The sequence below is a fragment of the Eublepharis macularius genome, chromosome 4 (assembly GCF_028583425.1).
Source record: "Eublepharis macularius isolate TG4126 chromosome 4, MPM_Emac_v1.0, whole genome shotgun sequence".
NCBI lineage: Eukaryota > Metazoa > Chordata > Lepidosauria > Squamata > Eublepharidae > Eublepharis > Eublepharis macularius.
This window is the reverse complement of record NC_072793.1, coordinates 163130070-163373862: the sequence shown is the minus strand read 5'-3', so window position 1 is coordinate 163373862 and position 243793 is coordinate 163130070. Positions and strand designations below refer to the sequence as shown.

General features: G+C 46.0%; 8 protein-coding genes, 1 long non-coding RNA gene and 1 other non-coding gene across 24 annotated transcripts; 6 read left to right on the top strand and 4 right to left on the bottom strand.

The window, feature by feature from the left end:
• The first annotated feature begins 1238 nt into the window (after window positions 1-1238).
• NEU1 (neuraminidase 1) lies at window positions 1239-26323 on the top strand. 2 transcript variants are annotated; one of them, XM_054978526.1, is made up of 6 exons: window positions 1239-1507; window positions 13706-13898; window positions 17623-17885; window positions 19814-19999; window positions 23010-23229; window positions 25537-26323. In XM_054978526.1, exons 1-6 carry the CDS (start codon window positions 1382-1384, stop codon window positions 25755-25757), a joined length of 1209 nt encoding a protein of 402 aa, XP_054834501.1. In that variant the 5' UTR covers window positions 1239-1381; the 3' UTR covers window positions 25758-26323. The 2 variants fall into 2 exon arrangements, with proteins under 2 accessions (XP_054834501.1, XP_054834500.1); XM_054978525.1 differs by having other exon boundaries at window positions 19814-20032.
• A 3792-nt stretch (window positions 26324-30115) lies between these two features.
• On the top strand, window positions 30116-32784 carry ATP6V1G2 (ATPase H+ transporting V1 subunit G2). Of its 3 annotated transcripts, none has more exons than XM_054978282.1 (3): window positions 30116-30197; window positions 30406-30428; window positions 32547-32784. In XM_054978282.1, the coding sequence occupies exons 1-3, from the start codon at window positions 30116-30118 to the stop codon at window positions 32679-32681; spliced, it is 240 nt and encodes a 79-aa protein (XP_054834257.1). In that variant the 3' UTR covers window positions 32682-32784. The 3 variants fall into 3 exon arrangements, with proteins under 3 accessions (XP_054834257.1, XP_054834255.1, XP_054834256.1); XM_054978280.1 differs by having other exon boundaries at window positions 30406-30506; window positions 32508-32784; XM_054978281.1 differs by having other exon boundaries at window positions 30116-30208; window positions 30399-30506; window positions 32508-32784.
• A 4114-nt stretch (window positions 32785-36898) lies between these two features.
• Window positions 36899-45769, top strand: DDX39B (DExD-box helicase 39B). Of its 2 annotated transcripts, none has more exons than XM_054976417.1 (11): window positions 36899-36977; window positions 39230-39463; window positions 39599-39726; window positions 39860-39952; window positions 40421-40604; window positions 41451-41569; window positions 43393-43524; window positions 43782-43891; window positions 44144-44288; window positions 44573-44720; window positions 44958-45769. In XM_054976417.1, exons 2-11 carry the CDS (start codon window positions 39253-39255, stop codon window positions 44972-44974), a joined length of 1287 nt encoding a protein of 428 aa, XP_054832392.1. In that variant the 5' UTR covers window positions 36899-36977; window positions 39230-39252; the 3' UTR covers window positions 44975-45769. The 2 variants fall into 2 exon arrangements, with proteins under 2 accessions (XP_054832392.1, XP_054832393.1); XM_054976418.1 differs by having other exon boundaries at window positions 36954-37042.
• On the top strand, window positions 44352-44418 carry LOC129329496 (small nucleolar RNA SNORD52). The gene has a single exon (XR_008596984.1). It is a non-coding gene; the product is annotated as a small nucleolar RNA SNORD52 (small nucleolar RNA).
• An 8099-nt stretch (window positions 45770-53868) lies between the features above and the next one.
• On the top strand, window positions 53869-66240 carry LOC129328553 (uncharacterized). The gene is made up of 2 exons (XR_008596883.1): window positions 53869-54206; window positions 60014-66240. It is a non-coding gene; the product is annotated as an uncharacterized LOC129328553 (long non-coding RNA).
• Window positions 66241-68053: 1813 nt separating this feature from the next.
• Window positions 68054-85412, bottom strand: APOM (apolipoprotein M). The gene is made up of 6 exons (XM_054977644.1): window positions 85261-85412; window positions 79919-80061; window positions 73537-73610; window positions 70592-70690; window positions 69670-69710; window positions 68054-68182 (listed from the first exon to the last, which is right to left on the bottom strand). Exons 1-5 carry the CDS (start codon window positions 85393-85395, stop codon window positions 69685-69687), a joined length of 477 nt encoding a protein of 158 aa, XP_054833619.1. The 5' UTR covers window positions 85396-85412; the 3' UTR covers window positions 68054-68182; window positions 69670-69684.
• A 5624-nt stretch (window positions 85413-91036) lies between these two features.
• On the top strand, window positions 91037-120023 carry BAG6 (BAG cochaperone 6). Of its 9 annotated transcripts, none has more exons than XM_054975433.1 (26): window positions 91037-91211; window positions 97585-97690; window positions 98952-99069; window positions 100070-100293; window positions 102238-102291; window positions 102911-102985; window positions 103096-103271; window positions 103512-103641; window positions 104578-104775; window positions 104938-105217; window positions 108370-108447; window positions 108579-108683; window positions 108845-108957; window positions 109134-109218; window positions 110308-110654; window positions 111892-112228; window positions 113532-113701; window positions 113815-113868; window positions 114218-114320; window positions 114429-114553; window positions 115939-116085; window positions 116651-116710; window positions 117203-117346; window positions 117454-117561; window positions 118429-118575; window positions 118689-120023. In XM_054975433.1, exons 2-26 carry the CDS (start codon window positions 97613-97615, stop codon window positions 118785-118787), a joined length of 3555 nt encoding a protein of 1184 aa, XP_054831408.1. In that variant the 5' UTR covers window positions 91037-91211; window positions 97585-97612; the 3' UTR covers window positions 118788-120023. The 9 variants fall into 9 exon arrangements, with proteins under 9 accessions (XP_054831408.1, XP_054831411.1, XP_054831409.1 ...); XM_054975436.1 differs by having other exon boundaries at window positions 91037-91215; XM_054975434.1 differs by having other exon boundaries at window positions 91037-91215; window positions 97582-97690.
• Window positions 120024-121116: 1093 nt separating this feature from the next.
• PRRC2A (proline rich coiled-coil 2A) lies at window positions 121117-155870 on the bottom strand. Of its 3 annotated transcripts, XM_054975659.1 has the most exons (32): window positions 155690-155870; window positions 144726-144894; window positions 144244-144421; window positions 144032-144131; window positions 142662-142734; window positions 142094-142237; window positions 141796-141932; window positions 141464-141543; window positions 140615-140754; window positions 140345-140435; window positions 139845-140067; window positions 138339-138738; window positions 136603-136820; window positions 135982-136333; window positions 135611-135821; window positions 133145-135232; window positions 131284-131531; window positions 130872-130999; window positions 130646-130775; window positions 130376-130461; window positions 130003-130245; window positions 126250-126435; window positions 126031-126108; window positions 124702-124870; window positions 124566-124618; window positions 124262-124350; window positions 123846-124104; window positions 122641-122739; window positions 122339-122557; window positions 122164-122252; window positions 121932-122025; window positions 121117-121824 (listed from the first exon to the last, which is right to left on the bottom strand). In XM_054975659.1, exons 2-32 carry the CDS (start codon window positions 144835-144837, stop codon window positions 121687-121689), a joined length of 6855 nt encoding a protein of 2284 aa, XP_054831634.1. In that variant the 5' UTR covers window positions 144838-144894; window positions 155690-155870; the 3' UTR covers window positions 121117-121686. The 3 variants fall into 3 exon arrangements, with proteins under 3 accessions (XP_054831634.1, XP_054831635.1, XP_054831636.1); XM_054975660.1 differs by lacking the exon at window positions 122641-122739; XM_054975661.1 differs by lacking the exon at window positions 126250-126435.
• Window positions 155871-158107: 2237 nt separating this feature from the next.
• On the bottom strand, window positions 158108-171745 carry AIF1 (allograft inflammatory factor 1). The gene is made up of 6 exons (XM_054977235.1): window positions 171641-171745; window positions 170127-170188; window positions 165549-165615; window positions 164615-164656; window positions 159420-159582; window positions 158108-159316 (listed from the first exon to the last, which is right to left on the bottom strand). The coding sequence occupies exons 1-6, from the start codon at window positions 171651-171653 to the stop codon at window positions 159229-159231; spliced, it is 435 nt and encodes a 144-aa protein (XP_054833210.1). The 5' UTR covers window positions 171654-171745; the 3' UTR covers window positions 158108-159228.
• A 2993-nt stretch (window positions 171746-174738) lies between these two features.
• LOC129329084 (von Willebrand factor A domain-containing protein 7-like) lies at window positions 174739-205695 on the bottom strand. The gene is made up of 18 exons (XM_054978506.1): window positions 205360-205695; window positions 205065-205187; window positions 203012-203191; window positions 197582-197657; window positions 195711-195802; window positions 194253-194417; window positions 193788-193997; window positions 193176-193314; window positions 192227-192363; window positions 190927-191214; window positions 190581-190796; window positions 189246-189418; window positions 187074-187188; window positions 185399-185603; window positions 182030-182111; window positions 179277-179500; window positions 175324-175428; window positions 174739-174880 (listed from the first exon to the last, which is right to left on the bottom strand). Exons 1-18 carry the CDS (start codon window positions 205610-205612, stop codon window positions 174877-174879), a joined length of 2787 nt encoding a protein of 928 aa, XP_054834481.1. The 5' UTR covers window positions 205613-205695; the 3' UTR covers window positions 174739-174876.
• Between the last annotated feature and the right edge of the window lie 38098 nt (window positions 205696-243793).

Below are 243793 nucleotides of genomic sequence, written 5' to 3'. Positions count from 1 at the left end.
ACGCTTCAGTTATGAAGAATAGCTTGCCTTGGGGCAGGGAACTAGATGTTCTATGTTCTGGTCTAGATGGTTTTAGCTACTGATACAGAAGTGCTTTCTTCCTGTAGTAAAGGGGTAAGGTCCACATGTTGAAATTGGCAGATGTCGAAAATGGAGGGCAGAAACCTAGGTTCCTGTTTCTTGAAAACAGACCATGTGGGAAGAAGATTGCCTGATGTATCCTCTTAAAAAGGAGAGGCACATGTGCCAAATAATTTGGGGTCTTGGATCTTACAGCTTGAGCGTATTCATGTTTGGAAGTAACATTAGATTCAACAGCTCTGACAGATGTGTGCAAGCATAGAACTGTAGTCTTAATAGTAATCTATATTAGTTCAGAGCAGGGCTGTATTAACCCATCGCCAGGCCCCTAGACTTTCAGGTATTTTGGGCCCCCTCCAGCACTTCAATCCTTCACTACAGCTGACAGCCTAGTCCTGATACGGTAGGTTCTAGACCGCAGTACATAGGTTCATTTTGAGGGTCTCCTGAAGAATTCTATTCACATTTTAAAAAATATTTTTACTGCGCAAGTAGAACTTTAGGAAAGCACATTTTGGGGGTATAATTGTTCAATACTGTAATATTTTGAAGTGAATAAAAATATTAAAATATATAATTTATGGATAATTGTTTTAATATAAGACAATTTGTTTCACTTCAATCAAGCAGTTAATTATCTTATTAATAGAGGTTATATTAGAGAATCAATTTATTGTAATTTATGTGGGAATGTACCTCAGCAAAAAAAATTGACGGGCCCTTAGTCCCTGCAGGGCCTCTAGACTTCTTCCTAGTCAGCCTTATGAATAATACAGCCCTGATTCAGAGCACAAAAACCTTGCTGAATATTGTCTAGCCCCTGTAGAAGCCAGCTCGGAAGTTTCAATCCTCCTCAGCTTGTGCCGTGATGCAGGCACCCGGTATTCAGAAGTACACTGCCCCTACGCCTGGAGGTTCCATTTAGCTGTTAATGCATCTGCCGTCCTTTAATTCGGCTCCCGTTTCTTTTTCTCCAAAGTGATCTCACAAGAACATGGCCTTTGGGGTCCCGTTTCTGCTTAGGATTTCCCATAAGCTTGCTGCTTGCCTTTCCCTGTCTTGCCCCTTTAAGCGGCAGCCCAGTGGGAGGAGCGAATAGAACGCTTCGGGTTTTATGTCCTCGCTTTTGTCATATGATCCTTCAAACCGGAGCTCGTCCCTCAGCCAATCGGGGGCTTTCTTTTGAGGCCGATTGACTCGGGAGTTCCCAAAGGGTCTTTATATTTTAAAGGAGCCTCATGCTTGGGGAAGGGAAGCGGCCCCGGTCGATGCGGGAATCGGGATCCTGACGGCTGAAGCGATGAAGTCTGGATGTTACTCCGGGAGCAGAGCCGAGTCCTGGGCATGGAGGCGGCTCTGCTGCTGGGCTCTGCTGCTCTTGGGCCTCTGCTGCTGGGAGGCGAGTGGGGTGGCCACACCCGATCAGGTAGGATGTTCACTTTCCGGGGCGCCTCTTGTCCCCCCCTTGCCCCTCAGCCGAATTGGACCGAGGTATGAGCCTCGCAATCAGCTCACCGGTCGACGTGTTTTTGAGGTCGGCAAGTCTCTTCCATAAGGATGAAAATAACACGCGTGTCAGACCGTTAGTTTCTCGGGGCCAGTATTATTTAAGCCCGGCAGCGGCTCTCCAGGGTCTCGGGCAGAGGTCTTTCACATCACCTACTACCTGATCCTTATAACTGGAGAAGCCGGGAGTTGAACCTGAGAGCTTCATGCACACAACGCAGATTCACTGTCACTCAGCAACAGCCCTCCCCCCCCCCAATTAATAACAAGTTGTGACACTTTAGTGCTATATTTCTTGTGTCACAAGTTCGGTGGACTGTAGTAGTATAATTTTTATCCTACCCTGCTTCTCCTCCCAGGAGCTTGGGACAGTGTACTGCTTGCCCCCCCCATCCTCACAACAACCTTATGAAGTAGGTCAGTTAGAGTGACAAGCCAGTTTAAGTAGACAAGAGTCCCCTTTGTCAGCTTTACAAAAGGGCCACCTAAGGGTGTAGATTGGATATCTTGAGTGCAGAAGGGAAATTGTTTCCATAGTGAAACAACAATAAGGTGCCTGTTGAAGATTGCTCGCCATGCGTCACATTGTTCAGTAGACTAATTGTGCAAGGGAGGCTTCCCTTTTTTAAACATTTCCTCCGCCCCCGCTAGCCTGTGTCCTTTACGTAGAAATACCTAATTACATTTGTATGGGGGGGCATTATTCTTGTGTAGCACAAGTGTCTGATCTTGCAAAAAAACTTTTAATAAACCAGGGCATACAATATAACGAGGTAACCTATATACAGGCTGCCCATGGATGAAAAGTGGCTGTAATGAAAAATAGGATTCTGTGCGTGTTGTTTGCTTAGATATATAAAAGATCCTGTTTTCTCTATGGAACTGAACATTTCAAGTGAGGCTGTCTTTGAAGTAAAGGCTCTAGATTTTGTTTGAGGGCAAGATTACACAGCTCTCATCTACACACACCGACATGTGCACACACACTCACATGTAAACCAGGCTTCTGGGCTGCCTGCTCTTTATTGAGACAGAAAAAATTCCATCCACTTACAAGGTTTTTCCATCGTGGCCCAGAGTGAGTCCTAGAAAGACAAGCTCCCTTGCCTTGTGACTGGTTCACTTCAGCCTATCATAAAGCAGAGTTAGTATGTCCAGTGGATGCTGTTGACCACAGTATCCTGCCGAGCCCTCCGCTCTGTGCATTGTGTTACAGTGATTCAGGGGCACAGTGATTCAGGCGCTATCTGAGAGGTCGGTCTTAGAAGGTGGTGCTAAGGGATTCCTGCTCTGTCCCTTGGCCATTGGCCTGTGGGGTTCTGCAAAGTTCAGTCTTCTCCCCCGTGTTACTTAATACCTATATGAAACCACTGGGAGAAGTCATCAGGAGGTTTTAGCTGCATGCCACCAATATACCAATGATACCCAGCTCTACCTTTCTTTTCCACCAAATTCCAAGAATGCTGTTGATGTTCTGAACAGGTGCTTGGAGTTAGTAATGGGCTGGATGAGGGCAAACAAGCTGAAACTGGATCCTGGCAAGATCGAGATTTTCTGGGTTAGTAGAAAGGCAGACCAGATCTCTCCTGCCTTGGTTGAAGTTATACTTCCTTTGAAAATCCAGGTTTGCAGCTTGGGCTACTGGACACAGCAGTCACCTTAGAAAACAAGGGAGAAAATACCATCTATAGTAAACTGGTATAACAGACTTTGGGATATCTTCATTATGGACAAAATAGCTGATCGCTTGCAATCCATTGACAATCCACAATGCCAATCAACATTCTTTGAACAGTGGTTACCTTTCGTACATCATATCAGCAATACCAGGGAATTACGCAACCCCGATCCACTCATTTAGACCTTTATTGGCGCAACTTGACCAAATATGTTGTAGTCAGTAAATGTTTTGTAAGACCTTAAGTTATATTTATCACGCTCTCTCCTAAGGCATACTTACGCTCTGTAAATAGTTTTTTGTTTGTTGTATATTGTTATGAAAAAAAATTGAAAAACTTATTAATTTTTTTTTTTAAAAAAAAGAAGTTGCGGTGGTTTGGAATACTTTTGCCCAGCTCGATTGGGGCATCAGCTGTGCCAGTTCCTGGTTCAGTCAGATCTAGCCACAGTGACCCATGCCTCAGTTACATCTAGATTGGACTACTGCAATGCAGTCTACTTGGGGCTACTCTTGAAGAGTGTTCGGAAACTGCAGCTAGCGCAGAAGGCTGTGGCTAGACTGCTGGTTGAGGCTAGCTATTGGGAGCATGTGATCCCAGTATTACAGCAACTACACTGGCTACCGATCTGCTCTCAAGTGCAATCCAAGGTGTTGGTTTTGGCCTTTAAAGCACTACATGGGACCAGGATATTCAAAGGACTGTCTCCTCCCATATCTTCCTGCCCACAAATTGGGATCACAGGCCAAGGCCCTCTTGTTTGTCCCATCAGCTAAAGAAGCTCACCTGGTAAGTACATGAGAGAGGGTCTTTTCTGGGACAGTCCCAAATTATGGAACCGCGTCCCCAGAGAAGTACGCCTGGTCCCCTCACTGCTGATCTTTGGTAGGCAACTGAAGACTCTTCTTGTTTTTTTAGGGCTGCTTTTAATCAACGTTGTGTTTATGTGCATTGGCAGTTCTAAACTGTGTTTTTAATTTTTTTAAAATGTATTTTATTTATATTGTAAGCCGTTTTGAGTTCCTGCAAGATAGAAAGACTGCTATTAAATGTTTAAAATAAACTAGTCAATAAATGGAGAATGCATAGCTCACTTGGGATTGTTTTCCCCTCATGCAGTGCAGCAAGTGTCAGAAGAGTATGCTTGGAAGTTACTTGGGCCACTCATAAGGTGACGCAATCAAATCAGTGCATATGAAACCAGGGCCATCTCCACACGGCTTACCTTGTTCCGGAAAACAGCGAAATCTCATGTGAAATCACGTGAGAAGACGCTGTTATCGCATCTTCTCGTGAGATTTCGCTGTTTTCCGGAACAAGGTAAGCCATGTGGAAATGGCCCATATGTGCCATTAAGGTGTAGAATATCTATTTCATGTCCATTTTGGGGGAGCCTTTTTTCTTTTGAATGGAACTGTGAGCAATGTTTTAACCACAGCTTGACTAGAATATGGTGTGTCGGGGCAGGGGAATCTAGACCACTGGCCGTATTTTACTATCTTTGTAAATTAAATGTATACAGTACTGCAGAGCATACTCAGCAGAATTCAACTACCACACATAGCATGGGCAACTCTCAAATATCTTTAATGCAGTCTTGAAAATGGCTGTTTACCTGGTTGCCTGTAGTGAGTAAAACTGTCTCCAGATAAGTGGAGCTGGGAAGTGTTACAAAAACTGGATCCTTTTGGGGGGGTTGAGACAAAATGTAAATTTGTGCCCATATTCCTTGAGGTATCTCATCCTGTGTCCAGGTGCCAGAACCGTCACAGAATTGTTCCACTAGATGACCTTCAGAGATAACACTTCAGTCCACCCCCTGTTCTTTCACCTTGCTACCAATTAATCCATGCAGAGAGCAAGGATGAACAAAATTTCCAGAGCAATTGCTTCAAGCAGAGGAACTCTGATAGAGGTTATAATTTTGTTTGCAGTCTGTTCTGTGCCTTTAAATTAGCGCTTTACAGGCTGAATTCTATGGTTGTCAACTCTGGATTGAGCAATTCCTGGAGGTTTTGATGGTAGACTCTGGAGAGGGTGGGGCTTGAGGAGGGGAGGGGCCTAATGGCATAGATCCCACCCTTCAAAGCAGCCATTTTCTCCAGGAAAACTGATGTCTGTTGTGTGACGATCAGTTGCAATTCCAGAACGTCTCCAGCCACCAACTGGAGGCTGGCAGCCCTACTCTGAACATATAGAAGCTGCCTTATAGCAACTCCTCTCTGTTCTGACAAGCTGAACTCTTCCCATGATCTCCTTGTAAGCAAGCACCTCAGATTTTCTCCTTTGCCTCCCTTACAGGGTCATTGTATAGATTGTAAGAAGATAACTTACATTTACAGTACAATCCTATGCAGAATCAAAAAGAGTCCAGTAGCACCTTTAAGACTAACCAATTTTATTGTAGCTTAAGCTTTCGAGAATCAAGTTCTCTTTGTCAGATGCATATTTGACCAGTTTCTGTACCATGCATCTGATGAAGAGAACTTGATTCTCGAAAGCTTATGCTACAATAAAATTGGTTAGTCTTAAAGGTGCTACTGGACTCTTTTTGATTTTGCTACCACAGACTAACACGGCTAACTCCTCTGCAATCCTATGCAGAGTTACTCCAGTCTAAGCCCATTGAAGTCAATGGCCTTAGACAGGAGTAACTCTCCATAGGATTGAACTGTTAAGTATTTGGAACACTTGAAAGTGCTCTGCAAAATGCAAAGTGTTGTTATGGGTATGAATGAGCAGGCAGGCTAGTAAATGTTTTTTATAGGCCATTCTGAGTACATATTTGCAACACCATTTTAATCATCCAGTTGTATGCCTAACAAGACTGTGAAGTTTGGTAAAATAGCAAGGGATTGTTCTATTCTTTCAGTGTTTATGAGTGGATTTGGTTATTTGTGTGTACAAAGCTAGTAATAGTCATTCTGGAATAATTAATATATTGTTCTTAGGAGTGCTGGAGCGTTCTTTATATGTTTGTGGTGTGAGTCAGCCAGACTTAGGATTTTTTCTGAGCTGGCAGTACAACACTTTCCTATCCTTGTCGTTCATATTTCTGTGGGAGGGAAGGTCAAGCAGCTTCCACTTGTTACAAGCAAGAAAACTGCCATATTACCTACATGCAATTTGAAGTAGCTTACCACTTGGTCTTGAATGTGCAAAAGACAGCTGAAGCAGCAAGACCAAAGCAGTAAACAAAGGCTGGTTAGAGCCAGTAGATAAGAAAGCAGGGGAAATTCCACTTAACAGTGAGAAGCAGGCAAACAGAAGAAGGTGGGCTTTGCCTCAGAAAAGCAAGGTATAAAAGATCCTTCCCGCCATTTTGGGGCAGGCTCAGACTTTTGCTGTACCTGTACCGCTTATTCCTGGAATAAAGTTTTTCCTCTTTAACGTTCTCCGGGCTGGTGTAGTTATTTTGGCAAACCACACCAAGTCAAACAAACTTGCTATTTTTGCAACACACTCCCTCATGCCTGTGGGTCTTTGGCAATATTATTCATACTGTGAGTTCTTTTGCTATTGACGTCTGCTGCTCACTGGCTGTGCTGTTTGCCCTGTGGCCAAAACCCACTTCCTCATTGTTAAGAACCTGAAAGATGAAGAAGCTGTGCTTGGAGGTCTGTTTCTCAGAATGCCCTTAACCTCAGGTTTGGAGTTATTGCCGATGTTATCTTTGCTGTCACCAGGTGGGTTAGTTTATTGGTTGAATTTAGGCCCTGCAATAAGGCAGATTGCAAGATTTTAATTTCGTTATTGAATTCCCTACAAATAGCTGAGAGTGGAAAACTAAGACCTTAGATCTTCATGTTCACTGCTTTCACAAGGCATGGTTATGTAACACACTGTCCTTGTTTCCCTCCCCCCGACACCCATGCACCCACTTTTAAAGGGCCCTGTCTACCAGACATATACTGGAAGTACTGTGTTTGGAAATCAATTTCCAGCTTTGCTAGGGCCTAATTGGCATTGAGATTGTGGGGAGAGGGCTTAAATCCCCCTTGCTCAATTTCTTCCATCCTGAAGCGGACTTGGAAGCCACTGCTTGCTGTGCTGGGGAAGCTTGCATGTAACCCATCAGTGTACATAAACTTTTCCTAGGGGGCAAACAGCAGCTCCCTGGAGCCATTTCAGGCCAGGAAAATGGCACAGGGTATAGGGCTACCAACCTCAAGGGAGGGCATGGAGTTAGGGTTCCCAGTTTCTCTCCAGGTGGTGGCTGGAGGTCTCCCAGAATTACAACAGATCTCCAGACTACAGATATCAGTTCCTCTAAAGAAAATGGCTGCTTTGGAAGGTGGAGTCTATGGCATTATACCTAGCTGAAGTCACTCCTCATGCAAACCCCACCCTCCATAGGCTTCACCCACAAATCTCCACAAATTTCCCACCCCAGAGATGGCATCCCTATGTACTGCTTCCACCAGGGCGGGCATCCGAGGTTGTCTGGGGGTGGGAGAAATTTTCCTGGCGAACTGTATTGGTTTGAGGCAAAATTGCCAGAGTAGTAACAAGTAACAAGACCCCTCCTACCGCTGCTATTCACCTTCACCAGCCAGAGGGCTTTGCTTCTGGCTTTACAGAAAACCTCTAGGCCCTACTTTTCCCCCACCCCTGCTCGATACTACTGGCCTCACACAATTTGGGACCATGTTCCAAGGCCTCCATCCCAGACCCTCCTATGTTCCAGAACATTTGATCTTGAGAGCTGGCAACTCTAACCATTGTGCCACCCTAGGCAACTGCCTAGGTTACCCAGGAGATTGGTTGGAGTTCTCCAGACTCCACCTGGAAGTTGGCAGCCCTATTAATACACCAGTCCAGTTTCTTGTGCTTGAAGATGGCTTCCCTGCTGAAATGGAGAGTGCACTTCAAAGTCTCTGCTCTGATGTAGATCCTGTGTGGACATCAGAGGTTTACTACTGCAGAGGTCATGAAGCAGTGGCCCGCGTTAAGCTGATAGCTGAGGATGCTACCTGGTTGCAGGTGGCCACCTCTGTACCCTGTTTCCTGATGTGTGTTGCCTATTTTCTTCTGCACTCTGTTATGCGTGGGAATAGCGATGTCATGCTGACCTGAACACTCTGTTTCCTTGTATGTGACTAGGCTTTACAACACCAAAGAATACATGACAGCAGTACCTCTGCACCTAAGAATTGCTGCAACTTTTCAACAATTAATAGTGCAACACAGAGACTACGGTGGATGGCATCTTTTAAAAGCCAGTTTAAACAAATACACTTAATTCATGCTGAGTTTGCAATCAGTCTCTCAGTCTCTCTTTAATGTTAACCTGTTTTAGCTTGCAAATCGAGAACATGATACATACCCCTCCTAATCACTCTACCGTTTCTCTGTTTTTCACTGTGCTGTTGCTGCTGTTATGTGTTTATTCATACCCCACTTTTCTCCCCAGTAGGAATCCAAAGCGGCTTACATCACTCACTGGTCTCTTGTCCTCCATTTTATCCTCCCAGCAACAACCTTGAGAGGTGGATTAGGCTGACTGGGGATTTGAACCCAAATTTCTCAGATCCTAGTCTGACATTCTAACCATGGGCTTTAGTACTATATTCTTGTCATATAACCCATATTATACGTTATATCTCTCTGGGTTCTTCTGCAGTGGCTCGGTGCAGATACAGGCTTAGATCCCTGCAGAAAGTCTCAGCTGCCGCTCCAGCAACAACATGATGGGGATTGTTGCAAACTGGACCGCCCCCCACCCCAGTCAGTGGCATCATAGGGCCCGCATGTACAAGAACCATGTTGAACGGGAGCTGTAGTATGGAAGGGAATCGGGTGTAAAAGCTGGCTGGATCCAACCGAATTTAATCAACTGCCCTTTTCCACACATTTATGCCTCTATTAAAAGAACAGGACATTTTTCTCCTGCACATTTGGCAACTCTAGTTGACACCTGTAAGAATGGACGGTTGCAGGTTTATCCAAGATACTCAATAGTCTTAGTGATTTAAAAGTCCCTAGTCTCTGTTAAAATCTGCATTTAGGTAGAAGGGTTCCAGGTTGAGCAAAGATATTTAACAGCTATAACTCCCAAGTCTTTGTTTAATCTTTAAGGCATTGCAAGACTTCATTTTTTACTGCAACAGACTAACATGGTTACCCCCTGTGGAGTTATTTCCCTATTAAAAGTATTGACTGTTGGGGCTCACCGTCAACAAGATTCTCTGCTGTGAATTCAATCCATTTTGCTCTAATTGCTTTAGTGGTTTTATGTAAGATAAGCTATTCAGCTAAGACTCAGTGTGTTTTTGAGTAACTTCATTATTGTAGCTAGAAAAAGCATAGCATTGAAAATGGCATTCATGTATGCCCTTGTTAGATAGCAAACAATATTTGTACATCATGTGGATGAAATAAAAATAAGAAACACATCAGGGAAGAGAATGGTATCCTTTGAAGAGAAACCAGTTCTTTCTCTTCTGAAGCAGTCACATACATGTATGGCCAAACTGTATGTTTGGGTTTTTAAAGAATTGGCTTAAAGTTTCCCTGACTGAACACAGGTTCCCTGCAGTTGCACAGCAGCTTTGGGGAATGGCTTTTTAAAAACAAAGGCGAGCCCAAATGGGCTTGGAATGCTGCCACAGCCTTTCCTCCCTGCCAAAACAGCAGAGGTGGTATGGGGGGCGGGGGAGGAATTTCCCCATCTTGCTACTTCATGTGGGGTATTCTATGCACAGTAAAAGGATAACAAAGTTAGAGGAGGGGGAGCTTTCCAGGTCTGCTTTGGCTTTCCTGTACACCTCTGCTCCACTCCCTTCTGCTCTGGGGAAAGGACTCATCAGAGCCAGGCCCAGAGGCAGCCACCAGGCAACTCGCTATCATGCAGTTTGCATGATTCACCAAGGCGGGGCAGTGGCAACCAGATTACATAACTCACCTGGGCCCATCATCAGCCTCCACACAACTTGTGCAACTGACAGTGGCCACCACAGAAATCACCTGAGTGACTTGCCACCAGACGACTTTTACAAACTCGGCTACACTTTTCTCAGCAAGTGGGTGCCAGGAGGAGGGAAGGGGGCAACTGAGAGCCAGTGTTGTGAAGTGGTGTGAGTGTCAGACTAGGATCAGACCAGGCCAGTTTAAAAAAAAGTTGATTGGCACTTTAATATCACTGTATACTCGCAGCCAAAAAGATAAGATCTAAGGTGGTACTGAATGAGGTTGTTTCATGATTCCTGGGATAGTTTGGCATACCTGTACTGTTTTAATTAATTTTAATTTACCTTTAGAAACTGTGATAATGGATTTAACTGTTTATTAGTCGATATTTGGTAAATTGTGATGGCCTATGGCTATAGACAATAAACTCTTTGGACTTTGTATACCATTGTAGTGATAGAGTTAGCCGGTTCTCTGAATTTCCAGCTGTCATTAAGAAGAAAAAGTAAGTCTCTAGCTCTGAGACCCAGTTTGTTGTAATGGTTAAGAGCAGCAGGAGGACTCTAACCTGGAAAAGCAGGCTTGATTCCCCACTCCTCCGCTTAAAGCCAGCTGAGCGACCTTGGGTTAGTCACAGCAGTCAGCCCCACCCACCTCACAGGGTGATTGTCGTGAGGATAATAATAGTGTACTTTGTAAACCGCTCTAAGTGTGCGTTAAGTTGTCTTGAAGAGCGGTATATAAATTGAATGTTATTATTAATGTTATCATATCTCCTTGAGGAAGAGGCTAAAGACTTACTTTTTGTTTTTAAATGAAATCTGGGAATTCAGCGAATCTGCTAAACCTATCATTACAATGGCATGTCGATACAGCAATATTAAAGCGCCAATCAACTTTTTGGGTGCATGTTTATAATGCTATATCACTATAAGGGTTGAATTTTTTAAAAGACTGAAAATGAAATCATTCATCTTGAGGGGGCGGGGTGAGAGGAGAGGGAGTGGTTTGATGCTGACCACAGTCTAATAATAGAAAAGTGGGTTGCAAGTGGGTGGAATAAAGAAAGATGAAGGAAACGTTACACACAAGAGGAAAAGGTGACTCAAAATCAGCTTCCCGATAAAAGGATGATGAAAGGAGAGGGGAAAAACTAAAGGAACAAAAATGTGTGTGAAAATCAGGGGATAAACGGAAGCAGTATAAATCTAGAACCAAAGGGGAGGGGAAACCTTGTGCGGAACTGAGATGAACCCCCTTCAGACCGCTGTTAGCATTCACATGCTTATGTGCTTCTCTATGTGCAAAGAGAAGCTAAAACTGTTCTCCCTGACGTTTCATTTCTTTGTGAAGCAAAATTATTGTTGTATGGAGGACATTCGCCAAACTACAAGTGACGCCTTACACAGGTTGGACACTTGTCAGCTTCCCTCAAGTTTTTATGGGAAATGTAGGCGCCCTGGTTTTACAGCTTGGCTCTCCATTACAGCTGCAAGACCAGGATGCCTACATTTCCCATCAAAACTTGAGGGAAGCTGACAAGTGTCCAACCTGTGTAAGGCATCATTTGTAGCTTGGCTCTCAGTCATGTGAGAACTCCTCTGCCATCTCTCCGTCTAAACTAGTCTAGGAATGACCATTGTCATTGGGCTGTAAGATCCATGGACCGTTTTACTTGCTTCTTAAGTTCATGGCAGAATGAAACATTGGCCCGTCTGATCACATGCCTTGCAAAAAGCCCCAGAAACCTCTGCAAAAGTCAGGGGGAACACAAGATGCAGAACAGTAGAAATTTTCACAGCCTCATTAGTTTTTGTCTCGGCTTTGGTTACATTTCTCTGAACATTCTGCCCTACACTTAAATGCACTTAATTTTGGCTGGATTAAGTATCATTTCTTCTCAGGATATATTGCAGATGGCTAGCTCACAAGTTTCTCAGTTCTGTTCATGCTGGTTTTGGAGGCTAACTCAAGAGCTCTTTGGAGGATGGGGTATGAATGTTAGCAGTCTTACATATAAAAAACAATTGCTTGGCTCTTTCTCTGTTGTACTGTAATATGATCAGAAAATAAAACCTAGGACGGGATTCTGCAAATAAGGGTTAGTTGGGGAGGGGGTGTTAAAGCAACCCCCTATTCTGGTTCCCACTGGTTAATCTATCGGCTTCCCTGGTTACCTCCTCCACTCCGTGGGGTGTGTGGGTTGTGGCCATGGAAGTGCTGCTGCCATTTTGGATGATGATTTACTGAACGGAATTGTTTGTACTTATGATTTTATTGTAGTTTTAACTTTTGTTGTATCCACCCTGAGCCCACTCAAAAGGAGAGTGGAATATAAATTAAGTCAGTCAGTCAATCAGTTCGTTCTCAGTGGCGTCGAAGAACTTCCACAGGACAAAGAAAACATAGACTGGGCCGCAGTGGCACGAGGAACAAAAATATGTCACATCAGCTCCTACCTCGGCCGTTTCCACACTACTCACCTTCATCTGGAACGGGGCGCAACGTCGCGAAAAAAACGCGGAAGATAGCATTGTCTCATGCGAGTTTTACACGATGTCGCGCAAAACTTGCGCGAGAAGACGCTATCTTCTGCGTTTTTTTCGTGACATTGCGCCCCATTCTGGATAAAGGTGAGTGGTGTGGAAACGGCCCTGATCTTTCTAACTGGCGTGCCGTGCCGTGGATCGAATCCAGGACTTCCTGCATACAAAGCAGATGATGTGTGTATCATGGAACCGTGGCCCCTTTGCAGGCAAAATCTCCATGCTCCCCCAAAGTCTTAAATTTCATTTAAATTAATATGAGTTATTTTTAGCTATGTCTTAAGATACATATGTTCTGGAAAAAATGTGTTTCAGTTTGTTATTGAGATGTTAGGTAATAATACTCTTTAAGCCTAAGATGTTCTTATTAGGGTATCTGAAAGGTTATGCGGAGTCCTCTGTTACAGAGTTAGCTTTACATTTACGCACAGCCAGGGCTTTTTTTCTGGGAAAAGAGGTGATGGAACTCAGTGGTGGAACTCACGACAGCACAATGACATCACTTTGGGTCAGCTGGAACAAGGGGGGCGTTTTTTAAATTTTAAATTGCCCTAGGTGAAAATGGTCACATGGCTGGTGGCCCCGCCCCCTGATCTCCAGACAGAGGGGCGTTTAGATTGCCCTCTGTGCCGCCATCAGGGGGTGGGACCACTGGCCATGTGACCATTTTTAAGAGGTGCCGGAACTCCGTTCCTCCGCATTCCCGCTGAAAAAAAGCCCTGCCCACAGCTGCTAAAATGGTTGTAGAAGCAAACAGGAAGAAACCAGAACTGTCTTCAGTAAACGAATGGTTTAATAAAATATGATAGATTTTTTTTATTGATGGAGTTAGCACATTATCAGAGAACCCGTTTGTTTTTTGTCTGTAAATTAATACATACATTAAAAAATTAATCCACCCTGCAAGGGTGTTGTTCCAGCTTCATGCAACCCTTTTTCCTCCCAGCAGTGGACCAACAAACCTTCCTGGGTTTATCTTGGTAGGTGAAACCCATAATCACCATGGAGCAGTTGCTATGGGTGAGCGGCAGTGTGATTGGGGAGGTGAACACGTTCAGGATCCCCCTCATCGCAGCGACACCTCGGGGTACCCTCTTGGCCTTTTCCGAAGCTCGAAAATACTCTGCTTCTGACCTGGGAGCTAAATTCATCGCCCTTCGCAGATCACAGGACAAAGGTATGAGAAAGTCTGGGAGGGAGAAATGGAGTGTATCTTACGTGTTTTAAAAAGAAGGGGATTTCAGTAAACTTAGAGGTGGAAGAATATTTATTTTATTTTATTGCACTTCTAGACTGCCCTCCCCATCAGACAGGCTCAGGGTGGTGTAATAACATACGATTTTTACATAAATATGGCAATGGATTTGAGTGGAAAGATATGCCGATCTTGGGGGAAAGGGGAGTATCCTACTAGTGCGACATAAGGTGTTTTTAGTTTGCTTGTTTATATAGTTGTAATGTATTTTACGTATGTTATTTTCATGTTGTCATTTTTATCTGGTTGTTTTTATATTGTTGTTACTCACCTTGGCTCTTGAGATGCTTGCATATATAGGTATATACATATTTTTTTATATAAACTAAGTAAAGCAAATTCATTTTGGCTTATCACCACCACCACCCAAACATACAACAAGTGCCCGGTACCTGCGTTTTGATATTGTTCCATCCCAACAGCCATAGATTTTGGAAGGAAAAAAATGGGCTGGGAAAGAATTTGTAGACTGGACAGGAAGTTGAAGCTGACACACCCTTTCTATGGTTGAAGGACACAGCAGAGTGACTGCAGGGAAGGGAGCAGTCTGTCCAGAAGTACTGCAGTCCAGTTGTATTCCTCAGCAGTGATCTGCTGAAGCTACCTGGGGCAGCACCTTGAGCCTTAAAGCTATATTAAAGGCATTGGCACAGGATTGGCTGTCTCGGGTCACCTGATTCCCAGAACCCAAATGATTCTGAACCCCGGCATAACCCAACTTGGATTGCTAGCGGTTTTCTCTATTGACCAGCAGCCTGCTGATGTAGAGGGTTAAGAACTCTATGGTGCTTCTAGTCTGAGCTGGGCAGCGTAACAATGCAAACCTACATACATGCGCTGCATTTACAACCTTGGTTTGTGAGTAGACATGTAAAATTGAGCTGCAAGTCAAAAACTCAGGAAAACCAGGGAGGTATAGTGGTTAGACTAGTGTCAGATTAGGCTTTGGGAGATTCCAGGTTCGAATCCCACTCAGCCATGGAGACTCATTGGTTGACCTTGGGTCAGTCACACACAGACTAACCTATTTCACAGGGTTATTGTGGGGATAAATGGAGAAAAGGAGAACACTGTAAGCTGCTTTGGGTACCTATTAGGGAAAAAGGCGGGGTAGAAAGGGAGTAAAATAAGTAAATAACAAGAAACCCGTGTAAACTTAACTTCTGCCACTAGGAGCCAATTTGAACAAGACAGTTGTGTCTCTACATCTGGAAGATGCTTTTGGGCTTGGTGTGACTCAGGGGAGTGGGGGAGAAAATGCCACAGCTGTCCGTCTTTTTGGAGGGTTCTGGAGAGGCCTTTTTCATGGCCTCTCCAGAAGTGACATTCAGGTCATGGGACCTGTGTTGTGGCCAGCCAGAGCTGCCAAAATCCCTGTTTTCTCCTGCTCTGGATATTTAAAAAAGCGAAAAGGAAAGGATGAGAGAGAATGCATGAAATAAGCACCACTGACCTCTGTGGAATTTATTTCTCCTTCATTGCTTCCTCTCGCCACGGTAAACTAGAGAAAGAGAGAGAAGGAACTCACCAGTTTTTGAGGAGCAAGAATCCAGATTTAGCCCTTTGCTCTCTTGCTTGCTTCTGCAGGAAAGCACTTGCTGTAATTTCAAGTCAAGCAAGCAATTACGGATTCCTAGAGAGGCTATTAGCGCTGGCTTTTGCATACGAATAAAGTGGTAGGTGGGCAGCCTGTCTTCTGGGGCTCCCAAAGCTACTCAGGCCCTGAGGATTTTGGTCCCTCCTGTTTTGGTGGCCCTCACTGTGTAACAGGGTATCTCCTCTATAGGCTTATAGGCTATTCTTTCAAGAGTAGCATGCTACTCACTGATAATTGGTGTGAGAGACCTAGGAATATTTTGCAGGAGGAGGAAGACGCTACTGAGTTGGAGAGCAGAACGGGCTCTTGCTAAAGCATTCCTCACTGCTCCTGTTCTGTCTCCCGCACCCCCCCAAGAAACAACCTCCCTTTATTGTTCAGTGAGTTGGGTGATAGGAAGAATGAACTTGCCTGTTCTTAGGCAACCAAAGCTCTCCCAGTGCTTCCAGCCAATGTAGCAGAGTGGCTAGGGAGACCAGGGTTTTAAATCTGCATTCTGACATGAAGCTCACTAACTGTGCTATCCTAACAACACTTTCTGGGGAGTAAACTCCATTGAGGAGATCTGAGACATGATAACAGCGTCTTCTCGCATGATTTCACTATTTTGCAGAATAAGGTAAGCCATATGGAAACGGCCCTGAGTAGGGTTCTGACTAGACCTGTTTAGGATGAGTCTCTCAGCTAAACCCACCTAACAGGTGTTCGATGTATTGTCGAAGGCTTTCACGGCCGGAGAACGATGGTAGTTGTGGGTTTTCCGGGCTGTATTGCCGTGGTCTTGGCATTGTAGTTCCTGACGTTTCGCCAGCAGCTGTGGCTGGCATCTTCAGAGGTGTGAAGATGCCAGCCACAGCTGCTGGCGAAACGTCAGGAACTACAATGCCAAGACCACGGCAATACAGCCCGGAAAACCCACAACTACCACCACCTAACAGGGATTGCGTGTGTGTGTAAGTAAAAGATAGGGATGACCCACACTATGTATGCCCGTGGAGGAAAGACAGGAAGAAAATACAATCAATAATAATTTAAAAAACTACCTGACAAGAAAAATGGCTGTCATCACTGACCTGGCCTATAGCAGCAGTTTGTTGTACAGAAATTAGCGGTTGAAGTTTTTCAAAGCACTAAAATAAGTATTATTACTTGTTACTACCTGCAGATCACACTCCCAAATATTTATTTAAATAGCCTGCGCCTGGACGATTTTAATGACTTTTTAAAGATGATTATTGATTTTATGATTTTGTGATTAATTCACTGTGTTTTATGAATGTTGTTACCCGCCCTGAGCCCATTTATGGGGAGGGCGGGGTATGAATCAAATCAAATCAAATCAAATCAAATCAAATCAAATCAAATCAAATCAAATCAAATCAAATCAAATCAAATCAAATCAAATCAAATCAAATCAAATCAAATCAAATCAAATCAAATCAAATCAATAAATAATAAATAAGCTGCTTCTGTGGGCACTGGAGAAGGATCAGTATAAAAAGTTGCAACTCCAGATGCAAAATTCATTGCAAGAGTGTTAGAGTCAATGTTTAGAATAATAATAATATTTGATTTATATACAGCCCTTCAGGACAATTTAACACCCACTCAGCAGTTTACAAAGTATGTTATTATCCCCACCACAATCACCCTGTGAGGTGAGTGGGGCTGAAAGAGCTCTGGAGAGCTGTGACTGACCCAAGGTCACCCAGCTGGCTTCAAGCGGAAAAGTGGAGAATCAGACTTGGTTTTCCAGATGAGAGTCCTACCGCTCTTAACCACTACACCAAACTGGATCTCAGAAACAGTCATCTTTAGACACCATGTTCCCCCCTATTCTGAAGAGAGTTATTCTTTCCCTCCCAAACAGAGACAGAACACCTAGTGATGTGGGAGTGTGTTTTCAGGATAGGCCTGCCTTACTTAGGACACCAATCTGGAAGGTCTTCCTGGTGCTCAGATCCTTTGGCAGTCTTGCAGTTCCAGAACTTGCTCCAGTTGCCTTGAGGTGTACACCAGTCCTGACCTTTGTTTGGGTATCTTTCCCAGGAGCCACATGGAGCCCAACTTCGTTCATAGTTGACGATCGTTCCCTGACAGATGGGCTCAACCTTGGTGCTGTGGTAGTTGACTCAGAAAAAGACATTGTGTTCCTGATCTACACTCTCTGTGCCCACTACAACCTATGTTCCGTTGCAAGCACTATGATCATTCGCAGCCGTGACGACGGGGTCACGTGGAGCATTCCCAGGAACCTTTCTGAAGAGGTTGGCACAACCGTGTTTGCTCCTGGACCCGGCTATGGCATCCAGGTGAGCTTGCATTGTGCCAGGTATACAGGCCTTTTAAAAACAAATTTATTTATTTGCTACTCTTCTTATACGTATGTGTATATACCATGATTCTACGGAAGCATGGGGAAAGCTACATAAACGTGGATTCATGTGAGAAAAGTACAAGTTTGTTTTTGTGGCTACAGATATGCTCAAAAGCCTGTGGGCAAAGTCTACCGATATCTGAACAGCATGAGGAGTGAAAGGGATTGGAGGAAGGGTCTTTGAGTTCTGTAGAGCTCCCTGCTCTTCCATAGGACTACGCAAAACAGTAAAAGCTGCTGATCATATCATATATCATATCATATCATATCTCACTTTTCTACCAGTGAGGCTTACGTCATTCTTTACTCCTTCATTTTATCTTCACAACAATCCTGTGAGGCAGGTTAGGATGAGAGTGTACTGGTCATCCAGTGACCTTCCATGGGCAGAGTGGGGATTTGAACCTGGGTCTCCTAGATCCTAGTCCAACACTCTAACCAGTACACCACGCTGGTTCTGCAAAGTGGAGAGGAAATATGCAAATGGGCTCAGTTTGCATGAATCACAAAATCCATCTTTGTATATGTGTGCAGATAGACTTTTAACTTATTTTAGTGTGGAGCGCACACAACCCCGTTTATTAAAAAACCCAAGTAGCGAACAATACAAAACAAAATATATTCAACCATTTACAAAGCAATAGCACTTTAAAGAAGTCTAAAAGTGTTATGGGAGGGAAAGTGACATGGTATAGCCCGATCTCATCAGATCTTGGAAGCTAAGCAGGATCAGTACTTGGGTAGGCGACCACCAAAGAAGACTCTGCAGAGGAAGGCACTGGCAAACCACCTTTGCTTCTCACTTGCCTTGAAAGCTCCTTGCTGGGGTCGCCATAAGTTGATAGTGACTTGATGGCATGCACACACGCACACAGGCACGCACGTGCATGCACACACAAAAAAGTGTTAAGAAATACCAAACTCCGTCCAGAGATGTTAAAAAGGTTTCCCCTCGAAAAGGGTGGTAATACTATTTATCACTTATAAAGTGCCGCAACAGTTAGATGCCGTGCAGTTGTAATATTAAAAACAAACCACCCTGCCTTCAGGCTTCAAATTCTAGAAACGGGAAGGGGGAGGGGCTTGTATGTATGAAGCTACTTTATACCAAGTCTGACCCTTGTTTTCTGAGTTTCCTCCACTTTACTGCAGTCTCACCAAAACCTAGTTTGAAATGATCTTTTGGGGAAGATTGCCGTCAAAGTGCCTTTGCATGCTGTGTGGATGGAAAGGTGCACTTTTTTTGAAAGTCTCACCTACACTGGCAGCATTTTCCTTGCCTCAGCTACCTGAAGATGCTGTTTCTGCCACACTACTTGAGGGTTTTTTGGGACCTTAAAAAACTAGCAATTGCTGGAGATCACATTAGCGTTTATAATGTTATAACAATGATGACTAGCTCCTCTGAATGATACTTCTCTGTAACAAAATGAGCTAGAGACTTTTTTAAAAATGAAAGTTGGCAATCTAATAATTTTCTCCCAGGCTGATAAAGACCTCTGGAGGTACAGGGAAAGATGGCCATCACTAAGGGGCTGATGCAAGGAAAGTGTGGGGGAAACTGCCATGTGGACACACCATTGCCACTGTGAATTATGGTGGCAGCCTGACCTACACAGAATAATCATCGCGGTGTGAATGCAGAATTAGGCATCTGCAGGAGTCACTAGGGAGGGAATTCCATAAAATTGGGGCAATTACTGAAAAGGTCCTGCTTCTAGCTTCCCCAGGGTGCGGCTTCTCTTAGTGACAGAAGCAGGGTCCCCCTTGTTGCTCTTAACTGAGAAGAAAGGATTGTATGGGAGGAGGGATTGTGAATATGGGATATCAACCTTATTTTGAGCCCGTTGCTCTGATTTGCAGAAACGTCACGAGCCCAAGAAAGGCCGCTTGATTGTCTGTGGTCATGGGATGAAGGACCGGGATGGGGTCTTGTGTCTTCTCAGCGATGACCACGGTTGGACGTGGCGGTATGGGCGGCAACCCTTGCACGGCATCCCTTATGGTGGAGCAAAACGTTACAGTGACTTCAATCCTGATGAATGCCAAGTGGGTGTGATCCTAAACGCAGGACAATTTGCTGTGAGGAAATCATGAGCAATTCTATCTCTGTATTATTGTGAACTGTTTATCATGATAAATTATTTAAGCACAAAAGTTACAAACAGCAGAGGCAGTGGAACAAGGTCCGTCACCAGAAAAAGGTGCGATAAAATGTTTAAAATAAATGTAGATTGGCACCGGCAGAAAAAGTGCAGCCTTTGGGCTGCTGTGAGTCTCCAAGGACCCTCTGGGTTCCCCCTGACACCGCCAAGACCCAACCCAAACATCAGGAAAACACACCCCATGATTTTCCCAGCTCCGTTGACCCCCAGGATGACTGAGGCCCTTGGAATTTTGTCCCCTTGATACTCCTCCTCAACCCCAACATCCTTAGCTGGACAAGACTTGCTTCCAAGGAAACGTAACTGGAGGATTTGCTGGTGGGGGTGGCCATTGCTATGTTTTATAGGGAATATTAAGTGCTGTGTGGAAAATTGCTTTACCGTCAGCTGCAAGCATATCTGGAAAGGTCCCCCTCGGCAAGATCCTCCAATTATGTTTCCTTAAGCAGCATGACAGGTCTATAATCTGAAAGCGCAAGGACTGAGTACTTAAAGAAAGAAAGAAAGAGAGAGAGAGAGAGAGAGAGAGAGAGAGAGAGAAAGAAAGAAAAAGAAAGAAAGAAAGAAAGAAAGAAAGAAAGAAAGAAAGAAAGAAAGAAAGAAAGAAAGAAAGAAAGAAAGAAAGAAAGAAAGAAAGAAAGAAAGAAAGAAAGAAAGAAAGAAAGAAAGATGATTATTCAGGAAAATAGATCCAGAGGAGTTAGCCGTGTTAGTCTGTAGTAGCAAAATCAAAAAGAGTCCAGTAGCACCTTTAAGACTAACCAACTTTATTGTAGCACAAGCTTTCGAGAATCACAGTTCTCTTCATCAGATGCATGGAGGGCAAGAAGAGACTGGTCAGATATATAGGTGGAGAGGGGAGGGAGGAGTAGATGCAAACAGTAGCTTCTGATATGGAGATCAGTTTGCTTCTGTTAAGGAAGTCAGCTACTTCTGATAATGAGATAACCATCCATAGACTCAGCCCGGAAAATCCACAACAACCATTCATAGTCTCTATTCAATCCCAGCCTGACTGAGTCAAATTTACATATGAATTCCAATTCAGCAGCTTCCCGTTGGATTTTGTTTTTGAAAGGTTTCTGTTGAACTACAGTAACCTTTAAGTCCTTGATGGAATGTCCTGGTAGATTGAAGACAGCCCCCCAACCTGAAACGACTTCTCACTTACAATCATGAATCGGCTAGCAGAGTCACTAACACAGGTACCAGGCCCTGCAAGAGACCCAGATGCCAGCTCTGCCCTTATATCTACCCAGGAAATACAATTACAGGACCCAATGGCGTCAACTACACTGTCTCTGGCTCTTACAACTGCTCATCCTCCAATGTGATATATGCCCTCATGTGCCAACAATGTCCATCTGCTCTGTACATTGGACAAACCAGCCAACCTCTGCGCAAAAGAATAAATGGACACAAATCTGACATTAAAAATGGCAACATCCAGAAACCAGTGGGAGAACACTTCAATCTTCCAGGACATTCCATCAAGGACTTAAAGGTCTCTGTAGTTCAACAGAAACCTTTCAAAAACAAAATCCAACGGGAAGCTGCTGAATTGGAATTCATATGTAAATTTGACTCAGTCAGGCTGGGATTGAACAGAGACTACGAATGGTTATCTCATTATCAGAAGTAACTGACTTCCTTAACAGAAGCAAACTGATCTCCATATCAGAAGCTACTGTTTGCATCTACTCCTCCCTCCCCTCTCCACCTATATATCTGACCAGTTTCTTCTTGCCCTCCAGATGCATCTGATGAAGAGAACTGTGATTCTCGAAAGCTTATGCTACAATAAAGATGGTTAGTCTTAAAGGTGCTACTGGACTCTTTTTGTATTCAGGAAAAGAGGCTGAAAGACTCAGACATTGTGAAGGGTAGCCCTCACTTTCTCCTGCCTTGTTTATATGTCACCCCTTGGAACCCAAGATTTCAGAACACCCCTTGCAACATTTTTGCTTATTTTGATAACTACCCTGTAATATTTTTTGTTATCTTTTATCTACCCTGTAATGGTTTGCTTGTTCTTAAACCTTTTAAACCTTGTACCAAAGGCTTTTGCCTTAAACCTCCTCTGCTTAACTGGTTTTACTATAAGTTTTTGTTATAAAGAGTAGCATGTCAGAACGTGAGGCTGGTTGTGAGGGGAAAAAAGGTCTTTTTTTTCTTAAACAAAAGTAGATTTTATTTGTAGGTACATAAGCTTGATGGTTGCAGAGTTTTGATAAGTGTATTGGTTTCAAAGTAGTTCTTAAGCTTGGCAGTTTCAAATAAGGTTATAAATTCACAAGCCCAGTCACATAGACTAGTTTTCCACACAAGTCTTCACAAACAAACTCCTTTTCACTAGAATCACACAAACAGTTCAGGCTTCACACAGATTGTCTGATTGAACTAGAATAAAGCCCCTTTCAGGCTTCCACACAGAGTGCCTGCTTTGCTCAGAATCAATGTTTTTTCTCAAACACCCAGACACACTCAGGCTGTGCACAACTTGCCTGTTTTGACCAAAATGAACACTTTTCTCTCAGCTCTCTGACTAAAACTGCAGTTCACTCCCCCCCCCCTCCGGAGTTCAGCTACTGTCCGATGAGATCACACACCATGCATCCATTCAGCCCCCCTTTTTCTTTCCTCAGAGGCCTGCATTTTAACTAACAGCAACAACTTTTTAAAAAACCACATTCATAAGCATAAATCAAATTTAAACTATTCACATGCAAAACATTACACCCCTTCTCTTCCTGAGAGTAACTTATGGTATCCTCCGTTTTTATATGCTAATGGGAGGGGAGGAAGTGGACAGTGTGAGAGGAGTAGAATGCAAATCAAGGGAGTATTTTTATTTCCTCCACTCAAATCTTATCTCCACCTGCATCTTCTTCCAGCCCTACGAACTGCCAGATGGCTCTGTGGTGATCAACGCCAGGAATCAGAACTTCTACCACTGCAGCTGCCGGATAGTGGTGCACAGCTACGATGCTTGTGACACCCTTCCGCTGGAGAACGTGACCTTTGACGAGACCTTGGTGGACCCAGCTGTGGCTGCTGGGGCCCTTGTCAAATCTGGCCTCGTCTTCTTCACCAACCCAGCCCACGAGAAAGAACGTGAGTAGGAAATTGGGTGCAGGAGAGCCAAGGGTGGGCTGAATTTGGTCCCATGCAAGACAGAGATAGCGGCTGGCAATCAAAGATCATACTAAGCTGGGTGGTAGTGGTATTTATTTATTCATTTATATACTGCATTCTTAATTAAAAACCAAATTATAATGGTTTTGCAGTTTGTCACAGCAAGCCTTTCCTAAATCAGAAAGCAGCTTCTGTAATACAGCTGCCAGCCTCCAGGTTGGAGTTCTCCTGGAATTAACAACTGATCTCTAGATCACAGAGATCAGTTCCCCTGGAGAAAATAGCAATTTCAGGGGGCGGGCTCTATGGCAGGAGTGTTGAATTAATTCATTACGAGGGCCAGATCTGACATAAATGTTATTTTGTCGGGCTGGGCTATGTGTTCCATAAAATTTAATGCCAGATAACAGAGATACAAACTTTATAAAGGACACAGGCAAACCCAATTAATACAGGTTTTTTGCTTCAAAACACAAACGTGCTTAAAACATTAACACTCTTACCCAGTATTTCTTTTATTTAACAGTCTTTGATAACTGACACCTCTTGCTCTGAACTGTTGCACAAAATTGAGTATGCTGTTCAGATGTGTCAGCCCTGAGACATCTGTGTTTTCTCCCCCTTCCCCCCTCTCATTTCGACTTGTTAAAGAGTTCTGGAGAACTCAAAAACTTGCAGTCTGTTTTGTGTAATTTTAGTTGCTCTTTATAAAAGGTATTATGTAGGCATGTGCTCTGTACTCATCACTTCTGGGATCCTCCAAATAAAGCCTGTATCCATCAATCTCCAGACCTTTTTCCAATGGATGAGGGTGATTGCTCTAAAGACCTGCTCTCTAGGGTTTCAGGCAGAGCTCTTCCACATCACCTACTGCCTGATACCTTTAGCTGGAGACTGAATCTGGGAACACCTGCATGCAAAGCAGGTGCATGGAACAATACTAATACCCTCTCCCCAAGTTAGCACAATCCCTGCCTGCCTGTCAGACTGAATTGTAAACTGTTTCTTTTCTAGATGGCTTTTGAGCTAGATACAGGAGGGACAGGGAAGGGACTGCTCCCATTGCCTGTTGTTCGTTGTTTTCACTGATGTGCCACTATAGATGTTTTGAGACGTTTGGGTGAATTTTACAGAAACCTGTTGAACCTGGCTGACTCAGTGAAAGCGCAGGGGTTATATTGGATCCAGGACTGCTGCTAGAGAAGCAAGTAAATGAAGCAGCAAAAAGTCCTTCTCCCAATTTAGACTAGCCTGGAAGATGGCCCCCTACCTTGATATGGCTGATCTAGCCACCTGGATTCATGCCATGGTAACATCGAGACTAAACTATTCTAATGCACTCTGCATAGGTCTCCCCTCAAAGTCGACCCGGAGACTCCAGCTGGTGCAGAATGCCGCCGCTCGTTTACTTGCAGGATCTAGACAAAGCATGCATATCACGTCCATTCTGCAGTCACTCCATTGGCTACCCATCACTTACAGGGCTCAATTCAAGGTCATGACTACTACATCCAAAGCCCTTCATGAACTAGGCCCCTCGTATCTGTAGAACCACCTCTCCCCCGTATGTTCCACCATGGCAGCTTCGCTCATCTGAATGGGACCATCTGCAGATTCCACCCTTCAGCTGGGCAAAATCAAAAGCTGCCCGCACTCATGCTTTCTCTGTAGTATCCCCCACCTTGGAAAAGGCCTGCCTGAGGAGGTCAGGAAAGCTCCTACTCTCCTGGCTTGCTGCAAGCTATACAAGACTGGATTATTCAGGAGGGCTTTCTACCCAGATTATAGGGCTGTCTTATAAGCAATAGGTCAAAGAGATACTTTGGTAAGGGACAGGGACCGTACACTAGGCTATTACTATCTGCTGATCTAGCTATACTCCTACTAGGTAGCATGATGTTGCTAAAGATGTCATGTCAATCACTTATGCTTTAATTCAGAAAGGTTTCATCTCTGCGTTTTGGCTTTATGCTACTTCTCAAATTTGTGGCTACCATACCCTATTGTATTCTGTTTTTCATTGAATGGACCAAGCTGCTGATCATATTGTATTTTTGCTGTGATGCCCTAGTCATTGATTATATTGTATTTACTTGTAGTGTGTAATCCGCCTTGGACCTCAGTGAGAAAGGCAGACTATCAATAAAGAAAAACAATAATAATTTCACTTGCTTTAAAATCCTATGCTGCTTCGAGCATCTCTGGGTGAAAAAGTGGTTGGTGAATAAATTCAGTCAATAACCAGAATAGCCCTGACTCTGAACTGTTTTCCTTCCCTCAACCCAGGAGTCAACATGACACTGCGCTGGAGTTTCACCAATGGCTCGTCGTGGTGGAAAGAGGCCTTGCAGATTTGGGGCGGTGCCAGCGGTTACTCCTCCATGACGGCATTAGATGGGACAGAGCCAGACGATGCCCACAGCCTCTTTGTCATTTATGAGAAGGGCCAGGTTGAGACCACCGAAAGCATCTCCGTGGCCAAGATCAGCATCAACGGGAAGCTCTGACCACACAGGGTGTCCTCTGCCAGATCCGGTTCCCTGTGTGCCTTTGTCAGTCCTGACCCTTGGCAGGGCTAGGATAGAAGGGAATTTGAACTGGGATCTAAGGGAGAGCCCCAGTTCAATGGGAACTCTCCAACTAGGACTGGTGGGGAGGATGAACAGTTGTGAGCCAAGGGCATTGGCAGAGCTTGGGGGACCACCAGCCGCTGTCAAAGAAGGGCCTAAGGGGGTTGAGTGTCTGTCCTTCAGTCATTTCCTCTCCTCTCTGTATGCCTGCCCACAGGGACGCCATGAGGGCAAAGCCTTTTCCTCCCCCTTTTACCATGATGCTGAGGCTGGCCGTCCTACCCTACCTCAGAAGCACTCCTGACTTTAGATGTTGCTATTGGATTTCTGGGTAGAGGGACAGAGGTGAGGGGTGGGCTGGGGTAAGCAGGAGATAAGAGGAAGGAAGTCAGAGAATGAGTACCAATAGACGTTCAGCCTGTACTTGATTATCATTGGTAGATTCAAAACAAAAAGAAGAAAACTGTCAAGATTTGTAGCAAATAAATTAATTATGCACTTTCTCTTATCTATTTTTTTTAAATGGAAGGAAACTATCAGAATTGCCTTGTTGATCAGACCAAACCTCCACTTAATCAGCTGGATGCCTCTGGGATTTCACAGGCGTGGCACGATGGGAGGTAGTTGTGTGGCCTGAGCTTCTGGTACCCAGGGCTATACTGCCTTTGAACATGGAGGTTCTGTTTGCCTATCATGGCTGATTGCTGCTGATAGACCTGCCCTTTATGAATTAGTTTAATTCTTTTTTTTTAAAGTCCAGTAGTCATCATCATGCCTTGCTGTAGTAAACTCCATAAATTAGTTACTCAGTCTCACTGGACAAGACAAGAGTCCTGTTTTGGGGAGAGGGATGAAAGATGTCCTTTTTCTATTCAACTTTTAAGATGATGATCTCAGCAACAAAAATCCATGCCACAATAAACTATGTAATAGTTTGGGGCTTTTTGTTAAGAGGAAAGACAAATAAGCGTGTGTGGCGTGTGGAGGTGGGGAACAACATGATAGAGGTTTATGAAGTTACAGCATGAGGCAGAGAAAATAGAAAGCAATCTTTTCTCAAACATGGGAAAAGCTGACATAAAAACCCTGTTTACATATTACAGAGAACGCGCATACACTCTGCATATACATGTGTGGATCGGCTTGTAAGAAAAAGCTAATGTGAGTTCCCTTTACAAATGAAACCAGGGAACAGTACTTGAATAAATGGGTTTAAATCACACGTCCAGCTATACATGCATTGAATATAAGATAAGAATTAACACATGTAAGAAAAAATCCAAGTGCACACCATATACAGAGCCAGTGTTGTGTAGTAGTTAGTGTTGGACCAGGATCTAGGAGACCCAGGGTTGGAATCCCCACTCTATCATGGAAACTTGCTGGCTTATAAATAAAGGGGGGTATAAATGAAGTAAATAAAATAATAAAAACAGATTGTGTGTTCACTGGAACTTGGAAGCAGAGTTGCTATTGCCTCTGATAACGTGGTCACATAATTCACATATGCGGCACAGTGTGTAACTGCACCTGGCAAAGCGACTCCCACCACTGCCTACTCACTACATTTTATTTTTGCAAGGAGCTTAGTGGGGTGACATGGGTCCCCGTTTTGTCCTCACAACAACCCTGTGAAGCAGACTGCACTGAGAGTGAGCAACTTGCAATTTGTGTGTGGGGATCTGAACCTGGCTCTCCCCTGGTTTAGTCTAATGCTGCTATACCATACTGGCTTTTGCTGGGGGTATGCATTAACAGAGGCTGTTGCAGCACTAAAAAGGTTGGTTAATGAATCTCCAAAGGGTTCCAATCGCAGGCAGTCCCCACTGACCCCAATCAAAGCTTTATACTAAGGGTATGTTACAAATGCACCTGGTACAGCTGAGTCATCATGGCTTAGCAACCCGATTCTCGACGGAATCCCTCCAAGGAGATAAACTGGTAACCTTGGCAACAGAACAGACAAGAGAAACAGGTAAGCGTGCAATATTGCCAAGATCCACTTTGCTCAGAAACAGACAAGTAACTCATAAACGAAATCAATACATGAAAACAGACATGTCACCCAGGTCTCATGTTTTTAGAATATAAGAACGCTACTGGACAAGGCCCAAAGTCTATGCATCTGTCTTCTTATTTTCCAATTAGGCATTCCCATTAGGCTTACAAGTAAGGCAAGGAATCCAAAGCTTCCCCTATTGCCTGCTCTCCCCCAACCCAGCAACTAGTATTCCAAGGTACAATGTCTCTAAGCATGGAGTTTCCAACTAATCATGGCCAGGCTGTATTAACCCATGGCCAGGCCCCTAGGTTTTCAGGTATTTCGGGGGCCCTCAGGCACTTCAGTTTTTCACCTCACTACAGCTGACAGCCTGACTGGTACAGTAGGTACTAGACCGCAGTACATAGCCCTATATCCATTTTGAGGGTCTCCTGAAGAATTCTATTCACAATTTTAAAAATATTTTTATTGCATGAGTAGAACTCTTCAAGAAAGCATATTTTGAGGGTATAACTGTTCAATACTGTAATATTTTGAAGTGAATAAATTTTTTATTGATTAAAACTAATTTATGGATAAGTGTTTTAATATAAGAGACAATTTGTTTCACTTCAATAATGAAGCAGTTAATTATCTTATTAATAGAGGCTATATAAGAGAATCAATTGTAATTTATGTGGGAGTATGCCTTAGCAAAAAAAAATTGACGGGCCCCTAGTCCCTGGGCCCCTTGGCTTCATTCTAGTCAGCCCTATGAATAATATGGCCCTGATCATGGCCTATAGGCATTTATGGGCTTATCCTCCAAGAGTCTGTCGAATCTCTTAGTGGCCATCGCTAATTCTTGTGGCAGTGAGGTCCATATGAATTCATAGTGTTTTTGACTTAAATCTTTTATTGCAGAGATATATCTTTCCCCTTATATCTCAGCGACAAAAGGAACTAAGGACTTAACTTTTAATTTTTTCTTTATATGAAAGTTGGAAATTCAGAAAACCTAACGGGCAGTGTGTTATAACACTATTAGCAACAGATGCCGTTTTTAAAAAAACGGGCCCTAGAAAACACAGGAGTGCTGGGCTCCCTCCAAAGGGGTGGGCTGGCTCGCCTGGCCGCCCCGCCGCCATGGCTCCCTCCAGAGGCCACATTGGTCACGAAACACTTTTTATCCTGGTGCTCCTGTGCAGGCGCACCAGGATAAAAAGTGCGTCACCGCCAATACGGCTTGCCTTTTTTTATAGAAAGTTAACTAGATCTCAAATGCCAATCCAGTAGCAAGGGAAATTGCCTGTTTGGGGCAGAGGGGCAGGAAAAGGGGCGCTGATGTGGGCAAGATAGATCCTGTCCCCATGGATGTCTGCCAGCTTCGCTGCGACCTTTCTCAAAACACTGCTGCCAAATAGGTTTTGGAAAAGAATATAGGAAAGATGAGAGGGGAATTTGGGAAGTGTACAGAAGCATTATGATACTGTGAAAAAGCAGTATCCAAGGCAGGACAAGCCAACCATGAGTAAGATCTGTGATATGCAGCTTTATTTAAATGTAACATTATTTAACACTATTTAACATTATTTAAATATAATTGAGTAACCAAAAGTCAAATCAGGCATAGTGTTCGGATTTTCAAAGGGGAATATATTTTTTAATTTAAAAAAATGTACTGCTTTGTCTGTCCAGGAATGTTGAGTGGTGATGTGGTATGATGGGATGTAGTTTGTGTAACTTCATGCCATCCTAGCATTTAATGCTCCAGTTTCCCAGATCTTGAAAAATTAGCCTCTACCACTGAAATAGATGAGGTTGAGAGGGAGTGATTGTCCCTCCCCAAAGGCCCCTCCACAAGCTTCCACGACAGAATGGGTATCTCAGATCCTAGTGTGGTGTAATGTTCAGAGTTTTTAGACTGGATCTGAAGTGTTACAAGGAAATGGGATTGGAGGTGAATGGGAATAAGCATCTGGGACATATCTGGATGAGCAAATGCAAGAAATCATATGTCTCTAGTTATCTCTAATAGCTGAAGAGGGAATTTTGGCAAGGCAGTTTTTCTTACCCTTGCAAATGCATGCCATGCTAAAGGGGTGCCTGCTGAAATTCTGTTTTCAACACAGCTATTACGGGAGAAGCCTCGTATCCAGCTGAATCTGGTTTGTCTACAAAGACAGAGCACCAGACTGACAGAACAGGAGACAAGAGGGGCACTAGGACCCAAGGCTGCCTCAAAAAGGATGTGGTACCCGGTTCAGTGGATGCAGGAGCATTAGTCCGTTTGGAGCATCATTGCTAAGAAACCATGGCCAGCCAGACCCAGGGAATCCAGCAGCTGCTGCAGGCTGAGAAGAGGGCTGCGGAGAAGGTGGCAGAGGCTCGGAAACGTGAGCCAAGGATCCTGTTTTTCTATTGGGTTGGGGGGGGGGAGTTTAAGGGCAGAGGACCAGACCTCCCCTGGAAGAGAATTGTGGAGTCATAGGCTACAACAGAGGGGAAGCTTGGCAGGGGATGCAGTAGGAGATAATTGATAGGGGATCTGTCTTTCTTTCCACCTCCCCTTCCATCTGTCCTCGACCCCACCCCACATCCCAGGCAAAGCACGGAGGCTGAAGCAGGCCAAGGAAGAGGCCCAGGCTGAAATTGAGCAGTACCGTTTGGAGCGGGAGAGAGAGTTCCAGCACAAGCAGCAAGCGGTGAGATTGGGGGGGGGGGGCTGTCCAAAGCGAATCTGGGTCTTAAAGGGAGGAACAGGAAGGGAATCAATAGCACTGGATTGCTTTATTCAGAGATGTTTAAAGAGGCATTATGAGAAATTGGGGGGGGGGATAAAAATAAATGAGAATTGGAGACCCACCAAGGAGAAGAGCTGAAAACACAGGGCCTCGCTTCATTGCTATCTCCCTAGTTAGTACTTGGGAATTGCTTACAAAAGGCCTGGGGGGAAAGGTCCTGTCCCTTGATCAGAGGCCTAATGGGCAGCTGACATGTTTCACAGTATGGAGGTCAGTAATATCCCCTGGCAAATAACATCCCTGTAAGCCTCTATTAAGAGGGCAGGGCATTTTTTCTCCAGGCCTGTTGGCAACACTAGAATCCAGCTGTGGCATTTGTGTAAAGGAAGAACCTGCCAAGCTAACCCCGGAGTCAATGTGTTATTGAGGACAGATCACAGAATGTGGAGAGCTGAACTCCAAACCTCTGTCCAATGCATGAGGTTGTGCTCACCACCGGTGATGCGCACAGGTTGGTACACTTTTGGCCAGAGAATTAGGGTTGCTGGCTCTTTGAGATACTTCTGGAGATTTGGCAGTGGCACCTAGGGAGAGTGGGGTTTGGGGAGGGAAGAAAGCTCAGTGGAGACGGGATGCCCTATAGCCCACCCCTGAAACTGCTGTTTTCTCCAAGGGAACTGATCTCTGTGGCCTGGAGATCAGTGGTAATTCTAGGAGAACTCCCCCCCTCCTCCGCCCCCAAGGTTGTCTGCAGGATAAGATAAAGATTCTTTGCAACCTACCCTAGGCACCTTGGATGGGATACTAAAGAAATAGTCAATATATCCTTCCTTAGACATCATGCAGGGTGGGGTGTAATATGAGGATGCAGCTGTGGGTTTATCTTTGGGACACTTGCTGGAGAGGGTATTGGGTGCTAAACCATAAAACTGTTATTGGAGCTCCTTCCTGGTTGTTATGCGTGTTTGTGTTTTTCTATGTTTTTATTGCATATATTTATGTTTTTATTTAATTGTTTATTTTATATATAATTTATTTTAAAAGCTGTTTTAATGTTTAAAAGTTTTAATGTTCACCGCCTTGGGGACCCAATTTGGGTGGAAAGGCGGCAGAGAAATGTTTTATATAAATAAAAGGAGTTTGTAATTTGTAAACTAATTCCATGCTATCTATAACATTCATTTTAACATTTCCTCACAAAAGCCTGTTAGAATAAGAAGATGGCTTTTTTACTGTCGTTAGTTGTAGGCTGAGGCAGGTCACCTTTGGAAAAGTGTTCCCCATGTTTTCTCAGTTTTGTTAAAAATAATTTGCCTTGCATCTCACTGAGAAAACCAGGCTATAAATGAAGTAAGCAAATACAAAAATCAGAGAAGGCCTTGCCCCAAGGGCCCAAAATTTGCAGCCCAGCCTCAATCAAAAATGAATTTTCTTTCAAGCATGTGTGCACACTTAGAATATTCGCTTTTGTTCATGGTTAAATCAAATTCTGATCAAGATCCTTGCTTGAAGATCTCAATAGATGTGTGAGTTCACGAAGACAAAGACATTCCTTCTCATAATTTTGGATTAAATCTCTCTATTGGAATTTGGTTTGTAATTTTTTTTATTGGCAGATATAGATGTAAAGTTGTCCCTGTATGTTTTGCCCCTGGTGCTGATATAACATTTTTGTATATGTGTGCTTCTGAATATATAGACTTTTCCTTTCTCCAGGCAGGAGAATTGGGGAAAAGGAATCTGCCCTTTTAGAAACTATAGCAGTTTCTAAAAGGGCAAATTTCAGGATAGGCTTTATAAAAGGCAAAGTGAAAAGAAAAACCACATTAAAGCAGATGATCCTTTTCTTCAATATGTGCTACTTTTTTTTGCTGGATCTATAACTCTAGTGTCTGCAATAAGTGCCATTGATAACGATCAGTGATCACAATTTTGGAATGACAGCACTTTTTTCCCCCTCAGGCTCTGGGCTCACAAGGAAACTTGTCTGCTGAGGTGGAGGCCCAGACACGCAAGAAATTGCAGGCAATGCAAGGAGGGCAAGCTCGGGGCAAAGATCGAGTGCTGCGTCAGCTTCTCACTCATGTTTGGGATGTGCAACCTCAGCTCCACCTCAATTACCGCTTGGCTGTCTAGAAGACTCACTCTTGTCCTGCACTTGCCACCTGGTTACTTAGGACACTTCACTGACCTACATCTTCCACCATCCCCTTGCAATGACAAGTCTCCTAATTGCTAGAGATTGAATTTGACATGCCTGCCTAGAATCTCAGCCCCCATCAACTGCCTGTACCTCCCCATGAAAACCATCTAACCTCTGAATCCCATCAAGGCTATTCATTCTACTTCATGGTATTAACGTTCCATATAAACACTCCCTAGGTGAACTCCCGTTTATTTATTTATTTACTTAATACCTTTCCTTTCTCCTAAATAGGCCATACCAATCTCCTCTTCTCCATTTATCCTCACAACAGCCCTGTGAGGTAGGTTTAGTTGAGAGTATATGACTGGCCTAGTCACACAGGAAGCTTCCGTGGCTGAGCCTAGTCTAACCCCTACATCACATTCCAATCCCTGGTGCCTTCAGTTAAAGAAATTAGGTAGCTGGTATTGAGAAAGACCTTTTTCTGCTTGAGATGCTGGAAAGCTACTGCCAGTCAGTGCAGACAATGCTGAGCTAGGTGGCCCAATGGCTTGACTTGATATAAGACAGTGTCATATATTTGTTCAGGATATACACTCCAACCTGAGACATGTCTTTAAAAAAAGTATACCTTCAGCACTTTCCTTTACCTCAGTTTTAAATCTGCACCTGGCTCCCCACCGCCAACTTTTGTAGTGCTTCCCAACCCTAACTGATTTTTAAGAGGGCTGAGGGAACCCCGTAGCTGATTCCTAGCAGAATGGGCCTATTCTTTTCCTTGTCACTTTTCCACGCTCTTGTCTCTACATTGCTCCACCCCATGGCATAAAGGAATATGACTAGGAAACAAGAGGTTCTAGGCATGCCCCTTCATTTCCTGCTGGTGTGTGTATACGTCCTGACAACGTGGCTTTCTATGTCCGCTCAGCTACAACTCTACTCCAATATTTTTGCTTAATCCTTTCCCCTGCTCCTGCTTTGTTGACCTACAAATGGACGTTCAAATAGGCATTATCTCATTAATAAAGTTATATGTGGTCATATATGTGAGAAAGTGATAATTATACAACTGTGGGGCAAGACTTCTGGATTCTCTGGGGTATTAGTATAGTCCAATGATTAAAGTGTGGAGCTGATAGCCAAGATATGTATTTGCATGGTTACCAATGGATTGTAATTAAGAAAGGATGGTACACATTATACTGGTTTTCATGGAAGGGACTTAAGAGGTGTGGAAACTGTTTTTGTGTTGCCTAGGGAGGGGTTGGGACTCAAGGGTTATAACTTAGCAGTGCTGATATCTTTTTCCTATGGGGAGAGTTTCATTGAGCAATAGTCTGGAGAGGCAGCATAAAAATATCCTAAAGAAAATAAGTTGCCTAAACAGGCACAAATTCAAGCATGGTGTCTGTTAAGAAGGCAGTAATAATTAAGAAGATGGTAACCTTATGGCTGAAAGAAATGGTTGGAAGCCAGATTCCCTTAGACCAGTGCTACTCATTCTGTGGATCATAGAGACCCACATTTGCAATTACCATCAACCAGAAAAGCCACATCTTTGGCACGAGGCCTGCATCTCAGGGAGGATGGCAGCGTTTACATTCTTTTGGCAGCAGTTGCTTCAAGATGGGAACCAAATGTCAATCTCAGTCTCCAATGGGAAAAGGTGTTACCTACTTTCCAGAAACACACAGTGGGTGCCACGTTTAGGGAATGGTGCTTAGAAGAGTCACATGTGGCTCCCAAATTACTGAGCTGAACATCACTCTCCTAGACTCAAAGTTAAAAGTCTGAAATGTTTGGGAGATAGGCTCACTGGATTTATGCACAAGCTAAGTAAACTACAAGTTTAGAGCCTCACACGAGGGGCTTCTAAAACTTTACATAACTTAGGGCCTCAGTATATCTTAAACTGGTTCTGGTTGATATGCAGGGTAATGCCTATCTCCAATTAACATTCACCAAGCTCTTGGGAAAGAAGATTTAGTAAGTTTCCCCAGATTCCTGTCCCCTTACTTAGGAGACAGGGTGCGCACCCCAGAGTGCGCAAGAAGTTGCCCTCACGGCCTAGAAAGGCCACAGGGCGGAACCCCTCTGGCAAAACCAAGAACATTATAACAAACCCATGGCCTGTAAGGAAACAGATCACAACAGGGGCTAATTCTCAGGACAATAGGTTGACATCTAAGGGCTGGTGGTCAGCCCACAGCAGTGTTGTTAGCCTCCAGGTGCTAGCTGGAGATCTCCCAGAATTACAACTCGTCTCCAGGCCATAGAGATCAATTGCCCTGGAGAAAATGGTTGCTTTGGAGGTTGGACTCTATGGCATTATACCCTGCTGAAGTCCCTCTCCTCCCCAAATCCCACCCTCTTCAGGCTCCACTCCCCAAATCTTCAGGAATTTCCCAACCTGGAGCTTGCAACCCTACCTAGCAGGCATTTCATATTTAGTGCACAGTTAACTTCCGTTGTGGTCAATCAAGAGCCACAAGAGGACTCTGTGAAAGCGTGTAGTCACAGTCCTACACACTTTCACAGTTGCCATGAAATACAACTCCAAAGTATGGCAGTAGAACTATTACTGATTTCAATGTGACATCATCATCAGGCCCTGCCCCATGAGTCTTAGGGTGTGGGAAGCTGGGGACTTGTCAACCTTGAGGACATGATATACAACTAAAGTTCCCATTGAGTTGATCACTTATATTAAAGTGCCATTGGATTGAATAAATAGAGCTTGAAAGTGCTTATCTTTTAAAATGCTGGCTTGTGCTTTGAACATTATTAAAGCTCATTCTAATGTTAAAAATGTTTCATGCACATTATCTCAGCCATCTTCAGAATAATTCCGTAACTACCTCCAGGTTATTATCGCCATAATATACAAGAGGGCGCGGAGAGTACCAGCGATGAGATCTAAACAGCAATGTATATTCCTTATGATGCTGCAGAAGCCATCACATGATGGGAAAGTGTTGCTGCTCCTGTTCCACTATCTTTAACAGCAGCAGGCCGAATAAATGTAGGTTAAAGGTTTCCAATATTTCCCTAACAGAAAAAAAAACCCTTTTCATATAAAGCTGCTATTAAAGGCAAAGGAACAGGGCTGGTACAAAGCTGGCTACCCAGAAACACAAAGGAGTCTTATGACACCTTAAAGACAAATAGGTTTATTGCAAATCACAGCAACTGTGGTTTTGTAACAAACAGTCTTCAAGAACGAAACTCGCTGAAGGGAGTTCTGTAGAAAATTCCCATTGGGTTGCCACATTTTCTCCTGGCAAGGCTCATGTGCATTTTAACAGCCGTCTCATATTCAGAAACCCAGCAGGTGCAAGTTGTCCAGTGCAGAGACTGCAACGGACGCAGAAAAACCACGCCTTGTGACTTTCCGTCAGCCACGCTGTTAAGAGCCCATCGCCTGGTGGAAAACAATCCCGCAGGCGTTACATACGACAGCCTCCAAATTACAGAGGCGGGGTCTGGGGGAGCTCAGTGGCACCTGGTGTGGGCTTTTGGGGACCACAGATCTCTTTGTCAGATGCATCTGGCAGGGAGAGCTGTGGTTGTCAAAGGCTCATACTGCATTGGAATTGGATGGTCTAGCTGTTTGGCTGCTACAAACTAACAGGAAACTCCTTTGAAGCCAACTGATCCACACACCAAAAGGAGATGTTTACATATACTAGCAAAGGAATGTTTTGGTTGCACCCTCCCCCCCAATTGACTCTTCTCTCTCCTCCTCTTCTCCTCCCTCCTCTTCTATATTTGACCAGTCTCTGTATCACGCATCTGACGAAGAGAACTTGATTCTCGAAAGCTTATGCTACAATAAAATTGGTTAGTCTTAAAGGTGCTACTGGACTCTTTTTGACTTTGCTCCCACAGACTAACACGGCTAACTCCTCTGCAAATTATTTGAAAGCGCCCAAGCCCCAGCAATGGGAGACTCCTAGTTTAAATTTCTGCAGCGGAACGCCTATTCCAAACGCCTTCCTCAAATATCTGATACGCGCAGCCTCGTATTCCGACATCTTCCAGGCCGAGCTGAATCCATAGACTGTTTTTTTTAAAAAATTAAATTCCATGGGATAAACTCTTCGCTAATTTAATCCCCCCCCCCAAAATCAGGCTTTGGATTAGACAGGCGGAGCCAAAACCTCGAGGGTCCTTGCGGCTCAGCCCTTTTCGAATCTCCGGCCCACCCCTTCCCTCCCCGGAAGCCACGCGCCTTCTGCTGTGATCGCCGCCCGGAGTAGTTGTGCGGCCCCTCCCCCTGACAGGAGGTAAGGCGCCCCTTCGCAATCCCCTCTGCATCCGCGGCCTCAGTGGCCATCCGTCCCGCACTCGGGTGGGTGTAGATCCTGGGAACGATTCTCTGTCCGATGGCGGGTGTATGGGGAGGCCATTTCCCCGTGCAGGGGCTCCAAATGGACTTGGAGGAGGGGTGGGTGTCTCGTCCCCCGCCATTGTAGCGCCAATAGGGAGCCAAGATGGCGCCGGGTTCATTGCGCGCTGCTGTGCTCCCCTTGCTGGGTCGTAATCCGAGAGCATCCACACTGCCTTGCTTTCTAGGTCTTAAACACGTGGCCATTTAGGGAGCGCTAACTCTTACTTTCCCCCATAACCAGAAATTGGTAGCGAAAATAAAAAGGTAGAGATTCGTTATGGTGTGTACGTGCCCCCCTCCCTTCTAACAGGGTGTCCTCTAATATATTAATGAAAATGAAGGCAGGAGCGATATCACATAATGATTGGGGGGGGGAATGGATATTTTGCAATTTGTAGTAGAGGTTTTTTTTTTTTAAAACGGGGTTAAGCTGCGAATGCTGCATCGTGATTAGGGAATTATGTGATGCAAGAATTTGCAGCAGCAGCAGCCGCCGGAGTGGTTTTTTTGCAGTTTGCGATTTCGAAGACTTTTATTTCGTTCTTGCCAGCTATTTAGAAAATTAATGGAAAACTTTGTCGGGTGTGGGCGCTTGGGAGCTGTTGAAAGTTGCAGTGCAATAAATGGTAGGTAGCCTGACGTAGGAGTTAACTGTCCATTTGAAATTTTCATATGGGGGGAGATTCAGGTGTTTAAGTATAACCGTGTTGGTCTGTAGTAGAATAGCCATATTAGGGCCCAGTAACACCTTAATGACCAACTAGAGTTCCCGGGTTGGTGTATATGATGCGTGTCTATTTTGCTAGGAAGACTGTTCCTGCCCTGAGTTTCATGACTGCCTTTTGTAGGAATGGTGACTCTTGATCATTCTCAAACTATATTCCTTAAAATTAGATAGATTTGAGAAACTAACTTGCCGTAGTGGGGTGATGTTTTTTGGGGAATTGAGTGGGTGGGATTTATATTGCCAAGAAGGACAAGCTGCTTCAGAAATAAGTCTGGGATGGTGTTAGGAGGTGCGGACAAGGAGTCCTTTATTGACCTCTCAACTGAGAGATCTCTGTAGGGCACCCCTCCTGCCAATGTGCTGTAAGCAGATACTGGGGGAGGGAACCCTCTCAGAAATGAGTTCTTCATGATAGTGGAATGCAATTTAGTTCTGCCGTCCCCTAATTTCTTCAGTTGTTGGTAGACAGGTTGTGAAGCAGGTCTCTGTCTTTCTTTCTTTACTTTTTTCTAGTTCTCAGTTTTTGCGGAGACCCATGGTGGATTACAATAAAAAAGACAGTAAAAAGATATAATATGTACAATGCAGTAAAAATGCCTGAAATTTTCCTCGTTATCAAAGCTGTGCATGCCTTTGTTCACTTTATAAAAATGCCCTGCTGTTGATTGGACCTGTTTGTAGGGAGTTTGTTTCATCTGCATGGATATGGAAGTGGGAAATCTGGCTGTATTTCGTTGTACCTCCCAGCCCGCCATTTCCTCAGTTTTGAAATGTTTGTTTCGAGTGGAGTGGTGGTGGGTATCTAAATCTGCTTGGGTTGTGAAGAATGGAGAGGAATGAAAACAGAGAAAAAAATCAGCCAGCTATTTCATACTACACTTGTAAAAGCCCCTCCACTTCCCAATCATGTTGCCTTTTGGAGCTTAGCATGTAACTCTTGGGCCCTCCATTTGTGGGGCTTAAGCCCCTTGAGTATGCTGGATTCTTGCTTCTTTTTTTCCTTTTTATACAGTAGGGGCAGAGGTGTAATTATCTCTTCAGAATGTGATGCGCGTAGGACTGAAACCTGGCTATTCACGTTTTTTGTGCCGTGCTTGCATTAATAGCAGACAGCAAGGGGCTGCTTTAGACTGTTCAGGAGGGTTTGCCCTAGTTCTTAATGTGTTGATGCTCCTTGAAAACAGCGTATGCCATTTTAGGAGGACCGTGTTAAGTTATCCTACAACATAAAGCGTTTTGTCTGTAATGCACCTTTGCGAGAAGGCGGAAAGATTCTCTCCTCTGCTAATTTACACACAGCAGGAGGGCAATTTCTCTCTCTTGTTATTTATTTAACGCACCCCTGTTTGGTTTCTCTGGTGCTGCTGTGAATCAGGAGGGTTTCCCTCCCTTGAGACTCACTTTCACACCACTCCTCTCAGTTCTTAGAGAGAGAGGCATCGCCATGACTGAGAATGACGTTGACAACGAGCTTTTGGATTATGAGGACGATGAGGTTGAAAACCAGGCAGCAGGAGAAGGGGTGGATGTCCCATCCAAGAAGGACGTCAAGGGCTCCTATGTCTCCATCCACAGTTCTGGGTTTCGTGATTTCTTGCTAAAGCCAGAGCTGCTGCGTGCCATTGTTGACTGTGGTTTTGAGCACCCCTCAGAAGGTAAGCTCCAGAGGTCTAGGGAGAAGACGTTTGGGGGGAGTTAGCAGTGTGGGAGGGGAGCTGAATGCAAGAGCTTCTGGGGAGTCCCTGCAGCAGAAGCAGCAAAGGTGCTGACTGTTTCCATTCTCAATGCAGTGCAACATGAGTGTATCCCGCAGGCCATCCTGGGCATGGATGTCCTCTGCCAGGCCAAATCGGGCATGGGCAAGACGGCTGTCTTCGTTCTTGCTACACTACAGCAGCTAGAGCCAGTCCCAGGACAGGTAGGCGTGGGAAGGGAAGGGGTGGGGGCAGAATCAGAATCCGCATGAAAAGCAACCAAGTAAAATGGACTTGCGAATCATGATGTAAGAAACAAGAAAGGACGTTTGTTGAGAGATCCATTCTCCTTGGCAGGTGTCGGTGCTGGTGATGTGTCACACTCGTGAGCTGGCCTTCCAAATCAGCAAGGAGTACGAGCGCTTCTCCAAGTACATGCCCAGTGTCAAGGTGAGAGCCGAGTCTTGGGGCAGCTGGGGGACTGGAAGCCCCAGCCTCAGGACTGGGGCTGCTTCTGTCCTACTCAGATATTGAGCATAATGTTCACCTGTGTCAGTGGTACTATGCTTAGTGGATTGTGAGAAGGGGTAAGAGGATTTCAGAGGTTTGTTCCATTTCCATTATAATCAGCGATATCTAATACCACATTTTACATAAGTTCCTGATTTACATGCCTTCAGGCTGCTGTCTTTGCTATTGTCAGTTTGCATGATGAGAAGCCTCGCTGAAAATGCGTTTCTCTCTTCTACACTTCATTCTGTAACTCTCCTTGCCATCAGTCATGTCTTGTATTGCCCTCCCACCCCGAATGGGGCAGGTATTGTTGGAGCTGGGAGATGGTCTCGTCAGTAGCTGCTTCCTTTCTCGCACAGCTCTCTAGTCCCCTTTGGCCACCTCCTCTTCGTTTGCCCTTCCCAGGTGTCGGTGTTCTTTGGAGGCCTGTCCATCAAGAAGGATGAGGAGGTGCTGAAGAAGAACTGCCCGCACATTGTGGTGGGGACCCCGGGCCGCATCCTGGCCTTGGCCCGCAACAAGAGCCTCAACCTCAAGTACATCAAGCATTTCATCCTGGACGAATGCGATAAGATGCTCGAGCAGCTCGGTGAGTTGGGCTGGACAGCCAGTGTTGCTTAAGGTAGGGATGGGAACGTGGGAGGTGCTGAGAGCCAGATCTTTGAGAGGTAGACGGGTGTGCCAGCAGTCGAGAGTTGGACAGAAAGAACAGCGGCAGCTTATTCCAGGCAGGTGGGATGGCTTCAGTTATCTGCAGTCTTTAGACATTCCTTGTATGTGGGAGTTTAGCTTCTTTGCCTTCTCAGAGTGGTATATTTCACTTACCACCATCGGAAGACAACTCTTCGAAATAACTCAGCTTTGAGGCACTTCTCTTGTTCATTGGAGTTGGTTCTTCAGTAAGGAGAAGGAAGCAGAGCAGCCTGCCTTTCTTAAAGTGGCCATACCAGAAAAATGCTCCTTTACAAGATTGCGTGTTCTCCAGTTGGGGCTAGAATTCACTCTGCAGCATCTTCCCACAAAAAGTACTACTTGGTTTCATCACTGATTAGCTACAGTACAGCTCTCTTGCTGGGGTGAAATCATGGAGATATTCCAGCATTCCTTTGACGTTGACTTTTGGAAAGGAAGTGACTATTCTCCCCCCTCTCCCCCTATTTCCCCCCCCTCCCACTGGAAAGAGGTAGAGGAAATATCCTTTTGAACAACGTTCCCATAACATACAGTTATCCAGTCCTATATGCTTTAAAGAGTAGTCCAGGCTTCTGTTTCTGCCTTCCAAGTCCGTTGAGAGCTCAGCAAGGGAGCTGTTAAGGGTTATTTAAACAGAAATAACTTCGTTTATGGGCCACAGCCTGAGAGTAGGACAGAAGGGAGAATCCTTTTAGTTCTGACCTCTTTGTCCTTTTTTCTGACTCCCCCCCCCCCCTTACAGATATGCGTCGGGATGTCCAGGAGATCTTCCGCATGACCCCGCATGAAAAGCAGGTCATGATGTTCAGTGCCACCCTCAGCAAGGAAATTCGCCCTGTGTGCCGCAAATTCATGCAAGACGTAATTAAATCCCTTCTACCTTCTTTATCCACCTGGCCAGCCAGCCAGCCTCCCTCCCTCCCCATCCAGGGAAGGAGCGGGGGGGGGTGGAGCCTAGAACACCACCCTTGTCTGCAGAGCACCGGGCTGCACCGCTGCTGCCCATCACCTCCCCCAATCCCGTCAAGGCACTTGTAGGGCACACACCTTCCGGAAGATCATTCGGGTTACACTAGCCAGCGCACCCACACACATGAATGACAGGCATCTCCTGATAGGGCTGGAGAGCACTCAGACCATAATCTGGTTCTGCCCAGCTGGCACGCTTGGCTTAAAGATCGTCCACTCTGTTGGGGGGGATCCATCCCAGAAGGATCCTCTTGTACTTCCACATCTGGCGGGTGGCGCAGAATTCATCGCGCCTCTCCTGCTATCCTGTTTCCCTCCATTCCCTCTGCCTGGATCCATCTACCTGTCGGCAGCGTGTTCCGAAGATCCTGGCCTACCACATACACGCATGTTCAGAAGATTCTGGCCCACATACACCCAGGCCAGTGTACCTCTTCTTTCCTTACCGCCATGCATTCATCAGGTACACACACTTGCAGCACGCATGTACACGTTCCTGCCCTCCTTGCCCTGTCTTGCCCTCCCCACTCACCCTGGCTGGCACTCCGGAGACCTGCGGCGAAGGACTCCAAGAGATCCGAGAGATCGGCAGCAGCCAGTGGAGCAGATGGCCTGGCGACCTGGAGGAGAAGTTTTATCCTTTTTTCTTCTGAACTGGCAAAACCGATTTTATTTCTTTCTGAGCTATTACCCCTTTCTTTTCCCTGCCCTGTTTAGGAAAGGGATTGTTTTAAATTTCAGGGATCCCATTGTGGGAGGGGAAGTATATGGAGCTTGTCTCTATAGGAACTTGCTAGCTCAAGTGATAGGAAAGGTGGTTGTGGTCACTTTTTATAGAGTGGATGTGGGAATGCCCCTTGAATCATGGAATAAATAGGACTAATCCAGTGGGTCCTCTGAAGCGAACAGTGAGGCTTTGAGGTTACCTGGCATGAATTCTTGGGAAGAAGAGAGCTAATCAGGAGCTGCTGTTTTCATTTGCTTGGGTGGGTGCTTTACCATACATTTTGAGGAAGCCAAACACTAGAGGCCAGGTCACGAGGCAGATAGCCGGGAATCTGGTGCATGCTGGGGATTGTGATGCAGAGAAGGTTTTGCAGGACTGGATGAGACCCTCTGCATGTTGGGGAAAAGAATCTGAAGTTCAGAGGAGAGTAGTTCAGGTGACTGGGGCTTTTGAATAGACAATCGATACATTTCTTCTGTGAGCACTTTTGTCCGTGATGTCCAGGCTGGGTGAAAACAAAGGGGAAGGCAGGGGGAGGGGAATCAACATTTTCCTGTTTAGTTTCTGGAGGCAGATAAATCTCCTGTTTCTTAAAACTCGTAACTTGGCCTTCAGAGTGGCTGATACGTTAGTGCTATGCAAAGGGGGGAAGACCTTGCCCGTGGCAGCGGTGAGCTGTTTCCCAGAGTGCTTTTCATAAGTTCTTAGCTGAATGGGAAGAACATTGCTTCCCAGGATGCCTTGCATGGAAGCTCTTGGCTGTTTGACATGGGAGGTGGTGGGGTAGGCCATCTGCTTTTTCTCTTTTCTGAGGGGCTGGAAGATCAGGGAGGGCACACAGGGCTGTGTGTGTATTGTGTAGGGTAAGGGTGCGTTTGCAAGGAAGTTAGAGCTGCTCCTGCGTGCACTTGTGCTGCTTTGTCCCCCCTCCCTCCGAGCCCAGGTCAGCCTTGCCCCTGGTCTAACCGGCCCTGGGTTTGCTCCTCAGCCTATGGAGATCTTCGTGGACGACGAGACCAAGCTGACGCTGCACGGGCTGCAGCAGTACTATGTCAAACTGAAAGACAACGAGAAGAACCGCAAGCTCTTTGACCTGCTTGATGTGCTGGAGTTCAATCAGGTGCCTCCCAGGATTAGACCCTGCCTCAGGGACACGGGGGTTGGGAGGGGGCAAATCTCATTGGAACGAGGAAGCATTTTCTTTTCTGCTTCTCTAAAGACAAGGGTGTTAACTTGGTCAGATGTTGGGAGGGGGAAAGGTGGTCACGGTGTTTGCATTTCAGAGGTGTTTTTAAGTCAGCATGTCGAATAAGATACCTCGTTTCTGGTCTCTCCATAAATATGAGGAAATGAAACTACATTCCCTTCCCCCTCCAGGTGGTGATCTTTGTGAAGTCCGTGCAACGCTGCATAGCATTGGCTCAGCTTCTGGTGGAGCAGAACTTCCCAGCGATTGCCATACACAGAGGGATGCCCCAGGAGGAAAGGTGAGGACCCCCAAACTTGCGACACAGTGCGAGTGGCTGACTGAGAGGCTCACTTGCTGTGATGAAATTGCTCAGACTAGAGTCTCTGACTCCTTTAGTGATGCGTCTCTAAGCCCTGAGCAGTGGCCCCCGCAGAAGCCAATGCACTGTCACATAAGGAGAAGTTGATGCTCTTGACAGACATGGAGTTGGTTAGCAGGAGAAGGTGGTATAGTGTGAGCCTATGAACCATACGATGCTTGGGTCTTGCAGGTTGTCGCGGTATCAGCAATTCAAGGATTTTCAGCGCCGTATCTTGGTGGCCACCAATCTTTTTGGTCGTGGCATGGACATAGAGCGAGTCAACATTGCCTTCAACTATGACATGCCGGAGGATTCGGACACCTACCTTCACCGGGTGAGTGAGGCAGGCGAGCTGGAGAATGGTTTGGGTTGGAAGAAGGGGCCAGAGTGCCCTTGTTGCGCTGATGAGTTTGCTCAGACTAGAGTCTCTGATACGGTCTGATGTCTCTTTCAAGCCCTGAGCAACAATTCTAGCCTGTGTGGGTTTGACTGTGTCACATAGTTTCTTGGCCAGTCTCGTTTGGTTCAGGAGGAACTGAATCTCTTTCCCCTTTGCTTGAGGCTCATAGCCAGAATGGCAGAAAAAGCACCAGGTCCCATCTTTCTTTACCTCCGCAGGTGGCTCGTGCTGGGCGCTTCGGGACAAAGGGTCTGGCCATCACTTTTGTGTCAGATGAGAATGATGCTAAGATCTTGAATGAAGTGCAGGACCGCTTTGAGGTGAACATTAGCGAGCTGCCTGACGAGATCGACATCTCTTCTTACAGTGAGTTATAGCAACATGAATTTGGGGATAGGAAAGAGTGTATGTGAGTTGGAAAGCTGGGCAGGTGGGATAGCTGGCTAAGTAGGATTGCCTTCAGCTTTGCAGTGGGAGGAGGGCTTGCAGCGTGAGCTGTGCAGGGAAAACAGCAAACAGGCTGCTGGCCTTGTGGGAAATGCTACTTGTGGAAACACACAAGCGCTTGCCCTGCCTGTTTAACATGTTTGTGTATCCCTGCAGTTGAACAGACCCGATAAAGGGGGCCTTTCCTCTACATCGACCTTGGTTTTAATTCCTGACCTCGTCCACTTCCCTGAAACTTCACGTTTAATTTCACTTGATGGAGAATGAAGTGGCTTTGACTGTCTGGAGAACACCCATTCACACCACTCCTGTGAGGGGGACGGAAGAGTTGCTGTCTCTAGGATGTGTGTAGTGGAGGGGGCCAGCATTTACACATCATCTACACTACTCGGAAGCCTAAGGGGAAATCCTGCTGGGCTGGAGTCCCGTTGCTCATCTGGCACCAAGAAGAGAGGAGTCTCGGTGTAGGTGCCTCTTCAAGGGACGCCTGCCTCCAGATGGATCTCTACTGCCTACCAGCAAGATGTTGGGACTCCGCCAGTCATATAGCTCCACTTTATCCTTATGTTGGCATTACCCAGAGATCTGTCTCCATGATGGGAAGCATAAAGGGGGAGGAGTTTCAGCAGGGGTGCTCTGTGAATCCCTGGCGCCTAAAATTACATTTTGTTTTATAGAAAAAAAACCTCCTGGGAGGAAAAAACTAAAAATATGAACCTTTTGTATGCCCATTCATGCCGTTTTCAAGACTGTTTTGTGTTTTCCTGTATGTGTGTGCTCCCTTTTTTAAAAACATGTGTTTGCATGTGAAAATTTAACCCCCTGTCCCAGGTGGTATGTCTTGGCGGATAAGCTAGTAGTGACAGACTGATGTTTTAGCTGTAGCTTGTTCTCTTTTCTCTTGGTTCCCTGCCCCCCCTCTTTTGTTAATAAAGGAGCCCAGCTCTTATGGGTATCTAATTAAACTAGTCTTGTGTATAACCTGTTGCTGGTATAGCTTGGGGGGGGAGGGGGTAGCTTTGTCCTGTTTACGATGAGATGTGACATTTGTATCTATTTCGTTGGGAAGATCCATGACAGCCACATGGCGGGTGCCATCATGTAAAACGAAGGAAGGGACTTGGCGCAAAAAACTTTTATCAAAGAGGCCATAGAATCAAATAAGTTAGAAAACATTAGGGGAATAAACTCACCAACAGAAGCAATACGGGTTGAAATATTGGGCCCTGAAGGTTTACTTGAAAGTGGAGGTGTACTGTCAACCTGCTCAAATCCTTGAGGCTGATCTCGAAGTGCATAAGGAAATAAGAGTCCAGGAGCACCTTTAAGACGAACCAACTTTATTGTGGCATAAGCTTTCGAGAACCACAGTGCTCTTCGTCAGATGGCATCTGACGAGAACTGAGGTTCTCAAAAGCTTATGCTACAGTAAAGTTGGTTAGTCTTAAAGGTGCTCCTGGACTCTTTTTGCTACTACAGGCTAACGTGGCTAACTACTCTGAATCTAAGGAAATGAGGTGACTAATGCAGATAATGAGTGAGTACCCTCACATTGATTGGGTAAATGCGCTTGAGCCATTTGATTCTGAAAGAGGGAACTTTACAGAAATGGAACTAGTTGGGAAAAGTGGAAGGTCTGCTGCAATGAAGTGAACAGAAAGGGCCACAAGGTCTGGCAAGATACATGAGTAGGCGTGTGAAGAGAGAATTTTAGTGGACTGCTAAAACCATCAAACAATAAGCATTTCTTTAAATTTATCTAGAGCAGGAAACAGGCCCGAGAAGCAGTTGGATGACCAAACAATAAGAGGATTGCTTAATGGAAGAGGAGATGGAAGAAAAGTTAATTCTTTGCATCTGCGTTCACTGAGAAGGATGGGGCATGCACCCAGGCCAAAGCCACTATTTTCAGGAAGAACTCTGAATCAAATTGAAGATGAGAAATTAAGTTCTAGACCTGTTGGGGAAATTTAAAAATATTTTAAGTCTCCAGGTCTTGGTGGCATACTCCACAGTTCTTAGGGAACTCTAATGTGATACTGTTGATCTACTAACCCATATCGGTAACAATACTATGCTACTGAGTACTATCTGTTCTATAAGTATGCTCCTCTTAACTGATTTCTGCATATTTAATGTGTCAGGTTTAATTGATTGTGCTCTCACCTGCTATCTGAAACTTGGCTCACATTACTGATCAAATGGTGTTCTTAGTGTATCCAAAAACGCATTACAGGAATATGTTTTCAATTTAGGGGTAGGTGAAGAAAAGATGACTGTAGCAATTTATAGTTGTATGACCTATCAGTGCTAAATATATACAAGCAAAACCTGTCATAGAAGATGTAGAAATTATGAACACTCAGTATTCGTTTAAACTTACATTGAGAGTAGCAAAGATTGGGTAGCTCTAGCGGAAGAGAACCATGAATATAGAGACTTTGAAGGAGCTTTGCATGCAGCTTATGTAAACAGTAGAAATGAAGGCGCACAGCTCGCATTCCTTCTGTCACATTCAAATCAGCAAGAACACTTCCCTATCCCAGTCAGCAAGAATACATTCCCAGCTACTCTCCTCAAGTTGCTCAGACAGCACAGTTTCTCATTAATAGAAAATGGCTTCTGTCATATTTTCTCAATCCTTCCTCTTGGCCAAGCAAAGCAATGGCCACTGCATACATCAGATATTTGAATGAACAGACTCTTGCAACAATTGTGCTGTTTTTGCTGGTTAATATTCATTAGCATTAGATTAATTTGTTCACTCCTTTGCTTTTCTTGCATCTCTAAAAGAAGGAGCTTCAGTGTCTGTCATTGTTTTGTGTTTCTGAAACAACATTTAAGGCAGCGTAAGAGCTGCTGGATTAGTACATAAGCAAGTACAATAATAGCAAGAATAATAACTACATACTTTATGGAAATACAGAATTTCTCCAAACCAACCCTTCCATGTTAGGTATCTAACTTAACCGATCCCCAGGATTTAGGGAGATCCCAACAGGATCCTGATTAACATTGTGCAGCCATTTTAACTGTTGTGAGCTACAGTTAAAAGTGAGCTATGATGTGAGCTACATCAATAACGTCATCTTTCCAGACTGGTTTACATAGGTATGGTAAGCGTTGTCTAAAGTATACTGCACCATTGCTGCAAAGTCAATATATCTTAACACCATACAATTCTGGATACAACAACTAGGGAATTTCTCTTGCAGTTTTAATACAGCATCACGAATTCCCTGTTCAGTTCTCTTGGTGCCTAATACATTTTAAAATGTGCATTCCAGCTCACCTATACCCGGAAGTACAGCTCTCATAAGCTTTCTCCACCACATACTATGCTCGGTCCCTATAAGGGTCTCGGGAGCCTTGCTTAATATGAAGAGGGGTTGGGAACCCAAATTGTAACCTGTGTGTTCTAGGAAGGGATGCTGGATTACTAGAGGAGCTGGAGCTCTCCAACCCCACATGCTCCTGTCCAATTTAGTAGGATTTTCCATGCATTTTGGCCATAGATGTAATAGAGCCCAGGGACAGCAATGTGTGGGTTCCAGTGTTGGTGAATTAACTTCAACTCCTGGAAGTATTTATATGGGAAGTGAGCTTTCATACGTGCAGTGTAATTTTGGACCTGCAAGAGGCAGATTTGTTTAGAGGCTGCAAAATTGAACTGATAGGAAGGGACTAACGGCAGACCTCATTGTGTGCAAATGTAGAAAGCAATGTATGGAAGAGTTGAGAAGATTCTGTGCAATGCCAGGATTTGGGGATGGAGCTGATATTAGGTTGGGCAGTTGGAACCCCAATCCCAGCCCGTACAAAGAAAGTGGAATTATACCAAGCAGTAATACCAGAGAACTCAAAATTTACACAATAACCTGAAGAGGTGCGTTCATCTATAGCCCAGTCCTCTTCACCCATCACCATTGGCTCTTCAGCTAATGCTCCAGTGGTAGAGTCAAAGGACAGGATATATTTGCAGTTGTGGGCATTTAAAGAACCTGGATTCTTACCTCTCTTAACATGTTCATAAAGGAAAAACAACTTCAGGGTGTTGAGTAACAGGATACGCCCCAGAGATGGCAGTTTCCCATTTTTCTACTGACAAATTCAATCAATTCCTGTTCAGGGGACTCCCAGAGTACACATTTTGTCAACGGGGAACCCTTCAACCCTCCAAAACCTGCCCTGATGAGGAATTAACACACTTTAGGAGGAGGGAATGTTGCAAGCAGATAAGCAGGTCTTCTAGCCTCTGTCAAGTCCTCTTCCTGTTTAATGCAGGGAAAGTTAGTAAAAAAAAAAGATACTTCGCCTGTAGTCTGGAGTGGTGCAGTAAATTATACCTGCTCCCTCAGCATTCTGCCACCTCATTTGGTAAGGCCTAATGAGATCCTTTAACTGGAGATGCTGGAGGTTGAACTTGGAACCATCTTCAGGCAAAGTACATGCTTTGTGACTGATGCCTTTCCAGTTTATGATGATGCCCCAGCAGACAGGCCTATAGTCTGCTGTTCTGTAGTTCCCTAAAGATGGAGTCTTCAGCCTGTGGTTCTAGAACCAAAGCGGCTCTCTTAAAAAAAAAATTGAAACTATATGGGAGGATTAGGTGGAATGCTAGAATGACCAGGATGTGGAGGGAATGGCAGACTAAAGGGCTTAATAGAGTTGCCAGGGATCCAGGTGTGATTGTGAACCGTGCACAGATTTATGCTACTGCATGAAAACAATTACAATTGGTGCTCCTGACACTGTGAAACCTTGTGTGTGCCGCTTCCTAATACAGGACTCACAACAACCCTGTCTGAGCTGTGAAAATTGGATTATTAATCAACTTGTAAAGTATTGGTTATGGTTATGTTGAATGGTACAGTTTAAGAGGTACAATTTTTATCTGAATTTTCATGTCATTTGTGGTCTCTTTCGTTATGTTGAGATCCCATTTAGCTGGAGATGCCGAGGACTGAAGCTGGGGCCTTCTGTATGCAGAGATACTCTGCTAGCTGAGCTCTCGGTTGGAAGCCTCTGAACAGGTTTAATTTTGCAGTTTAGATGTGCCCTGGTCATGTATTTATTTTTAAGTGTGGACAGCTGCCTTGAGAAACAAATTTGTCCTGTAAAGTGAAATGTAAATATAATAAAATAATCCGGAAGCTCTTGCAGCCAAATGAATACACTTCATTTAAAATGACCCCAGGACTCCTCTCTTCTTCGCTGCAACAGGTTAAAGCGAGCTCTGCCTAAGATTATAGAAAAGCCTCAAAGCAGACAGTGTTACCATAGCAACAGAACACCCAATGTCCCTCCCACGCGTTTCTGAAGATAGCCATGCGCGCAAGCCCTCTAGTGATTTTGAGGCGGTTGCCGTAAACGCCTGAAACGTTATTAAATAAATTCTCCTTCAATCCTCTTAATTTCCATTTAGAATAATATCTATAAGCTTTATGAAATAGAGTGTTATGCATTCCTGCAGTTCTTTTCGGTGAAACTTTTAAAAATATATATAATAAGGCATCGTTTGAACATCTCTGATGTCGTCAGAGCCGAATCAGGCTCACTGTCACAAACGTAAGCGTTCGTGGTTAGGTCTTTTGCTTAACGCTATCGTTGTTTCCGGAACAAAGCCTCTTCCGATTGTCTTCTTGCCAGTTTATTCTTTCTTATCGAGATAGGAATTATAGTCATCCGCCATATTTGTTAAGGGCACGGTCTTCCTTTTTCAACTTTGATGAAAATAGCTCCTAAGCCGCCAATTTTTGAAATGAGCACAAGCTTGTAAGTATTGCGATAGCCAGCGATTTAACAGCGGTTCTTGAGGGCTACGCACAGTATTTAAAACTAAAATTAAATGGATGTAAAACCTTTTGATGGGGTTCTGAAAATTTGAGTCAAAGTGTTTTTTCTTTCGAACGTCAATCTTAAATAACTTCCTCAGAAGTAAGGCTTATTGAATATTTCCTAATAAATATGCCTTGGCGCAGTAAGCAAGGTCTATCCCTATGGAAAGAACTCAAAAGAGTTCTTAAAAAGCCAAAATAGTAAATTTTTAAAAAATCTTGTGGCATTTTCACAGCTAACCTCTTGGTTGTAGCACAAATGTAATATAAAATATGTTTGTCCCACCTTTGATATATAAATGGTCAAGGCTGTTTACAAAGATAAAAAGACTACACTACAAACTGAAGCAGCCAATTAACATTTTAATGCAATTAAATAGAACTACAGATAACTAAAGCCAGTAGCAACAAAAAGTAGCAGTATCCAATTTTCAGCAATCAGGTGCTCTCTGAAACAAAACTGCTTGGTCCTTAAACACTAATAGAGAGGGGGAAAAGCTGCTGCAGAAAAGACCCTGTTCTGTATAGCCACTTACTGGTCTTCAGGTGGTATAGATTTGAGACAGATGAACATATATGGGCAGAGGGGAAAGGGGCTGAGATAGTTTTTTTCATTTGCCAGGATCTATATATTAATTTTTCATAGGTCTGTTCCATCCACACAACTCACAACTACCCTTTGTAATATGTCACAGGCTGCTGAAATCTTCATTGGTCTCATTTCTCTACTGGGCTGCAATTACTGAGGGTGTTTTGGGAACAAGGGAAAAGTCCTACTTGGGGATCCAAGTTTTTCCTCCTTCTAAAACTATAGATCAGGATCTGAATCCAGACCTTGTTAGGTTTAGCCCCGGAGAAAGAATGCTTTTGTGTGTTTCTCACTATAGGGTTGCAATGGCAAGAAAGGCAGTTCTGGCTTTCTTTCTGTGCCATCTGTAAAGGTATAGGAGCCCTTTGAGGCCAGGGTCTGACAGTTCTACTCTTATCACACTCCTTCCCATCCAGAGAACATAGGGAGTCCTGGCTTACTAATAATGCAGTCCTATGTATGTCTGCTCAGAGGTAAGTCCACTCTATTCAATGGCATTTAACCCCAGGTAAGTATGCCCTGGATTCCACTTAAAACTCATCTTCCAGGAAAGCTGATTTCCCTCTTTTCCCTTTTCATTGTTCAACCATCTTTTCTTACTGACTGCCAGGATTATTGTCAGTGTGGAGTAATGGATATTATGATAGTCTGCATTCAAAAGCCACACACTCAGCCATGAAACTTACTTGGGCCAGTTACTGCCTAACCAATTTCACCACGGCGAGGATATAATGCAATATATACCACCGTCAGCAACTGGCAGGAAGATGTGCGATCGTTCCAGACAGGCAGCCATGTTAGTCTGCTGCAGCAGAATAAAACGGGAGCTCAGTGGTATCTTAAAGACTAATAAAATGTATTCCGGCATAAATTTTCTCAAATCAGAGCTCGCAGTATAAATCCATTTGGCAAATTGGTAAAAGTAGCAGAAAGGGATGGGGGGTGAGTTGTTGCAAAGTTAAAGTGCTGGGCTAGGATCTGAGAGATTGAAGTTCAGATTTCCACTCTGCCACAGAAGCTTGCTGGGTGATCTTTGGATAGGCATATACTCTCAGCCTAACCTACGTCACAGTGTAGTTATTGTGAGGCTGAAACAGAGGAGAGGACAATGCCAACTGCTTTGCGTTCCCATTGGCTATAAATAAATGAAGGAAATAAATAAATTCAAAGAATAATCAGTTAACTCAGAATGGGAGTTAGATGCTCCTAATTTTTGCTAGATATGCAAAATGTAAAACGTAATGAAGTGAGACAAGTGGATGCAGTAGGAAATTAGAGATAACATCTGAAGTAATTACCATCTGCAAGGGGTGTGATATGCTAGATATTAGCACCTACTGAGTATTAGGAATTCCAGATCCTTATTAAGCCCTTGGGGGTAGGGTAGATTGTCTTGCTTTGTAAATGGATTGTAATTCAGCACTGTTGCCTTGGATTATCCTTTTGAAGTTCCTCTGTGGCATTTAGATCACAATAGGGTGCAATCATCAGATGAAACAAAGTTTAGGTATTTAAACCTAGGGTATTGTCCTTTGTTACCATTCCCTCCCCTTTAAATTGTGTACACTTCTCAGGACAGAAGCCTGCTGTGTTATTTTTGTCAACTTGTAAAGCTGCATTAGGTACTTAGTATATTTTTTGCATTACATTGACAGCTAAATCAGTCACTCATAACAGTAGGCAAGCTCTATTCACATCCCAGGCCTTGCTTATGGAATCCAGAGTTTATAGGCTGCCAGCTTTGAGTTTAGCTTTTCCTAAGCATGGGTCAGTTTCGTATTAGAAACAGAAAGGGAGCCAAAAGGAGGCCACTACAAAACAAGATCCAGCCTCAAATCAAGACAACCGGGCCACTTCCTCCCCAATATTTCATGTTAAAAGATTTCCAGGCCTTGCTTGATTCTAGCTCTTGTTTTTTAATCCTGAGATAGCCCCAAATTCTGTTTTCCACTGTTTTGTTTTTTAAACCAGCTACACACCCCATTGATTCCACACAACTCAGCCCTCAACCCACCCCCAACTTCTTCAGAAAACCCAGAAGTCCTAGTTCCCCACTCCTCCCCTTACTGTTAGAAGAACCTAGAAATGTGAACTCTTTCCCTTCTCACACACATCCTAGCTTTGCTGCCGAAAGAACCCAAAAGTTCTGCCCCTGAACCCTTTCCCTGTCCACTCCAGCCACAAAACCCCACGAGTCCTTTTTCGACCCAGTTCCTTCCCGACTCCTAGCTCCCATTCCCACCTTCCCAATAACCCAAGGCTGCAATCCTAAAACTGCTTTTCCAGGAGTAAGCCCCTCCAGTGAATAAAACTAGGCTAACTTCCTAGAAGACCTAACTTCCTAGATACCTATGCTTCTCCCCAAGTCCCGCTTCCCTCGTCTCTGAAGAACCCAGGAGTCCTAACTCCCACCCGCCAGGCTCCCTATTTTAAACCTCAAATCCTCCTGGGGGAAGGAACCTCCTGAGGCCTCCCTTTGGGATCTCGAGACCCCTCACTTCCAGACTGCAGCGCCCTTCCCGCCCATCCCAGCAACTAAACCCGGGGATATCCAGTCCCGCCTTCCTGGTTCATCTGCCAGGCGCTCCCTCCTCGGGCTCATTTCCCCAGAGGCTCCACCCGTCCTTGGGGTGGCGCTTCTTCGGATCCGGTCCTGCCAGTAGAAACCGAAGGGGAACGTACCCCTTCCCCTCCCCTCCGCTTCTCCCCGGCCAGGGTTGGGGCGTCTTCCCTTCCCTTTTCTCTCCTTTTCCCTCGGCGGGGTCAGAGATCCCGAGCGAAGGAAATCCCCCTCCACGCCCTTTTGCAGGAGCTTTTATTTTATTTGAAGGTGACTCCAAATCGCCCCTCCCGCGCCCCGCCATCGGATTTTTTTTTTTTTTGCGCCGCAAATCTGAGCTCTTCATTTTGCGCCACAAATCTGAGGTCGGAAAGAAGGAGAGCTGAACGGCGAGAAAAGTTGATCTCAAGCCGCTCGTGGTACGTGCCAAGCCGAGGCCGGAGGGACGGTGTGCGGGGCTGGGGGGGGGGGTGTGTGTTGCTGCGCTGCAGTCCCCTGCAAGGATCCAGCTTGCGGGGGCGGGGGGGCGGGTTAGGTATGCACGGGGAATTTATTATTATTTTGCTGTTTTTAAGACGGGGGTGATCGAAAGAAGTATCCGGATTAGGAAGACTGAATAATGGAGTTCAGGGGCTACGTGAAGATTTCATGAGGGGAGGGAATCTTGGACGGAGGGGGCACGTGCGTTAGGGGAGATACAGATGTTTTAGCTTTGGAGCTGCGGTGAAGGAGAGAAGATTGGAGCCCCTGGTTTAGGTTAGAATATTTTATTATTTCCAATTTTTTAAAAACACGATAGGCAGTTCCAGTGGCCTCCACGGGGAGCCTCGGAAAGCAGACATACAAGACCATAAATAGACTGGTTTTGGCCCCCTCCCTCAGCAGACACCCAAACACTTCATTACATTATTGAGATAATGGCTGCGTAGGGGCTTGAGTGCTTGAAATAATGGCTAAATGTCGTTGTCGTATAGCACAAGCCTAGCTTTGTAGAACTTAAACTGTTCAGGAGGCCCAAAAGAAAATATTACACGATACAATTCCCTCAATACTATAAACTGGTGGTGTGTGAGTGTGTGTGTGTCATAAATATGCACATCAGCACCATAAACACCCAGACTTCTGAATCTCTACCTCATTCAAAAGTTCTTCGAGGGGAGCTCGTGTTATGCCCCCCTATTGTATATTGTTATGCCCCTCTATATCATCAAAAGGTACAATAGTTCCCTCTTAATTTAAAAAAAAAAAGCTTGGAATTTGAAGTGGGCGGCATGTATATGTATGCATAGCTTGTTAATTTAAAGTGGGTTTAAAGTAAGGGTATTAGACAAATTAATAGAGATTAGGTCTATTAGCCAGGACAGCTAAATGGATCCTCTGTTTTCAGATGCAGTCTATCTCTGAAGAGCAAAGGCTGGAGCCTGGAGAGGGGAGGAGGAGGGGGGGAATAACATTAATGGAAAAGCCCACTTGGAGTCTTTCCGGTGACCAGTCACTGTGGGAAACAGGATGTTGGGTGAGATGAATCTTTTGGTTTGATGCTGTAGGTCTCTTGTCATTCTTAAAATATTTGTTGGTCTCTGCTCAATGAAAGTGCTGGAGGCAGTTCACAACATTAAAAAAGACAAAACTAAAATAATCAGTAGACACTGGTTGAAGCAGTGGAATAAAAAACAATGTTGAAAAGCAGTAATAAAAACAATAGCTATCTCTTATGTTTTATCCTCTTCTTCTTCCAGGGCGGTGAATGTGATTCTTTCCTCTTCTGTGTTATCCCTTACAACCACCCTGTGAGGTAGGTTAGACTGAGTGTGTGTCAGTGGCCCATGGTCATCCAGTAAGCTTTGTAGCATGGAGTGGAGAGTTAAATTTGGGCACTCCTTGTCTGGCCACTGTTTCATATGAGATCAGTAGAAGCTGCAAGTGTACAGGATAGTAAAAAAGCAACAACACGGCAACCAAATGCCTGGGTGTCTACAACTTAGCAAGATAGATGCCAAGATGGGTAGCCACATTAGTCTGTCTGTAGCAGTAGAAAAGAGCGAGAGTCCAGTAGCACCTATAAGACTAACAAAATCTGTGGTAGGGTATGAGTTTTCATGAGTCACAGATTTTGCGAGTCATCTGAAGAAGTGAGCTGTGACTCACGAAAACTCATACCCTGCCCCAAATTTTGTTAGTCTTATAGGTGCTACTGGCCTCTTGCTGTTTTCTTCTGTGGGATATGTTCCAATTGAGGTGCTACCCCAGAGATACCCGACTCACCTCTGAAGGGTGAGTGGCCCACATGGAGCAGAGCCTTTGATACTGATGGGAAAAGGTGTGACAAGTTAGGCTGTGACTCTTCTTGCTGTCAACACAGATAATTTGGGGTTTGTTTGCGTGGACAGAGGGAAATGAAGTCATTCCCTTTCAGCTCTCTTGGGTCAGTGTTTAATTTGTAAGGGAGCCTGGAATGCTGTTTGCCCTCTGCTTTGTAAGATTTGTTTGCTAACTCCAGAAAGCCCGTGTGATGTCATGCTTAAAATATCAGACTATAGTCTAGGAGGTTCAGGTTCAAATCTCAGCTCTACTATGGAAGCTTGCTGGGTGACCTCACTGTCTAACCTACCTCACAGGATTGTTGTGCGGATAAAACAGAGGAGAAGAGAATGATGTAAGCTGCTTTGGGTCCCCGTTGGGGAGAAAAAGTGGACTATAAATATCTAAATACATACATTAAAGTAAGCGAGACTGCTCAGTGTTTATTCTATGGTGAAGGAAAAGCTCTGCATGTGTTTAGGTATCATCTTTTTAATATTTCAAAAATTCTAAAATGTCAGTGATCCATAATAAGCCTATTCTTGGGTGTTGAAAAATTTATTTTGGGAGATTAAAAAAAAATTACCAGGCACAACGCCATTACAATCTGTTTTTTTGATACTCTTTCAAATTAGGGTTCTTGTACTCTCAGGGTAGAAATAGTGTTTTGGTGGCATGATTTTCCTGCCGCAGAACATTACAAGGAGGAGATTTTGAAAAGGCAGGTTATAACTTGTTGCCAAAGAAACTACCTATGTCAGAAGCACCTTGGGAATATATATATGTTTTTTGGGAAGCAGCCAGTTGATAGTCAACTGTTTACTTTTATTCGATTACCTATTTTGGGTTTAGGTCTTTCAAAAATGGTCCTTAGAGGGGAAAATACCTAAGATGAGGAAGTACAATTCTAGAGGCCTCTTGCAGAATTTGAAATAATGAACTTGGAACCTGATCAAGAGCTTGGCAGGGCTACTTCACCAGATTCAGATTTTAAATTGACAGTGCCAGAAGAAATCATTGAGAAAACGAGCAAGAGAGAAGGAAAATATTTTAACAGGCAGCACATCGAATCAAGTGGCAAAGATTTTCCTGGATGGTACTACTTAGGGATGAGATAGTTGTTGTAACGCTCCTCATAACATATACATAGAAAAATAGTATTGCCAGGGAAAGGGCTAGGCTGAGCTCTGCGTGGGCAAGATATGCACTAAAAATATAATGGGGATTTGGATAGTTTTTCAGTGTTGGATATGGATTTTTATTTATTATATGTTTATACCCTGCTTTTCTCCCTTATGGGGACCTTAAGTGGCTTGCAGCATCCTTCTCATCTCTTCTAATTTATCCTAACAAAAACAACCCTGTGAGGTAGGCTACACAGAAAGTGAATATGACTGACCCAAGGTCACCCAGCAAGCTTCTATGGCAGAGTGGGGATTTGAACCTACGAGCTCCCAGGCCCTATTCTGATTCAGTAACTATGGCGGCACCATGCTGGATGTTTTGAGGGAAGAGTCTTTTGTCTTGTGGCAAGGAAAAAAGAAGTCATGTCTCTTTTAATAGGTGATTAATATGCAGAATGCTTTTCATGGCATGGAGGTAAATAACATCTGAAATCATCTGCAGATCAGAACTGATGCTTAAAGGGACAGCTAGAGGGACCAGTTTAAAAGTTAGCAACATTATAGGGGGGCCATATGAAGTAATTGGTGGTGGTGGTGGAGAGTGCCCTCAAGTCATAGCTGACTTATGATGACCCCTGGTGGGGTTTTCATGGCAAGTGACTAACAGAGGTGGTTTTGCCATTGCCTGCCTCTGCAACCCTGGTCTTCGTTGGAGGTCTCCCTTCCAATTACTAACCAAGGCTGACCCTGCTTAACTTCTGAGATCTGATGATATCAGGCTCACCTGGACTATCCAGGTCCAGGCTTGTGAAGTAGATAGGGACAGGGTTTTTTTTAAATGATCATTTCAAGAAACATTTAGGAAATTCTGTTAATTCAAAGTCCTCGTCAGTAGCTTGGGGTGTGGGGAAATAACACCACAACTCACGTATTTATGTTAAGTTTTTCTTCTTGTGCATGTTGGGCTTACACTCTGTGAATGCTCAGGGGTTAAGCTCAAACTGCCCCGGCAGATAGTCTGATCAGCAGAAAGAGCCATGCCTCCGCTCTCAATTCCTTTCTCGGTTCCAAGCTGAAGAATGTGGCATTGAAGCCTCAAAACAGTATGTTAATGAAGGCAACTCTAGAGACAGGACAATTAAGCAGTGGAATCCTCCCAAGTCTTAGAAGTTACTATAAAGTTCTAATCTTTTTCCTTCTCTCTTCCTGGTGAATTTACATTGGGAGTAGTTTTGGAGGCTTGTGGGTAGAAGCAACTGTGGCTTGAAGAGAGGGGCAGACATGCTTGAAGCACCCAGAGACTCAAGGAGACATGCACAGATGCAGGTCTTCTTTCTCCAAATGGAGAAAGAAGGTAGCACTGAGATAAACAGAGCCTGGACAACAAACCTGGAAGCGTTAAGAAATTTCTGCCTATCTCCTTAACATCACAGGGATATGTTTTAGACATAGAAAAAGAGGCTTGTGTTTAAACCTATTTGATTCTCCTGTGCTCTGAAGCTGGTCGTTTTTTTGCTTTTCAACTGTCTGCTTTTACTTGTATTCATTAGCTGCTTATATTTTTTTAAGATCAAATTTTCTTTTTCTGAAATTGGAGTTTTTTGCTAATTGCAGCCACAGACAAAAAGCCTGGTGCTTTGGCTCATGCTTGCTGAGGTACAAATGGGAAGCAGGGAGAAGAGAACCTGCCAACTTGGGAATATCTCCAAGGTTCTCCCCTACCTTTGCAGTGGATCAAAAAAAGGGGATTCTGTATTTGAATAGGTGGTCTGACTGGAGGCCATCAGTCCACAATGCTTCTCGTGGTCTGCTGGTGGCTATTGATGAAAGGGAATGAGCGGTATGATGCTGGAGAGGTGAACTCCTCATTGAGGTCTAGTGGCTTGGGATCTGGGCCAGCTGAGTAAATCCCTCATTAACAGTGGTGAAAACGGGGGCCTGCAGCATCATTTTACCACATGGGGGTACAACTACTTCAGGCCAGCTGGAGAGCAGACCTATTATGGGATGAGTAAAGGTTCAATTGCTGTTGATCAGAGCCTTTTTATTGGTAGAGTGCTTTTCATTCTTTAACTGTTCAGCGTAGCAACATCCTTATGAGAGAGTGAGTGAGACTGACCTAATAGCAATTTAGCTACCCCTCGCCAATCCAGTGTGGATGGCAAAAGCAGTACAATGGGGCCACCCACAGATCAGGTAGGGAGCACTACCTAATTACCCCCTATGTAAAAAAATATCACTTACTAAGTTAACCAAAAGAGACTGGGGAACCCTTCAAGAACAGCCTCATGGGGACGGAATATGCCTCAGGAGGCAGCAAACAGCTGAGAATCAAAAGGAAAAAGAGGACTGAGAATTAACCTGCTTAGGCCCATGAGATCTTAGAGTGCTCTGGGTGTGGGTGGAGATTTTGGAATTGTTTATTCCCATCTCATGATTCCTCACTGGCCCTCAGTTCGTCATTCTTACTTTAAAAGATACAGAATGGAAATAATTCAGAACCATAACAGTGGCACTGATGTAGCCTCACTAGGTAGCTGCCAGCCCCATGATTGTACTTAACTGTTTAAGAACTGCAAAGCAGAATTCTACTCCCTCTTTCCCATTGCTCTGGGAAACAGCCTAATTCTCCCTTAACATCATCCTTTAATAGGTTGTTAAAAATAGGTTTGACAGACCACCGAACCTCATGCCCAATCGCCTCTCTTACAGAAAAGAAGCCCCACCCACTTCTGACTAAATCTTCTTAATCCCCTCTTGCAATCCATTCGCTGATTGAAAATGGCTTTGCTTAATTTCAGGAGGAGGCTGTTTTGGAGTAAAAGAGTCGATCTTCAGTGTGACATCAGATTTCTGGAGTTTTTGAACTGAGAAGAAGCTGAGATTTTTGCCTTGGGAGAATTGCAAATATACACAGAGAAGAGTGTATCCTTTTTGAGTGGAAGAGGGGGGATCTGGACATGTATTTTCTTAAGACGGCCACTGTTGGGTTGTCTTGAAAAAGCTTGTGATGTGGCAGACCACTGAATTTTGCAACGTATAAGTAACCTAATACATGCCATATGTATTGCCTGGACCAAGAGGATATATTCCTGACAGCCAAGACCTGGAATGGTTCCAAGGCTGGATGATTTATGGAGCAACCATCATTGTGGTTTACTGCAGGACTGAGCTAGCAACCTCAGTCGCCAATGGCATGAAGCACCACAAGCCAAGCTAACTCTAGCAGGAGTGAAACGCACAACAATACTGTATTCTGTTTGTGGAGAGCTGATTGTGGAGAACTTCAGACTTCCTTTGCCGGGCAACTAAGCGGACTTGTTGGTCTGGTTTACACATATCTGCATTTTCCTTCTTTGCGCTTGGCCTGGAGAGACCCACACCAAAGAGACCTCAGATTCCTTCCCTGCGCCATGTTCTTAAGCAGAGTTCGGTCATGGCTCCCAGCACTGCCTTGGCGACAAGGAAAAGCAAAGCAGATGGAGGATGAGCATGAGGCTTTGCCGGAGTGCCAGGCACCTCCTAAGGCAAGATGGTGGAGTGGCCGTCGGATATGGGAAGCCATCCGGTGGGACCGAAGTCCTGCTGCAGGAGAGCAGTCCCTATTAGCTGGTATACCCCAGCATCTTTCCCCCCACCATACACTGCCCACAGAATCTCCAGAACACTTCCAGATCTCCTTCAACTTTACTCGCCACCTGTTTGACTTGTGTGTGGTAACATTGCTCTGTGCATCCTCTCCGGCGTTTCGGCTGGCTTTGGACATCCTAGGCTTTGGAGGTCCCCTGAAGGTCTGGCTCCATGGCTTTGCTTGTTTCCTGGTCACGGCTTATGGGATGTACTTGGCCCTCTGGTTGGTGCAGGAGTATATTGTGCAGTTCGCCTGTCTCTATGGCTTCCTTCAGACCTTGGTCTTGTGCGTCAGTATCCGGGCCGGAGAATGTGAGAACCAAGAGGGAGGCCAGGGTGCAACTCCTGACGCACCCAAGGAAGATGAACAGTCAGACGCTGAATTGCACAAACAGTAATCGCTGTTCCAAGAAGGAAGAACGTGTTGATTCAACTCCTGTGGCCATCGGGGAAGATGTTGGGGGGTGGGGTGGGGGTGGAAACCAAAGGAATCAACTAAGGTGGCCCTTGCTGAGAACCGAAAAAGGAAGCTTGTCTTTTGTATTTAAGGAGGACAAAAAAAGATGGTGGGTTTTTTGTTTTTGTTTTTTGCTGTGTGTAAGTTTGCAAAAATGAACGTGGTTACAGGGAAATGACTCAGGGGATCTGATACAGAGTCTTAACTTGTAAATGGTTACCAGACCAGTCTGTGAATGGCTGGGAGGGAAGACCCCGACAGGCAAGCAGAGAAATAAAAACAACAACTAGTAGGCCTTTGTGGAGCAGAGTTAGAGGAGGGAAGAGAGCTTGGACAAATGTATACTTCAAACTTAAGCCAGCCTCAAACTGCTTTCCTTGTCAGGGTCCCTCCTTCCACCCCTGAGGAATCTGGAAAATGTAGTTTTGGAGGAAGGGACAGGAAGGCGTGCTTAGAGTTCTTTGCTGGGAATTCTGAGCTTTTGGGGAGTTGATAGCAGCTTAGTTGGCAGTTTTGGCAGAAACGGATGTGAAAACGGCATGCACCCTGCCCGTCCAGTCTCTCTGGGCCTGTGTTTTCATCCCACTCTGGGCCTTTTGCTTGTCCCCATCCATCTACATTTCAGGTAGGGGTTGCTTATTGGTCCAGTTTGAGCCATACAGAAGGAATTATTGGGACCATGCTGTGAAACTACAGAACAAACACCTGTGATCTTGCAACTCCAGCAAGTTGGCTGCTATTTGGACTCAACGCTTAGGGTTGGAATAATTGGGCCCATGGGAGGTCTGGGAGGCTAGGAAGAACAAGTAAACTGCACCTTTCCCCTTTGCAGTGCAGTCTTGTCAGGCCAGATAAATCCAGTTCTAGTACAGTGAGAGGGGAAGAAATCTTACCTAATCAGGGCCAAAGAGGGGATTTAACTTTAACTGAGCCATAGTAGACTTTAAGGGTGGAAGGGTGGAAGGGTTTGAGGGGCAGATCTAGAAGACTGACAGATTGTCTTCAGCGGAGCCACAAGGGTGTATAATCCATCGAGTATGTATGAAGTCTTCTCTGCCCTCAGAAAGGAGACTGAGATGGGGAATTAAGAAATGGAAAAATTAAATACGCAGGGGAACACTACTACTACTTAAATCTGATGTTTTAATGAACTGGGGGAGGAGAATGACAAAGGATTCCAGGGGGTCATAATTTGGGAGAAGCAGCTGCAAGGAATCGCAGAATAAAATGCAAAACTCAGCCGAAAGCAAATAACTTACTGAGCTGACCATTTTTGCTCCTCCTGGATCTGGGGCGGGATGGCTTTTCACAACTTAACTGTGATAAAAATAAAAAGGGGAGGAGATGTCCAGAAAGCTAATTCTGAGCCTACAATTTCTGCTAGATCTGAGCCTTGAATTTCGATTTCTTCTTCACCAGCATTTAGAATTATCTGCAGGTCTGGGAAGGGACGAGGCTCCTCCCCCTGTTCTGGTTTTTACCCTTTTGCAGTACTAACTCCTGGATCACAGCTCATGGTTACCAAAGTGGGAGGTAGATTGCTCTAACAAGTTGTATACAGTGTCTTTCTTCTGTCCATTTTGTGCCAGCCTATAGGGCAGATAGCCATTTTGCCGTATTACTTGGCAGGGTGGTACAGCGAACAAACCAGACGCGTGTGAGGGAGTCCATTTCGGGGCAATCTGGCCATTCATAGCTGAGATAAGGAATGGAGTTCTTACTTACTTTATTTCAAGTATTGTACAAACGCTTTTGCTGGCAGCCATGGGCCAAATTGATCCCCTTTTCAAAGACGTGTTTGTCATTATAAGGGAGTAATTATATCATGTCAAGCCATTGCAGCCTGGGACCTCTGGAACAGATGTGGTGGTCTCGGGAAGGCTGAAATGGTGTCTGTCTGGAATTAGAGAGCCTGATTCCAGAATGGGTTGTGAATTCCTCATGAACGTTTCTAGCTTGATTGGCAGACTTTGTGCCCTGAAATCTAGAACAATGGCCACACCTTGGTCTAAAACAAGCAACCCATTGCCATAGCACAACCGCATCCACTACTTCTAATTATATGGCACTGATATGCTAATTCTGCATCTCAGATATGCAGCTGCCTTTTTAAAAATTAAACCCATCCTCTGGCACTTTTAAAAAATCTAACTCCATTAGAATGTCCACTTGAACTGTCCCCCTTTCTTATTTCTGTGTCCTCCCAAATGATGGGGTTGGCATCCATCTGTCTATATGTAGCAAAAGAAAACTACATTCAATCAGAAAATCTGTTCTTTGCTTGGAATAAACATAACGGGGATTCAAAACTTCTCCAAAAGAGCCAAGCATTTTTCTTTCCTGCGAAGGGTTTTTTCTACTGCGTTTCCTAGCCCTAAATGAAAATACCCAGATAGTATCTTCTGATAGAACATCTGCCATTGATTTAAGATTCTTTCCTCCTCGAGGAATCTAGAATTGCTATTTTCTATTTGTGCCACCTGCCTTTGGCAAGAATCAAACCATAAATCTCTCGGTTCTGGTCTAGAATGCCTTCCTTACAAACTTCTGGCCTGCTATACTGGCCAGTGTTGGACTGTAGTTATCACTATGTTGAGATAATCTTGTTATGACTCGGTCTTAGGTGCACACCCCTAGAAGCAAGCCTTGTTGTTTTTGGTGCGATATCGATGTGGTTGAATAGGATTTGGAGGCAACTAAACATCACCATTTCTATCAGGGCTGGCTCTGGGGTTTTGGGAAATCTAGGATTGGAAGACCTGTCCTCATTGCCAAGTGGAGCATTTTGCTAGTTTCTCTTTCTAGCTGGAGACGGGACCCGATTCAGCTGCTCCGGGGGTTTGTGAGATAGTTGAGCACGTTAGGAATCGTAGCAGCCAAGTTGCAAGAGTATAATAGCAGGTACCTGTCACCAGGTTCAGCACCCTCGTGGCTTGTTACATGGTGGTGCCAACCATATCTGCGATGTCGTGAGTCCTCCTCGTGATACATAAATGTGGTGCAAAGAAATACACAGTTCTGGAGCTGCATAGCGGTTGTTGGAGAGTTCATACATGTACCAGCCAGACCTTGTCAGAGATTTCTCAGGTTGACTGAAGCACACCGTTGGTTTGGGCTGGATGTACATTAGAACTGTTACATTATTCATATTTTTAATACAATCTAGTTGGCCAATGTAGAACAAAGCCACCAGCATCCTTCCTTAGCACAAAGACTTACTGAATCCCTGCCTTTATGCCATTTGGATGCAATCTTCCCTAAATCCCCTTCTCCTTCCTCCTCCTTTCATTGAGTGCTCTTTAAACACTGGTGACATTCTTCTTCGACAAGAACAGTAAAAAAATGGCATGGTGGTTGTCCAGAAGGCCTTCACCCTTTGGAAGCAGAGGGAATGAAGATTCTGAGAACTTGTATACATGAGTGCTTTTCTGGAGCAATCCTCTCCCCCCAACCTTCATTATACAGAGGTATTCCTTTCAGATCTGTTGGACTGGATCCTGTGGTCAAGGTTCTTTCCATTGGAGGAAAGTGCTCCTACTAGCAGAAGAGTTCTTGTGGGCTCCTACCTATAATGTGATCGCTGTGTAAAACATTACTGGCATGATGGATTACCTCTGCCGCAACAACAAACACTTGTTTGTCCCTTTGAAAAGAAAAAAGATGGAGGAGAAGAAAAGGTTCTTCAAATGACAAGAGTAGGAATGAGAGGCTCGCTGTCTTTTTTTTAAAAAAGCATGATCTAGCTAAAGTTAATTGTAAATAAATCACGTTAAAAGCATAAGGGTGGGACTTGGTGTGTTACCTCAGTGAGCATGGATTCCCAAAACCATGTTTGCTGAAGTAATGTAAATAGGAGGTAGGGGGCGGAGGAAGAATGTTTAAGGAAAAACTGGCTGGGAAGGGGAAAGCTTGATTGTTTCCCTGTCTGTTGGTTCTCCCCTAAAAATACTCAGCCCCCCACAATTTTTTCCCTTTGCAAAACCTACTTTTCCATTTCAGAGACCAGCTTGGTTGGGGGAAAGGGTAAGAAATGGGTTGGGAGGGCATTTGCAAGGGAGAATCAGCTGGTGTGTGTGGGGTGGGGGTTAGGATTTGGTATTGTCTGGCCTGTCTGCCCACACTTAAGACGAGGCACTGTTTTCTTCCTACCATGTGGTTCCACCCAAAGTAAGCTGTAAGTAATTTGTTTCAAGAGGGCTTAGTTGCAACCAAAATTAGCTGGATCAGGGCTTCTGTTTTTAAATAGCTGTGTGTGTGAAAAAGTTAATCAGCACTCCATCCTTTACTAAACTAAACTATTTCTGAAGCCCCTCTAAATCTGAAGGCATTGGCAGTTGAGAGATTGCACTGCCTTAGCAGTGACATCTTGGGCATTAGCCAAGTGGTGCCTATGACAGAAATTTAGAAACACAGTTGGATTGTAAGAGTGCTGGTTTCAGATGTATGGGATTGGGAGATAGTGGTGTCAGGTTTAGGATTTTAGCAGGTACCACTTGATGCATTCTGAACATTTGGGGGTGGAAATTGGCTTGTCAGTGACAGAAGTGCAAGCGTTGGTAAGATCTGTGTCTTGAAAATGTGCCATCTGTATATGCCCTGAGAGCAAAAATATACCTCTTCCTTGTCCTGCTCTGTCTCGCTAAAAGCAAAGAGGTCGAGATGTTTACTGGTGCCTTTTTCTAGAGAGAACCTTGCTATGTGCGCGTTTGAATGCGTAGTAGACATTCCCCCTACTTTTTGGTTATTAATTTAGGAAAGCATGGGACATGAATAGGATGGGTATGGGAGAAGCACATCAACTAACCTGTGTATCTATATCCTGAATACTGTTCAACAGCTAAACACAATTGTTCTTGGATCCATTTATTTTTCCTACTTGTGTTAATATAATATATATATATATATTTAAATAAAAAGGGAATCGTCAAAGAAGAGCACATATGCCACTTGACTAGAATGTGTCTGTGTTGAGTATGCGTGTTGCTGATCCTCATTCTACTTGGGAACTGTGGGCAGCTTTTGCTAAACTGACAAACTTTAAACAGTCAGGGTGGTTTCTAGTTAAGGAAGCACTTCACTACTTGGTTCAGGTTGGAATTCTGTGGGATGCAAGGAGCTTTCCCACTGAATCTTGTTTAAGTTCCCTCCTTTCTACAGCCTCTTCCCCGCCCTGTCCCACATGGATTTTTCTGTCCATGCAGGTCCAATAATCCACATAACTGAGGAAGACGTGAGCTGTGACTCACAGACGCTCACACTGAAATAAATGTTGGTCTTTAAGTTGCCATGGGACTTATTTTGCTATAACAGATTAACACCCTTTTGCAATTGCCATGATCACTTCCAGCATAACCTTTTTTGATGGTGGTGGTGGGGGAGCACTCTTTCCTTTTTTATCAGCAGAAAAACTGGTTGGATCCAGTCCTGTGCGATCCCTGCAATGCTTTGAGCCCAAATCTACCTTTCCCAAGACTGTGTGAATATAAAGAGGGTAATTTTAGGGGACGATCGAAGGGCAAAGAGGAATGGGGATTAATAACAACAACATTCGATGTATATACTGCCCTTCAGGACAACTTACCGCCTTCTCAGAGCAGGATACGAAGAGTGTTATAATCCCCACAATAATCACCCTGTGAAGTGGGTGGGGCTGAGAGAACTCTGAGAGAGCTGTGACTGACCCAAGGTCACCCAGCTGGCGTCAAGTGGAGGACTGAGGAATCAAACTTGATTCTCCAGGTTGGAGTCCTGCCACTCTTAACTATACCAAACTGGCTTCTCCCATGTTTACAAATTCTTGCTGGCAAATCCCCCCCTCTCTGAAACTATAGTCCATGCCCTCATCTGAGTTTAGGCTTGATTTTATGAAGGAAACGATCATTTAAAGTGGCAGGGGGGGTGGTATTTGCAAAAGAAGATTGGACAAGCATCCTCACCAGCCTGCCTGCCAGTTCTTTGCTGCAATGTCCCCCACTACCATTACATAGAAACAGTTTCTCATTCAAATTCTCATTGTTACAGAGGAGCTCAGTCCTGGACACCAGCTAAAGAATCTTGGGTAGGCTAGGAAAGGCTGATGCCTGCAGTTTTGGAAAGATACCTCCACTCCCGTTTGAAGAGTATTAGGCAACAAGGACTTGGTCTCCCTCAGTATATGGGAACCAGTAAATTCTTTCCACACCCCTGATCTTATCTTTTTGCCTCTATCCGTGTTCAAAGTCTCGGCTTTCTGTGTTGCCTAAGACAAAATTTAAAGCAAAAGAGAAGAAGATCCGTGTATTCCAAGTTATTGAGGGATGGAGTGGCCAGAATTTTTGCAGCCCCAATTGCTATAATGTCCGTGTTAAGTGCAACTTTGTGAGATCTGAATAATTTATTCTAAAGGCAGCCTGAGGAATTCTAAATGCCTTGTTGATAACTGCTACAAAACTTCCAGATTTCTTCTTTTTCCAGGTGATGGCTCCCAAGGTTATTTCAGGTCAGGAAAATGGCACCGTAGATGTTTTATGTTAGCACAGCGGTCTCTATCGAAACTGAGCCCCCGTGTGCATGACAATGGCATTAAAGAATCACCTGGGATTTTTGGTCCTGATGTGTCTCCATGCAATGCAATACACGGTTTAATGCACTCAGCCCATTTTTCTCCAGCGTTCAACCAGAAACCACTCAGCCTTTTGATCCAGTCTTGATTACCTTGACTACCATCATTCTTTCCTGGGCTCTACTGAGAAAAGTCTGAACATAACAGCATCTTTTATAACTATTTGTTTTGACCATCAGAAAAGGAATTTTATTTAACAACGTCAAAGACAACTGCTTCTCCAATTGATCAAGGCAAGTAAACTTCAATGGATGATTAATTCCTGCCACAGTGGGTTTGAAGCTGATGAGAAAACAAGAGGAAAGGGGGGGGGGGGAGAATGAGGAAATGAAGCAAATTGATATGACAGGATCTGAGACTTCATAGTTCATTGGTTGGGTGAGCAGCTGAGAACTCGAACTGTCCAGTCTATAGAAGATACGATAGCATAGTGTAGAAAGAATGCAGGGAGTGGCTCGAGGGCTCGTTCCTTCCTGTCCTTGCAAGTGCATTTCCACTCTTTTCAAAGCTAACCACGATGCACCCTTATCCATTGTGGACTAGAGACGTGGCCACAAAATGCAGTATGTCCAAAGCTGGATTTTGTTCCCATCACCAAATTTCTAGGCTTGACCTGTGTGTTGATCATGTGATTGTGGTATACCCACAGCCCTCAATAATTTGTCAGGAAGCAGAGTGAAAAACAGATTTGCATTCCCTCAGACTTTCTCCTGTCAAGGAACTCATCCCATGGTGACTAGTGCGCCCAGAAGAATTCTGGGTATGTTGGTTTTCCGGGCTGTATTGCCGTGGTCTTGGCATTGAAGATGCCAGCCACAGCTGCTGGCGAAATGTCAGGAACTACAATGCCAAGACCACGGCAATACAGCCCGGAAAACCCACAACAGCCATCGTTCTCCGGCCGTGAAAGCCTTCGACAATACATCAATTCTGGGTATGTTCTAGGGCGCATACTTAGTTCATGTGCTATGCAAGTCAGGCCTGTCAAGCCCTCATTGTTGACCCACTTGAACTGGGAATGTGACCAAGAACACACCCGATAACGCTACCCTGCAGTTAAGCATTCCAGGGGCAGACCAAGGCAAGCTGTCTTGCAAGACTGTAATCTGCCATTTGTGCTCTTTGAGAAAACACAAGCTCTGCAGGAACCCCAGGGCCCCTTGGAATGTAGCTTGGAAGTCCTGGATCTAAACGAACAAAACAGGCTGTTAAATACGTGGCTCTTTTACAGGCCTCATGAGACATGCCACAGGAAATGGACCCATGAGGCTTCCTCATAGTGAACCAGACTTTTGGTCTATCAAGGTTGTTCATTCCAACTGGCAGCAGCACAGGCTAGCTGAGCCTTTTAACTGGAGCAGTTGAGGAGTGAATGTGGGTTCTTCTGCATGTCTATCAGACTATCTCTTGCTGAGCCATTCCACCCCAAACCCACCATCAGAATTACAAGCACCTTGTGGTTCTTAAAATTATTAATAGCCATGGTGGAGAAAGGGAAGAAATTCTGATGAATGCTGTGGGCATAATAACCCTTCCTTTCCCTGGCCCCCTTTTTTTCAGTTTAAATGCTTCCTACCCACCACGCACTGCTATTTGCCCTGAGAATAAAAAGATACAGATGGCTATTCATGATGTATAATGAACAAGGGAGATCCTAATGACGATTCCCCTGTCTCAGGTCTTGTTTGGCCCTTAGAACAGGATGAGTGTAATTCTAGCTGGGAGGGGGAAATTGTAGGTGTGCAGTGGGGCAGGAGGGTTCATCTTACCTAAGAGTGTTAAGTTCAAGATTCTTGAAATTCACAGGCGCCTGGGAGAGAGAGCAGAAGTGGAATGGTTATTATAGCAGGAATTTCCAGCACTTTTGGTGTGCCTCTGGCCTTAGGAATCCAGACAAGCATTTCAGCTAGCCTGGCATAACCTTTCAACACAGTGACAAGATACGCAGGGACTTCTGATGCTGCAGTCCTGTGCAGAATCACTCCAGTCTCTAAGCCTACGCAATGGGCTTGGACTGGAATACCTGCATATGTAGGATTGCGCAATAAACGAGGGACATCATGAAATGAGAACATGAAGCAAACATGCAATTTCCCCATCAAGTTACTGAAGCAACATTTTTTCAAAGAGCTGTTGATTTGAGGGGAGAAAGGAGGAAGACTTTGACGTCCGTAGGGTGTATGGAAAGCATCTGAGCAAAGCTCTCCCGCTGTGCTTGTTTGATGGCACTGAAGCAGGTGACTGACGATTCGTGTGACTGTAAGGCACATGCTTGGCTAATGAATGTTCCGCCTGTCTAGATTCAAGGCGGTTTGTGACAAATATGGTTGTTTAACCCAGGGTGGTGACTACTTTCAGAAAAGGCTATGAGCAAGGATGTGGAATGCCTCCCTCCACCCCTAGCTATTCAAGGGCCTGCCTGCCTGAGCACTTCCCCCTGGCACAGATGCTCCAGTCCTCACATTCCTTTTAAGCTTCTGGGTTGGCAGGGGAAAGGAGGAAGAGTAGCCCTTCAAGCAGCTACATTTGCACCCAGCGCCGTCAAGTGTTGGCTGCGGGTTGTGAAGAAACAAATGGAATTCATCGTGTCACTTTGAAAAGTTTACAGTGGTCTCTTCCACCAGGCTGCAGGGCCGGTCCTTAGGGTGGGAAAGTAATACCTTGTCCATACCCGATTCACGAACTACTTACTCTGAGTTCTAGGAACCAGCAGGAATTCATTCATATCAAAGCAGGAAGCTTGGTTCTTGAAAGCAGCGATACAGTTCTCAGCAGGATGGAGGGTACGGGCTGGGAGGGGAAGAAATGAGTTACAGCTCAGGCCTAAGACAAGAACCCAGGATTTTTGGCTCTTGAACCCCTAGCCTATCAAAGTCCGCTCCTTATCCACTGGACCCAGAAATCTTGACAACTCACAGTACAGGAGGATCCTCTCATAGTCTTTATCTGTTTCCTTGACCATAATGAAGTCAGGACATCTGGTAGAGAACAACTCTGTCCGCATGTGGGGCCGACCTGAAAGGTTGGATTTAGAGACAATCGTCTGTCAGGATTGTATATCTTCAAAAGGAAAGTGGGAGAACGCCATGCTTGAATACTCCTCTCCCTTTGGTCTATCAGGGACTAATCTAGCCTGCCAAGATAGCTGCAGTCAAGCAGAGTAAAGAATAAGCCATATTCAATAACTATGTGGAGGTAGATTTATTGCAAGAATTCATAATGGAAACCTTTCTACATTCAGTCAGGACTCAAGGTAGGTCAAAACAAATAAAATACTAATATTAAAACTAATATTGGTCCCTGGCCCCAAGGAGGCCCGCCTAGCCTCGACTAGAGCCAGGGCCTTTTCGGTCCTGGCTCCCACCTGGTGGAATGGTCTGCTGAAATCGGCCCAGCAGGACCTACTATCCTGCCGGGCCTGCAAGACAGAGTTGTTCCGCCAGGCATATGGCTGAAGCTGGGCCTCCACTGGCCTGGAAAAAAAAAGGGAGAGTGTATAAAATTGTAACCCTCCCATCCTGTTTTAAATATGTATGGATTTTTATTGTATTTTAATATGTTTTTATTTTGTTTTGTATTTTAATATGTTGTTATCCGCCCTGAGCCCGCTCTCAGGAAGGGCGGAATAGAAATTTGAAATAAATAAATAAACCATTGTTAAAACAAGCGATTAAAAAGCAACCAAAACAGCGAATCAAAATAATGAAGCACAAGCACATTTAAGCTGCACCAGAAGCTCTTTTAAACAATAGTGTTTTACAGCCTTACCGGAAGTCCTCTAGGGTAGAGGCCAGCCTCACCCTTTCTAGGAGACTATTCCATCACACCGGAGCAGCAACAGAAGGGCCTAGACCTCAAGAGCAGGGGCGCATATTAGGCAAGGAATGCAGTTACTGTTGTGGGGAGCATAATTGCTGTGCAAGGTCTTATCAGGAGAAATAGTCCTCCATGTGGACCTCAGGTCATGAAGGAGTTTAAAAGTAAGCACCAACATTTTAAATTGTACCTGGAAACACACAGGCAGAGAGTGAATAGACTTCAGGACTAGTGTTTTGTGGTTCCAACAGGCAAATAGGCTGCACCAGTTGAAGTTTCTGGATCATCTTCAAGGGCAGCTCCATGTACAGCATGTTACAGTAATCTTGCCTTAAAGTTAACCTCATATGGAATAGTGTCATCAGATATCTACAGAAATGGGGGCAAATTCTGAACTAAATGTTGCTGGGAAAAATCAATTTTTGCTCCTGTGTTAACCTGTTATTCTAAAAAGGAGGCATGGAGCCCATAGAACTCCCAAGGAGTCCTTCTATGATAGTTGTGCCCCATCAATAATGGGGTTAACTACCTTGATCACTGCACACACCTTATTAACCAGCACCATCTTCGTTTTATCTGGATTCATTTCCAGTTTTTTCCTTCATGAAGAAGCATTCATTGTTCTCTGGATCAGAGGTCTTACTACCTCACCACAAGATTTTATGAGGCACGAAGGTCATAGTTCTAAATCACCGTTGCTGTTTTCATATTCCCCGGGATCTTGTCAACATCATTCAAGAAAAGTAAACTAGATCGTAGGGATCCAAGCAACTGCAGTTAGTTCTACAGACACCCTCACATTTTTCACGTTAAAAGACAGCAAAGTATGCATCATGAATGAGAAGACCATACAAAATACATTTCTGAAATAAAAACTATGTATTTTCACTATGCACCAATTATGTGAACCAAAACAATAAAACAGATTATGTCATACCGCTAGTCATTATAGAAAGAAAGCTCTGTGTTGTAATGGGTAATGAAGAGCTCTGGATTCAGTCTCTTTTCCGCCAAGAATCTTGCTGGGTGACTTTGGGTCGATTGCTTTCCCTCAGCCTAGCATACCTCACATGGCTGTTGTGAGGATTAGAGAACCACAGGGCTTTTTTTCAGGGAAAAGGGGTGGTGGAACTCAGTGGGTTGCCCTCGGAGAAAATGGTCACATGGCTGGTGGCCCCACCCCCTGATCTCCAGACAGAGGGGAGTTTAGATTGCCCTCCGTGCCACCGAGCGGCACGGAGGGCAATCTAAACTCCCCTCTGTCTGGAGATCAGGAGGCGGGGCCACCAGCCATGTGACCATTTTCAAGAGGTTCCGGAACTCCGTTCCACCGTGTTCCTGCTGAAAAAAAGCCCTGGAGAACCATATATATTTCCTGGAATTAGGGCAAATAATGGAGGTAGAAATCCCAAAACTTTATGAAATAGCATCAATCCAGCAGGTAGATCATTTATAAATGACCAATTGCTTTACCTGTTGGACGAATAAATTGCAAATGATCAATTGCTTTACCTGTTGGACGGACGGTATTTCATTAAACTTCAGAGATTTGGTACAGGAGTGATTGCTCAATCACTTATACATTCTACCTTTTGGGACTGATTTTTCACATCAATTATTCATTTAGTTTAGAATCTGAGTTAATTTTATCTGCAACTATGTTAACCTTACATTATGTTTGCTTTTCTGCAGCATACTATAGTGCACGGAGTTTCCGGATATTAATTCCTTCAATAAATCTACCTTCTCACTCAGGCTATAGCATGGAATCCTTCTGAGCTTGGCTCTGACAACAGGGGAAGGGGAAGTAAGCATTTTACCTTCTGTAGTTAGATCAGCACTCAGCTCCATAAGCAAGTAAATCCATGACCGGGGAACACACTGGCCTGTTTTCCTGTAAAAGAGACAAGGAAGAAATTAATGTGTGCATGTATGTATTTATTTACAAATTTATAGACTGTTTGCCCCCACATCAAGAATGGATTGCAAACAGTTTACAACATAATAAAAAAACCAACAGAAGCTTATTTCCTTAGTGACTTAAGCTTAGTGACAATTTAAAAACAAAAGCATCACACCCTCTGTCTGTCTGTATATCATCCTGCCCTTTCAAGGAGCTCAAGGCAATGTACCTGGTTATTCCTTCCTCCCTTTTGATCCTTAGAACTAACCTGTGAGTTAGGTTAAGATGAGAGTGACTGGCCCAAAATCATCCAATGAACTCCTAACATAAGAACATAAGAACATAAGCAAAGCCATGTTGGATCAGGCCAGTGGCCCATCCAGTCCAACATTCTGTCACACACAGTGGCTAGAAATCCAGTGCCATCTAAAGGACTGTCAGTGAGGCCAGGACACCAGATGCCCTCCCACTGCCTTCCTTCCAGCACCAAGACAACAGAGCACCACCTCCCCACAAAGAGAATACCATCTATCTCCTGTGGCTAATAGCCACTGATGGACCTCTGCTCCATATATTTGTCCAGTCCCCTCTTGAAGCTGGCAATGCTTGTAGCTGCCACCACCTCCTGTGGCAACGAATTCCATGTGTTTATCACCCTTTGTGTAAAGTAGTATTTTCTTCTATCTGTTCTAACCCGACTGCTCAATAATTTCATAGAGTGCCCACGAGTTCTTGTATTGTGAGAAAGGGAGAAAAACACATCTTTCTCTACCTTCTCTAACCCGTGCATTATCTTGTAAACCTCTATCATGTCTCCCCTCAGTCGTCTTTTCTCCAGGCTAAAGAGCCCCAAGCGCCTCAATCTTTCCTCATAGGGAAAGTGTTCCAACCCTTTAATCATTTTAGTTGCCCTTCTCTGTACTTTTTCCAGTGCTATGATATCTTTTTTAAGGTGTGGCGACCAGAACTGTACACAGTACTCCAAATGAGACCTCACCATCGATTTATACAGAGGCATTATGATACCGGCTGATTTGTTTTCAATCCCTTTCCTAATAACCCCTAGCATAGCATTAGCTTGTTTTATGGCAGTCGCACACTGTGCTGACGTTTTTAGTGAGTTATCTATCATGACTCCAAGATCTCTCTCTTGGTCAGTCTCCGCCAGTTCAGACCCCATCAACTTGTATTTATATTTTGGATTTTTGGTTTCAATGTGCATTACTTTGCACTTGGCTACATTGAACCTCATTTGCCACATGGATGCCCACTCTTCTAGCCTCGACAGATCCCTTTGGAGTGCCTCACAATCCTCTCTGGCTTTCACCACCCTGAACAATTTCGTGTCATCTGCAAATTTAGCCACTTCACTGCTTAATCCCAATTCCAAATCATTAATAAACAAGTTAAAAAGCATTGGACCCAATACCGACCCCTGTGGCACCCCACTGCTCACCACCCTCCACTGTGAGAAGTGCCCGTTTATACTCACTCTATACTCCTAGTCTCACTTTATACTCCTAGTCTTCAATCAAGCCCTAGTCCAGTAATTCCCAACGTAGCTGTATGTTTTAATATCCTGCTGCAGCCCTTCCCCATGTTCTACCCCACAATCGCCAGGAATTTCCCAATCTGGAATTGACAACCCTATGCATATATGTCATGTTGCTGGCATGATGTCGAGGCGACACTAGGATTTGGGCAACAATCTGTGTTTTTGCCCTAATCCTAGAGTGTTGCTTTGTCATCACGCCAGCAACGTGACATCATTTCCGGGTAGGGTTGGGAAACTCCTGGAGATTTGGGGGTGAAGCCTGGGGAAGGTGGTGTTTGGAGAGCTGAGGGAGCTCAGTAGGGTATAATATCATAGAGTCCACCCTCCAAAGTAGCCATTTTTTTCCAAGTTAACTGATCTCTGTAGTCTGGAGATCAGTTGTAATTCCGGGAGCTCTCCAGGCCCCACCTGGGGGCTGGCAACCTTACTCCCAGGTATCCACTGACTGTAACATGTCACTGGCGCAGCACCATTTTAAAAAATTCCTCTCGTCAGCCCTTGGTAGGCTGGTGGTTAACATAAAATGGGATCAGGAGGTTCCCTAGGCTCTACCTGGAGGTTGGCAACCTTAGATGGTTCTGCAGGAAATTATAGAGGATTCAACTCCTCTGGATCTTTCATAATATTCCAAATGACTTACAATAAAATCTAAGCAGTTCGGCATAGAGGGGAAAAATAAATCAAAAACAGTTCATTGTGGCACAAAAGTAAAAGTCAAAAGTGCAATACAATGATCAGAGACTTGTTCACAGAAAGAGTCTCAACAAACTTTTGAAAAAACGCTTTCCCACAAAGCTGCATTTGTCACAAACAAACCAGTTTGTTATTGAGAAGCACAACCCTGGCTTTTTTGGGTGGAGGGCTCACAATCTCCCTCTACCCTCGGTCTCTTACATATATGGGAAGAGTAAAACCTTCCTGGTTTCATCTGACTCCAGTTTATCATGACATTGGAATACAGGCACCTTAATACATTAGAGATTTTCTTTCACACAAATTGGATTTTAAACCATAGTTAAAATCCTGGGTTTGAATCTTGGTTAGTATGAAAGAAATGAGCCCAATATTTTAAAGCGCCCGCATTCAGACATCACAACAAATTGGAGTTAGATTGAAGACTTTCTAAACCAGGAAGATCAAAAAGAGTCCAGTAGCACCTTTGAGACTAACCAATTTTATTGTAGCATAAGCTTTCGAGAATCAAGTTCTCTCCGTCAGATGCATGGGGAGTCTTCCTTCATAGCAGGGGGTGTGAAAGGAAGTGAGAGGGAGCATATAAGACCACAAAGAGAACCAATGTGGTGGAGTGTATCTTTATACTCATTTTTAATTTATATCCTGATACTCTCCTTAATCAGGGCCAAAGCAACTTATCACATCATTCTTCCCTCCTCCTCCTCATTTGCACAACAACTCCAGGAGATAGGCTAAACTGAGAGACTGGGATGGGTACAAGGTCGACCTAGTGAGCTTCCATGGCAGAACAGCAATTCAAACCTGGTTGTCCTAGGTCCTAATCTGACCACTAGGGTTGCCAGCCTCCAGGTGGGGCCTTAAGATCTCCTGGAATTACAACTGATCTCCAGACTATAGGGATCAGTTCCCTGGGAGAAAATGGCTGCTTTGAAGGTCATACTCTTTATAGTCTTATAATCTGCCAAATCCTGCTCTCTCCAGGCTCTACCACTAAATCTTCAAGAATTTCCCAACCTAGAGTTGGCAACACTGTCTGGCATTCTAAACATTACACCATGCTAGCTGTTGTAGAGTAATTGGAGTGTTGGACTAGGACCATGGAGATCCAACTTTGAAAATTTGCTTGCCACGAAACATTAGATGATCTTGGGCCCTTCATCCTCTCTCAGCCTTAGCTACTTCACAGCATTGCTATAAGGATAAAGTGGAGGAAGGACAGGAGAACAATGTCTGCTGCTCTAAGCTTCATTAAGGAAAGGAAGGATAAAAATGCACTTCATGAACAATATCTAGTTCTGTTTCTAAGGCTGCTGGATGACACATGCCTTCTTTCCAGTAACTACCGATGCCGTACATGTTTAAACGTACTAATTCCCATTCGTCATGGAAAGCTTCCAAATTAAAGCATTCATTGTCGCCCAACAACTTTACCACAGAGTATCATCATATATTATTGCTGTAGATTTTTGTTCCACCCTTCCTTGTCAACTCCTTGCCCTGCCTTTCCTCAAAAAGTAATGAATGGATAGGGGCTGGATTTACTACAGAGAGGATGAGTGGCCCATTTATGGGGAGTGGATTATTTGAACATCTGGCTGAAGAGATGTGTGTGGAGATGGTGAAACATGAATATGGGTATTATCGTCAGAGATCCAAAGGACTTCCTCGGAAAGTGTGACCTCTGGCCTGGGAGCTTTCCCCCTGCCCACCATGGGTTACTAGGAGTGAATGCCAGCGTGACTCTCAACCTAACTTACCTCACAGGGTTGTTGTGAGGATAAAATGGAGGAAAGAAAAATGATGCAAACTGCTTTGGATCCTCATTGGGTAGAACAGTGGGGCATAAATGAGGTAAATAGAAGTAAATTATTAAATAAATGTACAGATTACAAAGTCCTCTTACAGTACAAGGACTCTGAAGCAGTTAATGGGCGTTTTGAAACTCCCATTACACATGACCTTTTCTCCTCATGAATGGAAGGCACAGTGAGAAGCAGTGGCTACCTTTTCCTGAATGCCATTTTCTCTTCGTTAAAAGTACCTCATGGAGATGCTACAGATTCCAGTGCAAAACATTTATGCAGCCACATAAGCAGGGCTTTTTTTCAGCTGGAATGTGGTGGAACGGAGTTCCGGAACCTCTTGAAAATGGTCACATGGCTGGTGGCCCCGCCCCCCTGATCTCCAGACAGAGGGGAGTTTAGATTGACCTCCGAGCTGCTGGAGCAGCGTGGAGGGCAATCTAAACTCCCCTCTGTCTGGAGATCAGGGGGCAGGGCCACCAGCCATGTGACCATTTTTGCTGAGGGTGATTTAAACTTTTAAAAACTTCCCCCTTGTTCCAGCTGACCCAAAGTGATGTCATTGGCCCTGGGAGCATGTGTGCACTTTGCACGTGCACATGTGGTACCAGGGGCACCACCTCCCACCAAGAGTTGCCCCCTGTGCTGGCAACCCACTGAGTTCCACCACCTCGTTTCCCAGAAAAAAAAGCCCTGCACATAAATAATGTGATTTAGCAAACAGAACCCAAACCAGGCTCATGAGATGCTTTGAAGAGGACAAAACAGTGCAGAGGGTGAGGGATCTGCTGATTCTGCCTACATGCCCCAGTTGTGAGAGGGGGGAGGAAATCTTGTGTGAATCTGGGCGGCACAAAACTCCCATTGAAAGTCTGCTTCATTGTCATTGCCCAACACAAACCCAAGGATTCTGCAACTTACGAAGAGGCCATCTAGACATGAGCCAGGATAAAATCCCTACTCTGCCATGAAAGCACAGGGGTGGTGTTAAACCAGTCTGTGACTTTCAACCTAATTTTCCACATAGGGTTGTGAGAATAAAATGAAGGGTGGGTGGGAGGGATCCCACTTCGGAGGGTAAGTGAGATTAGCAGTGTGGATCTTGGAGGGGAATGCCCAGTTCCTTTCTCCACCCTTAGGCCCAAGCCTGAAGCAAAAAGGAAGCAGAGGCCACTTGCCTCCCTCCGCCCTAACACCCAGCATCAGTTGGCTGAGAACTCCTGCGTGTATATTACTTTTTGCTGCTAGAGTTACCTGACGGCAGGTGAACAGCATCCCTTTCCCTGCGCAACCCTCAGCCTTTGATGCATTTTGCAAGGGGGGGGGGCGGTGATAAACGAAAATTGTTCTGACTCCCTGACATTTTCCTGCAGGGTTAAGGGATCTCAACTGAGGTAGCAGAATCCCTCTCCTCTCCCTGGGCACCCCACTTGACTAATTAAAATGACCTGTGAGGACTTGTGGGGCAGAGGAAACCCCACCTTGCTCATCAGCCTCCACTTCCCTGGCTGGGACTTCTCGCCTTCCCCACCTTCCAGCTTCTGCACATGCAGGCTACATTTTTGTGGGGCAGTTGCAGCGAGCAACCTCTAATGCAACCCAGACTTTGCATGTGTGTTCTTACTGTGTCTTGTTTGGTTTAGTATTTTTAAGCCCTAATTTTTTAACAAATCATATTTTCCAACAAACTTGAGGGTTCTCCCTTGTTGCAAAAGCCTAAATTATAGCCATGAGACTGGCCCTTGGTGTCAATTTTGGTGAATGCATGGGGGCTTTCCTATAACTGTTAAAGAATATAAATATCTCTCAAAGTGGATTCCATTTTAATTTTCTGCCCCAGGTGCTCTCCGTTCTGCAAATTTTAAAAAGCTCTCTTACTTATCATTGATACTCATGTGCCATCTTAGAACACTTTGGTCCAGTTAAATGTTGGATGGCTGGAAAGATTTATTTTTATTTTTACTTGTCTTACATCCCACTTTTCTCCCCAACGGAGACCCACAACAGTTTACAACTTCATTCTCCCCTCCTTCACTTTATCCTCACAACTTTGAAAGGGGAGGTTAGGCTGATAGACTGTGATGGGCTCAGGGTCACCCGGCAGGCTTCCATGGCGGAGTGGGGATTTGAACCTGGTTCTCCTAGATCTTATTCTGCCACCTTAACCACTACACCATGCTCGTTCCACAATCTAGAGGATGAGGTGTGACGGGGCATAGAGGCCAGAAAAAAGATGGGGGACTCACAGTCGAATGGCAGCCCTCAGTTGTAGCCGCTCTGGGTTGTCGCTCTGAGTCATACTAAACATGATGCTGTCAGTAGTGGTGAAGGTCTCCAGTGAGGAGGGGGAGGATGAAGCTGCAGCTATGAAGAACCATCTGCCAAAGTACTGCAAAAGGAAATCAGGAGACAGTCATTTAGAGCCAAATGACGGGATTCAGGCGACCTTCAGCTGAGAAGTAATAGGGGTGAGGGTTCTAGATGTCTCCATGCCTGATGCGTTTTCTTTGCCATGTCTGGAACTGGAGCCCATAGGAGGAACTATGGCTTAGGGGATGGGGAGGACTAGCAGTGGAAAAGCAGCAGGTGAGTATTTAGCTTATCACATCCTCCCCTACCACTTCCTTTTGAACACTCTTCCATCCCCACACTGTTTTTCTCTAGAAAAAGCAGACGTCAAGAGTTTAAATTATATGATGATGAGGAACATAGTCTAGAGACTATGACTGAAAAGACCCTGTCCCATGTACTCATCAACCATAATGACAGTCAGGATTGCCAAGCAGCATGCCCAGACCAGAGCAGAGGTGCCCATGGGTCTTGCTATTCTAACCCCTTCCTAGACTCCATTGTACTGATGCCCACCTCCGCTCAATAAGCTGGAACCATAACTCAGTGAGACTCTGGACATCTCTCCAAAGACAATAAATCTGGTATGCAAACAAGGCTGAGGGGTAGAAGTGAGTTTCTGGGTCCCAGGACAGAAGCCAAAGAGGATTGGGTGGGTGGGGGATTCCGTTGTGGGGTGGGAGCTGTGACACAGTGGTAGGCCGCCTATTTTGAGTGTTGAAGGTCCCAGGTTCAGTCCCTGGCATCTCGGGCAAAGGGATCTTGGCAATGCATTCGAACAGATGAGTTCCACAAATCATTCTCTAAAAATCAGACACGCACCTGGCTTGAGTTGGATCAGGACCACGTCAGATTGCCAAGCTCAAGGTGGGGCCTGGAGTTCTCCCATAATCACTACTGAGCTCCAGGCTACAGAGATCAAGTCTCCTGGATAAAACAGTTTCAGGTGGGTAGCCATATCGGTCTGCAGTAGAACAGCAAGATTCGAGTCCAGTGACACCTTAAATCCAACAAGATTTCCAGGGTATCAACTTTCAAGAGGCAAGGTCCCTTCAGGGAAACCTTGTTGGTCTTTAAGGTGTTACTGGATTAAAAAATGGAAGCTTCAGAGGGTGGACTTTGTGGCATCACATCCTTTCTGATCTCCCTTACCTCCCTAAACCCCACTTTTCTGGGCTCTGCCTCCAAATATTCACGGATTTCCCAACCCGGAATTGGCAATCCATAGGAATATGGTGAGAGGAAAGGGAATTAAGTCCTGTCCTTCATACCACTTTCCTGACTGTAAGGGCCCCCGGGGAGCGATTTGCCACAATGGGTTTTCGCAAGTGTTGGGAAAGTCTTTGCCTGAGTTCTCGAAGAGCTGCTGACAAGGCTGAGCAGGCTGGCCCAATGAGCTGACTTGCGGTCACACAGCTTCATATGTGGTTACCGAATGTTCTTGCAGGGGCCCCAAAGCCAAGCCCAGAAGTTTGGGTAGGTCTGGTGATGGAACCTAAAATAAAAACGGGCTGTTCACAAAAAATGCAGCCAAAAAAATATAGCCAGAGGCAGCAGGCGGGGCAGGCATGGGCTTAGCTTCTGCTTTTCTGGCAATTGTCCAGAAAAACAACCACCCCAAAACATTTGCTTGAGCTTTTTAAATGAATGGAGCTTTTGTTCATTTCAATTCGCAGAAGAACTTCCCAGCGGATTGTGCCCATTGTCCATAAATGAGAATCAGGCACTAGTGGTATTTTTCTCAGGCACTGTAACATCTTGAGCATGTTCGTACTGGAATTAAATGGTTTGGCCTTGTTGGGGAGGTATTACTGAGGAGAAAAAAATTAGTAAAAATGTCAACAAAATGTAAGAGAGAAAAACAACTTGAGATGGAAGCTTATATGCTATAGGAATTAGCATGGCACAGTGGTTAGTGTGTCATACTAGGATGTGAGAGACCCGGGTTCAAATCTCCACTGTGTCATAAATCTAGCTTTGTAACTTTGGGCTAGATACTCTTCCTCAGCCTAACGGGGTAGCTGTAGGAAATTGACAGGCATCATACCACATCAAAAAGTATTCCCTTAAATATTTGTTAACAGGGCATTTCAAGACTCAAAAGGTGCTTCTTAGCCAGTAGTGTTTGGTATTTTGAAAATATTTTAAAATATCTTTGGCAAAGCAGGGCTGTTTCCACACTACTCACCTTCATTTGGAATGCCACGGAACATTGCGAAAAAAAACGTGGACGATAGTGTTTTCTCACGCGAGTTTTGCGCAATGTTGCACAAAACTCACGTGAGAAAATGCTATCTTCCGCGTTTTTTTCGCAATGTTCCGCGACATTCTGAATGAAAATGAGTAGTGTGGAAACGGCCCAGGTTACCAGACCTCATTCCCATAACATAAAATCCACATTCTTCAAACATAAAAACAAGCAAAAGCAGGATAGGTATTTGAGATACAAAACTACGGATGGTGAAATTTCCCCCCATATCACTTGGACTTGTCCATAAGCAACGAACTCTAAGAAGTAGTCATTAAGAATAGTTCTGGAAATTACCGGATATTTTATACTACATAATCAAAAAATCATGTCACTAGGTTATCCCCAAGAAACAGTAATTAAAGCAGATCATGAGTCATCTAATTTTAGCGACATTAATTACTTCAAACTGGAAAAATTGTGACAGCTCCATCCATTTCAGACTAGCGTCACAATATACAGACAGGTCCTGTTAAGACAAAATATAATACATTGTGAGAAAATGGGAATAACTTTATCAGGTACATTATGTTTGTGGTGTAAAGGAATGGCATCTATTGAGATAATGTATTTATTGACTCAATTTCTGGTGAGGACCATCTACATTCTCTGCTGTGCCTCCCAACTTGTGGAATAGCCTGCATGTGGAGGTCAGAAAGGCGTCCTCACTTCTGACATTCTGCAAAGTATGTAAGAATTGTTCTGGAAGGCATTTTTATAAAGGTAATAGGGCTATACTATACTTGAATGGCCCCGGAAGATGACTTTATAAAAGGAACAGGATTGCAGGATATGCCACTATGTATGGTATGTGTTTGTTATGGTATATGTTTGTTATATGCTTTATTCTGCACTTACTACAATGCTTTCTACTTTTGCAATACAACTGTTCTGCATTGTTTGACATACTACACCTAGTACTTTTGGCTTTGTTTCAAATGTTTGTAATCTAGTGCTATTGTATTGCTTATTAGATGCCTTACCCTACTGATTGCATTGACTCATACTGTGTAATCCTCATCGAGTTGCCAGGTCCCCTCTGGCAAGCGGTGGGGCATGGAGGGACTTATCAGGGCCGATTCCAGACGACTAACCTAAAGGCGCTGCATGCCGCCATGTTCCGGATCGCGACGGGGAAAACGCGAAATACCGCATTTTCCCCGTCACGATCCGGAACATGGCGGCATGCCAGCGCCTTCAGGTTAGTCGTCTGGAATCGGCCCTGGTTGGGGTCTCGCTGGCAATCCCATTATATCACTGGTGTCATGCTGACATCACTCATCGCGTGCCCAGAAGTGATGCGCGGAGCCTGATGTGGGTGCCTTGAGATGCTGCTGCTGACTTTCCCATTTTCCCTCTGTTTCCATGCCCCACCCCCAGCTAGCTGAGTTACAGTCTGAAGCACCCGCTGGCAGTGGGGAATCCGCTGCCCTAGTGGGGATATGGCAAACTTAAATCCTCGAGTCTCAGTGAGAAAGATGGACTATAAATAAAGTAAATAAATAAATTCATTGCCCCATGACGAGATGATAGCAGCTAGCTTAGACTTTACAAAATGATTAGATAGTCTATTAATGGCTCATAGCCATTAATTCACACTTCTGTAACATCTCAACACTTCTGTATGTAGTATAGTGGTTAAGTGGCTGGGTTCTGAGCCAGCACTCTGCAGGTTCCCGCTACTGCCATGAACTCCGCTGGTGGCCTTGGATAAGCCGTTCCTCTCCGCCCAGCTCCCCAGCTATATTGTGGGGATAATAGTTGTAACACTGACTTTGTTAACTGCTCTGAATGTGACACTAATCTGTCCAGAAGAGCAGGATATAAGTACATGGTTATTGTTGTTATTGCTGTTGTTATGCCTAGACTACTACGACACACATTTGGGGCTGTTCTTAAAGAAACCCCAGATACTCCAACTTGAACAAAACATGGCTGCCTGACAGTTGTTTGGAGTCAGCTGGCAAGCACATATTATACTTGTTACATCTGTGTTGAATCAGTTTCACTGGTTGTCTGTCTGTTTCTGAGCTCTGTTTTAAGTTGGCAGTTCTTACCTTTAAAGCCTTTTGCTGTCTGAGGCCCATGTATCAGACCATTCCTATATGAACCAGTTACGTGCCTCTGAATATCAAATGAGGGAGGACGGCTGCATCCTTGTTTTGCCAGTGGACTTCTAGCTGACCTTTGCTAACACAGGATGTTGGACTAGGGTCAGCCTTTATTTATAATCTGTCTAGGCTTTTCCTGTATTAGTGTCCAACCTTACGTTTTGTTTACACTGTTAAGGAAGAACTTGTAATAAATATTAATATAGTGAAATAGTGCACCTTTCTGCCCTCCCCCCAGTGTCGAGTGGATATATTCTCTTTCTGAGACCACTGACTAGAGATGCCAGGAAAGATTGAATCTGAGAGCCTTGCTACAAGTGACATTTTACATGTGAAGGATAAAGGATCATTTTCGCAAGTCTTTCTGGGAACTGAAGTTCCTCTCCCCCACCCCTTTTCCTTTTGTTCCTTCCCCTCGCTGCGAGAGAAAGCCTGCGGCAACAGCAACTTTTGCAAATCGTTCCTCCATTCACAAGCCTGCTCTCAATGATCTTTGGGGCAGGCAGCTGGAACTTTCTCAGCTTTCTCCAGAGCATTCCACCTCCCCCGCCCAGCAAGACGATTTGCAAAAGCTGATGTTACCCTAGGCTCTCTCTGTCTCTTCAGGCAGCGAGGGGAAGGAACAGAAGGAAAAGCGGTGGGGGAAGAGGAACTGCAGTTCCCAGAAAGACTTGCGAAAATGATCCTTTATCCTTCACGTGTAAAATGTCACTTGTAGCAAGGCTCTGAGTTGCTCTGTGCCTCCCATCTGCTGCTAACCCCGGTATCTCTTCCTGATGATACGGCACCGTCCGAAGCAGAGCTGCACCCTCCTCTGTCCATTGTCTTCAACAGATTTTTAGAAGGGTGTAAATCTGCTTAGGGTAACCCGGTTAGTTACCTGGTCTCGGTCTAGCTCGTTAGCATGAAGCTTCACCGGTGTCTCACACAGGGAAAAGACATCTACCAGGAGCCCGCACAAGTAGAGGAGAAAGGACCACAAGCTCTGCATTGCTGGGAGGTTTGCTCCAAGCATCGGGTTCTGCACTTACATCCCATCAGTCTCACCTTTGTTCCCTGCCTGTTAAATATTTAGCCCTTCAGGGTCTAGAGTCCATTTTGGGCTGTGCACTGGTTGCCGCTATGGGTGAACCTGAAATCCAGGAAGAACCCCCCAAATAGTGTCTGTGGGCAGAAGCATGAGGGTTACTAAGTCCAGCGCTCTTTGTGATTAGGGGGCTGTTGCTGCCACTGGTAGAACAAATAGTGATTAGATTTAAGAAGGAACTTCCCATATGTTAGTTCGGCCAGTGACCTTGTTTGCTGTATTTCTCTTTTTGTTTGGCTTTCTTGTGTAGCTTGTAGTTTGAGCCACAGATCGGGCAACCGATGTGACCATTTACAGCACTCTAGGGCTACCAACGTCAAGGTGGGGCCTGGAGATCTCCCAGAATCACAACTTATCCCCAGACTCCAGTTCTCCTGGAGAAAATGGGTGCTATGCTAAAACCTATGGGTAGCTGTACATATGTGTTTCCCCAGTGGGCCAAATAGCAGCTCCCTGGGGCCGTTTCAGGTCATGAAAAGAATTCAGGATGGGGGAGCAGAGGGTAAACACGTCCTTGCATGCTGTGGCATCTGATCTGTCTCATTTACTTCAACAATATTGTATGTCTCACCCAGTTTTGCTCCCTCAGCACACTGAGTACCAGGAAGCTGCAGCTCTGTCTGAGGTGTGGAGGGAAAGCAGATGTAGCGTGTGACCTTTGTTAGGTCTATCACAACCTGGGGCAGTCACGCAGTTTCCATAGCAGTAGTGAAGTCCTAAATGTAGCCCAAGGTAGCCTCTGTGTGGATGTTGAAATCCTCAAGGACAAAGCGTTGGGCTTTCCAACACCAAACCAGATATCATTTTGGCAAGCTCAGCTGGGGCACCCTCTGGCAAGCTAGAATACACGGTACAGAATATACAAAACTGGCTACTGTCTGAACCAAGATTTGGGTCCAGTAGTACTGTAAAGACCAACTAGATTTCTAGGGTATGAGCTTTAGAGAGTCAGGACTCCCTTTGTCAGATACATGGAGTGGAGTCCTTATAATCCAGGCAAACGTTAGGAGGGGTATTGTAAATTAGAGTGTCAGGAAGCTAGTTATAATACATGTTGTAATTGGTTTGATAGAGCATGGGTATGAAGTACAGAAAATTAGCATTGGTAATGTGAGAAAAATCCTATGTCCTGATTCAACCATGGGGGAACCATTGTTCCAAATTTGCAAATAAACTAAATTTCATCAATCTTATATTATAATTTTGATTTGAAATTTCTCTGCTTGAGAACTGCTACTCTTAGGTCAGCTATGGAATGTCCTGGGAAACTAAAATATTCTCCTCCTGGTTTTTTAATGTTGTGACTTTTAAAATCAGATTTATGTCCATTCATTCTTTTGCAAAGCGACTGACCTGTTTGTCTAATGTAGAGAGCAGAAGGGCATTGCTGACACTGATGGCATATATAATGTTGGATGATGAACAAGTGAATAATCCAGAGATGGTATAGCTGGTACCAGGGCCGGATCTAGGGTTCCCGGCACCCGGGACAACCCAAGTCTGGCCACCCTCGTGCACGCACAGCGCGCACGCGCTCCCAGCGCTGCATGATGATGTCACTTCGTGATGTCATCATGCAGGTTGGGCGTGCTGCCAGCAGAGTGGCGGCAGCGCCGGTGGCTGGGAGGCCGCCCGCGCCACTTGCCTTCCCTGCTGAGGGGGCAGCTAGCTTGCCGTGTGCCCGCTGTCCTGCAGGGCAGGAGAATGGCGCGGGCGGCCTCCCAGACCTCCGTGCCACTTGCTTGCCCAGCAGGACAGGGAGCGTGCAGCAAGTTGGCCGCCCCCTCAGCCGGGCAGGTGAATGGCATGGAGTGCTGGGAGGCTGCCGGTGCTATTCGCCTGCCCCGCAGGACAGGGAGTGCGCGGCAAGTTGGCCGCCCCCTCAGCGGGGCAGGCAAGTGGCGCGGGCAGCCTCCCAGTCCTCCGTGCCATTCGCCTGTCCGGCTGAGGGGGCGGCCAGCTTGCCGCACACTCCCTGTCCTGCTGGGCAGGCGAATGGGGCGGGTGGCCGCTCAGCTGCCGGTGCTGCCGCCGGCGTGCTCCTGGCGGCTGGCAGCTGCGCCCGGCGCCCCCTCTTTGGCAGTGCCAGGGGGCATACTACCCCCTCCCCCCGATCCGGCCCTGATTCTATGGTTTGGAAGTCAGCAAAAGTGAGAAATTCAACGTCAGCAAAGGATAGTGACCAAATATGGGGAATAGAAAGTTACATTGATAAGATGCAAAATCGCAAGATTAGCTAAAAGAACTGAGTAGTAGCCAGTCAAAAGAACTGTAGAGATCAGATGTATGCAAAGGACCAATTGCAAATTAATCTGCAGGCAGTTCCTTTTGTACTGAAAAAAATGTCTTTAAAACTGCTTGTAAGCTTTATGTTCTTTGGTACTCATGGCTCCTTTGAAAGCTGGGTACCCAGGGCTCATTTTGAGGGGGAACGCACAGGAATGCAGTTCTGGTAGTTCCCCGTAGAGGTCACATGTCAGGTGGCCCTGCCCACCTGACTCTCAGCCATTTTGGGCCCGTTTCGGCCCGGATTCGGGCCGAAATGGGCCGGATCGGGCCTCTCACGGGTGGTGGATCACTCTCCCACTCAGCAGCAGCCCGATCCTGACCATTTTGGGCCCCATTTTGGCCATTTTCAGCCCCTTTTTGCCCTTTTGGGCCCAATTTCGACCCTGAATGGCCAGGATTGGGTCCGACAGCCAGGATAGGTGATGTCAGGGGGTATGGCATATGCAAAGCAGTTATGCTAATGACACACTTCTGGTGATGACAAGGGGCATGGCATATGCTAATGAGTTATGCTAATGAGTTATGCTAATGAGTTCCTCCAGCTCTTTTTCTACGAAATGACCCCTGTGGGTACCCATATTGCAATATTCAATACAATCATTGAAAAGATTTTTCTGTCTCTTCCTTTTGCTCTGAAGAATCTGGGTAAGGGCAGAAGGGTATTTTTGTGTAACAATGCTTTAAGAGGAACTAAAGTTTCTAGCTTGAATACTTCTATTACAACAACCAGGCCTGCAATCCCTTAACAGAGGGGTGGGAAATTGTTTTGGCTCGGGGGCCACTTTGTGGGAGCGGAGGTTAGCGGAGGGCCGCACCTTTTAAAATGATTGCATTCATTAGTTAAGTTTGCATTTTAGAAAAGGTATAAATTGTATCATAAAAATCAATAAATATAAATTAAATAAAATAGTGGTAGTTTTATTCAATTTATTTATTGTGCTAATTTCATATCATCTATAGCTGCAAGCACATTTAATTTTAGAATCAGTTTAATGAGACAAATGTACCCTATCACACTTTTCTACTGTCTTGGTGGGCCGCATGTGGCCTGCGGGCCACAATTTGCCCACCCCTGCCTTAACATATTCCCTCTTACGAGGCTTTGCTGACTCAAATAAAAAAAATTATCACCTTCAAGATAATACTGAGCTGCCTTCCCAACTACAACAGGACGCTTGAAGAGAGTACTAAACTGCATCACAAAACATTGGACAATAATGTATAGCACAACAAAATCCTGTACCTAAAAGTAAAAACATTCCCCCCAATATAAGAAGCCACTTCTTATAATGATCTTAACCAGGGCTTTTTTTCAGCGGGAACGCAGCGGAACGGAGTTCCAGAATCTCTTGAAAATGGTCACATGGCTGGTGGCCCCGCTCCCTCATCTCCAGACAGAGGGGAGTTGAGATTGCCGTCTGCACCGCTGAGCAGCGTGGAGGGCAATCTAACCTCCCCTCTGTCTGGAGATCAGGGGGCGGGGCCACCAGCCATGTGATGATTTTCTCTGAGGGCAACCTACTGAGTTCCACCACCTCTTTTCCCAGAAAAAAAGCCCTGATCTTAACCATGCTCCAAAATCAGGGAGCCGGTTCCAAAGCCATTCCCAATTAGGCCTTTCCCCGTTATCTGAATGAGCAACATTCATAATATGTCAAGTATGGTCAAAAATAGATGAGTTATAATTTGGGATGTACTCTCAGCATTCACTGCCACTAGTGCACACATTCCCCCATTGGAGGCTAATAAAAATCAAAATCAAATCCATTTTGTAGCACCATAACTTGAATGACAACTTCTTGTTGTTCTGCTAAGCTTTTGAGGGAGCGAGTGGTCTTATTAGTGATTTCAAGGAGAGCTTGAAGTCTCAAAATAGCCATCTCAAGAACTGTAGCGGTGCTGGCACAGAGGACAAGAAACCCACAAGCTGCTGTCCAACCATACGTTTCCCCCCAAATCAGTGTTGGCATTGCAGCAGCATCATACACATTTCTGCGATTTCTAATATGGCCAGTTGGCAAATCAAACCATATCCTGCTAGGAGGTTATAGCCAGGACAAATAACAAGATACTCTCCAATTTGGTGGTAAAATTTATAAACATTATCTCCACACACCCAATAATGTCCGGTTAAAGCTGGCTTTTGAAATAAGAAAGGGTGAGTGGCCCAAGTAGAATCGAACTTTGTGTACCGCCTTTACCATCCAGAAAATAAGGGTGGGAACCAATACTAACCTGGGAGCCAATTTGGTGTAGTGGTTAAGAGAGATGGGAGTCTATTCTGGAGAACATGGTTTGATTCCCCACTCCTCTGCTTCAAGCCAACTGGGTGACCTGGGGTCAGTCACAGCTTCTATGAGCTCTCTGTTTTACCCACCTCCGAGTGATCGTTGTAGGGATAAAAACAACACACTTTGTAAACTGCTCTGAGTGGGCATTAAGTTGTCCTGAAGGGCTGTACATAAATCGAATGTTGTTATTATGGGGAAGAATGACACAAATAAAGACGTGCTGTAGCAAAATAGAACCGAATTCCAGTGCCCTGTTAAATACTAATATTTATTCAAGAATGGCACTCCCTGAGCTAGAGCTGCTCTGCCTCAAAAACCTCCTGGAATAATTTTTGTTAGTCTTTAAGGGAGGAACTGGACTTCGGTCTTTATGACAGTTGTTATGCAGACATTTCTTTAGTGATACCACCAAAGGTAGGTGCGTCCTAAAGCTTTATATGAGCGATCCCATTCTTCCATAAATTGCTAGGGTACGGGCTAAACAAAGATGGCGGCCACAATTGTCCCAGGATTAGGGGCAGGGTACCATAAACAAAGATGGCGGACAAACACCTCCCTCCCGCCCCCGTTCGCTGATGGCGGACATTCTAGCTTCACTACGCTAGCCGAGCGACAGACGCGCCCGGAGGAGACGCGAAGGATGTTCGCGCACGCGCACTCCCTTCACAGCCCCTTCTGTTGCGTCAACGGGGGAAAAAAATTGCGCGCTTGGATGCCTAGTGCGCAAGAGCGCACCGGTCCCCTTTAGATAGGCCAACTCAGTTATTCCGCCTTTTCAGTTCACGTATCAAAAGAGGCTCTCAGTCGTATAGTAAAGAGATGAGTCGAAGAAGTTAAATGAGACCGGCTGGTACAGCGACTTAAGCTTTGTTATAAAGCAGCAGGAATTATTATAGCCACCTATACATGGGAAATGGGGGGAATAAGCAAACGGGCTTAATTGAACACTGGCGCATGCGCAGCTGCGAATCACTAAAGAACGCGGCGACGCTTAGAGGTCGGAGACGCTTCGGGCTGCTGGCGGTTTCGCCCCCAAACGGCCGTTTTAGCACTTCGTGAACTAACAGGTGTGAAACTTGGTGGGGGGAAAATCCGAAGAATCCGGTTATCTATTTGCGTACTCTCACCGAAGGAAGCGGAAGTTTTGCCATCTTGGGAGACAAGGCAAGTGAGTGGCATAGAGACTAGAGTGACACAGTTGTTGCTTCCGGAAAAAAATTGATATTTATTGGCTCATAATGACGTCGCTCTATCATGGGCCATCTTTATGGTCCCCAAACTCTCCATTAGACCGGAAAGTGGGATGGAAAACCAATCCTATACTCAGCCATTATCGGCGTTTCCGGTGGTAGATGCCTCTCAGTAACCTTCACCATAGAGATGCCGACGGATGGACCGACGTCGCTGTAGGTCTGTGGCCAATGGCGGCTGTCCATTATTTACCGGATGTGCAGACTACGCGTCCCTCTAGTTTTTCATCTCTATTAGGAGGGCCGCTTGTAGGAAAGGAAATATTGTGTCTTTGAGCGGAAGTGGCCTTCTGGAGCTGCGAATCTGTCCCCTGCCTTGACGGGAAGTGAGAGGCTCCGGGGCCAGGTTAGAAGAAAATAATGTTGGGGGTCTCGTGATAAAAAATAAAAGGGTGAGGTGGAGAAGGAGAGGGGAGGATATTTTCGTCTCCAAAAATAGTGTAGGTTCGTTTGTACATAATATGTAGTTTAATATATGAATGTGTACATTGAGGGAGCGGAGCTTGGCGGTGGTAGATAGGGTGGCCGTCCTCCATCTGGGTCTTGGAGATCCGCTAGAATTACAACTGATCTCCAGATGGCAGGAATCAATTCTCTTTGAGAAAATGGCTGCTTTACATTGTGGACTCTTTGGCATTAACACCCACCCGCTCTCGCTTGAGCTCCCTCCCTTCCCCAAAGCCTGCCGTCGCTGGGCTACACCCCCAAATCTCCAGGAAGCCCTCCATTCAGTTGGCAACCATAGTGGTAGATAGTGTTTGGCTATTCGTGGTGCATGTGGGAAGCAAAGGGCAAATCTCTCTTCTTTCTCTCCCTTTAATTCTGTTCCTGACCCTGAAGCTTTAGCTTCGCCTTGAGAAGGAGCCAGTGCGTTGTACTGGTTAGGGAACTGGACATGGACTGGAGAGACAGAGGTTCAAAGCCCCCCTCTGCTGAGTTGTTCCCTGTGTTGTGGCTAGTTGCAGTTTAAACTGTAGTGTAGCGGTGAATGTGTTGGAATAGGATCGGGATGAATCACCACTCTGCCATGGATGCTTGCTGGGTAAACTTGGGCTAATCACATCCTTTCTGCCTAACCTCCCTGTGAAGATAAAATGGAGGTGAGGAGAATTATGTAAGCCACCTTGGGTCTTCATTGGAGAGAAAGGTGGGGTACACATGAAGTAATAGTAATTAAATTCCTTTACAGGGCTGTTGTGAGGGCAGAATGGAAGAAGAGGTAATCATATATACTGTCTTGAGATCCTTGGAAGAAAGATTAAAAATTTAACAAATAAATCTCTGACATTCTAGGTTAAACTCTGGTCTCTGTGCCTGTCTGTAGGTAAGCCCTGGTAACATAGCAGTGGTGGAGGGAATTATTTGTGTTTTTTGTTGGGGAGGGTTTCCTGCTGTTAGACTCTGATAAGTTCACTGGGTCATCTCCTCTTGTTTAACCCTCTTAGGGGATGTTCCTTCTGGCTTTAGCTAATGTGGTCTTAATTGGCTGTGTTCTGGTGTCCTCTGTGGTACTGCTTTGTAAGGTAATGAAGATATGTGCGGTCAGAGAGAAGACATTGAGTAGAATTTGTTGCCTGTGCAGTTTAGATAAGCTGTATAATAATGTAAGGGTATATAGTACTTCATAGAGTAACATAAATAAAAAGTAGGTCTCTGCTAACTGCTGTGCAATCAGTATAAATGTTGACAGCACATATGCAGCATAATGATAGAACGGTGGCTTTGGAAAACTTGGGCGCAAATCTTTGCTTCATCAGGAGGCAAAAATGGAAGTCTTGGGCAAATCATCACCTTGCTGCCTAATCTAAAGTGGGTCAACTGTGTATGTGTCCCTCTGGGCAGAAGGATTCAAATGTGATGTTGATAAATAATATACTTCAGCATGACCTCTCTGAGGTACCCAGAGGTCTTCTTGTCTTCTCTTCTATCGTTGCGTGAGTTTAAATATTCGTGCAAGATGGTACAACCAATTGTCAGGATGATGGTTTTGAAATGGATTTGTGTCTTGCAGTTTTTGAGCTGATTAGGGAGGGAAGATTGCTGTTGCCAGTGCCCAGAAGGACTTTAGTATTGGATGAAATTTAGCACTGAAAATTAGGATTTTGTTTATAGAATGCACTCTTAAAATGGCTTTGTTTTCTCCCATCTCCAGTGTGTTTTATTTATTACAATGTGAGCCCCTGAAGAATAACAATGTGTCTGAAAAATTGCTGTTTGCCAGCAAGGATCTGACAGCAAGGGTGCTTAATCTGGAAGAAGGGAATACACATACACAGTCCTCCCCCCCACCCACTTTTGTCCTAGGAACTTAGCCCAGTTTTGGTTCAGCTGAGATACTTGCCTAAGGCTGGGCAGAGGTTTGAAGCTGGGTTTCCCACACCCAGCCATTCTACTGACTCATGTGCTGTTACTTATACAGTTAATACCTAAATGGTGCAGAAGGTATAATGGAGGCACTTTCTAATGGAGTATTAAGTAATTTACCTAAATGTTGTTTCAGTACAACACACTGGCAACTTCTCAAGGCGAAGCTAAAGTCTCAGGGTTACTGTTACGTTGTTTCAGAATTAGGCCTCGCTCTCCCAGTCTTGAAAAATGGGGGCCTCTCAATTTTTTAAATAAAGTTCACATAATATTTTTGGTTTACCACTAATTATATTCTTGGATTAATGAAACAATATGCAGGGACTTGACTGTTTAAGGGCCTCTCCTAAAAGCAGGAGATTGATATCGGAAGTGTCTCTTTTCTTTCTCTTAGCTGTGCTCTAGAAAGGTTTTTATAGTTCCAGGGAAACGTGTTGTACTTTGGATGTTTGTACTGTACAAAACCTTCAGCTTTAATTTTAAAAAGTTTTTACCTTGCTTAGATGAGAACAGGAAGGAGAGGAGAAGTCAATTGTACCCATCAGTGCTTTAGAAATGATAATGGCATTCCTGGTCAAATATAACGAAGTGATCAAATTAAGGGACACAGACGTAGGAGATGAAGAGAATCTAAATTATTATTTTCTTGGAGACTTCAGGAAAGGCTTCTTTGACCCACAGGGAGGGTGGGCAAATAGATAATTAAAGCCCTTTGGTATGGAAGGGGAAGCTGTCTTGGCTAAGGGCCACCATTGCCATGTGGAGGGCTGGCTGCTTGAACAAGGACACCAAAGTAATGGGAAGTTTTAAGAACTTTGAAGTTAAAGAGCCTGCCTTAGAATAAGATCAGCTAGGGCATGTACAGGGGAGGGTCAGAGGAATTGTGTTTTTACACCTTTCTTTTGGGTTCTTTGCGCAGTCAGTTGCTGTGCAGAGAATATGCATGTGTACATTTTCCTTTTAATAAAGGTTTTATAATCTTGAATGCTGGTAGCTGGTCTTTGTTAACACATAGACCTCCGTTATTCAGACGCGTTGTTTAAAATGGGTGTCAAGAAAAGGGGGTAGTCAGTTGGCAAACTGCTAATCCTCCAGTGATGTGCCAGTGCAATAAGCTGTCCCCATGGTAACCAAACGCTGGGTAGCAGGAGATGCGGGAATTAAGCAGGCCTTAGAAGAGCAGTGCAGGGAAGGAAAGGTCCGAGTCCTGCTCCTTTTAGTGGTAAGAGGGAGACAAAACACCTCTGAGGGTAGGGAAAGCTGGGAGAGTGGCATGGAGCTGGTGCCCAGATGCTTTAGAGGGCAGGATGGAGCAGTGCCCACAGGCCAGAGTATCAGTGTAAATGACACTTCACAGAATTGGAAGGAAGAGAGCACTCTGCCCCAGAGAGTCTACATTCCAAAATTGTGGGAGGTTTGTGGGGGGAATACGACAAGGACAAATTACATGACATAATCATTTACATTGTTACAAAAGGAGAGTAATGAAGGTCGATATGAATTTGTTAAATTAAAAAAACACAGTAATATGGGTTAGGGCTGTCAGCAGATTAAAGATTTCTGAATTGTGACATTTCAGCCTTTGAGGATGCAGCATTATCAGTTTCCATTTATGACAATATTTTTAAAAGTTTATCCCTTATTGTTTAGAATGCCATTCTCTTTTTTTTTTTGCTCAAATTTGTCACACAGTCAGTACTGTGACCACAGTTTTGTTTAAGGTGATCTCTTGAGGCAGCTGTGGCCAATATTATTAGAATTTCATTATGATTCACCAGTGATGTTCAACCATGTCATCAAGTGCTGCCAGCTTGCTAATTTAGGCACAGCTGAGAAGTGTGAGTGGTCTATTTGGAAGCGACCTCAGCGCTACAGTGGATCCACCTTTGGCAAATGTTTTTGTGGCCAGATATAGCTTTGTCAGAGCTGTAGGCTCTTTTGATCAGGCAACAGTATGCTTTGAATACAGAATCTGCTCCAAAAAGCAAACAACTTACATGAGCATCAGGAATTATTTTTTTAAGCTGACAGTTATTCCTACATTCCTGTGGTTAAAAATGGTTAAAAAGTAGAATAAAGTACACCCTCAAAAAAGAAACCCCCAAAGTAAGTTTTCCATTTTAAAGTGAGAAATTATTATGGTCTGGGCCTGCCTGCCTGCCTGTCTCTCTCTCTCTCTTGATAGCTTGACATGCACCCTACTATTCCACTGAGCAAAGTCTGGAACCTTCTTGTCTTGACATTTGATATAGAATCTTGTGCTTTAAAGACTCACACTTAATTTGTGGTAAAAATAGAAAAGAGTCCAGTAGCACCTTTAAGACTAACCAACTTTACTGTAGCATAAGCTTTCGAGAATCACAGATCTCTTCGTCAGATGCATGGAGGGTAAGAAGAAACTGGTCAGATATATAGGTGGAGAGGGGAGGGGGAGTAGATGCAATCAGTAGCTTCTGATAATGGGATCAGTTTGCTTCTAATAATGAAATCAGTTACTTCTGGTAATGAGAAAACCATTCATAGTCTCTATTCAATCCAAGCCTGACTGAGTCAAATTTACATATGAATTCCAATTCAGCAGTTTCCCGTTGGATTCTGTTTTTGAAAGATTTCTGTTGAACTATAGTGACCTTTAAGTCCTTGTACACAAACCTTTCAAAATCAGAATCCAACGGGAAGCTGCTGAATTGGAATTTCATGTGTAAATTTGACTCAGTCAGACTTGGATTGAATAGAGACTATGAATGGTTCTCTCATTGTCAGAAGTAACTGATTTTGTTATCAGAAGCAAACTGATCCCATTATAAGATGCTACTGATTGCATCAACTCCCCCCTTCCCTCACCACCTATATATATTTGACCAGTTTCTTCATACCCTCCATGCATCGGACAAAAAGAACTGTGGTTCTTGAAAGTTTATGCTACAGTAAAGTTGGTTAGTCTTAAAGGTGCTACTGGACTCTTCTATTTTTGCTACTTCAGACTAACACGGCTAACTCCTCTGGATTACTTTGTGGCATAATTTTTCATAGCTCAAAGGTCACTTTATCAGATGCATGGAGCTTTGCCCTTAGTTGGCATCTATGACATGCGTGTATATCCAGAAGGAGTGGGGTTGGAATATTATTCTAAAGAGGGGCCCAAAGGTCTAGCTGGTCTGAAACATCAGTGTGTCACATTGCTATGCAGAGCACCAAAGAAAACAAGAACCGGTCAAGAGTACAAGGCTCAAAGCGAGTGGGTCTGTAATTTGAGAATGGGCAAAGCAGAATGAATCAGGCATATAAACCTCTGAAGAGGGCTGTTACTTTTGATCCTTTTCTTCTTAATCCTTGTCCAGGCCAGGTCCAATCATACCAACTCTGCTTGTTGTAATAACTTCTGGTCCTGGCTGTTGATTTCCGTCTCTGTTTTTTCAGCTACTTAGGATAACTGTTTGTCTGTCTGATGAAATGCGGTCTGACCCATTAAATCTTGGGCCACAGTATATTTGTTAGCCCTTATCCATTGTGGATTTGGCTGGTAGAGACTAGCTTTGCAATTCCTTAGAAACGAATATATGAATGTCTTGTCTATGATAACAGAACCAGTGCAACGTAGAGGTTCGACTTGGTCTTGGCAGACCTGAATCTTCATTAAGCCAAGGAGCTCACCAGGCAACCTTGTTGTCAGGATAAAATGGAGGAGGGGAAAGAGAGGCAAGTGTGCTGCCTTGAGTTCAATGGCGGAAGGGCAGGATAAAAACAGATGGTAGGAATGATGTCTCCAAAGCCACCTGGAAAGCAAATGGTGCAGGTGCATTTAGTCCTCCTCCTCCCCAAACTCTCTTTGGTGTTCCTTGCTTTCAGGCATGCTTGAAGTTTGTGCTGTCTGCCTGCAATCTCCACTGCCAAGACTCACCTGTTTCCCCTTCTCACAGCAGGACAGGAGGGAGCATTTGACGAGGCATCATGGCAGAGCCGGAGAGCCTTGAGGTGATGGTGAAAACCTTGGACTCCCAGACCAGGACATTTACAGTGGAGGTGGAGGTGAGCATCACTCAAGAGGCTTGCAGCTAGCAGGGGTGTCTGGAGATGACTCATTCTGGACCACTGCAGTGGGGTTGCTTTGGCTCAGTGTGTCAGGCCCGGCTAGAGGACTCTCTCAGACTCTCCACTTCATCAGACACAGCTGCATGAGTTAAAGGTCTTTATTATGAGATTTCCACCCCCCCCCCCAGTAGTGCACTGTACAAAGTAATTGCCTGGAATGCCAGAGCGAAGCCTTCCCAGTATAGAAATACCCCTCATTTCCCTCCCCCTATTTCAAATGAAAGTCAGAGTTGGCGGCAGCTCCTAAGCAGGAAAAGCCAGGGACAGATGCAGAGCTGGGACCTCAAGGTCGGCCAGCTGGTTCTCAGGCGTCTGGTAGCTCCATACACTCCCACTTGTACTGATAAGACAGCTCAGCAAAACAGTAACGAGACAGCAGCAAAGAAACAACAGAGAAACAACAGAGAAACGGCAAAGCAGCTATTTCTGTTCCCCATTCCCCCGCAATAGTAAGAAACCTCCATGTATGGCAGGCAGGCTGGCTTGCTAGCCCTGCCTGACACAATGGACTGTCTTATTAAAAGACCTGGATCCTGTTTTTCCTTCCTCCCCAAGCATCATGTTCTGTATATATTTTTGTGTCTTTTGTCTTTCATGCTCTTTTAATGCCTATCAGTATTAGTGCTCCCTAATTTCTTTTGCCTGGGGTGTGATGGCAGCAGCAGTGAATTTGACGTCCCCAGTTTGGTCTTGTAGAATGTTTAACTGTCTGACTAGATCCCAGTAAAAGTCTGGTCCGTTAATCCATATCTTACGGCTTTTATTCATCCAGACAATTGGAGGAGGAGGAGGGTAGTGGTTGTGGTGGGTGGATCTGTAGCATGCCACTGCAAGTGCCCGGAGCCCATCCCAGCCCCTAGGCCCGTGTGTCCCTCCTCCAGTGTGCCTGTTCCCCATCGCTCTTGTGCTGCTGGTTGACCAGGGCAAACTCAGGACTTCCTCTGGTTTTAAGTGGAGCAAGACTATTGTATTCTAACCATTTTCTCTCCTGTGCTCCTCTGCTGCTGTTTAAGTGTTCTGGTACCCTGGAAACATGGTTCCAGTGACTGTATCCCAAAAGTGTGTCCCTGTCCTTAGTGGGTTCAGTATTAGACCGCAGAGGTGGAAGGGGAGAGCCCTGGTGGTCGATGAAGGAGCTGTGACTGGGCTGAAGGGTTTGCCTGCTGGACCTCTCTCGATTTTGATTCCTGCCTTGCAGATCACAGTCAAAGAGTTCAAGGAGCATATAGCAGGCTCCGTCAACATCCCCTCAGAAAAGCAACGCCTCATCTACCAAGGGCGAGTTCTGCAAGACGACAAGAAGCTGCAGGAATACAGTGAGAAGGGGCCTCGGAGGAGGTTGTGGGTTGGCCTTAGAGGGGAAGTGGGATAGGATGGTTGTTGGGAGGCCTGAGGGGCTTCAGCACGGGCAGAGGGCAGTGGGGGTGTGAGGTCAGGCTGCCCAAGTGATTCAGTGTATGCCTTGCATTTCCACATGCCCTTGCCGCCCGAGAATGACCCTTGAGAGCACAAAGACAGTTGAGCGGGAGCCTTGTACTAAGGAGCAGTAAGGAAAATAGTGTGCATGTAGATTTGCTCCCTGGGTTCCCAGACCAGTCCCTGGCCTCTGCATCTCCGAGAATCTCAGACAGCAGGGAAGATCCTTCTCTGCCCAAGACCCTGAGGAGCTACTATGGCTCTCAGCAGAAACAGCCTTGTGCTGCGTGGACCAGTGGTCTGATGACTCCGTCCAATGCAGCTTCATTTGCTTGCTCTGAATTACTTGGGACGCGCTTGCAACTACTGATTACTCAGATGCAAGTTACACAGCATGTGAAAATGTGTGTATCAAATCCCCGTGTTTTTAAAAACCAGAAGCGGCCTGCAGAGTTGTGGCCTTGCTGTTGTGAACAGGAGAAGTGAGGGAGGTAAAGTGGGTGTGCTCAGCCCTTTCTCTCTTGGCCATTTTCTTCTCCGTTCCCTTGCCTGTTGCAGAGTTTTGGATGAACCCTAGTCAACACTGGCAGAAAGACAAAGGTTTGAGCTGGAAAGAGGTGGGGAGGGGAAGGTTAAACTCCCCTCTCCCTCCGAGGCATTTTTTCATTTTGTTGAGTTCTTGTAATGTACGACTTGGAAGAAGGGTGGGATATAGGGTTGACAACAAGCTATTAGACAGGTTAACTACTCTTTTGAAAGGGGGAGGCATCTTTCTAACGACTGCTCTTTGATCATTCGGTGTGCATGAATACTGGAACAGGCTGTTATGCCACGTGGGAGAGCCCGAGAACCTCTTGTGAATTCTTCTCAAGCGTTCTGTTCCTGTGGTCTTGGTTCCAGATGTCGGAGGAAAAGTCATCCACTTGGTGGAACGTGCACCTCCCCAGACGCAGTCGCCCTCCTTGGGGGGTCCCTCCGGAGTGGGACCTTCACCTGTCCCTCACAACGGCACAGGCTCTCGGGGGACGGGTCCCACTGTGCATGACCGCAACGCCAACAGCTACGTCATGGTGGGAACCTTCAACTTACCAGTAAGCATTATGGATCCGCAGCCACCCACACAAGTGAGTTTTAGCAAAAGGGTGCTGCTGTGCAGGGACGAGGGGGAGTCTCCTGCTCCCTGCCTTTGGCTCGAGCCCCTGTGCAACAAACGTGGTACCGCACTGCGGCTTGCTGTGCTGGGCGGGGTGTGAGCAGGCGCAAGCAGGTGCGGTTCCTGAGTTCTGGCAGTGAGATGTCCTTGCCTTCCTTGTCTGTCCAGAATGGAGTCAGTAGTAGCGGTTGCTAGGCAGTACCTGAAGACTGAGGTCTGGGTTCAGAGATGGCAGACACACACTTGTGCATCTTGTGGCACAGTGAAGGAGAAGGCAGCCACAGTCACATCCTGTCTGTCCGTCCGTGCCCTGTCACTTCCCTTGTTCCCTTGCTTGCTGTGTGGCACATCTGGGGACCCGGTTGCTGCCACTGTTGAGGGAAGGGAATGGGTTTGGGGAGAGCATGATTGCCTATTCAGTCTTGCTGCATTGGGAAAGATGCATGTTAGGGCTGGCAGCCCGCTAGTCCGCTGCTGCCTCCTGATGCTTCCACCCTGAGCATTCTGGCTCTTTGGGACCACCTGCATGATCTTCACTGGACTCCTGGGCTCTCAAGTCAACAGTAGCAGCTGCGGAAACAAGGCTCGGAGAGTCTAGTGCGAAGTTTGCTTCTGTAATGACATGTGCACGTTAATATACTTACAACTATAATACTAGGACTCAGGGAGGCCTTCTTTCAAGTTGCTTGTTTTGAGGTTTCACGTGAACTGAGTACTAAAGCGTGCCAGCCCCACCTGTCAGAAGAAGCTCAAAATGATTTGCTTTTGGCATGAAGGGCAAAGTAGCTGGACAGGACTGGAGGGGGGTCCTTCTTGGAAAATGGCTAGTTGTGGGCTGATCTGAGACATGCTTTTGTAGCTTAGAATTTCTTTGAAACACCTTATGGGCTGGGTTTCCACATTGCTCAAAGAAGTTTCCTTCGAACAGGCTTTTTAAATGTAGCCTGAAGCTAAAAACAGCATCACCAGTAAGAGTAAAAGCGACAGAACAATTCAGCAACAAACCTCCTTGAGAAGCTCTGCCGCGCACCTTTTCCTGAAAAGCAGCAGAGACGTCACAGCCCTCCGTGTTCTGGGCAGCTTGTTCCACAGTGGAAAGGGGGCCCCAGGAAAAGCCCTTGACTGAGCTGCCAGAAGGCTCCCCTCCTCGCCGGGTGGATAAGCAAACTCTGCTGGGAGGAGCAAATCCCAAGGCTGTGTCTATGCTCTGCTTGCGCAGAAACATGTTTAAGAAGGGAAAGGTGGCCTAGATAGATAGCTAGATAAGCTTAGCAAGTGTGGTTCTGGGGCAGAAGCCTGCTACCCGTGAATCTGCTTTTGCTGTCTTATTTTTAAAAGTCAGTTTTTAGCCCTCACACCTGCAAACGTGTGCTTGAAAGCATGTCGGCAATTGAAATCTCAGAAGCCAGAGTTCTGGCTAAGTGGCTGGCAGTGGGACTTTAGTGCCCTGCATTGCCCTTCCGAGCTGGAATAAATGTTGCAGAATCAAATAAAAATGTCCGTTTGCACGACCTAGGCGGGTTGCTGAATTCTGCCTGCCCTGGGACAGAATGGAGATTATCTAGCCACAGAACTTGAAGCTTTTTGTTTTAGTGTGGAGTATCTGCAGCCCCCTGGATCTAATTCAAATGATATCTTGACTAAGAGAGAGACTAATGAAGAATAAGTTAATTTTTAAACAACACACTTCATGTTAAGGGCAAATAGGCAATGTAGTATCAGGAGGAGGATCTGAGAGTGGGGTGAAGCCCCCAAATGATACGTATGGTCGTTTGGTCTCCTGTGATTCCTTGCCTTTCTTTCTGCTTTGTTTTGTCCTTTCTTTTTTCCCCTCTCTCATCCTTTCTCTCTCCTTTTTTTTCCTTTTAATTTGTTCCCCTGTCTCTCCTTTTTCTCTTCCCCCTGCTTTCCAAAGAGCGATGGATCGTCTGTGGATGTTCATATAAATATGGACCAGGCTCCTGTACAGGTACAAGATGTGGGGCGGGAAGGCTGGAGTTGCCTGGGGTTACGGTTGGTAGATCTGTCGGGGACTGGGTGGCTTTTAGAGGTTCATTGCATAGCTTACTATTTCAGTAGGATCTTGTTGATGCTTGATTGTGTGTGTGTGTGTGTGTGTGTGTGGTGGGAGCTGCTAGCAGTAATTTATGACTACTTGATAAGCCTTCAGAACGAGTCAGGGCTGGATGTGGTGCGTGCGGGCCTTAGGACCGGCATCCAGAGTCAAATCAATGTTATCAAATATTCAATAAAATCAAAGAGCAAAATCTGACTGGAAAAGGAGCACCTTGAATTGCCTCCCCCAGGCAGAAGGTGGGCTCTGCAAAAGAGAAGGCCCCAGTCAGAGGTGAATGTTCCAGCCACCACACCATGCTGGCCGCTGGTTGTTTGGTTGTGGACCTGCAAGCCTCCACTTTTCAGTTCTGTTCTTGAGGGGTATGGTAGGTGGTGCTAAATGGGTGAGGAAGGCAGTCTCGCCTTTGGAGTGTTCCTATGGGTTTGGCGGGGGCTCACGCTCTGAGGCAGTGAATTTGGGCAAGATTGGGTCCTTGGTTTGATCCCAGGCATCTCCTCCCCTCTCATTGCAGAGTGAACCTCGGGTCCGCCTGGTCATGGCCCAGCACATGTTACGGGACATTCAGAGCATCCTGAACCGGCTAGAGGTGAGCACGCCCAGACCTGGGGATGGGCCTGCAGTATCAGGGTACAGACAATGGGCGGGAGTGGCGATCCTGCTTCTGGTCCTTGACCTCCACATGCCCCTCTTCTTCAGGGACATGCCAACAGCCAGGCCACATCGGGAGCTGAGGAAGCGCCGTTGGCCAGCCCGATGGAACGGGAGCCGATGGAAGGAGCTGAGTCTGAGCCTCCGAGCGAGCCAACGCCAGCCGAGGAGACACCCCCGTCGGGAGCCGAGCCACCCCCTGTGGCTGAGGCGGCTGCGCCCAAGTAAGGAGTTGGGGTTTGTGACAGGAAGGAAATTCTGAGTGCAGCCAAGCCAAGAAGCAGCAGCTCTGTCAAGAGTTCTGATGGGTGGGATGAGGAGGGCAGAGGAGATGGAGTACTACATTGGGGAAGATCAGAGGAGAGGATTCAGTGGGGAAGGCTGTGGTCAGGCAGTGGCCCTAGGGTCGGGTGAATCAGGACGGGGGCCTGGGCAATGGTGACCATTGACATCTCTTCCCACAGCCACCCGTCGCCAGGGGAGTACGTGGAGGTGCTGGGGGAGCTCCGAGGGGTGGAGAGCAGGCTGCAGCCCTTCTTGCAGAGATATGAGGAGATCTTGGGAACTGCCGGCACCGCCGACTACAACAATAATGTAAGGGATGTTGAGTTGCACCCCGTGGCTATAGGGGCAATCCTTACTGTGCTTTGTTCTGTTTGGTTTCCAACCCCCTCCCCGGCATTGCAGTGACAAGTATAAGCATTCTCCACCCCCCCCCCCACACACCCACCCCATGACATACTTATGAACAGGGATGCAATCTGGCCTTGAAATTGTGGCTTAGATTGGATGCCACTTGTTCTAAGGTCACTTACGTCAACTAGTTGAGGCTGCTTTACTTTGCATGTGCTCACACACTGTGTTATAACCACACATGGTATAGGAGCTTCTGGGCTAACCCTGAAGTGTCTGAAAAAGAGAGGTCTGACTCTTGAAAGCTTGCACTCTGGAAAATCTTGTTGGTCTCTAAGGTACTACTGGCTTAAAACCCCACTAGGCTAAACCAGTTGAGCAGCTGGTCCTTTCCACATGCTAGGGAAAATGGTCTATAGCAGTTACTGGGTTCGTACATAGTCATATGTTCTGTGTATCAAAGATAGAGAGGGAAAACTGGAGGAGACTGGGCTACACCGTCGGCATGCTCCATGGAAGCTGATGAGCATGCTGGGTTGGTGCTGGCTTCTTGTTTCCCGGGGCTTCATTGGTCCCACCTGCTTCTGCCTTTGTTCTGGGGTGGATTTTGTTGATGGCTGTTCCACTTAGCCTGTTTTTTTAGACAAAATGTGCCTGAATTCCAGTGCTTGTTCCTGCTGAAGTGTGTCTCCCCTGAGGTTTGTGCTGAGCCAATGAAGAATGTTCAGCACTAAATAAATTTGACAGTGAAGGGAGTGTGGAGACTGGGATTCACCCTGAAACTCTGCAGTGGGGGAATGGCCCATGGCTGGATGATTGATTGAGGTTGAAAGAGCCCTGAGAAACCTGGGTGCAACAGTTCTTTACCCTTGTTTGGCTACCTTTTATGTTTTACAGACGGAGGGTCGAGAAGAGGACCAGCGAATTCTCAACCTGGTGGGGGAGTCACTGCGCCTGCTGGGGAACACGTTTGTGGCGCTCTCGGATCTGCGCTGCAACCTCGCCTGCAATGCCCCCCGCCACCTCTACGTGGTGCGGCCAATGTCCCACTATACAGCCCCCATGGTGCTGCAGCAGGCAGCCATTCCCATCCAGGTGAGTGAGCTCCTCCCCTGCTTGTTGTGACCCCTCCAAGCCCATGCAAGGCTGACTCAGGCAGCGGCTGTAGTCCTCCAGCCATAAGCAAACAACAAACCAGGAGAGAGAAACAAGAAACACCTCGTCTTCTTACCCATCTACAACTTGCTCTTATCCCAGATCAACGTTGGAACCACTGTCACCATGACAGGCAACGGTGCCCGCCCCGCGCAGGGCAGCTTGGAAACATCTGCCCAGGCCGCTCAGGCTGCTCCTGTTACCCCGCCCAGCGCTCCTGGTCCTGCAGAGGCTGGCCGGCCCTCTGAGGGATTGCCCCCTTCCTCTTCCCCGGGAGTCACCCCGACTCAGACGCAGGCTTCTCAGACGGGCCACCCTCGAGTGATCCGCATCTCGCATCAGACAGTCGAACCCGTGGTTATGATGCACATGAACATACAAGGTGAGTCGTTCATGGGATCCCCCTCGGTGGGAGAGGGGGGCTGGATTGACTGTAGGGCAAGGTCATATAGGCTGGGGCTGGTCTTCTCTCATGTGCTGGCTCCCTTCTTTTGCTGGTTAAGTAGGTGGAATGGTGGGTGGGGCCCAGTTTCTCCATGGATGGGGCAGGAGGGTGGGATATTAGGTCCTCTCATTCTTTCTGAGTGGCGTTCATCTTACCAGCCTGTTCTCAGATGCAGCCGGTGTCCCAGTCCAGAACTGTAGTAGTTTGAGCTTCCTGTTTTTAAGTTTCAGCTCTGACTCAGTCTCACTGGCTGGCGTTTGGGCCCCCCAGCTTTAAACCTTGGCTTATATATGCCACAGGGACCCACAAGGAGACGTGGAATGGGAAATCTCACTTCCCCGTTCTCTTTTGGCCTTCCTTCCCCTCCCTATTTACTCTAGCTTCTCCTCTTCTTCTCCCATTAATTCCTTCCATTTCTCTTCTTCCTACTTCCTTTTACTGGTTTGTCTCTTCCTCCCATTCCTCGCAGTCTTTGTGGCCTCTCCTTGTCTAGTGTGCCCCCATTACCTCCCGGTAGGCAACCCGCAACGTTCATTGCCACAGCAACCTCAAATGCCACCAGAATGTTTTTACCTGCATCATTTGCATATGTGCAGACCTAGCGGTTTTTTTTTTTTGCTTTTGAGTTTTTCACATTTCGTCTCTCTATGTTCGGCAGAAACACTTACTTTAGCCCTAGGCGGCCCTCCCTTGTGAACTGTGTGGCTGCAGAAATGCGATAAGGGCAGGGCTTTTTTTCTGGGAAAAGAAGTGGTGGAACTCAGTGGTGGAACTCAGGACCCCACAATGACGTTACTTGGGGTCAGCTGGAACAAGGGGGGAGTTTTTTAAAGTTTAAATCACCCTTGGTGAAAATGGTCACATGGCTGGTGGCCCCGCCCCCTGATCTCCAGACAGAGGGGAGTTTAGATTGCCCTCCGCACCGCTCAGCGGTGCGGAGGGCAATCTAAGCTCCCCTCTGTCTGGAGATCAGGGGGCGGGGCCACCGGCCATGTGACCATTTTAAAGAGGTGCCGGAACTCCATTCCACCGTGTTCCCGCTGAAAAAAAAGCCCTGGATAAGGGGATATCAACTCTGACCTGTATGATAAGCCTATTGTAACTTCTTAATACAGAAAGTGCTGTGAGCTATAACAACAATGTTGTGATGACTGTAAAAACAGTCCCTCTGGATCAGATCAAAGGCTTATCTAGTGGCCTCTCCTGTGGCTCCACCAGATGCCTCCTAAAGCTCCCAGCAGGACAGGAAGGACACACCCCTTCCCCATGTATAGTCGGAGTGCCTCTGCTGCTCAAAAGCTTCAGGTCACTGAGTGATGGAGAGGAAATCAGGAGGCCCCCCTCCTTTCTTTCCCCTAGGACATAAGGTCGTTTAGTTCAACCTGAAAAGAAAAATGCTCCTCTGCAGAACAAGAGTTCCTTGAATTTGCTGGCACAGGATGGTTGGGGTAGCCACTGCCTTGGACAACTCGGAAAAGGGTGTTAGACAAATTCTAATGGAGGTCTACAGATGGCTATTAGCTGTGATGGCTGAAAGGCCATTTTTGCTCATTAATTTGCTGATGATGCCAAATTGGGAGGAGTGGCAAACACCCAAGAGAGTGGACTGTAAACTAAATACGAGCAGTCAGTGTGATGTGGTGGCAAAAAAGACAAACTCATTCTTGGATAGTATCAAAAGGGCCATTGCATCGAAATCGCAGGAGGTCATAGTCCCTCTGTATACTGCCCTTGTCAGGCTGCACCTGGAGTACTGTGTGCAGTTCTTGAGGCCTCACTTCAAAAAGGATGTGGACAAAATTGAGGGTGCAGAAGAGAGCAATGAGAATTATCAGGAGACTGAGCCCTACGAGGAAAGGCTGAGGGCCTTGGGAATGTTTAGTTTGGAGAAGAGGAGATTGTGGGGGCACATGATTGCTCTCTTTAAATATTTGAAAGGCTGTCATTTGGAGGAGGGCAAGGAGCCGTCTCAGTTGGCAGCGGAGGATAGGACCTGAAGCAACGGGCTTAAATTACATGCAGAAAAGTGCTAGCTGAATATTAGGAAAAACTTTTTCACGGTCAGAGTAGTTCAAAGGTGGAACCAGCTGCCTAGGGAGGTGGTGAACTCCCCTTCCCTGGCAGTTTTCAAGAAGAGGCTGGATGAATATTGGTCAGGGATGCTTTAGGCTGATCCTGCATTGGGCAGGGGGTTGGACTAGGCCTGTATGGCCCCTTCCAACTCTGTGATTCTGTGGAAATTTCCCAGACAAGAGGCCCTGGCAATTACGGGATGGCGAGAACAGCGGGGAAACATTGTCCTCCAAGTGCTGCATGAGAGCCTTCTGGGCATCTGAAACATGCTGACTTTAGATGGACCTGTGGTCTGTTCTAGCGGCGCTTTCCTGAAGACACTGTGTTTAGGATCGAGAATCGTTCTGTGGGCTGCTGACTCTGAACAGGGAATGGGTCTTTGGTTTCTTTATTTTAAAACCCCACCTTTCACCCAAGGTGGCTCCTGTCCCTCGCCAGCAGCCGAGGCCAGAGCATCTTTCCCCTCCTGCCTGCCATCCCAGTGCAACTGACAATTAGAGCAGATTTTTTTCTGTCAGGGATGGAGGGGCCTTCACTCTCCCTGCAGCTGCTTGTTATTCTTCGGTGGATGGCTGAAGCCAGGCTGCCTTGGTCGTGGTAGGGTTTGAGGGTGGGGTGGGGTGCCATCTCCCAGTGGCCCTTGACCTCTGGCTGGTGGCATGGGCTGGTGGAGAGTTCTTCTGCAGGCCCGCTGGAGCCCGGGACAGTTCTGTGGAACCAGGTGTGTGTTTGTGGATGCATTTGTGAGGTAGTGTCAGTGGATTTTGCATTCAGACACAGTCCAGGGCTGTCTCTTCTTGCTCGACTTCTGGTTTCTGCAATGTGTGGGTCTTCAGCCTCTGCACAGCACAACCTCAGCAAAATGGCAGCCCCTTAAAGGTTTTAGGAGGGAGGGAGGCTAGAGTTGGTATTGGTAAAACAATCTAGTACTTGTGGGAGAGCTCCAGGAAGCCAGCGAGGCCATTAAGATCTGACCGCTTATGAATAATTTCCCCCGCTCTCCCCCCACTGTTTAGATTCTGGTTCCCAGATGGGAGGAAGCAGTGCTGGGGGAGCCCCCCCAATGGGGCCTGCTGGACCTGGCCAAGGAATGGGTAAGGACAATGGAGGAGGCCGCTGAGCTGGCGTAGTCGAGGGGAAAGGGAGGTGGGGAGGGGGACTCTACACATGTTGGTTGTGGGCCCTGGTTCATGGGCCACACCCTGTTGGTGTGTCTCCTCTCTAGGTGGTGCTCCTCCCATGCCACTCAGCCTCCCGCCAGAGTTCTTGCAGGTGGTGGCCCAACAGATAACTCAGCAAGCCATGGCAGCAGCTGCTTCCGCAGCTACAGGTAACGACCTGCAAGATGTGGAAGTGCCGCATGTGTGTGCCGTTCCAGGCAGGGTGGGGAACGGGAGGCAACGGCTATTCATCCAACCTCCCCCAGCGCCCTTGGCTGTGACGCCCGAGTTCTGAGTACGCTGACCTGCTGCATTCTGCTCCCTGTCATAGGCCAGCAAGTCCCGGGCTTCCAGTCTGCTCCGACACGCGTGGTGATTGCCAGGCCCTCTGCTCCTCCGGTGCGGCCCACTCACCCTGGGTCACCCCAGGCACCAGGACAAGGGGTGAGGACTGGAGTTCTGTGGGATTGGGCAGGGGGGATGCTCTTGATTTTAGAGATTTGTTTGTTTATCATCTGACTTGCTTGCTGAGATGCAGGGCAGATTGAAACATTGAAAACATTGCAGTTGCTATTCCTAACCAATGATCTGTATCCTCTGTGTTTTCTCTTCCCTTGCAGGCCCCTGGCATGGGGGGAAATGCTTCCTTGGCTCAGATGATCAGTGGGTTGGTCGGGCAACTCCTCATGCAGCCAGTGATAGTGGGTAGGTGGCGGTAGCCAGAGGAAGGGGGTCCCAAATGGTAGCCAGTAGCGGAGGAGAGATGTGCTGTTTAAGTGACAGCACTCAGTGCAACTTCTGTGTGGTCATTTTATGATACCCCTTTGGGATAGCAAGGGTAATGCATGTGGATGTGTAGGATTGCCGGTATCTGTCCATTCTTGCAGTTTCACAATAGACTGGCGTTTCCGTTCCAGAACCGGGGGGTGGGGGGGTGGATATGATTCCCGCCAATGCCCTCCTCCCACTGCAGAACCCCTGCCCTGAACTTTGCTTCCTGTGCTGGTCTGGAAGGTCCTCTGACAATGAAGAACGAGTTGTTGGGGGACTCGGTGGGCGGCAACAAGAGGGGGAAGTGGGAAGGTTCCCCTCCACGAAATCTGTAGATCATTGAATACACACCACTTTTTAAAATCCATGTAAGCTCTTTCTGTGGCAGTCACTTTTTCTTTCTGGAGAAATCTTAGCTTATGGTCAGTGTGGTGTAATGGTTAGTGTCAGGCTAGGCTCTGGGATTCCCCCGTTTGAATCCCCCCTCTGCCATGAAAGCTTACTTGGGTGACTTTGGGTCAGTCACAAACTCTCAGCCTAACCCACCTCACAGGGTTGTTGTGAGGATAAAACGGAGGCGAGAATGATGTAAGCCCCTTCGGGTCCCTACTGGGTAAAAAAGTGGGGTGTAAATGAAGGAAGTAAATGAAATGGCCAAGAGTCTGTTGGACGAATCCTGCGCATGCTGCTTTGGGGCAGATGAAAGACTGGGATAATGATACGGAGATGCATGTTAGAATTGAAAAATACCCTTCAAGGCCAGAACACTGGATGTGGGGAATGTGGAATCCTGGGAATACGCTTAGTCTGGGTGTGACGTGGTTGGCCAGCTAGAGGAAAACAGTAAAATGGGGGGTTTACTATCCAGCCATGTTTGGGGAGGGGGGGGGAGTTGGATACCTGACACTGGTTAAATAGGGCATCCTGAGGCCGTCGATGATTGGAAATCTGCTCTCTTCCCAAATGATCCCGCATCCTTGTCTGAACCCGGACCAAGCAGCCCTCTTTGTGTCTCCCTCCTAGCTCAAGGCAGTGGAACTTCCTCATCAGCTTCCTCTTCCATCAGCAGCCAAGCGACCTTCAGCACCAGCACCTCTGCCTCCCCACCCACAGCCTCAGCCAGTGCGGGGACCACCAACACTGCCACCACCGCTGCAGGGGGCAGTTCGGCCAGTGCCCCGGGAGGGCCTGTCCCATCTGGTCAGCCTCCCACAGCTGCAGCCGAGCTCCAGTTCTCTCAGCTGCTGGGGAACATCCTTGGGGCGGCGGGCTCCAGCATGGCAGGGGTGGCTGGCGTGGGTTCTCCCACCATCACTGTGGCTATGCCGGGCGTCCCTGCCTTCCTGCAAGGCATGACGGACTTCCTGCAGGTGAGCCCCTCTCCTCTTTGCGGCACTCGGCGCCTGGGCCAAACGGCAGCGTGTCTCGTGTGGGAGATCTGCCGCCTCTCTTCGGTGTTCCTCCTCAGTGATCCCCCTGGGGCCGAAGCAAAACCTGATAGATTTAAAAGTTAGGAACGTGTCAGCCAGCGTTAGTTTCTCCGCTCAGCTGTGGGAGGCAGGCAGGTGGGCCAGTGGCTTAGTCTTGTGGGGGCCCTTCTGACACCGGCCTGCCTCCTAAGTGAGATGCTAAGCACTTGATGAGGGGCTTAGGCATGTGGCAGAGGGTTTCGGGGTGTGCGCTCAGTTCAGATGTGGGGCTGGCCTTGAAGCTCTTCATCTGTGAATTCACCCTGACCCAGAACTCCTCTGCTGAGGGATGCAGCCGGAAGGATAGCCATAACAAAGCACTGTGGAGCTATTAGAGTTCCTCTCATTGAGGAACTAGTAGAGCTCCTCTCTTTGCGTGCAGAGGATGCCAAGTGTAATCTTTAGCACTTCCAGTTAGCAAGTCTCAGGTAACAAAACAGAAGGAAAAACGGAGACCTTGCAGAGCTTCTGGCAGCAAAGAGATAAACCTTGGCCAGATGTCACAACTCTGTTTTTAACTGGTTTTTTTGATACATTTGTTTTTAGTAAGCTGCCTTAAGCATCTTCAGAGGAAAAGTGGCTAATAAATGCTTTAATCAATCAATCAATCAATCAATCAATCCACTGGTGGTCTAGGACTGAATAAAGGCAACTTCAGGGGTTCGTGGCCGCCCAAAGGAGAGAGAGCACATCTGGACAGATGGCAGCCCAGTGACAGTTCCTTACAGAAAGCAAGCCCTGGGAGCAGGGGGTGGTGGTGGTGGTATAAATAGGATAACAAGCTTTCCATCCTGGCTGGAGGGGTCAAGATACTGAGGTACCAGCACGGCACGAGTGTTAGTTGCCTCTAGTTGAGACCTCCTCACTTGCTCCATGTTTCTCCTTTTGGGCCCTTGTGGTTAAGAGTCTCTGGCCCCTAATGCTATCTTGAGAGAGAGAGAGAGAGAGAATCTCTTCCACCACTCTAGACAATAGCAAGTTCCTGGGACGCTTAAGGCCCTGCTGCAGCCTTGTGCCCCGTAATGCTTTGTTTCTGAGTTGCCCGAGCGAAGTAGGGAAGGACCAGAGTCACTCCAGAAGTCTTTGCAGTTAAGCATCCTGTGCTGGGCCGCTCTCACCTTCTCTTTTCTCCCACCAGGCGACACAGATGGGGCCAGCTCCCCCCCCGCATCCCCCTGAGCAGGCCCCACCTCCGGCACAGCCTGCGGCCTCTCCACCACCACCTCCCCCCTCTGTGCCCCCAAGTGGGCCAGAGGTGCCCTCAGCAGGGGTGGGAAGTGGTGCCAACGTTCGTGGCGCTGCCTCAGCCGATGCTCTGCCACCCGAGTTCTTCACCAGCGTAGTCCAGGGGGTGCTGTCGTCCATGATGGGCTCCCTCAGCGCCCAGCAGGGCAGCACGGAGAGCATTGCGGACTTCATCCAGCGGCTGAGTGGCACCAGCAACATTTTTGAGCCAGGCACCGAGGGGGCTCTTGGTAAGGAATCTTCTGATTGCCCTTTGCTGGTGGAGGGGGATAGGTAGCTAGTTAGTACCTTGCCCGCCTGTCCTCTTGATCCTGGGCTGCTTCTTTTCTGAGTCCCCCACTTCCTTCTGGAATGGAAAGCAACCTTATCTTTTTGGTGGTTAAACCAGTGCTGCTCAAGCATTTTGAGGTGGGATCCTGCTTTTCAGAACCCATTCCGAAACAGCTCCAGGGGGAGAGGCAGTGGCTGCGTGGCAGAGCATCTGTTTGGCATGGAGAAGGTCCCCGGCCTCTCCAGTCAAAAAAGACCAGACAGTAGGAGATTGGAAAGCCGGTGTGTTGTAGCAGTTAGATTTGGGGGCTGGGTTCTGGGAGGACTAGGTTCGAATCCTGTTTCTCCACCGTGACCTTGAACCAGTCATTCACCCCACGCCTATCCTACCTCAAGGGTTGTTGTAAGGATAAAATGGAGAAGGGAAGAATAATGCAAACTGCTTGGGCTCTCCATTTGGGAGGAAAAGGAGGTACAAATGAAGCAAAGGGGCATGCACCTGACACTGCGGAGAGCTGCCGCCAGAGTAGACGAGATCGACCTTGCCTTCCCTAGCTCAGTTGAAGGCAGCTTCGTGTGTGTTCATATGCTGCTTTTCCCTTTGCCAACTTAAAGTGCAGGAGTCTCCCATCTGTTAACATGATACATGTTTCTATTTCATTTTTTTCATATCTCACGTTTCTAAATCTTACCTCATTAGTGATGCCATTATTTTAATTTCCCCCATAGTGTGGATCACGGGGTGGATGGGCTGTTGAAACGAAGAGCATCCCTAAAGCGCTCCCGAGTGAGCTGTGTTGCCTTCAGTTGCCACTCCCTGGCTCACCTCTCGGCCTCTGAGCCCCTCACTGGCACTTCCAGTCCTTGACTGCTCTTTCAATGGCACTGTGCAGACGAGCACCGGCTGAGGGGGGAACGTGTCCTCCTGCCCATTCCTTCCTTTTCTCTGGCTTGGCTGGAGTTCCGTGGGCTCTGTCTAGCCAGGAGGGAGGCAGAGACAGACCTGATCCTGGGAAGGAGCAGTGCGGGCAAGTTGGGGTGCTGTGGCACTGGGTAGGAGGGAGCCCAGAAGGGTGATCTTGACAGCCTTTTCTAGTTGGTGAAGGAGAGAGTCGAGGCTGGGTGGTTGCTCCTCAGCCTAGATCCTCTAAGGAAAGAAGCTGCTTGGCAAGTTCTAACGCCCTATTCTCCTTGTCCCTCTGTGAGTGAAATGAAGATCTCCTCCTCTATTTTCGCACTCTCTCCTGCCCTGTCAATTTCCAGGCTTCTTCGGGGATCTGCTCTCTCTGATCTGCCAGAACTTCTCCATGGTTGATATGGTCATGCTGCTGCACGGACAGTTTCAGCCGCTGCAGCGGATCCAGCCCCAGCTCAGTCGCTTTTTCCGGGAGGAGTACCTGCATGGCCAGGAGCCCACCGAGCGCAGCGTCCGGGTGAGATGGGCTGGCCTCCTGCCCAAGTCCTGGGCTTGGCTTTGCTGCGGACACTCACTGCCCTTCCTCAGGGCATTCGCTAATGGCTGCCCTCTTTCTTTCTGCTGTTCCAGATGGCCACTTGCAACTTGATTAACGGCTTGGAAGAGTACATCCGTGAGAGCTTTGTGAGTTTTACTCCCCCATCCCACCTTTTAAACTACATAGTAGGGGGCCTGGGCTGGGCCGTAAGATTAAAACCCCTACCCTGCGTATGGAAGCAAGCTTTGGGGGACTGGTTTAGATTCATCCCACCTCCTCAGTCATGCCCTGTTGGCCACTGAAACCTTTGGGATGCCCCAGAGCATTGTGGGAATGAGGTCCATTCTGTGCCTTCTCATGTGCATGGACTCCAACGGGGAGTGAAGCACTCTTCAAGCTGACGTTTGCTGCAATTTGGATATGCCTAGTATAAAAAACTGCCAGCCCCCCATCGCCCTCCTGGTCTCTGATCCCTTCCGTTCTCCTCCCCCTTAGGCCTCTGTCCGAGTCCGTGATGGCGTCGACATCACCCGCACCAATCTGGAGTTCCTGCAGGAGCAGTTTAACCGCATTGCCACGCACATCCTGCACTGTGCAGGTAGGGAGGGGGCCGAGCGCAAGAGATTTCTGGGGCTTTTGGGAGCACCTTGGCTTTCTTGCTGTGTCCCACCCCTTCTGATCCATGTCATCTCTTCCTCCCTTTCAGACAGCACCTTTGGGTTCCGGCTCCTGGAGCTGTGTAACCAGGGCCTGTTTGAGTGCCTGGCCCTGAACCTCTACTGCTTGCAGGGGGAACAAGCAGCCCTGACGGCTGTCATCAATGACCGCATTGTGAGTGAGGAGCCATGGCTGGGCTGTAGCTCCATCCCCGAATTCATTGGCTTGGTTATCTTGAACTGAAGGATGGGAGCTTTTCCATGTGATCAGGGGGTGGAAGAGCTACGGTCAAGTGTGTGAGTGGAAGGGGATGATCGTCTTCGTCCTTCTGCGCAGTCCCAATGTGTGTCTGCACAGAAGAGACTCGACGATCAACAGTTACAGGTGAGAAACCCTGTTTTTCCTAGGTGTAGGGTAATCCCTGGCAGGGGTAGCCTTGCATTTCCTAAATTTTGTATTGAAAATCCAGATGGGAGTTCTGCAAATGAGCAGAGTCACATAGGCGCTGTACTGACAGAGGCTTCTAGAGATTGCAGAGGGGGAATAGCACCTCTGCAGTATAAAGATGAGCCCTGCAAGATCCTTAAGATTTCATATTGCACATGCGTCTGTAATGTGCAGTTGCTATCTCGAAAGAGCTCAGGGTGACATATGTGGCAACTGTCTCGAGTTTATTATCCTCACAACAGCCTCAGGCAGTAAGCGCAACTGTTAGATTGACTGACCCAAAGCCGTCAACTGAGCTGCCTGGTTGAACAGGGATTTCAGCCCAGACTTGCCCTATTCAAGTCTTAGCATACTATTCGCTGTACCACTCTGGCCATTGAAGCTAGCTCAGTTTCAAACTGTAAATTATTTTGGGACCTCTGCAAAGATGCATGGAAATTCTCAAGTCTTTTCCCACAATGCTAATGTAAGTCAGCTTTCTGTCTGAATTGGAGTGGGGAATACCTGGGTTCACAGCCATGTGAGACACTTTTGGCCTACCCTACCTTTCAGTGGTGGTGTGGGAATACAATGGAGTGGAAGAGGAGAATAAATCGTGTACTCTGCCCTGAAGGGTAAGATAAAACTGCAGTGGAATGAGATACCCAGAAACAGGGCCTTTTTTTGCAGCAGTACTCACAGGTACTGAGTACCAGCACTTGGGAGCGGTTCTCCAAGTCCTGATGAAGGAATTGGTGGAAATTGGCACTACTTTATACAAGTACCACCACTTTTTTAGAACAAAAAAAAGCACTGCATAGAAATATTCATGATGCCGCTGTGAGGTTTCCATGTTGTGGCATGCAGCCCGATTTATTTATGCCCCTCTTTAAATGTATCGGTCTGCTAAAAGCGGGGCCTGCTTCTGTAGATCTTCGGCTGACTAGCTTGCTGTGAAGGCCCTGTGACTTGCCCTGGCTGGCAGCGAACAACTGGGTCGCACAGAAAGCATTTTATCACGTGTCGTGTGCTAAAGACAGCCACTGAGGATGGGAATTTACGGCAAGTCCCCTTTTCCTTTCCAGTCCTGACAGCCCTTTCTTTTTCTTTCTCCGCCCACCTCCCGGTGGCAGAGGCGGATGTCGGCAGACATGAACCCATCCCTGGTGAGCTGGCTCACCACCATGATGAGCATGCGGTTGCAGGTCATCCTGGAGCACATGCCCGTCACTGAGGAACAAATCCTGCAATATGTCCGCAGGGTGGGCGATCCCCCCCAGGTAATACCTGGGGCAATAGCAGCAAAGCATGGGCTGTAACAGTGGTGGGAGGAGTAGAAGCAGGGCAGTCAGCTCCCGGGGCCGGCTGACCTCTGTGCCGTTGGTGTGGAGAGGGGCAGCTCTGTGCCACAAGCCATGGGGAGTGTCTGTGTTGCTTTGTGGGCGGCGGGGCACTCCAATAACGTCAGTGCTGCCTTGCAGTATTGGGGGGCACAGATGCTGGAACATGGCACACAAAGCTTAGAGGAGCGAGAGAGCCTGGACTGCCGGGGGGGATCCATCTTTCCCGAAGGGTGGATTATTTGTCACACCTTGAGTGTTATTTGGTGTGGCCACCAGAAGCCAAGTAGGATAGGGCTTTGTGGGTCTTATTCAGCCTGGGGCATCATGCCAAGTGGCCAGTCTTGAGTTTTGTAGGTAGCTCCTTTTTGGGGTGGGTGGTGGGGGAATGGTGGTGCAATGGAGAGACTGGATTTCGGAGTGTGGGTGTGAGAGAGGTTCTGGGCAGCACTGTCCAGAACGGGGCATCTGCTCGATAACCGCCTTTCCCCCTCCCTCTTCTCAGCCTGTTCCTGAGGAGCCCATGGATTTGCAGGCCACCGAGCAGCATCCTGAAGCTCTGCAGGTACTGACTTGGAGGGATCCAGCCGATACGGCGACACATCTCGAGGGGCTCTTGGGTTTCTGTGCCAGTAGATGCCAGGGCTCTGTGGACTGCCAGTGTGTGCATTTGTGTGTATGTTGTAGTCTGCATAGCACTTTAGAACTTTCATTATAGGAATGACCTTTTCCCTCATCTTGCTGGGTAGGACAGTATTGTGCCCATTGGTGGTGGGGCTTTGCTGTGGGCCACCCACATAGTTTGGGCCAAAGGTGGGACTGTTCATTCTTAGGCAACAGAAGTGACCTAATGAGAGAAGGGTGCCCTTTTGGCCATGGATTCCTCTAGGCCAGATTCCAAAGGCCTTCGTCCCTTGCCTTTCTTCTCAAGATGTCTTCTAGGGGGAGATGCTGGGGTGTTCATAGCTGCAAAGCGGATGTTCCCTCTCCCCTTTGAAAGAATGTTTTGTGTCTGTGAGGGTCTCTCTCCCCACTGCCTTTCTCTCCCACTTCCTAGCGCGAGAGTGCAGCATCCCCAGCCCCAGCCACCACAGCAGAGGAGGCCATGCCCCAGCAGCGAGGGGAGCCAGAACACGAAGAGCCCCAGCAAGGAGAGCCCCCTGCTCCTGAGGCAGAGCCCTGGGCTGCAGCTGTGCCCCCTGTGAGTATGTCTGGATGGAGCAGGGAGGTCTGTGTCCAGCAGGAGGGTGGTCTTCTGAGGCGGTTAAGGGATACCCAGATCTTTGCTCCTCCATGCCTCCCTTCCAGGAGTGGGTGCCCATTATTCGCGAGGACATCCAGAACCAGCGCAAGCTCAAGCAGCAGCCGCCCCTCAGTGATGCTTACCTGAGTGGCATGCCAGCTAAGCGCCGCAAGGTAAGAGGGGGCTGGGTTTGCACGGGTAAAAGCCAGTGGACAGGGCAGCACTTGAGGGGGAATCGGATGAGTTTGAGCAGAAAAGCTGGTAAGAACACGGCCTTTGCTCTTATTGGGGGCTCACTAGTTAATTTCCAGTTGTTTTGCTTGCACAGGGTTTTCATTCCTTTTAGTCAGTCACATTTTAAAGGTGGAGATAGCAAACCAGAAGCTTAGAGCAGTCCGTTGAGGGTCGGAGCAACATCCCCTGCCTTGGCGAATTTGCTGGGGAAATGGGGAGACCAGGGGTGAGGCTGGTTTTCACGTCTGCTTTAGGTGAACAGACTTCAGGAAAAGGGATGTATTTGCTCACTTAACATGGAGGTAGACGGAAGGTGGTGGAAGATACTTCAGGGTCATGATGCCAGAAGGGCTAAGATCTGTTAGGGTAGTATGACACTTCATGTTTCACTGTTGGAGCAAAGGGGTGGGTTAGCATAGTCACTAGATGCTAACATGCGGACAAATGACGTCAGTAGCTTATGCAGGAAAAGGTGGGAAATACTTGCACCAAAGCTGGCCTTGGCCTCTTTTCAGGTTTGCCTTAGAGAATTTTCACATTTGCCACCCTTAGTCAGTAATGCTGTGGGTTACTTCCTGGGTTTTCGTTGATATTGTAGTTGTAGCTGTGCATGCTGAGTTACCTTGCATTTGGTGGGGGTGTTTATTGGGTGTGCTCAGTGCCTCTAGTGGGGCAGGACTGGCTTGTTTAAGGGGACCAAAGAACCACTGGGTGCTGCTGGGAGAGGGGTCTCATTTCTGCTCACAGTCCTGCGTTTATGCAATTTGTTAATGGAGTAGCACTGATTTCTGTTTTTCCCTCTGAAGACCATGCAGGGGGATGGGCCCCAACTGCTTCTGTCTGAGGCAGTCAGCAAAGCTGCCAAAGGGGCTGGCGTGAAGCCCCTGACCAGCCCAGAGAGCCTCCACAGGGACCTCGCAGAACCAGCCCTACAGGAGAGCTACCGGCAGCAGGTGAGGCAGCCCCTCCCCTCACTTTAATTTCTTAAATGTTAACACCCTGATGACTAGCTGCTGCTTTGGGGGGGGGGGGTAGCTGGTTTCATCTTCCCCCTTCTGTTTTCTAGCTGAAATCTGACCTGCAGAAGCGACTGCAAGCTGACCCTAGTTTCACTCCCCAGAGGTTCCCCAATGCCCAGCAGGCCTTTGTGGCTGAAGACTCGTAATGGCTGCTGCCGGAACTCTCCTAGGTCAGAGGTGGATGGACTCTGCTGCTTGTCTCTCTCTTCCCTCTGTGCACGAAGCAGACAGCCACTCCTTTCTCAGGCCAACTATTTAAGTTCCTTTCCCACTTGTTTCCTGTCTGATTGCTGTGATCTCTCTTGGCCAGTGGGAGGGCCCCAGTTGCTGCTGAAATTACTAAATAAAGCCACTTCTCCAGGGGCCAATAGCATGTGTGTTTAAATAAAACATTTTTTAGGGGAGGAAGAAGTAGTTATCTTTTTTGTGGATGACTTTATGTAAACTGTTAAACCCCTTGCTACCTTTTTGGCATGCTTCTTACATTAGTTGTTCATGTAATGATTTTACCAAGTGCTTTCTGCTATGTAAAAGAGTACGTGGGAAGTCATCTTGTTTTTTTCCCCTTGGTTGATATCCCACTACTTTGGTTCCTGAACTTTAATAATAATTGTGTGGTGACCCCACCCCACTCCCCAGTTGCATTTTCAAGGCAAGAAATGAGCAGAGGTAGTTTGCCATTGCCTTTCTCTCCATACACCCTTTGTGGTCTTCTGACTACTATCCATGGTTAACCCCTGCTTAGCTTCTAGGTTCTGACAAATCAGGTTAGGCTGGGTTCTGGGCCACTACCTAGACTTTACCAACACATTATTAAATTTAAAGCAGTAGTTTCTAAAGTACAGCCAGGCAGACAGGGTTAATTCTTCCAGGAAGGGTGCTGCCACATACAAAATCAGAGGCTCTTGTGGAAACCAAGTAGAATCAGAGCCAGTTTGGTGTAGTGGTTAAGAGCAAGGGAACTCTAATCTGGAGAACTGGGTTTGATTCCCCACTCCTCCGCTTGAAGCCAGCTGGGTGACCTTGGATCAGTCACAGCTCTCCGGAGCGCGCTCAGCCCCACCCAACTCACAGGGTGATTGTCATGAGGATAACAACAACACACTTTGTAAACCGCTCTGAGTGGGGTGTTAAGTTGTCCTGAAGGGCGGTGTATAAATAAAATATTATTATTAATCCTGGCACACAGCCTAGAGCAGTGATGGCAAACCTTTTTGAGCCCGAGTGCCAAAACTGCAACACAAAACCAACTTATTCATTTCAAAGTGCCAACACTGCAATTAAACCTGAATACTGAGGTTTTAGTTTAGAGAAAACAACTCATACAGTTGTCCAAACTAATTAACATCTCTCTCTCTCATTCACTCACTCATGAGCCACGAACGAAAATAAAGCAAGTGAAATCAAAGCAGCTTGCCTTTCTTTACACTAGCAGCGTCTTGCAAGCACTCTCTCACTTAGGAGTCACGATGGAAGTAAAGCAAGTGAAATCAAAGCAGCTTGCCCTCCTTTAGAAAGCCAGGCCTAGCAGCCTGGCTGCTGCCTCCGCTTCCTGCTGCTAGAGAGACTGGCAGCAGGGAGGCAGCGTTGAGGAAAAGGAATCATGTGGGCAGGGCCAAAACCCACGTGATCACTTTTCAGAGCTATGGGAACGCTGTTGCAGCACGTTCCTCTCCAACTGAGCCCTGGACGTAGCGATCCGTCGACTTGACTCGCGTGCCCACAGCGAGGGCTCCGCGTGCCACAGGTTCGCCATCGCTGGCCTAGAGCTATAGGACATAGAAAAGTTGAGATTGTTCTAACAGGAAGCTGGCTGCCGCCCTAAGGCTGTGAAGTAGCACTGGGAATGGGGCTCTGATTTTAAGGAAGAATTCCTAGAGTTGAGAGTACAGTCTTATACTGGAACACACCTCCCTTTTGTTAGCACCATCCTCAAACGAAACCATACTTTATAGAATGGACATAATAGTGACATGAATATACTATAAGCAACTGCTAAAAAAAATCTACTTCTACATCTACTTTGAGGTTATAGGAGAAAATGACCTATCCATAAAAAAAGGTGGTTGTGTATACTAAAGAGAGGTGGGTGAAATTGCATCTATAGTAATTTGGGGTTCTACAGCTCTTGGCCCCATGCAGAATGAAGACTTGACCAACCTCTTCCCACATTCAAGAACGCACAGCTGCAAGGAACAGGAAAGTTCCTATGCACACAATGGATGGCTCCTACAGACTAGTATGACACCCAACAAGGGTGCCAATAAAAGGCACCTTAAAAAGCCTATGAAGAGTTTTAACAGCATGAGGTGTGCATGGAGTCTTCCTCCCATGTTATCATCATTTGGCTTCTCTTGGAGGGCTACTTCAGAGAACGCCTATTTTCATTAAGACAGAAATAAGCACAAAGTGTTTACCTTATTATTCAAACATAACTGAAGGTGGATAAACCTAAACAGAAAACAAGAACCCTCACCAGCTTTACTTCGTATTTTATTGTTTTTTTAAACAATTTTTTTTGGTTTTATTTATTAAACAAACCAGCTCGACCACCTTTTAAAAATGTAACGCTTCCTATTTCAAACTCAGGGGTGCAAATGGACAGGAGGAGGAGGGCAGGCTCCCAGCCTAGCCTCCCCCATCCCAACTGAAGGGGGAAGAGGCAAGTTCCCACATGTTCATATTTATATATATTTACACTCCACACCTCAGAGCGCCTCCCCTCTGATCCAAGGGCAATTATAACCCCCCACCAAAAAATAAACTCAGGTGAAACCAAAGGATATAAGCAAAAATACATTCAGCTGGGAGCCTCCCAAAATCCTGATCCTTGCCCCCCTCAAAATTCCACACTGAGCACCCCTCTAAGTGTTTAACACCCCTAACTGATGGGGCAAATTCCAGTGTCACCCCTCACATAAACAGGAAGGGAGTTAAGGAGACATTCCATGCTCAGGATACACCAAGAAGAGGAATGAGCCCCTGCAGCCCCCCCTTCGAGGGGGGGGGCTAAGAATCAAAGAGGAGGGGCGTCGGCATCCTGGGCTAGTGGTGGTTGGAGAAACCAGGGTCTTGTTTGTCAGAATGGGTGCGGACATCGGGCTCAAGGCGGCGGATTGGAGCTCCATCTCGTGGTTGAGCTGCTCGCTCCCAGGCACGAGGAGTCCAGCGAAGGACATCGGACTGTGGAATGGGGGAAGGGGAGAATCACAGAGGGGAAAGTCATGTATTCAATCCCTCCCCCCTCACAGACCAAAACCTGCTACTTCTTAGGGGTGCTATCATCTCACCTGCTGGTAGACCTCAAAGCGCTGGGCACGAAAGATGCCACCATAGCCAGACCCAGGGGACTTCAGCCGAGCATTAAAGCCTCCAGCAAAAGGCCTGTGAGGGAGAAAAGGCTCAAGCAGGAGCAAGGATCCCACAAACCATCCCCTTCCACGGGCAGATTCCTTGTTCTGCTGCCTGAGGAACGGCGTCCTCTGCTGGTTCCTTCCATCATTCCTGGAGCCATCCACTCACCTGCCCCCTGGCGGGGGCCGGGCCCCTGCAGACCCCAGGCCATTGAGTTTCCTGTAGTCCTGCAGTGGCTTCATTTCCAGAGCATGAAGCTAGGAGAGAAAAGGGCTCATCAGAAGCGGAGGACACAAGACCCTTCCCTTCCCCCTGAGCTCCTAACCCTCATGTTCTTTGGTACCTCGCCCCGGCCCACTGCGCCATGAGGAAAGGCCCGCACAGCTGGAGAGACGAGGCGCCCAGCCAGTTGTCCTGGCGGCCGCAGGGCCTGGGTGGCCACAGGCACCAAGGGCATGGGGGGAGGTGGTGGCGGTGCAGCGGCAGTAGGTGGCGCTTGCTGCAGGGAGCCAAAGTTCACCACAGGGGGCAGCTGGGGGGGCTCCACCACTGGCAACAGCACCTGGGGAAGGAGAGACACTTGGTTAAGGGCAAGAGGGGCCCAGAGAAGAGCTCCCTTTGCACACAAGGTGAAGATTTACGCACCTGCTGGGCAGGGGCTGTGGCTGTCAGGAAACTGCTCTGGCTGCCTTGTCCCAGGGGGGCTGGGTAGAAGTCAGAGGGAGATGCAAGTTCCTGGCGTACCTGGCAAATGCAGAAGCCATGAGTTTCTCGCAGCTGGCTGGGGAGAAGGCAGCGGCAGTACCTTGTGCTGGACCAAGACAATCACCACAACCCTTCACATCCCCTCTGCCAGAGCGCCGCATCCCCAACAGCAGATGCAGGGCGGCAGTTTTTGCTCATTGCTGTGCCCCAGTAAGTTCTTCCTTAAAGCCCTACAGTGGAGGCTCTTTGAACAGGTGGAGGGAGGCCACGTGAAGCAAAATCTCCCCATTTAATAAAAGCTGCTCTGAATCCTGTTTTTCTGCCCTAGCAGTCTGACCTCAGGGAGGCAGGGGAGATAATCGTTTTTACAAACAGGCAAGGCTGGGGGAGGGGGTGTTTGCAGTGGAGGGGGAACTCCTGGCAGATGCGACTTGGCTATAAGCTACCTGTATAGAGCTGCCATGCAGGAAAGCGGAACAATTTGTTTCCGAAGATAATTGAAAAAATTAGGCTGAACGTGACTATTCATGCAATAATTTTGCTTTCAGAGGAAGTTGCTACCCTGTTCAGTTCTCTCTTTCCTCTCCAAAGGGTTCACAGCAGCACATGTCATGTCTCCGAGCCTGCTTTATGTTCACAGACCACCCCCCCCCCCCACCCCCAGTGTCACTTCTTCCAGAATGCCACGGAAGAAATAGGCCTTGTGTCTGGATTTTGGTTGTCTGCATTGGTATTTAAACGCTCAACGATTCTCAACCATGTATCTGTAAGCTGCCTTGATTGCCCTATTAATGGAAAGATGGCCTAAAAATCTTTAAAAAGCAACAGCTCAACTTCCCTCTCCCCCACAAGCTTCACTGATGAGTGGGGATCTGAACCCACACCTCCCCAGTGGCACTGTTGTTGCAACCCCACACAGTGTTCACACAGGGAGGAGGAATCAAACCTAAAATGCCAAATCCTGCCCGGCTTCTGGCTTTGCCAAGTGCTACCCGACCTCATCCTAACTCCCTTTCTGCTTACATCTCCCAACTCTGCCCCCCAGAGGCCTAGCTTTTGTGGTTGCTGCCCCTTCCCCTAGAACACAGTAGTCCTGCATTTTTAAAAAACTTGTTCCCACCTTGCCACCCCGACCTTTGCAGTACCTGAAGCAAGGCTTGCTCCGGAGCCAACTGGCTGCCACAGAAGGCCGAACTGTATATGAAGGAGGGAGGGGGTGCTTGGTACAACAAGCCTGTCGCTGGCAGCTTGGGAAGCTCAGTGGCCTGCAGGGCTGAGATCTCCACGTACTGACCCTTCAGGGCTACCCCCGAGAGCAAGGCAGAACTGGGCAGCACTGCGCCTGCTGCCGTCTGAGCTGGAGAGGTGGGCGCTGGGCTGGGTTGAAGATAGAGGTGCTGGGACCTAGCCAAAAATCAACAGGGAGGAAAAACACAGAGTACATTTCCCCAAAGGGGCGGGGGAAACAAACGACCATTTCTACAAAGATGTCCCACCAAAGATGCCTCCTCCTCCATGCATGCACACCCCAACAGGCAAAATTCCTCAGCTCTGCCTGTACCTGTAAGTGTGCAGAGAAGGGGTGTTTGGACGGAAGCTGTTCCCGCCACCGGCACTGTGAAGCTGCGACTCAAGCTGAGTGGTGGGGACCTGCAGAGAGGGGAGGAATGAGGAGGCAGCCTCAGGCCCCCAACTGCTTCTGTTCTCACCCAATTCCAGCCCAACTCGTTCCTCCAATCAGCCCCTATGTATCTTCCACAGCTGCTACAGCCTGGAATTTATATACCCCACCCCCTAGAGGCAGCCTTCCTGTGCCACTGCTCTTCTCCAGGCACTTGGCCCCAATGCTTTGCCAAGATGGGTACCTGGTTCCCATAAAACAGCTCCGGGTACAGTCGCTGGCCCTGGCCCCTCTCACCTGTAGAGAGAAGCAGACACTCAGGTCCCCATCTGGGTACCAGCCACACAAGAAGGCCCCCCCCCCGTCTCTCCGCCCTATACCTGAGAACACAGAAGTGTCTGCTGGCAGTCCGTGTAGACAGGAGGCAGCAACTGGGGCAACAGGGAAAGGCTTGGGCTCGCAGGTACGACCAGAAGGTACCTCGGGGGATGCCCTGTGGCTGGGGGGCGCCGGAGGGAGCAGCTCCCACTCTCTGGGGGCTGAGGTCAGCTGCGAAGGAAGGAAAGGCACGAGGCAGTGCAAAAGGAAAGGGGCAGCCAAGCTCTTGGCTCTGCAAGTCTTTTTTTAAGGTGAGAGGTCTGGAGACCAAGTCCCAACAGGAAAGGCTGAAGCCTGGGAGGAGGTGACCGAGAGGCGATACGATAGCCCTCTTCAAACACTTGAAGGGTTGTCACATAGGTGGAGCAGAATTGTTTTCTGTTTTACCAGATGGTCTGATCGCAACCAGTGGGTTAAAACTAAACTGAAAGTTTTGGCTAAACATCACCCCAAACTTCTTGACAGAGTGGTTCTTCAGCGGAAGACACTTCCTCGGGAGGTGGACTGGCACTCCTCCTTTGGAAGTTTTTAAGCAGGCACTAGATGGCCATCTGTCAGCAAAGCTGATTCTGTAACTCAGGATGAACTTAGGCACATTGAGAAATGGAGGGAAGGCAGAGATGAGCCAGTGCTTGGCTCTCAGGACCTTACGTTCCTAGGGCAATACTGATCACCACTTTGGAGTCAGGAAGGAATTTTCCTCCTGGCCAGAATGGCCAGGGGTCCTGGAGGTTTTCTACCTTCTGCTGGGCACGAGCAAGGTGGAGGCAGTGGCGGGGGGAGCTGTGAATTTCCTGTATTGTGCAGAGGGTTGGATGAGATGACCCTTGGGATCCCTTCCAGCTCTCTGTTTTTATGATTCTAACAAGAGATTAGACACATTGTGGTAGAGAGGTCACTAGGGAGATCCAGTCCTTTCCCCAGCTATGGAGTAAACACTATTTCTCAATCTCACAGCCTAACCTACGTTGCAGGATTGTGAGATGGGAGACAATAGGAATAAAAACAATATATTTACTTTTTTGGGATTGCCTGTCCTACTTTTGAGCCTCCTGCTCAAAAGGAGGAGACACTGCTGAGCAGAAGACAATTGCTTCCATTTTTTTCTAGGCGTCTGGCCTCAGTTCCACAGAGAGACCATTTGATTTAGCTTGACTGCTTCTAGAGTTCATTCTAAGTAATAGAAGGGGAGCATACTTCAGTGTGCCTCTCCCCTGGGGAATGAGCGTAATGTGGAGTTGTCCACTTCTAGACCAAGGAAGCTTCAAACTTTTCCAGTACAGAATGCTTGCCACCTGTCACCCTCCAACTGTCTCTGTTCTGCTACTTACCCCCTCTGCAAGTGCCTGGTGCAACTCTTCTTTGTCTGATTTTGATCCTTCGTTCACCATGAAGCGAAGATCTGTATCCTGAAGGGGCAAAAAGCCAGAGTGGAGACTTGATGACAGGATTCTCAGACTTGCTCACAAGTGGCATAGCAGCACTGAGGGCAAACGTTGCAAAACAGTACCTCTCCCGTACCCCCCTGGGCTCCTGGCTTTCGTACATACCTTGTCACTGGCTCCAAACTGGATGGGCGGGCCAGCCCCAGGGGGCTCCAGCTGGGGGCTTGGCTCAGACTTGACCACCCCCACCCCCTCTGTGCTGTCTTTTGCCTTCTCGGCTCGCTGGGAACGCTCTGTGCCAATTGCCCCAGGGGGTGGGTGTTCACGGGGTGGCTCAGGGGAACTGCTCACCTGTGGCAAGAGGAATGGTGAAATTCGTGGGTCCTTCTAGACAGGCCACTGATACACCCCTCTCCTGGGGGCCCCCTACAAGACCAAACTGCAGACTTTCAAGACCACGGCTATGATAGCTAAAGCTTTCATTTAGTGCCAGTTGACTGCTTCTTGGCATCAACTCTGATTGTTCTATCAGCCTTTTGTAACGTGCAAGCTCTCGGAAAGTACTGTGCAACTCTGCCCAAACAGTGGACAAGTCACAGAATAGGACACACCACAAAATTTGGTATCCTGAGAATTTCAATTAGACCCCCACCCCACCAAGTAAGTTCCTAGCCCTCATGGGTAGTGTGTGGACAATGTGTGGTGTAGTCTGAAAGCAGGGAGTGGGATTGTGGAGGGCCTTCGGTGCCCTGCCCCTTCCCCAGGAATTCACAGGCACTACTGAACACACACTAGGCAATGGCAATGCCAATGGGTAAAGATAACAATTTGGACTAACGCAGACCGTGGGCCGACTTTTTAAAAAAGGTTTTATATATTTTATTAAAAGAGGAAAAATAGAGACCAAGAATAATAATAGCAATAACAGAAAATAATACATTACTGTGGGCTGACACTGTAGATTCCTCTTGCTGAGAGCAGAGAAGGGCTGAGAGCACAGCCTCGAGCCCATTCCCCGCTCTGGTGCCAAAGGTCTTTTCAGCAGTGAAAAGGGAGCAGCCCAGAAGAATGCCAGGGAGAAGGAATCAAGGGTCTACTGTACTATGCAAGCACGAGAATTCGAGGGGGCTGCAGGGCAGAGAGACTCCTTGAGAGCGCGAAAGGGGCTTGGCTCCTTTGCCACTGGAAGAGTTGCTGGAGAGACGTGGGGAGGGCAGGTACAGCTCCTCTCGAATCCTTTTTGCAGTTTCCAACTCACCTCCATGCCCACAAGTCCCACAGGGAGAGCAGAAATTATGTGAGCGTATGCATCTTTGGAGCCCCCTCCTCATCCCTTTCAGCAAGAGGCATCCCCTCCCCACAGCCTTGAGCTTTCCCCATGCAGGCTATTGCTGAAACGTGTTGGTGGGAAAAAGCAGGAGGCCGAGGCTTCAATTCTGTGGCATCTCTCACTGGAACATGAGTGATGAAGGAAGGTCAGCGAAAGGAGAGGTCAGCCAGGAGACAGAGATTTGGAATGTGGATGGTGAGACTAACTGTGTTGAGGGAATACTACACAATCTCAGAGCCAAGAAGGATGGGGGGAAAGGCCGTTAAATATGGCTCCTGTCCATCAGAACATGCCAAAAACCTTCATGAAGGCTATTTTTGGCACAATGGGATGGGTAAAGCCTAGGCCAGTGTTTCCCAACTTTTCCCATGGTGGAACGCCTACCTATGAAAATATATACAGGCCAGAAAAGTTGACAGCTGGGGAGCACAATTCAAATTTATTTGTAAAGAGCTGCCTCCTCCTCTCTCTCTATAAATTTGATTTATAGCCCGCCCTCCCCACAAGTGGGCTCAGGGTGGGTTACAACAAAAATAAGAAATACAGGCACAACAATAAAATCATAATCTTACAATATAGCACTTCAGCAAATTCACCTGCTCATCATGTATAAAAAGGGTGAAGGTGTGGATTGGTATCCTGCGGCTGCTCATACATGGAGGGCAGGTGACCATATGCCCTCCCCCCCCCCAGGAGGGAGGACGGCAGGGAGATTCATCTGATGAATTTAACGTTGGCCTCAAAAGGATGGGAGATCTTGGAGGGCACGAGAGTCTTCTGACAGAAAGTTCCACCAGGTCGGGGCCAGGACCGAAAACGCCATGGCCCTGGTTGAGGCCAATTGAGCCTCCCTGGGGCCAGGGACCACCAGTATGTGTTTACCTGCAGATCTCAGCACCCTCTGGGGTATATATATGGGAAGAGGTGGTCCCTCAGGTATGCTGGCCCCCAGTCCGTTTAGGGCTTTATAGGTTAAAACCAACACCTTGAACCTGACTCATAACTCCAGGGGAGCCAGTGTAACTGCTGCAGAGTTGGCGTTATGTGTGCCCTGTATGATGCACCCATCAGGACATGCGCAGCAGCATTCTGGACCCACTGCAATTTCCGGGTCCACAGGAAGCCTCATGGGTAATTTCCGGGACTCACGGGAAGCCCTGCGTAGAATGAGTTACAGTAGTCCAATATGGAGGTGATCATTGAATGGATCAGTGCCTTTAGATCATGGGTCGAAAGATAGGGGGGGGGGGCAAGCTTCCTGGCCTGCCAAAGATGGAAAAAGGCAGACCGGGCAACTGTCGCGACCTGGGACTCCACTGAAAAAGAGGAGTCCAGCATCACACCAAGGCTCCTGATCAATGGGACGGGCACAAGTGGTGCCCCATCAAAGGCCGGGAGCTGGAGCCCCCCTCTGATGCCCCCCGGCCCAAGTACAGGATCTCCAGCTTTGTGGGATTCAGCTTCAGTCTACTCTGCTTCACCCACCCAGACACAACCTCTAGAGCTTTAATTAGAGCTTCAGGGGGAGAATCAGGCTGGCTGTCCATCATCAGATACAACTGGGTGTCATCCACATATGGGTGACAATCCAGTCCGAAACGCTGTACCAGCTGGGCAAGGGGACACTTATACAGACTGAACAACAAAGGGGAGAGTATCGTCCCCTGGGGGACGCTGCACACCATTGGTTGGCATGCTGACAGCCTCTCCCCAAGTGCTACCCTCTGTCCCCGACTGTGGAGAAAAGAGACAAGCCACTGTAAGGCAGTCCCTCATGTTGGCAAGGCAGTGGGTCAACGATTTGTGGTCGACCATGTCAAATGCTACTGAGAGCTCCAACAACACCAGCAGTGCCGACCCGCCCCAGTCCAGATGGCTACGGAGATCGTCTGTGAGGATGACCAGCACTGTCTCAGTGCCGTTGTCCGGACAGAAGCCAGACTGGAATGGGTCCAGGACCAATGCATTTTCCAGGAAGGCCTGAAGCTGCTCCACCACCGCCTGCTCAATCACCTCACCCAGAAACAGTTAGTTCGAGACTGGGCTGGCGGGGTTCAGATTTGTTTTTTTCAGGAGGGGCTTCACTACAGCTTCCTTTAATGCTACGGGTTAAACATCCTCCTGGGAGACCAGATTGAAGTGGTCTAAAATCAGACTGGAAGACGGCCAAGGGGTCTCCAGTTCCCTTACCGTATCAACTGTGGCTGGCAGGTCGCAGTGGAGGGACAAGATTTTATCTGCAAAAAAGCTCCCCAAAGCCTCACAGCTAATGGCCGAATTTCTAATTTGCCAGTCTCCCTGTGAAAGGGAGACCAAAGACTGAACTACTTGAAACAATTTTGCTTCCAAAATCTTAATAAGCACAGTATTCTGAGAGCTATTTGGAATTTTTTGTGATATTTCAAATGTCTTATTTAGTCCATAATTTCTTGTGGAATCCCAGATGATGTCCAGAGGAACCCTGGCTAGCACACACAAGTCTAGGCAATGGTCAAAGAGATGACTGGGGATACAGAATTACTTTCCCAAAGAGCCCAGCAAGGGGAAAGGGATAAGGCGACGAGGACTTCCTGGAACAAGGTCTGTACCTTCTTATCCTTGAGCAGAACGGAGTCTCTGGCTGGCAGCCGTCTTCTCTGCTCTTTAGGTTCTGCTCCCTCGGAGCCAATGGATGCGGCGTTTTCATCATGCTTGCCCACAGCTCCACCGTGTTCGGCCCCAGTGTCTGGTGTAGCCTTCAGGCCCCCATCAGGAGAACTACGCTGGCTACAGGTAGCTGAAGAGACTTGTGAGTCACTGCTGAGGTCCACGCCACTGTCTGACAGGCTCATCTAGGCAAGGACAGTGGTATCAAAAAAGTTACGGGAGAGAATCAGGTCTTACCACCACCCCTCCATCCCACCACAGCACCTGCCCCCCTTCACAGAAGCAGAGGTAACACAACTGACGACGAACCCTCACCTCTGTACTGGCAACTTCCTCAAAGGCATTTAGCGGATCAATCCAGGGCTCCACTGAGGCAGGCCGGTAGCTCTTCCGGGAGGAGCCTGCACGTAGGACACAGGCAGCATCAAGGGAATGCATGTACTTCTCCTTTCAGAGTTTTCTCAAACACCCCCTGCTCTGCTTCAGCTAACAGGCAGATTTCCAAGGCAATATAACTTCCTTCAGCCCCTTCCCCGAGGAGCAGGCAATGAGAACCTTGTCACCCACCACAGCCAAACTACTCACTGGCATTCAAGTGACTCCAGATCTGTGGGGCAAGCCCCTCAGTCACTGGGACACTTCTGCTGCGTGGCTCCCCTGCGGTTTCCTCCTTGGGTGCTGTGAAGCTTGGACCACTGGGGAAGGCCAGGGGTTCCTGAGAGAGAAGAGGGAGAGGCCATTATTCAGAGGAACTTGGAGCGCGCCCTCCATCCCTCCCCTCCTGACAGCTGAGTTGTGAAACCAGCCTCACCTGCTGCAGCAAGTCTTGCTTTCGAGGCCGTTCCCGGCGCTTTGCAGCAAAGCCACTTACTGAGCTGGACTCCTTCAGGGGGCTGCTGCTGGAGCGGAGTAGCTGGCTCTTGTCTAAGAAGCAAGAGTCTGAAGAAAAAAACAAATCAATCCTTGGGATGGGGAGGGTGGGGGAGCAGGGAAGTTAGAAAACCATCTAACTAGCCATTCCTTTTTACGACTCAGCCTCAGATACATTCTCTCTGGCGCTAAGCACCCATGGCAACACACCAAACAACGCAAGGAGCCTGGGATCCAGAAAGCCAAGCTCAGACTGTATATGCTGAGGCTTCCAATGCTGGGGCTTGCAAACCATCTCCCCCTGCCCCTTTCCCACAATCTCTAACCTACTAAGCACAGACACCAAACGCTACCTGTACCACTGCTAGTCCTGGTCTCGAAGCGCCCTAAAGGAAGGGCAGAGGTGCCACCTCCAGGACCCGGGAAGAGTGGCTGGGGGGGACCAGGTGAGGCAGGCTTAGTATGGCGGCTGCCCAGTTCAGCCAGGGCTTGCTGGATGCCAGCTGGGTCGCTGTGAATGACTCGGTCCAGGCGATACACTGTACTTGTGGTGGGGGCTGGAGGCAGGCTCAGGCCTGGAGAGTGGTCATCAGTGTTTCGGCTAGTGAAAGAGACAGAAATCGTTTCAAAATGGAGGGCAGGACACTTTGCCATGCATGCAGAGGAAGCTGAGGAGTGCCCTATTTTCCATTTCTCTCTGCCGATGCATTTCTAACAAAGCAGCCAATTGTTCACCTACATTTTCGAAAACAGGACAGGTGATCCAAGCAACCCCGGGGCAAGTTAAGTTTTAAGGGACAGAACTGATTAAGAAGGGACATATTAGGGGAACTACTTCAGACAAGAGAAGGAAGCATCACTGCCCTTGTACAATGCACAGAGAAGGGTTATCTCCTTTTGGTCACCCATGGCCAAGAAACCTGAATGCCACATGGAATCAGATACGAGGACAGCATGCTACAACTGCATTCAAGTCCGTCATGTGAAGAGAACATTAAAAGCTTCTGCTTTTAACCTATATTCAGCAATTACAGGTAACGGTTATGTGTAAGCTGCACCCCCCCTTCTATTTTTCATCCTTTCTCCCCTTCCAAGTACTAGGAAATGCCACAGCTAGGGACACAGCTGCACTAGACTTAGCATGCACTAAACTAGATTCCTTTGGGGTTAATGAAGGGGGCACAACTGAAACCAAAATGTACATAACAGCAAAATAATATGCAAGGTATGGTGAAGAAACTTCAATGGGATAGCCTTGATGGAAAACCTTAACTCTGGCAGCTATGGTGTTTGCACACCTCCTTGCCCCTTGTCTGCTTCAGAGGTTCATATCACTAACTGGAAAGCACCTTAAACCGACTCCCAACTCCTTAAATCCAAATAGTCTTTCAACCCTTGGGCTGTGACCCTCAGAGAATGAGTGTGCCACACCTCCTGCCTTGCTGCACACCAGCACAGCGATGCAAGGCCACTCAGTAGTGGAGAGGCTTCCTCCAGGGCTCTGATCCCATCACTTGTTCCTCGCTATGGTACCACCTCTTAAGTGTTAAGGCTCTGTTTTCTAGCCCCGCACCCCCTTTCTTGGTCTGCTGCACTCTGCCCTGGCCTTGACACTAGTAATGTCTGAGCTCTGCCTTGCTTCCTGTCACATGATGGTGACTGTCAGGTGCTTACAGCTGAGTGCATTCCATGCTGCTGCTTAGAAGCTAATGGTAGATTCTACATCTGGAAGACCACTGCTCTACACAATGCCTACTACTCAACAGACAGCCATCCCTCCCTCCAGCTGTCTTGCCCCATGTTCACCCTCACCCACTCGTCTTAACCTTCTCTCTCAATGCCAGTGTCTTCACCTGACATGCTCCACTAAGATTATGCCACTACAGTGCTCCTTCTGCTGTCTCCCAGTGCCCAGCCCCTGCTCGATACAGCTGCGTTGCCTGTGTGGTCACTCTCCAACCCCGCCCCCCATACAATGTTCTCTGTTCCTCCTTAGTGTCCAGGTATCTCGTGCGTATCACTTGCTCTGATTCAAAAGAAATCATGCCCGCCTTTTTGCAGAACCCGAGCAAGCTGTCAATGATAGGGTGTTTTGGAGGTCACTAATTCATAGGTTTACCGTTAAGTCAGAAGTGGCTTGATAGCACGGAACCCACACACCACTCGCTCAAACAGCTTCCCAACACTTTTTAATATGTCGCGCCAAGGACTTGCCTGCGGTTCTTGGGAGACGGCCAACTCCTCTTGTCGCCTCCGCTGCGCCCACTGCCGGCCCCTCCACGACCTGTCTTGCCTCCTCCACCGGGACCAGGGTTGGAGCGCCGGTTCTGTCGGTCCATGCCTGGCCGCTGACTGGAAAAGCTGCGCTTGGACATCTCTTTGCGCTGGGCCAAGCTGAGCTCGTTGTTTGAGGCCCGCCCACCCATAGAAGGAGCACCGGAACAGCCACCTTTCAAAAAAGCAGTGGGGGGAGGCCCGCCAGGTGCTGGCTCCTTCTCGCCCCCACCCCGACGCTCAGTGAAGTCACTGCTCTCTGAAGCTGTTTCCCACTCTTCGTTCGCCTGGTCTGAATTCTGGTTGGACAGATCAGGAGATTTTGTGCCAGCAGCCCGCCGGGCCGCTGATTCCTCCTGGAGTGGGACTGAAGGAGCTGGAGAGAATGGCTGGCTGACCCTCTGCTCACCATTGAGTCGGGCTGCGTTCTCTCGCTCCTGTTTCAGCCTCCGGAACCGGGGGGGCTTGTCCTGTTGCTGTGAACGCCCATGGCGCCGCCGCCGAGGGGGTCTCTCAAAGTTGCGGTCCGGGCCGGGGCCAAGCTGCTGCTGTTTAGGAGGGGCTTGGAAGCTGCTGGGTTCTTCAGGGGCCATTGATGGGGGAACTGGCAATGCCTTTTCCTTGACTGAAGACTCCAACACTACCTCTTGCTGCTTCTCAGGTTTCTTGTTGGGCTGTGGCTTAGATGGAGGACTCCATCCACCAGGGGGTGCGCGACCACCTCCTCGGCCCCGACGTGAAGGTACACCACGGGGAGTGAAGACACGACCACCACGAGTGCTAGGGTCGGAGAGGCGTGGGGGCATCTTGTCAGCAAATCGAGGCAAGCCAGGGGGCTGGGAAGAGGGCACTGATGTAGAAGTCACTGGGGCGCCCCTGTTACGGTGGCTCGGGGCCGGTTCTTTGGTGACCTCTTTGTCTGAATGAGCCACATCACTTGCACTTTCATGAGTCTCACTTCCGGTCTCAGAGCCACGCTGGCGTCGCCGTTTGGGGATCTCTTCGTACTCAGAGCCCTCACTACGTGTCTCGCTGGTGTTGCGCGGGCGGAAAGTGGAGCCTGATCCTGTGACTTTACTGGTGCCATCATCCAGTCGGTAGAAAGGTTCACGGTAGCTGCGGAACTCCCGGCTTCTACCGCGACCTCCTCTTCCGCGCCCACTATAAGCCCCCCTAAAACCCCGCCCTCGGGCAAAATACTCTCCTCTCCCTCTGGCTCGACCACGACCAGTGTAGCCACCACGCTCATATGGGCCCTCTCGGCGGCGGCGGCTTGGTGAGAGTGTCCCCTGTTGCTGCTGCTGCTGCTGCTGCTGCTCTTTGGGTGGCATCACTGTTCCACCATTGACCACTGGCTTAGCCTTGTTCTCTTTGCCTGGTTTTGGGGTCTCTTTAGGGGGTTCAGGCTTGCTGTTCACTGGCTCTCCACCTTCCTTGGCCTTCCCACTAGGACGCGCCTCTTCGCTCTCATCTTTTGTCTCCTTAAGGGGAGGCGGTTTCTTGATAGGCCCAGCTCGCCGTGGCACCTTATCCCCAACAATTTCCTCAGTTCTGCGACTGCTGCCAGGACGGGGACCCCAGCGCGTCTCTGTCTTGGACTCACGTCGTGGCTGCTTGTGGAATTCATGCTGCTGCCGTGGAGGTTTCTCCACTCTGCGCAGTACCTCCTCTTTGGGTGGAGTCTCCTCTTTAGACTGTTCTGAGGGAGGTTTCTTAGTTACTATGGGCCGAATGACTGGAGGCTCAACCGATTTGATCTCTTCAGGAGGATCATGATGCAGCAGCTGTGATTCCTCCTCAATTTTGCGGGATGGCTGAACCTGGGATTCAGTGCGCCCATTTCTGCTCACCTCTGCTGGTGCTGTCAGAGCCACACTACCTTGCCAGGGTGCTCCTGGCCGTGGTGGCTCATCTGCTGGGAAGCGGTGCAGCGGGGCAGGGTTGCCATTTTCAGAGAAACCTTGGTAGTTCCCCATATAGGGCTGGGGGGTGACAGCCTCACGCAGGCGTACTGGAGGAGTCTCACTCCTGAAAGGAGAAGAAAGGCTAAGGCAAAGGCAATGTTCTCTATACCTGGGCTCTGCAACTGGTGGCCCTGGGACCAGATCTGACTCCTCAAGTGCTGCCATCTGACTCCTCTCTGAACTGGGAACCTTCCAGGCACAAGAAAGGCCCAAACACCAGCATGTGTATCAAAAAGGCCTCAGCAGCTGGCATTCCTAGAGAGACATAAGATTGCCAACATGCAGCCCTCCAGTAAAATGAGTTCCTATCAGGTATCCATGACTTGCTGCTCTAGTTCAACCAACGAAAAAGCATCTTGGCTCAATTCAGGACTGGTTCATGTTTCTACATCTCAGTCTCTTGCCCAGCCAATGTATCAGGGCCACTTAAAAAAAAACTCACCTCAGCCCCTTTTCTTCCTCCTCTTGCTGCCGAAGACCTGCTGCTTGAGGTCGCGTGTCTGCACTTGATGGGGCATTCGTGAAGACATCTCCGCCCCAGGCCAGCTTGGGATCAACTGGTGGGGTGCCACGCTCTCGGAGGATGGGAGGGTGACGATCAAACTGCTCTGAGCTGGAGCCCCCACTGTCTGATCGCTCGCGGGGCAGAAGACCTGGAAGAGAAACAGAGGCACTAAGACCTGATAGCCCATCTAGCCTGTTAAACTCAGCACCTCCAGAACTGATCGAGGAACTTGGCTAGCCTTCTCTCTTACCTACAGATCTGCCCTGGATCATCTTCAATACTGTTTGGTCTTTTCTGGAACTACTTACCAGAAGGGTGCACCCCAGGTGGGTAGAAATCCATAGGAGGCCGCCCCTGCATCATGCGTGGGTCCATGTAGGGTGGAATCATCATCCAGCGAGGGTCAAAGTTCATCTGCGGCATTGGCGGAGGCCGTCCAATGGAACCTGGGTACATGCCTTTGGGCGGAGCCTGTTGCGCTGGAGGCGGGGCTGGGGCTTGCTGCTGCCCTGGTGGCCCAGCTTGAGGGTGGACACTGCCTGAGGGGCCCATAGCAGCAAGGGGAGCTGCAGCTACCTGCTGCTGTGTAGAGGACGGCAATGGGGGCTGAGCCTGGTTGTGCTGCTGCTGCCACTGCTGCTGCTGCTTCAACAACTGCTCCTGAAAGGGGTGGAGGAAAAAGAAGAAGAGCCAGTGCCCCCTTAGCGAGCTGCCTGCTAGTTAGAGACCGGCTCATTACGGTACAGAACAAGCCATTAGTTGAAAAAGCAGTGCGTTGCTCAGATAGCTGCGAGGGCATCAATGGGTGTCAGAGACTCTAGTCTAAACAGGTTCATCACTGCAACAGGCACTGCAAAGTCCCTTCCCCATCCCCCCTGGACACAAGCATCTATTGACAAACTCGGGCTTTCAGCTCAGTTCCCCCATACCTGCTGTTGCCTCTGGAAGCGAGGGGGCAAGGACTTCTGATACTTTGAATAGCCAAGAGTCTGAGCTGGAGGCGGCTGGCGTGGCTGAAGAACAGTTTCTCCCTTGGGCTCTGTCTTGGCTGGGTTGGGAGCTGCTGGGAGAGCAGGCCCAGATAAAGGCACAGGCTCTTCCCTTACCTCAGGTACTTCTTTGGGGGGAGGTGCCAGCGGTGGCTCAGCTGTAAGGCACACAAGAGAGACAAACAGTGACACAACAAGTAGACTGATCACACTTTCTGGCATTCTTAACCACCATCCCCCACTCCCCGTGCAGCCAACTAGGGTTGCCAGGTTGTGTCTGGCAACTGGAAGCTTGGAGAGCAGGGACTAGTGACACATCCGGGAAAAACTGGAAGTGATGTCACATCCCTCTAGAAATTGCCCAAAACATTATGGTAAAATCCTAGAGCAGCATGTCACTGCTGGGTTTCCCCTGGAAGTGACATCACGCTGGCCATGACAGTGGTATGTTTTTAAAGATTTTCTCCCACTGAAGCTCAGAACAGAGGCAGGCAACATGGGCTGCCAACAGGAGACCTGGCAATTCGCCCCAGTACCTCTCTGTCCCTTCCAATCAGCAGTTGCAGCCCAGCTCCATCTTCTGATACTACACAAGCTGAAACCTTGAAAGCATTAAGCCAGGCTTCCACAGCAAAGGTGCTTACCCTGTGGATATCATGATCCCAACTCCAGTCTTCTACTCTTTTCAACAGCAAAGGAAATCATTTATTTAGTGACACTTTTTGAAAGAGGAGTACTGCTGGTAGGCTGTGTCAAGTTTCATGTTTGAACGGGTTTAAGTGGGTTTTAGCAAACATCATCTTGCGATGTTTTGATTTAGTTTGTTTCTCCATGAATCCAGGAGAGAAGTTTAATCATGATAAGGTTTAAAAATTAAAGTAATAAAAGGAACTGTGATTTAGGGCTAAAATGGTGACTCCTCCTGTGCTCGGACAAGTAGTAACATTCAGATGGGAATTCAGGAGACATGTAATGGATGACCACAACGCAGTGGTTCTCAGCCTTTCCAGTATGGTGGTCCACAAATTCAAATTTACTTTGTATGGTAAACCATCCAGGGCTGGCCCAAGAGATTGATGAGGAGCTGGGAAGGGGGGGAGGCATTCAGTTGAGCAAACGTGGGAAGATGGCAGATGCCGGCAAAGAGGCGAGTGGCAAGTGGTTCAGGGCAATACATCTGCCACAAAAGGTACAGGGAAGGGAGGCAAGCACAGGGTCTGGGCAACAGGTTTGGATGCTGAAGGTGTAGCACCAAGACAAAGCCTATGCTCACATACCCCTCCTCCTCTCACTTTTCCATGCTCCAAACAGCTCCCCACCTACTCTCCAGCCTCCCCTGCCCTTCTTCCAGCAACTGTTGTAAATTTACGAGTTGCCAGTTTTGTAGCCCTTGTTATTGATACAAAAGGGAAAAGCAGGGCAAGAACAGGTGAAGCTAGAAAGGAGAGAAAGAGAAGGGCGCAAAGAGAAGAGCTGTCATTAAGAATGGCTGGCCTGTGACCCACTTTCAGAGGCTCTGAGACCCACAGGTTGGGAAAATGCCACAATGCATGCAGCTGATAAGCTGTGTGCGCCAGACAGCCATCCCACAATGGTGCAAATTCCCCTCAGGATCATAGAGGATGCAACTGCCAAGCTTCACAAGCTCACAGGACCAGGCAAACGCATTCTCTCACCTGCACTGCTTGAGTCCAGGCTGTTCCCACCGCTGCTGCCCCCAACCGCACCACGAGCCTTGCTAGCTAAAACTGGCTCCTCTTTCTCCCTCTTCTCCTCTGGAGGGGCTGGTACAGCTGGTGGAGTGGGTGGTGCTGCCATGGGAGCCGGCGGAGGGGTAGGTGGCTCCTTGGGAGACTCTGGCTTCAGCCGCTTGTCGGGCGCACCAAACTTCTCGTCTAGTCGTTTGAGTTTCTCAGCACAAGCAGCACGCCGCTCCTCTTGCATGCGCCGCTCCTCTTCTTCCCGCCGACGCCGGGCACGCTCCACTGCAGCAGAGATCTCTGAGGATGACTGCTTCCGGCGCTGACGCCAAGCTTCATCCTCATCCTCTGGAGGAAGTGGCCGCATAGGGCGGTCCTGGAAAAGGGAGTCTCAGTTCAGTGTCTGGGTGTTGAAAATGCAACTCTGTCTGGGGGCAGAAAAAGATTCTCTCCTCACCACTCACTAAACCTAACAGTGGAAGTTCTACATATAAGGAAGTCTGCACACAGGCTGTTGCATTCACTTGTAGCTCCCCCTTTAAACAAGTCAGCAGGCACCTTCTGTTCATCACTGGTCGCTTATTCAATGTCAGCAAGAAAAGCTAGACTCAGCCCCAAGGAGGCACATTCCAAGAGTCATTTGTACATCACAATTCTGGTATCCGCACTGTGCCAGCACAAAATTCTACCGAGCTCAGAATTCAGCCTCCCAAGAATTTTAACTCATTCCTGGTAACGTCACTTGCCTTTCAAGGTTGCAAACAAAGACTTGCATGCACACACATAATGCCAGGTGAATTCTCATGACTCTTGGGGATCAGGCACAGGGGATTTATCCAATGCAGCACTCTGTCGCCCACCCCACCCTGGCAAAGCCAGCCAAGTATATCTACACTTGCTTAATTCATACCAGGCACAGAATTTATTTTCTTGTCAGAAATGCTGAGTATTTTTTCCTAGTGTTGTATAAAGACTCCCAAGTCTTTACTACCACTCTCCTCCATGCATACACCTCCACCTTCTCTACCTGGAAAGGCATGCTAGTGCAAAGGGGTTTAGCTTAATCATCTCCCTCGCAGAAAATTAAGTGCTCAGAAGTCAGAGAGAACTCTTCACCCCTGCACCAAATTTTTAAGGTATTATCTGGAGGAGCATCTGATCTTGTGAGCCCCCATCCGGAATATGAAGAGTCACCACTCAGAAATAGCTTTACAACCTTAAGGAGGGGCCATGTTTCAGGTCTCAGGCATGGTTGTTACAAGGACAATTCAGAGGGAGGTCACCTATGGGATTCGTTTTCCAGACTGCGTAAGATTTCATCAATACAAGCGCATTTGCTCCTTCACCTAGACATCCAACACGGCAGTGGCTCTAACCTAATCTACTCTTAGCTTAATGTAGGAGCACTGCCTTCCTTGCTTTAACCACTAGCCTTCTATCTGAACAGCAGCTGCCAAGCTTCCCAAGCCCATGAAGACTCACTGGGAAGTCATTTGGTTGCCCCCAGTTGCCCCGGTTGGGTGGGGGTGGCGGCGGAGGCGGTGGCCGGACTGCAGGGGAAGGTGGTGGCAGCTCTTTGGTGCCCTCCTGGGGACGTGCGTTTTCAGCCCAGGCCATCTTCACAGGAGGCTGATCCTCTTTTGGGGTTCCGGCCTTTGCGTCTGGAGCTGACGGTTGGCTTTCAGGGCCAGAGACCTCATTGTTGCTTGCAGGAACAAACGGGGGAGAGGGGAGGGAAAAAAAGGTTGTCAATCAGGACTGTGGGGATCATGGCACACAGCGCATGGCGCACATGGAGCACGGATGACAAGAACCAACTACAGATCAGACTCTGCTGCCTTGCAGCGGCAGCAGTGGAGGAAAGCAGCATTCTGAGGAATGACTCCCCCAACACTGAGAGCTCACCGACCTCCTGGATGTTAATTCTGTGGGAAAGCTGTGTGCAACTGGTCTCTATGGCTGCCTCGTTAACCAATTCTTACCGGTTCTCAGTGGCTTCTTCATCAGAATCCTTCCCATCTTCTTCATCACTGAATTTCAGCTTCTCAGTGTAGTCCACTTCTTCGTGGGCTCCTGAGGGGGAGAGACAGCGGCAGCTTCAGACTAACAGGTTCAGGACTGACAGAGCATCCTGGAGGGTAAATGAACCCCTTTAGGGAGCCCTCCTGGATCAAAAGAGAGCGCAGACCAACTCAAAAAGCCCTGTGGTGAGGCGACAAGATCATGCTCCTCAGGGAAGGGCCTTCAATTACCTGCCCAGCCTTCATCATTCTCCTGGTCCAGCTCATCAAATTCTTTCAGGTCGTCCTGTTTGAGGACAGGCGGCCTGCTCACAGGCTCCGGCATACGCAGTGGAGGCTGCGAGGGGCGGGGTCCTGGAAGCCTCTGGAACCTGAGGAGAAAGATTAGAAGAGGCCCATCTCTGCCTCATTGTGGCCACCCCAGCCAAAATGTTTCTGGTACAGCACGCGCTACAAGAAGCAGAAGATCAAATAGTATGAAGCAGCCTGGCTACGACGGACCTCTCTCCCAGCCCACCTCTCAATCATCTCTTGAAAGGGTTAAAGGTAATGCAGTGAGAAAGAAGAGGCAGATTAGGGATTTTATGGTACAGTGGCAAACACTGGAAAAGTTCTTTTGTAATCAAACTGTAGTATTGCACTCTACAGATTTAGTCAGCAGAGTGTCCCCTTCTTGTTAGGTTAGCTGATGGAAAAGATCAAGAGAACAATTTCTGTATTTTTACACATGCTCTTAGGTTGCAGGAGCAAAGAAATGATGCCTGCCTGGGAACTCTTCTACCTCATTGTCTCCATGGCCTGCGCTCCTCCTTTCCACTGACTGGCCTCATCCCACCAATGTGTTTCTTAAGAAAATGAGCACACAACTGTCCTTCACTCACCTTCATTGCATTTGGAAATATTCAAGCTTCAGAACCTCAAGGCTACACCTTAGCATTCTACCACAGGAAACCCTGGCTCCGGCTTCCATGGTCTCCAAAACCCTGCCCTCCTTCTACCCATGCTCAGACCGTTCATGTGCCTTCTCTCAAAAATCACAAAATGCTGATCCCCCCCCCCCATTTATCTTCTTGCACTTACCTCTGTGCTTCAGCTGAGGGGTAGCGGTAAGGTCCTTGCGGCCCATAGGGAGGCGGGAACGGGAGGTACGGGGGATACATCTGTGATGGGGAAGGAGGACTTGATTTAGGGCAGGGCCTGCTGTTCTTCCCCTGGTTCTCGAACACCTGCAGCCTTCTGCCAACCCACAAAGGAAATGCCTTCCTTCCTGCACTTGTAACCAGGCAAATCTAACACCACTTCCACTTTCATCCACCACCCCTATTATTCCAGAGTGAAAATGTCAGGTCTCAGATGAAGAAACGAGGCACCAAAACCCCCAAGCACCATCCCATAGCCTCAAGAATACTCACAAATGGCGGCATCATCCCCCGGTAAGGAGGGAACTGAGGCGGGACATTGGGCTGCATGCCGACCACAGCCCGTCCATCCTCAGGCAGCAGCTCCCCATCGGTGCCCCGCCCGCCTCCATCCCGCCAACTGGTTGCGTCTGTGAGATGATTGGGGTGGGGGGTGGGGGGTGGGGGGGGAGAAAAAGAAGGAAATAACTGATTTATTACAAGCATCAAGGACTTCTGTGCAATTCTAGTTTATGTTTGTGAGTGAGGCCATCCGCTGGCCCTGGGCTGAGACAGAGAGATTGCTACTCACTCTGGGGGCGGAGGTTTGGTCCGGGCCCATACGACGCATCGGTAGTGTCCTTTTCTTTGCCAGCTTTGTCCTGGTCGCCAGCCGCCTGCAGGGTCGGAAATTCCTCGCGAGAGAATCGCGACAGTAGGCTTGATCCCTTTCCACCTTGACACCAGAGGAAGAAAACCCATGTGAGCTCCAGCTCCTAAGCCTCTGGAGGATTTTTAAAAAAACAAAATACCGGAGGCAGTGGTCCAAGACTTGGGGAACTGATGATAACACAGGACCAGACCTAAACAGGGACAGCCCTCCAGCAATTCTCTTAGGTATCACTCTGTATAACATTTCTTCGACTGGTGACTAATAAACCATCCACAATTCATAATCCTGCAAAGACGACCAGATGTAATATGGAGGATTGCTGCAAAGGGCCTCACTCGAACAAGAGCCACTGCAGTATCTTGCAAAACACTTGCTGCAGGGAAGGCTAGAGGTCTGCAAATTGCTGCGGGCTCAACCGTTGATCTTTACTGACCCTGCTCCCCAAATTCTAGTTCCAACTTTAGACAAAAGTTTCAGCGCCACTTACCATCTCCTTGCGCTCCATGGGTAACGCTGGCCTGTGCCCAAGACTTTACCCCGCTTGCTACTGTAGGGGGATTCTGAAAGAGGCAGGGAGCCATGAATTAGAAACAAGTCTTCATCTTGAATTCCTGTTAAGCAGGAATAATCAACAATCCCCGCATGGTCTAGAGGATCACAGCTTTCTTTAAAAAACTACTTTTTGACCATGTGGTTTTATTTATACTCTGCCTTTTTCTCCAATGAGGATTCAAGCAGCTGTTTTTTTCTCAACAATCCTGTGGGGTAACTAGGTCGAGAATGTATGACTGGACCAAGGTTACCCAGTGAGCTTCCATGGCAGAGGGGGATTCGAACTTGAGTCTTCCAGATTTACTGAGTAATCCTGAAAGGGGGGGGGGCGGCGGCTGAAAGTACACAGGGAGTGAACTAAGGGTTATGCTGGGGCATCCCGGACTTACATGGGCATAACCCCCCCCCCACAACAGTGCCTGGCTGTGGTGCTGCTCCACTACTGCCCTATGTCCAGCTGCGGGAGCTGGGTGCTGCACTGGTGTCGGGGGAGGGGGGTAGTTCGGGGAGGGGGGGGAGAGCAGGGCACAAATTAGTTGATTCCCAAAGCCATTGCAGGCCTAGGAACCCCCCTTGCAGTGGCGAAAATGTACACTGCGAAAAACAGTGGTGTAGTCCATAGCACCCATTTTATGGGAGATACTCATTTGCTTTCCTATGCCCGGCCCCCTCCAAGCGGCTCAGCAGAGCACAGGCTGCTGACTATTATGGGAACCAATCTGCTTGTGCCTGCGTGGTGGCTGACTCACCTCCCTAGCAGCCAATCAGTCCCCCACACAACCTAAATAACCTCTGGCTGGGGCGCGGCTAGAGGCCCTGCCCGGAAGCCCCCTACCATGAGGACTTAGAACATGAGGCGGGTGAAGGTGCATATGGTGGTAGGGTGAGGGTGCATCGGGGGGACTCGGTGAAAACTGGCGAGTTCTGTGTACTCACTCAGGGAAGGAGAGTTGAGTCCAGAACAGAATTTCCCCAGGAGGGTATTTTAGGGTACCAAAAACCTCCTGAGCCTCACAGGACTCCATAGATACTGCTGGACAAAGCACCTAAACCACACAAACCAATCAGCTATCACAGAGACCAAAAACAGGAACTTCTGTTAAAAGTCAAAGAAGTACCAGCTTTGGATCCTGATTAGGGAAAAAGCAGGATATAAATAAAAAATAAAGAGTGTGGAATAACCAAGAGGGGGGTTGCGGGGCATCTGTTTAATTACAACCATGGGGTGAATGTCGAGAAGCTCAATGGCTGAAGGGAGATTCTAGCTGGGCATCTTCAGTCCCCACATTACTGCCCTAGGTTTACCTCTGGGGCTGTTGGGGGTCGTTTCGGTTGGTTTGAGGCAGACGTCTGTGAAGCCGGCGGTGACTGCGATTCCGGCGGCTGAGCTGTCGAGGCATCGGTACTGGAGACAAAAGACAGTGCACACACCCCCATGAAGAGCAAAAGCCAGAGGGGCGAGTAGGAGGGCGGGGAACCACCTGCAAGCTTGCACGGTCCTTCCGGCTTCTCCTTACCTCTTTGGGTCTGGCTGTTCCTGCTTGCTTGCCCATCCTGTCCCGTCTTTCGGCACTAGTGAGACGTTGGGGTCATTGCCTTTGTTCTCTGCTTTTAAACTTGGCAGGTTCGCAGGGGGTGGCATGCGCCGGGCAATGGCAACTTTACCGAGACTCTGCAAGCCATGGCGGGGAGTGACTGCAGGGAGTGAGCAGCGAGGGTTAGCGGCAGACCTGGGGCCTTGCTGCGATCCTTCTTCCTGACACCTCTCTCGCTGCAGCACGGTACCCTTTAGCAACCCCACTGCATGAGCCCCGAACCAGCAAATCAGCATGAGACTGAGGTGGGACAGCTGCTCAGGGCGCTGCGAGTGCCATCATAGAGGCATCAGAGACTCTAAGTTCATCACAGCAACTGCTTCCTCCTTTGAGAACAAGATGTGAGACTACCATTTGTGCACATGTGCATACACATCTCTACCTTAACACACTGGCCACTGTACCTGTGGGTTTCTGGATCTCTAAGGACTTGCCCTTGTACGTATCAAACAGGTTGAGCGATGAATACTTTTTTCCATCCTTCCCCTTTGCTGTTTGCCCCAAACGATCTGACATTGCGCTGTAAGGTCATTGAGTACGATGGTTCCTCCTGGCTCCCCACGAAACGTGCCTCTGTTTGACAAGGATGAAGAAAAGGCTATTCTTTATCCACGAGTGACAGACCCTTCTTTCAATAGCCTGCTCAGACCTGTCATACTATCAAGAATCCTATTTGAGTTGCAGTTCATCAAGCCCAGAAAGCCTTTATGGCTGTGGTAGCCCACTCTTTTAGGTGCACCAAAACACCATCACTTGATAGGAGAGGCTGGAGAATCCCAGTTCTACATAGGAACTGCCTTGGGTATTCATGTGCAGGTACTGCCTTCCTCTAACAATCTTATTTAAAAGCAACGCTTAATTTCCAGTAAAACGTAACTCAATCTTTTGAATATTAGCCATAAATACAGTAGTTTAGATTTTAGTTTTCTTAAAGGCAGCTCTAGAAGTTTGGTTTATTTGATACAGCTTTTAATAGTGCTCGAGTCGCAGGCATTTCAGAGGTGTGTGATTAAAGGGGGTTTAGCTGTATTATGTATGGCTAATTTGGAAAGCTGTTGAGCCACAAGGGAAAGGCAAGGTATAAATATTTTAATTAATATATTCTACAGAAGTTAACTTCTCCCTTAACATAACTCTCCCTCCATTACACCACCATTCAATTAATGCTTTAAACACTTGGCTGATCTTTGACCATCAACTATATTATGATCAGTCTTACCTATATTGAGGATTAGGAATAGTTACCGGGGATGGTAAGTGAGCTCTGACTCTCAAAAGCTCAAACCCTGGAGATCTGGTTGGTCTTTAAGGTGCTACTGGACCTGAATTTTGCCCTTTTAGTCAAAGGCATGTTTGTTATTTACCAATTCTCTTACAAAAGATCCCTCCCCATGCAGTAAAGCAGTAGCATAAAGAAAGAAGCTTCCAAATTGCAACATTACTGAAGTACCACACACCTCTAAAGTCTGGGAGAACCAAACTGGTAGAATTTAGGAGCATCAAGGTTCCAGTTAAAGGATAATGTAGGCCAGCCTAGCTGATCACAACAAAAGATATCTTGGGATTCTGTTTCCTGACCCCTGAAATGGCCAGCCATGCCATGCTCTGTAACCCTCCCACTTAGACTGGGAGCAAAAGCAAACTGAACAGCTTCTCGCCTCTCACTATCCCACTCCATGCCAATCAACAACTAGCTTGCTCCAAGCTACAGTAAATTGCCCCATCTCCCAAATACCTAGATTGACAGTTACCTTCAAACAATTAGCCATTAGATCCTTGCAACCCCCCAAACACTATTGACTGACCAACCAACCAGCCTGCTAATTTCATAGCCCCTGAAAATAAAGGGAAACCAAATCATGTATGTGTGCCATACTAAGCCCAAAGGAGAACAGTAACAACTGTCGAAGCCAGGACCACACCAGTAAGGCACAGTGATTTAATTAATGGCAATATAATTCATGTTTGAAATCACACAAACATTGCAGATGGGAGTTTCCCATCAGGCATATCTGCATCTCATCCTGTTTTTGATTTACTAAGCAGCCTGAACTTGAACACTTGCTCACTTCTTTATGCTTAGTTGATTCTTCTAAAAATACCATGCTTCAGTTGGGCCCCAAATCAAGCCCCTTCCCCTCCAATCTGGACTACAGTATTTATTTAAATGGATTTGTAACCTAAATTGCCTGCACTCAAGGCAACCACTACTGTAATTCACTCTACATAGGGCTACACTCGGAAGGTGCTTTGGAGACTTCAGTTGGTACAATGCAGCCGCCAGACTGTTGATCGACACACCGTGATCAGTTCATATCATTTTGATTCCGAAGCAGCTGCATTGTCTTCCAATTGACTTCCAAATCAAATTCAAGGGGTTAATGGACTGGGACCCTCATACCTACGGAACAGCCTCTCCTGGTATAATCCCCCACGTATCCTACAGTCCGCAGCTTAGGGCTTGTTGGTGGTTCCTGGCCATAGGGCTGTTCGACTCTCTTCAACAAGAGGGAGGGTGTTTATGACTGTGGTTCCCCCCCTCTGGAATGCATTAACAGAGGAGACTTGCTCCCTCTGGGATTTTTTTCATCTAGCATTTGGAAGTTGATTTTGGTATTTTTATACACTCCAAATGACTGAGTTATTATAGACATTGAACATGAGTAGGATTTACAGATGACGCTGTTCTTTGAGGTGTATGGGTTTTAATGTTTGTATTTCTATTTTAATATTGTATTACCGATTTTAATGTTTGTATTTCTATTATTTTAATAGTGAATTGTATATGTATGCTGCAAACTGCCTCAAGCTCTAAACACAGTGGAGAGGCAGTATGTTAAATAAATAAATAAGCACATACGCCACAAGATATATAGTTTAACAAAAACAGCCGTTTTCTGAATTAGCTTATATTGATCCCATGTTGCTTTTAAGTCCGCAAATCTAATTTTTAACTTTCATGCTGCTTTTGTATTATGCTGCAAAACTGTATTTGATTTTTTAAGTGTTGAGCTGCCTTGCCATTTTCTAATTGATGGTTTCTGGAACAATCATGTGTATATGTATATATTAAACTAAACAAAGCCTTTAAAATACTTCGGAGCATAATCCAGAAATTAATGATCATGGTTAACCTTTGGTAGATAGGTGGGAAGAAACATTCTGCAAATAACTGCAGTCCACAAGCCTCCAGCACTGCCCAATTACATCTGCTTAGACACTATATATAACTGTGAAATTAATGTATTTCTGGTTGGATCTGGGTTCACATACAAGGGCAGTAAGCATCATTTACTTAAACCCAAGGGCCACAACCCAGGGCAGAGTTAAATGCACGGGATCAAAGGCTACATGCACAGACCTCTCCAAAAGCAAGGCTGCTGATTAATGGGCAAAACAGTGCTTGCCCATGAGACTGAAAGTCAATGTCCATGTCACTGGGTTGTAAGAGTCATAAATATTACTATTACAATAAATATATGACCCACTGATTTATAATGCTGGCCTCAGAAGTCAAATATTTTTCCCTGTGGTATTTTCTTTCACTTGATTGAGGGTGACAAACTGAGCTTAAGAGATGACTGCAGAATAGGGGTGTGCACCCGAAAAATATTCAGGTTTCCTGCTTCGGGCTTACCCGAAGTGGGAAAAACCTTCGGAAAAACCCAAAGGTTTCTAAGACACCTCGATATGCTCCATAAAGATTCAGAGCATAAAATTCCAATTTCATTTTAAATCAGAGTCAAAAGCAACATAATATATAGTATTTTTAAGTTTTAAAAAACTATGAAAATCTGAATCTGAGCTTTAAAAACTGAATTTTTAAAAGCCAGATTTTTACCCATCCTAGCCTGGAACATATCAGTGACCATCTGTGTCCCTTCCCTTTTATCATGTGTCCTCCTCAATTTGCTCTTTGGAGCCAAGATCAAAAGAATTGAGGCAACAGGGGCCCAAGGTCTCTCTGGCAGATGCAGGATTTTAGCGTTGTGGGCAAGGACAGGAATCCCACCTGTAACACCAAAGGGATTCAGCTTTTATCTGGCAGAAGGCAGCAACAGAATAAAACCTACTTTGCTCATCTGAACAGGGTCTCCTGCAGGTGCCACCCTGCACATGGACAAAATTAACAGCAGCCCATACATGGGCATTCTTTGTGGTGGCCCCTTCCCTGTGGAACAGCCTTCCAGAGGAAGGTGGGAGAGCCCCTACTTTCTGCAAACTATGCAAACCCGAATTATTCAAAAAGGCTTTTTGTACTGTAGGGGTCTCAGTTGCTCCGCTAACGAGTTAGGGACCATAGACTTCACCCACAGATTTAACCACTATTTTGCCTTAAGTACCGCTATGTTGCCTTATCTTGTGCTTTAACTATGTGCTCCTATGTCAGCCCTAGAATTGCTTATGTTCTGTTTCAGCATTTCTTCAACTCTGTATTGGATTCTTGCTAATGTTATGTTTTTGTAAACTTGCGTTTATTTACCCTATGAAATTGTTTATGAAATTGTCCTTGATACTGACTGTACTAATCTCACACTGTGTAATCTGCCTTGAATCTCAGTGAGGAAGGCGAACTCCAAATGACAAATAAATGAATAAAAATACGAAGAGCGCCTTTAGCACCATCTGTATTCTGGGCAGCAGCAAAACAGCAACTGTGCCTTATGAAAGACAGGCCACTGGTCTACCTAACTAGTGCATACATATCAAGGTTTCAGGGTATTCAGTTACTGGTAAAATAAAACCTAACATACAAGGTTTGACAACAGCTGTTTTATTAAACTATAATCCTTTTCCAGCAAGAAATGTACTATTCAACCCCTAGGAGACCTTAATTCTCTCAGCATTTCCTGCTTAATATGATTTTACAGCTGGCAAGCCCAGGAACCATTAACAAATCTGAAGGCCCAACAGAGACCCGGGACCTAGATTTGTCAAGACCTGCACTACCAAACTGTCTATTCCAATGTCACATCTACCTGGGGCAGGCTGCAGAATAATTCTAGGCTGACCCAACTACACACACATTCTAAAGGAGATAACAAGCAAGGCTCTTTAAGAAGACTCTCCAGGGGAGAATAGTACATTGGTATGAGACATTAAGAAACACTGCGTAAGTTACAATTATTTTTCTGCAGTGGGCAACATGCAACCCACAAAGCCATTAAATTTTGTTCTCTCTGAAACAAATGCCAAGCTCCATCAATTTAATGTGGTCTGGCTGTTTGGGGGGACTTGCATGAGCATACATAGAAGTGATAATGCCATTATGTCAAGCAAGTGCAGCTGTACTCAGAATAGAAACACTTGCTCCGGGCCACTGGGAGAAACTGAAAAATTGTGGCAATAGTGCAACTTTTCGACATATGCATTTTAATGACTGCGAGTGATCCTGACTGTAGGAGATTCTCACATGGCCTCGCTCAGCTGTAAAAGGATTAGAATACTGCAGGGTTCCATCTTCAACCCAAGGGCTGAAGTCACCACGAGGCTCTGTTCTGCGTGCCCTGGTCTTTAGAAGCAAGGTGGGCAAGTACAAGCAGGATTCCCCACAATCTGTGGCATCCATTTTGGAATTCAGAACATAGGAGGGCATGTCAGACCTTCTCACTCCTAGCACAAAAAGCCGATCCATTTCAAAAGGCTTTGCAGATGGCTGCCCTGTTTTTTTAAAATGTTGTTACTTTAAATTGGGGCACACTTCTGATTCTGTTCTGTGAATGTCTATTGTCAGCTTCCTTGAGGACCATTTTGAGCCACAAAGCAGGTGTACCAATGTGAGAATTAAATAGTTATAACAAACTGCCAGCCACTAGACTGAGGTTTTTCTTACCTTTATTACTCAGCAGCTCATTAGAAGAGAGCAAACAAACGCACTCCCAAAAGAAAGAGTATTTTATTTGATCAATACAGAAATGGCCTCATGTCAAGAGCTACAGACATGTACTAGACAAGGCGTTATTAGGCAGTCTTTTCACTCTCTGCAAGTTCCAGTGCAGAGTATCAGATTGAGTCAAAAATGCTTAAAGGCAAAACTAAGAAAATTAAAAAAAAATAATTAACAGTCTTCAGAGAAATACAGAAAATATAAAGATACACAAAACCCTGGCTCACTGTTCTCCACATAAGCCCGTTCATGAGTATGCGCAGAAGAGCGTACCTTTAGGCTATTCCGAGGTGTAGTGTGCTTTTCCTTTATTCTAGGATTTGGCCCAGTTCACCATAACAAGTAGTCTGTACAACCCAAGGAAAAATTTTAAAAAGTAGTACAAGAATTTTTCAACACACTGAGCCCTTTCCCACATCTTCAGTTACCATACAACCTGTAACCAGGTTATCAACATCCTAGCATCTAACGGGCAGAATTTTAAGAATGTGCAAAATGCAATTAGGCAGAAACATGTCTTGCTACTACTTTTCAAGGGCCACCACAATATTGCCATGCTGGATCACACTATCTAGTCTAGCATTCTGCTTCCAATAGGTGGAGAACAAGACCCCCTCAGGGTGCATGCAAGCAGAGCATAAAGGAAACTGCCTTCCCCTGTTTTTGTCTCCAGCATCTGGAATTTGGAAGTTTGCCTGTGAACATAAAGGCTCCTTTTAGGTAGCACGACGAACAGCCTACTGTTCGTGAATTTGTCTAATCTTTTTTCCAAGGCTAGACCACGTTGCATGTGGCAGGGAATTCCACACATTCATCACCCATTATACCTTCCATTGTCTAAGACAGTGCCTGCTTTACTAACACACATGAACTGATTAACTACCTAAAGTATTAGAGGGAAACTTTTATGCTGGATTTATTAACTTCAGCAAACACGAATATTCCATCCTCCAAGAGGCAGATCCACTTCAAATGTACACCCAGCAGCATGGCAGCCCCTTTGTGGAAGCCCACACCAGTTTTTCCCACACAGCTGGTGCCCCCTAGGATGTCAATTCATTAGGAAAGGCCATCAAAATTGCCCCTCCCCCCAAATCTGGCTGCTGCAGTTACATGTGCACACCTCTGTTAAAACAACTCCCATGGTGCGAAAAGGCATAATTCCATTTATGTGGAAGCATGGGGCAAATATCTCCATGTTGGTTTCACTTGCCAACATACCTCTAAGCAAGCATTACCTTTGAATAACTAGGCCTCTCGCATAAGGTGTGGACGCTGCATGTCATGCCAATAACAAGATCATCCCCTGAAAGATGGTCTACAGGAAGTACTTTGTGGAACAACAAAATTTAGGAAGTTAGCTTGCTTTGGGTGCAATTTCACTATACATCCAAGTTTCACAATGTTATTCATTTTTCAGGGGTGGTAATATATTTATAATGATGTATACAGATGATTTACAAAGATGCTATACAGCTCTGGTCAGTTATCAATTCTAAAACTGAACGGAATGATTTTCGGGGAAAGAAGAGGAATAGCCCAGGGGGGCGGGGCAGGGGAGAGTCTGAATCTTTGACACATTCAGTGTCTATTGATACAGAAATGAACATATTTAGGACTCCAGTGGTAGTTAATCTTCCATTATCAGACACATGTTACAGTTTCGGCCTCTTAAGCAGTTACTCCAGTCTAAATCCATTGCAATCGATGGGTTTAGACTGAAGTAACTCTGCTTAAGACTGCACTGATAATTATACAACTACAGGCTTATCTGTAAAAAGTGTCATCTTATTGGAATGAAGGATCTAGAGGCTTTCATGCTATCACCATACTACTATATAAGCACTATTCACAATTACTATTACTCAGTTTAGCATAAAAGATCTTGTTCACTTGTAAATATTTTTGCAAACTGAAGGAAACCTTTCCCTCCACCAAAAAAAACCCTGCTTGATATTTTTTATAAACATAACATACAAGTAACTGTTACTGTACAGTATCTCCGGGAATGAGATTGCACTAATAAAATGAAGTAAAATAAACCCGACACTGGGCCTGATTCAGCTATGCTTGCACAGCCCACTCATACAGCAAGCAATAGTGCTGATCAGCTGTTCAAGAGGAAAAGCCTGCCTCTAGCTCCCCCTCATGAACAGCTGATCACCCACCACCTTAATGCAGTTGCATCAGGCCTGGAAACGCATGCACATCATCTAACTGTATTTATGAATCACTTAAACCCATGAAAACAGAGAAGACATACATGTTATCCCAAAATGCAAAGCATCTAGTACTTTCATTAAGGCCACCTCGGGGTCACACTCCTTCCATCCATGAAATGGAAAAGAATTTCAGCCACATTTAACCATATATTTGTTGTACAGGCACTCGATTCTTATTAAAAATTGGCTAGTTTTTAACATACTGTGTACATTACTGAAATCCTTTGGGAAGGCATAGCTGAACTAAACATTACAGCCTTCTTTGTACTTTGCTATGTAACATGCAGCCAATTCCCCCAGCACTGCACAGCTAGCTATAATGGCACCTGAGCAAAAAACAAGCCAATACCACTTTTAAAAATAGCACATCCTACCAGTAGCAGCTAGTAATTTTTAATTCATTATTTATGCAGTCTTTCCAGAATAACAAATTCTCCATTCTGCCCTGCCTTGATTGTATACTATCTTCTCACTGCTGCCTATTCATTTATTATAAATCCACATGCTTGAGTTACAAATCGGTATGTTTAATAATGCAAGCGATTAAACCTTCTATTCACTGATTTTTTTCCCAATTGGTAAGAGGAAGATGCAGACCCCCCCCCATTTCAAAGCCACCCCAATACTGAATCAGCAACCATTAATTATTAATATCTCCGATTTATCTGCAGAATCCCAGAGCTGCATTAGAGAAATAGACTTTAAAGTCACACAGAAGGCACTCCTAGTTTGAAAGCCATGTACACAAGAGAAACCAGTGTTTATATTCAACACCCCTACCTCTCCCAGATCTGACATTAGCAGGCATTTTAATGGGAAAAAAGCAAAGCCCCTAAATCCCATCACTCTGAAAGAAGGCAGGGAGGTTAAGCCAAGCAAGGAAACACACAACCACAGCCTCAACAGTTACACGCTCACAAAATTAACATGCACAAATTGAAATCCTGGGTGACAGAAGAGCGAGGGGAGAATCGATGGCACCCTGATATGCCCTCACTCATCCTCACATCTAACATCAGAAACGGTATGAACTGGTATTTAAAAGTGCTTGATGCTTATGGATGCAAATTAAGAGACAAATCTCGGCTTCCTGAAATTCTAGAGGTGGATTTAGCAATTTCATCTCGAGCCAAATACTGAAATCCGTCTGCCTTTATATGCTCAGCAAACCTGACAAGGCTCCAGTTATGAGCTTCATCAAAGCTGACTCTGCTTTCACTGTTTTCCAATATTTTAGGGTGTACATTTAGGCAGCTGGTGGGAAGAATGCAAAATCCTCCCCACCCCAGCATATATAATCCTACATTTCAGACACCACCCCAATCAGAGACCTGGGGCTTGGAAATAAAAGGGAGCCATATTAGCTCCTTATTTTGTCAGCATGTTCCATCATCCCAACCGGCTCGCCACATTACTGGGAAATCTGAACTCCACTTTTATGCTAAATGCATTCAAGCTGTGATGTTTAAAACAAGCAAAAAAAAATCAGCACCCCTCACCCCAGAATTCAGGACCCTATTAATATTTGTGAACCCCAGCCATAGGGATTCTCCACACACCCCACATTTGATTTTCTGTTTAAAGTGCTGTAAAAGAAATGCAAGGCTTCACATTAACCAGCTCTCTTTCCCAAAACGCACACCCTCAAATGGATGGTAAGTCCAACATGTCATTTTCAGTCTCCCCACTGTGTTATCATAAAAACACTTTTTTTGAATAAAAATTTTTTCTGATTTTTTAACTGAATGTGCAGTAAAAAGGATTTTTAAAAACATTACCCTCTGCATCTCATAATTAACAGAACTCTAGTTTCATGACTATGTTGATGTTGCCTTGATTAAGGACATCTCCTTCCCCAAACTGAGAATCAGTATCTCCTTAGCATTACAACAGGCAATGAGGTTTGCTTAGCATCCCTCTTCAAACAGCCAAATTGCCTTACATCACTATATAACACCTGCCACACCTCCCCCCTCCTTTCCTAGATCTGGATATTTCGTAGCATTTTTTCTTTGCTCGGTTTAAATATCACAACGAGACCAAAAAAGACTGAATTTTTCAGCGACCAATTCCAGCAACCATGGAGACAGTATAGTATTAGATTTTTAAAAACAAAAAAAATCCATCGAAGATCATCTTGCAGTGGTCTCCAATTTTAAAAAAGGCCTTTGAATTTTTTTAAAAAATGGGCTCACATTGGCTTCATGTCTCCATTCCCTGCAACACTGCATACCCCAGATGTCGATACTATACCAAAGGTATGCTGTGGGGGGTCGATCTCCCCACAGTGGCATTTTGGACTTGGGAAAGATCAAATCCGCCCCAGCAAACAGATATAAGCGTACAATAACAATGAAATACCAAAGGAGAACGGAATGCTTATATTAAACACCAAATCCCTAGCTCCCAGCCTCTCCCTTTTTCTTTACCCCACCCCCCACAACTCCACTCTAGGTCTTAATTAAGAAATTCGTTCTGAAGGAAATCGTTTAAAAGTATGAATTAAAAATACGTTGGGAGAGGCCACCTCAGGTACTTCTGGGTCCCTCTTCCATTTCATTAACACCCCCACAAGACAGAGACTCAACTAACACAGACTCGGTATTTATGCACAGCAATAAAGATGGATACAGGAGGATTAAATGACTTAGGCTGCATTTCAGCTACCCCACTGCCCCTCCCGTTCAAATTTAGGCAGTTTCTCTCTCCTAAATTTGTGATTTCTTGGCCCTGGGGGTGGGGAGTGAAGTAAAAAAAGGGGGGGGCGTAAACTGAAATTCATCTCATGTCTCCGGTTCCCTGAAGGCCTACTACAGGCTCTCCCCTTTTCAATGGCACCTTCACCCTCCACCCGCCGTTTTTCTGCCTGAGGGGAGCAAATGTGAGGCGGGGGTGGCTCAAGAGCAGGCTGCCCCTTGCTGGAAGGAGCCCCCTTTCTCTGCTCTTTACGAGAGGCTCCACTTGGGTTAACAATTAGGCAGCCAGCTCCCCTCCACTGGGGCAAATACCCACCAGAAGCAACGAGGGCAGCGCCCCGGGAAGGGCACGGCTGATTCAGGGGAGCCCAGAGTGCAGCCCGAGTGAAGGATGGCCACGGATTCCGTTTGAAAACAGACACAGAAAAGGAAGGCTGGGACAAGATGGCGGAGGCCTGAACGTTCTACCGGCTCAACCCGACCCATTCCCTATCCTTGCACCAGCGCCGCTTTCTGGAAGTTCAAATACAGGCTTCCTGGGGACCAACCAAGCCGATACCCACCTCGTCGGATCGGGCTCGGTCCGCTCTATCCGGATACGAGCTTCCCGGGGGCGGAAGGGAGTCCTAGACGGAGGATGGAGGCGGATTACACTATCCCCCCCCTCCCCCTGCTTTGTAATTTGTCCAAGGCCCGATGTAGCAGCCTCGGCGTCTAAGCACCGACTAAACGGCCATCCGGGTCCCAGGCCCCGGCGGCGGCGGCAAAGCCACGCCCCTCCACGCAGCGTGGGGGCGGGCTAAAGAGAGAAAACCCGGCGGAGGGCGTGACAAACAGCAAAAGAGGCGGTGCTCGGGTGAGGTCAGGCAACGGAACCGTCGCCGGCGGTTGTCTTTAGCGTGTGCAACACTGGAAGCGCTTCCGATGCCGGGAAAGGCTTTTATTTACATACTTTATTGCAAACGGTTTTTATTTTTACGTATTTAGAAATCAAGCCAACTGCTTTTTTTTAAGCGACACCAAACCGTAAAGTTCCATTGCTGTGCTAGAAGAGGGAACTCATTCTGTTTTCCCCCCGACTATGCATCACAAAACAGACCGTTATAGCAATATTAAAACCAAGTACATGATAGAGGTTTATAAAATTAAATCGTGGGATAGATAACTTTTTTCTCCCATAATAGTAATAGCCAGAGGCACCTAGTGCAGTTAATAGGTCTTATTTATTTGTTTATAGTCTTGTGTTTCTCACTGAGACTCAAGGTAGTTAACAATCAGTGTAATCTACAAGATGGGGCATCCAGGGTATTTATTTCACACAATTGCTAGTTAACTTTTGGAATTCACTGCAGCAAGATATAGAGATGGCTGCTATTTTTAAAAAGGGAATGGTCAATTGCATGAAGAATAATTTCATCGAGAGGCTTTAGCTAGAAAGGTCAAATACAACCTCTGTGTTCCGAGACAGTGTACCACTGAATAACTCCTCTTTCTTGGATCCAGAGGAGTTAGCCGTGTTAGTCTGTAGTAGCAAAATCAAAAAGAGTCCAGTAGCACCTTTAAGACTAACCAATTTTATTGTAGCATAAGGTTTCGAGAACCACAGTTCTCTTCGTCAGATGCATGGAGGGCAGAAAGAAACTGGTAAAATATAGAGGAGGAGAGGGGAGGGGGAGAGGAGGGATGTAAACAAGCAAACTGATCCCCACATAAAAAGGAGCTGTTTGCATCTCCATATCAAAGGAGTTGTTTACATCCCTCCTCTCCTCCTCCCCTCCCCTCCTCTATATTTGACCAGTTTCTTTCTGCCCTCCATGCATCTGACGAAGAGAACTGTGGTTCTCGAAACCTTATGCTACAATAAAATTGGTTAGTCTTAAAGGTGCTACTGGACTCTTTTTGATTTTCCTCTTTCTTGCAGGCTAATCAAAACAGTGCTCTAACTGAAACGGAATCCTCTCTTTGGGTTGGCCCCAGCAGTTTTTCTGCCTGTACAAAAAGCAGGAAAAGATTCCAAAATGACTCTGCTGGGGATCACAAGACGTGCACAGACAAAAGACGTGGGAGGGGGGGCTTTAGTGAGGAACTGGAGTTAGGTGAGATTGAGAACGAAAGCTGGCTGGATCTAGCCTTGTTGCTGTCTTTTTTCTTTGCCGGAACAATAACAGCCTGGGTAGGGTGGCATTGGGAGTAGGTTTTGATTAGTGCCTCGTAGCCAGTGTGGTGTAGTGGTTTGAGTGTCTGAGTAGGACTGAGTAGGGTCAGTGCTGGTTCCAGCTTTGGGGGCCTCTGGGCAGACCGTGTCTAGGGGCTCCCTTCTGCCTACCCCCAGGCACCTCTCAGTCTACCCTTTCCACCCACTCAGCTCTGTGCCCGCCACTGGACTGTGCATCTTTCCCCTGCTCACAAGTCTTCCTGGTTGCCTGCACTCACAGCTGCCTATACCACATTCATGCCCTTTCCCTATAGCACTGGCTGGTGTGTGCAGCTGGTAGTACTGCTGCTGTGATGACCCACCTGTGTTTCCCCGCCAGTGCTGAAAAGCTGGGAGCATGGATGGTGGAGCACTGGCAAGCTAATGGACAGATAAGGGAGCAGACAGGTGGCAGGGAGGTGCATAGAGGGTCCCTGATAACGGACCCTGTTGGAAGCCCTGGGTCCTGGCTGCTGCCCCATTTCAGGGTATACTGATGCCAGCCCTGCCTGGATTCAAATCCCAAAGATTTAGCTATGGAACTTGGGCCAGTCACACTCTCTCAGATTAACCTACCTCATATGATTGTTGTGACAATAACAATGGAGGAGGAGAGAACTGTCGGCTGAGCTCCTTGGAGGAAATGCAGGGTAGAGTGATAAACAGGTGACTCTAAGCTGACTTTAAAACAAAAACCTGGCAAGGTTTAATCGTGGCTCTTGCAACATCTTGTCTGATTTAACCTTAAGGTAACTTATAAGACAAAACACCTGATTGCTGCTTTTTAGAAAGAAAGGACATCTTTAATATTTTTGTTTTCACTATCACAGTAGCACATCAGAAACAAAATAGTTACAAAGTTTAAGAAGTGTACTCTTCTCCAATTAATATTTGCTGTCACGGATTGATCAACTAACCTTTGGGTTGATTCCTCTATAGATTAGACCAGTCAAAGGGGGCAGTGCTTCTTCCCTAGCATGTGCGTAGTCATGGGGGTAGGTTGTGGAGATGCTTCCCATAGGAGTTGAGTAAATGCTTTACAATTACCTTCTGCTGTTTTGGTGAGGCAACATATGATCCATGGACCTGCCTGTGTGCTCCATTGCCACCAAGCCCATTGCATTAGCAGAGGCTCTCCTGTTAGGGTTGCCAGGCGTTTGCCTTAGGAACCTTGAGGGACAGGGCTTAGTGAGGGGAGTGTAGCATAAGGAGTAAAAGTCACTCCTGGGTGAAAAAATCCAGAAAACAGGGTTGCGCTTACCTATAACTGTTGTTCATTGAGTGGTCTTCTGTCAGGCACACATGGCACTGCACAGAACTCACAAAGATGAAGTGATGTTACCACATCAAGCAATGTTCTAGGAATCCCCCCCCCCAATTTCTATGGTAAATACCATAGAGAGTGTCAGAATTCCTAGAGTTACTCAATGTAGTGAAGAAGAGAGCTGCTCAACATGGTGCTGAAGCAGAAGTTGGGCCATGTGTGGGTTTGAGGAGGGACAGATTGCTGGGAAGATTCTGCTTGCCTTTCAGAGGCGCTGTTCCACAAACTACCCCCTACAGTCAGATATGCTGGAGAACAAGATGGCACCCTTACTAGATAACATTAACATTAACAAGAATGGAAAGACAGTAGTGACAATAATGTGTGTGTGGGGGGGGGATAGTATTGCTCTAAATTATTTTACTCTTTGTTATAATAGAGAATAACTCCTGAGAACTCTTCCAAATTCTTCCAAGATTTCCAGTTTTCCTTTATGCTGAGTTGGGTGGATGGTCAAGGAAAAAATCCAGATTTTTCTGAACCCTTCTTCTGGAGAAAGGTTACTTAGGATGGAGGAAGGCCTGAAACTTTGATGAGTGGAGTGAAATGGCGCAAGCCAATCAATCAAAATAAAGTGGGGACCTTTAAGGAAGATCTGAAATTATTTTCTTGGGAGGGGGCCCAGGTGGTTTTTCATCTTTCTCTTTGGCTTTTTCTTCATACATCAGAATTCTGCAGAAAGAAGAGAGGGGACATGTGAATCTACAAGCATGGGGGATAAATGGGGATGGAGGCTGCAGCCAGGGAGTGGGAACTGGAGGCAAACAGAACCTACATTTTGAAGATTGCTGACCGCTTGCCCAGCATCATACGGACAAAGTCCCGATAAGAGATGGTCTCGCTCATGCCCCCTGTCACTTCTGTGATCATCTTCTTCAGTTCCAGGTGGGTTTTGGCTGCGCCCAATTTTTCCAACATGCGCTTCAAGGCCATGATATCTGGAATGGTGGGTGAAGTGAAGAACAATGTCAAGTAAGTTCTAGCAAGGGGTTCAGAGAGGGGGGACAAAGGACCGAGGCATCCCCAAACCCACATATTTTGGACTCAAATTGCCTAAGGTTAGTAGACAAGGTTGAACTTGTTGCACTTTTCATCTTTGACCATCAAGGTAGATTTTAGAGAGGCAGAGGAGTTAGCCGTGTTAGTCTGTAGTAGCAAAATCAAAAAGAGTCCAGTAGCACCTTTAAGACTAACCAACTTTACTGTAGCATAAGCTTTCGAGAATCACAGTTCTCTTCGTCAGATGAGTTTGACGAAGAGAACTGTGATTCTCGAAAGCTTATGCTATAATAAAGTTGGTTAGTCTTAAAGGTGCTACTGTACTCTTTTTGATTTTAGAGAGGGAATGTAAAAGACTCTTGTGGTGGCAGGTGACCCCCATATAACATCATGGGCAAACTGGCTAGAAAATCATAAATCCAACCTGGCAAAGGAAGTGCCAATTTGGTATTGCTGTCCACCCTGGAGCATACGTTAGCCCTTTTAACTTTGTTGATTAAAGGGAAGGGGGCCGTGGCTCAGTAGGAGAGCATCGGCTTTGCATGCAGAAGGTCGCAGGTTCAATCTTCAGTGTCTCTACTTACAAGGATCAAGTAACAGGTGATGTGAAAGACTTCTTCTACCTGAGACTCTGGAGAGCCACTGCCAGTCTGAATAGACAATACTGATCTTGATGGACCAACGGTTTAAGGCAGCAGCATGTGCACATATATGAAAAAGTGCACTTCAGGGTGCCAAAATATAAAAATCTTCTACATGTGCATCATTACATGTATAGCACTCATGCAAGAAAATATCTATCATGTAGATAAGCATGATACACTTTAATAACAAAAGCAATAATAAAATAATAGTATATTAATAATTAAACGACGGCAACAAATACATGGATGATTACTTATGCAACAGAACAAAATTTGAGCATTGTAGTAACTTAAAAGACCAGAAAAACTTTTCAGGGTACAAGCTGTTGGGAGTCAAAGTTCACTTTGTCCAATACGTATGCAACACTTTCCGAAGAGTGTCCTTCACAAGCTCAAAGCAGCCAGCGCTGCAACCCAAAATTGATGCACTTAGAGTAGATGCATTTTCTTGCATTACATGCGGAAGATGAACTCCTTACAGTGGATTGCCATTTGTGTATTACTAGGCCACCAAGCACTGATTCCTTTACCCTTGCTTATAGCGCCACACATTTTAGACACAGCATCACTACCTCTACTGTGGGAGAATAGCAAAGAGTCCAGTAGCATCTTTAAGACTAACCAACTTTATTGTAGCATAAGCTTTCGAGAGCCACAGCTCTGTTCTTCAGATACATGACAAAGAGAGCTCTGGCTCTCGAAAGCTTATGCTACAATAAAGTTGGTTGTCTTAAAGGTGCTGTTGGACTCTGCTATTTTGCTACTGCAGACTAACATGGCTAACTCCTCTAGATCTACTGTGGGAGGAATATTTTACTATCACTCTAGACAGTTTGGAGGACGGTCGCTGAAGGTGTTGAATTGAATGACTATTTGGATGTGTATATGTGGAATTTTGATATAACGACTGCCAGGATGAAGAGATGAAATGGGCAGATTGCTGGCTTCCCGTCGCAGTTGTTACCACAATCATCATCGTTGCTGTTGTTATTTTCACCATCGTTATTGTACAAGACCATATACACCTATATTGTTCCAGAAAAATTATTTTTGATAGATTACTGTTGTAGACTCTTTCTATTCGCACCTTCAAAGAAATACTTTTGGTGGTTACTTTGTAGACATTTTTGTCAATTTCAGGCACTAGCACTTTAAAACTTTACAGATATTCTGGTTGATTATTGCTTTGTTAAATGCCTTGCCTTATGATGATGTAACCTAACCACATACGTATATATTCACTACTTCTTTACTTTACACTATGGAATTGTGTCTAATATTATACTAAATTACATACTACTTGTTTGTTAGTTAGTTTATCACGGCTTTTTGTGTTTCTTGCCTTTGCTTCTTACCGTGATACTCTCCAACCTGCTAGGCTCTGGGAGCAAGCTTATTGGGTTTCCTCGGCTGAGGGCTCACTTTTCTGTTTAATTTTTTTTTTAAATTTCAATTCATATTTGCTTGTGGGGTGGTGGGTTAGCCTAGGGCTCTGCCCCAACCCAGTCTCAGAGCTGTAGTAAGGCTCTGGGTGCAAGCTTATTGTGCTCCTTGAGGGCTCACTCTTCTGTCTCATTTCCCCCCGTTTCAATTCTTATTTGATTGTGGGGTGTTGGGCTAGCCTAGGGCTCTGCCAATTTCTGCAAGCCAATGCAAGTCAACTGGCGTTTGTGGCTCCTATTCTATCTACTGGAAGTTTCCTGGGGGCAGCTGCTTTGGGGGGTCTGTAACTTGGACCTCTGAAATGCAATCTTGGCCAAACTTGGCGGGTGGCTGGAGGAGAGCCTGCCGAAGACTTGCTGCGAGTTTGGCATCCTAGGGCTCCTGGAAGTGATAGACCACAGACTGACAAACTGGTCCGCAAACAGGAGCAGGATCGTGAAAAGTTTGTGGTCTATGGTCCATGAATTGCGATGGACCGATGGTCCGTGGGTTTTTCCCAGTCCGTGCCCATGTCTACTTGTAAGTTTTCATTTCTATGACTAAACACAGTAATAGACAGTAATGGGTCCTAAGATATATGATACTGGAATCCAAAGATGTCATTTGTTTGAATGTAACAGTCAAAACGACCTGTCAGGTAACCCTCAGCATGCAACTAATAAAGTAGTTCAAAAATTATTCAAGAAGCAAATGACTGGCATGTTTAATCTAAATGAAAACCCATTTGAATGTGATTTTACAGTGCAATTCTATGTCTACGAGTTTATGAATTTATTTAGAATATTTATACATGCTGCCTTTGGTCTAACTTAGGATCCAAGGTGGGTAAAAACCATAGATACCATACAAGAACCTGTTGAAACAGTAAAAAACAAAACACATAAACCAAACCCCACAAGTTCATTTAAATAGTTCTATCTTACAGCCTTACCAGAAGGCTCCAGTGATAGGTGCCTGCTTTACCCTTCTCACGAGACTGTTCTATAACAGAGGAGAAGCTACAGAAAAGGTCTGGCCTGAGGCTGTAACAAATGGTTATCTTCAAAGTGAGGTGGGAGATCCTATAGTGAAGAGTAGGTTTGCCATGTCCCCTGGAACTCAAACCAGGGGACAGAAGGGGGAGAGGTGTGCTTTGGGAGTACTCACCTTGCTTTGGATGATACACCTCAAGATTGTGTTCGCCTCTTTTGCTGCTGCATCACACTGACTGCTCATATTTAGCTTTCCATCATCCCATATCTACTGCCGGCGCCAGGGTCTCTGGCGCCTGCAGCAACCCCCCTCCCATGCGCGTGCAGCACGCACGCGCCACGGACTGCACGATGACATCATCGCACAATGACATCATCGCGCAGCGCAAGCCGGGGCACAATGACATCATCGCGCAGCGCAAGCCGGGGCATTCGCCGGCGGATGGCTGGGGTGGTGGGTGGAGGATGCTCTGTGCTCCGCACGCCACCCCCGCAGCGGCTCATGGCTGCTGTGCCCAGCTGGGGGTGTGTGGCAGTGGCAACGGCACGGGGCTGGCTGGCTGCAGCAGCTGCGGGCCAGCCATGCCAGCTCCGCGGCACGTGCCTCCACTCCCGACACCCCCTCCGGCGCCTCTCCAGGGCCCTCGCACCTGAGTTCACCGCCTACCTGGCCTCTATGGGCATGCCAGCCCTGCCCATATCCCAAGATCTTGTTCACTCATAGTGCTATCCAGAAGTGCATCCCTCATCCAGTATGCATGGTTTTTAGAACATGAGAATCAAATTTACCATCATCAATTTCAGACAGCAACCAACTACAAAAAGATAATCCTTACTTTATGTAAGTTGAATGTACTCTGAAAGTGAGGTAAGGATCTTTGATTAACCGGTCCAAGTACTTTTGTTATTACTTATCATGAGATATATTTACTTGTACATGTACGAAATGATGTGCATGTAGAAGATACATAAATTTTGCACTCTGAATTACTCTCTTTTATAAATAATCAAAGCCAAGACTGTATTCCTATGTAGATTTATTCAGAAGCAAGTATTCAATGGGGCTTACTCCCAGGCAAGTGTGCATAGGATTGCACTGTAAAATGGCTAAATTCTGGTTCTGGGTGGACAGCAAGACTAAATTTGTATCTTCTGCCTCACCAAGGTTGATTTATAACATTGGTTGGCTTGTGAAGTTACATGAGGTCAACCTCCTGCATTCCAAACTGCCTCACCTACAGTTTTGGACAGAAACTTTATTTGATGTAAGATGAAACTCAAGATCAGCACAACCAATTCTGATTTCTAAGGATACATAGGCCCTTTTCACACTACATACTTGCTTCTAGAACATCGCGAAACGCGGGGCAAAAAACACGGAAGATCGTTTTCAACGTCGCGCAAAACTCGCGAGAAGACACTATCTTCTGCTTTTTTTGCGCTGTGTTTCGTGATGTTCTGGAAGCAGGTATGTAGTATGAAAAGGGCCATAGATTTGTCTTCCCCTATATTGTCCCCTAGAGGGGGCAAGAAAACTTTTGTCCCTTTTTTTTGCGTTTGATAATCCGTAAACAAAAAAGCCTGTTGGATGCCAGAAGTACTAGACCTCTCCTTTTTTGGTCTCCTGACCCACTCTTTCATCTCCCCAACAAGTGGTGAGCCTCCATAATAAAATGTACCATGATCTTGCAGTAAGAATTACAGAGGATGAGCTCAGGCATAGCATTATAGTTATATTTTATATTTATGTACTGTTTCATATTAAAAGAGATGTAATATTGTGCCTTTTACCTTGGATAAAACCTGGCTGAGTTGCCAAGGGTTGCATAAAATGTGTTGAGGGGGGCATCTGTGGCCACAGGCCCTTGAGTGGCCATTCACAAGAATGATTCCGACATGTGAACACAACTCACCTATATCACCTTGGGCATTGAGATCAAATTCCAAGTATTTCTCTGCAAAAGAGAGAAGATTAACATCAGAATGCAAAGGTTGCCCTGCTGGATCAGACACAGCTCCTGTCTTGCTCACTGTTTTTTATTAAACAAGGGCCAGCTATGTGCCTCTCGGATGTTCAAAAGGAAGAGTAATGGAGGTATCCATACTCTGCAATGTGTCCCAAGCATCGGATGCATTGAGACATACAGCAGCTAAACACAAAGGTTCCATTTTCATGTATCAGAAAATGATTGCTAAGCCTGCCTTCCATGGGTTCAGTTCATCCAATTTTTTAAAAAAAATCTATGCTAATGGCATCCAGGACCTGATTAAGGCACGCTGAGACCCTAAACCGAGGGTGTGTCACCAAGCTTTTTTTTAACAAGAGTTATTTCTGCATACCGGGAAAACATCCTGAGCTACTCTCCCCTGCCCAGCATGTTCCCACGTTTTCCCCCCAGTCCTAGAAACAGAAAATAGGCTAGGAAGAGCAGTAGAAATGCACAGAGAAAAATCCTAGGACATAAAAGCTTGTTTTAAACAACAGCATCAATAACAAAGAAGGCTAGAGTAAATCTTTTCAAAAAACATTTTTGGGGTCTTATATGGAGTGTAGCAGCTACTCTGCCACCCCTGGCATGCTCAGAAACCCTTTCCCAAAGCTATGCTAAGATTGAGGCCTAATAGTATAACCAAAAAAAGCTAGAAATTTGATAATTAAAAAAAAAATTTAGAGGCCTCTTCTAATCTGCAGCCCTAAATTGAAGCTTACTTAGCTTCCATATAAATCTGGTTCTGGTGGCATTACAGTATATTTAAAAAATAGATCCAATTCTTCTCATTCTGTGACATCGAAAAATCTAAGTCCCTTCTCATATCATATCCAGTCGTCCATCCAACTCCACTCACTTTTAAACATTTCTAATTTTTCAGCAAGGTCTTCATCTGTGCTGTATTTGGGGTCATCCAAGAATTCCTATAAAAGATAGGAGAAAATTTTGATATGGTGGTTAGAAGAGGATCTGGGAGACTCGGGCTCAACACCCCGCTCTGCCATGTAGTTTGCCGTGTGATCTTGGGCCCGTCACAACCTCACCTACCTCATAAGATGATTGTAAGGATAAAATAGGTAGAAGAACTATGTACACTTCACCACCTTGGGGGTATAAATAGATAAATTGATGGATAGGACAATATCTAAGGTAGGGTGGAAGCCGCATGCCGCATGTCTCATGCCTATATCCAGGGGTATCACAAAAGCAAGCTGTTAGTGCCACCCTAAGCAGCTTATCCCCTTGAAATCAATAGACTTAAGAAGTGTGCAATTCTGCTTAAAATGGCTTCAAATGCAAGATCACACCTTTTTCTTAATCATTGTGCCTGGAACACTGACGACGTCGTTTGTTTGTTTGTTTGTTTGTTTGTTTGTTTGTTTGTTTGTTTGTTTGTTTGTTTGTTTGTTTGTTTGTTTGTTTGTTTGTTTGTTTGTTTGTTTGTTTGTAACCTGCCCTCCCTGCAAGCGGGCTCAGGGCGAGGTACAACATTGATTAAAATACAACATAAAAACAAACACAGCATAAAAATAGCAATCAATAAAACCATTCCAAGACGGGCAGTCCTGCACTCCTGCCCATCAGCATACAAAAAGGGGAGGTAGTAGCAGACAGATAGATTACTGTATCCCTTTTTGGGGCAGCCAGCAGTGGACCCTCCATAACCCCTCATAGAGGGAGACTGGTGGAAGGCTCAGCACTGATGGACTAAAATTAGCCTCCCCCATATGCCTGGTGGAACATCTCTGTCTTACAGGCCCACCTAAATGATACAAGATCATGGCGGGCCTGAGTGTCCTCAGACAGAGAGTTCCACCAGGTTGGGGCCAGGACCGAAAATTAACCGATTCATTAATTCCCAGTGGAGAATGACCTTTCCAAACAAAATATCCTCTCGACCATAAATTTGTTAGGCAGCCACTGTGCCTTGTACACACAAAGTCCGTGGCATCCTCTTTTGGGCAGGTAGTATTGGGACAAAGCTGGTCCCTGTCTGAAATACTGAAGAGCTATGGCTAGTAGGGGTGTACACTTAGGTTTGGTATTTGGATTAAAATACCAAATTTAGGCTGTTTTGTTGAAACTTGAGTATGCCAGATCAAAAAGGTCTACAAACCTACAAATCTACAAACTAGATTCGGTTTTCTGGATTTTTTACCGAATTAGTTTGGTAAAATTCGGTAAAGTTCGGCCATTGTTTCCTATGGGAAAATTGATCTGGGGCCTATCCAGGCGGCTGCAGGGTCATTTTTCAAGCAAACTGAACCAAATTTGCAGGGAACCTACTCCTGACTGTCCCCTAAATACCCTCAAAGTTTCAGGAACATTGACCCCAGGGCCCAATTCTCTGAGCTCCCAAAGAAGGTTTCCCCAGCCACTCTTTTTATTCCTTATGGAGAAAATTATTTGGGTTCTGGGGGGGCATTTTTCATGAAAATACCACAAAATTTGCAAGAATCCTATTGCTGACAGTTCTCTAAAGATCCAAAAAGTTCCAGGAACTGTGGACCTGGGGTCCAAATCTATGGGGCCACTGATTAAGTTCTCCCCAGCCACTCCATGGGAGTAGCTGGGCTATGGGAAAAAGTCAAAACTGACTTCTGCTGCAGAAACACCCTAGAGCAAGGCTGCCATGGCCAAGACACGAAAGGGACACTTGCAACTTATCCCAACAGAAGCAAACAGAAGCAAGGGAATGCCTTGTGCTTCTGGCTGGATACTGCTTGGTTGTGTTCTGTATTCCCCCAGTGGCTGAACCCAGTGTCTGGCTGCTGTAAATGACCCTGGTTTTTTTGGGCTAAGTTGCAACAGTATCCATTGCTTCAGTTTGGCTTGGGTAGAATGGGTGTAATTCCCTGAATTTTACAGAATTTGTCCTATATTACTGAACCGAACTAGAGAATCAATTTGGTATTCAGGGAATACTTAATTTTTTCTTGGTTCAGTATTCCCAATCAGGATTTCCCAAATTTTTTTGGTGCACTTCCCTAATGGCTAGTCAGAGTTGACAATACTAAGCTGGATGGAGCAGTGGTCTGATGGTATAAACCCTCTTAATATGTCTTAACATATCTCTCTCTTAATGGTGATGGGGGAAGCCATTGTGTGCTGTAGTAGATGGAGTGTTGGACTTAAGTATTTCCTATTCTATTGTAATGCTTGCTAGTAGAGGTGGCAGAGTCCGCAAAATGGACCTAAATTTGACATGGTCCAGCCCGTTCCATGGTTCACGAACATACAGTTTGTGGGACTTCCCCCCCCCCCAAACTTTTGGCCCGGTCTGTCGGTCCATGGTCCGTGAGTCCAGACATCCTGCCACCAATCTATCAATTCCTTAGGCAATGGAATGGATGTTCGCAGCCCTTCTGCAGCCCTTGGAACACACCAATCCTAGCCCTCAAAACCTTGATAGGCAGCTCTGGCTGTCAATCAGATAGCTCCCATTCCTCTCTATACAGCAAGAAGCAAGAATTAATTCCCTAGGCAATGGAGGAGAGGGACGTTCTGCAGCCCTGGGAACACACCAATCCTAGCCCTTAAAAACCTGATAGGCAGCTTTGGCTGCCAACCAGAGAGCTCCCATTCTTCTCTATGTGAGCAAGGAGCAAAAATTAATTCCCTAGGCAATGGCTGGGAAGGTGTCTGTGTGGTGAGTAAGGGGGCTCTTTCCCTTCCCTTTTCTGTTTGATTTTGCTTCATTGCAACTTTTTGGTGCTGCAAGACAATGCAAGTCAATTGGCATTTGCGACTTCTAGTATCTACTGGAAGTTTCCTGGGGGCAACCATTTTGGGGCTCTGTAACTCGGACCTCCAAAATGCAATCTTGGCCAAACTTGGAGGGTGGCTGGAGGAGGGCCTGCTGAAGCCTCACTGGGAGTTTGGCATCTCTGAGTGCAAAGGAGGTGGTCTTAGGGCCCCTGGAAGTGACAGACCATGGGCCAACAAACCGCTCCATGAACGGGACATGTCCGTGAAAAGTTCGTTGTCTATGATCCGTGAAACATGACGGACCATGGTCTGATGGTCCGTGGGGTTTTTCCAGTCCATGTATACCTCTACTTGCTAGGTGATAGGGTTACTACTTACCCGTCCTCAGCAGGCAACCTCCCACTCTCCATTGAGCACCTGCTCAGTGTAGCAGGGAGGAAAAATGGGGGGATGACATCATCATGTTGCATAACACTCTAGGAACTCCCACAAATCTCTGTGGTAAAGACTAGAGAGATTGGTAGAATTCCTACAGCATCACTTAACATGGTAACGTCACATCTGGGCCTTCACTCAGAAACGACATTGAAGTATTGCACCCCTTGCCCTTGCCGCTCCCCTAAAAGCTCCTAGGATTGCCAGGTGCAGGCCTGGCAACCATTGTAGGTGATCTTAGCCTGGTCATTTTATCTCAGACTATTCTCTCTCTCAGAACTGTTGTGGAGATGGAGAAATTGGTGCTATGTATTTCAAGTTCCATAAGAGGGCAGGATAAAATGTAATAAACACTATTTCTGACCCATCTTACATGGTTCATTGAAGGATCATTAAGGATCATTGAAGTAATGAATGTGGAGAATTCGGAATACTGTTGAAATGTTTACTTACCTATCACGTTTTTATGCCACCCTTTCTCCAAGGAGTGCAGAGGCCTCCCTCCCCCATTTTATCCTCTCAGCAACACTGAGAAGTAGGTTAGGCTGAAAAACAGGCAACTGACTCAAGGCTCAAGGTTATATTTCCTGGAACCTGGGTCTCCTTGGTCCTGATCTGACACTGCAAGAACCACAGCACCACATTGGCTTTTTAGCTTTTCACAAGGCAGTCTGGAATGTAATTTATGTCCCTCAACAGAATTTGAGTCCAGTGGCACCTTAGAGACCAACAAGATTATCTGAAGAAGGTAGCTTTGAGTTTTGAAAGCTTAAACCCTGAAAATATTGTTGGTCTCTAAGGTGCCACTGGACTCAAATCTTGCTTTCCTACAGCAGTCCAACACGGCTATCTACTTGAAACTAATGTCCCTCAGGTAAATGCTGGATCATGGTCAGCCTTTCCTGTTTCTTTCCATCCCATGTTTTAAGTAGGCTGCTTTTACTCCTAATTTAAATTACCACATGTACAGTTGTCTGGTTTATATGTTTATTCAACCCATTAAAAGCAGAACATTTTAGAAACAGTTGCAATTTGCAAAACTGCTCTGGGGGTTTGATGTGTGTGTGTGTGTGCTCAGCTTGGTGACACAAGACTTTATTCACCTTGGTGACAACATAAACACTGGCCAATCAGTGCTGTCCATAGCTGGCTTTTTGGGAAATCCCTCCCCTCCTTTTTTAGAATGTAACCAGGAGAAGAAAAAGGTGTGTGCAGACTGAGTGCAGCAAGAATTCTTCAAACTCAGATCCAATGATTTACAAATGTTATATTTGTTGTCATTCCTCCATACCTTATTGAGAGAGTCGAGGAAGTCTTCTTGCTGGGCCTTCAGCACCCCAAAAGCCTTTCCTCCTGGGACATGGAGAAAAAAGTTAAAGGTTTGCTGTGATACCTCCAATCTCCTCTCCCCCCAAGACCTTTGCATTCCTCTGGAAGGTCCTAGGTTTTGAATTTCCTGTTTCCAATGCAATTTCCTGCCCAATACTTCATTTCTGTAGAATGCTTTACATTTGGAACTGTTTGGTTAAACCAAAGAGGAAGTAGACAAATTTCCTGACTCTGAGCTTTTTTGCCTAATGAGGAAATGGGACAGATAGCTACAGGAACGAAAGCAAAGCTAGGGTGGGTGGGGCAGGGGCATTTGTGAAACTGGATCTTGGGTAAGGGTAGAGGGTTACGGTAAATTATAGTTTGGGGTGTGGAAGGACAGATAAAGATATTGAGAAAAGGAGTAATGGAACCTGCAACTCTTTTTTAGAATTTATGCACTTGACCCCAAAAATGAAAACTTGCACAGGTAGATATCGCAAATGGAATAACATGGTAAATAATTTATTTTAAATGTATTTAATAAAATGTCTACCCCACCTTTTTGTCCTCACAAATATGTCAGATATTTCGTCTTTCAGAAAGAAATAATTCAGGATGCAGAGACAGAAAACGTCTGTACATCTAAGAAGAATCCAGACAGGCCGTCTCCCCTCTCCATTTGTTTGTAGTCACCTGGGATGGCCCCCAGTTGGGAGGGACTGCATTCTTTATGTCAAAAGGTCTAATGAGCCTCTTTTGAGTTTATCATACTTGGAGGGGGCTACTGACCACCTAAATTTCTCATTATAGATGCTCATGGGCGAAATAGAACAGGAGGAAGAGACAAGGTATTTATGTTGGTGAAGAGCGGGGAGGGTGATCTTTCTTCTCCTGTGTGGGCTTTAGTTATAAACCTGCTAAGGTAGCAATGATGCAGGTTACACTTATGCATCTTCCATAGATCCTGGAGTAGGTTAGGCAAGGGCCAGAAAGCAGGTGGCAGCGGCGGGGTTACTCTTTTTTCTGAGGTTTAAAATGGCAGTTGCTCACTTGCCTATGCTAACAGTGCAGTCTTTAAAATAGTTACAGCCTTCTGAATCGATTGAAATCCATAGCCTTAGAAGGATGCAGCTCTGTTCAGGGTTGCACTGTAATTCATTTAGATGTCTGCAAATTTAAAATAGCTTCTTCAAGAAATGAACAAAGCATGAAAACTCCTTGCCTATATTTGTTTTCCATTGGGCAGTTGCTTTATCTCTTCACCTAACCTGCCTTCTGGCGTTGTGAAGAAAAAAAAGCACAACCCCCATCGATGTCCCCCTCATTTCCTATGTAGAGGTCCTTGCTTGCTCTATTGCTGCTAATAACTGTTCAGTCCCAGCCTCTGCCCTTACATCTGTCTTCTCCCCCAGAAAGAAGGCAGAGATACCATCCCTTTCAGGATCTTTAACTGTTTTTGCTACTGCTAAGCCAGCTGTCTTAATAGCTTGGTACCTTGTGGATTCATTGGTCTCCGCTTCGTCTGATGATCTCCCTGATTCTCAGACACCGTCTGTATGTGCTCTGGTGGGGCCAGCCAACTGATTTCCCTTCTTTGGGTTCTTCTCTCTATATATGTATGGGGTTTCAACTTCCTCTTTTGCTCTGAGAAAGGGCCGTCCACTGACACATTTACCATGTGGAGAAGGAGCTGCAAATTTTGAGAGGCCCTGCACTGAAACAAGCAACGTGTGGGAGGAAGTCTCCCTCCCCCCGCCACCATACGGTTCAACAGAGAGCAAAGCAGCAGCTCTGGGCAGAGGCATGATTGGGGCAGCCTGGAGGGACACTTGTAGGTACAGTTGCCAGGCACGGAATGATCTGGCACCCAGAGGGAGATAGGGATGCCAGTACTTCTTTATTGTGTGTGTGTGTGAGTGTGAGAGTCGGCATCCCAAATGCAATGACATAATGCTCGGTGTGACAGGGAAGTGACATCATCACACTGTGTGTGTATGTGTGCTCTAGCATTTGCCCCCAACTCTATGGTTCGATCATAGAGTTCTGGGCAAATGCTAGAGTGTTCCCTGGCATGGTGACTGTGCTTCTGGGTAGGGTTGCCTGGCAAGTTGTGGTAGGTGGGTGTTAGTGGTAGGAACTTACTGGAAGGGGGCACACAATCCTTGTCTTTGTGCAATGCTAGCACTCCCAGTGTGACCTAGAAACAATGCCGTCATCCCAGGGCCTATTCTTTAGCATTTGGCGAAACGTAGTATTTTGAAAATGCTGTTTTTGGACAAGCTATAAAGAATTGATCCTGGTGAAATGCTGTCACTTCCAGGTTGTGCTGGAAGTGATGTCATAGTACAGATAAGTAGATTGCATGTTCCCTCTTTTGGCTGGCCTGCCTCCTCCTGCCGATCAGCTGAGGATTGGAGGGCAGAGGCTAACTGCTGGGAATTTGCCCATTATAAGCAGGCACCTGGTAAGCCTACTTCTGGGTTGTGCTGGAAGCAACATCATCACACTGGGGATGCTAATAGCATCCACTCGTTTTCCCTAGACATTTCTTCCCACTGTCCAGTGGAATGGCAGCAGGCAATGGGAGCTGGGGGTAGGAAATTTCCTGCCTCTGGCCGGAATCTACAACCAAACCCCAGGGAAAATGAATAAAAAAGACAACAATAAATACCAAAATGCAAAATATAAGTCTAAAGTACTAAACAGTGAAACCTAAGTCCAGAAGTAATTTCAAAGAACCATCTCAGTTGAGTAAGTACAGAGACCAGTCTTAGTCAATTTCAAAAGACCGTGCCTCCCGAGAATGAAAAAACGGCGCTGGGAGCAGAGTAAATCAAGTGAACGTCCGTTTGTTCTAAAGTCCTTTCGAAGTCCAAGTGTCTGTATAGTTCACGAGCCATTGAAAATGTATTGGTAGAAAATGTGGAACCAAGTTGGCAGACAGTAATCCCCTAAATAAGTTCTTGTATGTGGTGGAAACAGATGGATCCCAGGAACCAGCCCGGTCCCGGGTTGGCCGAACAAGCAGCCAACAAGTTTAGTTCATTCAGCTTGTTTCATCTAGCCATGGTTTCATCAGGGGCCACAACAAACACAAGCTGAATGAACTAAACTTGTCGGCTGCTTGTTGGGCCAATAATTGTTGTGGTCATAATTTATTTAGCGGGGAGGGGCATTTGCATCTTTCATTTTTCTCTGTATTCCTCTTTCTAACTTGAAATAAATGATCCACCCCATACATGGACAGCTTCTTTCCTGGTAGCCTTATTTTATTCCCTTTCATTATTATTCTTTTTATTGTTCTCTCTTTGTCCTCCCCCGATCTCAATTTGTATGATTTTTTAATTCTTCCTATTGCTGGTCTTACATCATTTTGATGCTATATTTCCAGTCTCAGTCTCAGGAACTGGTCTGCATATCAGTCCCTAAACTTCTTTTCTCTCAAATTTTACTGCAATTCAGAATGATCAATGGCTGTTTTTCAGGCCAACTGTTGCTTCCAGCTGCCACCAACGTCTCTCAACTGCCAATCTTTCATCACTATCAGAGCTTTCAGTTGCTGCTGACATTTTTTTCCTATGGGATGGCTTCACACAGGCCTCATTGGTTTTTTAGGTTCTCTTGCTCTCTTTTACTTTTATCCTGTGATACCTTTAAGATGTTCAGGGTAGTACACATGGTTCTTTCCAGCTACATCTTCTCCCCAAACAACCCCACACACTGAGATAAGACAGGTGACGAGAGAGTAGCTAGCCAGAGTTTAGTGAGCTTTAGGCACAATTTGAACCTGGGTCTCTACAGTAGGGCACTGTAATTTCTACATCACTCTGGCTTTTAAAATGAAAGATTTTTTCCCCTGTATACCCAGGGAGTTCCCTGTGTGTGTGTGTGTGTGTGTGTGTGTGTAAAGTGCTATCAAATTAAAGCTGGCTTATGGTGACCCCTGCTGGGTCTTACAAGGCAGGAGACGAACAGAGGTGGTTTGCCATTGCTTGCTTCTGTATAGGAACCCTGGTCTTCCTTCGTGGCCTCCAATCCAAGTACTAACCAGGGCTGACCCCCTGCTTAGCTTCTGAGGTCTGACAAGACTGGGCTAGTCCGGGCCATCCAGGTAAAGTAAATGGAATTCCCTTCTTGTTTGTAGGTAGACCAGTTTCTTTGCCCAGCTCATTGGCAGGGATCACCAAATTTGCTATAAGCAGGAACAAGATGGTGGTATGTGAGGAATCATAGGGTAGGAAGAAGAATTTGGAAATTCCACCCTGGGTGATTTCTCCTCCTATCCCTTTTTGCCACTCTGAGATGGCACCTAAATCTTGCCACCTATTGCAACTGGCTCATGGTTGCACAGTAGGCTCACAGAGAGGTGTCCATCTCCTTTTTCCACCAGTGCCTTGCCAGAAGTAATTATGGATGCAAAACGATAGGCAGATCTATGTTGGAGGAAGAAGGTTTTTCCCCCTCTTACTGGAGCAGTCCAGCATCATCAGCATGGGTACGGTTCTGCATTGGTCGAGGAAAGAGGAGATTATGACCATCAGATGTTTTGTTAGTGCATACATATACATCATTATAACAGTCAATAGACACAATTGCTTTCTGAAATTTTATTTGGCTTCATGTGCCATGGATACTGTGGCTGTGGCAAGTTTACTACTTGTCAGTTTAGGCTGTGGATGGCATCCCCTTCTTGAGACAAATGGCAGCGAGACTCCAGAAACATAACTCTATTAGCTGTCAAGAGAGAGAGAGAAAGAGAGGTTCTCTGTGTAAAACCTGGGCAATTTTATTTTCTGCGGGTCCTATTTTAATACAGCAGACTCCCACCTTTCAGAGAATCCCTGACTTTAGGGTCACCACATTTCCCTCTGCACTTTGCACGTCAGGCAGAAATTCAGCTGGAGTACCTTGAAGTTCCAATGACTGGAGAAACTGTACCTGTTATATTTCTGCCTATCATGCAACTGTTAACGTTATCAAGAAAAATAATAGCCCCTTATCTGACTCCTACCTTCTCACTGACACTGTCACTCAGTTATGTTACCTTACAGAACCCTCAAGCATTCTGATTCCCTTGCCTATCCTGGTGGGCCCAAATCCCGCCCTCAGGGGAATCTAGGTGCCCTGGTTGGTTCCTAGCTGTCACAGGATCCAGTATACGGAAGGATGTAACTCACTAGGCTTCAGTGGGCTGTGGTCTTCTGTAGTCCACAGTGAAACTGTCTGTGTTCCCATTCTCATCGCTGATCAGGACCTCTGCGTAGGGAGAACAGCAGTTTGCTCTACCGAAGGAGACAAAAGGATGACAGATGAGCTGCCGGGCCTGATGCACCAGCTGAGATTGGAGAGCCTTAGACAGGAGAACTGGGGCAGGCATATAAGTAAGGTGCAGGATTCACGGGTTTAATCATATATATGTATGCATCCCAACTTCTACAAATGGGGAAGTGAAAAGAAAACTAGTCAAATTACATACATACGCTTATTTTTGGTTGCAATTGTTAAAAAACTCCATAGATTATAGATCCTGTTACAGGCACCAGAGTAGTGGGAAAGAGGAAGAATAATAATACTTAACATTTCTATAGCACTTTTAAGTATTCAAAGTGCTTCAATGACATTTTATAATCCTGTTAGCAACCCTATAATGCAGGGATCCCCAGCGTGGTGCCTGTGGGTACCATTGTGCCAGCTGACACCTTTCCTAGTGCCCACCAAGTGTTTTTATGAAGTGGGTGGGGCCAGATAGGGCTTTTGCCAAGTATAGTGTCTGAAAGGCCAGTGGAGATTTGATCGGCTGTGCAGATTTTTAAAAACACAACTTTGGCAGAAGCTGCTTCCATAGCACAGAGATCTTCACTGTGCGACAGAAGGTAAGCTGTGGCAGCCATTATGTGGCTGGCTCTGCATCTTGCAGCAGCCATTTTGTGGCAGCTATTTTGTCGCTGTAGGGCTGCCAGTCCCCCAGTTGGGGCAAGGGATCCCATGTTCCTAGCCTCTGCCCCTCCCACCACCACTCACCTGGCCAGCGGGAGGAAAAGGTCCTGGGGAATGGGCCCAGGAGTAAAAAACCTTCCCAGTCCAGCACACAGTGGGCGTGCTCCCCTCAGGCACAATGATGTCACCTACAGGAGTGAGGTCATCTTGCCTAGTGGTGGACATGTTCCCGCACATCACAGGGGCCAAAGGGTGAGTGCCACATCCCCACCCCAGGAGGGTAAGGGGACCTAGTAATCCTATGTAGCTGTTAGGGTTGCCAGGTCCCCCTGTCCTCCTGGCGGGAGATGGGGTCCCTGGCACCTACCGGCTTTGGTGCCTGTTGCATGCGCAGAACGCGTGTGCCCCTAGGCCTGTGCGATGACGTCACTTCTGGGAAATGATGTCATTGTGCAGGCCATGGCTGCCCCAGGAGCACTCCTACACTCTGTGGGGGCCGAGTTGGGCCCAATTCGGCTCAAATTGATCCCGAATCAGCCTGGAATGGGCCCCTGCGGAGTGTGGGAGTGCTCCCATGCTCTGCAGTGGCCTAGGGTTGCCAGCTTCAAGTTGGGAAATTCCTGGAGATCTGGGGGGGGGGGGGCGTGAAACCTGGAGAAAGTGTGATTTGGGCAGGGAAAGGACCTTGGCATGGCATAATTTCATAGAGTCCACCCCCCAAAGTAGCCATTTTCTCCAGGTGAACTGATCTCTGTGACCTGGAGACCAGTTGTAATTCCAGGAGATCTCTAGCCACTACCTGGAGGCTGGAAACAACAAAGGGCGGCCCCGGTACCAAATTATAGCGAAACAACAAACTGGGACTCCACAGTATTATAAGCCAAAATGTAATCTAATTTTCTGTATTTATAAAGTGCAAAGGTGCTATAAATATAGACAAAAATACAGAACACGTTATACAAAATCGTCTAGAAGTGCAACAATACAGAGTCCAAACATTTACAAATGTATCACAATACTTTTGCTGTCCGGAATAATCAAGAAATTTTTAAAGTGCCAGTTGCCAATATTTTCATAGAGCTGGTAGGTAGGGAGTTGTGCACAGTGCTATTTATTCACAGTCCATAAAGTTGGATGTAGTTAGACGAACGCCGACGGGGGTTTGCAGGCAAATATCATTAACCCGTTTAGTGAGTAACACGACTCACTTCCTCCTGGGCGTGAAGCAGTTCGGACTGATCATACTTAAGTCCTTGTCTGAACTACTCCTCGCATCTTCTGGGGGAGAAAACCTGATGTGCTTCTTCTTCCACAAGTATCTGAAGAAGGGAGTCATGAGAGCTCATACGCGGGGACTCGAGCTGGTCTTGAAGGCGCCGCTGAACCCGCATCTTGCTGCCCAGTTACACAAAAAGCCCCTGCCCAGATTCCCTTCAAGGGTGCTCTGGCCTTGTACACCCTTCCGCGCTCTAACTCTGGGAAGCACCGGCCCCGGGAAATGCACTGGTTAATGAAACGGGTTAATGATATTTGCCTGCAAACCCCCGTCGGCGTTCGTCTAACTACATCCAACTTTATGGACTGTGAATAAATAGCACTGTGCACAACTCCCTACCTACCGGCTCTATGAAAATATTGGCAACTGGCACTTAAAAAATTTCTTGATTATTCCGGACAGCAAAAGTATTGTGATACATTTGTAAATGTTTGGACTCTGTATTGTTGCACTTCTAGACGATTTTGTATAACGTGTTCTGTATTTTTGTCTATATTTATAGCACCTTTGCACTTTATAAATACAGAAAATTAGATTACATTTTGGCTTATAATACTGTGGAGTCCCGGTGTGTTGTTTCACTACCTGGAGGCTGGGAACCCTGCAGTGGCCTGATCTGGGCTGATTAGGGCCTGAATTGGCCTGTTTCAGGCCCAAATTGGCCCATATTGGGCCTGAATTGGCCTGGAATGGGCCACTGTGGAGCGTGGGAATGCTCCTGCGCTCTACAGCGGCCTGATCTGGGCTGATTTGGGCCTGAATTGGCCCATTTTGGGCCCAATTTGGGCCAAAACTGGGCTAGATCAGGCCTGCGGCAGCGTGCCACACCCTAGGAGGCCTGTGTCTCCTCAGCCATCCAGGTAGGTGGGGGGTGGCGGGTGGGAGCAGGGGATCTCCTGCCCCTGGTGGGAGAATGGCAACCCTAGTAGCTGTGCCCAGCACAATGTGTCAAAATTCCGAATGTACAACTCAACAGAAGCTACCACGGTGTAGATATCAAGAGCCAAGGGACTACCCCTGTGGTGTACAATAATTCACACTGTTATATACAATAAGTATTTAAGTATTTTTGAAATATGTTACAGTTTTATACAGTGCTGAAGTGCAAATGTGTTAGCTTGAAAGGAATTAATACAGGGACCTAGAATTCTATGTCTGGGGCAGGCTAGCATTGGATGAAAACTAATGTATACATGTTTCCAGTCCAACATAGCTTAGCATTGGTCATCAAAGCCAGCCTTTTACAATCTCCAGAAAGGAGTTGGGTTCTGCCTTTGGTGATTCTCAAGGGAAACAATTTGAATAGAGCTACTAAGGACAATTCTCCCCCACCACCTTTCTGGGTGAATTTTGTTGAGCAGATTAATAAACTCAAGAGGGCACTGTTGGTTTAAGTTTGCTTCACGCATGCCATGTTGGCATTCCCCACATAGCTAAAAATTGCCTATGAGGAAAAATCTAGCCAAGTGTGTAGACTGTCAAATGTGATGCTTGTACAAACATATTTTGTTAAGCAAATATAATAAAGGCTTCAGTCAGACACTCAGGCTCAAGAATTGGTAAGTAGCTGAAGTAGGTAGTTCTCTCAGCAATGTTGATCACATTTGAAGCTGTCCTCAGAGCCCATAAAGGACTCTGCCTCGTTGAAGGAATCTTTGAAAGTGGGTGGAGGCAATGCCTGGAATTTTGCTCCATGAAGAAGTCCCATCCCACCCTTAACTATTGGCTTATAAATCTTTGGTAGAAGTTCCAAACATATTTTCAAGGCTTTTTTGTCGAGCACATTTGAACACTAGTATCTTTTTAGCTTTTTTAAAAGAATGAAAGTTGTGAGATGCAGGATTCTTTTCCAAATGTCTGATTCCTTATCGGAGGTCATTTGCTACACTCAGGGATGCTGGCCATGTATATACATACTCATAGTGACAGATGACGTCCTTATTGTCATTTGTCCCCCATGGGTGGCAAGACAGGTGAGAAGGATTAACGTTGACCCGGACAGTGACAGCACTGTGAGCATCTTTAGCAGAAAACCTCATGCTCCAGATGTGCCGAGAGCAGTCCAGTTGATGCTGGATTTGGCCTACGCAAGGCATGTAAAAGTTGAGAAGCTTGTGTACCGGTGGGATGTCATCCGTCTCCTACAGAAGGAGTCAATACCATCAGTGAGTAACAATCAGTAAATACTTCCATCAGTGTATGTGTGTAAGGGTTGAGCAAAAGAGAACTTGTAGATTTATTTATGTATTAATAAACGCAGTTTGCATTCTACAAGCATACACATGCATTCTTCGCTGCTACTAGAAATCCCCTCAAAGCTGATTCAGATATGTGAAAGGCAAAGAAGCTCTCATTCCATACATGGACATTCTGTTCTATTCAGGGCTTTTTTTCAGCAGGAACGCAGTGGAACGGAGTTCCGGAACCTCTTGAAAATGGTCACATGGCTGGTGGCCCCACCCCCTGATCTCCAGACAGAGTTTAGATTGCCCTCCGGCAATCTCAACTCCCCTCTGTCTGGAGATCAGGGGGCGGGGCCACCAGCCATGTGACCTTTTTCTCCAAGGACAACCCACTGACTTCCACCACCTCTTTTCCCAGAAAAAAAGCCCTGGTTCTATTCATAGTTTTGCTTTTACTCTGTGCTCTTTAGGGATTTAAACCCTATTTTCTCCCCAATGAGGACGGAATGCTAGTATCATTCTCTCCTCCTTCATTTTATCCTCACAATAAGAACTCTGTGATGTAGGTTAAGCCAAGACAGAGTAACTGGCCCAAGGTCACCCAGCAAACTTCCATAGCAGTTCAAGGATTAAACTTTGAGTCTCCGAGGTTCTGTGCTGGCTGTCTCTGTGTCTGCTCTAGTCCTTTCAAAGGGTTTTAAGAAGTTGCCTTGGCTGCCGCTCCTCATCTGAGGTGCCTTGAGTTAGTCAGTACCAAGAATCGGGTGCATTAGGGTATAAACATTTATAAGGTTTTACCTATCTAGCTAGAGGGGAAATATCTTCACTGTTTACAAGTGCATTATATGATACTCATTTCAAAAAAGAATTATACACAGTTCTTGTTTCTTGTTTCCAGAGTTTTCTGTTGATGGGTCACCTTGTCCCAGGGAACCAGGCCCAGGAGGGTTCTTGCCTTCCGGGCCTGTTCCCTGGGGCTTTCCCCCCTGCTGGCCAGGTGAGTGGTGGTAGGGGGGCAGAGGCTGGGAGCAGGGGATCCCCTGCCCCCATCAGGGGTACTGGCAGCCCTAACTCAGCAAGAAGATCCCCCCCCCCCAAAAGCCTTTCTTAAATTGGTTTTTACCTGCTTTCTAAAATTCTGCACAAATGGCCTTAAGCTGCACCCCATGGTGTGGTGACATGGAGCAAAGCTTCTCCTGAACATCTCAAGATGACTTCTACAGGGAAATTTTTTCTTCAAATAATGATGTTGGATAACTTAACCCAGAGCATATAGGGCCTAAACTGTCATAAATAGTACTGTGAATGGGGCCTGAAAGTGGGGTTTTCCACACGAGTTTTCTCCATTGCTTCTGGCCTCATAATGCTTCGATTTATTCCCTGATTTCCACACTCATTTTTTTTTGCCTTTAGTTTTCACTTTGTTTTTGGGGGGGGGGGGTGTTTCCCTCCTTTTTCTGGTTCTTTTGAGACCGCTTTTACTCTGATCTTTTTCTGGAAGTTGATCTTGAGTAGCCTTTTCCTCATGGTTTTTTTGGTTTTCTTTGTCCTGCCCACTCCTACCCACCTCCAACCCACTTTTCAACTCCTCCCCTGCCACCTTCCTTCCCCCTCCCTTCTGGTTTTGTTTTCTTTTTTAAATAGTCATTTTCATAGTATCATATCAACTTACCAATATATATATAACAATACATATAGCGGGTTCTCTAAATTCCCAGCTTTCATTTTAAAAAGTAAGCCTCCAGCCCCTTCCATTGCCCAGATACTCCTTTTCTTTGCTCCCTCCGCCCTTTTTAAAATGAAAGCTGGGAATTCAGAGAACCTGCTGCATGTATTGTTACAGTGGGAGGTTGAGAAAGCACACAGTTGCCATTGTTCTGGGCTCTATCCCAGCAGATGTTGGTTTGTCTCGTAGGTGCTGGCCTTTGCCTCCTGGCTCTGGGTCAGCCTGGGCAGAGTTTTCTAGTTTGGACTGTGGGGCAGGGGGCTTAGGTATAGATGGTGAAGCTGCTCTTCTTTTAGGCTTGGCCATGCAGACTTCCCCATGTGTTAATTTTCCATTTTTTTTAAACCCCCCAGCTCTTATAACAATACAGCTGCAGCAATACAGTGATATAAACATGCACAAAAGGGAAGGGGGGTGTTGCTGTGATATCACTGATGATGACAGCACCCTCACTTGAAAATCCTGATTATTTAGGACATATGCAATACAAAATAAACCAACACACTGTAAAAATGCTGAGGAAGGGCAGACAAGTGGAAGAACTGTACCCAAACCAATTCCAGTGCTTAAAGATTGACTGCTAAGAAACTCAGGAATAAAAAGAGTGTGCAGTGACTGTGAAAACTAGGTTTTTTAAAAAGAGTGGTAGTGGGGAATCCCAATTCTTATTTATGAAAGCATTTTTCAAACTTGCAGAATATCTTAGCCATAAGCCAGGTTTTAGAAGCAGGTTGTAGAAGCAATAGGGAGTCTGGACTCACCAGGGCAGCTTCCGGGATTACTGTGATAGGCAGTTTCAGGTAGTTCTGGGCGGAGGAGCTTCTAGCTGTGAATGTTGCAATGCTGAAAAAAATTCAATAGTTATGAACTGAGGAGTGTGTATTGGGGTGTTTGCAAAAAAAGTGGTTAGCACAGGACAACCCAGTGCACTCCCTCCCATTAAGCTAGCTATTCCAAATGTTAATTCTGCTGCTCTTTTGTCATCAATATTTTATTTAATTAATGTTATTTGTAGTCTTCCACATGACCCTATCTGTGGATTCTTAAATCTGGAGATTGGAGCCACAGGCAAACAAGACAAATCTTTCTACAAACCTGAAAAACTCCTCAGGTTTGCAAACAAATGTGAAATCTTTAAAAAAATGTAAGGGGGAAGGTAGGGGTAATCAGTGGGAGAAGGGAGGGGGCAGGGACCTGAGGGAGCAAGGACATGGGTAACATAGGGGGGGGGCTGTTTTCTAGGAATCTGTGGACACTATAGAAAACCCTACAGTTTCTGGTGATTCCTACAGATGATTGACATCTCTTCCAGGTTTCCCCCAGAACTGATGTCATGATGATGGGTGGATGGCCTTTTAAATTCATTTTTCTCCCATCACAGCTCTGAATGCCCTCTGCGGCTGTTGCTATGCAACCTCAGCAATAAGGCCAGCCTTCCAGCCTTGGTTACTGTCAATAAAAGGCAGGGGGAGGAGGCCTGGCCTGGTGACTGGCACCATACAACTCGGCTGGATTTTCCCAGGGAGGGGTTGCAGGGGAAGAGAAGGAAGGAAAGCTGAAGACAGAGGGGCAGATAAATCTAAGTTGGCTGGTGGGTACAAAGGAAATAAGGAAGCAGAAAAATGGGATATGGCGGCTTTCAGGGAAGGGAAAGAGGAGACAGAAGGGGAGGAGGAAAAGAGATGCCCCCACAAGTCCTTGTGGATCCTCCGCTTGTACTTTTGTAATTGATGGAATCCTTATTCTTCCCCAGAATCCAGACATTCTGATACAATGTACCATTCCCCTGTCTTTAATGTATCTACTTCAGCCAGGCCCAGAGTGGTAGACACTGCCTGTGGATGTTAAGGGTTGCCACTCTCACTCAATGGTGTAGTGAGGGAACAAGGTTGGGTGGAGGAGGGGAGCTATATTGTGCAATGTGTCAATGCAACTTCTGGGTGAGGACCTGGAAGTATCATCAACACATCAAGTGATGCTCTAGGGATTTCTCCAGTCTTGGCAGTCCTTACTAAAGAGATCAGACTAATTTGTAGAGTGTGTGTCGCTACAATGACATAACTTCTGGGTCTTTTTCTGGAAGAACCACTGACGCATTGTGCAAGTCACTTTCCTCCGGCCTGGCAACCCTCATGGACTCCGAAGTGCATGCTGGTGTGATTCTTGGTGCCCACTCTTGTTTCCTCAAAACATATCCTCATCAAAGCAAAGAGTCAGCTCTGTCTTTCATTCGGTCAACTGGAGTAGGAGTTGCCTGGAAGAGCCCAGGAGGCATCACTTTTGTGTCTGCAGGAAGCACCCATTTCGAAACAGATACATCCATGACAGGAAGAAGCTTTGCTTGGAACCTCCAAAGATTTTGTGGAACCTTACAGTATTCTGAGATTGGACCCAGCCCTCACGGCAGCCATTTTGTGATTGTTTCCACCTACCCTGTGGTGGCCACCTGCTGTCAAAATCCAAATGTGCCACAGCTTCAACAAGCTTGAGGACCCCTCATATATTTTCCCATTGAGGGACTTCAGGCCTACACAGCTGAATGGAACCTTCCTCCTCTCTCCTTTCTTATGAGGTTGCTAACATTTTTTACTGGTGGAACTTGTCCTTGTGCTTCTAACAATAACTTTATCAGATGTTCACAGGCAATAATGCTCCTCTCCATGCTGCGAAAGTCTTCACTTCCTGATTTCTTCTATTCAAGCTGTTGTCAAAGGTAGAAAGATGAGGCAGGCCAGTTCTCCCAGCAATTGTAGTTCAAGTCCAATGAATCCCTTTATAGAAGTAGGATTGCCAGATCCTCCGTATCTATTAACGGGTGTGGGGGACAGGGTGGGGGGAGGCAACAGGCACTTACCCCTCTTCTTTTCATGTACATGTCTTTTGATGATGTCACTTCCAGTGCAACCAAAAGCAATGGCATGGCACCAGGTCCAATTCTTTACGAATTGGCCTAAAACGTAGTGGTATGACTGGAAGTGATGTCATTGGCCTGGGACATGAGCACGTTTGCACCCATTTCTCTGGTCTGTCTGCTGATAGTGGGCAATAACTGGGTGGCCAGCCTCCTTTCGCCGATTGTTTTGGAATGAAAAAGTCTGTCAAGGACTGCAAACATGGTATTGTCAAGGCCTTATCCAGCTGGTACACTAGTCTTGCAGACCTCCTCTAAAGCTGACGTTTCCACCTCACAATCACTGGAGAAGCTCAAGGAAGCCACAAACTGACTCATGTTCCAAGGAGGCCGCAGAACAGCTTTGACACCTGACATGGCCTTTATTTTGTTTTTAAGATTATCCAGCCACCTCACCATCAAACATTTAACCTGTCATCCTACGTTTGGGCAGTCTTGGGACTTGGTCCAGGTTTGCTAACTTGCTGGATTCCTCTGTAAAGACAGAGAATTCTCAAGCTGCCTTCAAGAGAGGAATACATGAAGCTGCCTTATCCTGAGTCAGGTGACTGGTCTATCAAGATCAGAACTGTTTATTTATTCTGACTGATGGCAGCTCTCCAGGACCCCAGACAGAGACCTTTCACATCACCTGTTTCCCGATTCTTTCAGCTAGAGATGCTGAGGATTGATCCTGGGACCTTCTGCATGCAAAGCAGAAGCTCTACCAATGAGCCATGGCCCCTCCCCAGTATTGTAATATGATATCTATTGAAAGTAGCATTGTGGCAGTTTGCAGGGTGTTGGGAGAAGGGAAATCTACTCTGCTGAAATTTGGGGTGTGGGAAGGGTGTTATCGCTAATCCAATCTACCCTTCTTGCTGCTTTCTTGAGTATGCAAATGGTATACTCCTGCTAGGTTAAGGACATGCTGCTTCCTGGGGCAGGGGAGGCTCATTGTTTCTCTGGGAAGAGGTTTCTCCCAGAACTTACACAGATCTGTAATGAACCCTGCAAGAGACCTGACCCATACTTAAACTTTTAGTACAGAACAAGACGGAATGGACCTCGCCCAATCTATCCTGGCCCTAGTGTTGGACTTACACTGCCCTCTGTTGGTCAGACTCTTGAAACTACTGTTTCCTGCCCAATGTAATCTCATATCCTAGCTCTGCATTCATGTCTCTCTGCCCCTGCAGCCCACTCCACCCAGACCCACCAACCAGAAAGCCCCTCCTACCTGGAGGCAAAGCTACTATTCTCTCCAGCTGCCACAAAAGTTGCAGTTAGGTTGACAGTTCCCCCTGGATTTAGGGTACTTCTGTTTGGCCTGAAGCTCTGCAGGAAACCCAGATCATCCCACACATTGAAAGTAAATGATGCAGCTGACCCGTCATTCACCACCATGACAGAAACTTCCAGAAGTCCACCAGGTGGCATCGTGCCTGGGAAAATAGAAGTTTGGGATGGAGTATAATTACTGGCTATGGCCCTTTGCCTTTCTTGGTACCATCTTCTTTCTTCCTTCAGAGGCTTTTCCCAAGAAGCTTCGGGTTCATCTCCTTAGTCCTTCTACTAACTTGAGAGAAAGCCTGAGTGCCTGGCTCTATATTTGTTTGTATTCACCCCATATTAGCAACTCCTCCCTTCTTACCATTGTCTGTTTCCATCCTTACACCCAGTGGTGAAGATGAACGTTGGAGAGAATTTCTCTCCTTTATTGAAATAAGAAATTACCCTACTGGCAGCCTAGAGGGTGTTAAAATTTTAGTTATACGTTAAAAAAAAGTCACCAAAGTAGTAGATAAACATTGGTGAGTGGATTCCAATGTCAATATAACGGAAGCCATTTTAACATCATGCCACCCTAATACACTCCCTAATGCCACTCCTCCTAATACATATGGACACAATTTTGTGTGAATAGGGCAATGTGTATATTTTCTAGCTTTGGTATATGAGATCAGATACATGGATGGGAGGGGGGGGGGCTGATTTTTATACCCTGACCTGGATGGCTCAGGATAGCTAGAAGCTATCAGCGCCTCAGAAGCTAGAACCCCAGAAGCTAAGCAGGGTCGGCCCTGGTTAATATTTGGATGAAAGACCACCAAGGAAGTCCAGAGTCATTATGCAGAGGTAGGCAATGGCAAAATCCCTCTGTTTGTTTCTTGCCTTGAAAACGCTATGGGGTAACCAGAAGTCAGCTGTGACTTGACAGCACTTTACACACACACATGCATTTGTGTGTACCTAAGCTGGAAAAATATATGTGTTGTCTTATTCATACAAAATGATTACACATACCAGGAGGGTCATGGATAGTGCAGTCGCCCTTTATATGTGGTTGTGTGCCAAAACTGTAAACATGGAAAAGGGCCAACAGCAATCTCCTACAAATCACCTAACATAGTCATCCAAGGTATATTATTTAAAAATATCTTTGCTGCTTTCTCACTCAGATAGGGCAAGGAAACATCAAAACACCAAAACAGTTAAAATGTTAAACGACTAAAAGCACTCTGGAATTCCTTGCTGTTTAGGTACAAAGGTTGTTGTTCTAGTTAACAACCACGCCTGGAGAAGTTGGAAATTGTGAGGGAGCCATGCAGGATGGCGGGAATCCTTGTTCTGTTGGGAGTAAGAATGTGAGGTGACTAGAGGGAATGTTATTATTGGCATCTTCCAGCTTATTAGGAGCTCACCAAAAGGAAGATGGCATGGTATAACCCACTTTCTTCAGATCTCAGAAGCTAAGCAAGGATTGGTAGTTGGATGGAGGACAACTGAGGAAGACTCTATAGAGGAAAGCCATGGCAAACCACCTCTGCCTCCCACTTGACTTGAGAGCCCCTTGCTTGGGTCACCATAAGTCAGTTGCAACTTGACAGCATGTATATATATATACAGCTCACCATTTTGGCCTGGTATAGGCACAATCTTTATAGACTCTGTGCTGACGGGATCAGTGTTGATTCGTGAAAAGGAAAGACCTCCTGGAGACACGCCTTGCACACTCAGCAGAGTCATCTACAATGATATTAAAGAATTACCTAAGATCTTTTACATGAGGAATTCACCAAGCTTTTTGAGCTTGAGGGAAACTTTGGGATTTTGACAATGTGATGGGCACAGCCCCGAAATGGCTGTTACAAATTGGTTGCGGCAGGAGGCAGAGCCAGCCACAAAATGGCTACTGCAGCTTACCTTCAGTCACACAGTGAAGATCCTTGTGCTGTGATGGCTGCTGTTGCCAAAGCAACATTTTAAAATATCTGCACAGCCAATCAAATTCCAGGGGCCAATCAGAAGCCTTGCTGGGCAAAAACCCCACCTGGCACAGCCCACTTTCTGAAAACACTTGGCGGGCACAAGGAAAAGTGTTGGTGGGCATCATGGAGCTCATAGGCACCATGCTGAGGACTTCTGTTTAACGCCATCTCTGTGAACATTGAGATATGACACTTAGTGGACTTATTTCCCCCCTCCCCCCACCCCACCCCCTGTCTGGAACGAAAAACTTGCAGTTTTATTGTGAACCCTAAAGACCTAAGAAATGGTAACTATGTTTGCTATTCAAGCTTACCATATCAGAAATAATTCCAATGGTAGCCTATTCTAGACAAGGAGTAGTTTTGAATAATTTTTCCTTTCCCATCCAGACCATTGATTTTAACAGGGCTTAATTCTCCTCCAAGGAGGGGGACCATGACTCAATGGTAGAGTATCTGATTTGGGTGCAAAAGGTCTTGTGTTCAATACCTGACATCTCCAATTGATGTGTAAGATCTCTACTTGGAACTCTGGAGAACTATTGCCTGTCAGAACAGACCATACTGATTTCAAGAGGTCAATGGGTTGACTCAATATAAGGTAGCTTTGTGTGCTTGTGCATGTATTCCTAGAATTGCAGCTGGTGAGGAGGCACCATACTGGGTCTAAAACCAGTCATCTTTCCATTTGCCTGACTTCTGTCCTGGGGCTGCAGATGCTGCCAGGGCTGCAATATCCCCTCTGAATGCAGAATAATCCCAGAAAACCTTGTTTCGGAAAACAGCGAAATCTCACGTGAAATTGTGCGAGAAGACGCTGTTATCGCGTCTTCTCACGTGATAACAGCGTCTTCTCGCGAGATTTTGCGTGAGATTTCGCTGTTTTCCGGAACAAGGTAAGCTGTGTGAAAATGGCCATACTGTTTCCCCCTGATGGCTATAAAGTCTTTCAGCTGAGGCATGGCCTTTAGCTGAGTAAGGGTCTGCCTGGCTGGCATTTGTAAGGGCTTGCTCCATTTCCTTCTCACCAGCTTACTGTGTTTTGCCACAGACCCATGTCCTGTGGACTCATGTTTCTTGTTTTCCAGCCTGCATCATCAAGGCACACCTTTAAGCTTGCGATTTTATTAACAGATACAAAGTAGTTACATTAGTGTTCTGCGCATCTTAGGTTTTTAGCAGGATATGCCTCCTGAACATGATGTAGACTGGAGAACATTTTCAATGTTCTTGGCTTAGGACTGCTTTAACTTCAATTGGGAAAGAAAGGGATGCGATATGGAAAACACTTGTCGGAGAGCACATTTTCCATTTGCTTGTGAACAAACTGGCTTGTATCCAGCAGCTGTTTTCTATTGCCAGAAGGACACTTCCACCATTGGAGGAGAGAGGTTTCCAAAAGCATCTCCCTCTCTTCCCCAGTGTTTGAATCTTGTAGAGATGTGAATAACTGTTCCACAGATGCCTATAGATATTTGTGCCCGTCATGCAGGAAAAATCTCCTTGGGAACACAGGAACAGATTTGTACGTTCCTAGTATCCTGACCTGTATGGCCCAGGCTTGCCCAAACTTGTCCAGTCAAGGAGGCTAAGCAGGGTTGGCCCTGGTTAGTAATTGAATGGAAGACCACCAAGGAAATCCAGGGTTCCTATTCAGAGGTAGGCAATGGCAAATCATCTTTGCTCATCTCTTGCCTTGAAAACCCTATGGGGTCACTTTGTCAGCTGCAACTTGATAGCACTTTACATTACAGTATTGGCAAGCTCTATATAGCACAACACTTTAGACAGGAACCAGTTAAAGAGACTACATACCGGTGCGTTAAAGGAAAGGGGAGCAATGGCCAAGAGGTTGCCGATGGCATCAGAGGTTTGGTTCAGAGCGATGGAACCCATGGAGTCCCCCTGTTCAGAAACAGAGACCAGATGTTGGATCCGAGCATCTTTGGATTCTCCCATCAGCTTCAAGGAGACAATGTAGTTTGATCCTGGAAAAAATGCAGCGGTCAAGATGCAGCTGTCAGCAAAGCACCCCCTCTTTTCCTTGGGGTGTACTTTTGGAGACTTGAAAAAATTATATTTTTCTCCGGATACAACAGTCAAATGAATATGTTGTTGCGGTTCCACGAGTGTCTTAGCAGAAGCTCATAAGTAGCCTCTTGCCTGATCACCTGGGGTGAGTAAGTGACTCCCCCAGCTAACCAGGCAGGAAACTTTTGTTAACTGGCAGAGAAAGAAGAGACCCATATTTGAGCAAATCCCAAACTTAATCCTCAACATGTCCAATGAGATGGTTCAGTATGCTGAACACCAGAATGGTATTGGACTTTCTAAAAAAAAATGGAGCGGGGGGGGGGGTTCAAAAGAGGATTTACACAGTATCTTGTTAAAAGAGGGGCCAAGTCATATCTTTTAACTTCTGAAGGTCTCAGCATCACAGGCTCATGGATAGCAAGGATGGAAAAACCTTTGCTTGGTATCTCCGAGACCCTCTGCCAGTCTGGGCTAGAAAGACCCAGTATCAGGTAGCGTCATATATGCAAATGGCTCCTTTCAAGCTGCTGATACATTGAATAGACTTTTTGACATTTGTGGACTTCATTTATTCATTCATTTAATACATTTTTATCCTGCCCTTCCTCCAAGGAGCAGGAATATGCGACAAGGGCAAAATTAACATCTTTTATGTTAAGTTTATTAACATAATGTTAATAATTATGTCTATTATGTTAACACAATAGACAGATTTCAGGATTACAAGAATAAAGTTTTTTTTATTATATAGCTCAAAATAAAGATTAAAATTAAATTAAATGACAGGAAGAAAGACGGTTAATGCATATCATGAGATATGAAGATAGATGGAAAAGGTAAAATAAAGGTATTTAAACAGAAGTGAAATATTAAAAAGTAAATTTAAGTAAATTCTATAATGCGTGATTTTGATTATAAAAGATGATATATTATGAATTTTTATGTTTGTATGTTTTTAGATTGAAATTTTAAAAAAGAAATCAAAGAAATGCTTTTCCTTTCATGATTGTTCATATCAGTTGGGGAGAGAGTTTTGCAAATTTACAGTGGGCCTCAGAAAAAATGGCACTTGAGCCCCAATCTTCATTGTGTGGCTTCAAATCCCAGAAAGCTTACCTTTTACAGGCCGACCCTGAACTGGAAGCACGTACTCTTTCCACTGTTGCATAATCTGGTAGGAAAAGTCGAACAAGCTCTTGCCCCCGATTTCAACCTCATAGGAGCCGCTGGGAGACACGGTCACAGACCATGCACCTCGCTGATCAATACGAGACACCTTCATGACCTTATGGCTTGCTGTGCTGATCACTGTTTCAGTGGTTGCTTGGGCACCTGCCATGGGGATGGAACAAAAAAGGAGACTGAGCTGCAGAAGCCCCAGATGATACAAATGATCTCCCCAATTATCAAGTGGTAGTACAACTTCTCGGTATGCTTGTTGTATCATAGTTGTCCCCCTTACCTGAAGGCTGCAGCACATTCATGCTGAATCTGGAGGCGCTAGAGCTCTTAACCGACACGGTTATTTCTGTGAGGGTCTCATCCACAGGGAAGGAGAACTGTGTCCCGTGCAGACGAGCACGGGTCACCTTAACAGGGGCAGCGTTCAGGGAGAGCTCCATGATCCCCAGGACCTGAGAGAGCTGGCTCTTAGTGGTCATCACGTAATAACCGCCAGAATAAGCAACAAGTTCTTCATAGAGGTTAGCATAACCTCGGCCAGAGGCTTCGGGACTCTCTTCATCAATACCTGTGGAGATTAAATGTATCCAGTGAAACCAATCTCCCCCCTGTACCTATGTTCATATAATTGCAAGAAAAACTATGCTAGGTGTTTCAACAGGAATGACTGAGAAGTGAACTGCGGAGGAGGACAGCGGGTTTTGTTCATACTTTTCTTGTAGGCTTCCCAGAAACATTTAGTTGGCCACTGTGGGAATCAGGATGCTTGATTTGGTTGGTTAGCAGCATTTTTAAAATGTTGTTAGGATTTTTTTAAAGGGAGAAGACTCTAAGGTACAAAATAGATATGTCTCCCAAAGCACCTCATATTTAAGTAATGTTTAATATCTATGGACTGGTTTAATCCTATTGAATTGTATTCCTTCTTTAGAAGTTAAGAAGGTGTAGATTCCCTCGATAGTTCATGACACTTCACTATCTTTCCAGAGAATATGGAACCTGAAATAAATTGTGTGTGTGTGGTTGGGGGGACAACCCCAAAATGTACCCATGTGAAGATCCACATAGTTAGCATCTCATCTAAACTAAACTCCTGGACCTATGAAACAAGCCATATTACGGCTACACATGTAGTGCACAAGGGCCTGATTTAGACTTCAGTACAACCCCATATTGTTAATAGTTTCATACACTATTGAGGCAACGAGGCAGCATCTGCATGTTACAAAGCCCTTGTGTTTGTTGAAAACAACTCAAGGATGTTGTATCACATATACGACAGGAATTTTGTGCCTCTCAGACACACACTGGCTCTTTTTGTGTGTGCAACCAAAGCACTCAATTCTCATTGCACAAAATTCCAATTGCACATGTGAAACAAAGTCCTCATGTTGTTCTCCAACAAACACGAGGACTTTTTAATATATAGATGGACTGAGGGAACCTATCACAGGGGAATGGTTTTGCACGAGCTATTGCTGTCTTCCAATAATGTGAGAAATCTAGCCTGAGTTCCCTCTCATTTACTCCACAGCAACCCCCTCATCACCAGACAGTCTTCCTTGCTAAGGCTTACGTACTTCGGCGTTTCCGGCTCGTGCAGTACCCTGTGAGGGCACAGTTCACCTCTGACTCAGAAGAATCAATCAGGACTTTGATTTCATCCAACAGGGATGCATCTTTTGCTCCAGCATCGGTGAAGATGAAGATCTTGGATCTGAAGAAAGAGGAAAGGAACTTAGGCACAAGAGGATCAATAGGGAGGGACGCTGTGCAATTGTGGGGTGGGATTGGTAGGGCAGGCTGAATGACGGAGATGTGGGATTGGTGACATTAATAATTTTCTATACTGTGCCTTGTATGCAGAGTTTGGCCGCTGAAGTAGAAAGTGAATGTGTCCCTCCTTCCCTCTGTGCACCAAGGAGTATACAAAATAAACTTTGATCAGGAATGGGAAGGATGGGAGAAACAAGAGAAGCAAGGGAGGAAGGTAGTTGTCATTGTGGTTGGGACTGAGGACTGGGATTTAAGGAGGAGCATCACAGAAAAAGTAGGGTTTGAAGAAGGATTGGAAGGAAGAGGCAGGTGGCACCCTGTAGCTAAGGGCTTGCCTACATATTACAAAATGCCAAAGCAGACAGTGAGAAAGCAGCTTTAGTGTCTTCCCCTCTGCTGTTTTCACATTTGCACCCCCCTCCCCTGCTGTTGGCTCTGCTGCAAAGCCAGCAGAAAACTCCCATTGCATTTCTGATGCTTAATCCATGTGTTGCTCCCCAATGAGCATAGCGACTTTGAGCCAAACTATACCTTCCGGTTCGGCCTCTTATCCCAGACTCAACTCATCAAAAACCCATTAAGTGTAATTCAGCACTTTGTAAGATGAGCCCTGATCGGGGAAGAGCTTGCAAGCATTAGGGCAAATGGGCAAGTCATTGATGAGATTCCTTGAAGGTGGCAAGAGTGGAGGCACAAAAGTCTTTGGGAAAGGATATATTGGGAGGGAAGGGCAGACAGAGAGGGTGGCATTACCTTGGCATGCTCTTTTGCAAAGCCAGCTTTAGTCCAGTTAACGACATCTCTGGGCAGTCACCACCGCCGGTAACTCTGAGTCCAGCTATAAAGGACTCAAACTGATCTACATCATGGGTCATAAGGACAGGTCCAACATCTGCAGGAAGTAATTATGGTAGGAAGAGAGTGATGAAAACAAAAACAGACTCACCTTAAGCAAAATTAGTTCAGTTCAGTTTTTATCTGGCCCTTTCCCAATGGCTTGCACATGTAACAACAGTAAAAAAACAAAACACAAATTACTAATGTAAAATGGTGTCCGTCCGCATCTGGATATGAAAGCTGTCCTGTTATCTGTATAAATATGTGTACATTTTATTAGTGCTTAAGGCATCTCTTAAAGCACACCCACATTATACATTTAAAACTAGTTTCAAACACATTTAATTGCCATGTCTTATGCTTATTATATGTTAAACTGGTACACAACATGCTTTGAATTCCAAAAGTGCTATATAAATACCAGTTGCTATAACTGATGGTCATAAGCCCAAAGCTGTGGTTTTCAGGTTTCTTGCCATCAAAGAGTAGATGTCATGCAGTACAGATACAGAGTGCGAAGAAACTCACCTGGATCATTGAAAGGCACAAGAATGAAGTTATAAGGTGCATCCGGGGAACCAGAATATTTTCGAAGGAGTTTGATGCTAATGTCTTTGACCTGTTCAATGTCATCTGACATGCTGCCAGTTGTATCTATTGCAAAGGTGAGGGAATAGCCTTCCAAGTTGAAAAACCTCTGGAAAATATCACGACCCACCTGTTCCAGGAAGCTGGATCCTGAGCAAAGACAGAATATGATCAGGTGTTATTTAGCCTGCATAGCACCTTGTTTCCAGCTGGTGTGGTGATAGATTATCTTGCTTTTATTGACACAGCTTCTGGCCATGACATGCTCTCAAAACATCCTAGCCATTATGGAGCAGAGACCCAGGGACAAAAATCTGTGGGGGTCATTGTCAAGCAGGGAATACAGAGATTACTAAAGTCAGTCACCAACTCCCAGGTCCTCAAGACAATAGGTTGTGGACTTACCACCTCCAACAAAGAAGTCCCTAGTGGCTTTTATGGCTAGTTCAGCGGCTTTCTTATGCAAACGATAGTGTGGAGAGAGCAGGGGGTCAGTAGTCTCTTTGTTGATGCCCCCAGTGGGAGGGTAATTTTGGGTCACATCATTTCTTCCACCATGTCCACATTTGCCTGCAGAAAGAAGATTTGGTAAGTGAGGAAGGAGATATAAGAATTGCAAAGTTAGATCGAACTGGTGGCACTCTAAGGTATGCACTGTTCAAAACATTGGGGAAATCCATACATCAGTTTTCATTGAATATAAGGACGGCTGCACTGAGTCTTTAAACAGGCTGAGTACATGGGCCAATATTATGAAAGTCCAATGTAATTATGGCTGGTTCCATGCATGACCTCATGGAAATCAGCCCAGCTCTGCCAGTTCCCAATCCCAAAGGCTTTCTCTGCTAGGTTTTCCTACCAATAAGGAAGCTTGGAGAGTATTTGAAACACTGGCTTGTAGGGTTACCGACCTCCAAGTGAGGCCTGGGTTTCTCTTAGATTTGTAACTGATCTCCAGACTACAGAGATCATTTCCTCTAGAGGAAATGGCAGCTTTGGAGGGTGGACTCTGTGGTATCACATCCCTGCTGTGCTCCTTCAAGCTCTGCCCTCATCAGGTATCACCCCAAGCAGCAGGGTGATTATGTGCAGCAGGCACATTACATCCAGGGGAAAACCATAGAATTTACATCAATTCTTAGAGAGGATTGACATCACTTCCATTTTGTCCTGGAAGTGATATCAGTCCTATCTAGAAACTGCTGAAAACTCTATGGTTTTACCATGGAGTTTCTGGTGATTCTTGAGATTCCCCCAGAAATGATGTTATGCTGTCTGGATCTAATATGGAGAAGCAGATCTGTTACCTTATAGAAAAGCATTTGTCCCTTCACCTGTGCTCTGTCTGTATATTTGTAAATAAAGCAAATACTACAAAAAATTATAAATCTTCAATACTCTTTCCTTCCAAGAGTACCACTCTGAACAAGCACTAGTTCCTGGAACTTCTCACCACTCAAAGTCAGGTGAGCATAACAATATGAACAATCAGGCAGATGCACAGCTCACAAAACTGCTTTACACAGTGGATCTATCGAGTCAACAGTTGACAACCCTCTGATGGGCAGTAGTTTTCAGTTTTCAGCCAACAGGCTTTTCCATACTTACTATTTGGGATCTTTTAACTGGAGATACCTGGAATTTACCACTGAGTTACAAGCCCTCACCTTTTTAGACCCTGTTGATCCTCACCATGTAGTAGCTAGATGCAGACTCTGTGTGAATGTGGAGGTTCCCTATCGTATTTAGTATCCTTCTCTGCCAGCCATGTATTTATCAAATCCTTCACAGGATAACAACACAGACACCTCCCCACAACGACTGGCAAAAAAAAAAAATCTTAGCAACAACAGCCATTCTTACCTTGGGGTTTGGTCTTGCATGTTGTTGATAATTTGTACCCACTTGTGAGCAGATCATCCACTAGTATGTTTCCTTGGCACAAGTACCGGCCACTGTTAAACGAAGAAGCAGGTAGATAAACTACTTTGGGATTTATATTTCCAAGGATGGGTGTGTGCAGGGAGGCTAAGATCTCATTCCAAACCCACTTAAGATAAGGACAGTAACTCAACAAGACTTGACATTGTACACTTCTAGTATTAGCTCTAAACTGCTGAGAGCCAGTATTGTTCAGTGATTGGACTTATCTGGGTTCAGGTTCTATTTCTGCCATGGACTTGTTAAGAATATCAACACTACAAACTTACGCTGGTTCTGTCCATATTTAAGTATCATGGCATCCCTTAATTAATACTGGGAAGGGGCCAGAGAAACAGGGAGAAAAATAGAATAGCAATTGGGGGTAGATACACAGCTCGATGTTAAATACATCACAGGAACAAGACAATAGGCACTCTTGACAGTTTTGCCACCAAAAGCCATGCTGCACACAGTTTCAAACAAACTGTCTAGATGTGGCAGGATGGGAACAGCATTTTTCTGAACAAGTCAGTATTGTGAGTTTTTACTTGGAAAACAACAATTTTGCATCAACAGCTGTGTCTTTGAAATGCCACGTGACTCCCCTTAGTAATAATTACACTTTGTATAGTGTAAGAACAATTTAGCTACACAATGTGTCATTTATAACAAATTGGGTCTGGGTTGCCCATGCACATGCAGCTGCAAAATGGGGCAAATAGCTCCCCTGGGGCAGTTTCAGCTGGGGAAAGGCATAGAGGGAAGGCAGGAGTCTGTCCTCCGCTGTGCCATGGTGCTGAGCCAAGTCAGGTCCCTACAGAGTTGTAAAAGAATGTTCCCCAAAGGGGATCCCAGACCCAGCTTGTTAAAAAATGTATTCATGTAGTTTGGACCGTATTCTTAATTCTTAGTGTGGAACACAGGAATAATAATAAATCTACTTCCTCATCAGTTTCCTGTGAAAATAAACAATATAAAGACTATTAAACAAGCTGAACGTTTTAAGTGCCAGATAAATGGTTAATGAGGCAAGGAAAGTAGAATTTGTTATTTTGAAAGGCGTGTTCTGTACTTTCTGCCGGCTATGTCTGCATAGTTTTGCTTGTGTGTATGTGTATCTGCACCACGAGACACAGTTCTGGCATGGATGTGATCTTGACACTGACTGTTGGCCAGAATATGCTTGCAGCAGAATTAAACAATAAAGCCTTTTTTGGACTGCTCTGGTTTAGTTGCGGAAGGAAGGGGTGGACTGCAGTTTTTAATTTAAAAATAAAAATAAAAACCCAGTCATGACAATGCTGGAATTTGAACTTTTATATTTAAGCATAGATCAGTTGTCTGATCCCCAAAATCCTGGGGCTTAAACAGGCAAGACAAAGATAATGTTACTGAGTCTGTCCATAAAATACAAATTGCAGGGCCTCAGTTTGCCTTGGGGCTGTGCTGGGAGAGAGGGTTAATTCTTTAACTTCTGGTTAGTTTTGATACTCAAAACAGGCTCCTCACTCTCTACTATTAACATTTTAAATGAAAAAAATGTGTCCTTTAAAAAGGACTCCTGTCCAGGTTCAGAGATTTGCTTTTTTGTTGTTCTTGCTGGTAGCAAGAAATGACATCTATATCCCCTTGTTTTATTGGTAGGATTGCCAAATAGACAGGGAAAAAAATCTTGTCCTTTTAACTGAGGTAGAAAGATTGCAAATGGGCAGCTGAAGCTTTTCATGACATGAAGTTAAATAACCTACTTGCTAATCAAACTGATATTAAAAGAACCAGTTTAAAAGTTGACCAATTTATAAAATTCTTACCTTGATTCTTTGGTGCAATCTGCACAGGTTGTCTTAGAAACAGGGGCAACAGGAAAAGCAGAACGGGTTGCATTTACTGGGAACACATAAAGAAAAGGAAAATGACTGTTTTTTAAAGCTGAACATAAAAGCTCCAGCAAAAAATAATTGTAGCTGAGTTTATTTTCCACTGACCTCTTTTAGAATAATTCTCCCCTCCTTCTCCCAATTTATTCTTTCTGTACATTTGTTCCCTTGCAATCACGCACAGAGTTACTGAGACTGAAGTAAATCTACACAGAATCACATTGTTTCTTTCTTTGCTTTGGGTTGTTATTACCTCTGGGTATCTTTTCTTGTATTTGATTTGAAGGGCTACCCACACTTTATTGCATTGTTCTACATTCCCATCTCTTTTTGGAGGGCAGAGTTATGAAGACAAGGTTGTGTTTGCTTTGTTTAACTGTTTAGAGTTTCCTCTAGGGTTGCCAGCCTCCAGGTAGTGTCTGGAGATCTCCTGGAATTACAACTGGTCTCCAGGCCACAGAGATCAGTTCACCTGGAGAAAATGGCTGCTTTTGGGGGTGGAGTCTATGGAATTATGCCATGCCAAGGTCTTTTCCCTCCCCAAACCCCACTTTCTCCAGGTTTCACCCCCTAGATCTCCAGGAATTTCCCAACTTGGAGCTGGCAACCCTAGTTTCCTCCCATTTCTTCTTATGGCATATCTGTGCAATGTTTCCTTCTGGTTCCCTTTGCTATAAGCATGAGCTCTCTACGCTGTTGTTGGTATTGTGTTCTGCTTCCTAATATACTTTCAAATATCCAGGGGTCATTTCATAGAAAAAGAGCTGGAGGAACTCATTAGCATAACACATTAGCATAACACATTAGCATATGCCATGGCCCTTGCCATCACTGGAAGTGTGTCATTTGCATAACTGATTTGCATATGCCACACCCCCTAACATCACCTATCCTGGCTGCTTTGGACTCAATCCTGGCCATTCAGGGCCGAAATTGGGTCCAAAATGGCAAAAGGGGGCTGAAAATGTCCAAAAAGGGGCCCAAAATGGTCAGGATTGGGCCGCTGCTGAACAGGAGACTGATCCACCACCTGTCAGAGGCCCGATTTGGGCTGTTTCAACCCCAATCCAGGACGAAATGGGCCCAAAATGGCCGAGAGTCAGGTGGATGGGGCCACCTGACATGTGCCCTCTTTGGGGAACTGCTGGAACTGTGTTCCTGTGTGTTCCCCCTCGAAATGAGCCCTGCAAATATCTCTTTATGTTGTTTTAGAAACATTCATGACACAGACACAGACACACCCACACCCAAATTTATGTCAGTGTTTATTGGCCTATCAGTTCTTTACTGGAATATTTTCTGCCTCACAAAGTATGGAGTCATTCTGAAAGTGTCTCATCTTGCTTGGCCTTCAACCATACCTTATATAGAACTGTATGTTTGCCCCAGTGGGCCAAATGACAGGTCTGTGGGACTATTTCAGGTTGGGAAAATGACATGAGGAAGGAGGCTTAACTCCCTGCACTTTGGCCCAAATCCAAATTAGGGTTCCACATGCCAGCTTCTTAGAAAAAAGAATATGCTAGTTAGGTCTATAGAGTGAACAATCACTCAAGAATAAGCAGAAACAAGATGAACAGGAAGATGAGAAATTTAAGAGCTATCGTACGTGAAATGCAAACATCCAACTATTGTCTCTGGTAAGAACAGATTCTGCCTTTTTTTTTTTAGTAATGCCTCAAAAATCTGAAAAACTTGTTAAACAACTTTACAAAAGATGAAAGAATGTACCATATGGGAACTAATGCCTGTATCTATAATGCCACCCCTCAATGTCTAATGCCTAAAGGCATGTCAGCATCCAATACTGACAAACTAATCCTACACTTATTTACTGAGAAATAACTGTTCAGCAGGGATTACTCCCAAACAAACATTGCAGCCTGAACCTCATTTAATCGTGATTCTCTCTCCCTCCCTGAACTGTAATTCTATGCAGTATCATCAAAAGCCACTATAGGCCCACAGATTCTCTGTAGGGCCCACCCTCACACTGCCCAGACCCATCTATTACATCATTTTTAAAAAATCTCAAGATGTGCCTAGCTACATAAGAGCCAAATGACAAGTGACAATGGCCACGGGACCACAGGCTGGCTGCTGTGCCGATACCATTTTAGAAGCATTTGTAGCCCTTTTAAAATTCCTGCAAGGCCCCAACACAGAGCCCTAGAAGCTCTTTTTCTCCTCCCCACACCTTTTCAGGTGCCAAAACAGCAACAGTGGAGGTTGTTGAAGGACTCCCAACGTAACCATGGTACCCAGAATTTTGTCTGCCTATTTCTCCTCTCAGCCCTAGTTATCTGAGCAAGATTAGGAATCTCTAGCCAAGATTTCTCAGCGTTCTCACCAAACTGAATTTCTGCAATTTCTTCAGGGAAGCTATAACATTTAAAGAGGCAAATTACCAGATGTTTCTAGATACTATATTTATCCAAAAGAAAGATGACCCTGAATGTAAGACGATTTCCCTTTGTAAAAAGTTACACACAAAAAGCTGATGTTTCCTGCCACTGCTCAACTGACCAGTGGGAGAAAAATGACAGGAAACTGCGGAAAGGGCAGGCAGCATTATGATCCACCAACATAATTCCCCAGGTACCTGGAAGTGACATCATGTTGCTAGGGGAGGCTGGGGATACTCTGGTATTTGGGCAAAATTCTATGGTTAAACCATAGATTTTTGCCCAAATACCAGTGCATTTCCAACTTTCCTTAGCAGCACACTGCTTCTGGACACACAAGGGCTGAATCCACACTTACCGGCATAGCGCTAAGCAGGCAGAGTAAGAGCGACTTTCTGGCGCGTTTTATGATGTCATCACGCCACGAGAGCGGCATCATGATGCGATGATGTCATAAAATGCACCAGAAAGATGCTCTCACTCCACCTGCTTAGCGCTGTGCCGGTAAGTGTGGATTCAGCCAAGGAGTGACATCAGTGTGTTGCCAGCAACGTAATGCTATCACTGTCTACCCTCCCGCCGCCCCCCATGGCCCAGTTAGTCCTCCCACCTCCCACTGGTTACCAGAGGGACCTGGCAACCCTAATAGTTACCCTCCTTCACACAGACAGTGTGTTGACAATTTGTGGAGCAGCATAAAAAAGCCTGTATGTAAATGATAATTTGTAAAGAGATCATTCTCATTATAGTAAAAGTTGAGAAACTGCCACAGAGAACAAAACAGAACCATAGCGTCTTAGAGTGGGAAGGGGCTTCATGGGCAATCAAGTCTGAGAGCTCAGTGCAGGAAATCCAAAATTAGCTCTTTCCTTCGTATTTTCATAGATATGGCCAGAAATAAAGGGGAAGAGTGGCTGGTCTTTACAAAAAAACATGGAGGATGTTTCTACAAGTCAGAAATAGAGCTAGCCTAGACTTTTCAGTTAAACGTGCCAAATAGGAAGTCTAGAGACCCAGAATATAATAAACTCAGAGAGGTGTGAGAAGCAAAGAAGTAATACAATAACATGGCCTTTTGTATATTTAATTAAAAACGATCAGCCCACATCAATAGGTAACATGTGTTGGGGCTCAAGTGTGAGAAGCATCTGAGAATGGCAAGAATGTCCAAACACCACAGAAGTGAAGATGAAGTTCAAAGATGGGGTGCATTGGCTGAGGGTGGTAGAAGATCAACAGATATTCCTATATATCTGATATATAGATATTCCTATATATATATATACACACACTGTTATGATAAAAAGTAGCAAGTATGAACTAACAGTTTTTATACTCAGGTATGGATAGGTCAAATCCACATTCACCCATTACCCGCATGTTTATCGGATATCTCCCGTTTGCCTCCAATCCGTGATTTTTTCCTCTTCGTTCACATTCCTGCTTCCAATCCGTCTTTCTCGCGTGTCCCTCCGGTCACATGGCTGCTCGAAAACCGCTTTTTTGGGCGGGACCTTTTCCCCCCGCCCATTTTTTTTATTTTTTTGAGCGTACTTTTCCATTATTTCGATCTTGCCTTATAAAGAAACATCATTGAAGATAATGATGCCTCTCTTTCCCCCACTGACAGCACTGATGGCTCTCTCCTGTTTCTTTTTTGGAAATTTGGAAGCATGTGGGAAGCTTTCGTGGGCATTTCCTATGCAGGACAGTTCAGTGCCTGAATTTTACTGAAGTTTCACTTCCTTGGAGTGTCATTATTTCGATATTTCGTAATTTCGATATTACAGTAATATAAAATAAATAAAAAAAACAGTTAAAAAGGAAGTTTCGCAAGTCCGTTCTGAGGATGGATTCACCCCAAAATGATTTTTCAAACTACCAGATTTGATTCAGAAACAGCATAATCAATAAATCCAATGCTATGAAGTCAAAAACAGTCTTTTGCAGACTACAGAGCACTTGCAAGTTGAATCAGCCAATACGAACTCTCGGAACAGCCGGAGAGACAGGAAGGGGGGTGGTTTTTAAAAAAAACACATAAATTGCGCATTGGCCCGTTCACAGCCACCATGAAAATCCTGGTGAAAACCTGTGACCACATATTCGGGAGAAATGCGAATGAAATGCGTCTGTTTAATGAGGTAATGTGACCGGCACTCGGGATTGCGTGGGGAATGCGGGGAACATGCGACTTAGAATGAGTAATGTGGATTTGACCATAATTTTGCATGGTGTTTGAATTGATAAGATAATTAGTTAGCCAATGTGCAGGTTTATCAAGTGGGACTGCTAGTTACTTTTGGAAGATGATTTTAAAAACTTATAAATATGGAGTCTGAATTTATTAAGAGCTTCTTCTGAGAAGGGGTTACTTGCTTTTAACCTGCTTTTCTCTGGGTAAGATATTTTTATGGACTCATGTAGTCGCTGTCCTTTAATTAACCATATAGCAGTAATGGATGGAATAATTTTATTTTGAGTTAGTCCAAATTAAAGATGTATAGAGTTATGTTGTAATAAAAAGATAAAAATGGAAGCAAAGATTCTCAAATAATATTACATGTGTATTTTGAACATTACAAACCAAAAATGTTGAGGTGCACCTCTTGCTAGGTATTAAATGATCTGATATGGGAAAGCTAGGTTTTTAAAAAAAGACAACACTTATATCTGAGAGCCAAACTACAAGTGACGCCTGACGCTAGTTGGATACTTGTCAACTTCCCTCAAGTTTTGATGGGAAATGTAGGCAGCTTGGCGGAATGTTGGATGAGTGACTGTTGAAAAGTCCATTGGACAGCAGTTGGAAAGCCAAGCTGCAAGACCAGGAAGCCTACATTTACCATCAAAACTTGAGGGAAGCTGACAAGTGTCCAACTAGTGTCAGGCGTCACTTGTATTTTGGCTCATAATCAGGCCTGACCAGAGTCACCCAGAACAGTTTATTATGACTTACATAGGTATTCATAAGGGTTGATGTTTCCCATCTCAATCCAATTAGTATTGCTGTAGAATTTTTGAAGAATGTGGAGGGCTTTTCCTGCACTTAGGCGAGCTGATTCCAAAGCTGCTGAGGTCACTGGGCCTTTCAGGCCAGAGAGCATAGAGTCCCGCTGCACCCGAAGCTGGTTGATACCTGGAAAAGTAAATTGGAATTCATTACTGTTTTCTTGTGTCTTCTCTGATGCTTAGTTTCTACAATGGAAAAAAAGGCAGTGGGTCAAGCCTAACTGGAGGTCATACCCTTTTGCCTGTCATCTTTGCCTCCCGTCGAAGGTGGCTAATCATCTCGGACCTCTTTTGCCTTGACAAATTTTGATGCCTTGGTAGGGAGAGAGGGCAGTGGCTGGTGGACCATTCCATTAGTGGAATAAATAGCAAACATTTTGTCTTTGCTTTGATTGTTGGTGTTCAATGATACAGTGTGATCATCCTGTGTAAAGGAGCTGCATAAGGAAGTGAATGGGAGGGTGATTCGCAGAGATACTGCTACTCAGTCATGATGATGCTCTGTTTTCTCCTACCTCACTATGCTCAGGTCAAGAGATCCTATGAGGAGCACCTATGAGGAACCCTGCATGCATTCTTCAACCCCTCATACAACAGCTTGTAGAAAGTTGCAATGAAACTGATGGTTGAGTTCCACAACATGGCTCCTGTAGGCTGATAGGGAGGCCAGGTATCCTGCTGCCTGCCAGCTTAGCCTGCTGCTGCTCAGCTGGATGGAGGCGGAAAATTCTATGGGAAATTGGGAGGGAGATTGCTGTTGCCCAAACATGGTGGTGTCATTTCCAGTGTGTCCTGGAAGTATCATCATCACATTGGTGCTGCTCTAGCATTCATCCAAAACTCTATGTCACCCTTATACAATGTTGCCATTTCTGGATCACAGCCAAAATAATGTCAACATTTTAGCAGTAACATTGGCTCCTGACAAGCATCTAGTAACCATATGACAATATGGGATTGGATCAGGACTAACTTTTTCACTTACACAGGGCACTTCTGTTAATAGAACATAAAGTTCTTGCCTACCTCCTCCCTTAGCAGCCCCCCAGTCTCCCTGAAATGCTGCTCCTGGGGGACAGGGAACCCACAAAACCAATATGAGGGGCAAATTAGGGGTCTGCAAGAAGAAGGAGGAATTAGTTAAAATTACCCCTCCCCTTCTGTTAGAGGAAAATTTAGTCTGGAGCTAATGATGTTTTTTTTTTTTTAACAAAAGCAACCCCCCCCCCCCAAACCTGTCCAGGTTGGTTGAAAACTCAAACTGGATCTGTGTAGGAAATGGCTGCAACACACGTTTTCTGTAAGTGATAGAATTTATATAACTTAGACACATTCCCATATATTTAACAGTCAGGAAACAGGCATTTTGAAGACTTGCCCTATAATCACTTGACCTTTGTTCTCAAGCAAGGCTTAGAGTTGCTGTTCCCATATTAAAGCTGTTTTAAGCCATTCTGGTAGTCTCTATCTGTGGACTCAGATATACTACATGGTGTCAGAAGTGGAGAATGGTGGGGAGTGCACTAGATTAAGCTGAAAGCCATTTCTTCATTGTGAGAATCAGAAGAGAACTATGAGTGTCACATCCAAAGAAAGCAGGGACCTTAGTAAATATAGATCTGCCATTATCAGGGGATAACTTCCCTGTATAAACTTTCTCATTTCAACATATGAAGTTACCTGATGCTGAGTCAGTCCACTGGCCCAACATGGTCTATTCTGATAGGACTGTCTTGGAGCCTTTTTTCAGCGTGGTTAACAGACATCTTTTTAACTAGAGAAGCTGGGGACTGAACGTGAGAGTATGTGTTCTACCACTCTGAGTCCTCATCTCATAAAACCTCTAGCAAAATGCCACAGTGCCACAGCCTCAACATCTCTATAAACTTTCAGCAAAACAGGGATTTGGACAAGGGCTGTCAATCACTTTCATTCATGACCAAGTCGATCCTCCTCCCAAAGCCCTTCTTCCCACTCTCAAAAGGCAGTGCCACCCCTACTTTTGGCGATGTCTTCGCAGTGAAAAAAGAAGCTGCTCTCCTCCATGTGATAGATCTCCACTTGATTATTCCCATCAACAATTTCCTTAAGGGCTTTGATGAACCGGTTGGCAGAGACATCAGCTGCACGTGGGAAAAAAAATTCAAATCAAATTTTTATCATAACAATGAGCAAAATGGCTTGCTGCCCCTGTAGCGTTTTGGCAGATGGAAGGTTTCCTGTTGCAGAACATAGGAGATGTGGGTTTTCTTGGAGGATAGTGGAGTCTAGAGTAAGGAAAGTCTGGTCTCCTACCTTGGAAGTAAGCCTTGAATAGTCTACTAGCAGTCAGTGGCTTCATAAATTCTAGCTCTCCAGAGGCCACAGGAGATTTTCCAGGCAGAGGGTTCCTCTCCATGTACCAGGCAACAGCTCGTAGCACCCCCAGTTCAGTGATGTCGGTATCTGTGAAGTCACTTGGGGCAATGCCCCCTGATTCATGGTTGGGATGGAATCCAGCCACGATGCCTGTACACAGGAGCAAAAGAAGGTCTCTGGGGAGCAGCATGTCTTGTGGTGTGGATCAGGAAGGAAATTGGCAGAGGGTGAAGAATGAAAAGATCCTCAGGACTGCCTTGCTGGGTGTGTTGCCTCTGCTCTGGCATGTGCCCTTTGCCCTGCCAGTTAAATAGCTGAAGTAGGACCAGGGAAATTCCCTTGCTGCTCAGTCCGTTTCCTTATATTCAATGGGGCAAAGGATCCAGGAGAACCCAGCTCCCATCCTCACACTGTCATCAACCACTGCACCAAATATTTGAAGACGCATATAAATGACCTTTTTGAAGGGTTGTTTCTTCTTTTCTCGTAGGATAACTGCACCTCGGCCAGCCACTTGACAGATAAACTTTTACCATGCAGCTTTTTCCATATGGTAATTGTGTGTGTGTGTGTGTGGGGGGGGGGGAAGCTGGAGTATTCTACCACCTCAGATTTCTACCACCTCATTCCATTGCCTGAGCACATAAAGTCTTACACTTTCAGGGCTAGATATAGGAGGAGTATCTGACAGGAAGGACGTGGCCAAGCTAAGGCCCAGCAATTTGTTCATTGGACTAGGTGTGGTTTGTACAATTTTGTGACTTGGCAACCTAAGAAGGGATTAAAGGGCACAGCCAGTGAAAGGTTGGGGAAGGAGAGAGAGCTGAATATCACATATTGATCTGAACGAACCAGCAGGCGGGGCGGGGGGCGTCGGGGGGAGCGGCGCAGCCGCGACCCCCGGGGGCCCCCGGCCCGCCGCAGGCGGGGCGGGGGGCGTCGGGGGGAGCGGCGCAGCCGCGACCCCCGGGGGCCCCCGGCCCGCCGCAGGCGGGGCGGGGGGCGTCGGGGGGAGCGGCGCAGCCGCGACCCCCGGGGGCCTGGCTGTCTTTGTCTTTGTCTTCGTCTTCGTCTTCGTCTTCGTCTTCGTCTTCGTCTTCGTCTTCGTCTTCGTCTTCGTCTTGGGGGGATGGGGGGATGGGGGGATGGGGGGATGGGGGGATGGGGGGATGGGGGGATGGGGGATTTTATTTTTGGGAACCTCTTCTACATGCAAAACTTTTTTGGTACAAAGTTGTAATGTTATAAAATGGTAAAAATTTCATAAAATTGTAATTTTACTAACAATCCAACTCAAATAAGTTTATAGATAATTCAAACAGTATTGCTTCTATAATCATTTTAGGCATAAATATTAAACATAACTTTTAATCATTAAGTAAAAAGTATTAAATACTCAGTAGAGATGGGTTGAAGGTTTTATCTTAAATCCTGAGCAGCTTGAAACCTTCAAGTGAGAACTGAAAACACGTTTCTCTGTTTTAGAGAAACTGCTTTTCAGTACAAAATAAACGGGATGTATGTTTTTGTTGCACTCTCCCAACCAGGAGACAGACTCCTCCTAAGAGTTTAATGGCTTCTTTCATTAACAAATGCTAGTTGTTTTCATTACGTGAGGTATCAAAATATAAATGTTTATTTAAATAAAACATAGAAAAATAGAACAGATGAACACAACAAGAATTAAGTTTCCTAACATTTCTTAATGAAATCTAACTCAGTCAGATTAACAATGAAATGCATTCAAGTTACCGTAGCACATATTACAAGGGTAAGTTTCCTGCCTAGATCTTAATGAGATTTCTTTTGGCCAAAACCCTGATCTGCTATTTGGATTACCATTTTTATATATTATCTTATGCAGAAATCTAAGATCTTTTCATATGATAACAAAGATAAATATCAAACCAATCATAATTTAATTGTTTTTTACTATTTCCAATCATGTGACATTCTACCTAGCCAAAAGTACCACTATGCCCAGCTGCAAGATAAGAGATATGGATAGTAAAAATGACAAGAAAAGTTACATGACCAGATCATCCTTGGTCTCTGCTAACAATTACAGAACATGTATCTGATACTGTTCACTATTTTTAATTAGCTGTCAAAGATAAAGCACCAGTTATACACCATACTAGAAAAAGAACTACAGTGATGTTCATACAGCGTTATTTAGAATGCATATGTTTCATGAAGTATGTGTTCTAAACCATAATCAGCAGTCTACTGGTTTGAATCCCACTACTGACATGAGCTCAGTAGGTGGCCTTGGGTCAGCCACTCCTCTCAGCCCCAGCTCCATTGTGGGGATAAGAATAACACTAACTTATTCACTGCTCTGGGTGAGGCACTAATATGTGTAGAAGAGCGGTATATAAGCACAGTTATTATTATTATTTATATTTCCATGACACCATCGCTTGACCTGTGAAATTAAGTATTTTGATAAATATGAAAGTGATACAAAATATAAATGTATTGCATAATGTGTGAGTGTACATATACAAACTTTAATAATTGTATTGGATAATACCGCAAAGCATGATTACTGAGAAAGCTGCTTTCACTGCTTTCAGTGTGGAGAGCTGCTTGTAGATCAAAACAACCTGACGAGCTGTCTTCATGCAGAGTACACTCAATTCTCTTGGCTTTCAATTCTGCTTTCGTTCAGCATGGGTAAATCAATGTGTATCACTCCTCTCTGAATGACCTTTTAAATTTTACTGCCTATCGTGTCAAAGCAATTAAAATTAACAATACAGTTACTAAGATCACTTAATGGCTCTTAGGCTTTATCTATTGATCTAGTGACATCTTCAAAACCCACTGGTAACAGACTATACATACTTCTCTTCTATCCACAATATATACACAAGGATTGATTACATATTCTTATCTTCTAAATTACATATTTAAATGACATATTCTTATCTCCTAAATTAATTAGTCAAACTCTTACATCAAGGATTGGTGACAAGTTGTGGACAGACTATGCTTGGACAGAATGTACACTGAGAATAAATGACATCAAACAAATTGGAAACTAAATAAATCACTTTTATTTAACAAATAAATTTCTTCTGAAGTCTCTTTAGAAATTAAACAATAGAAACAAACTATGTGGCATTCCTCAAATCCACGGGTAGGATGCTATGGAAGTGGTACTTAGAGGGAAATTAATCTCCGTTGCCTCCTGTCATGAAGAGCAAAAAGAAAACATTAGAAATGAAATGATATCTAGAATAAGAAAACTAGAAGATGAACACAAAAAAGGCCACCCAATCTATAAACTTGCTTGCATGAAAATTAGAGGAAAAAACCTCCTCACATTCTATACAAGCTATTAAAGGCACCCAGGAAAAACTCAAACTAATTCTGTAAAATTAGCCGATGTATTTGCTGAATACTACCAAACCATTTGTACATCAGACAATCCTGACACTAATAATATTTTAAATTATTTATCATCACAGGAAATTTGGAAAAAAAACTCACAAGAACATAAACAATATCTGGACCAACCAGTCACAACAGAAGATGTTACAGTCACTATCAAATCCTTGAAAAAAATAACAAAGCTTCAGACAGGGATGGATTCCCTGCCAAATTTGTACAAAAAAATACATTCACCTACTTTCAACTCCACTAACTGCCACATGCAACTCTGTTATGTTAGGAGGTAGCATCCCTCTATCTTGGTCAGAGGCTGAAATAGTAGTTACTCCAAAAAAGGACAACCATATTACAAATACTAAATCTTCTCAACCAATACCCTTACTGAATCAAGACCAAAAGATCTTTACAAGCATATTTGCCAAAACATTGTCTAAATTTAAATAACCAACTACATTCGCCTTGACCAGACAATACACGTAACACTTTAACTATAATTAATTTCTGTGAAGCATACAAAACCCCTGCATTACTTCTGGCCTTTGATATAGAGAAGGCATTTGATTAAGTGGAAATAACATATATAAAACTTTTACTTCAAAAAATGGGTTTTGGCGACCAATTCTAAAATGCCATTTATGCTCTTTATCTTTCTCCAAAAGCTACAGTTAGGACTAACAATGTACATTCAATAGATATCCATATAGCAAGGGGAACTAGACAAGGCTGTCCCCTTTCCCCATTTCTGTTTGCCATAACTATAGACAGGGCCAATGCTACCATTAGACCAACTAGGCAGCCGCCTTGGGCACAGACCTCAAGAGGGGCATAGTTTTAAACAGATTACTTTCTTGAAAAAAATGCAACTGAGAAAACCTATTGAGCACCCCCTAAATGGTCCTGTCCACAGACATCAAGCAGCTCAAAAGCTCACCGTAAATTTTTTATTTATTTATTTATTTATTTATTTGATGTATACCCTGCCCTCCTCACAGATGGGCTAAGGGTGGCTAACAACATTAAAAAATACATTAAAATCACAGAAACATAAAATCAATAATATTTTTTAAAAATAATTAAAATTGTCCAGGAGCAGGCTATTTAAACAAATATTGGGAGTCCGTATACAGGCATGGCAGATGGCTGAGGGCAGCTCCGGAAGAAATGGTGGTCTTAGATGGAAGAAGAAGGACACTCGCTGGCACTCAGCCAAAGGCCCAGTAGAACATCTCTGTTTTACAAGCCCTGCAAAACTGTAACAGGTCCCACAGGGCCCAGATCTCCAGCGGGAGAGCATTCCACCAGGCCAGGGCCAGGGCAGAAAAAGCCCTCGCCCTGGTTGAGGCCAGATGGATGTCCTTTGGGCCAGGGACCACCAGGAGTTGCTTGTCTGCAGAGCGCAACACCCTGCAGGGGACGTAATGGAAGAGGCGGTCCCGCAGGTATGGAGGTCCCAGTCCATGAAGGGCTTTAAATACCAAGGTTAACACCTTGAACCAGATCTGGAACTCCACTGGAAGCCAGTGCAGCTGGCACAGCACATGATGAACGTGCGCTTGGATGGGCGTTCCGGTAAGGATGCGTGCCGCTGCATCCTGGATCAGCTGTAACTTCCGGGTCAGACCCAAGGGCAATCCAGGATAGAGTGAGTTGCAGTAGTCTAGCCTGGAGGTGACCGTTGCATGGATTACTGTGGCCAGGTCCTGTGGTGAAAGATAGGGCGCCAGTTGCCTGCCCTGTCGAAGATGAAAAAAGGCAGACCTGGCAACAGTCATGACCTGGGCCTCCATTGAAAGTGTAGCATCCAAGGTCACACCCAGACTCCTCACCATCAGGGAAGGTTTCAATTGTACCCCATCAACAGCTGGGAGCCGGTTCCCAGCTCGATTGCCCCATGATCCAGACACAGAACCTCTGTCTTCAGGGGATTCAATTTCAGGTGACTCTGATGTAACCATACCGTCACAGCCTCAAGACCCTTGACCAAGGAATCCAAAGCAAGATCGGACTGGCCATCTGTAATGATTCCAAGTAAATGTGTGCATGTATCTTTAAATGCTTGATGAAATAGGTGAAGAGTGGGGGGTGAAGGAGATGGATGAGTGAGTGATATGTGTCAGGCTATGGCATTCCAGACTTGATAGTCTGTTTCACTCCCTTCTGCAAGAAGACGAGGTCTTTTGATTTCAAAAGGTTTATTGTGAAAGACAGCATTCAAGCCCAGATGTGCATATTCCAGGATTAGAGATCCTGGCCGAGCAAAGCGTTGCTAGGAATGAATCATAGAGCAAAGGTTGTTACATTTTACACTCCCGGAGCCCAGCCTCCTCCCCAAGTTCATACAGCAAAACTTCTCAGAGGTGCGCTGAGCTGGCCAAGGTCGAAACAGCAGATAAGACAGGATCCTTTCCCATGGAATCGGCTCCTTGCAGGTGTTGCCTGGAGGGAAAGAAGTCTAAACACTACACGATTAAATATGGCGTTACTTAGGTTAAAACAGTTTCTGACAATATGATTGGTTGAGGACTGAGAGGGTGGGTGGAGTGAATGCAGTTTGAGACTGAGAGTAGAGAGAACATTTTTAGTCAGAAGAAAGCAGGCTAGCTGTGTGCTGCCTGAATATGTTGAAGTGTTTATGAGAGAAATATAACCTGTGTGGAACCTGAACGAGCATGTTTGTGAAAGGACACTCAGTCAGGGAAAGAGAGGCCAGCTATGTGAATGAGAGTAAATGAAGTAACTTTAAGAACCGAGAACTACGTTTATGAAACCGATACGCCTCTCGAATAAATAAAAGCTTATTTTTGTTTTGCTATATCCCAGTGTAGCTGTCATTGCTATATCCCATTCCTATCTTCAGGGCCACATAGAACCACGAAGGAGCCTGACGCTTAGGAACGTTACCAAAGGGAAAATTTAAATAAAATATCTTGGAATAAAATATTCCGGGTGGCAGCAGACTACCCAGAGGGTTAAGGGATAGATTAAAAGAAAAATCTACCCTAAAGAAAGTAAAGGTCATAACACCATCCATCAGCAGATAGAGCTGAGTGTCATCCGCATACCAGTGACAACCTAGCCCAAAGCTGCGGGCTAACAGGGCAAGGGGGCACATATAGATGTTAAATAGCATCGGGGAAAGAATCGCCCCCTGAGGGATGCCACATACCAAAGAATGGTAAGCAGACATCTGTTCCCCGAGTGCCACCCTCTGTCCTAGATTGTGAAGGAAGGAGTTCAGCCATTTCAGGGCTGTTCCACGAATCCCCACATCGGCAAGGCAATGGGTCAGAAGATTATGATTGACCATGTCAAATGCTGCTGTAAGATCTAAAAGTATCAGCAGTGCCGACCCACTCCGGTCCAGGTGTCGCCGCAGATCATCTGTGAGGGCAACCAGAGCCGTCTTTGTACCATGGCCAGGCCTGAAGCTGGACTGGAATGGATCCAGGATAGAGGCATCACCCAGGTATACCTGCAGCTGTTCTGCTACCGCCCTCTCACTTACTCAAAGTTATCTCAGAAGTCTCAGTCAACTTGAGAGGAACAATCCTTAGTGAAACTACTCCTTTTTAGCTCTCCAGAGAGCCAGCTAAAAAGAAGAAAGCAAACAAATTAAGTAACTGCAGACAAAAGTATCTCCTTTTCAAGTACAACACAATTCTCTCTCTCATTGTCTCACAGCAAACATGAGAAGGGGGTGGGAGTAGAAGACACTCTGCTGTGCCAGCCAGGAAAAAGGTGGGGAAATAGCTTCCAATGCTACAAAAAGAAACTTTTCAGCAACTTGAGGAAGCCAAGCAAGAAGTGAGAAGGAAAACAAAAGGGAAAAGGTGGGAAACTGCCTCCAGAGCTAAGAAAAAAACCCACTTCTTAGAGCAAACTGTATCCCAGCACCACCAAGAGAAGAGGCAGAGTGGAAAACACTAAAATCTTCACAGCTATTCTGCTGTGTCTGGAAAGAAATGGGCAGAAAGTCAGCTTCATGGCTGCAATAAAAGGGAGGAAAGTAGGGAAATTCTGCTGTAGCAATGTGCATAGCATACTTGCTGCAGAGGAACAAGTGCAAGGAAAAATACCTCTGCACTAGAACCTACAACTATATAGCCAAGCCTTTAAGGTTTCCTCAAAATCTGAAAATCCTTTAAAGAGTTATGATGACCTCGTCCAATCCTTAAGGCCACTTTTGGTAGGTGCTCGAGAGGGAAAACTGGTCAAGACCAATTTGTCATCTAAACCTTGGTTTGATCAAAGCTGTATTTGTGCTAAAAATGCTTTAATCTATGCCTGTAAGCTAGCACTGAGAGCTGATGAAAAGACCAGATAAGATGCATATCGTTCTCTTTCATTTTTAAAAAAGAAGTATAAATCACTGGTTGCCCGCTGTAAGAAAGAACATACCAGAAAACTGTGGGCCAATATAACTGAAGCAGCTACGAGCAAAAATTCAGTGGTGTTCTGGAAACTAGCGTCAAACCGCGCCTCCACAGCCGCCTCCCCCTTGGCTTCCTCTATCCCCCCAGATAAATGGACTTCTTTTTTCCAAAAAATGGATGATGATCCTATTCAACCCCCTCCTGCCCTAACAATAGAAAATCTGGCCAAATGCCCCCCAGTTCATGCCGAAGAGGTAAAAGCTTATATTAGCCAGTTAAAGAATGCAAAAGCCCCTGGGCTTGATGGAATATCTCCAGAATTACTAAAAACAAATAAGGACTGGTGGGAAACTTTCCTAGCCTCCCTATTTACTTATATTGATGAAACCGGCTACATCCCCAATGATTGGGGAATGGCTATAGTAGTCCCCTTCCATAAAAAGGGAAAGAAGGAGGATCCATCCAATTATAGACCAATCAGCTTACTAAGCATTGTAAGCAAGTTGTCTACGAAACATCTGCTGAAGAAATTTTTAGACTGGCTAGAACAGGAGGATATCATTGCTGATGAGCAAGCTGGGTTTAGAGCTGGCAGGTCAACAATAGATCACTGCCTAGTAATGCAACACCTTGTAGAGAAATACGCTACAGGAGACCAAGCATCACTTTACTGGGCATTTGTTGATTTAAAAGCAGCTTTTGACACAGTCTCTAGAAATAGACTTTGGAGGAAACTGCAGGCCTCCTCTATTGATAGGCGACTGCTGTCCCTTTTGGGGGCTATGCACAAGCAAACTGCCCTGAGTAAGGTGCAGCCGAATTGGGCATTTGACTGACCCCAATCAAACTTACAGGCAGGTGTGCCTTCTAGCCCCCTTTCTGTTTATCTTCTACATCAACAATTTGGTAAACCTTTTGAATGACCCTGGATTGCAGCCTCCCAAATTAGCAAATAGGCACATTCACGTACTGCTCTATGCAGATGATGCTGTATTACTTTCTAGGACCCCCATAGGGCTGAAACGAGCCTTAAAAAAATTCTCCCAATTCTGTGATACTGAACACCTTCTAACTAATTACCAAAAAACTAAGATCCTGGCTTTCAGTAAAAATCCAAAGATCAGACGATGGGAGCTTCAGGGGCATCAGTTAGAACAACTTACCAGCTTCAAATATTTGGGTGTAGTTTTGCAAGCCTCAGGTACCAAAACAACACATAGCAGCTTCATTGCTGATGTGGGAGAAAAAACAGCACACGGTATACTGAAATTCTATCGATCACAAGGGGGGCAGTATGTACCGGCTGCACTCAGTTTGTTTAAAGCCAAACCATTGGCCCAATTAGTATACGGATCATTCTTGGGGCTGCCATCCTCCTCTTTCTCTCAACTTGAGAGAGTGCACTCCAAATTCCTTAGAGCTCTATTACAAGTGCCCAAATGCATGCCTAACTCATGGGTTAGACTGGAAACAGGAATGTTAAGGGTAGAGGCCAGAATCACCATCCTTTCAATTTTCAAATGGCTGTCAGGACGTCTAAACCCGCAAGGTCTGCTCCCTCTGTTATTCCAAGACAATCTAACTGGCAAAAGGCGACTCTGAAATCCCTGGGAAAATTGGGTCTTTCCCCTCAAAGTTTGCTAGTCATGGGGTTAGACCGAGCAAAATCACTCATTAAGCAGAGAGTGACAGACATTGAAAGACAAACATTTTCTTAGAGCACCAGGTTTTATTTCTTCAGATACTACTAAATATATTCAGAGGAGTTAGCCGTGTTAGTCTGTAGTAGCAAAATCAAAAAGAGTCCAGTAGCACCTTTAAGACTAACCAATTTTATTGTAGCATAAGCTTTCGAGAATCAAGTTCTCTTCATCAGATGCCTGATCCAAACTGGGCAGATACAGAAGAGGAGGGGAGAAGAGAGAGAGAGAAAAGAAGGGGACATATATCACAAGGGGACAGAATGCAATTAGCGTGGAGGCAATCAAAACATTCCTTTGCTTGGAAATGTAAACATCTCCTTTTGGTGTGGAGTCAGTTTGCCGTATTAGTTTGTAGTGAAAGTATCCAATTCCTATGTAGCGACCTTTAAGCCTCATAGGGCATGCATCTCAGCCCACTCGCCCCGTTAAAAAAGGGACAGGTGCCATTTCCCATTTTTTCTACTAGCTATTCAAGGTGCTGTTGTTCACCCCAGTCAGTGGACCGACCTCTGTCTTTCTGCCCTTAGAGCTGCTTGGTCTGCCCCTATATCTACCCAGGGAATACAATTACAGGACCCAATGGCATCAACTACACTGTCTCTGGCTCTTACAGCTGCTCATCCTCCAATCTGATATATGCCCTCATGTGCCAACAATGTCCTTCTGCTCTGTACATTGGACAAACCAGCCAACCTCTACGCAAAAGAATAAATGGACACAAATCTGACATTAGAAATGGAAACGTCCAAAAACCAGTGGGAGAACACTTCAATCTACCAGGACATTCCACCAAAGACTTAAAGGTCGCTGTGGTTCAACAGAAACCTTTCAAAAACAAAATCCAACAGGAGGCTGCTGAATTGGAATTTATATGCAAATTTGACTCTGTCAAGCTGGGACTGAATAGAGACTATGAATGGTTATCACATTATCACAGGTAACAGATTCCCTTTACAGAGACGTGGTCTGGGGGAGTCCAGTGACACCTGGTGTGGGCTTTCGGGGACCACAGCTCTCTTTATCAGATGCGGCTGGCAGGGAGAGCTGTGGTTATCAAAGGCTTATACTACATAGGAATTGGATACTTTCACTACAAACTAATGCGGCAAACTGACTCCACACCAAAAAGAGATGTTTACATTTCCAAGCAAAGGAATGTTTTGATTGCCTCCACGCTAATTGCATTCTGTCCCCTTGTGATATATGTCCCCTTCTTTTCTCTCTCTCTCTTCTCCCCTCCTCTTCTGTATCTGCCCAGTTTGGATCAGGCATCTGACTGAAGAGAACTTGATTCTCGAAAGCTTATGCTACAATAAAATTGGTTAGTCTTAAAGGTGCTACTGGACTCTTTTTGATTTTACTAAATATATTGCCGCTCCTGCAGCCTATTTTTACTTTCTTGAATCCAGTAACTCCAGAAGGGCATTTGCTTTAGCTAGAAGTTCAACTCTACCCTCTGCCGTTCTGGAAGGAAAGTTTAAAGCTGTCCATTACTCTCTTAGGCTTTGCTCCTATCCCCTAAGAGAAATTGACTCAATGGAGCACATCTTCTTCAACTGCCCAAGTCATTGTAAAATTAGAGCGGAAACCATCAGTCCATTAGTAGAAAGATTCCCTGGAAGTTCAAATAAAATCAAACTTGATTATCTTTTGTCTGATCGGAATCACCAGACACCATGTTAAGTAGCAAGATTCTGTGCCCAGGTCTACAAGCAACGTAAATCACATAAGGCAGCTTAAACAACTAATTTATGATGATCTTATTTTTTTACTCTTATATTTATTCATCGTTCTTCCCCGGTATCCAGTCTCAACGGCTTTTAAACTGATTTGCAAATGGTTTTATATGTACTGGTCACAGACTGTAATAATAAACTTGACTTGACTACCTCTGCACTAAGAACAGCAGAAATACCTGAACCTACTTCATGGGGTGAAATATCCTAGCTACCACCAGAAGAAGCTGAGAAATGGAGAAAAGCGGAGGGTGTGGTGTCGGTGTTGAAGAGAATGATAGCACATTGAAAGAGCTCCGTCTCTCCCATGCCTGAAATTTAAGATTTATGTTGAAAAGGTAAAGTAAAAATATTTACCCTTCCAACGTAAAGATACGCTAAGAGATCCGAAAGGCAGATTCATATTTATTAAAGGCACTATAGAAAACCAAACTTACACATTTGGCTCAATTTATGCCCCAAACCAAGACAGCCTAATGAAATTCTAAAACAAAGTTCATTAGAATACACATGTATCACTTAGTATAATTTGCTCTAAACCATATTTTCATGACAAACCCACAGAAACAGCAGCAACATAATCTAAGAGTAGATACAGAAGGATTAAAGGATTAAAAGTATCCTGCTCACTAGGTTGGAGGCAAGTTCTGACGACAACAGGGCCAACAACAAAGATTCTCAGGTCAAACTCCATGGTCAAGTAACAGATTCCAAAATCAAAGACTGTGACCCACCAAGGCTCAGGCAGCCAGAACCGAAGAGCTCACCAACAACCAAGTCCAGAATACCACAATTGTGACTAGCTAATCCCATGCTAGCTGCGGCCTTATAAAGGGAGTTTCTCCTACAGGTGAGGCTGGGTTCATTAAGCTTCTTTCTCCAAGCTGGCTCATCTCTGCTACTCAGGAGGAGTAGATCAGATCCTGTACTGGCTCTCCTGACATTTCCTCAGCAGGGGGAAGGCCGTGGGCTGCCAGGCATGCTCTCCTGTGCTTGGTCCATGCCTCTGCCCTTACCCTCAGCCTTCGCTGCTCCTGGGGTTCTTTGGGAGACAGTGGCAGTTCTGGCAGCAGGCAGGTCCATGCTAAGGCCGCCTGGCTTGATGACACTGTGGTTGTCAACCCTCCTGGAGATCCCCACAAATTACAACTGATCTCCAACTGACAGGTTTTAACATTCTCCGAAACATGGAGGCTTCTTAGGCTGGCCTATGTGGAATTATACCTCACATAGGTACTACCTGACAATTGATGCCAACCCACCTAGAGAACTCCGAGAGTTACAAATTATACCCCACTGAGGACTCTCCATATTATGATTGCCGTACCTGGAGATCTCCTTCCATTTCAGCTGAACTCCATATATCCTATTTTACCTAAATTGGAGACAATGGTGGTATTGGGTATTGGGTGTCTGAAGCACCTCCTTACAGTAGTTGCCAACTTGAGGTTTCAGGGGGCTTATATTTTCACCACTTCCTTATTCAAAGCCCTGTCTAATACAGGGTGCTTGGAGGGAGGCCACATTCGAGGCCTTAGGTCCAGAACCAGAGACTGGATCAGCACCACCACATGTCCTCTTTTAGGGGACAGTCTCTGGAGTTCAGGGGTGTGTGATGTGGGGTGATCCAAAGATTGTTTTGGGTTTCAGAGGGCTTATATTTTCACCACTTCCGTATTCAAAGCCATGTCTAATACTGGGTGCTTGGAGAGAGGCCACATTCGAGGCCTTAGGTCCAGAACCAGAGACTGGATCAGCACCAGCACATGTCCTCTTGTAGGGGATAGTCTCTGGAGTTCAGGGGTGTGTGATTTGGGGTGATCCAAAGATTATTTGCGCTTTCAGAGGGCTTATATTTTCACCACTTCCTTATTCAAAGCCATGTCTAATACAGGGTGCTTATAGACAGGCCACATTCGAGGCCTTAGGTCCAGAACCAGAGACTGGATCAGCACCAGCACATGTCCTCTTGTAGGGGACAATCTCTGGAGTTCAGATCTGTGTGATTTGGGGTGATCCAAAGTATTTTTCTGCCGCAGCTGCCGCCCCTTTCTTCTTATTGAAATGTTCTGGGGGCATCCTATTTTGCAGCTGTTTACTCAAGATCTGGGTTTTGTAGGATGACCCAGTATAGGTCCACTTAGAGTGCTGAGTCTTCTAAATATGGAGGTGTATAATATATGCCCCTGCAAACTTCATTTTGGAGTTATAGCTTTTCAGTTTTCCCACAATATTTTTCTTTGGCTTTGCGAATAACGAATAAGGAATAAAGAACTGCGAATAAGGAACTGGGAACTGGGAACCAACTTCAGCTTCGTTGTGGGCCTTGCAATATTTTTAAGGGCCAAAACACACGATACTCATGGGCAAGTGTCAAATCCTGCAATGATCCCTGGGAATTGTAGTTAAAAGAACCATCCGCTCAATGTGATTCTCAGCTGGTGAGGGAAGGGGGAGTGTCTCTCTCTCTCTGAGAGCCAAACTACAAGTGACGTCTTACACAGGTTGGACACTAGTTGGCTTTCCTCAAGTTTTGATGGGAAATGTAGGCGTCCTGGTTTTACAGCTTGGCTGTCCATTACAGCTGCAAGACCAGGATGCCTACATTTCCCATCAAAACTTGAGGGAAGCCGACTAGTGTTCAACCTGTGTAAGACGTCACTTGTAGTCTGGCTCTCACTCACACACTCTCTCTCTTTCAAAAATCTGCTGAGAACTTGGGATTGGGGTGGGGGGATGGGGAACGACGTAACAAGAGACAGGCCCAAGTTTTGCATATGCTTCATGAATAGACCTGTCACTTCTGTAAGAAAACAAGCAGATGCTGTGGTTTGAGAGGAAACGGACCCACCAAAGGCAGCCGTGTCTTGCTTTGATGGCTCTGCTTGGTGGCCTTGCGTGTGACCTTCTGTGCAAAAAGGCCCCTTGCCTTTCAGAATCAGCGACCACCACAGAGCTTTTGACGATTATTGCTCATCTGGACACGGAGGCCAGGGCAGAATAAGGGCCATCATAGCTCAGACTCTGAGACTTTTGTGGTCAGGAGGTCTGCAGAGGCCCATTCTCTGACTCCTTGTGGTTTTTTGGAGGCAGTTTTGCAAACTCTGCCTTTCTAATGCAATTACTTGAACAATCTGACACATCTCTGAGGATGGGCTAGTAGACTGATGGATACTGGCCGAGCTGACCAGTGGAAGCCAGCGAGGGGCTGTGGCTGATTTAGTGAGCCCTCAGGTATACAACTAGGATAGCAAGAAGGAATTGTATCAAACTGAGTGGGTCCCTGAACCTAGCAGCAGAAAAATTGCTTTGCAGATTCAGATCAAGGGTCTGTCTAGTCCAGCATTGACACAAGCAGGGCTTGGAGATCCCTCGTTGCTTGATCTCAGGACCTGAGAATAGCTGTGTCAAGGCTAAAATTTACATTTGTCTAGACTTAGTGGCATCTCTGTCTGTCTGTCTGTTTCAGGTGGGTACCTGTGTCGGTCTGTGGTATAAGCTTTCAAGAGTAAAAGGTCACTTCGTCAGATACTTGAACCTGACAAAAGGAGCTTTGATTCTCCAAAGCTTAAACCCCCAAAACCTTGTTGGTCTTTAAGGTGCTACTGGACTTGAATCTGTCTGTCTGTCTGTCTGTCTGTCTGTCTGTCTGTCTGTCTGTCTGTCTGTCTGTCTGTCTGTCTGTCTGTCTGTCTGTCTGTCTGTCTGTCTGTCTGTCTGTCTGTCGGTCATCACAGGAGTCCAGTGGCACTTTAAGCCAAACATATTAGAAGAATTTTGTTAGTCTTCTTTAAGGTGACTCTGGACTCCTGTTTCATTTTGGAAGGTGGTTAGTTTCAGAAGAAGTTAGATAATGGGGCTTAAGCCTCCTTCAGACTTCCAAGAGGAGCATAGCTGTGTGATGGAGCACATGCTTGGCAGGCAGAAAGGCAGCTTTAACTAGAGATGGGTTGTAGGGAAAGGTCTTTCTTTGCAAGATTCCTCAGTGAGGCAGCATCAGGCAAGAAGAACCAAGGTTTTGATTCAGTCTAAAGTAGTTTTATGGGTTGCTAAGACACATACTTAGACCTGGAAGCCTTGCCCACTGGGTCTCAGATGTGTAGTGAGTGGAAAGAGAAAAGTATTCTGCACATGCTTGGCTTCCTGAGTCAATGACTTGGTCTGAGCCCCAGCTCACATGAAGCTCCACAAATGGAACACAGGGAGATGTCGTAGTCATACTACTGACATGCTATAGAGACACACTGCTCTGGTGGGCAGTAGGTCACTTTCTCAAACATGATAACTGGAGATCATGAGGATTGAACAGGGAATTGCCATAGGCCAAGCATGAGCTTTACCACTGATCTTTGACAGTGTAAAGAGCTAGAGAGCTTTGGCGGGGAGGGGGATTTGTAGGTAGGCCCAGGTCAGAGGGGCTATTGTTTGACAGAGGCGAGTGGGGAACATATGACCAGTGGTTTCCTGTGTATAGGCTACAGCTTCACGTAGGCTATTCTTTCCGGCCGCTAATGCATTTTCCATTGCCTCATGTCCTACAAAAGCCACTTGTGAAGACATGTTCTGCTCACACTACCCAGAGCTGCTTCCAGTTGCAGTCGGAATCTGCACATTGCATGTCAAAAGATGCCTTTGGAGTGCCTGAGCTTCTGTTTCATCATCTTGGCAGGTAAGGACCAGTTCCATCTCATAAAAATATTTCTACTCCATGGATTGAGACAATATCTGGTCTCTCCTGACCTTGTGGAATTGCTCCAATGGCTGATCTAGTCTAGTCGTGGCACTTTAAAGCCTCTTTATTACATTGATGCCATTTTCTGTTGCTAAGAGAGTTTTCCTACTTCTCCTTGGTAGGACAAGCCTTTCTGAGCTCTGAGTCTCTAACATGTAAGTTCTGTAGCTGCCATGATGACTAATAGAATAAGAAAAGAGCCATGGAAGGTCACATACATGAAGTTTTCTGATAACCAATCGGTTTCAGAGTTAATTTCAAAGTGCTGATTCTTATCTTTAAAACCCTAAATGAACTGTGTTTGGAGATACTTAAGGGACTGCCTAGTCCCAGAAATGTCTCCTCAATCACTGAAGTCCAGTAATTAATCTCTTCTCTGAGGGCCAAGCTACACATGACGAATGACACTTGAACAGCAAGTGTATTTCTCCCTGTTCACTTGCCCTCCACTCAATCCACTTGCCATTCAAGTGTCATTCGTCATGTGTAGCTTGGCCCTGAGTGCTGTCTCCTTCAGAGGCTCAATTGTCCTCCACAATCAAGTGTTTTTTGTTACTGCCACACATTTATGATTTCATTGCCACTTGAGATTTGCCATATTCAATAGCCTGATTAAATAAAACTGTTCTCTGAAGAAGGCTCTTAACCTTGAAGCATGAGGGAATTTGACTTTATATTCTGTTGGAGTTTCTTTTATTACCATGCCTGAGGTATAGATAGGTGCCAAGAACTACCACAGGGTGGGAATGGGGGAACACAGATCAGGGCTACAACACAGCCTTGTGCCATTTCCCTAATCAGACTTCCCTACCCAATGGTATAAGACATGGTATGGGAAAATACAAATATTGTGATTCTCTTTTTCACCTCACGGGGCTTAAAACAGATAGAAGGGGGATGTCTCATAAGTAAAAGCATAGGGGACCCCCTTTCCACTAACTTGGCCCTAATTCATACCCCCACAGCTACTTTTTATACCAAATTACATCAAGAGTTCCTGTCACAGAACTTCTACATACACTGTAATCTGGCTGGGGATGAGACCGAATTTTGAAAACTGCCTAGCTTGATTCAAATATATAGTTGTTTGAATCGGCTTCCCCTTTCAATTACTGTAGAATCTTACAGTCCAGATATATCAGGCAGATATATATAATTCAGATATGCTGATTCTAGGCTAGTCCAGATGGCAAAAATAGTCTGGTACAAGACCAATTTGTTCTCTTCAACAGGCTCAAATGGGCTGTTTCCACATGGCTTACCTTCCCTCGGAACAACCTGGAACATCGCGCAAAAAACGCGGAAGATCATGTTTTCTTGTGTGAGATTTGTGCGATGTCGTGCGATAAAACATGATCTTCCGTGTTTTTTGCGTGATGTTCCAGGTCGTTCCGAGGGAAGGTAAGCCATGTGGAAACAGCCCATTTGAGCCTGTTGAAGAGAACAAATTGGTCTTGTACCAGACTATTTTTGCCATCTGGACTAGCCTAGAATCAGCATATCTGAATTATATATATCTGCCTGATATATCTGGACTGTAAGATTCTACAGTAATTGAAAGGGGAAGCCGATTCAAACAACTATATATTTGAATCAAGCTAGGCAGTTTTCAAAATTCGGTCTCATCCCCAGCCAGATTACAGTGTATGTAGAAGTTCTGTGACAGGAACTCTTGATGTAATTTGGTATAAAAAGTAGCTGTGGGGGTATGAATTAGGGCCAAGTTAGTGGAAAGGGGGTCCCCTATGCTTTTACTTATGAGACATCCCCCTTCTATCTGTTTTAAGCCCCGTGAGGTGAAAAAGAGAATCACAATATTTGTATTTGTATTTATTTGTATTTACAATATTTGTATTGAATTTTGAAAACTGCCTGGCTTGATTCAAATATATAGGTGTTTGAATCGGCTTCCCCTTTCAATTACTGTAGAATCTTACAGTCCAGATATATCAGGCAGATATATATAATTCAGATATGCTGATTCTAGGCTAGTCCAGATGGCAAAAATAGTCTGGTACAAGACCAATTTGTTCTCTTCAACAGGCTCAAATGGGGTGTTTCCACATGGCTTACCTTCCCTCGGAACGACCTGGAACATCGCGCAAAAAACGCAGAAGATCATGTTTTCTTGTGTGAGATTTGTGCGATGTCGTGCGATAAAACATGATCTTCCGTGTTTTTTTAGCAATGTTCCAGGTCGTTCCGAGGGAAGGTAAGCCATGTGGAAATGGCCATGGTTTCCTACAGTGCATTTCCTTTCTCAAACATAAATCCAGATTGCACATTACATTGTTTATTAAGCTGTTTTAATGCCTGCCTTTGCCATCTCTTTTCCTTACCTCATCAATATTCTCTCAGTTTCTTGGGCTCAAGATCTCACGGTCTCCCAGCTCAGCTTTGCTCAAGGCACTGAAGGCAGCTCTGTTATATTGCGTTGCTCCTACAACTCCACTTCTGCGCCAAAGGTTGGCAGCTACCAGTGGGTGAAGGATCCAGGCTTGGTGGTCAAAAACACCACCCCAGAATTCATGGGGAGAGTGATTTGCACCTCCGAACATCACTTCCTCTTGGACAGGAGGGCAGATTTAGAGATACAGGATCTGAGACATTATGACTCTGGGATATACAGATGTGTGGTGAACATCCATGGTCTAAAGGAAGCCTCAGGGAACGGGACCAAGCTTCAAGTGATGAAAGCTTCAGCAGGTAAGATGATAAAGTTCTGCAGGAGAAAAATGATTGGTCAGAATGAAGAAAGTTGCTGGAATTTAGGTAAAAACAATGCATGACACGAGAGATCCATGTTCAGATCTCCCAATGTATTTTACTTGAAATGCAGTTGCGGTGGGGAGAGTCTGTAGATCACAAGTGAAGTGCTGGGAAAGACTATTTTGATCCTTTATCTCATGCCATTTCCCAAGCTAAATTATTCCCCGCTCAGGAAGAATGGGCTAAATCATAAAGTGCTAGGTGCCAGATTTTTGAACTTCTGTTTGACTATATGTTGGAAGATGATCAACTGATCAATTTGTATATGTCAGAGAACAAGAAGGTGCCTCCAGTTATTGGGGAGTGGCAGAATTAAGAAAGGATCTATTAGGTATATATAAGAAGCTAAAGAGTGACTGCAGGCTGCCAGTCCTTTGCTAGCCATTTTCAGAAATGTCACAGGATGTTCACTAACATCCCAACTGCTGAGATTAAAGTGCAAGCCCCATACTGTTGATAGTTCCTATGTAGGAAATCAAAGGTGGGCTGCTTTAGGTGGGAGAAAAATAATACTAACCCCCCCCCCCCTTACACAGGAGGACCTGTGTGTGGGTTAGCGGGACTGAGGGTGGTGGGCCTGGGTTTACTATATTCTGAAGTATATTTGAAGATGCTGAATTTAATTTGGTAAAAGGAGACAGCCATTAGTTGCAGGTCTTTAGGATCACTAGGATTTGGTCTAAAACTTTACTTGTACATTTTGCTATTCAAGGGAAAGGGGGTTTGTGTGTGTATATGTGTGTGTCTCTGTGTATTTGGACCGGGTCCCTTTTGTTCTGCTCTGAGCCCAATTCTGCAGGTTTATGGCTTCAATTTTTTGTTTACTTTCTCTTTCTCTTAAAAGCTCCTACAGAAGATGGAAAGGAAAAGAGTATCTCACTACTGATGGGACTTGGGGCAGGCCTGGGTTCTGCCCTGGTGGCCTCTGCAGCTGTTCCCTTGATATTTCTCTACTGTAGGAGGAGACAAGGTGAGAATGGAGATGGAAGACCTAGAGGGTCTGTAGCCTGAGAGTAGGGTTGTTATTTCCAACTTGGGACATTCCTGGAGATTTGAGGGTGGTGCCAAAGGAAGGAGCTCAGCAGAGATATGATGTCATAGAGATATGATACCCTCCAAAGCTACCATTTCTTCTGGGGCAACCAATCGCTGCAGTCTGGAGATCAGTGTAATTCTGGGAGAACACTTAGAAGCTGGCAACCCTTACTGAGCATCACATCTCCCCCCCCTCCCCAATTCATCTGGAGCCTAGGCGGTCCTATATAACAATAAAAATGTGACTCTAAAGCTGATTTAAAAGGATGGGGGGGATCTGCTTTTAAGAGATGGAGATAATCCATTTTTTAATCTTACATCTCATATTGCAGATTTTGTATCTAAGGTTGCATCTGCCTTAGTCATTTGTACCTTGTCCACACAGAGGAATCCAGTTTTATTTATTTATTTACAGTATTTATAGTCTGTCTTTCTCACTGAGATTCAAGGCAGATTACCCAGTATGAGTCAGTATAATCAATTTCAAAGTCATTTCAATAAACACATAATGGGTATATACATGCAAATTTGCTAAGCTTTAAAACTAGCAAGAATCTAATACAGAGTTGAAGAAATGCTAAAATGGAGCATATGCAATTCTAAGACTGATGTATTAAGCAACATATAAACTATTTAGTACGATCATACAGAAACAGACCGTACCTAGTAGTGGGCAATATCCAACCTTTGTGGATGCTGCCAGTGCCCACATAATGTTCTGGCTATGGCAGAATGCTGGATAAGCGGATAGCTCAGCAGTTCTGAAGATTTTGTGAGCAGTGTGGCATGATGCAGAGGCTGGCAGACTTAAAGTATAATTCTAAACAGAGCTGCACTCTTCTAAGCACATTATGCTTAATAAACTTTGTTTAAGATGGCACTGTTAGAGAATGGAGACCCAAATATCTGCCCTGACCTTTTTGGGATGGCAGGGGCATTGGGAATTCTGTCACAGGATGGTGGGCTCAAGCACAAAATGGCTGCCACAGGAGGCGGAGCCAGTCACAAAATGGCTGGGAGAGAAGTTATTTAAAGTGGCCCTGGCAGTCATCCATGCATTCTCAGTCTGGCCTGTCTTATAGGGGTGTTCGGCTGATAACACAAGGGAGAGGAAGAAGTGTGCATTCTTCTGAGAGCTCCTTGTAGAAGGGCAGCATAAAAATGTAAAAAGTAAATGCCCTTTTGATAACTAGAATAGACCCAGCCTTATTCTGGAGACAATCATTTGTAGCAAAATAAATTTCTGGCCATTTGTTCCCCTCTCCCTCCTATGGAGAATAGTCTTTCACTTCTGTGGAAGATAATAACGTGGAGCACTCAAGGTCACCATTAAAATGGTGAGCCCAGTTTCTTTGGGAGGTGGAGTATGTCTTCTCCATTGTGTTCTGACAATTTTTAGAGAGATCATTCTTGAGCCCACTTCCAGCTACGTAACTCCATCTCTTTTCCTTAGGATAGCATTGCCTTGAGCTGTGTTTCTGGGCTACCCTAGAGCAGGGGGTTCCTAACCTTTTTGAAACGGCAGGGGCATTTGGAATTCTGTCACAGGGTGGTGGGCTCAAGCACAAAATGGCTGCCACAGGAGGTGGAGCCAGCCACAAAATGGCTGGGAGTGAGGTTGTGTAGAACCCTAACAGTTAATTTTCAAGATTTCAGGCAGATGCCCTGTTTGACAAGTTGCTTAAAAAATGAACATATAGTTTTAAAACATGTTCTTGTATACACACAGCTGACCTTCAGTCATGCAATGAATATTCTTGTGCTGCAGTGGCAGCTGCTGCCAAAGTAACATTAAAAAAAATCTGCATAGCAAATCAGATCTCCAGAGGCCAATCAGAAGTTCTACTGGGCAAAAGCCCCACCTTGCTCCACCTGCTTTCTAAAAATGGTGGGCACCAGGAAAGGGGGAAACAGGCATCATGGATACCACAGTGGGGACCCCTGCCCTTGAGTGGCATATAGAAATGGAGCCCATGAGCTGCTGTAGCAAGACAACAAATTGTACTGAATGGAGAGTGTGTCTGGACTGCATTGTACTGACTGAATTAATCAACTGAATCCACAGGTCACCAAGCAAAAGAGTCCACAGCTAAATGCCCTCATCAGGTAAGCATGGCCTGAGCTTCAGGCAGGGATGGCGCTGGGTGGAAATGTGATTAGTGGTACCTGATTCAGCACAGTGAGACCAGGGAATGTAACACCAGGGCCGTTTCCACATGGCTTACCTTGCTCTGGAAAACAGCGAAATCTCGTGTGAAATCTCGTGAGAAGACATTGTTATTGCGTGAGACGATGCTGTCTTCTGCGATAACAGCATCTTCATGCGAGATTTCGCTGTATTCCGGAACAAGATAAGCCGTGTGGAAGCAGCCATGTTGTCACCAATGTGGTTTGGTTCTGAAAGTGTTAATTGTCTGGGGGAGGTGGAGGTGACATAGGGAGAAAGAGTCAGCTCAATCCTTGTGCCCCAGCACCATGACCCGGATTCAAACTAGGCCCCTAAAATGACTAACTGTTCAAGTAAACAGGAGTGGGGTTTGGTTATGGATCCTCAACATAATGTGCCCTTTGACTCTGAGGCATTTTTTCTGTTCCCATACTCAGCCCTTCTGCCCCAATAGCTCTCAGCAAAAATCTATGGTCATCCCCTCCAAGGTCTGTTGATTTCTGGATGTCTTTTCTGTAGGACCCTGAGGCAAAGGCAGAGGTGACAGAAGCGGCAGACCTGAATTATGTGGAACTCATTGTCACTAAGAAGGGGAAGAAACCCAGAACTCAAAGAGAAACGGTCACATATGCTTCTATGGACAGGCACAGCAAATATGCCCCCTCTAGCTAGTGGGACCTTGAGGTAGGATGGGTTTGTGGTGGGCCATATGCAGGGATAGACAAAGTAACTATTTTCTCCATTTTGTTCCATGGGCATTTTTTAACCTACTAGAATTATTTCAAGGCATGTTTCTCTCAGAAAGAATGGCTTAAAATTGCAGTTTTGTAACATTCTTCTTTCCAGAATGTTTTTGGGTGCTTTCAGATTTTGAGAGGAATATAACATGCTCTTCAACAATATTGGTAAAAATTTAAGTGCAGGGTTCTATTTACTATTTAGATGTGTAAAATGCATGTAATCAGTTTGTAACACACACCACATGCGGACCAGTGACCTAATGGCGTCTGCTTTTGTTGCTGAAAGGGCAGATTTTTTTTAAAAAAACAAAACACTGTTATTAAAGGCTTTGCTGCTATTTCAGCAATGTTTTTAGCAGTTTCTCCAAGTGTGAGGTCGGTACTTCATCTCTTTCTTCTTTTATCTATTACGGTTTTTCCTCTCTAGCTATTTGTTATTTGTTGTGTTTCCTCTCTAGCGATTTAAATAGCATTGCTGAAGCTGTAAGTTCCCCAAGAGATAAGATTCTTCTCGCCTCCCACCCTCACCCGTTGGATGCTGGTGAGTGGTGACCTTGGCAGTGAAGCCACATCTTAGCATGCATTTTTAGGGCATGAGCCTTAAAATGCACATCGGTAAAAGCGGAGCCGATCAACGCTGCTACTGAATACTGGGACAGATTTTTTTAAGCCACCAGAGGGTGCTGCCACTCTACCAAGCAATTTCCATCCACTCCAAATTGTGGGACAGGGCTAGCTGCAATTCTAAGATTCCATCTGTAGGTGGAAATGTTGCCTTGTTGAAACAAAAGCTGCGGGGTGATATGGAAAATAAACCCAGTAGAATCAGCCGGGACAGGCTGGGGAGTGCCCAGTACACAGGGCTTTTTTTCAGGGGGAACACGGGGAACGGAGTTCCGGAACCTCTTGAAAATGGTCACATGGCTGGTGGCCCCGCCCTCTGATCTCCAGACAGAGGGAAGTTTAGATTGACCTCCGAGGGCCATCTCAACTCCCCTCTGTCTGGAGATCAGGGGGCGGGGCCACCAGCCATGTGATCATTTTCTCCAAGGGCAACCCACTGAGTTCCACCACCTCTTTTCCCAGGAAAAAAAGCCCTGCCAGTACATTTTAAAAGAGTTGAATGTAGGACCCCTTCCTGATGCCGCCTCCCTGATTACACCCCTTCCCATACACTAATGTGGCCCTCAGCCACTGCCTGTTTGTGCATCTTTCCCCTGTGAACCCTCCTGCCTCCTGTGCTCCAGCCACATAAATGATCTGCAAGCCCTTCCCCTAGTGCCTCGTGGTGCTAGGTAGCATTTATGAATTTACATTTCGGATAGGCCACCTTTGTTACAGAGACCCAGTGTAAATCAATGCAATACTACAGTAGCCACATGGACGGGGACAGTGGCATTGGCCCCTGCTGGAAGGTCTGGGCCTTTGCAGTTGCCCCTTGGAGGGCCAGGTTGTCCACTATGATTTTAACATTGCCCCTCCAATTCCCAGGCTCTGGCTGCTATTTGATGGATCAGCAGGAGCAAAAACAAAAGGAAAAATCAGCACAGAGATATGCTGTAGGATTTTCCCAAACCTCTACGGTTTTTATCATAAAGATTTGAGAAATTCCTAGAATGTTGCACAATGCTGTGATGTCACTTCAGGGAACGTATCTTTTAGTTACATCATAGCATCGCACGGTGCAGATTTCTGCAGTCCTGCCCCTCCATTCTCCTGGGGGCTGCCTTCTGAGGGAAGGCAACTCTACTACTGAACCTCCCTTCTTCCAAGGAGCTCTGAATGGTGCCCATGATTCTCCCTCAGTTTATACTTTCTACAACCCTGTGAGGTAGGTTGGGCAGAGAGAGAGAGAGAGAGAGAGAGAGAGAGAGAGAGAGAGAGAGAGAGAGAGATCCTGCCCCAAGGTCATCTAGTGAATTTAACGGCCAAGTGTTGATTTGAACTGGGCTCTCCCTGTTCCTGTTCTGCCACTTCAACCACTACACCACACTGTCTGAAAGCAGTGTTTCAAAAACCTGCAAAATGTGCTTGACTAGAAATATCAGTTTAACTATGCTGGTCAATGTAACAAATGGAGTGTGTACTCCATGAGAAACTATGCTTCTGTCATAACCACCGACAGCAGCTTTCTCATTTTCTGAGCACATCTACTATTAAACTCATTTAATTATCATTTCTTTCTCCCCAGGGAATGCTAAGTGGTGTAGTGAAAAAGAGAACAGGATCTCTAACCGAGACTGTTTTTTGCACCCTGATCAAACTAAAATGCTCAGGATTCTTTTAAACTGGCATATATAATGGCTATAATACAGCCATGAGAATTAAGCTGCATGCCTTTCTTTGCTAACTTCTATTATACAGTGTAAAAATTCTGTTTGTCATAAAATCAAGATTACTTGTCCTGTTGGCACAAAGAATCAATCTGGTATGTGACACAGTCTGGCTAAATTTCAGATAAATCTGATGAAGGACGGTTGAGTAATGACAATTTAGAGAGTTTGCGTTGATGTATGTATAAGGGGACAACATTTGTGACTGATTTTTTTTTGTACACCCAAGACATGCCTTCAATTAATCCTTTTCAATCTAGCCCTTTTGCTCTCTTCTGTCGAGGGTTACCAGCCAGTGGCTTGCACCAGCTGAGAGGCACGGACATGGGGTGTGCTGTCATGTCGACAGCATGATGTTATTTCCAGGGCAAATCTGGGAGTGATGGCACCCCATTGGCACAACACTCTAGGGTTCACCAAAACTAGAGTTTCTGGCGATTCCTAGAGTGTTAGGTCAATGGTATGACATCTGTCAGACTGTGGCTAAATAAGGCTCTCACTACAGGGTTCCCTTTAGAAACAAACACCAGTCCATTGTTTGAATAAGGAAACTTTACTGCAGAAAAGGTCCATTATAGTCCACTGTCCTGAATAGGAGACTCAGGATGGTACATGATCATTGTTACCAATGAAGGGCAAAGCATGCGGTACAGAGTAACAATACCCATCTGGAGTGGCCTCCCCCCACAGTTCTCAAAACAACATCTTTCAGTCCTGGGAAGCTGCTCTCCTTCAAGGCCAATGCTTGGTAGAACGGTGTTAGACAAAACAGTCGCCTCCAGTGGGAATGCTGCCTGGGAACTGGTGCACCTGGGAAGAAAGCACTTAAACACTAGAAGCATTAGAAAATGGAGTCAGTACAGTTTAGATATACACTGGACCTGACATTCTGCCCCCCTTAAAACAGATCCCCCCCTGGCTTATATGGGTAACGAGTATGAAAAGCTTTGGTCAGTCTAGGAGCATGAACATGTACAGCATTCACCCACTCATCGTACCCCGAATCAAAGTCCTTCCATCTAATGAGGTAAAAAAGCTGATTTCGTTTGAGTTTAGAGTCCAATATTTGTTGTACCTCATAGTGGATTTGGTCGTCAATTAGAGTGGGAATGGGTGGAGCTTTGATGTGCCATTTGTTATCGGTAGGAGCTCTTTTCAAAAGACTGATATGGAACGTATCATGAACATGGCGTAAGTTCTTGGGCAAAGTTACAGCAACAGTCACTTTATTTATTATCTTGCGCACAGGGAAAGGTCCCAGAAATTTCAGAGCGAGTTTGCGGCTTGTCTGAGCTAGTTTCAGGTTTTTTGTGGAAATATACACATGATCTCCAGGTTGTAAATCCCATTCGGCCACACGATGGCGATCTGCGTATTTTTTGTAATCCAGTTTGGCTTTTTCAAGATGTTTTTTAATCAGAGTCCACTGTTGTGCCGCCTCCCCCCACCAAGAAGATACATCTGGCAAATTAGAGGAATGGAGAGGGGGAGCGTCCAACGGGAAGGGGTTGAAGTGAGCTCCATAGACAATTTTAAAAGGGGCCTCCCCAGTTGAAGCGTGTACACTGTTGTTATATGAGAACTCGGCCAGAGGGAGAAGGTCCACCCAATTATCTTGCTGGAAATTGATGTAGCAACGAAGAAACTGTTCTAATATCTGGTTTGTTTTTTCGGATTGTCCGTCGGTTTGTGGGTGGTGGCTTGAACTGATGCCTTGCTCAATATTCAACATTTTCAAAAGCTCCCGCCAGAAGTTGGCAACGAACTGTCCGCCGCGATCCGAAATCACCTTGGACGGAAAAGAATGTAATTTTACGATGTGTTTTAAAAATAAATCTGCCAGTTTTCGAGCGGTGGGTATAGCAGTACAGGGAATAAAATGAGCTTGTTTGGAGAACAGATCTACCACGACTAAAATACAATTATGTCCTTTTGAAATAGGTAGATCTGTGATAAAGTCCATAGATATTACTTCCCAAGGTTTGTTGGGTGTTTCCAACGGTTGCAGGAGACCTGGAGGTTTTCCTTTTCTGGTTTTGGCGCTGAGGCAAACGGGGCAGGAACTAACATATTGGGAAATGTCTTTGCGCATGCCCGGCCACCAGAATTGCCTTTGGACTAGATGCAATGTTTTCAGATACCCATAATGACCAGCAGTGGGAGCATCATGACAGCGCTGCAAGACTTCCCGCCTGAGGCTGTCTGGGACATAAAACTTGCTCCCAGCTAGCCAATCCCCTTGTGGGGATTGGACGAGTTTGTTTTGCGGAGCTTTATCCCCCTCCTTTTCCACTTCAACCTTAAGTTTCGATTTCCACTCCTGGTTGGCCGGGAGGGGCTGCTTGGCTCGACTGCGGGTAGTCACCACGCCCCCAAGTTGCGTAGGCGAGAAGACCGTGTCGACAGTCTCCTCCCGTTTGCTCCTGTGTTGGGGCATGCGCGATAGAGCGTCCGCCAAAAAGTTAGTTTTGCCCGGGAGATAATTTAAAGTGAAGTTGAATTTGGAAAAGAATTCCACCCATCGCAATTGCTTGGCACTCAGTCTGCGTGGGCTCCGGAGGGCCTCCAGATTTTTATGATCTGTCCAGACCTCGAAGGGGTACCGCGCCCCCTCCAGCCAATGTCTCCAGTTAGTAAGGGCTGCTTTTACTGCAAAAGCCTCCTTCTCCCACACATTCCAATTTCTTTCCGCCTCCGAAAATTTTCTAGACAAAAACGCACAAGGCCGCAGCTTTCCATCCTCCCCCTTCTGCAGTAAAACTCCCCCTATTGCTGTATCGCTGGCGTCGACTTGCACTATGAAAGGGGACTGTTCGTTGGGGTGGGAGAGGATTGGTTCCGTTACAAATTGCTTTTTTAGGCATTCGAAAGCAGTTTGGCAATCGGAGGTCCATTGCAGTTTGGAGGAGGGTTTTTTGGCTTGGTCCCCTTTATCTTTGGTTTTCAGCAATTCTGTTAAGGGGAGCGTGATTTGGGCGAAATTTGCTATAAAGTCTCTATAGAAGTTGGCAAAACCCAGGAAGGATTGCAGTTCTTTACGGGTGGTGGGGGTTTGCCATTCTTGGATCGCTTGTATTTTGGTTGGATCCATTTTTAAACCCTCTTGGGAGATGCAATACCCAAGGTAAGTGAGTTCGGTTTTATGGAATTCACATTTGGACAATTTGATGGGCAGTTTATTATTCATCAAAGTGGCCAGGACCTTTTGTACCATTTGAATATGTTCTTCCTCTGTGTCCGAATAAATTAAGACATCATCAAGGTACACCACCACCCCTTTGTACAGAAATTCATGTAGAACTTCGTTTATCATGGACATAAATACCGACGGGGCTCCCGTCAATCCAAAGGGCATAACTAGGTATTCATATTGTCCGAGGGGCGTATTAAACGCGGTTTTCCACTCATCCCCTGCCTTGATACGGACGTGGAAGTAAGCATCTTTTAAGTCTAATTTTGTAAAGATCTTACCTTGGGCCACGACGTTGAGAAGGTCCCGGATGAGTGGTATAGGATAGGCGTTGTTGGTGGACACTGCATTAAGTCCTCGAAAGTCCGTGCACAGTCGTAGTCCCCCATCCTTCTTTTTCACAAAGAGAACCGGAGCGGCGTGGGGGCTGTTGGCTGGGCGGATAAACCCTCGTTGGAGGTTGGTGTCGATGAATTTCCGGAGCTCTTTTCGTTCATGGAGACTCATAGGATAGAGTCGTCCTTTGGGCAGTGAGGCTCCGGGTAAAATTTCCACCGCACAGTCTGTTCGTCGGTGCGGGGGTAGAGTATCAGCTTCCTCCTCGGAAAAAGCGTTTAGAAAAGGCCAATACGGTTCGGGTATTTGATTGATTTCTTCTTGAGTGAGGAGGGCCTTTTCAGTATGAGTTGGATCATCACCCCAGTTTTGGTTCCAACGGTGATTTTTACAGTTGGCATGACTGAAGGTGATACATCCTTGCGCCCAGTCTATGTAGGGATTGTGATCACATAGCCACTTGCTGCCTAGAATTAACGGGTATTTGGCAGTAGAGCTGATGACAAAAGACCTCTTTTCCCAATGTTGTCCCATGCCTGTGATCACTGGGATGGTCTCAGTGGTAACGGGGTTCATATTGGTGCCATCCATTTGTTCAAAGATTACTGGGTTCTGTAATTCTCGAGTTGGTAATACTAGTCCATTGACTAGGGCTGGCGCGATGATGTCTCTCGAACAGCCAGAGTCGATAAGGGCTTGCACTCGAATGTGCATTTTCTTTTCTTGGTTGATTAGAGTCACTGGCATGAATAAAATGGACCCAGGCGGCCGGTTCCGTGCAGGGACTGGCTTGGGGCTGATCTGTCGTTTGGGCCCTTTTACGACAGATCCATCTCGTTTCCCGACTGAGGGCTTTCTGGATTGACTTCTGCATTTGGGGAAGCGGGGTCGTACTCCATAACTTCTTCCGCTTCCAGCCCTCTCTCTGAGGCGGGCCTTTGGGAAGCGCCGCGGCCTCTATTCGTTCGTGGCGCGGGAATCGGGCGTTGCAGAGTAGGAAACGGAGCAAGGGTTGGGCGCCGTAGTTGAAGCGGAGGTCTTTGCACAGGCCGGTAGGGGCATTGTGCCGCAAAGTGACCGGCTTGTCCGCATTGCAAACACAGCCCTTGTTGCCATCTAGCATCTCTCGCTCCACGGGTGGCGTATCCAGCTCCCCGTCCTCCCTTCTGTAGAGTTAAGGGTCTTCTTTGTCCCGTTTGTTGTTGTTGTTCAACCAAACGGACTTCCAAAATGCGATTCTCCACTTCGCATGCAAGTTGGATCCATCCTAACAACGTGGGGGGATTGTCTTGCATGAGGGCTCTGTCCAACAGTCTCGGGTTTAGTCCTTGCTTGAACAGAATGATCTTGGTGGACTCCTCACACCTAGGGCACTTGGCTGCCAATTGCCGGAATTTTGTGACATAGTCTCTTGCTGACATGCTGCCTTGTTTAATGGCCTGCAACTCTGTTCTGGCCCTGGTTTCCTCTAAGGGGTCTTCATATTGCGCTCGGATAGCATCCACCAACCCCTGGAGAGTATCAAGTTCTGGGGCCCCAACATTGTATAGCCCTACATACCAGTCCGCTGCCTTGCCTTGCAATCGGGATCCAAGATGTTCAATTTGACTGGCCTCGCTGCCGAAGAGGTGTCCCCACCGGTTGAAAAATTGCACCACTTGCACCAGGAAAAATCCTAGTTTGGAGGGATCCCCATCGAAAGTGGCTTCCAGTTTCACCCAGCCCATCGGGAGTTCTTGTCTCGGAGCCGGTGCTGGGTAGAAGTCCATCGGCAGTCTTAATTGCGCCTGGGGTGCGGGAGGAGGTAACTGGGGCCCCGGTTGGGGCAACGGTGGTGGTTGTATTGGTGGCGGTAACACCGGCGGCGCTGGCAGAGGTTGCCGTGGCTGGGCTGCAGGAGGTAATCCCGGTTGGGCCGGAGGCTGCAGTGGCGGACGAGCAGGTGGCTGCAGTCTTGGTCTGGCTGGTAACACGGGAGGCGTTGGCGGTAGCTGTCGAGGTGGAGGAGGCTGGGGTGGTTGAGTGAGGATCGGCCGCGGAGGGGGGGGTTGGTGGTGTCGTAGTGGTGTAGGCCCTCCCGGTTGATTCGGGGGTGGTACGGCGGTCTGATCCTGTGGCCAACGGATCGGCTGCTGCAACGGTATGGGCTGCGGTCGAGGCGGGAGGGGCCGCAGCGGCGAAGGCCGAATGGGTGGAAGGCCGCGCGGGCTTGCCCCTCCAGGCGTCGTTATTCTGGGAGGCAAAGGCTGGTCTCGTGGCGCCGGTAGACCGTCCCTCGGAGTTTGCACGACGGGAACAATTTCCAGCTGTTGACGAGGCGCCCCCTCCACAGGTGGAGCCGGGCGCTCTTCCGATTGGTCCGGGCGGACCGTTATTGGAGAAGTATGAGGGGGTCTCACCGGTGTCTCGCTTGGCTTTCCTTCCCCTTCCGTAGGCCGCTCAGCGGGAGTCTCAGCTGGAGTCTCGTCCGGCGGCAGATCCCCTCCCGATTTAGGAAGTTCAGTTGGAGTTTCTCCAGGTGGTTCAACCGGGGTATCCCCTCTAGGTGGAATTTCGTGCTGTCTGGGAAATTCCGTGGGCTGTTCTCCCGATTCTCCAGGGCAGGCTTCACCCTCACCCGTAGGTGACGACTGTTGCCGGACTCCCTCCACCGGATATGAGATGACACTTTGGAGGGTAGCTATTTGCACCGCCATCTCTTCGGGTGACAGTCTCTCTCCTGCCCCCATTGCAGAGATTAAATGAATGGCATGAGCCAAACTTTCTTCCATATCCATCAGTCTAGCTTCTAACTGTTGCATTCGACTTGGCCCCGGTTGCTCCATCATGGAACCTCCGTTAGCTGCACTCACCGGGGAAAATGGGCCCCAAGGCGGAGGGTCTCCTTGAACGACTCGCGACCTTGCTGCTAAAATTCCCTTGGCCAGGCCCGTCACTGCCGAGATGCCGGAATCTACGGCATGGGTGCGACTTTGCATTTGCACCCAACTTTGTTCAGGAACTTCTGTTGGCTCTTTCCACGGAGCAAGTTCTGAATAATCCCAACTCAGGGCGCCGCGGTGGGATGTGTCCCCCTCCGTTTGTTCGGACGTCCTGTTCCAATATCGCCATGGTTGGCTGCTATCTAGCTCAGGTACGGTTTCCAGGCTTCGGCGCCCGTCCATCGAAACTCGTGGATGGAGTCCACCGGCCCGGCGCTCTCTCGTTTCTCGGGGTCTGGCTCCCCACTCCGACGGGGTGGGTAACGAGATTAAGGGGAGAGCGGCCGCCGTCGGCCTTGTCCCTTCAGCACCGAGGTCGATGAGAGGCGGGGTAGAAGCGGAGGCTCCGTTCCCGGTCCCGGCTGGTCTCAGCTCCTGGGAGTCTTGAGCTTGCACGGGTTGACTGTCGGGAGACGCATACGGATCAAACAAAGGATCCCTGTCCGGGACAACCTTGGATTCCGCTGGGCCCGACTCAGGCATGATTGGTAACAAAATGTCAGACTGTGGCTAAATAAGGCTCTCACTACAGGGTTCCCTTTAGAAACAAACACCAGTCCATTGTTTGAATAAGGAAACTTTACTGCAGAAAAGGTCCATTATAGTCCACTGTCCTGAATAGGAGACTCAGGATGGTACATGATCATTGTTACCCATGAAGGGCAAAGCATGCGGTACAGAGTAACAATACCCATCTGGAGTTGCCTCCCCCCACAGTTCTCAAAACAACATCTTTCAGTCCTGGGAAGCTGCTCTCCTTCAAGGCCAATGCTTGGTAGAACGGTGTTAGACAAAACAGTCGCCTCCAGTGGGAATGCTGCCTGGGAACTGGTGCACCTGGGAAGAAAGCACTTAAACACTAGAAGCATTAGAAAATGGAGTCAGTACAGTTTAGATATACACTGGACCTGACATGTCATCATGTCGACAGCATGATGTTATTTCCAGGGCAAATCTGGGAGTGATGGCACCCCATTGGCACAACACTCTAGGGTTCACCAAAACTAGAGTTTCTGGCGATTCCTAGAGTGTTAGGTCAATGGTATGACATCATGTCTTGGTTCACCCTGGAAATGATGTCACACTGTTGACATAACAGTGATTTTTAGTTTATTTTTTTCCTCTTCTGCCTCACTGAACAGTTGCAGGGTTGACAGCTGCCACCCAGAGATTGCCAGCCATAGTGGAAGATTAGGCAGGTAATCAGTCTATACTTCTTTTCTATCATCTTCCCATAGCACATGTTAATGGCAATTGCTGAGGAAAGCATTCCATGCCAGTGTCAAACACAGGCCTAGGATTCCTGGCTACTGCTTCAGCGTGATTGTGTCATTTGCCAATGTTGGGCAGTGTGTGTGTTTAGCTCTGCCTCCACCACTTACTTTCCCCCTTCAGCCTCTGTAGGTTTGGCCAAGTCCACAGCATCCTGAACTCTGTTGATACACTCTCTTGATCCTGATACCCTCCTTTCTTATCCCTCAAAATGCATTCCCTCCCCTGATCTGGATAGCCCAGGTGAGCCTGATCTTGTCAGATCTCAGAAGCTAAGCAGGGTTGACCTTGGTTAGTAATTGGATGGGAGACCTCCAATGAAGGCCAGGGTTGCAGACTAGGCCGGCAATGGCAAACCACCTCTATTAGTCTCTTGCCATGAAAACCCCACCAGGGGTTGCCATAAGTCAGGTATGACTTGAGGGCACTCTTCACCACCACCTGTAGGCAGTATAGCATTGCTGTTTTGGGCTTTAACTGACTGTGCATCTGGCTACACTTTGCCCTCCTTCCTTTGGATTATTTTTTTCTTTCTTCAGATCATGTCTGCATGATTAGGTGGTGCTAGTTTTTGACACACTGGATGATAACCCAGAATGCTCTGTGTGTAAGAAGATGTCCATGGGCAGACAATTCATTGTAGGAACCTGAGCTCCACAAAGCCACACTGTTACAATTTTTGTGGCCCTGAAGGAATAAGATTGTGTACAGTTTTCCTGACACTGAAAAATGGATTACCTAAACGACAAGGATTTCACACGCACAAGGAAAAACGGATTTACAAAACATTGCAAAGGGAAAATGAATTTCACAAAAGAATTTGGATTTACAAAATATCACACAAGAAAAATAAGGAAGATTGCCATGGTGGTAAGAGGGCATTTTGCCAGTGAATTCTATGAAGATGGTTTCTTGGTTTCATTTCCTTGAGTTTTCCCTGGTGATTTTGACCCCATAGAGAGCCCCGGGCTTTTATCGCTGTGCTTTCATCTTTAGAACTTCCTTCCTCTTGTAAACAGAAGCTCTCCGGAACAAGATTTTTTTTTTTTAAACTGAGAGTTATTCATAATATCCTTGAACCACTGAAGAGGAAGAAGGAAAAACTGTGCTGCTAGGACGTGGTCAAAGAAGCATCATCATGGGAGATTGGGCTTCTTTCCAGCTTTGTAAAATCTGGGACAACCTGCATGTTAGGTTTCCCTCAAGGGCAACAGGCGAAACACAAGAACAGTGAGGGAGGCTGAACAGTGGGGGATTTTAAAACCTCTTGTATAGACATTGATAAATGATGGTCCTCCTCGGACTATAATCGATATTGCCAAATGGTCCCTTTAATCTCAGTTTGATCTGCAGCAAATGCCAGGTGACATTATTGACCTCCATGTCACGAAAAGCTTCACCTGCCCATTTACACAGGTTAAGGATGGAATCCTAAGCACTTTCAGGTAGGTAGCCATGTTAGTCTGTAGCAACAGAACAATTTTTGAGGCCAGAAGATTCTTAAAGAATGACAACATTTTCTAGAATATAAGTCAATGCACAGTTTGTCAGAATCCTAAACAGTTGCACCTTCCTAAACCCATTGGATTCAACAGACTTAGAAAGGTATGGCATCTTTTTCTCCTTGCCGGATGCCCAAAATCATGACCCAGGGTCCACATCCAGCCAAGGGGAGCTTTTCATTCCTCCCTTGTGCCATTTTAACAGTTTGTTAGGAGCATCAGCCTGCTGGACGGCCGCATTCATCAACAAGGCAACTGGACCACTAATCACAGCAGAGTAGGAAAGAGTGCCACATCTGGGTCTTTGCCTGAAACAGTGACAGGCAGCTCCTGGGCATTCTGCCCTCATATCTAAATGTAAACATTGGCAAGCTGGAAGTGACACAGGCAGCAGTAACAGAAAGAACCAGCGTTCAAATCTGAACCCTCCAAAGCAGACACCCAGATGTGGCCCTCAAGCTGGAAAGTTGCCACTTAGTTCTAGTGATGGTAGAGATGTTAAGGAAATCCGGGTCCAAAGGTTTGCCCTTTTGACCCATTTCAGCTGTTCGCCCGCCCCACCCACCCCGCCATTGTTGAAGGTAAAGCAGAGAAACAGGAACAAACCAATCACTCCATTGCTGTGTCATATTTATACTGGTGGAAGATCAGCTGAGGTTTTGCAGAGCAAAGATGTTTGTGGAGCACTCAGGCTGGTTTGGAAGTACCATCACAGTGTGCAGTTCAAATGTTCTTCTTTATAACTGTGGGCTCGGAGAATTTTTTTTTGCACAAATTGAGTAGCAACTATGTCATCACTGAGCAATTCTTCTCCCTCTGTTCCAGATTTGCAAGTTTTAAAAGAAGTTTCAGTTTCTTTTTAGGGTGGATGAGGGGGTAGGAGTGATGCTTTTAAAAATACTTTATGTTTAAATGGTGGGTGCCTGCTTGAAACATTGTGGGAGGGGCAAGACTGAGGGCTGACTGAGTGCTTGCTTCTCTAATATGTACATGACTCATGGAAATTGTGAAACTGGGAGGAAGCCAGGTCCACATAGGGTTGCCAGCTCTGGCCTGAAAAATTCCTGGACATTTGAGGGTACTGCCTGTGGAGGGGAGAATTTGGGAAGGGATTTAATCTAGAATCTATGGTATATCCTCTAACAACCCCCATGTCCAACCACCACTCTGTAAGCTGGCACCAGTTGGCGTAGTGGTTAAGAGCAGCAGGACTCTAATCTGGGTTTGATTCTCCTCTACTTGAAACCAGCTGGCAGTCCTTGGGTCAGTCACAGCTCTCTCAGAACTCTCTCAGCCCCACTCACCTCCCAGGGCGATTGTTATGAGGATAATAATACACACTTTGTAAACTGCTCTGAATGAGTGTTCAGTTGTCCTGCAGGGCGGTATATAAATTGAATGTTGTTGTTGTTGTTGTTGTTACTAAATAACAATCCTATTAAATTTAAAAGTCACTATAGGTGCAAAGGTATGACATCACTTCTGGGGAAACCCCAAAAGTGACATAACACCACTTTAGGAATTGCAAGAAACCTATGGTTTCACTATGAAGTTTAAGGTGATTCCTAGAGAAGTGTGACATCACTTCCGGGTTTTTCCTGGAAGTGACATCACACCATTGCACCAACTGTGCATCCCATGTAGCCACTCCCATCTTCTGCTGGGTGTCAGCTATTGGCTGGCAACCCTATTCCTAGTGGCGGGCTCGGCTGCGGCAGAGGGCAAGTGCAGGGAAGATAGTGCTGTGGCTGGGAAGATCTGGCCTTTCCCATCTACATGGGTACCAGCTGGGTTTTGCTATGATCTTTCCCAAAATATTGCAGCAAAGCAGCTTTGAGAAAGATGGAAAACCCAGCAAAATCTAAGTCAGGGCAGATAATCTGCATGTGACCACTTTATTTGCCAGGAGAACTTCCTGCTAGCTCTTGGCTAGCCTATGACCCTCAGGCTCAGAGCTGAAGGCCAACAGCTCACCCAGGCCTTATGAACCTGCAGCAGGAGAGAGGTGAACTCTCTGCCTGAATCTTCCAAGCTGGATCTTTTCCCTCTTACCTCACTGAGGCCTTGAATCTGGCACAATACAACAAGGCAGAGATCATGCTCTGTGATTTCTTTGGGGGCAACTTTTTTGGCCATTGTCATGCTGGCCTAGAAGGACTATTGATCACAAGCAGCATGGGCATTCCTAAAGGCCCTCAACATGCCCAATGAATTGTGAACCTCATGTTTATTTTTCATGGTAGAAAACCAATGATGTTTCTTCCCCTCATTACGTTGGTCATTTGCTCTCAAGAACGCTTGGTCTTCCCTGTGCATGAAGGCTCACAGGCTTCCCGTCCTTGCTGCTACGTGCTGTGGTCTCTGAGACAGTTTCCGTGGCTGTGTCTATTGCAGAGCAGTTTAAGATAGGAGTTTAGATAAACCCAATCTGACTCTGTGAAGAGATGGGGGTGCGCGCGTGTGTTTTAAATTACTTGCATTTCCTGGATGTATGAGGCTGGGCGTACTAGGTCTGAAGGGTCCGTAATGGACGAACTGACAAAAAGAATAAACAAATGACTGTTTCAGTCTTAAGGGGGTGGGGAAGGGTTCAAAACACAAAATGGATTCTAGAGCCTGAGGGGGTTGTCTATGGGAGATGGAGTATGGTTTCAGGAGGACTTTGGGGGTCCTAGACAAGACATCATGAGAGGGACCTTTTAACCAGCTAGAGGCAGAGTGGGCGTGATGCACCTTCTATCCAGATGATTCTTGTGAACAAACCAAGCTACATGGCATTTTGAGGTTTAGACTATGGTTGCCAGCCTCCAGGTGGGAAAAAAATACAAGGAGGGAAACTCCCACGGGTAACTGAAAAGACTCACAGTCCAGCACGTAATTTATAATAAAGTGAAAATTTTTAAAGTGCAAGTGCAAGTGCTACTGTAACTATTCAATGCATAATATACAATTCATTCACATACAACTGCATAAATATCAAAATTTACAATCAATTAAACTCTACAGTCATAATAGGTACAACTTTCACAATATCTGCCGGGTGCGACAAAAGACTCTGAAGGTAAGAAAATTCTTTTTCATATATCCTATGCGTTCTCTCAATTTATACCACTCCTTCAGTGTATCAATTCCTCCAACAAGATGGATGAGGATGTGCAGGCATTAAGACAAGCCCTCCATCACGCTCAATCTGGGGCCGGCTACGAACATCAGATTTCGTGCCCACTTCGTCAGGAGTGTGCTTCCTATCGTGGATAGAAATACATCAACCACTCTATCCTTAATTACATATCTGTCTTAAGTATTACAAAAAGTACACATTCATGATACAGAATAGTAAATGATCAACCTGGAACTAGGCGGCAGTGCATTCTCTCTGTGCGCGCGAGAGAATGCACTGCCGCCTAGTTCCGGGTTGATCATTTACTATTCTGTATCATGAATGTGTACTTCTGATGTGATGTGTAAGTATAACAACGAAATTTTATAATACTTAAGACAGATATGTAATTTATTTTATTTTATTAAAATTATTTATTTTATTAAAATATATATTTATACCCCACCTTTCCTCTTGGCTCAAGGCAAGAAGTAACTGAAGAAGTGCGATGTGACTTACGAAAGCTCATACCCTACCACAAATTTTGTTAGCCTTATAGGTGCTTCTGGACTCTTGCTCTTTCCTACTGCTACAGACAGACTAACATGGCTACCCATCTTGATTTGTCTTTATGAGGCAGTGATCATGTGGGAGGGAGGGGTAGAACCAGCATGCTTATCCGTGCACAGAGGGATCAATGATCAATGATCACTTGTGTAGAACTACTAAATCAGACCTTTGACCTATCAAGGTCCTTATTATATTGTCGAAGGCTTTCACGGCCGGAGAACGATGGTAGTTGTGGATTTTCTGGGCTGTATAGCCGTGGCCTTGGCATTGGAACCACAATGCCAAGACCACGGCTATACAACCGGGAAAATCCACAACAACCAAGGTCCTTATTGTCTAGTCTGACTGGAAATGACTCTCCAGAGTCACAGGCAGAGGTCTATCACATCTCTTGTCACCTGTTCCTTTTAGCTAAAGAGGCTGGGAGTTGAAC

Excerpts from the sequence above, each read along its gene's own strand:
- ATP6V1G2 (XM_054978281.1), top strand. The coding sequence starts at position 30,116 with ATGGCCAGCCAGACCCAGGGAATCCAGCAGCTGCTGCAGGCTGAGAAG. Across the intron at positions 30,209-30,398 it reads CTCGGAAACGTGAGCCAAGG|ATCCCAGGCAAAGCACGGAG; the intron begins ATCCTGTTTTTC and ends ACCCCACCCCAC. Across the intron at positions 30,507-32,507 it reads TCCAGCACAAGCAGCAAGCG|GCTCTGGGCTCACAAGGAAA; the intron begins GTGAGATTGGGG and ends TTTCCCCCTCAG.
- APOM (XM_054977644.1), bottom strand. The coding sequence starts at position 85,395 with ATGCTTGGAGCAAACCTCCCAGCAATGCAGAGCTTGTGGTCCTTTCTC. Across the intron at positions 80,062-85,260 it reads ACGAGCTAGACCGAGACCAG|TACTTTGGCAGATGGTTCTT; the intron begins GTAACTAACCGG and ends TTCCTTTTGCAG. Across the intron at positions 73,611-79,918 it reads CTGAGGGCTGCCATTCGACT|GAAAACAGGCCAGTGTGTTC; the intron begins GTGAGTCCCCCA and ends TCTCTTTTACAG.
- DDX39B (XM_054976417.1), top strand. The coding sequence starts at position 39,253 with ATGACTGAGAATGACGTTGACAACGAGCTTTTGGATTATGAGGACGAT. Across the intron at positions 43,525-43,781 it reads ATGTGCTGGAGTTCAATCAG|GTGGTGATCTTTGTGAAGTC; the intron begins GTGCCTCCCAGG and ends TTCCCCCTCCAG. Across the intron at positions 44,289-44,572 it reads CGGACACCTACCTTCACCGG|GTGGCTCGTGCTGGGCGCTT; the intron begins GTGAGTGAGGCA and ends TTACCTCCGCAG.
- BAG6 (XM_054975433.1), top strand. The coding sequence starts at position 97,613 with ATGGCAGAGCCGGAGAGCCTTGAGGTGATGGTGAAAACCTTGGACTCC. Across the intron at positions 102,292-102,910 it reads TGGACCAGGCTCCTGTACAG|AGTGAACCTCGGGTCCGCCT; the intron begins GTACAAGATGTG and ends CTCTCATTGCAG. Across the intron at positions 113,869-114,217 it reads AGTACATCCGTGAGAGCTTT|GCCTCTGTCCGAGTCCGTGA; the intron begins GTGAGTTTTACT and ends CCTCCCCCTTAG.
- NEU1 (XM_054978525.1), top strand. The coding sequence starts at position 1,382 with ATGAAGTCTGGATGTTACTCCGGGAGCAGAGCCGAGTCCTGGGCATGG. Across the intron at positions 1,508-13,705 it reads GGGTGGCCACACCCGATCAG|GTGAAACCCATAATCACCAT; the intron begins GTAGGATGTTCA and ends TTATCTTGGTAG. Across the intron at positions 17,886-19,813 it reads GACCCGGCTATGGCATCCAG|AAACGTCACGAGCCCAAGAA; the intron begins GTGAGCTTGCAT and ends TCTGATTTGCAG.
- PRRC2A (XM_054975659.1), bottom strand. The coding sequence starts at position 144,837 with ATGTCAGATCGTTTGGGGCAAACAGCAAAGGGGAAGGATGGAAAAAAG. Across the intron at positions 136,334-136,602 it reads GCTTCCAGAGGCAACAGCAG|GAGCAGTTGTTGAAGCAGCA; the intron begins GTATGGGGGAAC and ends CACCCCTTTCAG. Across the intron at positions 130,462-130,645 it reads CTGGAGTCACTTGAATGCCA|GCTCCTCCCGGAAGAGCTAC; the intron begins GTGAGTAGTTTG and ends TCCTACGTGCAG.
- LOC129329084 (XM_054978506.1), bottom strand. The coding sequence starts at position 205,612 with ATGCTGCTCCCCAGAGACCTTCTTTTGCTCCTGTGTACAGGCATCGTG. Across the intron at positions 203,192-205,064 it reads CTGCGAAGACATCGCCAAAA|GTATCAACCAGCTTCGGGTG; the intron begins GTAGGGGTGGCA and ends TTACTTTTCCAG. Across the intron at positions 192,364-193,175 it reads TTGCAAAAGAGCATGCCAAG|ATCCAAGATCTTCATCTTCA; the intron begins GTAATGCCACCC and ends CTCTTTCTTCAG.
- AIF1 (XM_054977235.1), bottom strand. Across the intron at positions 164,657-165,548 it reads AAAATTAGAAATGTTTAAAA|AGAAATACTTGGAATTTGAT; the intron begins GTGAGTGGAGTT and ends TCTCTTTTGCAG. Across the intron at positions 159,317-159,419 it reads CGGTCAGCAATCTTCAAAAT|AATTCTGATGTATGAAGAAA; the intron begins GTAGGTTCTGTT and ends TTCTTTCTGCAG.